This window comes from Dermochelys coriacea, chromosome 10, assembly GCF_009764565.3.
Source record: "Dermochelys coriacea isolate rDerCor1 chromosome 10, rDerCor1.pri.v4, whole genome shotgun sequence".
NCBI lineage: Eukaryota > Metazoa > Chordata > Testudines > Dermochelyidae > Dermochelys > Dermochelys coriacea.
This window is the reverse complement of record NC_050077.1, coordinates 70,966,524-71,248,950: the sequence shown is the minus strand read 5'-3', so window position 1 is coordinate 71,248,950 and position 282,427 is coordinate 70,966,524. Positions and strand designations below refer to the sequence as shown.

The window sequence follows — 282,427 nt, the reverse complement described above, 5'->3', positions numbered from 1 at the left end:
TGTTTTATTAGTAGCAAATCATCATGCTATGAAACGTCAGTTGGTCCCACCACAGAAATCATCCTGTTCAATTTCAAATGAGGCTGAATGTTTAACTCCCTTCTGAAGGTGAGAGTTTCCCTCATATTGTTGTGGCACGTATTTGAAAAGAAGAGAGATCTGGGATTCTATACGTATTGGTTTCCAGTTTTGATTAAAGGTCAGGTTTTGTAGGCATCCTCAAAGTCTGAGTTTGGCATCTGATCGGGGATTGGAATGAATTAAGATTCTGGTGAAGGACGTCATGATGTGGGGGACAGATAGGGCCTTTGTTAGGACGAGGATTTCTCATCTAAGAATCTTTACTTCAGTCCTTTTCAGAAATCTTCAAAACCCAAAGAGAGCCTAAACCCTCTTAGTTTGAGACAGACCAATCTGTTGATGTGTGACACCTTTCACCTTGTTTCCTTCTTCATAAAGTTCTCTCACCATTTAACCTGGTCCCATTCCTCTCCTCTGGGACACAGGTTTGTCCTCCCAGTGTGGTGTCCCTTTACTATTATTTGTATTGTGGCTCCACCTAAAGGCCGGAGGCAGGATTTGGGCTCCATTGTGTAAGCAGATAGATATGACCCCTATCTCAAGAGTCCAATCCAGCAGAAGAAAGGCTCTGTCTGACTTCTCAGCCATGCTGTTTGTGAGGCCTAATGGAACAGGAAGAACAAGTGCTTTCCAAATCCAGACTAGTAACACTGATCCCACTCCTGCTTTGCATTACAAAGCTTCTGTTTCAGGTCTGCTTCACCAGCTCCCTCATGCAGAGAGCTGGCACTATGCCCCATGTATAACTTTTCATTTCTTTGGTATAGGAACAACTTTTCTTCTGATGACTAGTACTTTTTTTGTACTCTTCCTTGTGCCTTTTACTAACAGCCTGCTGAATCTAGATCTCTGTGCCTTCTTGTGTGCAATGAGTGGCCTAATGTGGCAGATTATGGAGATGCTATGAGCAAGGGGCAATGGATTACCTACTGCATTGTGGATTTCAAGACACTAGACACACCCTTGAGTGCTATGCTGCTACAGAGAAACGTCAGCCTCTCTCTTTGTAAGGGCCACACTTGTAGAGAAGAAAATGCTTCCGTTTCTGAACCTTAAACTAACTTCCCCCTCCAAGGCTAGCACTAGGCTTCAGAAATAGCAAAAGCCAAAAGGTCTACAGAGTGTTGCTGAACATTAAACATAATTTACACATCGTGTCAGAGAAAATACAGCTTTCTGGGGATTTGCTCAGAAAATGGTTAGTACAGATACTGTTGAGCAGTTAAGATCACTTCAGCCTTGAATACTATTTATTACCAATCGTCAGACCTATTCCCTCTCAAGGACTGAATTCTCAGAACACACTTGGCTTGTTAATTAAATGTTAACTCAGTGTGCATACAACAGCCTCATGCATGCTTAGGCTGCTAGACCATTGGGTTATCCAGCAGCTTCAGTGAATTCTGCCATTCTCAGCTGTCAAACAATTTGTTGTCCATACAACCTACAACTTGTCTTATGAAAGCTTCCTTCAGAATGGTATTTTATGCCACTTAAATATAAAAGGCAGTATTAATTCAGTTAGGTTAAACACTCTAAAAGCTATCCTTTAAAGATTCCTATGTAGGATGTAACTAGTCAGTTCTGCAATGAGAAATCTAAGTCCTGCATTTTTTTTCTTTATAAAGGATCTATCAGCACAGTGTTTCTAATGCAAAGCATCCTGCCTTACATTCAAGTACCTTGAACTTCAGCCTAGAGAAGGAATGGAAGCTCCATTGCTTGAGTAACTGGACAAGGAATGTAAGGAACAATCCAGCCCTAAGTTTTGGGGTGGGCAGACACTAGCTGGTTTCAAAGGTCTTAACTATCTCTAAAGTCTAAGATTTTTTACCATGCTAAAAAATCCCAAAACAACCTTAATTCAGTATTTACTTACCTCCCAAGTCTGTGGGGAGATTTAATTGATGTTTTAAAGTAGTTTGAGCTCTTTGGGTGGAAGGTGCAATGTATGATCTTTAATAAAGTATTCACAAAAAGTTAGGGGCCACATTTTGCTCACATTGACACTTCTGCAACCTCATTGACTTCATCAGGGTGGTTATGGTATAATCGAAGCAGATATTGGCCCGTTGTCCGTTAGCTTTAAATTTTTCACTTTTTTTTTATGTAGTCCTTTATGTGTCTGAGTCAGATTACATCCTTTTGGGGCCAGGACCTTGTTTTGATTTGTGATTTGTAAAACACTATGTACCTTTTTAGCTCTATTTAATGTGGCAATACGCTTTCCTTTTCATCATAGTGAAACATCACAAAATCCCATTTTAACTGGTGCCCAAAGCTCTTTTCACAGCTGAAAATGGCAAAATTGTATTGTTACGTGTATTGCACTTGTGGCTAAGGACCCCACAAAGGGATCAGGGCCCTATTGTGCTAGATGCTGTACAAACACTTACTGAGAGCTGTAGACAGTTTAAAAAGTTGCATGAGATATAGCTACATGATCCTGACTCTTGCAGCAACCCATGTTGCAGGGCATAACATTTCACAGAGCCAAAGGAGCAAGGCAATGGGACTTGCCATCAGCGTAAGTTCCATCCATCAAGATGACATTAGTGAGCTCAACATGTGGCTGCACATTGAGACCATTTGGAAACTGAGGCTAATGCAGCATGTAGCCACCCACTTGTTAATCAGTGCGTCGCTTTGAGAGTAATTTACACCCATTCTCAGGTAACTACACTGGCTACTTAATAGCAGAGCTATTGACCTGTAAAACATGGAATGGAATGGGAGCTGCCTAACTGAGAGGCCATCACATTCTCTCACACCATGCTCCCACAACTGGAACCCTTTCTGTATATGAGAGAATAATATATTCTGTATATACAGGGCTCTCGGTAAGGCATTTTCTGGGCGGTGTCCGTGACTTTGGAATTGGTTCCCCTGCCTGGTCTGCCAGAGCACAGATGGTTAATCATCCAGACATCCCACCTCCGCTTTCATTTGGGAAAGTGGGTTGATGGACATTGTTGTTAAAGCGGTTAGTTTGTTAAGATGATTTCCAGGCCACCTATTAACGATGCCGAGAGGGTGACAATGTTTTAACTTTTGCATGGAATTGTTTTAAAGGGCCTAGAGCTTGAGATGGGCACTTAAATCGTCACAATCAATATCTAGTTATGTATTTATACCAGACCCAGGTAGTGTCTGAACATCTAGTATGCTGAATCCTGTGGGGTCGCATCTCTGCCCTGCGTTGCCAGGGGGGAATCTGCAAGTGTTTCAGAGATAGAGCCTTCACCCCCTCCTCCTATCACACCCCTCTACCTACCCAATTTGTTCTAACTTCTTCAAGTAAACAATAAACCTTTCCACATACTATGCCCATTTGATGACTTTGAAAGAGTAGAGCAGGGAAGGAGGGCAGCAAGCGGATTTGAATATGTCTATAGCTGAGGCAAGTTATTCTCCGGCAACAAGGAAAAAATAGGAGCAGGTGTGTGTAAAGAGGTTATAAAAAGGATAAGCAGCTGCATTTTAATCCCCGTTTTCGGAACTAAGGCTAATTGGTGTATTCCTTAGTCTCTAAGGTGCCACAAGTACTCCTTTTCTTTTTGCGAATACAGACTAACACGGCTGCTACTGTGAAACCTTAACTTTGAATGGAACCCAACCTCTTCTCTCCTTCAAAGATCTTCTTCCTATTGATAGTCAGATGCAAAACATCGCTTGTTTGGGATTTGCTCTAAGCCAGGGAGCAGCTAAGCTTTCTCCATCCTAGGAGCTGCTGCTAGTTCTCAGCAGAGAGAGCGAGAATAAATGAAGATGCTATGATGAAAGAGATTTGCTGAGGCACAGAGGATTTTGCAAATCCGGTAGCACCTTTGGGCAGCCCTGCAATGCTCCTTCCTTAGCAAGGCTGGCACCAGTGCTAACTGCTGTAGATTTACACTGATTCCACCCCCCCGCCCCCACCCCACCCTCATGTGGGAGGCACTAGGAAGGCAGTTCAGCAGCACCAGGATGGATGCTGTGTGCACTGACATCGGCAATCTGTTGTCATGGTGGCCCAGGGGACTCTTGTTTTGAAGTCGGATTTTTCTCCCTACCTCCTTTCAGGTGACGTCATGGGTGTCCACGGCGGTGACAGGCCACCTGTGGGTTGAGCAAGGCTTTAAAGAGACAGTCCCTGTAACGGGAGCCCCGGCTATTGTCTCTGCCCCCGATAAAAAGATGGGGCCCAGCAGCCCCGGCCCCACCCTGCGTCCAAGCCTACCGCTGTCAGGGCGGAGGCGGCCGGGGCTCCAGGTGGCAGGACACGGCGAGCACAGCGGCGAGAAGAAGCAGCGCTGGGTGAAAGCCTCCCTCATTCCGGTGGAGACCGCGGGGCGGAAAGAAGCCTCCAGTCCCGGGGAGCTGGCAAGAGGTAAGGCTTCATTTCAGACTGTCCCCCCCCGCCCCCAGAGCGGCGGAAAGTTTGCCTGGGAGGCCCTGCGCCCCCCCCCCCACCCCCCCGGGAGCGATCTTGTGGCGCTGGCGTGAGCGCGTGTGTCTAGACTTGCAAGCGGCGAAGGGGGGCCGGCTGCCCTCCCAGCTGCACGGCGGCGGGTCTTTTCTCGGCCGGCCCGGGTCCCATCCCGCGGGGCCTCGGCCCCCGGCTCTAGGGGAGCGGCCAACGCGCGGGTGCGGCTGGCTGCCGCCCGAGCGAAGGCGCTGGGGGAGGTAGGGGGAGAAGGGAGAGAGACTCTGGCGTTAGTGCTGCCCAGAGCAGAGCCCGACCCCGGACCCTGCCGACCCGGCTCGGGAGCGACAGGGGCGAGGGAGCTCTGGCGGGTTCCTTGCAGCCCTCCCCCGAACCAGGACTCCCCCGTCCCAGAGCAAATCTTGGCAGCGGGGGACGCTGCCAGCTGCATCCGCTTCCTCGCCTGCTCTCCTTCTCCCTCCACGCCTGCCTCTCCTTCCCTTCCAGCTACTGTGTTCCTCCCTCTCTCGCACTTCCCCGTCCCCCACTCCCTCCATCGGGCTGAGCGTCCACGCGTACAACCAGCCTGGTCTTGTAAGGACCCCACCCCGTGAAACTGCCCCGGGACTCTGCCGCTGCCAGCTCCCCCCCCCCCCCGTTAACCGAGAGCCTAAATAGCTCCCCTTTCCCTGCGACAAGCGGTTCCGCCCGCCTTTCATTTCGCTTTCCAGTCCCGGCTTCCTTTCTCGTCCCGGGGATCGGTGCAATTAATGACATCCTAGCATTCTCTCCTGGAAAATGGCAATTACCCTTTTGCGGGACTTGTTGAATGCTAATAATTTAATTCAGCAAACTCTTGATTGTGTTATTGGGCTTTAATCTAATATCTCCGAGGATTTCTCTCTCTCCCTTAGCTTCCCCCTCCCCCTTGCAAGAGGAGAAAACGCTTTGCTTTGACTTCTCTTTAGTGCCAATCGAATTGGAGAACAATTGCGGGCTGTGATTTAACAAAGGGGTTTCATTGTATGTCACTGCCACCCCCAATTACTCCGCTGCTGTTTATTAAATGGTAGCAGCCAGCGGAACTCATGCCCAATGGCTTGATGTTTGCAATTCTCCATTATCAATGCGTCCAATCCTTCTTCTTTACTTCTCTGTTAAGCATCACCCAGCAAAAAGCCTGTCTTTTTCCCAAGGGTCCCTCATCACAAGGGAGCTATTTCCCAGCAAAGAGGTAGATTGGGGAAGGTGGGGAACAGGCGAGAGACAGTTCAGGATGGAGGGTTGGCTGCAGTTTGGATGGTGGGTAAGAGGTTAGAGGCACTTCCCTGGCTGAGGTTCTGGCTCTTCCCAATTCTTCTGTCTTCAGTGACCCCAGTCTAGCCACCGTTTTCCTCCAATCTCCCCCAGCCTCTCTTGACGGGGGGAGGGCGGGATGTCCTAGCTGATGAACTTTTCCTGTGCCGGGTCATGTGTCCTGTAATATCCTGGGGTTTAATAATTGAAAGGCTGGATTTGGCTGCCTTTGTGCGGCGTGGTGAATGGTAACCAGAGATTTGTCAGGTGGGCGATGTCATCAGAACCCTGAGAAGTAAATGCCCCCGGTTTCAATAACTCCGGCGGGCAGGTGTGCGAGGGGTCCGGTAACACCTGAAACGTGGCCCCAGAGGGAGGCTGCAGTACGATTTCAGCACCAGCAAAGTGGACAGCATTTCCCCAGCCCATACCTATTCAGCGTCCTAGCAACACCACAACCGCGGACAGCTCCCTGCTGATCTCTCTGGTTGACGCCTTCACAGACAGTGTCCTTGTCCTTGCAGTCTGCAGGACTCTGGAGGGGGGCTCCAGCCACTTCTGCCTCGCTCTCTCTTGCGTTCGTGTTTAGATCTTTGAAAACACCCTTCATTCTGCTGCCTCTCCAGCAGGTCGAGGCTCATGTGGGTGTCAAGAGGCAGCAGACGCTCCAGTGGTGGGTATAAACAGGGGTGTGTAGCAGGGACTATTTTTAAATTGAGTCAAATTAGGGTTCCCAAATTCAGAGGGGCCCAAAATGCAGCCGTGTGCCTGGCCAAAGCCAGAGAGCTTGGTGTCTTCTCACCCGTGCTTGGCACTTGGCAGCGAGCCGGGCTTGGGGCATGGACGCAGCATGTTGCCAGATGCCCTGGAAAGTCTCCGGCAGCTTCAGTGCAAATGGGGAAGACGCTGCTGCTGCCTGCTGGAAGCAAAGCTACCAGGTGCTGAGTGCGGAGCAGAAATGGTGTGTGTGTGTGTGTGTGTGTGTGTGTGTGTGTAGGTTGCCCTGTCCAGGTATCCTCTACTCATGAGACGCCTGGGGTATATGTGGCAGGGAACATGACGATCACCTCAGAAAGGGCAGAAAGCTGCAGAAAGCCAAGGGGCTTGAGGGGGTGAGGTGGCAGATGCAGCTTTCTCCAGGTTTGCAGTGCTCCTGCCCTACCATCCATGATTCTTCCATCTCTGGGGGGAAGGAAGCAGCCAGGCTCCAGTGCAGGTAAGTGCCTTGCTTTATTTCTTGCCAATGATTGAAATGTCATTGTATGGGCTGGGTGGGGGGGATAGGGTCTGAGGCTTGGGAGAGGCTAAGAGAAGACAAGGAAGGAGGAGTGGGTTGTGTGTTTCCCCGCCATATGGAACTGCCTTCCTGACTATATAAATGTGACTGTTTTAAAAACTCTTCAATTCACTTCCCCCAGGCTACCTTGTGTTCAGGTTTGAACATCAGCGAACCAGATCTTCCACGGGTGTAAATGAGTGTAGGTCCCTCCAACTCAAAGAAGCTGCACTGGTATACATGAGCTGAGGATCTGGCCCTCAGTGTCTGTCTGGATTGGTGGAGGGCACTGGGTCAGCCCCCTGGGACTAGCTCAGTCTGCCTGTGGATGGAATTCCTTTCCTACCCAGATCACAAAGGCTGGATGCTATTCATAGATGAGCTACTAGATACTCTGTCAAACTTCCCATCCCCAATATACAGATTTTTCCCCCTAAAGCAACAGAGCAAATATCTCAGCTTCCTTTACTTACACTAATGTTGGGGTGTTGTCACCTAGGTGACAAGTAATGATGTCTGAAATTGTCCAGGGTGCTGAGAGCTTGGGCTGGTCCCTCCTTTTTTTGATGTAGCAGAAAAGCAAATAAAGTCATAAAATGGAAATCTCCCACTGGGTGGGAATCTGAGGCTGCTGCTTTCCTGGGTTTTCACATCTACTTCTCCCACTTGCAGCAGCAGCACGGGGAACTGAAGTGATTTGGCACACATTGGGTTAAAATCTCCCAACTATCAACCCCAGGGGGCTTGTCCCTGGCTGGATTTTTTGTTTGTTTGTTTGGGGGTTAGGGTAAGGGGAGACATGATGGGGTGACTCCAGCCAGTGATGCAGCAGCACCTAACTGATTAGAAGGTTCAAATGGGCTCTGTGGCTGCATTACTCCAGCTTGAATTTAGAGCTGAGAAGGGCAATGAGGTCAATCCAAGAAGCACCAACAACTGCACACTCTTCTATATAAAGATTAGATATTTGAGCATCCACATTGCTCATGAAGGAGCTAAAAAAAAATCCCCACTGAAAGCAGTAATAAGGAAGCCCCAGAAAGCCTGCTAGCTCTTCCTCAATGATATCAAGGGAGCTTGCTATTGGAAGCCTATACAGTGATGGATGAAGCCTTTGAATCCAATGGTGAAATCAACTGAGCCATCCTTACCAACTGACACTTTGGAAGACACTTATCACCTGTGCAATAGCCTAACCATCATGCCACTCAGAGAGAGTTGAGATAGTAGTGACTGATGAGCACAAAGAAAATCCAAGAGGCCACCTGAGCATTACCTGCTGGTGCTGCAGAAAGGTGTGCAGGAGTGTTGGGCAGTAGACAGTAGGGTGTGAGTGTTTAGGAACACATTGAAAGACCAAGAACACCCTCCCTGGGGAAATTTGAGCGTTAAACCCTTTGGAGGAGGTAAAAATTCTAGGAGAGTGACTGTATGTTGCTGTTAGCTACAATGGTAACAAAATGCCTGCATGCCAAGAACCAGGAATACTAGATAATGTGCTGGTGCTATGTCATCCAGCTTGAACCAGTTGCTTGTCAAATGGTAAGCACTCTGTGGAGTCCTGATGGGGACTGGACTAATCACCTATGAGATCTTCCTTCCTGGGCTAGTTCAGAGCAGGCAGTTCTTGCTGACTTTCCTCTTCAAGGAATGATGAGAGTGAGACTAGCCATAATTTACTAGCTAACATGTTGATTCATCTTATTCATGTACATGTTGTTATTGCACTCTAAGGCCATTATATGATCTAAGACTGAACTAGTAAAACATGAATGTATCCACAGTTGCCAGAGGGTTTGTTGGTCCAGTTTGTTGAGGAAGCAGTTGTTGTTCTTGAGATGGCTCCTTTTTGGGTAACTCGCCTGATGGAAGATTAGCAAGGTGACCTGCGGAATGTCTTAACTGTGTTTGCAATCTCTGCTGCACAAAACAGCAAAGAATAGAGCTCTGATACCATGACAAGATAATGCCCCATCAGATTCTCGTTGACAATTATAGCAGGTGCTAGATTGGATTGGGGAGATCCATGAATGTAATAACCACTTGGCTGGAGAATTGCTAGAACCTGACCTAACTCTTTTTTTGGCACTAACCGCGTAGTAGAAGCGGTTTGGGAAGTGTAATTAACTGCCTGTAGTTAGTACTAGTTATCTACAGTTGTGGGCCTACAAAAAGAGTAATCAGGACTTAATTTTGCACCTAGTGAATGAGGTAGGGATCTTGTAGAAACAATAGTATGCAGTCATGGAATTATAATAATGTATTGAAAAGCTAATGCAGAAGGGGACAGAGTTAAGGTTATGTGAGTAACTCTAGACTTCTGATTGCTTCACTATTTGATCATAACACTTGATATAATTCTTGCATACAGTATATGATATCTGCCCCTACATGGTCTGCATGATTCATGTGTAAGAATGAAAACCCTCATTCTGTCTGAATGTGGATCGAATGGAGAGGGAGAAGAGATCTCAACTTTTGTGCCCTTGTGTAATTTGGTCTGGATTTCATAGCGTTTGCAAGGGGATTTTTGAAACTGATGCCACCGGGAGCTAATGATCCATTTTTGTGTCTTCACTATGCAGATCGGCTTGTGTGTGTGCACCATGCACAGTCTCTTCTGGAATAATATGCAGTCTCTTTAAAACCCACCCTATTAACTCTGTTAATTCTATTGTTTTCTCTCATCAGCCCCCCTTCACCCACAAGAGAGAGCAGCACAGAGCCCATTAATTACACTAACAATAGGCGTTCTGCAATGTGTCTTTCTGTTTGTCAGTTTCATTATTTTCTGACAAAGCCAACAGTTTCAGGGGGGCTATTCTCCCTTCTCAGGCATCATGGGATACAGTGGTAAACACCAGGAATCCTCTGTCTCTAGGAAGCAGCTGGAGAGGAAAGCTTTCTGCTTACTCCCTCTCACTAATATTGGCACAGGGATATTTAGCTCAGACGTGAACTGAAGATTTCCTGGTTTGACCCTAAAAATCTACATGTCCCCAGTCATCTGGTTAGGAGGCTTTTCCTAAGCCTACAACAGATCACCAGTTTGGTCCTTCTGCAAACTAATGCTCCTCAAACCCCTCGGGCATTGTGTACACACTAGAAAGCCTGTCCATCAGCCTACCACCCCCATTCACAGGACAGGAAGGAGAGGGGAGTGGTATCACTCGATTTCAGACAAAGAGTGCCCCAAACCCAGTCCACACCTATCCATGTTGCTGGTGTCTTTGTGCAATAGCCCGATTCCATGATCATACATGTGTGATGTCTTAGCCCCCGATCTATTTGGGTTCTTTCCTTGTCCTGTAAGCTTAGTTTACTGAAATCAGGGTTGTCCCACATATTTTAGGAGATGTAGCAGCCTCACTCTGATTTGCAAGGACCTCTTGCATTAACTGATGGAGATGGCCATAGGTGCTAGAGCTTCCTCTGACTGTACTCACTACCCAGAAAGAAGCACGGCCGAACTGCTAACCTGGCAATCTAAAGATGTCTCCAAATACCAACTACAAAGACCGCAAATACGGTGTAAAACATGAAATGGCATGGAATTTTTTTAAGGGTCCATATGGAAATTGGAGCTAAAGGGGGGATGTCCTCTAGCTCACTTCATTCCTCTCCTTTCCCCTTCTCTACTGCTCCTTTCCATCTCCCCCACTCCAAATGTACCATCTGGCCACACTCATACATGTTAAACAAATGTTTGCCTCTGTTATCAGTGTGTGCTTTGCCTTTCCCCCTCCGGACAGATGGAGGCTGGATGTGCACGGAGCCCAAGCCTGCAGCATTCATGTGTGTGAATGATAAAATTGAATTATTTATGACCATGTGAATAAGGGTGACTGCTGCTAAGGCCAAACGGAAAGGGCTCCATTACGTGGCAAACACCTGTTGCTATGGCGAACTTGGCTCTCTGTCCCCCTTTCCCTCACTGGCTCCAGGCATAATTACCTCTTCACACCAGGCTGGATTTCTGATCATTGCTGGGGGGGCTCACCCTCTGCTCTCTGGCAGTCTTAGTCTCACTTTTTTCATTCCGAGTGTGGCTGATCCTTACAGTAGCTGTGTTTTGGCTAGCCAGTAGGGGAGCAGGGTGAAGAACTGGGAAGGCTAGAGCGGTTCTCTCTGTCTAGGTATTTCTATGGCCCCCAACACTGCAGCATCTGAGCACCTCACACACACATCAATGGATTTACTCTTCAAACACCTCTGGGAGGCAGGGAACTATTGTGATCTCCATTGTCCAGAGGGGGACCTGGGATGCAGAGAGACTGTGAATTTCCCAAGGTCACATAGGGATTTTGTGGCTGAGCCAGAACTTAATCCAGCTCTCCCGAGTCTCAGTCTGTTGCCTAAACCACACAGTCACCCTCCTTCTCTGGCTAGACTGCCCAAGCACCCCTCTGAGAGGAGCTGCAAGAAAGGGTCCAGGCAGTTCTGCAAAGAATGAAACAGAGTGCAGGATTCAAACCATACAGTCACCTACTCTAATGCAGCATCACCTTCCTCCTAGGTCACATGATGAACCCCTCCTGAGTGACTGGGGCTATGTCTCAGAGAGTGGGCAGTGCTCTGCATAAATCCCGCTTCCCCCAGGGTGGAAGGGAGCTCAGACTCGGTTCCTGCACTCACAATAAGGACTTGGGACTTTTTGCCTGCTGAGGGTGCTGTTAAGATCTAGCTGTGTTGAGCATACACCCCGTTTCTTCCCTCCCGCTTCCCTCCCCTCCTTCTGCCAAGACTGTATTCCTTGCCTTAGGGCTTGTCTACGCTTAAAATGCTACAGTTGCAGAGCTGCACCATTGCGTGCTTCTGTGTAGAGACTACCTATATGGACAGGAGGTGTTTTCCCATCCGCTTAGGTAATCCAACTCCCTGAGAGGTGGTAGGTAGGTCAACAGATGAATTCTTCTGTCGACCTAATGCTATCTGCGTGGGGATTTAGGTCAGTTTAACTATGCTGCACAGGGGTGTGGACTTTTCACACCCCTGACCAATGTAGTTTTGCTGACCTAACTTTCTAGGGTAGACCAGGCCTTAGCTAAACAATGAAAGTAGTCCAGCTTGGGTTGTGTGCAGCTGCTAGGCTACCCATAAATATAAACAATTACCCATTCTAACTCCATTCAGAACTTCAGTAGGATTGTGCTTGATGGGGAAATAATCCGCATGCTCCTCATCCATCCCACCAGCCAATGCGGCCTGTGAATGAGATTGGACTTGTTCCTCATCCCCTCAATGTGGAACATTTGAGAGGTTGTCAGAGCTGGACCCTCCAGCTGCTCAGAATGCCTTTGGTGTCCTGGTTTCTCCTCCCCTTCACAAGGGTGTGTGAAGGCTCCTTCCCTCAGACTTGAGAACACAAGGCTAGCTCCAGCCTTTGCCTTCCTTGGGCCTTTCTGCTCCTTGGCTCTGTAGCTGACTCATGTTGTCAGTTGTAGCATGTTCTGTCGCTTGTGCACACACACCACTGCACACGCCCCTGCCTGCCCTCTCAGACTCTGTCACTCTTCTCCACCCACCTGCTGTGAGGCTTGCTTGCTGCAGTGCCTTGACAGCTACTATTGGGAAGATCCACTCTTCCATAGGAGGGAGGAGAGGAAATTAGAGCAGGGACTGAACCTTTGACTGGGGAGTGGGTGGCCTGCCCTCCCATATTAAGTCTTCATGGGCCAGTCCATGTTGTGATACACATGTGAGTCCCACTGAAGTCAAGGAAGCTGTGGGCAGGGATCAGAGGCCAGAATCTGCCTCCTGAAGCCTTAACTGTGACAGTGTTTAGTGCACACCTTGCATTAACCCTATACACATTGTACATCCACACTTGAATATCTCCTGTGTTCCCCTCCAAAAATCTACATGCCCCATTCTTCTGGGGAGGAGGTTTTCCCTCAGCCCTACAACTGATCGCTAGTTTGGTTCTTTAAGTAAACTGATGCTGTCCCGTCATCTCAACGATTCCACTGTTCCAGAGCCAGATCTCCCGCTGGGACTCTCACATTGGTGTAAACTGACATATGAAAAGTAGATTCACCAAACTGAAAGGATGAGAAACTTCATACATAGGATTAGGCCTCTTTCTCCTTCCCATCCCCCATCCAAAGGGATACAATGGTTGGGTGTCCTGGTCATTGTGACAGGACCCCCACCTCCACAAAGCAGGGCTTTCTGAGGTTTAACCAGGCAGGGTGCTCCCCACATTCTCTTGGCAGGAGTTAGTGCTACCCTCCCCTAGGGATCTGATCCATTTCAAAGTGGCCTGCATTGCGGCCTGCTCCTAGTTATGCAGTGATATGTTGCATTCTAGAGTTTGATGTTTGATGATCCTTTACAACATTAATGCTCAGAGGAGGGAAATCTGGAGATGGTCCTTGACAGTTGCGAATGGAGTCTCGAAAGAACATGGCTGACTTGCTAATGCAATAAAAAAGAAAGATCCCCACTGAATATTACAGCAACTCTGTAAGAATGGCATTGTGGGCTTCTCTCATGTCTGGTTTCTCATTGATCCCACATCACATTGGCTCTCCTGAAAAGTAAAAGAAAGATTTTTCTAACTGCTGGTGCACATACCCAGCCTGGATGCTGATAGATAAGCTGGGCTCCGTCTGGCTCTCACATCCTCCCCAGTAATAAAGAGTCTAGTGGATTGCACAGAGTGTAACTGAGAGCAGAACTGGAACTAAGTGAACAGTTGTATTAATGATGCATGAGGTCGGACCAAATCCAGCTCCCTCTCCCAGAAATGAGTGGGCTTTGCAAGGCTAAGAGGAATAAAAAACCATTCAATTCTTATTTTAGTCACTTCAGTGAGCAGCTATGACTCCGTTACACCCAAGCAGCAGATTTGTTGAGTAAGAAGGTGCCATTTTTACAGTCTCTTTTCAGACTAGAGCCACATTTTAAGCCAGCTGCTCTTCTCCTTCACTGCTGGACTATTAATGGGTACGAGAAACATTCCTTGAATTACTGGGTTTTACCCTCAGGTCCCTCCTCTGGCCCATTGTCCCGTTTTTGAGGCTTCAGTAGATTGAGGGGAGAATGGCCATTTGCTGGCCTAGACTGTGCCATAACTCCCAGCAAAACCATGTCAGGACAGCAGGGCTTAATTCCTGCAGCCCAGAGGACCCAAGAAATCTGACCATCCTTGGGACAACTGCCAGGGCTGGGGAATTGGCTCAGGAGCCGTTTGGGTGTGGGTGGACCCCTTGCCTACCATTTTCCCAGTCCCCTTTTGGTCTTGCTTCTCCTTGCAACTTAATGTGAAGGGAGGCATGACAGACATGGGGGGGGGACAATTATTGTTTTGGGGGAAGCCCTGTGGGTTGGCTTTGCTCCCCCTCCTCCAACCTCTGTCCTGTAAGTAAATTTTCTTACTGGACTGGAGAGGAGTCCCCTCCCCTCTCCCAAGCAAGGCCCTTGAAGGTGCTGGAGGTGACCTTCTCCCTGTGGGGCAGCAGCAGAGCTCTGGACACATGGCCAAGAAGGGAAGCACCTGGCCCCTGGGAGAACAAATCGGTGTCTGTCTAGTTAACGCAACCCCTGAGGTAAAATAGAGAGCTAATTGTTACCATAGTTACATGAAGTGGCCTTTCCAAAGAAGCCACGTCATCGCTGCTGTCACAAGGTTAAGGCGGTGGGGTAGGGGGGATGTGTTTTCTTTGGAAAAACCATGGCAACAGCTATTTCTAAGGGAACAGCTGTGCGTGTCAAGGCCGTGGGGAAGGGGCTGGGTTTTTCGATGCTCTAGATGCTTTCAAAGCAAAAGCAACAGGTACAATGGTCCTTCGCTGTACCCCTCCCCTCCAGCGCACACTGCCCCATGCCAGCCTCTTCTTCCTGACGTAAGAACTTGCATGAGGAACAGTTGTGGCACTTAGTGCAGTGCGGCTGTTATGGGATAGACTGGCACTGTGGGCTGCAGCACAGCATGAGCCTAGTGAAGCTGTGGGAGGCAGACGCCAGCCCTGACTCTGCAGCAACAACTAACCTCCAGTAACAGAAAACCAGCCCAGTGCAAGACAGTGCAAGGGGCTGGCGCAGCAAATCTAGTCATGGGGGCAGGGAAGAGAGATGATTTTAAGCCCCTAATTCCTAGTGCTGAGATTGGCTGGAAGCAGTATGGAAGCTCGGCATTCAGCCCCTTAAAAAGGGAGTCCACACTGCCAACTCTAGCTCCCACAGGAACAGTGCTAATGGAGGCAGTGGCATGTAGCAGATGGAAGGGCATTGGCCTTTCATCCACAGTGGTCAATGTCAGTGTGGGAAAGGCCAGGCCTGCAACTGCAGGGGACAGAGCCGGGTGAAGGCTATAGCAAGTGACAGTCAAACAATCAGTCATAGAAACTACTGAGTTGGCTTTGGGATTCCCAAGCCCATATGTTCACTCTCCAGGAAAGTTCTTATGAGCAAATGCTTGTCAACAAGGCTGTGTGCAGAAAGGGAAGTGAACACTATTTCAACTGTGTATTTGCACCAGAAGCCTTTGTGAAGCCTTTGTGAAGATTGTGGGTGGGCCGGCCCCCACTCAGGGAGCAGGGAAGTGACACACTGCAAATACCCCAGGCACCAATCATGGAAGATACAGTTAAGAGCAAACAACAGGCTGACCTAAGTTATCTCAAACCATTATGCAAATACATGCAGCAAACACAGTCATCCAAATCAAAGCCTGAACAAACAGAGAAAGGGGCAATATGTGCTGAATAAATTATTTGCTGTGACTAATGCACTTAGTCCTTGCAGGGGGTACCACATGTCAGGACTGAAGTGCAGGGAGCAAGAGCAGGACTGGAACAGTAGGGTGCATTGTGGGTCAAGATTGAGGACCATCAGCAGAGCTGAATGGGAGCCCGGGACTGGAATGATGGGAGGCTGCAGGTCAGGACTACAGAGTTCTTTAGGGACCCAGGTGCACTAGCAGAATTTGTGTGGGGGTAAGAGGGGTGGAATCTTATCCAGTCTCTCTCTGTCCTTCGTTTCCGCAACTGGCCAAATTGATCCAGAGAGGAGAAGATGGCATGGGGAAAACTTCTCCCTTGCTGCTATTTCAAGAAGAAATGTTTAATCTCTAAGATTAAAATGATCTCTCCTTGCAAGACAGACTCTTAATTAAGACATTTCCCTGAAGGAAGCCAAGATGGAGAGCCTGACTTCTCGGTGTTCCAGAGCATTCTGCTGTTCATTTCCCCTTCAGTTACTGCCTGAATTAGTCATCTGGAGATGGGCTTAGGCTGCCTGCTCTCAAGAGAGACTCCTCTGCACAAGTATCATCTTCTCACAGAAACTAGGGCTGTATTTGGAATCCATTCAAATTAGGCCACTCGAACCCCACCCAGGATAACCTTTGATAAATCTAATAGTCAGTGCTCCTCACTCTGTACCTTGAAGCCCAAGGCTAGAGTACAGAGCCACAGGCTGGTGAGAGGAGCTCTCTATTTAGTGCATATGGTTTCCTCTGTGCTCAGCCCCCTCCCCCGCCCCCCGGACTTAAGGCAGATCACCAGTTGTTGCAGGGACTTGGGAGAAGGGCCTATTGGTGGTGAGCAACTCTTCCACACAGGAGCTGGGGTCAGGATCAGAGGGGTGAAGTCACAATGACAACCGAATACAAATACCACTCCCGGAGTGGCTGGAGCTGGGTAGAGCCATGCTTGGGGTTCTGTTTCTAGAAGGGATGTCAGGAAATCAACCTCTGACTTCTCGCAGAACATCAGCTCTGCCTGAGATGGGTTGGTAACGTCCTTGCTGTTAGTAGCAAGATTCTGAGCAAACACAAACTTCTTGAGTTGTTCTTTACTTCTCTTTTCTACTGGTTTATTTTTGCCACAGGGATCCACTTATGGGACCAAAGTAACATGAGGTATGGTGTTTTCCCCAGCTCATGTATGTTATTTCAGTTCCATTAATGGCTCCCTCATACGTTAAAGGTTGTGAGAAACAATACTAGAAGCTGTGAATATGCCTAGTAGTAACCAGTTGTTGATAGCTAATGTTGATGCTATTTTAAAATCCAAGGGTTGCGGGTTCTAATCCCAAGAGAGGCACATCCTCCCAGTTCCATATAGCTGTCAGTTAAATCTTCAGGTACTGCTGATCCCTGTTCTTGTACCATGCTCCACCTGTGTTATTTCTCTCCATGGGAAATCTTCAGCTCAGGTGCTGCTGCATCTTATGTGGAGTTTCTGGTTATTACTCAGTTTCTCCACTGATCTGGTGACCAAGGTTAAACTACTTGCCTGAGGATCTCACACACGGAGTTAGACTATAATGCAGAAACCTCCTGCCTCCCAGTCCAGGGCTCTAAGACTTCATCCATGTGATAGGCCTCCCATGTTGGAGGAAGCCACACCCATTTGTTATTTTAATTCACAGGACTACAGTCTCTCTTTGGTAATTGTATTTTTGTTATATAGCACTTAGCATCACCCCACCCCACCAATGCTGAGCTGTAATTCCACGCCTGCTCCTTAGTGACTTTCAGGAGAGGGAAGTGAGAAATATGACTTAGGACTTTTTGCTGCCAAGAGTAACCCACTCCATCCTGCAGCACATTTCATTTTTTAACATCAGCCCTCTGTTTTTGTCATTGAGGCTAACTTGGTTCTCAAGAAGCCTGCGTTTGTCATTCAGGAGCATAGCAATGTCTGAGAACACACAAGTAGCTTCCAAAGCTGATGCACTGGAACTGATTTAGATTGCACTCACATTAGTGTTAGCAGCTGAGACCAATGGGGTACAAATTCCTTCAATTCACCCCACCTTAAAACATACATAAAGCAGCGTGGCTCAGGGAAAAGGACAAGGCCAAGTCTCAAAAGTATCATTAGCCCTAATGCTCAGCCTGAAACCCCAACTGAAACCCTCTGCCTCTTAATGGGGGCAAGCCTGAAATGCCTCCTATCCTCAACTATGGTAGGCAAAGGTTTGATTTTCCTCCCTTTCATAAGCCAAGGGCAGGTGTGATGGAAGGGCCCACTCTGCCCTAGCAGCTGCAGCCTCCTTTTTCTGCTTCCCTTTCTCTTTTTTGTTTCAAACGTGCCCACTTCAGACTGTGCTCTGAACCAGGCTGGCTTGGCCAGAAGAGAATCCAACTTCAGAAACCCTGCCCAGGGGGCAGTTCTGCTAGATGCAGATGTGCTAGTTAGTGGGGGGCCATGAACCTATATAGAGAGTTTTGGAGCTGATAAGTGTGAACTGGAGCTGTGTCTGTGCTAAGACTGTATCGTATCTGATACTGGGAATTGTCCCCTCCAGGGCAAAAAGCATGAGTCTCTAAAGCTAAAGTATGTTAAAGAGCTGGGCTTTGTAGTTGGGGGCTGGAATAGACTTGTCCTGTGTGGATCTGTTGCAGAGGGAAGAGGATGTATAACCCACTGAACAGCCACTTTTGCTCCACATTTTCCTGTTGCTACCAGCAATACGGTTCCACTGCCAGTAACTGTAGAGGGAGTGCTTGGCCAGCCATCCATGAATGTTTTAATCACTGAGTCACCTAAGCCTGCTCAGAGCAGCTCCAGCTGACATAGCGGTTAAAATGGCAGTGGTTGGTGGCACCTTGTCTATATTTATAAGACTCCCACCACTGCTACTACTAGTGAAGTTATACTGGGGGTAAGAAGGGAAGGAAATTTTAGGGAGAAAAGCCTTGCACAGAAAAGGCCCTAGAGCTGCTTTTCTTTAGGCAGGTCAAAAACCCACTCTTGCTTTGTGTGTAGATTTCCCGTGTATAGTCACTTACAGCCAAATTTCCCATGTGGCCACTGACTTTGGGTGCCCAATTTGAGGTGCTGGGGCCTGACTCTCAGAGCTACTGATATCGAGGTGCAGTGGGTGCTAAGCACCTCTGAAAATTAGGCCCAAATTGTCTCAAATTGAGCACTCAAAAAGTGAGATCCTTAAAGTCAAAGGACCCTTTTGAAAATGGTGTTGTCATGTCTGCCACTTTCTGCTCACTCTCCCTTGCATGATGTAGTCACAGTTTACAATACAATTAGCAGAAGCCCTGTGTGTTTCTCCTGAAGCCCAGGATACAGGACTGTTCCAGCCCTCAACTCCCTATAAGTGTGCATGAAGCTGTAGGGAGAGAACAAAGACATGGCATCTGCCCTGGGGAGCTGACAGCCTAGGTTTGAGATGACATGGTGCAGGGAAAGATGATAACAGGAAAAGGAGGAGAATCAGAAAAGCCAGCCTCTGCAGAAGAGCCGGGCACATTTTTGGGGGTTGTTTTTTGGGGGGCAAAAATGCAAATTTGGTGACACCAAATGTTTTGTAAATTTCCTGTCAATTTTGCTAAATTGTTTTGGCTGAACCCTCTCTTCCCCTCAAAAAAACCCTCTTTTCAAAAATGTCAAAACTGAACCTGTTTGACTTTTTTCAGAAATTTAACGTTCGAGGTGTTTGGTTTGAAATGCCTTTTTATTTTTAAAAAATCAAAAATGTTTTAGAATGACCAAACTCAAAACAAAATGTTTCTTTCAACCCCAAATGTGTGGGTTTTAATTTTTTTGTTTTTTTACTTTTGGATTCACTGAAAATTTCAAAACAATTTGTTTTCAGTTTGACGCAAAATAGTTCTGCCTCCCATCACAATTGTCTGAACTGCCAGCAAACCAGAAAATCCCAGCGCTGTTATGAAGTTTCCTGTTTTTATACAGTAGATGCTTTGCTGGTTCCAACTCTCTTATGTTGTTCTTAGCTTAGAATGCAGATGTTTAGCAGGGCAATCATTGCTGGGGAGAATGCAGGAAGAAGTGGGCTTGAGGAGGGCATGTGAAATCTCTCCAGTTACTAACTGAGAATGCTAGCTGCTCTCAAGACAGAGAGAGAGAGAGAGGGATCTTGCAAGCAGGTTGTACGAATTCACTGAACATGACTTATGACACCTGCAGAGAGCACTGGAAACAGACTCCCATTGCTAAAGGAAGAGGCTGGATGGCTGACTGATTTGAGAGCTGATGCATGGCTGAACAGCCGACTGGAGACCAGATGGAGAGATGGAAAGACGGCTGGGAGAAGATATCATAAGGCAATTTTAACTGCTGGTGTCTGTCTCTGCCTGGATGACCTGGAAAACAAGCTCTCCCTGCAGCACAATGCATCTATTTTGGCTGTGGCCAGCACCTGTTTGTTCAGATTGCACTGAACCACTCTGTCTTTGGGTACATCTTCATTGCAGCTGGAGGTGAAATTTCCAGCTTGGGTAGATGTACATGTGTTAGTAGTATAGGCAGGCCAGCACAAGCAGTGGGAGGGGTTAGCTGCTCAAGTACAATCCCATCTAAGCTATTGGATGGCTAGCCCATCCTGTTGCCTACACTGCCACAGCTACACTGCTATTTTTAGTGCACTAGCTCCATCAAAGCTAGAGTAGGTATGGCTACCCAATCTGGAAATTACACCTCAAATTGCAGAGTAGACATACCCTTTGACTAGAGAGCTTAGATTACACACTGGTACAATGTTAATGAAGGCTAACCTTCCAGCAACTAACCAGCTAGTGGGGTTGGGTTGGTAAGGATGGAAGGGGATAGGGTTATATTGTGATAGGTTAGGGTGTGGGGTTGTGAGGTAGGTTACAAAGAGAGTAAGGTATGAAATACAGAAGCAGATGTAGATTAGGGTTCTTACTAATTGTACATCCTCTTTATTTGATTACACTTGTCAGGTTAGGAACTTCCCTTTTCACAGCTATTCCATAGGAATGGACCACCCTGAGTTTAATCTCTTACATATAAAGTAGTGTAGAATGAGACAAGATCTTAGTTTATCATTCTCATTGAGTAGCTGATTCAGATTTCACCACCTCTCCTTTTGTTTGCAAATGGTCTGTGAGCAACCTAGTTTTCTCAAATGTATTCGTTATTTTAGATGATCTGCTGAACAACTGAAATGTGTAGTTCTAACTCTGTAGATTCTGTGCCAGCTGTTCATAGTGAGTGTTCAGAATCTGAGCTGTGTTGCATGGTTCCGACAGGACATGCTTGGTCATATGGTTTGTTTCTATTCCTTGATTGGATTAATGAGATTCATGGAGCCAGGTTTCCTATGAGAATATTTGTGATCACAAATTCAAAACTCACTTCCCATAATCATTCTCCAATATATGCTTAAAACTGCCTCTTCTTGCCGGTAACCTCATTCATTTACCATGAGCACAGGAATTGCCATACCAAGGGTCCATCTAGCCTAGCAGCTGGTCTAACAGTTGCCAGCCCAGCTGCTTCAGAGGAAGATGCAAGAAACCCCACAGTGGACAAATATGGAATAACATGGCTTCCTAACCCCATTAGATAGTGCCTGGCTTATGCATCGAAGCATGAGGGTCTGTATCTCTACTTTTCTAATCCTGTCTAATGTAACTGAGAATGTTCTCATTAGCCACATAATTGTCTAGCAAACACAAAACAGGCCCTGACACAGTCAAAGTAAATTGGTTTAAAAATATGAACGGACATTTTCAGATTTTGTTTTTCCTTCTGTGTTCACCCAGTCCACGCAGGTCAATTAAATGTTACATTTCCCTTTAAAAAACATCATTAAGAGATGATCACATGAAATATACACAGTGTGAATCCAGGCTGACACTCTGGGCTGTAAGAGAGAAGTTTGCATTGCCCTCCTTCCTCCGAGCAATGGAGTGCGGGCACTTCAGAGGGTGTGCACATGGCTTTTTCCCTCACATGCAAACACACTGCAGCATTTTCCCAGTCAGATGTTTAACTATCCAAATCTATAAGTGATAGAGCCTGTTAGCTTCAAGGGGCCCCCATCCACTTCTCACAGCAGATCACAGAGCTGGGCTAATCAAGTCAGCAGTAACAAATCTAATTAACCTGCAGTATAATGTCTAATTTGTGCAAAGTTGTTGTGGTTATTCAACTATAAACTCCATCCTGGATTCTAATTACAGTGAGTGGCGCTGTGACATTCATTGTTAGCATCCTGGTTGTGTCTAGCCACCTTTTCCTCACTCCCCAGGTGCCCTCAATTTCACACAGATGGCTTCAGTGACTATCTCCAGCTGGTGCTATCATGGCTGTTGAAATGCTATGCTTGCTCCAACCTTTGGAACACACAGTAGTCACATCCTCTGATTCCATGGCTACTCTGACATTAAAGCCAGTTCTCGTGTGCTCCAGGACCCGCAATGTCAATTTGTTGTTTCAGCCCATTCATGCAATACCTGGTGGGAGGAGCCTCTGAGGTTTTTGAATTTCCATCAGAGGTGTTGGAACTATTTTATGTTTAAAGCTTTTTGTTTAATTTCTTTGCTCTTGCTAACACTTGGAATCTTTTCATTCAGGCTGTTCCCAGGAGTGGCCTCCCTGTGACATCCCATAGCTCAGCCCAGTTGAGAGCAAGGCTCATTATTTAAATAATTTCAAAAACTATCCTCATGAAACACATTGTTCCCCCAAGAGCCTTTAAAAATTGCAAGTCAAATCTAATTGAGCAAACTGGAAAGGAGCACAACTCTGATGAGTCAAGTGTAAAAGTATAATTAGGCAGGCCACAAAAGAATTTGAAGAACAACTAGCAAAAGACAAAAACCAACAGCAATTTTTTAAAAATGCATCAGAAGTAGAAAGCCTGCCAAACAATCAGTAGGGCCACTGGATGATCAAGGTGCTGAAGCAGCAGTCAGTCAAGACAAGGCAGTTGCGGAGAAGCTAAATACATTTTCTGCGTGGATCTTCACTGCCGAGGATATGAGGGAGATTCCCACACCTGACCCATTCTTTTTAGGTGGCAAATTTGAGGAACTGTCCAAGAGAGAAGAGTCAGTAGAGGAGGTTTTGGAACAAATTGACAATTTAAACAGCAATAAGTCACCCCAGAGTTCTGAAAGAACTCAAATATGAAATAGAATTACTAACTGGGGCATGTAACCTATTTTTAAATCAGCTTCTCTACCAGATGACTGGAGGATAACTAATGTAAAATCATTTTTTTTAAAAATGGCTACGGAACTGATTTTTGCAATTGCAGGTTGATAAGCCTAACTTCAGTACCAAGCAAATTGACTGAAACTATAGTAAAGAACAGAATTTTTTGATACATAGATGAACGTGATATGTTGAGGGAGTCAACACGGCTTTTGTAAAAGGAAATCATGCCTCACCAATCTATTAGAATTCTTTGAGAGGGTCAACAAACAAGTAGACAAGGGTGATCCAGTGGATATAGTGTACTTTGATTCTCAGAAATCCTTTGACAATGTCCTCACCAAAGACTCTTCAGCGAAATAAGCAGTCATAGGTTAAAAGAGAGGATTATCTTGTGGCTCAGTAAGTGTTTAAAAGATAGGAAGCAAAGGATGGGAATAAATGGTCCATTTTCACAGTGGAGAGAGCTAAATAGCAGGGTCTCCCAAGGATCTGTACTGGGACCAGTGCTGTTCAACATATTCACAAATATTTACAGTGGCAAAGTTTGCAGAAGATACAAAATTACTCAAGATAGTTAAGTACAAAGCTGAAGGTGAAGAGTTACAAAGAGATCTCACAAAACTGGGTGACTGGGCAACAAAATGGCAGATGAAATCCAATAAATGCAAAATAATACACATTGGAAAACATAATCCCAACTATACATAAAAAGGATGGTGTCTAAATTAGCTGTAAATTAGCAGTCAAAAAAGCTAACAGAATGCTAGGAACCATTAGGAAAGGGCTAGATAATAAAACAGAAAATATCATAATGTCAATCTATAAATCCAGAGTACTCCCACACCTTGAATACTGCATGCTGTTCTGGTCATCTCATCTCAAAAAAGATATATTAGAACTGGAAAAAGTACAGAGAAGGGAAACAAAAATGATTAGGGCTATGGAACAGCTTCCATATGAGGACAGATTAAAAAGACTGGAACTGTTTATCTTGGAAAAGAGAAGATTAAGGGGGGATATGATATTTGTCTATAAAATCATGAATTGTGGAGAAAGTGAATAAGAAAGTGTTATTTACCCCTTCACGTAACACAAGAACCAGGGGTCGCTCAATTAAATTAATAAATGACAGGTTTAAAACCAACAAAAGGAAGTACTTGTTCACACAATGCACAGACAATCTGTAGAACTCATTGCTAGGGGATGTTGAGAGGGCCAAAAGTATAACTGGGTTCAAAAAGAATTGTCTAAGTTCCTGGGGAATAGATCCATCAATGGTTATTAGCCAAGATGGTCAGGGACACAACCCCATGCTCTGGGTGTCCCTGAACCATTGACTGCCAGAAGCTGGGACTGGATGACAGGATGGATTTCTCAAAATTGCACTCTTCTGTTCATTTCCTCTGAAGCATTTGGCACCAGCCACTGTTGGAAGACAGGATACTGGGCTAGATGGAACATTCGCCTGACTGTCACACTTATGGCCATTCTTATGTTAACCAGGTGTCGTATATAGTGGCTTCTGAACTTCAGGAGTAAGCAGTGTTGATGGATGGGAAGATAGTTGTATGGTCTTATTGGAGTGATGCAGAATGAGCTACTATTGAATGTGAAAGAGAGAACTGTACAGTGTTTCCAGCTAAAACCTTCTTTCCAGGTCCTGGACCAATTGGCAACACTGCAATAGTGTAACACAAGGCCCTTCCCCTGTCAGTTGTGTTCTGGAGCGCTGAGTTCCTCTCTCTGGAGAGGGAATGATGTCTTTGGGATAATCAGTTGGTCTTGAACCCCAACCTCAACAGCCTCCTTTTCCCATTCCAGCCAATCTTGGTTGATATTCTGGAGAAGAGCTGGTTGGAAAATGCTATAAAGAAACTAACAACGATTGAAACATTTTGTTTTTAATTGAAATGTTTTCAACAAAATTTTCCAACCAATTTCTACTTCAGAGTGACAGCTGCAAAGCTGGACTTCTTCTCTGGCTGCAGTAGTCCTACCATTGCTGTGTTGTACATCATCCAGACTCTTCTTTACAAGTAATGCCACAGGGGAGGAGTTGCCAAGATGAACTGCACTGCACAGAGTCTAAAGGGAAATCCAGAGTTAATACAGGCTCCTGTTTCAATAGGAAGTTTCCATCCTTCTGCAAACTAGGGTAGGTATAGGACATAACAAGCCTCCTGACATGTCATGGGCATGACATTCTCAGACTGTGATTTTGGATGATGCATTGTGCCATAGGTGTGGCAGCTTTGCTCTGCACGACAATCATTTCAAGATAGTGAATGTGGGTTCATCCCTCCTTGTTCTTGATGGAGCAATAGCCTTGACTCACATGGTGTTGGCTGCTGCATTTATAACCCACTGTTTTGTGCATGTTGTCCTGATCCGCTGAGGATGAGAGTCTTCTACAGCTTCCAGGTAGAGAAAATGGTCCTTGAGCTCAGACTCATGATTATAGCTTTGGAACTCCTTAGTTCAGTCCCAGGTGGATGCTAAGATGGCAGCCATCACACTTACACCTGCCATAATCCTGCTTTGCATTTCCATGGCCTTTTGCATCCAAGGATCTCAAAGCACTTTGTTAAGATTAAGAAGTCTCACAAAACCACTATCGCCCCCTCCCTGCAACAGGTAGATTTGCAGAAAGGGAAACCTGAAATGAAGTGACTTGCCTCAAAGGTGCATAGCAAGCCAGTGGCAGAACTGAGACAGAAACCAGGAGTCCTGCTTCCTACATTTCTGTAAGCCTGGGCATAAGTAATTTGCCACAGGTGACTTGCCTCATTTCTTGGGCATGACTGGGAAGGTAAATGGAGCAGTAGGCTAGAGACAGAGAGTCTGTACTAGCTGAGATAAGTGGGAACACCTTGGTGCCATTTACAATAGACAAAACAATCCTGGAATGTAAGATGAGGTAAAGAGTATGACATGTATGGACAGAGCGTGCTACACAGGAATTGGTTCCTGCAAAGTAACCAAGCCAATCCCGAAGCATGTCATGCAACATATAGGTAGGATGCATGTGTTATAAATGTTGGTAAAAATGTATATAAGGAAAAGTTTTTTGCTGAATAACTTTGGATGTGTTATATATCCCCGCCCCCCATGCTTGAGTCTGATCAACTCCATATAGTTTTGCTGTATGCCAAGTAAAAAAAATCTGAGTGACAAGATTGGAGTCAAACTAAGTTCTTGGAGAACTGACTGGAAGAGATCTTGGAGCAACCCCAACAGTTTCTTGCTATTGTAGTCAGCTCTTTGGGGCACGGACTGTCTTTTTGTGCTGTATTTGTACAGTGCCTAGCTCAATGGGTTCTTGTCCATGGCTGGAGCTACAGTGATACAAATAATAAATAATAATAGTGTATTTATCAAATGTCTTTGGGATTTTTGGAAATTGAACTTGTGTCATCAAAGACACAAGAACTGTAAAAGAACTTGTATCTCCAGACAGATACTTTCAGCTAGAATGACCTTTCTTTCAGATCAAGAGAACAACAAAACAAGAAAGAAGTAAAGTCTTCATGAGAGCGAGTGTGAGAGCACAGTGAGTGTGTAAGACTTTGCTATAACAGTCTGTATTGAGTTTTGGGAAAAAAATGGCTGCAGAGCACTGCACACAAGGAATGTACATATTAGAAATTTAAAGGAGCAGTATACAAACAGCCATAGTCATATACAAAGCTAGATACAGGGGGACATTTATTTTCAAAAGGATATCTTCTCTTTTGTAGATACAACTTGTATCTCTTACTTCAGCTGCATTTCAACAGCAAACTGGGGCACTTGTAATGCCGACAGACCCCGGTCGTTGGTGGGCGGGATTGAATCTAGGACCTCTGGAGCTCAGTGCATGAGCCTCTACCACATGAACTAAAAGCCAACTGGCTGTTAGCTAAGGCTGTAGAGCAAACTCATTAATCTCTCTCTCACTCGCTCATATAAAGTGAAATCAAGACACCCTTTAGTTCACAGAGGAAACTGTGCTGTCTCCTTTGGCAAATCCTGGGTCTCTACCTGTAAAGTCGTGGTTTCATTAGACTCCTCCAAGTTCCCCACCACTATGTATTCTGTGGCTTCTGAGCCTGGTTTTTTGTTTGTTTTTGGTAGGTTTTTTTTTTTAAATTCAGGAAAGTTGGCTTGTTGCATTGCTGGTGGGAAAGGAAGAGAAAGAGCTGATTTCTTTTCTTTTTTAAAAAGGAATTAAAAATGGCAGTGCTAGTGAAGGGTAATTATGCCTCTGTTCCAGCTAAAATACAATTAAGGCAGCTCTCCGTGAGCCCCCGGGATATTGTGATCTACTAATTAACAAGCGGATATGCTGTGGCCCCTGTCAGGGCAATTACAACACGAGACAGGATTCAGGAGTTCTAATTACACATCAGTCTGCGACACACGTTGCAATACAAATTAACAAGGGGCCCTGGCTGGCATTAAAGGGAGTTTACCTAGCAAGTGATTACTGCCAGCCAACAAGCAATGGGAGTCTGGGAAGGGGCATGAAGTTCACGCAGACTCTGACCCCGAGCCGAGGCAGGGAGAATACCTTGACTCTGTTGGAGGCTGAGCTCAGAGCAGGATTTTGTTGGAGCATTTTCATCCTCATTGTTGTGATTTCCCACCCACCATATTTGTGGGTTTGGTGCTCTTGCCTGGGTGCTGCTACCAGCGGAAGAAATGCTAATAGGCTTTCACCCTCAGTGACCTTTTTATTTTTATTTTATTGTGGCCACCTGCGGGAGGCAGTACTTCCAGGAAAGGAGTCAGATCTCCTTGGGTCAGGGAGTCTGGGAGGTTAGGTAGAGATTTTGATTCTGGTGAAAATCTGGTGAGGGTTGATGTGAACATGAAGCTCTTCAGCTGAGAGAGGAAGGACAATATTTAATGGCCCTTACCAGCAGAAGACCAGCCCCCAAGTTTTCCTGTGACAGCATTTCAGGCTGGGACATGTGTGTGGGGCTTTGATTCCTCTCTCCCTTAAGTGTGGCTGTGGAGTAATTCCACTGAAGGCATTGTGGTTATACCAGCATAAGGGAGAGGAGAATCCAGCCTGGGAGTTTTGCCATGTGGATGCTCGGACAGTGCAGACAGTCCAATACAGCTCAGCGCTATGTACCTCGTTACCTGGTCTCAGTACCTGGGACATAACACTGGAATGAGCATCACACACAGCCGCTGTCCATGCTGCTTTTACCCATATCGGAAAAATGATTTCACACCATTAAAGTATGGCAGGTTTTGGGTCCATGCTCAATATGACTACAATATTCGGAAACCATGTGACTAGTTACTTGGAGGAAGCCAACAGCCTAATTCTTGGCAACATTGTTATTTAGCATTTATCTGTGTACAGTGCCAATCTGTCTGTCTGCAATGGGCAGAAAACTCACGACGCAGCTCTGCCGGCAATAGCCATGCTGGAAAGCTGGCTTGAGTCATGGTTTTGGTACCATAGTGCCGGAGACCCATTTGGGAGACGGGATTGCAGGCCCTGTCCTCAACCAGAATAGCACCCAGAGTGACCTAAACTTGGAGGGTTTCAAAGGCAGATTAAGCAGACAGGCTCTTTCTGCTGTTGCTTCTCTGAGCCTCTAGCTAAGAGGCTAAGGACATATTTCATTTAATTCAACAATAAAACAAATATATGTAACCCTCCGCTCCAGCTGAGCTCCAGCAAATGAGATTTGCAAACAGCTAGCAGAGCATCCATCAGGCCTGCAAGCATCTGGCATCCGACAAAGAAAAAGAATTCTCTGCTCTGTCCACTGAATAAAAGAAGTTGCTACCTCCGAGGACATGTTATTCAGCTGCTGTTCAGCTCTGCACAGAAACCCCATCAATGCAGCAGGAAAACGGTGGAGGAGAGGAGAGGAAGGGCCTCGGAAGGTATTTGTCCCACAGCAATCACTGCTCCGTTCTGTTGTGGCTCAGGATGTTCTGCTTGGGCCACGTGCAGCGGCCTGGAAGAGAGTGGGGCAGGACTATGCATTCTGTTGGGACGGGGTGGAATGGAAGGTCCGGTGAGTGCCACGCGGTAAAAGGATTTAACCAAGAGTGCACACTTTCCCGATTGCTGAGCTTCTTCCACTCTGACAAGCATGTGTCCCACAATTTCTCAGAGTGCCCCAAACCTGCCCTCTGTCTGCAGCTGCTGGTTACTGCCCCTCCGCTCTCTCATCCTTGCAAAACAAAGAGCCCCACCGGATTCTCTTACCCAGCTGTCGGTTCCCTTGTTTTCTCTCTCCATCCCTGCTTAGACTTTTGGCCTGAGCTTGCCCCCATTTCCAACATGAGACCAGACCCCAGCAACCTCCCCACCTATTGCTAACTCCACCTGACACCCTCCCTAGCCATTAGAGTGATCTGGTTCTATGGTCTGTCCATCTGGGAGCTACAGGGGTGGGGATAGATGGGGTGTGTGGTCAAATGACTTCCTTTGGTGCCTGTTGTGAAGCATGTGTCTAGAACAATTTGGCACAAACATCCACTGGGGGATGGGGAAAAAAACCCATTGCAAGCAGAGCCTGGCATTTTCATCCCTGCTAGGATCCATGAATCGTTCCTTGAAAGAATGCGCAGCTGACCCGGGGCCTTTGCTCCAATAGGCCAATTATCCCAATGCACTTCCCTCCCTCTGCATGCTGAACCCTCTCTCCTGCATTGCCCCTTCCAGCATTCCAGAGGAGACCGGGCTCAGTCATGCCCTGCTGAGCTCCGTTGCTGCGCTCCCTTCCACAAGGGATGTAGCGCAGGAAGAGAGTGAGTTGCTGGCCTCTTGGGACCTGGGCAGTGGCATGACTGGCAGGCAAAGGCTGCATAGGGTGAGGTTGAAGAGGGGACTTTTGTGCCCTTCCCCTTGTGTGGAGTAAGGGACTCAATTGGTCTTTCATGGGACCTCAAGCTATCAGAGTTCTCTCCTTGAGCTTCCACTGTGGGGGATAGCAGGGGTGTGTCTGGGGAAGGCAGCCCTAGAATAATCACTGAGGGAAATTGCACATGATGGAATAATGGAGGAATCCACCCAGTCAACAAGATGTAACTGGCTTGCATACATGGATTTTCTGGACCCAGTGAGTTTTGTGAGCTGGAAGAGGAGACACTGTTTGAATGGGTATCAGATTTTGGGGGCAGGGGTGAGCAGGAGAGACTACGAAACAAATAATTTACACTTTGCAAAATATACATGGGAAATTGCTGCAAGTTTTGGATAGTGTGATGCTTCAGGCTGGCTCCCAGAATTCCCTTAGACTCCCTAGCAATCCTGTGAAATCAACATGGGTTTGGAATAGGGGGTTAGTTTGTTTTTTGTTTTTAATTTAACCAAAGCAGAGCTTGGCTGTGGCTGCTGCAAGTGCACACACTCACACACGCCTACTTGCTTCCTCTCGTCAACAGCTCAGCAACACAGTTATCCATTGGCCACCTCTGGTGCAAAGCAATAACAGTGGGGGAGGAGGGACAGTGCACATGGCTTCATTCAGAAGTCCCAGAATAAATCTCATTAACAAATGCAATTAATGGGAGCTGGGCCCCATCCCCCTACCCACCCCAGACAGAGCCATACATAAAAATAACTGTTTTTACACAGCAGGTGCAGCCTGGCTTATCGCTGCAGACAGGAAATTACAGCGCAGAGCTGCACGTTTCACTTTTAATAACTTTGGCAATAAAGCGTCTTGTCAAACGAGGCTGAGACAGTGTGATAATGAAGCTTCCGCAAGGCCCATAATTGCACACTGTTCTCCCAGGGCTGAGCCAGCAAAGTGGGGCAGTTGGGAGGGTCCCCCGCTTTCCACCCCACGTGGGCTGCCCCAGCAGCAATAGGGCACTTCCACCCCTAATTCCTAAAACTATGTTAATCCAGCCACCCTGTCCCTTGAGGGCAAAGGCAGGATTGTTCCTCCTCCTCTGTGGTGCTCGTGGTATTGTCTCCCTCTCCCCCATGTATCCAGTACCAGCACTTTGCTCCGTCTGAAATCGAATGTCTCTTGGCAACCTCTCCCCCAGCATTGCAATGCCGTGACACTCTGCAAGGTGTCATCTCCTCCCTCAGACCTGATCAGAGGAGATGGCCTGTGCTTGCTCCTGGCTTTGTGGCCTCTTCCACCATATTCAGCACACCAGGAAGGCTGCACTCGGTGTCTGTATATCTAAGGGCAGGGAGGGATGGTGCCACAGAGAGAGAGAAGCAGTTATTGCTGTGCGTGAGTGAAAGGATGCAATAGGATCTCTCTCTGCCCTGTGCAGAGAGTCCGCAGCTGACCAGCATTAGCCATCTTCATGGTTGCTCTGTGTGCTGCCCAATAGAGTTTCCTCTGCCTCCATCAGGAGGAACACAACCTCTCTTGCACTTGGCTCTTCCTCTGCACATGGCAACTCAATAAAAAGCTTCAGGCTGCAGTCGCAGTGGGATTATCAAGGATGTGAGGCAGTTGGACGGAGATGGGAAAAAGAGGTGGGAAGAGTGCTAGGCCCTGGCAACTACTGACCCATCAGCATACCCCTGCTCCTTGCTGAGGTCATCATCAGCTAGAGATGCTTACCTAGACGTAAACTGTTGGCTTCCACGGTTGATGTCTCTGTTCAGTTAGTATTTATGGCCTCTTCCCACACCTGCCATTAGCTGTCTGTATACAGCAGCGACCTCTCAGCTGGACTTCTTGCCTTCCTGCTCCTGAGCTTGTTGTGGTTGACTGATACCATGAGACAAGCTGCCAGCCTGAGTCCAGTTCCCCATGGGCCTGTGTCCACCTCAGCATATACCACTGGCACCTTTGCTGGCCATCTCAGCAGAGGGGCCATGGAGGCTGAACTCTCCTGCCATCTGCAGAAGTGGCCCCTCCAGGTCAGGGATGGAGGCAGACGGCCGAGGGACAATGTGGGGAGAAGGAGAGTTCCCAATATCACCTCCTGTGCTGTACCTCCCTATGGCGTAACAGGAGAATTCAGTCTCCAGCACGCATCATAGATTCATAGGTTTTAAGACCAGAAGGGACTCTTAGCTCATCTAGTCTGGCCTCCTGCATAACACAGGCAATGGAGCCTCCCCCAGTAACAGTTGCATCAAGCCCATAACGAATGGTTGAGCTAGAGCAGATCTTCTAGAAAGACGTCCCATCTTTGTTCATCTGTGATTGACATTGCTGTCAATCCAGCGCTGACACTGATGGTAATAATAACAATGGGGAAACCCTCCTGTTCACCCATAAGCAACTGACTGATGACCCAGCTTCCAAGGCAGCGCCCTGAGCGGCAACCAGTCCATTTATCACAGCGGGAGTTTGAAAGGGGAATGCTTCTCTCTTTTAATTGCCCAGCCCTGTTCTTTGAATCGCTGCTTGCTCAATAATCTTGCCTCCCTCCCACAGATGCGTGTCCCGGCTGTTTAGCTCTACATCTCAGGGCAATCAGCGTGTGCTCAGTGCACCCAGCAGGTACGGCAGGGGCACGGGGAGAGCTTGTGATGGCTGCGTTGAAGGAAAGCGAGCACAGGGAAAGATGGAGGCTCAGGGAACGAGACTGGAGCATTTAATTAGGGAGAGAGCTAGTGTTGTAGGCCTGGGCTAGAGAGGACAGGAGAGGTGGCGTCTGAAGAGTCATGTAGTCAGCGAGTGGCAGAGACACTGGGGGTAGCAGGAGGGCAAAACTTACCACCCATTGTAATTGCCACTTCATGCTTAACAGTCCGTTACCTCCAAACTAGGAATCCTTGTGTCACTTCTTGTATGACTTGTATCACTTCTTTTATTTGTCTGGACTGGCCTTTCTGAAGAAAACTCGCTCTGATGGAGTCCTCCTGCTGCTCACACCTGCCTCCAGGCTCGTTACTCAGCTTCATCTCAACTTTCCCCTCTGTTCCTCTGTTGCTGCCCCCCTGCTCCATACTGCCCCCTTCAAATCACTGAAACCCCTCCACATCCTCTCTCTCCCCATTTTCATTTGTAGCCCCTGTGGGACACAGAATGGCCTCCTTAACTATACCTGCCTGCCGATGTGATGGGTGACTGCGGGGGCTGCTGGAAGAAAGCCCCACTCCTGGGTTCTGTAACTCTGCTGAGCCACAGGTGACTGGAAGATGCCGTGGTGCCCTACAGACCCCAGGGACATTCAGGGTCCCTACAGAAGCCCTAGTCCAGTAAGTCCAAGAAATTTGGTTAGGTCTGGAGCACAGGGTCTTCCCCAAGCCCCAGGACTTCCCCCTCCTCTGTGCCGCCTTCCCTTCCAAGATGTGAACTGGGCCCCTCTTCATTCTCAGACACTAAGCTAACAGGAAGCAGGGGCCAGGGCATCTTTGCTGAGCTGGCTCACCCTCGTCCTAACCACCTTCTCTCCCTGCTGGCTAGTCCCATTTGCCAGGCATTGCCTTTGCAGGCTGGGAAACAGGCAGAGGTACACCATGCTCCTGATCAACCTGCTAATGTGTTAAAACTACACACTGGGAAGTTACCACCCGTTAGCTAACATTTGGTTAAAAATCACCTCTTTTCCCAGTAAAGGCACTCCCCTACGGGGGGTTGCATGAAGCTTGATTAGTTAATGTTTGTAAAATAGCTGAGATCCTTCCATGAATGTTGGTCCAAAAGGACAAAACATTGTTATTGGCATTTCACTTTAAGAATGCCTGTCTGTCCCCATGAAGTGCACTTCTCCCTGCACTCCTGGCACTGCAGACCCCTCCAGAATGACCCCTGGGATGGTGGGCTCTGGAAATGGCAAAGCCAGGTCATGCATGTACACAAGTCTGTGGCTGCCTAACACAGCGAAGACCAGTGGGAGATGATATGTAATGGGATGATCTGCAGCAGCTCTGCTTGGACTCCATAGGCAGTGCTCCAGCTTCTCAATAATAACTTCTTTAGGAGTCAAAATGAGACTCGGCCAGTCTGGGACTGAGAAATGAAGCATTTTGGAGTCATAGCAGGAACGTGCTGCTGTTGTTGGAGCCCTCTGCCCGTTGCCTGGCTCCCTGGGCAGAGAGGAGGCATTGTTATCTGGCATTAGCACTCTCAGGGACTTTACCTGGAATTACTGATCCACATTCATAAACATGATCATGCTAATTGTCTGCCACAGCAGCTGCTCTCGCCCGTCACTGCCTCCTCCCTGTGCTGGGACATCGCATGTATTCATTTCCATTCCCAATCCAAATGTCAAGATGTCTTTATTCCACAGCCTACTTTGATTAAGGGGGACAGGAGGAGGCTAGAGACAGAAAGAGAGAATGCAGGGACAGCAGAAACAGACAAGGACAATGGACTAAACTGTGACCTGGTATAAGCCTGTGCATCTCCATTGACTTCAGCTGAGTTGCACCAGCTTACACGAGGCCTGAATTTGGCCCAATGACAGAGCATGTCAGGAATATTGGTCTAATAACCACTGACAAACTTTCCTTTGCCCTCAAGCCCAAGAGCTTTACAGACCAATATTCTGCAGAATCCAGGTGTGATGAGTCATGTACACAGTGTGAATAGCTTCTGTCTAAATAGCAAGGATTATGGTGTAACAATTAAAATATTGCAGGACAGGAAATGGCTAACGATCAACAACCAAGCCATCCAACCTCATCTAGCCTTCTAAGATCACACTTGCTTCTTTCTCACTCTGAGCCAGGCCAATTATTTGTAGTGAATTATTCATTCTACAAATTTAGCTCTTTAGTCTATCCACGATATACTCAGTTTTACAGTTTTGTTCATTATTCAAGATTGTTCAAATGCTTTATGGAAATATATCTCAGCCTCTGGGTTCTATGTAAATGATTCACCTTTGCTTCTTTGTGCTGATTGATCACTTAATTCACATGGCTTAGTCTTTTATTTCTGATTGGATCACTGAAACTTTCCCGGACCAGAGGAAGGGAAATGACAGATTTCAAGAGGGTGTGGTGAACATATCTATCCTGCACCAACTTTCACACGGACATGAGGAATCATGAACTTTCACTTTCCACAAACATGTCTGGGAACAAAGGAAGCTCACTTCTCTGAACGCGTGCTGAAAACAAAATGGGGACACAAATGTCCTCAAAGTTAATGTGCAGTCAGATAAGTGTAGGTAGACTGCTGTACTCACACAGAGGAAAATGAAGTCTGTAGGCATTGGGGGTCATGTGCATTGGTCGAATTGCAGGATCAGGGCCATAATCTGAACTAATGGTTTTTGCATAGTTCACCCAGCTCTAGTCTGGCTGGTGGATGCAAAGTGATGGCTGTGCGACTACTTTCCTGTATCCTTTCTGAAACATAAAACCAGGTAAGATGTGCTCAGGGGGCAATTGCAGCTTAAAATTAGCTCTGAGCTCTTGTTAATAATGACATAATACAAGAAATGCAGAAAAAAAATTGTGGTTAGTCAAATAAGCTGAATCCACTATATTCAAATGTAAAGCAATTTTGACTTTTCTGTTTCCATGCCTGTGAGCAAGTGGACAGCTGGGATGCAGATTGTTTAGGGGCATATGACCTCAGTGTCCCCTCGCAATCTAAGCAATAAATAACAGGCTTGTAAAACTGAAAAAGGCTGTTTTCAAAACTGCTTGTGCAAGAGTTTCTTTGCAATTAAAAGGAAGTGTTATAACTTTGCATGAACTTATGCAAATTGCATGCTCTTTTAATATATACGGTTTGCAAAACAAGACCTCTGAGCAAAGATCAAGAGAAATGGATGTGTTTGGTCTCACAAACGCTGACTGATAAGGTCTTATAAATTCAGAAAGAGATGTGTTAGAGGAAAAGAATCCATTAGTCTTGTTAGTCCATCAGAACAGAACAACAGTGATGGGCTTAAACTGCAGTAGGGAAATTTTGGGTTACATTTTAGAAAAACCTCTACGACTGGGTGCAGTTGAGGAAGTCGGTTATGGCTGCCTGATCCTGGGGCTAGTTCTACACTGTCCCCAACCCAGTCAAAGATTATAGCAGCCTCTAAGATCTTCTAATTTATGCTAGCTAGCTGTGGTCTCCAGGGTATGTCTACACTGCACATGAAGCCCAGGCTCTGACTCAGTTTGAGTTCAACGCCCCCTTCTGTTCACATGCAAATCAGTTTGATCTGGGTCAGCAAGTGTTCAGGACCCAGGTGTTAGGACTCTGCTGGGGGTGGGTCTCCGCCAAAGTCCTGCTGTGACTCGGGTCCAAGCCCTGTCTTTTTGCAGTGTGGATGCAGGTGAAGTCGCAGACCTGAGTCCGAAGGTCTGCATAGTGCAGTATGGACAGGTTAGCAAGGCTGTGAGACCTGGATCAAGCCATTTTAAACCCAGGTTTACAGTGCAGTGTGGCTGCTCAAGCACAGGCTTAGAAACACCATGTCCACAAGCCCGAGTCCCACCAACCCGAGCTTAGTGTGTACTGTAGACATGCCCCAAGAGGCTGTCAGTGATAGCAGGGAAACAGTATGCTGTAGCCATGCCACTTCCCCGTCCCAGGGACAGCAGACTCCAGCGATGCCGGATCTAAGCCTGCTGGCAATTCCCTCCCTCTGAGGAGAGCCAACCTTTTTCAGGCTGGCAATGCAAAGGGGCTGCAGGATCTGGTCCTCCAACTCTAAGACCAGTTTGGTTCTAGGAAGAAGCTGATGAGAGATGCAGTGAAGTCACCAGCACTGGAAATGCTCAAGGCTAGATGCCCACCTCTGGCGGACTGAATCACGTGAGAATTAACTTAGTCCTGGCTTGGAGACCCCACTACCTGTCTCTGCCAACCCAAAGGATTCTGAGCCTTTCTATTTGAAATAATGTCTGTGGCTATTCCACTTTCCCAACGAGTTCCTTTGAGTGAAGAGACAACCTCTTACAGAAGAGAGAGGCACTCACTAGAGCCATAGAAAGAGGGAGTCTCAGAGTCTACGGGTTTGCCATTGACTTCAATAGGGCCAGGATTTCACCCTGTGTGAACTACTGATTTACCAAGGGATTGTGCCTAATTTCTTAGTCAGGCAACACTGCATATGTGTGCATGAACCCAAAGCGTAGCATACAAGGCAGAGGATGTCAATGCACTCGTTAACATCAACATGATCTTAACAAGAGTTTGCACCAAGTTACCAGCAGTTACCGATCATGGACGGATTCAGGGGATCATTAAATTAGAGTATGTCTACACCAGAAATTAAGATGCGATTACAGTGCAGGTAAGCTGGCTGTCTAGCCTTGAACATTTTCAAGAGTTTGCACAGCTTTGCTGGCTGGAGAAGCCAGGATATGTATATCGTTCTGTACCTCCCAGCTCTGTGCGGGAACCAAGGAACAATAGCCCGTTTCTGCTAGCTGCAGTGTACATGTAATTTCTTCCTGATGTACTTTCTACCAATCTCATTTCCAATGGCAGCTGCTAGTAACTCCGTGAAATTTTTCTCAACTGTCTTGGTGCACCTGGTATTTCTGCAGACAGAGTGTTGAAGGACGAGATTGCTGTCTCCTGCGGAAAGAATCCTCTCAGGTACATTAACTGCACTTTCCAGGCCACTGAGGAAGACATGGCAGCATTATGTAAAGGTCACAAAATGCTACCAACCTGCTGACTGCTTTTGAGCTGGAACAAAAGGAGGTGGTGGAGAGAGAAAGAGACACAGAGCAATAGTTCTCACATGATCTCAGCCCCGTAAATAGCTCTGCCATGGAAAAACTAGAGCTGAGCCTATATTTCCCAAAATATTATTTATGGAATAAATGTGGTCTGTTCTTCTGCTCACATAATATCTGTGCCCTGATGATGGTTCCCAAATGTAGTCGTTATTCTAAATAAATCCACTTTTTCAAATTTATTTCCCCATACAGATTGGTCTGCAACAGTCCCCTGTGAGTGTCCAGTATGCACTATTCAGGCGGCGAGGGCTAGCTGTGATTGGCCAGGTAAGTCACATGATCTCGAGCTTATTTCTCTCCTCTGATAGGGTGAGCCTGAAAGCACTTCCTTTGCAATTCTGCAAGTGGTAAATTAAGAAATCGGTTTCTGTAGAGGTCTGTGCATGCTTTCCACGAACACCTGTGCCAGGAAAAGTCAGCTGCGTTAATGGTCATGGTCATGGAAAGTGACCACAAAGGGGGCTTGAATGGAAACTCAAACACTAGATTCTGCTCTGATCTACAGCGACGCAAACCATGAGTAACTCCACCAAAAAACAATTAGAGATTCTCACTTATCCCAGATTATCTATTTACCACCATATTGGGGTCCCTGTGCAGCCAGCTCCCCGGCGTGTTTTAGGATCTGAGGACTTCTGCAGTAGGAAAGGAAAAAACAAGAGGGGATTTTAAATGCATAATTGACTATGGAAAAAGCTAGTGAAGCTAAGCAAAATAGTAACTGCAGTTCAGGTAATAAAAAAAAAACTGTAACAGAACTAATCCTCTGTGACTCATGGAGAAGGCTGTCTCCATAAGCCTGTGCTAACAACTCCTACTCACGCTCTTGGCGTGTGTATACCTGCACTGATTATGGTTTTTGTTTCTCTGTGTGCAAGTTCACTTTTGTTTCAACGGACATGGGCATCGTATTATGGTCCGATCACTCCCCGCTAACAATTACTAGGCAGGATAAAGCAAGGCCAGCGATTCCAAAAGAATAAAAGATTAAGAATTACCTACAGCAATATCCCATGGGCTCACAGAATATAATAAACAAGATTAGAAATGGCTACAAAACCAAATGACCTTCCAGGGCCCTCCTAGGAAGTTATTGTGGGACTGTCATTAGGGGGAATTAATTAGCTTAGCAGCAGGGATGGGGGGGGGAAATGTTTGTAATAGACGGCTGCAGATTTAGGGAAGAGGTTTAATAACTAGGAGAAATACATAAAAGGAGAGGAACATAAAAATTAAATTACAGTTTGAAGCCAATTTAAACCTTTTAATTTCTGAAAAGACAGAACAAGCCCTCAGGTGGTGAAGAGGGGAAAGCAGTAAGACTTAGAATTGCTCAGCCAACAAGCTTAGGGCAAAGAAGGAGGAATGAATGGCTGCAGCAATGAGACTGCAAAGGGAGGCGTGCGTCATCTCCCAAAAGATATTGGTTCTTATTCCCCCCCATCCCGGGATACTCCCATCACTGACGTCAATGGAGTGCCCCTGGCATCACGCTGGGGTAAGAGAGAGGAGAATCAGGCCCAGACAATGCAAGCCACCTACTTTAAACAAAGAAATAAGAAGGGTCTGGATTTCTGCTCCCAGCTTCCACACCGCGGGTGAGCAGGACACTGAATTATGAAGGAGCAAGGGGAGTGGAATTCCAGCTTGTATGCTTTGCTGATTTCCGCTCCCTCTCTGCCAGGAGGGGGGGATGGGCTAGCAAAAAGGCTTTTGAGTTTCCCATGGTACTTGAGTGCATGCAGGGTCATGATGGCCAGTCAGAGGAGGCAAATTGTCTCACAACAGAGCTGGTTCTCCTTGGGCCTGGGTCAGCTTTCCAGGTTCACTCTCTACAGAGAACTAAAGCTGAAATGAGTGGGATGTCTGACCATGCCCAGCCAGCACTAGAGACGATCAGGTGATATGCACTTGTAAGCACCGTGATCTATGGATAATTTTACTGCTACGACAAAGGTCTCAGCTGGGATCTCCATGGACACTAACTGCTCTGAGCACTGCCACGGGCAATAACTTTCCCAGTATATGTCTGGGCTGTTATCAATACAAGCCCATTGGAATGTCACATTCAATAACAACATTAGACACTCACATCCGCTCCCATCTTCAGAGAGCTTCACTGCATTCCTGGCTGGGCAGAGAAAGGGTACCAGTCCCAGAGGACAGATGGGGAAACTCAGGCACAGAGGGGGGAGTGACTTACCCAAGATCATGTGGTCAATCGATGGTGCAGCTGGCCAGAGAACCCAGGAGTGTGAGTCCACGTTCCCTGCTCTGACCAGCATGCTCCTGCCTGGAGACAGAAATGGATCAAAGGAGTCCCAACTCCAGTGATCGCTCTGGCCTTCTTGACAACCTGGGCATGAGAGCCTGCCTGCTGATTGCCAGGCTTCCAGCATGTGCAGTAGGCATATCAGATACGCACTTCATCCATTGGAGATGGGCATGAGGGACAGACTCACTGTACATGACCTGTCACAGGTCAGGGCAACTGTACCTGTATTTCCTTCTCATGGTCCAGCAAGGGCACCCACTCTAGGCTCCAGACTCCTCAGCCATCACCTCTCTTGGGTGGAGACATGCTGCTCTCTCCCTCCTCACGGGGGTATTTCCAAGCTGCACCGTTCCCCAACTATACTGTGATATCCCCACAACACCTCAAAGATAGCACCTAGTGCAATTGCCACGGTTAAACTGCTGCACAGCTCTTTCTAAGCAAGCACGTTTATTCTTAAGGTGAAAGCAGTGCAGAGAAAACAGATTAAAACAATGAAAGAACCCCCCACAAGTGCTAAAAAGCTTACCATAGATCACCCCAACTCCAGCCAGGCTCTGACTGGTGAACAGTTCTGCAAGTCCCACACAGGGGTTCTTCTGTGGTCACACGTTCCTAACAGCTCTCACTCAGAACAGGCATCCAGTCTTATGGGGCTTCAATAGGCCAAAATCCTTTCAGCCCCTTCCTAAGGTTTACCACCACCCTCAGATCACAGGTCCTGTCCATTTGCTGGGTCAGAAAGAAGGCCCTAAATCAGTTTAAACTCAGATTATTTATCCAAAAGTCCTTTCTTTGTTTGCTAGTCTCTAGAGAAGCCAGTCTGACCCAGTATATGCAAGTCTCTCAAGCCGGGGTTGGGGGGAGGGTTCCTCTTGGGAAGTGTTACATCCCTGAGTGAATTTGCCTAATAACGACCCCCTGGTTTTAGTACCTGGAGGAGCCATGGTTACCCTCCTCCATGGAACAACATACAATCCCTGGCTCACAATGCTACATACATTTAATTCAATAAGGTTTGTCCAGGACATTGTAGGAAATTGCCAGTTCTGTCGCAGTATGTAAAGGGGGCACTCCTGTAGCCCCTCAGGGACTGACATGGGTGGGCAAGACGTGGAATGGGTGCTCTGGGCCTGGCTGGGCTCACTCGCCCAGCCCCTGGGGGGTGGACATTGAGTGGGTGAGGTGTGGATTGGCTGCTGTGCTCACTGGCCCTGTCCCTTATGGAAGACTAGTGATTTTGTTGTTCTATAGCTCATCTCATGACAACAAGTCACAGTCTGCCTTATGGTGCATGGCCTCCACGTCGACACCGTGCCCCACACTTGCTGAACTGTTGAACACTGCCTGTGTTTCCTCTAGCTCCCCACCGTTGTGCTCTCTCTGGGGTACGGCAAGGTGAATGGAGTGCATTAGGGGTGTGATTCATGGATACCCTGGGGCAGCCAGATGCCTCCTCTCTGCTTCTGATCACCTCATTTGTTGCTTTTGTGAGCATCTCAAGGGAAAGCAATGAGAGGGTGGGTCTGAAACCCATATTTACATCTGCCAGAGCAAGCAGCATCCAGCAACCTAGCACTGTCACCCCAGGGAACCTGCACTCCTTCCAGGAGTCCGATCAAGGCTAGTTAGTACCTGGGCATCAGCACAGGCCAGAGGGAGAGAACCAGGAGCTCTGGGTATCAGTGATTTTGAGCAGACTTTCATACAGTGTCTCACAGTGGGGTCTGTGTATGTTCGTCCTTGAGGGTTTGTGTGTGTACGTGTGAGAGAGATCAGGCAGCTTCCCGGGATTGTGCACATCTCCAGCTCTATATATCTGCACACTCTGCATCTCCCCAGGCTTGCGTGTAGATCTTTGTGCGCTTGCTCACTCATCTTCTCTCCTGTCTGCTGCTCCCCATCCTGCTGTCACTCCACTCCTGCCTTTCACTGACGCTCTGCTTTTCATTCACCTCCTGCTCTATTTCCCCATGCACTTTGATTGGTTAAGTGCAGGGGGCTGAAGGAAATGCCATTCACACTTTTGCCCTACAGCAAGCTTTAAAGAAGCTGTTCTTCTCCAGAACTCAAACCACAAAAAAGTTCAGTTGAGTTCTACTATCAACACTCAGACTCACAATGTTCGAGTGGCTTCAGAATCCCCTGTGATGCACTTCAAATGTCTCCAATGAGAAGCAAATGAACATAACCATATCCACTTCTCCAACCCCACACAGAGCCTCTAATGAGCCACACATGCTGTTCACTTAGCTCCTACTTTTATCAAAGGCAGAACCTGCAGTTTTGCAGTTACTATAGTTTTTGGAACCACAGCAACAAAATACTCCTTGGCAGTAATTTTAAGGGCAGCTCTCTCTCTCTCACACACACACACACACACACACACACACACACACACACACGCTTCAGGACTTCCATGTGTGTCAGAGATACAAGGTACTGTAAGGTGACATAAATGGATCATGTACATTTGCTATAGCTAGGCAGGGTAGTTGAAATCACAAACATTGCAATAACGGCATGAATAACAACAGCTGCAATGATATGCAGAGGGAGGCAGAAAAGCAACCCGAGTTCGTCAGTGCTCTGTCACCGGTCAGCACAGCCAGTATGCTGGTAAGTTGGTGCCCTCTGCTCACTATTGCAGGACTCAGCATCTCTTGGCTTTCCAGGTGCCTGGTTCCACACCCTTGTACATTGTTTTCATCTTAAACATCCATTTTTTGTCTTTTTTTCCATTTTCAAAAGCACATGTCAGGGCCACAGGGCCAGGCATTGCCTGGACAGCCAATCTGTGGAGCAGGACATAGGCATGCCACTGCCTCCTGAATAGGCACCACCACCTTGGAATTGGCTACAGTGATCCACGTGCCTGCAGAGAGGATTGTATTAGTAGATTTTAAAGCCACAATGGACCTTTAGATCATCTAGTCTGACCTCCTGCACCAATTAGGCCATAAATCCTCACCAGTGACCCCTGCATCAAGCCCATCACTTCTGGTTGAGTTTTTTGAAAGACATCCAGTCTTTAAAGGCTTTAAGCAATAGAGAATCTACCATCCTCTAAGTGAGACAAAGTCTTTATGACTAAGAAATAGGGGAAAGAAAGGCCACGCACTCCTTCCACCACACTGCTCCCAGGACAAGAGAGGCAGACAGGTTCATCTGTCAACATGCTAAGCAATAGCAAATTGGCCTTGCTGAAAGATCTGGGGCCAGGTGGCTTCTGACCTAGCTCACTGAATTGCAGCACTTCTGTGTATGAACAGACTCATAGACTCTAAGACCAGAAGGGACCATCATGAGCATCTATTCTGACCTCCTGCACATTGCAGGCCACAGAACCTCACCCACCCACTCCTGTAATAGGCCCATAACCTCTGGCTGTGTTACTGAAGTCCTCAAATCTTGATCAAGTTACAAGATTCCACCATTTACTCTAGTTCAAACCAGCAACAGACCTGTACTCCATGCTGCACAGGAAGGAAAAATCACAAGAAAAATCACCCAGGGTCTCTACCAATCTGACTGGGGTAAAAATTCCTTCCTGACCGCAAATCTGGTGATCAGTTAGACCCTGAGCATGTGAGCAAGACTCACCAGACACCTGGGAAAGAATTCTCTGTAGTAACTCAGAGCCCTCCCCATCTAATGTCCTGGCTCCAGCAGTTGGAGAGATTTGCTAATAGCAGTCATGGATGGGCCATCTGCCATTGTCGGCAATCTCACTGTACCACCCCTCCCATAAATTTATCAAGATCAGTCTTAAAACAGGTACAGGGATGCTGGATTACTTTTTATAGCAGGGGTGCTGAGAGTCACTGAATCAAACTGTAAACTCTGGATATAAGGAAACCACATGAAGGCTCTAGCACCTATGAACAGGTTAGGGTTTTTGCTCCCACTACTGCCCCGGGAAGGCTGTTCCAGAACTGCACTCCTCTAATTGTTGACCTAATTTCAAGTCTAAATTTATTATCACCAGTTTATAGCCATTTGTTCTTGTGCCAACATTGGCCTTAATTCTGCTCACTCCCTGGTGTTTATCACTCTGGTATATTTATAGAGAACAAGCCGTATCTCCCTGCAGCTTTTGTTTTGTTAGGCTAAACATGGAACAGATGCTTCCCCAGCCACAGCTCAATGCTGATCACAGTGTGTGTGTGTGTGGGGGGGGGGGGAATTACTATGTGTTTATTACTGGTAGCACCCCCAATGTACCCTAAACTTTCCCTACAATGCATGATCCTTGCCCCAAGGAGCTCACAGTTTGAGTCACAGGCAAAATGCTGCCTTTTACTGTAATAGGATGGGTCTGCCCCTTTGTTTCTTTGGGAGGAATGGAGGGAAAGATCAAGGTGAGAGGGAGAATATGGGAGGAATGGGGGAAGAGTTAACAGCAGTGAAAACAAAGGGGAGCAAGGAAACCGGAGCTAGCCCGGGGGGAGAGGGGGCAGACAAGAGGGCATGGAGGAAGGAGAGGAAAAGAGATGTTGCTTTCCAGAAAAGCATGGAGAGGAGACAGAAAAGGAGTGTTAACTGGGAAGGAGAGACCAAGTAGGGGATGGAAGGAGTAGAGAAGGGAATAAATAAGTGGGAGGATTCCAGGTGGGATCAAGGAAACATACAAACACTCTGGGGTCCGTGGCGGAACTGATTGGCATCTTTTGTCTAAACCTTTTTCCCAACCAAAAAATGGTTCTGGTGTTTGTTTGCCTGCAATGGACATTTTCACTGAAAGCTTTTTTGTGGTCAAATTTTTTTGGTTTTTCAATGAAAACCCCCAATTATTTTTGGTACCCTTCCCCCACACCTTTTCCAGCTGGGAAAAAAGGAAAGAAACAGGCGTGTGGGTGGATGGGGAGGGGGCCCGGTTGATTTTTGTTTTCATTTAGTCAGAAAAACTCCACAAAGTATTTCGGCACACAACACCCTTTTTTCTTGTTTCGTTCAGAACGTTTCACGGAAAGAACGGAGCAATTTCCAGCCAGCTGCACTGAATTCAGGTCGCTTTCCTGGGACTGTCCTGGCCGTCACCCTTGTTCTTTACACTTGTGGGAAGAGGTGGCTATTTGGAGTCCTTGTTCCACCAGCCCTGCCAGCTCCTCTGGATTCTATAGTCAAATAACTGGCAACCCCAGCCCTCACCAAAAATAGCCCCAAATTCACCAGTGTGTGTACACAGCCCTGCCCACCCCCCTCCAGCCCCTGGGCCTGTCTGCCTCACACCAAGACCTGGCATCCCACAGCAAACAATTCCATTTCAATAGCTGTTCCTTTCTGAGAGCCCCCAGCAGGCATCTGTCCCTATTAGAAATCTTATTTGCACCGGAGGAGAGTGCAAATTACAGTCTCTCTCTGACGTGGATTGTAATGCAGGGAGAGGCTGAGAGCAGAAGCTGCCACTGTTAATAAGGGGTGAGTGGGCGGGCAGGTAGGGAGCCCTGGGTGGCAAATAAAGGAATCCAGTAACTGTCTGATGTAGCTAAGGCAGGAGTTGTGGCCTTTAGAGCACTCCGAAGCACCGTCTGAGAGCCCCAACAGCGCAGGAACAACATAAGCAATGCAACAGGCTGTCGCATGATGCTGGGCTCTCTCCCTTTTGTCTTGATTCATAAGGCAGCGATCGAGTGGGAGATGCTGCTGTTTGACAGATACTGTAGATGGACACATACTGCAGTGCGGCTAGAAGAAACAGATACTGCAGTAGAGGAAGACACAGCCTCAGCGGGTTCAGGGTGGTTAGCTGAAAGTGTGTGGAGGAGCTGTTCCGGGTTCTTCAGTTGAAGGGTTACCAGCAATTCCCCATTCAGGATTCCCTATCTGACCTTTGCAAGCACCTGTGCTGTCTCTCTTCGTCTCCCTCCCACCTGCGACACAAGAATGGCATCAATACTAATGCGAACTCACCATACATGGCCAGGGCCCTTTGCCTTGTGAATGGAAGACAGGGAGTGAGGAGGGGGAACAACACACAGTGCGAGCAAATTTCCAATTAATCAGAAACAGGCAGAGCTGTTAATGAAAGTCCTCCTCGTGGCCTGACAGCATGTTGAGAGCTGGCCAGACACTGGTCTTTGGAGTGTGAGTGAAGTACCGAGTCCTTTTCTAAATCCACACACTTCCTGTTAAAGGGTCACTCCTGCCCTTTTGGGCATGGCTAAGATTTTGGGGTTTTGCAAAGCGTACAAAGAGGGCTTGTGGTTGTGACAGCTCCCACCCAGGGTTCCTTTCCAGCTGGCAGACTGGCTATCTTCAGAACAGAAGTACCCCTGGGCTGGCCTCAGATGCACATGAAGTGAGCCTGCCCTCAGCACTGGGGAGTCTGTTAACTCACCAAGCTGGCTCTGCTTTCAGGCCATCAGTTAGCAAAGAACAAGCAGATGGCAAAGCTTTGGGTATGTCCAAAGGTGTGTTGGCTATAGGCCTTTGGGGCTGTGGGGCATTTTATTATTTCTTACCTGAACCACTGCCTGGCCACGGGGAAGATGCAACACAGCTCTGCTGATGCAGTCCAGTCCTGACCTGCAGCACCCACTGCTACTCCCATCTCCATCACACATACACGCTCCCTTTCCTCCACCACCGCCCCTCAACCCCAGCCCACAGTTTCCCTACTATTTCAACCCTGACAAACCAATTCAGCAATATTGTGGGCCCAATTCAACAGCCTGTCAAATCCCGTTATGTGAGCTCATTAATCTGCATTTAGTGGCATAAGACAGTCAGTTAGGTGAGTGCAGGAGAAAACATCTTTGCCTAGTTGAAGGAGTTCTAAATTACCAGTGTACCGGGTCTAATGCAACAGTGAGATCTGGGTGGCCTGCTGAAATGCAAATTGATAAGCATCTGGCACCCCCACCCTGGTGGCTAGCAGCCAAAGGCTAATATGATTAGTGTGACCCATTCTCTGTGCTTGGTGGGCGGTTTCATTATAGTCCTTTGATGCCTAAAATCCTTCCCTGTGGTGTAAGTTCAGTTCTTTGTTACCACTGGGGTAAATCCATCTCAGCCACCATAAAGTGGGAGTAAAAAGTAGAGACAAGACAAAGACTTGCAAAGACAAGAACCGGCTTGTGACTCTGAGCCGACTTTCCTGGGGACAGAAACAAGACAGCAGAGGAAGGAACAGGTGAAGGAGAGGAGTTCTATGAAGCGCCCTCTTCTGGGCATGAGAGATCACTGCATAAGTACATAAAAGGAAATCAGAAAAGCTGGATGTGAAATGGAACCACTGCTGCTCTAATGACCCTGGGGTATCCGTGAAATCCACCCACATGGTGACAAGGAGACAAGAAAGCACTCACAGTCTCAGTGACCCATAGATGTTTCTGTCCCTGTAACACTTGGTGACACTCGTTATAGCTTGTCAGACTAGTAAAAGACCATTGTCTTGGATTGTATTACAAAATAAATGATGCAAGCTACTGGCTTGGACCTGCCTGTGACTCCCATGGGCCTACGTGTTAGAAGAGATACCAGCCCTTATTGACAAATATCAGAGAGCAACGTTCACTGTCCACACGGTACACTGGAACCTGTTCCTTTGGAGCAAGCAGATTTCGTGTTTCAGGAGAATGCTGGCCTGCTCAGAAAGCTCTGCGCTCCAAACAACCTGGGCATCAGACTACGAGTCGGGCTCAACTTTGCCCAGGTCTGCTTTGGACTAATCTGACAGTCCTGAGCAGCGCTAAGGCCCCACATACTCTTGGAACATGACTATCTTGGGGCAGCTGCTAGAACAAGGTTTGGCCCAGTTCACACAGGGGAGACTAAACTGCATTCATTTTAGGTGATCTCTAGGTCTCTTTCTGAAGGAGATGCCACCAGGAACCTAAATCCCATGGCGATGGGCACGGTATAAATACAAAATAGAGGAGAATGGAGCAGAATGTCTACACAAGGAAGTTTGACCAGTTATACTGGTGTAGTTAAAATGATATAGTTATACCTGTATAACCTCCATTATTCTTGTGATTATATCCTCAGATGTTATACTCTTCTTCCAGTATGAGTGGCTTTTTTAGTTCAACTTAAACCTCTGTCCAAGTGACATAAACCAGATTGGAAAATGTGCTGGACTATTGGACTAAGAGTTCACATGTGTGCGTGTCACACCAGTAGAACGACATCAGTTTAAATCCACATTAAGCTTATGTAGACAAAAGTGCAAGCTCATTGGGCCAGGGTCCCTCATTTTATTCTGTGTTTATGCAGCACAAGGATTGCCGTGGTGGCTGTCCTGGGAATTCTGTGAGGGGGCTCGGTATATGCTGCCAGCTGTCCAGTTTTATGGGCCCACGATTAACCCCGGGGGGGCCCAGTTTTTTGTACCTCAGAGGTGGTGCAGCCCTACCTAGAATATAGCAGCCGTGGTTGTAGGTGTTACTGCAACACTCGGGAATAGTACTGTAATACAGGTTTCAGAGTAGCAGCCATGTTAGTCTGTATCCACAAAAAGAAAAGGAGGACTTGTGGCACCTTAGAGACTAACAAATTTATCTGAGCATAAGCTTTCATGAGCTACAGCTCACTTCATCGGATGCACCTGATGAAGTGAGCTGTAGCTCACGAAAGCTTATGCTCAGATAAATTTGTTAGTCTCTGAGGTGCCACAAGTCCTCGTTTTCTTTTTACTGTAATACAATTCACCCTGAGCATCATGCCTCTGCTGGGATAAGATATCTGCTGCTTTCTGCTCTCCCCACAGCTTCACTATGCCGCAAGGATAAATGAGAGCCCTACCATCAGTGCTCCCCAAGGGGCAACGGGCCCAGGCTGCTGTGTGCAAGGGAATTTGCAGCAGAGCCCCGGGGAATATTCCCTGCAGAGGTGCAGCAGACTGTGGGGGGCCATATAACCCGGCCACCCAGCCCTCTCGCGGCCAGGGCCTTGCCCGCAGGTGGGCAGGGACCCCAACCCCAAGGGGCTGCCGCGCCTACCTGGTCCCCAGCGCTCCGATCCAACTGGAGCCCGTGCCCGAGACAGACGCCCGGACGCCCCGGGGAAGGGCGCTCAGGGAAGCGGCCCAGCGCGCTAGGAAACAACTCAGGCAGGAGCAAATGGGCCGGCTCCGCCCCTTCATGCAAATCGCATCCTGCCCCGTGCCCGCTGAGCCAATAGGCGGCGGGGGGGGCGGAGCGTGGCGGCAGGACTTGCCCGGGCATGTGGGAGCCATTGCCGCAGCCGCTTCCGGGAAAGCCACGTGTGGGCAGCCGGCTCGCTGGGTAAGAGACGCGGGGGCCGGCCGGGGACAGGGAGCGACCCAGGCTGGAGGAGGGGAACCCAGGTAGGGGGCACAGGGGCTCGTAAGCACATGATCTCTCTCCTGCTATTCCTGTTCGAGTCCTTCCGTCCCAGGCCCCTGCCCAGGGTAGAGCTGGCACCGCAGAGCCAAGCTGTGGGATTGGGATAAGCGCCAGCCGTGGTCGTGCTAGCTCATAACCTCCCCCCTTACCCTCTCGTGGCCGTATCACTCCACTATGCCTGGGGTGATGCTGCCCCCCCGCCCCCCAGGCCCGCGTTATGACTGCCGCAGGCTCTGCCTGCGCTCTGGACCATGGGCCCCGCCCTGCCCTAACGAGGCCTGACGGAGTGACCAGCTATGGTGAACCCTGTGACCTGAAGCAGAGCTCTGCCTAGTTCGTCACCCACCGAGATTGGTCCAGTAAAAGATATGACCTTACCCACCTTGTCTCTCTAATATCCTGGGACTGACGTGGCTATAACAAGACTGCATGTGATAAACCCCAAGTGGGCACATCATGTGCTATCTCAACTCAGCTGTGGGAATGGGATAATCCCTTTCAAATCCAGGTAAGGAGCATCTCTACTTACCAGGCACTGACTAACCCTGTATTGTGGGTATCTTTGGCAGGATGCCTTCTGGCCAGGGTCTAACACCAGGTGTTGTGAGCACAGTGAAGATCTGTGAGGTGGGGCAGAAGGGTGCCGATGGCCGGTTTCTCGGGTACTCCAACTCCAGATGGGATCTGTGCGGCCCTCGAACCAAAGCCTACCTCGCTCGCAGAGCAGATGTGGAAGACCGTGGCTTGCTGCAGAGCCAGAATAAAAAGAAGAGTCGGAAGCACCAGCGGTTTATGGAGCACAGGGCTCTGCTGGAGCAGAGGGGATTGTTGAGACCCAAACTGGGACATGGGACTGAGCCAATGGCATTCATGCTGTCCAAAGAGGGCCTGTTAAACAGGGAAGCCAGCAGATGTGGCCAGCCAGCCAGTGAGGATGTATCTCTCATGAAAAATCAGTCTGTGGGGAAAGTCCATGTAAAGTTCACAAAACTCAAGCGGGCTCTGATGCAGTCTCTTCCAGTCCCTTTGGAGGGCATAGGTGGACAATGCTCCCTTTCACTTTCTCAAGACTCGGAGAGCAGGTTACCTTTGCCTGGCAGCTCCAACTCGGGCAGAGCTTCCTTGTCCCACTCGCTGCAGAGACCTGGGAAATGTGTGGCCATTGATTGTGAGATGGTGGGCACAGGCCCTGGCGGGAAGCTGAGTGAGCTGGCGCGATGCACGGTGGTGAACTACAACGGAGATGTCGTCTACGACAAATACATCCGGCCAGAGCTTCCCATCGTGGACTACAGGACTCGCTGGAGTGGGATCACCAAGCAACACATGCAGAACGCTACCCCATTCAGTGCTGCACAGAGAGAGGTAAACAGGAGGCATGGTGTGCATATCTGTTCAGTCTGAACAAGGGCTAGATTTTATCCCATCTTTGGGCAGCTGTCAGTGGGCTGCTCTGTCAAGATCCAAGGCTGTCGCTGTTCTAAGACCAGGTGGCATGCAAACAACCAGAGTCTGTCACCTGCCCCCATCTCCTTCCAGGCTTTCCCAGGAGATATTAGAAACGTAGCATGGTCTAGAGACATGAACGTAGGACTAGGAGCCAGGAACTCCTGGTTTCTGATCTTTGCTCTGAAGCTGGCTTGCTGTGTGTCAGCTTTGAGGTGAGAGATTCTGTATCTCTGTGCATCCCCCCCCCCCACACTTTTCTCCCCCTTCCCCAAATTTCCAGTCTCCCTGAAACCAGAGGATGCTTTGGAACTGGCCTTCTCTGGGACATGTAGCCCTGCTGCTTCGTTGATTGTGATTGAATAGCTATCACTGGGCAGTTGGGATCTGTGAATTCAGAGAGGTGTGACTAGTTGTGGGGTTAGACAGAGCAGGAGAAACCAAAATCAGTGCAAGGAAGGACTTCTAAATCCCTCTTTTACTCACACTGTGATGCCCAACTAAGCACCTCTGACACTTCCAGATCTTGAAGATCTTGAAAGACAAGATTGTAGTGGGACATGCCATCCACAATGACTTCCGAGCCCTGAAATATTTTCACCCCAGAAGCCGGACTCGAGACACCAGTCGAATCCCTTTGCTGAACCGGAAGGCAGGACTCCCTGTGAAATTCAGTGCTTCTCTCAAGAGCCTGGCAAGGCAGCTGCTTCACAAAAGGATTCAGGTAAGGGGCCTTCTGGGAAGGGAAAGCAGGATTTGGGGGGTTCTTAACCCCTTCACTGCTGAGATGGCTAAGGCTGCAATTGGATCCGTGTGGGCAGACCCAACGGGAAACCATATGGGCATAAGAAGTCTGCATGTGAGAGGCAGGATGGCCTATTGGTTAGGGTACAAGTTGGAATGTGAGAGACCTGGGTTCAATTCCCTGTTTCATCACAGACTTCCTATATGACCTTGGGCAAGTCATTTAGTCTCTGTGACCCTCTGTTGCCCATCTGTAAAAAGGGGATGATAGCACTGCCCTGCACCACCAAGGTGGGAGAGTAAATCCATTAAAGATTTTTGAGGTGTTCAGGCCCAAATGCTCAAAGGTATTTAGGTTGCTCCCATTGATTTCAATACCTCTGGGCCATACTGTGGTGGGGAGGCAGGGCAGAAAGTACTTCAAACAGACTGATGTGCAGATCTGATTGCAAGATGGAGGCCTTAGTGTGTTCGAAGCCCAACAGAATCTGATCCAAACACCGCTTATCCACCGGAGCAACAGCAAGTTTTGCTGGGAGCTTGGCTCTGGGGCCTTTACCAGCCCTCTGCTCTAGCATGGCCTTTTCTCTTTTCCCTCAGGTTGGCCAGAAGGGACACTCGTCAGTGGAGGATGCTTGGACTTCCATGGAGCTTTACAGACTGGTGGAGGTCCAGTGGGAGCAGGAGCTTGCCAGCAGCCACCCCTCCAGTCCCCCTCACACTCCTATGGACAGCTGCACCGACCACTACATGGAGGACCAGTACTGGCCCAAGGACCTGAATATAGTCTGCAAATGAAATGCTCAATCTCCATCTTCTCCTTGACAGTTTTTCCTCCCAATAGAGACGTTGTCACACCTTCAGCTTTTAAACCGAAAACAGTTGTCAGCTCCTATTTAATCTTTGCTCCCCCAACAGTGCAGCTTGGTGGTGGTTTATGAGAGTCTGAAAATGACACTGATCAATCCAACTGCATGGCCCAAGCTGGACAAAAAGCAAATGTAGGATGAGAAAATAAGACTTTAAATACTTTCAGCTTCATTAACTTGAAGTGTTAGTAAAAGAGGGAAATTAACCCCCATCCCCTTCTCACCTGCCAGTGCCCTATAATGCCCCTCCCATGTTTGAACACTTGGGAAACTAAGATGAAATGTGAAACACATCTCTGCCCTTCTTTGGCTGCTGTGGAGCCTGCATTGGTCCCCTGCTGGCCATCAGTTACACTTCAAAGCATGATGTGGGGAGTCTTGATTGTGTAGTAGATGCAGAAAGAGGGAGGGGTAGGAGGGCAGCAGGTGCAGACCCTCAATGGCATGGAGTACTGTTGACTAAAGAAACATTTTGGGACCTTGCTCCCTAATTCCCACTACAGATTAGCTTGCCTGGAAGGTTACAGGCAGCTGTTTATCTTGTAAGAGCCCTGCCAAAAGGCCCTTTGACCTATGGCAAAGGAAATGTGATTATGCTTGTTTTTCAATGTCAGGGTCAGAATGCAGCTGACATTGCTGGGCTGTGGGAGTTCCCAGTTCTGTGAGCAGAGATGACACGAGGTGTTTCTACACTGCAATAAAACCCACATGGCTAGCCCATGTCAACCTACTCAGGCCTGGGAGGCCTAGAAAACAGCAGGGTAGATGTATGGGCTCAGGCTGGAGCCTAGGCTCTGGGACTCCATGAGGCCCTTAGGCCCTAATTCTCAGTTGTTCCATTTCAGTCCCAAATGCAATACTGAAGGGAGACCAAGGTGGCTCTAAACCATTTTTGTGCTCCCCAGGCTCCTGGAACAGCAGTGGCATGGGCCTCCTGACTCTCGAGTAGAGCACAGGGCCGCTGTAACTTGCACTGGGCTTTGTGTGGCTGTAAAGCAACAAATAATGAGGCCTTGAGATCCAAGTCTGGATCAAATGCAATGTCCTGCTTTTTAGGCAGCTTCGCAGTGGGTTTGACTTGACAGAAAGCAGACTTGGCCCCTCTTTGCACAGCTTGTGCCTCCTGGATTAAAATGTATGACATGCCTGGCTCCTTTCAGTACTCACCACCCATGCTCCTGTGCTGATTCTATCAGATGTAAACCACCTGGGCAGATATAAAGATTATTTCTCTAGGCTGCCCTTTATGTCCCATCACACTTTAACAGGATGGATGTGTGATGGCAACGTCGTCTTGTCCCGCCTGGTGTGCTCAGACCATCCTTCCGCTCCGTTTGGGACTTTAAATTCAGAGCGATCATGGGGCTCCACCACAGTCTGTGTGTTGCTCCTGGGGTCTGTATTTGGGATCTCTCCTTGTGTCCTCCCAGAGATGGGGAAAGCTGCCCACTCCCCTTTCCAGGGGGAAATGTTCCACTCCTTGCAGTGGATGTACATCACACAGAGCTGGGACCATGTGGGGCAGGGCTGACCCTGCCTCCTAACCAATCTTGGTTCTGAGTTAATGGGCAACTGCACTTTGAAATGATGCAGTGGGATATCCACTCGGCAGGTTCTAACAAAGGTTAACGGCCATGCTGCCATATAGAAACGTGACATGCACTCTCCTCTGCCCCAACCTTCCTTCATCTGCCTATGTTTCTAAGTTTTATATGACCTTTGTATGCATACCGCTGAGTTTTGAGCCTGCATCACTGACTCTTCATGGGTTAAGTGAAAGGATCAAAGGAGTGGGAAATGCTTCAAATCTGATTTCTGTGATAGCAATCAGCTGTATGGTTTAAAAGGCTAAATGTTTCTCTGGCAGAGCTAGAACTAGAAACTCCGTGGTGGGGACTGTGAATTAACCACCAGGAAATCCCAGACAGTGCATTTACCTCCGTTCTGACCTGCCTCAGGTAGTTGTGTTATGTGTAAAGCTGAGTAACTTTAACTATCTCCAAGTGCACTGATTGTGGAACTGCTCTGCCTGGTGCCCTATCACTGTTACAGATGAAACTCACCCATAGAAATAAGCCAGAGTTGTGCAGTTAACTGGGTTTTATTCAGCCATTGCCAGTCAGAAAGCTCTGTCTATATGCAATATCCTAAGGCCAGTTCATACCACAGCCTGTATGGGCCAGTGACAGCCATGGTGTTGAGGCTGTTCAATGCTAAGAGAACTTGACTTTTGTTTTCCTCCCCCAAAATATTTAATTGTTTTGTGGGAGGAGGAAGGGGTACCCGGATGACCATAGGTCTTGCGTCCTTTAACCATTCAGCTGTGGTATAGTGCTCTGTGGCTGATGGCTTCCTTTATTCTTCTGTCACTGGTTTTCTCTCTTTCTGGGGCAGTTTGAATATAGAGGGTGGGAACCAGCCACCTTGCCTTGGATCACACTCCTTTCTGCTTAGCAATGCTGTGTTTGAAGAGAAGCATGCCTGTACAACAGGCCAAGGAGAAGGCAGATGGTCCAGCTGTGGGGTCTTCCTGTCAGTTTCATACTTGTCCCCACAGTCTACGCAGACCAGTAGGAAAAAAGATTCTAGTCTTGGCTTTGAGGATGCTCCCAATGAAAGTGCTGCACTACAGTTTTCCTGAATGTGCAGTGTCTCAGGCTGAGAGACAGCGTGAGGTTTCCCTCATTCAGTTCACACCTTGGTGGTTTAATGTGGCCCCACTGAAACAATAAAGCTGGAGGAAATTCAGAACTTCAGAAATTCAGAACAACTTCACAGCTGCTTGAGTGAGGAGCTTCCTGTCCCAGGTACCAGGATTGTGGTGAACAAACAAAACCCAGAGTCTCAATTCTGTATCTCTCTCTAGAAAGAGTGTAAAGTGTGTAGTTTGATGCTAGAGGTTTACAATGAAATATTTATATAATATATTTGTCAATCTGTGAAACTCACTGGTGAAGACTTGTGTGTGTCTTGATTGGGTCGGGCTGGGGTAAGGAGTGAGATTTCAGAGCATTTGACAGTCACCAATCCAGGCACTGCCTGATGTGCACAGAATGTAAAAACTGACTGCAAACAGGTCTCTTAAAACAAGTCACTTTCTATGTAGGGATCAAATCAATAACAACCTTAATTTAAAATGCTATTCAAAGGTGGGCATCTGGGGAGGGAATTCCCTGCCTCTGACCTCAGCTTTCTGAGTGCTCCTTGGTGTATGTCCTGTCCTAAACACCTAGGACCTGATCCTATCCTCAAGACAACTTTACAATGGATTTCCCACCTTTAGAAGGTAAGAATGCACCAAATAAATGTATTTTTCTAAAGCTTTCTTGGGAGAGGATCCCATTGCCCATAAGTTTCTAGGCCACAGCCATAAAAGATGCAACACAATTGTTCCTGGTATGTTCCTCTGACTCAGACATTATAATGGGGAGAGAGAGATACTGAGCAGTAATATCAGCTGTTGAAGGATCTTCTGATTGGGCAGCACTAGGGAAGGTTGCCCTATATCTAGTACTTCTCAATTACTGACAAGCAGCAGTGGTGACTCCTGTTAGTTAAAGATGGCAACATCTAAAGCCTGGTGCTTCTGTGCATTAAAGGAACACAGGTGCCTTGAAATCGAGTCAGGTCAGAATAAATGAATCAATGTAAGTTCAAATCCTACACCTGCCAGTACCTGGTTTTACAGTCGCTCTTTCCTCTATTTACTATGGCTTTCCACTCCCTAGATTGGTGTGACACTCCTTCCCCCAAGCTCAGGAGTGTGAGTATATAGTAGAAATATCCCAGCCTTTGCAATGTTTGGTGGCCTCCTTTTTCAGGGCTACTGCATGTTCTGAAGATGAGACGGGCCCAAGAAGTGCTAAGTATTTTCAGCTGTTCTACCTCAAGGACAGAACAAACCAATAAAAGGTGTTTAAAGAGACTCCACACCTATTCTGGGAGAAAGTGCTTCCCACACCCTAGTCTTCACCTTGCAGAATGAAGCTGGGTCTCACAAATCATGCCTGCGCTCGAAAGAGAAGGAGCGTCTTGCCAGAATCACAGCCACTGATGCTCATAAAACAAAACAAACTGCCTTGATCAAATGTCATAAGAATGAAGTGAGTTTTGCAAAGGGTAGGAGGCTTGCTCAGCTTTATTTCCCCAAAGCTAATCATTATGTGAGTCATACATATTTGGTAGGATAATTTTATTTAAAATACACTATGGTTGGTGTTCTGAAGCTGCATCTTTGCTTGCCCTTCCCATCTACCAGAAAAATGCTTTGCTTAAAGGAAAACTGCAGTTATTTTGATGACAGAATTAGATGAGTGCAGAAAAATGAGCTTAAATCAGAATATGGAAGGTGAACCAGGCAGGCTCAGTACTGCAGCTATAAATTCCTGCAAATATTTCAAGATCTCCATTTATATGAATTGGGAACCTTTATGAGTCCTGGGGGATGCTATCAAAATAATTCTATTATGAAAAACACAGTAATGAGAAGAGGGGAGTAATGTTGCAAAACAGGATTTGTGACTATCTGAACAGTGGCGTGGAATGACAGGGTATAGGGGTTTTGTTCACTTTGCCACAAATACTTGTGCAAATAGATTTTTGTTCACATAGTCAGGAGGGAAATGGCTCCTTTTTGTGCAAATACCTGTGTTTGCACATCAACAAGGGGATTTGTGTGTCAATACAAGAATTCACTGTTCAAACCAGAAGTGTTTGGTCCAATCAGAATGTGCAAACACAGCCCTATGATTGAGGTGACCAGTTACCCATCACTAATTATGAATAATCAGAGATAGTTGAAAGTAGCCTACAGCAGGTTGTTCACAAACTGAAATCTTCTGTAACATGACAGATTAGAATGAATAATTTTACCAAACTGTTTGCAGACAATTCAGCATCAGGAAAAAGAGGACTACGTTCAGACTTTTTTTAGAGTAGTTTGCCTGGTACATGGTTTTAGATGCCTTAAAAATCCGTACAACACAGATCTCTCAAGACAGAAAGATCTGAGCTGCAGTACCATGCACCCTGCACTGAGTTCCACCTTTACTTCTCTGGCTACAGAAGATTCAGAGGAAGCCTGAAGAGTCAGAAAACCCTTGAAAATGTTACAGAATTTGTCTAAAAAGAGCTGTGAAGATCTGCAGTCCTTTTTAGCTCTGGCTGCGGTTCTTGTGTTCCTTTCTCAGTTCAGGTCACCAGCCTTGAGCTGGTGCTGCTTCCTCCATTATTTTGATTTTTAGAAAACAGCTAGGATGTCTTAAAGACATCCTAGTGATTTAACCATGTTTTACATTGCAACATGAGGATGGAGAATAGTTAATGCTCCATGCAGTTTTCCTTTAAAATCTGTTAACTCAAACTTCAGTTTCAATGTTTTTGGCATACTAAGATAACCACTGTTGCCAAAGTTAATATACTGAGTAGGTGTCTGGCTTTGATTTGACATGGAAGGTTAGTGTGTCAGTTAAATCAATGGTTTCAGAGTAGCAGCCATGTTAGTCTGTATTCGCAAAAAGAAAAGGAGGACTTGTGGCACCTTAGAGACGAACAAATTTATTTGAGCATAAGCTTTCGTGAGCTACAGCTCACTTCATCAGATGCAACAATGACCATTAACCACAGGACTCCAAGGGTGTTAAGAGCCTCAACCAACAGGCTGTCCTGGTGATGCACTAAAAGGTGCCATGTTATCACCCAGGTGCATGCAGGAGAGATGCAGCTAGTTTGAAACTCAGTGATTTGTTCATCACTTATATTTGCATTCTTTTCAAAAAGGGACAGTGGAGAGGATTTATCTTGAAACCTGTTCTGATGTCACCTCCCCAATGTTAATTGGAACTTGTTTGCTGCAAGAAGGGAAAGTGCAAACACACAATGAATGAGGTTGGGGTGGGGGGTACAACTGATGTGGAGGGCAGAGTAGGCTGATTGGAAATTGCATTACCTTGTGAGTAAAACAGAAAAGAGTCCAATCTTCTGAAGAAGTGACTAGCCGTGAAATGGGAGTCTTGCTATGAACTTCACTAGGGCCAGGATGTCACCCAAAGTGTTTGTTTATGCAGATCACAGGGTCGCTGTGTGCGTGAGAAAGAGAGAGAGATTGCAGGCAGAGAGAAGCTGCTGCAGGAGAGAGTGCAGGCAGGTAGCCAGGTAACAACTTGGAGAGCACATGGTCTCCCTAGCAACTTGCTCTTGGCTTCACCTGGGCATAATTGGACCAGAGCTGGAAGAGAGAGATTCTCTGGGAAACTACAGGGTCTCTAATTCACCTGGCAACAGATAGCAGAATTTCAATTGGGGGAGATTTAAGAGTCATCTCCAGCACCCCATGGAGCTTTACAGCGAGGCTTGAGCTGTGCTTCCCTCTTTCGATAAAGAGGCACAGCACACAGATAAAAGGTGCCAGCATGACCCGCTTCACCTTGAGATAACTAGCCTCTGTGTTGGCCCGAGCTAGAGTATATTAACTCATCAGTAGTACTGCCAACCCCCCCAAATCAAAAACCGGGGGTCAGGCTCCACAGATCGTGGAATTGGCTTAAAAATGGTTACATTTTTTTTTAATTTGGGTTATTTTTGTTTGCCTTGTGATTGTTGAGCCTTCAGGGAGTGCTTAGGCTCAAAAATGAGACCCTTCTCCACAACCATGAAGGCTAGTAACTTTTTCTAGTGAAAGCTGAGATTTTCATATACTCACTTGCTTCCAGGAGCTGGAGCTTTAAGTACCAATAATTGAGAGAGCTGGCAACAATGTTTAAAGCAGCATAGATAAGGCTGGCCCTATGCTAGGTTATAAACTCCTTAAGGCAGGCAGTGTGTCTCCCTCTGTTTGTACAAGGTTCAATAAACAATCTGCTGGTCTCTTGAATGCTCAGCTCTCAAGGTTGTCGTCTGAACTGACCACCACCCTGGGGAACCACCTGTGGCAAATAATTCTGCCCTGGCCCCTGCTTGGGTCTAGATAAGATCAGCTAACAAGCTGTTCCCATTTCTAACCTGTACGATCTTCGCTCTTGTAAAAATGCCCAAGCAACCAGTGTCTGCAGTGCAGCAGAGTAGTGGAGGGGAAAGGACTCAACTAGAAACAAGTGTCTACTTTAGCTGATTGAAACCTTTGTTTCCTGGGAGACTGTCTGCACTGACTCTCACAGGTGGGGCCTTTTTGCATTTGTTTCTATCCGGATTGCATATATTTAACTCTTTAAGGAGAAACTTTGCTTACCCTAAAAATGCTAAACATGCATTGGTTAGAACTAAGCTGTGCCCCAGACCCCCAGCTCCTTTGAGAGGCCATGGGATGCTTTGCTCGTCCCCACTACAGCTGGGCCATTTTTCATGTGGACAGGATTTCAAGGTCAGCCAGCATTAGGGACTGTCTTTTTATTCTGTGTACAGAGCCTAGCTTAATGGGGCCCTCCTGACTAGGGCTCCACAGTGCTACTATAATACAACTAATTTAGGAGGGAAGGAGGCAGTTAAAGGTCTGTCCATAAGAGAAACCGGTGGAGGGATGCGTCACAGTGTGTTATAGTGGGGGAGTGGGCAGTGTGAGCAACCCGTTGCGGGGAGTGAGGCCTGCCAGTTAGACAATGGCACTATGCAGCCTCTCGCTGAAACCCCGCAGCATTCCCACCGTGCCAAAGGTCCTCGTTCCTGATGGCAGCGGGCTGCCTTTGGCATGCTATTCTTTTCCTCACTCGACCTCCATCCTCCCCTGCCAAGGGCCCTCCAGCAAAGGAGTCTCTGCTCTCCTGCAAAGGTCAGGCATCCTCCACAGGCTGGGATGGGCCGATGCAGGGTTGCAAACTGGGACTAGTGCGCTGGCCAGGGCGGCGTAGCTGTGTCGGTCCCAGGATGTTAGAGACAAGGTGGGTGAGGCAATGTCTGTTATTGGACCAACCTCTGGTGGTGAGAGAGGGGGCTGAACTGGGGATGGGGGAGGAGCTGGGACTAGAGGCAGAGCTGGTCTGGGCACGGAGAGGGAATGAAGGCAGAGCTGGGCTGGGAGCAGAGCCGGGGTTGGAGGTGGGATGGGCTTTGGGCAGAGGGGGGCTGGGTGGTGCTCCCTCCCTGCTCCTTGTGGGTGCTGGCCTGGGTCCTGGCATGTGTCCCCCGCCCCAAACATTCCTCTGCACCCCTTAGGGGGCATCCCTCAGGGTTTGGGGACCCCTGGTATAAATGATTGGTAGAGGATCTCCTGCATGGGGGTCAGAGAATGTGCTTCAACTGTGTGGGTGGTGGGGATAGTGTTCATTGGGGTGACCCCATAGAAAAAGAGTCTCCCTCAGACAGTTACCTTGCTGCTGAAAAAGGGTTATATAGTAGGGAGCGTCTTGTCTGAAAAGTGCTGGTGTTTCTGATGTGGGGGAGAAAGGGAGGTCTTTCTGGCAGAGTGAAATGATGATTTTTGCTGCACGTGATTCTAGAGGGATGTGGAACAATCACTGTGTTTTTACAAAATGCTCCTTCAATGCCTTGTGTGTTTTCTAAGGGATTGAAGCACATTCACGCTTGCTGTCTCACGCACACCCAGCCTGCTTAGATTTATTGTACATGCTGTTTTGTGTAATCTTTAAACCAGGCTGAAGATGGTGGAGCCTTCTGACATCTTGGCCCTGGACTGTGAGATGGTGGGCATGGGAGCATTCGGAGCTGAAAATGGATTGGCTCGTTGCAGCATCGTAGATTACTATGGCAACGTGGTCTATGACCGGTTCATCCGACCAGAAGGTGTTGTAACAGCTTTCAGGACCCCTGTGAGTGGAGTTCGCCCAGTGGACATGGGAGGGGCCACACCATTCAGGGTTGCCCGGGAACAGGTAAGAAGAATCACAATCCAGCCTTGTCCAAATGAAACACTTGGCCTTTTGTTGGGCAGAGAGTGGCATTCCTCTCTGAGTTCTGTCCTGGAACTGGCACCATGGCACGGCTCTAGATTCATCGTCCAGCGCATGTGTCAATGTGTCACTGAACACCCCACCCCCCTACCCCAGATATAGTTTTCTAGCTGAAATCTATAAAAGGTCGGGCCCAGCTGGTGGGGTGGTGAGTTTGACCGACCAGTTTGGGGACATGTCTATCTAGTTTGTACAGTAACTACATCAACAGGATTTGATGCTGGCTGCCACACACACTCTTGTCGCTGCTGTAGAAAAGCTAATGAGAATAATCCTGGTTGTAGTGACTTGTGGGTTATTTAGCTGCTTAGGGTCACTGCTGAAGCTGCCAGCAAGGTGGCTTGTGTTTCCATTAGTTCAGTTAAAATGGGATCCTGATCCAAAAGAGATTAAAAAATAGATAAATGGAGCAAAAGAACAGGGAGCACGTGAAAGAAAGTGCTCACAGTAAACAAAGGTAGGTGGATGTGCTGTCTTTGCGGATGAGGGACTGATGACGCTCTGTAGAACCCCAGGCTAGGCAAGCAGCCTTCCTCAATTGCCAATCCTCTCCCTACATTCCAGCTTAGCTCAGCCTGGAACAGACACTGCAAGTAATACACCACCAGACTCATTGCATGTGGGTTACCAAACTGCCATCAGACGGTAATGACTTTCTGTCACTAAGGCATTGATATTTTGCTTGGAAAGATTTTGGTTTTCAATGTTTAATGCATACAAAGTATTTTTATCAAAATTAGAGCTCCTCCCTCACAAAACAAACCTGTGATCCAATTGGTGATCCTTATCCTATGTGTTGATGATGATTATAAATTGGTATTCTAGTAGCACCTAGGAGCCCTAGTCATAGATGAAGACCCCAGTGTGCGAGGCTCTGTACAAACATATAACAAAAAGTTCCTAATGCTGGTTGACCTTGAAGTAAGACTCTAGACCAATGATTTTCAACCTTTTTTCACTGTGGATCTCTAAAAAAAAATTTGAATGGAGTTGCAAACCCCTTTGGAAATCTTAGACATAGTCTGTGGACCCCACGTTGAAAACCACTACTCTAGACCCACGCTGGTCATGGAAATTGTTTTCACCATGTAGTGTGGTGGCCAAAGTTGAAAGGAAGCTACAAACTAAGTGTTATGGATATGAGCACTTACAGGCCCTCTGACTGATGCTGCATTTAAATAAGATACCAACAAGAAAGGGGAAACATTAAGCAAAATAAATAATGCAGAAATAACGATAAAATACCACACGCTAAAGAAATGGAATTGAAAAAACATTTCTAAAGTGCACATTAAAATGCCTCAGCGTAGGTCATGTTCAGATTTACTATTGTGATTTGTCTTGAGTATCAGATATACGAGAAGGGGCAGGTTTTCAAAAGGGCACAGCACCCACAATTGGGCCGAAGTTTTCACTCATTCAGTGCTGTTGAGTGCTGAACCCTTTTTGGTAATCTGGGCCCAATTGTGGGTGGTGAGTGCTTCTGAAAATATCACTTAAATGCATGTGTTTCTGTGTGAGGCAAACAGAAAATGTCAGAATCCTTCGGCAAGCAAAAGTCTTTCAGAGATGGGTGCATGCTGCACCTATTCTCGTCTCTAACAAGCCCAAAGCCCCGGTTCCGAACAGTCCCCCAGCCTTTGGGAAAGTTTGACTATACCGACACAGGTAAGGCCCAACCGTCAGATGCTTCTTTGGCCATTGGGGCTTTTTTGTGGTGTGAGCATTGCTTCACTGCTGCCTTTTCCAGATTTTACAGATCCTGAGACACAAGCTGGTGATTGGCCACGATTTACGCCATGACTTTGAAGCACTGAAAGAAAACATGTGGCACTACCGAGTCTATGACACGTGCAATGACTGGCTGCTGAGAAAGGAAAGCGGGCTGGGAAACTCCAGGCGCATCTCCCTCAAGGTCCTTTGTGAAAAGCTGCTCAAGAAAAGCATCCAGGTAAGGAGGAAAATCACGCCAGGGCTAGTGGGTCGAAAGGGGTGTAGCTGGTGAAAGGGGTGTGGTTTCTGATGACCCAGTCTGGCTGGTGGAGGAGAATGGCAGGCTGGAGTATTTGCTATGAACAGCTTTACAAATGTAGTCCCTTTTGCTGCTTAGCAAATCATTCAAGAGCTAGTGTGGAGTTTCTCAGAATGTTCGTGAATATTCACCTACATTTCAATGAATCGCTGTTTGCGTCAAATAGCTATTAGCTGCATTGTTCTATTGCCTGAGTCACATGGTGGTGTTTCTGCTCCCTGACTGAATGACTGAACACTTTTAAGGAAGAGAATGACAGGTAGTGAATGTGTGGACAAATATCCGTTATGCTAAATTTCATGTCACTTTTAAGATTTGCAAATAAGTGGCTTTCATCCGAATACTCCCAAATAATGACTAATAGAAGTCCAGGAATCCTAGCAATGAGAACTCAAGGCTCTTATAAATTTTTTTTTTTTGGTCAAATTAGCTTTTCAATCAGCTGCAATAGCAGGTAACTGACGAGCTTGTCACTGGAGTGAATTTTAACCAATGAGAGAAGGTGAGGTGACACACAGACGTTTACTTCTGTCTAGCAACAGCCATTCCTGGAGCAACATGTGATGATTCCAGCTGAGCTCTGCTTTCACATCTTTCTCATTAAGCTTTTTTCCCTTTAATTCTGTTTAAAAGACATTTTTCGTAGAGGGGCACCTTGCAATTTGAAGCCTATAATGGATCGTCCCCCTGACCTTATGTACATTCCTGGCAGCTTTTCCTCTCCCACAGGTGCTTGGATATGGGGGAAGTTAATGGACCATCAAGATATGCATGTGCCTCCATCCCCAGTCCTGCAATGAGCTCCGCTCCTCTCCGGTGCCCCATTATTACAGCTGTACACTCATGTGTCTATGGTCTTGCCAATTATTAGAGTCAGTGAGGCTGCATGTTGGTGCAAGGGTCTGTCTGTGCAGAGCTCACTGCAGGATCAGAGTCTTGCTGAGTAACTGCATGATTTTATTGTTCCACTTGTGCTTCCTTTCCCTTTTACCTCCTCTGTCTGTTTGCATCCTTCGCTCACTGTGTATGTCTAACTGTACCCTGGGACGGGGCAAGGTCTCTGCTTGCTTGTTTCTTGGGGGCGGGGGCTTGAAACAGCAGCAGAGGGAGACAAGTGCTGACTCTGAGCTGGGAAACTCATCTCCCGGGATTTGTCACTAGTGATCTATTGTCTCCGATTCCCTGGCTCTCCTGGTCCTCTGATGGAAGTGCTGGGCTATGGATTTTCTGATGCACCCAAGTAAACTCTAGCTCTTGTGGAGCTGTTAAAGTTTTATTTGTATGGGGCCTCCAGTAGGGGATGGTGAGGAGAGGATCTGGAGTATTTTACAATGCTCAATATGATTTTCTTTTATCACAGTTCTAGCTTTAAAAGGCTGGACAAAGAAAACCTCGCAGTGCAGCAACCCTAGATTCCTGAGACTAGAAATGGGAGCTGTCTATTTCTATTACAATAGCCCCTAGAGCAGGGGTGGGCAAACTTTTTGGGCCACATCTGGGAATAGAAATTGTATGTAGGGCCATGAATGCTCACAAAATTGGGGTTGGGGTGAGGGCTCTGGTTGGGTGTGCAAGCTCCAGGGTGGGGCCAGAAATGAGGAGTTCAGGGTGCGGGAAGGGGCTCCGGGGTGGGGTGGGGGGAGTAGTGTGGGGCTTGGAATGAGGGGTTTGGGGTGCAGGAGGGTGCTCTGGGCTGGGATCAAGGGGTTTGGAGGCTGGGAGGGGGATCAGGGCTGGGGCAGGGCACTGGGTTGTGGGAAGAGGCTCAAGGGTGCAGGTTCCGGGTGGCGCTTACCTCAAGCGACTCCTGGAAGCAGCGGCCATGTCCCCACTCCAGCTTCTACGTGGAGCCGCAGCCAGGTGGCTCTGTGTGCTGCCCCGTCCGCAGGCACCGCCCCTACAGCTCCCATTGGCCACAGTTCCTGGACAATGGGAGCTGCAGGGGCAGCGCTTGGGGCGGGGGCAGCTTGCAGAGCAGAGCCCTACACGTAGGAGCCAGAACGGGGCCATGCCACTGCTTTTGGGAACCGTGTGGAGCGACCCCCGAACCTTTTCCCCGGCCAGAGCGGGACAAGCCCCAGACCCTGCTCCCCAGTGGGAGTCTGAGGGCCAGCTTAAAATGGCCGGTGGGCTGGATCCAGCCCGTTGACCGTAGTTTGCCCACCCCTGCCCTAGAGATTCCATTGTGCTAAATACATTCACTCCTTGTCACATAGTGAAGAACAGTTCCTTCCCTGAAGAGTTTACTGTCTAAATAGACAAGACAGAGGAAGAAAGGTTTGTAATCCCACTTTCTAGATGGGGAACAGAAGCACAGATTAAGTGGCTTGGCCAAGACCACACAGGGAGTCTGTGGCAGAGTCAGAGGTAGGACCCAGGCATCCTCCGTCTTGGCCCTGTGCCTTTGCCACATGAACAGCCGCCTTCTTGTTTCTGTTGGAATTGCAAATTTGAAGGCAGAAAACCTACAGTCAGTTAAAAATTAAAATCACAGGAGCCTTAACTTGCTTGGCCAGCAAGACCAATAGGTGTAAGCTAAAAATGAATAGGCACATCTGCCAGTCACTTAGCGCTTCAGCTGCTGGTGTGTGTGAACTCCAGCAAAGACCCACTGATTGTTTGCAAGGAACCTTTTTCACCAATGAGAGGGATTGGTGTGGCCTAGCAACAGCCTTTCCCTAATGAAAACAAGCCATTAAACAACGTGAATGTTGGCAGATGAGAGAAAATGGCAAGATCCTCTCAGAAAGTGCCCAATCCTGGGATGCAGTGAGTGCCCTCAGCTCCCGTGGACGTCAGGAACTGAAGTCGATGGGAGCTGGGAGGACTTGGGACTTCACAGGTGCGGGATAATGGAGGCATCCTGCATGGTCACTCCAGGTCCTCCTATCAACCTCTGTGCACCCACAGCTGAACTTTAGTAGCCCGGGAAGAATTCTCCAGGCCGTGTAGAAAACAAGCGAAAGCTGGTTGGGAGCTGTCTTGCTACAACACTGAAGCTTGTGTGGCACTGTGGGAGAAACGCACCTCTCTGAGCCAAAAGCGCACTCTCCTCTTGATCGGAACACGTGCAGCCCGATGGATGAGACCCAGGCCCAGATGCCACCATGATGGCAGAAGAATGCTCAGAGAAAAAGAGAGTTCACAGGTCTGTAGGAGCTCAGGGCATGTCCAAGACCCAGCCCTTGATGGTTTTGGAATCAAGCTGGGGTAAGTGGGAATTGGACCAAATATGAGAACACCCAGCAACAGTCTGGGGGTTGCACTGCAGGTCATGGCCACCTTTTGTATAAGCAAATCATTGCTTGGCATTCCTGTCCCCAGGCCGTGGAAGTGATCATCTGGAACTCTCTTCATGAGAAGTAATAGCACTGATGAGCTAAAGCCGGGAACCCGCTAACAGAGCTGCCTTTGGGCCCTGTTGGGGAGAATCTCAGTTTTAACTTAAAACAGACAATTTCTAATCCTTTTCCTTGTGCAGAGGTTTGAAAATGCAACTGATGTTAAACTGATGCAAACCAATGACTACAAATGAAAGGAATAGACAGGCAGGTTCTACGCTGCAGCATTAAACCGGAGAAGAAGGATCTAACAATCCTTTGCCTGCAAAACACGTCCCCATCCTCAGCCCGGCTCTGGGCACTGGCCAGTGACTGTCACAGGCAGAAACTGGTTCTGTTTGGAGGTAGCCAACCACAAATTGTTTCTGACCAGCCCCAGAATGCCTTGGCCAGCTCTGCTCATTACAATGTTCAGCCCCCTGAGTGCTTGCTGCAAGGGGAACTCCGTTCCTGTGTCCTGAGGGACCCATGTAGTCCCTGCACCATGGATGCAACTCAGGAGCAGGAGAGGAGAGGGGCCAAGCTGCTGCTGTACAGAGTGGGGGAGACTCAGTCCCCTGACTCCCCACCAGCCGCCCACTGCCAGAGACTGCAGGACAACGCACCTGCCCCTGCTGTCACTGTGAAAATGGATGTTGGGTATGGAAGCCACCTAGATATAGCAGGGAGGGGAAGAGGTGCAGGGCTGGAGAGCGTAGTGCAGGGACTGTTGGTGCTGGGAAGGAGAAGAATGTTTTGCCCCACATCTCACTGAGGGTGGAGAAACCTTGTGGAAACAACCCCTCGTTCATGTTTTGGCGCCACCGCTCTGAAGACCATTAAATATTGGGGATGAGCTCTATGGAATTCGTGAACATCTGGGAGAACTATCAGGCTGGGCCCTGAAATTAGGCCTAGGAGTCACAACCTTTGGGCAAGTGTCTACTGTGCCGTGGGTGGCATCAAGCTAGTGTGGGGACAGCTGGAGGGAATCCTACCCTGCCTCATGAGGATTTCTGCTCTTGGCAGAAACAAGAGCCAGCTCTGCACCCACTGGCACCTTTATAAACACAGTAATAAAATAATCACAGTGTCACTCGGCCTGGCTGTCGAAGGAGTGATGCATTCTTGGGAATGCAGAGGAGTTGATATGGGGTTGACACGCTAATCACAGAGCTCATTTCTATGCTTGCTACAGATTGTGACGGAGACTCTGGAGCGCTGAGCTCTGGTGTGAGCTTGCTGAGAGCCAGTCCCATTTTGCAATCCCAGCCTGGCACCTTCTCTTCAGGCATCTCTGCCTGGAAACGGTTCTGCCTGGAATTGTATCATTATAGAAATGATACAGTGCAGTCAGCATTAACCTCCCTGGAAACCAGCATGGAAAATAGAAGTGTGGAGCTGATGGCTCCAAGGCGAGCAGATGGGAGGGCCTGGGACCAGCGGGCGAGAAGGCCACACACTGCATACTAAAGGGCACACCAACTCCTATTGAGAGACTGTCTGGCTATTCCCTCCACCCTCCCTGTATTTTCCTTTAGTAAAATCACTCTGGTCTGTTGCTGTTTCAGTGGGGTGCGGGGTTCCTTCAGGGAATGTTGCAGCATCTAAGGCTCCTCTCCTTTATCCCACCTCATGATCAAAACAAGCACCCTCCCAGACCTGAGTATCAGGATTATTCCACTCTTTGGGGAACGGCTGGAACCATGAGTTCTACTCTCCCTTTGATACATGTGTGTAATTCCCATTCAGGGGGCAAGTACCTGGTGCAAAGGGAAGAGAGGCTAGGACCACTCCCAATCCAGTATAATACTGCTTGGGTTGTGTATGTGCCTGGATGCCACAGTGATCCCTCAGCCAGAGACATCATACACAGCTGAGGGGTGCCTTATTGTCAGCAGGCTTGTCTCAGTAAAGCCTGGAATATCCATCTGGAGACCTTGATCTTTCCAGGCTGGTTTTGCTTGCACTACCTCACTCTTGGGGCCCTTCTTTTGTTTTACAGACTGACAGAGAGGGCCACTCCTCTGTGGAAGATGCCAGGGCGGCCATGGAGCTCTTCAAGTTTGCCAGATCAAAAGGGGATGGCTCCATTTAAGGGACTTCTTGCTTCTCTGTGTCTCATCAGTTCACATGTGCAGGTGCGCTGAAAGTTACATGTCCAGTGATGATCTTGTTATGGGCCGAGTGAATGTCCCATGTGGGTAGGGTGACCATATTTCCCAAAGGAAAAACAGGACACCACACGGGGCTGGCCCAAGCACCCCCCCCTCCACCTCCCCATGGGGCTGGCCCTAGCTGCTCGCCTGAGCCCCTGTCCCCATTCAAGGCTGGGGTTGCTGCTCATTTGAGCTCTGTCTGTCTGCCTGCCACTCATTTGAGCCCTGCCTGCCGCTCGAGGCTGCTGCTGCTCGCTTGAACCCTGCCTGCCCCCTCTACCCCCAGCATGGGCTAGTGGTGGTGCATGTCCCCATCCCCCCCGCACATTCCTCTGTGCCACACTCCACTTTGACAAAAGTGGGCATTTGCCCTGTTTGCACTTGCCAACTCATCAAGTTGGCAAGAGCAAATGGGAGAAATGCCCACTTTTGCCAAAAAGTCAGAATGGTTTTAAAAAAAAAGAGACGGTCCTGGCCAATACAGGATATATGGTCACCCTACACATGGGGTCACTTTAAAATAGGCTGGGTGGCACTAATAAAAGGGATCTGCATTTTTTTGTTTTACTAAATTATTTTTAAAAATTAGAAGCCATTGAACAATTGTCAACACTGCAGCCAGGCCTGTAGCAGAGGACATGAAAGCCTGGCTTGGGTCAGCTGTTTCAACAGCTGGGGCTAGGGTTAACATTGGGAGGGCTGCCCTTTTGCAGAGATATGACCCTTTTTCTGCAATATAAAACCACCATAATAATGCTCAAGAATCAGAGGGGTTTTGATCACCCCCTGGTGACGTGCTGTGGTCACTCATCTTGGATCTATGTGTAGAAATACAAGCTCACTATGGATAATGAACCCATCACATTAGTCTTGAGATAACCATCCCATGGGTGCCCAGAGCTTCTGGTATGATTACATGCATAACTTAGGCTCCCTATGGAATAAAAGCTAGAGATCCTTAATGGCTGGTATAGGGACTAATATGTAGTGCTAAAGAGTCTGTGAGTGTTTTGAAAGAAATATAAACCTGTCTCGTGAGAACCGGGCAGCTGTGGACTGAGGCTGGGAGTCAGGTGACTGAGTTCTAGTCCCCAGCTCTGCCCTGAAACATTGTCTCACGTTGGCCCGAATAATTCCTGCGTCAGCTTCTCAGTCTGTAAAAGGGGAGGTAGGGAGCAATAATGCTGCTTGTCCAGCTTTGTGAAGTGCTTTCAGGTCTCTGGACATGAAGTGCTATAGAAGTCTGATTATTGTTATAAATGAAGCTCATGGTCCTTGCATTGCAACACAATGTCTTGAATAAAAATAAAAGATGCAGTGAAAATCAAAATATTAACCTCTCTGCTCCTTTGACTGATGCCCTCTTGACCTTAGTGATGCAGGAGCATGCAGACACAATGCCAATAGGCCCAGTATAAGAACCCAGACTGATAGTATTTATCTGGTCTATTGTCCATATGGATAGGGACAGATCCTCCAAAGGTGTAAATGATCATAATTCCATTGTAGTCAATAGAACTATGACAGTTTGCACCAGGGGAGGATCTGACCCATAAACTACTACTTTCTTTCTCCCACCTTTTGTCTGTCTTTTATATATTTAGATTGTAAACTCATGGGAACAGGGACTGTCTCTTAGCATCTGTTTGTACAGTGCCTTGCACTAGGCACCTTTGATTTCTGGTGGGGCCTCTAAACAACACTGCAATACAAATAAATAATAAGGATAGATAAGGGCAGGAGGTGACTATTCCACCACCTGCATTGCTGAATACCCAGCCCTTAGTTACACAGTCTTCTGTTTTATTTCTACCAGCTTAGGGATTTAGGGTCATGTTTGTAGAGTTGTTCACTAGGTGGTGCCCTTAGGCTGCTTATTTTTGTCTATATCATACCTACCAGCTAACAGATGGGTATATTGTACACACCTCTGGCAGGCAGCCATTTAAAGGAGAGACTGAGTTTGCCGGGGAATATTTTAGGATGGTACAAATGTATCTGAGCAGAGAGAACCTAAGCAAACTGCACCGGATCACCTGTAGGTCGGATGGGGAACTAGGTTAAGGTACCAGCCTTTCACTTTTCTGAAGACCCGGATTTGCACGTGACATGGGTCACAAACAAAATGAAACTTGGTCATTCTTAGCCTAGTCCAAGGATGGCACCATTCAGCTGGGCCCAGTGCAATTTGGGTCCATGACCCATGCACCAAGCACAGCTAAAAACCATGCTTATTGTACCTACAACTGGGCTAATCAAACTACTCCATACGTGTTGGCCACAAGCATTTTGTTTAAAAACAATAACACTAAAACTGAAATAACAGAGCTGTGATCATAGTTGGAAGATGCTGAAACAGCAATATTGTGCCTAGCTTAGCTTGAGATGCAACCAGGAGGGGGACAAATACTCATCTGGCATGGGACTGTTCATTCCCAGGGGATAATTTGCAAAGGGAGGCACAAAGCACAAACACAAGGCCAATGGGGGGTGGGTGTTGGCTTTGCGGTACACACTTGTCCACCCCTTCTTTGCAAACTAGCAGGGTGTTCTGGCTTATTCCTAAGGGACATAGATTAGTTTTTACATGGGCTTTCCTAGAAGCCAGAGCAAAAGGGGTATCTCAACACAGAGGGCAAAACCTGATTGCTACCCAATTAAAACCACAAACCTGTTCTCTTCCAGTTCTTTGCATTTATTCAAGGTTAAAGTAAATCAGAGTTTACTGGGGAACTGAAGGAGCCTAAGGCAGCAAGGAAAGCCCAGAAGGGAATCGCACTGTGAAGGTGCAAGTTAGAAGCATTTCCCCATCTTTCTGACCTGGGATCTCCTGTGCCAGTTCCTAGTGTTGATGGGCTTCACATGGGGGCCGATTCTCCCCCTTCCTGCTGCATTGGTTCTTCTCTAGTGTCTTTCCATGCTGACCTCCCAGCTGCCTTCCTCTCTCTCTCTCTCCCCTCTACAGCTCCTGCATGGATTTCTGATATTATCCCAGACCTATTCCTCATGCTGCAGAGCATCCATGGCTCTTTCCTCTGCACGTGACTTTGGTTTTGGAGTCCCAGAGTCATCATTCCCCTGCTTGCTTCCTGGCTCAGTAGCGCCTGACCCCTCCCTCAGACAGTTTCCCAAGGGAAAAGCTTGTGGATGCATCACTTGGGACTTGTAAAGCTAGGTTGGATAAATGGATAAGAGAACAATCTTGCATTGGCTGGTGAAAGACTGGACTGGCAAGGACTTGATAGAGCAAATAGGGCCCAGTAGAGGTTTCCATCTTGTAACATCTATGACTCTTCCTGCATTTCCCCGGCTTTCTATATGTGGTGTCCAATCTTCTTGCATTCAGTAGTCAGGCAGGGCAGCAGGTGCTCTCAGCACCATTACCTGATGTTGCCCAAATTTCTCAGCACTTGAATTTTGCACCTTTGCCTCCATTTGCCTCATGTAGACAGATATTGAGTTGCTCAGAGCAGATGAAGCAGGATTGCATCACGGTTGGGGATGCAGACACGATTTCCTGGACTCTCAACCTTAAAAAGCAAACGCCATCCACCATCACCACTTTTACAACCCAGGCACCACATTGTTGACATTTAGGAGGACTACTCAGGAGGTTAAAAATCCCTAGCTAAGTGGCAATTTTAGCCTTGGCCCCAGAGGATAATTGTTCGCTTCAAAAATCTAACGAACAATAGGGCAAGATTGCCAGTCTCTGTGAGGGAGGGGCAGTGGATAGGAATAGCAAGGGATGATGCAAGTCAGAGTTGTGGGACATCAGCTGAGCGATCCAGGGCTAGAATAGCAAGGAGTGTTGCAGGTCAGAGGTAGGGTATGTTTGCAATCCCTGTATGGAGAAGTTTGGATGGTTACTGTTTCCACTCACTCTCCAGCTAACCAGTACTGAGAGAGTCTTTCATTTTCACTACAGCCAACTTCTCCACATTTTTAAAGGGAAAGCCACAATAAACTGAGTGGCAAATTCCCTGAGAGAGTCATACAAGGTCACTCTGTTGTGACATAATCAGGGCATGTTAGTATGCCACTTGATCCTTGTGTCTCAAAATAACAGAAAGGTGGAAAAGATCAAAGCAAGTACCACACAGAGCAACATTTGTTACCTTTTTAGGATGACATTAATATGTGGTTATGGTCAGAAAAGTCATTCTAAAAACGGTACCATGATGCTGAATATATCTGTCCCTCAAAGCAATTTCTGAGTCATAACTGCGGACAGAAACAAGGTTTAGCTAGTTTGGGCCCTGTAGACCCAATATAGATGTGGAAGTGTAAGCCACAAAAGCCATACGGTGTCCTGACTTATACCCCATCCTGAAAGCTCAATTCCTCTTGACGAGTGATGTATGAATTAGAAAGAACTCGGCATGAGTTTCATTTACTAGATCATGCTGGCTGCTAGAGTTCTTGTTTTGACTTGTACAGTGGACAAATTCAAGCTGGAAATCACAGAGGTTGACTTACTAATCATTTGTGTCAGGTGGCAACCAGACCATACTGGGCACTTTCTGAAGTCCTCACAGCCTGAAGGAAATAAAATGTTACTAACCCCATGACCTTTGGCATGTCAAACCACTGTCCCTAATAAAGAGATGCAAAAAAGGTCAGGTGTCAATTATAGCCCCCAAATGGGAACAACGTTTATGTAGGGTCATGGACAAGACAGATTTTCCTCACACTGAAAGTACCAGCCAGCCCAGGCTCCTGCTGCTCAATTTAGTGATTCTGGGACTCCTGTCTATACCCTTCCCCACTGACCATGTATTTTGTCATTTTGAGGACAAGGTAGTAGATTACATGTGAAAAAACAGAAAACGACAATTGCCACTGGGGCTCTTTGTTAACCTTTAAATCAACCACTATTAGAGAAATTAACCAAACTACAAAATAAAATTTCAGACACTATTAAAATTATTCTCCAGCTTTGGAAAGATACACACCAATCCTGTGTCTCCTCATGCTCCCACTTGAAAGCATATTCATCTCATAGTATAAGGCAGAACCGTTCCATAGTGCAAGGAGGCCTACAAATAACTGTATACATTAAATTGGCTCAGAGAACCTCATTTTTATCCCACAAGTGCAGGTTAATAGATAATCTTGCAGCCAGGTCATATGCTATTGTACCTTAAATACCCAATTATATATTTTTGTGTAGATTGGCTATTTGGAAGCATCCCACTTAATTTATAGATTCATAGATACTAAGGTCAGAAGGGACCATTCTGATCATCTAGTCCGACCTCCTGCACAGGGCAGGCCACAGAATCTCACCCATCCACTCCTATGAAAAACCTCACCCATGTCTGAGCTATTGAAGTCCTTAAATCATGATTCAAAGACTTCAAGGAGCAGAGAAGCATCCCTCAAGTCAACCATGCCCCATGCTACAGAGGAAGGCGAAAAACCTCCAGGGCCTCTCCAATCTGCCCTGGAGGAAAATTCCTTCCCGACCCCAAATATGGCAATCAGCTAAACCCTGAGCATATGGGCAAGATTCACCAGCCAGATACCCAGGAAAGAATTTTCTATAGTAACTCAGATCCCATCCATCTAATATCCCATCTCAGGGGATTAGTCCTATTTACCCTGAATATTTAAAAATCAATTACTTACCAAAATCCCATTATCCCATCATACCATCTCCTCCATAAACTTATCGAGTAGAATCTTAAAACCAGATAGATCTTTTGCCCCCACTGCTTCCCTTGGAAGGCTATTCCAAAACTTCACTCCTCCGATGGTTAAAAACCTTCGTCTGATTTCAAGTCTAAACTTCCTGGTGGCCAGTTTATACCCATTTGTTCTTGTGTCCACATTGGTGCTGAGCTGAAATAATTCCTCTCCCTCTCCTGTATTTATCCCTCTGATATATTTATAGAGAGCAATCATATCTCCCCTCAACCTTCTTTTAGTTAGGCTAAACAAGCCAAGCTCCTTGAGTCTCCTTTCGTAAGACAAGTTTTCCATTCCTCGGATCATCCTAGTAGCCCTTCTCTGTACCTGCTCCAGTTTGAATTCATACTTTTTAAACATGGGAGACCAGAACTGCACACAGTATTCTAGGTGAGGTCTCACCAGTGCCTTGTATAATGGTACTAAAACCTCCTTATCCCTACTGGAAATGCCTCTCCTGATGCATCCCAAAACCGCATTAGCTTTTTTCACAGCCATATCACATTGGCAGCTCATAGTCATCCTATGATTAACCAATACTCCAAGGTCCTTCTCCTCTTCCGTTACTTCTAATTGATGCATCCCCAGCTTATAACTAAAATTCTTGTTGTTAATCCCTAAATGCATAACCTTACACTTCTCACTATTAAATTTCATCCTATTACTATTACTCCAGTTTACAAGGTCATCCAGATCCTCCTGTATAATATCCTGATCCTTCTACGAATTGGCAATACCTCCTAGCTTTGTATCATCTGCAAACTTTATTAGCACACTCCCACTTTTTGTGCCAAGGTCAGTAATAAAAAGATTAAATAAGATTGGTCCCAAAACCGATCCCTGAGGAACTCCACTGGTAACCTCCCTCCAACCTGACAGTTCACCTTTCAGTAGGACCCGTTGCAGTCTCCCCTTTAACCAATTCCTTATCCACCTTTTGATATTCATATTGATCCCCATCTTCTCCATTTTAACTAATAATTCCCCATGTGGCACCGTATCAAATGCCTTACTGAAATCTAGGTAAATTAGATCCACTGCATTTCCTTTATCTAAAAAATCTGTTACCTTTTCAAAAAAAGGAGATTAGGTTGGTTTGGCACGATCTACCTTCTGTAAAACCATGTTGTATTTTGTCCCATTTACCGTTGACTTCAATATCCTTAACTAATTTCTCCTTCAAAATTTTTTCCAGGACCTTGCATACTGTAGATGTCAAACTAACTGGCCTGTAGTTACCCGGATCACTTTTTTTTTCTTTTCTTAAAAATAGGAACTATATTAGCAATTCTCCAATCATTCGGTACTACTCCTGAGTTTACAGATTCATTAAAAATTCTTGCTAATGGGCTTGCAATTTCAGGTGCCAATTCCTTTAATATTCTTGGATGAAGATTATCTGGGCCCCCCGATTTAGTCCCATTAAGCTGTTTCAGTTTCGCTTCTACCTCAGATATGGTAATATCTGCCTCCATATCCTCATTCCCATTTGTCATGCTACCATTATCCCCAAGATCCTCTTTAGCCTTATTAAAGACTGAGGCAAAGTTTTTGTTTAGATATTGGGCCATGCCTAGATTATCTTTAGCCTCCTCTCCATCCTCAGTGTTAAGTGGCCCCACTTCTTCTTTCTTAGTTTTCTTCTTATTTATGTGGCTATAGAACCTTTTACTATTGGTTTTAATTCCCTTTGCAAGGTCCAACTCTACTCGACTTTTAGCCTGTCTCACTTTATCCCTACATGTTCTGACCTCAATTAGGTAGCTTTCCTTGCTGATCCCTCCCATCTTCCACTCCCTGTATGCTTTCTGCTTCTTCTTAATCACCTCTCTAAGATGCTTGCTCATCCAGCTTGGTCTACAACTCCTTCCTATGAATTTTTTCCCCTTTCTTGTGATACAGGCTTCTGATAGCTTCTGCAGCTTTGATTTAAAGTAATCCCAGGCCTCCTCTACCTTTAGATCCATAAGTTCTTCAGTCCAATCCACTTCCCTAACTAATTTCCTTAATTTTTGAAAGTCAGCCCTTTTGAAATCAAAAACCCTAGTTGCAGATTTATTTTTGTTAATCCTTCCATTTAGTTTGAACTGAATTAGCTCATGATCACTTGAGCCAAGATTGTCCCCTACAACCATTTCTTCTATGAAGTCCTCGCTACTCACCAAAACCAAATCTAAAATGGCATCCCTTCTAGTCAGTTCAGCAACTACTTGATGAAGGAATCCATCAGCTATTGCATCTAGGAAAATCTGAGCCCTATTATTATTACTAGCACTGGTCCTCCAGTCTATATCTGGGAAGTTAAAGTCTCCCATGATCACGCAGTTTCCATTAGTATTTACTTTATTAAAGATATTAAAAAGGGCTCTATCCATATCCAAATTAGATCCCGGAGGTCTATAGCACACCCCAAGCACTATCGTAGGAGAGGCTTTACTAGTTTTCTTCCCCAAAGTAATTTTTGCCCAGACGGACTCTGTCTTATCCATTGCATCGCTTCTTATTTCTTTACATTCTACCTCATCATTGATATACAATGCTACTCCACCACCTTTACCTTTGTTTCTGTCTTTCCTAAACAGCACATACCCTTCAATACCTGTAGTCCAGTCATGACTACTATTCCACCATGTTTCTGTTATCCCTATAATATCTGGTTTCACTTCCTGCACCAGTAGCTCTAGTTCCTCCATTTTGTTACCTAGGCTCCTCGCATTGGTGTATAAACATCTTAATTTTTGCTGTTTGGCCTCGCTCACATTTTGTACCCTATTAGGCACAGTCATTCTACAGCCAGTATAACCTATTAGACTAGTATCCACACCGCCCTCGGTCCTTATATACATTCTCCTACCCACGGCTGTATCCTTTCTTACTTAGTCTTCTTCCCTCTCAATGCTAAAATCTGGCGTGGAGATTTCCTGGACATCTCACATCCATCTCCCCCCAATTCCTAGTTTAAAGCTCTCTTAATCAGTTGTGCCAGCCTCGATCCTAGAAGTCTATTTCCTTCCCTACTCAGATGAAGTCCATCCCGAGAGAACTGTCCTCTGTCCGTGAATGCCTCCCAGTGGCCATACCTCCCAAAGCCCTCCTTATAGCACCACTGCCTAAGCCATCTGTTGACAGTCATAATCTTGTCACACCTTTGTTGCTTTTCCTCTAGGAACAGGAAGGATCCCGCTAAAGATCACCTGAGCCTCAATTTCCTTAAGCGTCTTCCCCAACCCTTTTCCAGGATGTACTGCATTTAGTATCAGGGTGTTTTCTGTATGCTGGGGATGCATTTTATAAAAGGATATTGGCCATGTGTTTAGTAATATACATGGAACATTGTTTAAATTATTCCAAAGCTGGCTGCTTCCTAATATTTTAAATACCTGTGGTAAGAAAATACATTTTAAATATATATCAGGGTATAAAACCTATGGGGCATTTTATTCAAACAGGGGAATTCTGCATCATTATATGGTGAAGCCATTTTAAAGATGGCCTCATATTTTGAATGTCCGGAAAACTGACCAGTGCTGGGTATTTGGATGGGTTTTGTAAATGTGAAAAACATTCCACAAAGCACCATATACTCCTTGGAAAATATATATTCCCTCATGGAAATGTTTAAAATTTGAAAAGATTTGTAAGCTCAAAGAAAGCTTCCCGCTTATCCCAAATTATTCCATCCTCCCCGCCATTCAACACACATTGAGTGGAAGGGCTGGATTCCCCCACAACATGAAAGACTGGAGAATTGTTCCTGAGAAGATAGATTAGCAAACACAATTGGTGTGTCCCCAGTTACTGGGAATTAAATGTGCCTTAAATCAAGGCACAAAGACTCCCTCCTAGGCAGTATGTGTCTGAACTGCACAGGCATCTGCCCAGCACTCACCGAACTCCCAAAGTCCTGATTCAGCATAGGCTGGTCTCTGTGTGTAAACTGGGATGGATTCTTCGGGGGCTAGTCTCTCCTTTGGTTATTCCAAACTCCTGGTCAGGAACCGGAGGGGAAGACCCCTCACCCGAGACAATGCAGTCAGATTCACCTTTATAAACAGGGCTGGCTAGTGTCACTTTGGCCTGCATCCCAGCTGAGAGCTCACGCAGTCAGGTAGGCCACAGCAGGCCACTGCGGTTGCTTGTCCAACCCTCTCTCCAGCCGCCTCCCGGGAACTGCTGCACATACGTGGTCTCTGTCTCCCCTCTAAAAGCTCCCTCTGTTGATGCTGGGCAAGCATAGAGCCCTGGGGCCCAGGGAGGAGGAGGTGGTCAGTGATGGCAGCAGCTGCTGAGAGGGGCCAGGGCTGGAAGGGGACCGAAGTGGGCAGGCTAATGGAGAGAGGGTTAAAAAGGTGGAATCTTCCTCAGGTTGCTACTATCCACCCGTCCCTGCTGCCACAATCCCCTCAGGCTGCTTTAGGCTTCCACTGCTCCCCCAAGCTCCACTGCTCCCCAACCAACCCTGCCCACCCCCAGCAGCCTAAAGCTCCCTCTGCCCCCCCACAAACCCCTTCCTTCCCAAATGGGGTTCCACTCCCATTGATTTGGGCAAGTCATTTCACCTCCATGTGCTTCCATTTCACAACCTCCGAAATGAAGGTAATTAGGGTGTAACAAGTCAGCAGTTCTCTCGGAGGTCCTGGCTTTCACAGTGCTGCACACAGGGGTTACCTGGAACATGAAAGTGACAACAGGACTAGAACGCAGAGCCTCCTGCTTCCATATCAAAGGCTGCTAGCACCTGAACTAGAAGGGAATCTTCGTTAGCTGATAGCAGTGCAGGGAATGTGACACATGGTTGAACAGTTCCAACTCTATCCAGCAAAGGACACATGCATGCTAGCCAGCTCATCAGAATACCTACCAGGCAGAGGAATCAGATGAAAGATGCTACACAAAGGCAGAGTTTTGTTATTTATACAAATTCAGAGCACCACTTCTGTATTCACCTTTTGCAAGTACATGTGCAAAGATTTAATCCTGATCTGTGAATTTCCATCCTTATGGCATGCGTGTCTTCACCTTGTGTGGGAAGAACATAGGAACAAACCTTTCGCTCTTAGGCACTGCTGGCAACAATATAGAAAAGACTGTTCGTTTATATGCGACAGCCGTGTTGAGCATGGGCCATGCCTGTCTGTGCAAATGGCCACCAAGGGTATGTGTGTGTTTAGAGTTTCATTTCGTTCCTGGGAGCAGGGCATGCATCGACCTGCTGCTTCTGGGTGCCTGATAACAGAACATTTTGAGCAAGGGCCTTATGAAAACGCTTTTCATGGGCCTCACAGAAGGATGGTTGTTTCTGGGCCCAACCATCTCCCCCCCCCCACCCGCCACCTCCCCATGTAGGACACTTGTCTGTTTGAAATATATGAAGCCCGGAGAGAACAAGACAAAGTGAAAAGAGGAATTTACAGCTGCTGAGATCCAGCCCTGGGCTGTGATTCAAGCCCAGCAGCAGGCATAGCTGCACTCAAACAGATTTTTCTGAGCGGCCCCGGCCCTGTGGGAAGCAGGCAGAGGACCTCATCAAGGCCATCACTGTAACCAGCTGACGCCAGCATTGCTCTGTGGCCTGAGGCCCTTCCAAGGAGTGAGCCACGGCACAGATGTTCCCATTGTGCATCTGGGGAGCCTTCTCGGAAAAATCGAGCCGCTTCACAGTCTGCTTTTTTAGCTTTTAGTTATTAAATTTTATTTCATTTCTTTTTTGGAAAAGAGCCTTTCTCTCCTGCTTTTCGTTACAAGTTGCCAACTCCCTCTGGCCAACTCCCTTTTTTAAGACCCCTCTCTACCCTGAATGATGCCTCTGTCTGGTAGGTTGGCACCACTCTGCCTGAATGTGATATCAGTTGTGCCAGGGACAGCTCTTCTGCATTGGGAGATCTGTTGGACAGCGCCAAAAATGAAGCAGATGGGAAGAAGGCGGGTCTTGTGGTCAGAACAGGGACTCTGGAATCTTGGATTCTATTTCCCACTCCGCCATTGGCTTTTTGTGTCACCTTACAAGATCCCTTCACCTCTGGGTCTCAGTTTCCCCATCTTTAAAATAGAGAGATTAATAGTTACTTCATAGGAGCGGTTTGTAATGCTCTGAAATCCAAAGGCTCTTCCATAAGGAAAAAGGCAGCTAATGGAGGAAAAGACAAATAAAGAGGCAGCTATCAGAAAGCAGTGATGTTAGGAGAGATAGAAAGGTGATAATTTAATCATTACATGGTGTCCATCACCATAGTATCTAAACATCTGGTAGGGCAGACATAGCTGAGGAGAAAAGGCTGGGGTGATGGATCAGAGTTTCCAATGAAGAAGAAATTTACAACCAAATACATGGCTAGGAATGGAATCAAGGAGGCAGGGACCTTATAGGGAAGTTGGTAGTAATGAATATAAATCAGAAGCTAGGAACTGTAGAAAAGTGATAAGCGAAGGAGAGGGACACAAGGAAAAAAATCTATGGCCAGCAGAGTTTAAAAAAAAAAAAAAAAAAACCAAACCCTCCTTATTGTCCTTATGTATATTAGGAACAAAAAGAATCCTAACAAAAGGTATTGGTCCATTACTAGAGGGATATGGTAGAATTATCAATAACAATGCAGAAAAAACAATTTTTCAATAGATATTTCTGTTCCATATTTGGGGACGGGGAGAGAAAGATGATATAGTCCTATCATATGATGATGTGAACACTCTTTCCATTGATGGGGGACTATCCTGGGAAGCAGTGACTTCAAAAGATTTGGGGATCATAGTGAATGATAACTGAACATGAGCTCCCAGTGTGACGTTGTGGCTAACAGGGCTAATGTGATCCTTGAATGCATAGACAGGGAACCTCAAGTAAGAGCAGAGAAGTTATTTGTATTTGGCCCTGGTGCAACCTCCACTGGAATACTGTGTCCAGTTCTGGTGTCTACAATTCAAGAAGAACGTTGATAAACTGGAGAGGGTTCAAGGAAGAGCTGCAAGAATGATTAAAGGAGTAGAGAATATGCCTTATAATGACAGAGTCAAGGAGCTTGTCATGGGATCACTCACCATACTAGCACCTCCTGCTGGGCATTTTGGGAATTAGCTCAGTCCTTGCTAGCACCTGCCCTTTCCCAGATGCTAGGCTTGCTATAGTCCCCTAGGAAGCCAGTCTTCTCCCTAGGACTCCCTGTAGCAGACTTCTTTGCTCTGGTCTGCAGGTTCCTTTCATATGGGCCATCTGGGCCCCGATTGGCTGGTCCAGCCACCACCCTAATTGTTTGCAGGCACCGCCCTAATTGGCTGTTTCCCCAACAGCCACTCCTTTGGCTGCCTGCCACTCAGCCTCCCTATGCTGGTTTTAACCCTCTCAGGGCCAGTGCAGGGCAGGCCCCCCATCACAGAGCTCAATCTACTTAGTTTAACAAAGAGAAGGCTAAGGGGAGGAACTGGATCACAGGTTATAAGTACTTACAGGGGAACAAATATGTGATAATAGGCTCTTCAATCTAGAAGACAAAGGTATAACACGATCCAATAGCTGGATCCAAATTCAGACTAGAAATTAGACCTACATTTTTAACAGTGAGGATAATTAACCACTGGAACAATTTACCACTGCACTGATAAAGGGATGGATTAGATGGGCATTTCCCACCTCTAACTACCACACCATTAGGAAAAGAACACTGAAATAAATACATTGAGCAATGGCTCAACACGTTAATAAACCTTTTACTAATGTAAGAAGAAAAACAACGTGTTTGCTCTGTTTGGGCCACTGATTCATAAAGGCTGAGGATCTAGCCCTTTGAGTCCACTTAGACTGTAAATCTTCTGGGCCAGGGACTTTCTCATCTAGTAACTATACTGGATCCAAATCAGTTTCTGGGATTGGCTCATGAAAGGGGGAATTATCCCAGGTGTGTCTCTGAGGTCATTACGGGTTTCTGCCCTAATGCATATATGCCTAAAATATTAGCATATGAAAATCAACCTCTTACAGAAACAAAAATGCCAAGAAGAAAGCACATATTGTTTTTATAGCTGGTAAGTGACTGGAAGAGCAAATTTTTAATAGCAAACAGAGGCAGGAAAAACTGTCTTTCCAAAGGGACCAGTGGGTGTCTTTATTTAAAAATGATCTGCACAATTGGGAAGGGGAATTTAAAAAGGAAACGCAATTCTAGGATACATTGAAAAAGCCACATAGCAGGTGGATGAAATTATACTTGTATCATATGGGGCATCCTAAGGAAGAATAAGTGTAAATACAGTTTAGGTCCAGGATGCCCAGTGAGAGGAAGTGACCAGGTTGCCTCTGTGGGATCATCTATGTCCTGGTTATTCTCACCTTCTCACTTTGACAGCGTGCACAGCTGATTGTGCCCTCAGACTCTGCTCCTGCATGTTGGGAGGGTTGGAAGGTGGGATTAATGAATATGTTGACAAGAGGAAAGAAGACAGAACTCTGTCTCAGCCCTCAGTCTCCTCCAAACTCCTGAGACGATTCCAGCGCTGTACTTTTATCTGTACACTTTAGATATATTTTTCATGTCCGTTTCCTCCATTAATTCCGTGGCCCTTGAGAATTAAATGCATTTCCCTCTCATTATAGCCTTTGTTGCCTCCAGTCTGTTTATAGCAGAACTGGAAGGTAGCATAGTCCTTTTCTTCTTCATGTGCTAGCTGTGTTAAGAAGTGTCAGTGTTGCACTTTCAGGGAATAGTGTTTAACAGTGGCTCTTGCAGAGCCAGTAGACGGAGCACTGCATTGTGTTTGTGTAGGATCATGCCTGGGCCCCTCCATTGCATGTTTTGGTAGATACAGGAGAGTTCTAACTCCACCATTAACATTTATAAACCAGAGATCACAGAAAGGGAGCATGATCAACAAACACAGCAAAGTTAAGCGATGGCAGTTCTAGTCACAGCTTTCACCAATTCACTCTAACTGTAAACAATTCACTTCACTTGTCTGTAAGTAGAGATAATAGTTACCTACCCCCAAGCAAGGGTTAGTGTAAGCCCTGCTATTACTTATTTGTATAGCATCAGTGTACTAAAGAAAAGGAGTACTTGTGCCACAAGTACTCCTTTTCTTTTTTGCGAATACAGACTAACACGGCTGCTAGTCTGAAACCTGTTATCAGTGTACTAGGCACTTTACAGACAGATACAAAGACATGGTCCCTACCTCCCGAGGGCTATTAAGCTTTGAGAGACATCATACATAAAGAGAGGGAGAAGGGAAAGAGCAAAGGGATTAATAGCGTCAGTAAGCATCCATCCTATTATTGTGCATTTAAAAATATGTTTGATGCCCTGATTTTTTCAATGGGACAGGAGTGCTGGAGATAGGGGTGACCACAGGAGGCTCAATTAATGTCTATAAAGCACTTGAATAGCCTCAAAAGGGAAGCATTGATGAACCCTGGTTACCAACACAAGAGGTATTTCTCCCACCCCACCCCACCGTTCCTCTGATATTCTTGTTAACTGCTGGAATTAGCCTACCTTGCTTGTCACCATGAAAGGTTTTCCTCCTCCCCGCTGCTGGTGATGGCTTATCTTAAGTGATCACTCTCCTTACAGTTTTCAGAGTAGCAGCCGTGTTAGTCTGCATTCGCAAAAAGAAAAGGAGTACTTGTGGCACCTTAGAGACTAACAAATTTATTAGAGCATAAGCTTTCGTGAGCTACAGCTCACTTCATCGGATGCACGAAGCTTATGCTCTAATAAATTTGTTAGTCTCTAAGGTGCCACAAGTACTCCTTTTCTTTTTGCGAATACAGACTAACACGGCTGCTACTCTGAAACAAGACAGTTAAGGTACATCTACACAAAGATAAAAGACCCACAGCACAGCTAGAGCTGGCCAGGGTCAGCTGACATAGGCTCACCGGACTCAGGCTGTGGGACTAGTGAAGTGAAGCTAGCTAGGGTGGAGCCTATATATCTCCACAGTAATTTTGAAGCCCCAGAGCCAAACTCAGCAGACTTGAGTTTTTTACCCTTGTGTAGACATATCCTTAAGGGCTGGCCTTCCTTTAAGCCATTATGGTGGCTTAGGTTTCTCTCAAGTGTTTCTAATATACTCATCTCCATAGTACCTAAGCATCATTTGTTCTAGGCTTCATAAATATCACTAACTCATTTCCCTACAGCAGCCATCCCCCTATACTCCATACTCCAGCCCACATAGCAAAAGGAAAAGCCTAGTTTTATTGAACTGGCTTTTATACCTCTGCCCCAGGAACAGACAGACTCAGCTTTGTTCTGGGTGGGTGATTCTCTAGAACCGTCCTATTTGTTCCTATATAAATTAATAGCTGCACTAAATACCAATCAATACCTGCCCCTAAAGGGAGATGTATCCACTCTTCTCAGATTAGCAGCGTTGTTTGAGGTTTTGGGGGTTCCTCTCTTGTCTGAGCTAAATTTAGGGGCCATTGTCTGTGAATCAGCAGCCAAACTCCTTATCTACACAGGATTTGACCTCAGCATGGTACCACATTAAAAGTAGTTGGAAGGGCTTTTTCTTTCCCTGCAGAGAGTGGTGTGTCTGTATGCACTAAACTCATCTAATTAGAACTGGGGTTGGCCTAGGAAAGCCAGAGTCAGACCCTACTGCCCTAGAGCCCACAATACCCAAATCTTACCCCAGGCTCTCCGGTCCTTTTGCTTTCCTGCTGTGAACAGCTTTTCAGTAGTAGTCAGGCAAGGTCACACTTCAGGTCTTTTAATTTTCTTGGTGCTGTCTCTTTAACCCCTTCCCTGCTGCAGCAATAATGTTTGCTGGATCCTCTGCCTGAAGCAGGGCTCCTTTTGTCTTTCTTTTCTCTGCTGCCAATCATGTGAGCTGGGGGGAAGGACAGCTAGCTGTAGGCATCAAAAATGAAATTTTAGGCAGGGTGGTAGGTTGGCTGGAGATCAAAGGCAGAGAGACATTCTTGAGCTGAGCCCTCCCTCTGTGATTGGCATTAGGAGAGGCAAGTGCTGGTGCTGCAGCAGGAGCAGAAGATGAGCTAAAGTGGGTGCAGTACTGGCAGTGCCAAGAGGGAGAGAGGATTATAAGCTACTCTGAAACCAGTGCTAGATATGGGACCCATCTGTTTAAAAAGATGCGGGGGTATGCACATCAGGACTGTGGTGTCGTAGTAGAGCTGTGTTGGGTTTAAGGCTGGCAGTGCAGAGAGTGTTGCCAGTCAGGATGGAGACGTTCTGGCAGACGGTGTGAGTGTCCTGTACTAACTTAGACCTAGCTGGTGCTATTCTTTCTTCACTTTCATGGGTGCCAAAGCTTCATAAATATTTATAATGAAAGGAAGAGCTCCTAAGTGGCTATTTGGCAGATGTGCTCGGACTATACCATGCAGGTGTACCTGCCCTGAAGTTCCCATGAACTTCCCCCCGCCTCCCAGAGCCTCCTGCATGCCATGAAACAGCTGATTGGGAAGTGTGGGGAATGCGGAGGAGGTGCTGATCAGCGGAACTGCCAGTGGGTGGGAGGCGCTGGGAACGGGAAGGGGGGCAGTTAATGGGGGGCTGCTGATGTATTACTGTGGCTCTTTGGCAATGTACATTGGTAAATTTTGGATCCTTCTCAGGCTCAGGTTGGCCACCCCTGGTTTAGGTGATGTGGCAGGTTAATGCTACACCTTGAGATCTCAGAGGCCTGAGTTCAAATCCAGTATAGATCACAAGCAGAAAGATCAAGGACTAGAATAACAGGAGTAATACTCATTAGGATGTCTGGGAACCCAGGACTGGAATAGCAAGGGAGGCTCTGGTTCTGCAGACCAGGAGTGAGTGACCATCATTGACAGAGCTGGGGAGCAGGAAAACTTGCATCGACCCCAGACTCTTGTTTCAACATTTACCCAATCCTTTCAAAAGACAAATCAAGGAATGCCTCATTGGTTGTTCCAAATTAGAAAGGAGTTGATTAACCATAAGTTTTCCCGTTTGGGAGGATAACACATACTGAGCTTGAACGTACTCCCATTGAATTCAGTGGCAAAACTCCATCCATTTCTTCATAGAAGCGCGTCCCTGTGTAGAAATCCTCTGTTAATTTACACTCCGAGTCCTGACCATTCCTTGCGGATCTGGACCTTGCCACAGTTCTGCTATATCTTCATGAACATGAGGCCTCTTGGATTCTGATTTGCGGAGCTATTTGTGTGCAAATCACCCCCCCCCACACACACACACACACACTCTTCCTATGTGAGAAATGCTTAGGGTGACCAGACGTCTCGATAAAATCAGGACTGTCCTGATATTTAGTTGTTTGTCCTGTGTCCCGACTGATGTACGGTCGGGACGTCATTTGTCCCTTTATTTTGCTTCGGCAGCACTCCGGCTTTTTTTTTTTTTTTTTGCTTGGGGCGGCAAAAAACCTAGAGGCTGTGGCTGCCCCCCCCATGTGTCCCGATATTTTGTGCTTGTCATCTGGTCACCCTAGAAGTGCTGCAGCTGCCTTACAGCTGATTTTATTAGGCAGCAGAGTGAACATGTCCCAGGAGCTTCCAAGCTCTTTGATTTTTTTCTCCTTTGAGATCAAACCTAAAAAAAAAAGCCGTTTGTCAGCATATGTATCCCAGAAACCAGGTGCATGCAGCTCCTGAGTGCTGTCCACTCTCACCTGACTCTGATAGTGCTGGCAGAATGTGAGAGGGGAGGAGAGACACAAACCCTTATTCATTTCACACAAATACGCTAATCACCTCTGCTCAATTTCTAAAACAAATAGCCATTTTCCTTCTCTGTTTCAACTTTTCTGCCAACAATGTGCACCAGCCCCACTTCTGGGACTCCACGGTGTTTGCAAAGGACAATGCATACAGGGCTGAGCAGGACACCAGGATGGGTAGAAGTCTAGCAACATTTGCCTTAAATGGCTTGAAGAGGAGTAAGTGCTTCTCTGTGCTTGTAAAAGGCCCATTTAATTCACCTTCCCCCGCCCCCCCCAAGCCTTACTGGCATCCAGGACACAGGGACTTTTATTACACCATGAAATACCTGGAATGTGAAGTGATTGAACAGTTTTAGAGGAAAATGCATCACTTCTGACTGGCCATCAACCCTACGTGCCTGCTGCCACACACCTACTCTCCGGATAGCCAACAGGAAGGCTTGTCTGGCCAAGGTCTGCTTCGAGCTGAAAGCCACACACAAGTGGGGTTTCTATTTTAATGGGAAGGGCTTGTTCAGCAGTGTTTCTGGTCAGCCCTTGGAACAGTTAACAGCACCCAAAGAGACTCCCACAACAGCAGCACAGACATTCGGTAATTCACCCCTTCGTTGGTGGGCATGGGATGTGACAGAAAGCTTGAGGGTGCAGCACTGAGTAAGGGCCCAGGACTGGAAGAGCAGGGGGTGCTGCAAATCAGGGCTGAGGGGCACTATCAGAGCTGTGTGGGAGCCCAGGACTGCGACTGCTGGGGCAGGGCTGGGCTGCAGATTAGGATGGAGATGCTTTAGCAGAGCTTTGTGGGAGTCCCAGATCACAAGGGCTGTTGCTAGTAACACCTTGGCTAAGTTTGTCTGGACCCTGATCATCTTCTGTCTGTTACTGCAGTGGCTTCCTCTCCAGTCCTCTTGAGCCCCCATTGCCCCTCCCATTTGTCCAAAATGTAGCTGCTAATATTATCGTCCTCACCCAACGCTCTGACTGTGCCTCTCCCCATCCCCCACATCCTTCTGTGGGCTCCCCTTCCCTACCCAATCCAAGTTACATCTCTTGTCCTCCCCTGCAAGGCTCTGCCCACCTCCATCTCAGCCTACATCTTGGCCCTGCGCTTTGAGTGTATCTTCCCAGCCCGCTCCACCCAGCCAGCACCTGCTTGAAAGGCCAGGGGGGCAGGCTGCTGGCTTCAAGAATCCTGTTTCCAGCTTTGTTTTGCCAATGTGAGGAGCCTGGAGATCAAAAGCACACTGCTGCTGCTCCAGGGAAAAGGGGGTGCATGGGGGGCTAACTTGTCAGAGGCTGTCTAGGGAGACTGGCTGACACAGAGAGACTCTGCAGAGGGAGTCTAAAGCAGTTGGGCCTTCCCAGAGCCAGGGAATCATATGCCTTAGGGCAAGGGTTCTCAAACTGTGGGTCAGGACCCCAAAGTGGATCATGACCCAGAGCCGATGTTAAACTTGTTGGCTGACGCCAAAGCCTGAGCCTCTCTGCTCCGGGCTGAAGCCCAAGCCCGAGGGCTTCAGCCCGGGGTGCAGGGCTCTGGCTCTACCTCATTTCCCCGCCCTCCTGCCCGGGGTTATGGAGTAATTTTTGTTGTCAGAAGGTGGTCACAGTGCAATGAAGTTGGAGAACCGCTACCTTCGGGAAAACCTAGACATGCGTACAGTCTGTTTTGTTGTTTTAAGAGCTGTTTTCTCTGAAATACTGTGGTTCTAACTAAATGATATTTTGCTTCAAGGAGGCTGCCTCGTCACTATATTAACCATTGGTCCGTGCTTCAGAGGGAACAGAACGGATGAGTCTGAGCCTCTGTCAGACCTGCTGAGGTAGTCTCAGTTAATATCAGGGCACTGCAACCCAGAGACCAGTTTGAGAGTGGCGCATCCTGTGATTCTATCAGAGCCAGACAACATCCCAAGGCCTGAGCCTTGGGAGGGGGGCGCTTGACAGGACTGCGAGGGGCCAGAGGTGCAGTTCGCCTGGGAACTGTGACAGCTGCCCACAAACCACCTCAATAAGCAGCCTCCCAGCATGTCCCATCTGTCCTGTTTGTATCTGGTATCGTGTGAGCTATTTCAGAGCTGGGTGCATTGCTGGCACTTAATCCCTGATAGCACAGGCCAGGGGTGAGTTGCAATCCGAACCGCCCAGCTAGGCTATTGTATGCCCCACTCTTGAGGAGCACGTGGAATGTTCAGCTGGTGCGGAATGAGGCTGCTCGCCTCCGGAGCAGGGTGGGTCATTGTGAGCCCATAGAAAACATACTCATCCCGTTCTTTGTTGACTATCTGTGCTCTTCCAAGGACAATTCCAGTTGCTAATTATAATCTTCCAAGCCCTACAAGATCTGGGCCTCATTTAGAGTCTGTGGGCTGGATCCTATGCTGGCGTTAATTGACGTAGTTACCTTGGAGACAGTGGAGCTATGCCAGTTTACACCAGCTAAGGATCTGGTTCTGTTTCTCTTCCTGCTGCTCAATCATGGCATTGTGCTTCCCTGGAGCACACTTTTTATTATGACCTGAGTTTACTTCATCCCTTGCCTTCCAGGACACTCCATCCTCCAGATTCCCAAGTGTTTGGAACTTGGCTCTTGATTAATTGACTCCGTTTGACATACTATTAAGGCCAGAGATTTCACTGGGCAGGCGATGGATGCTGAGTAGTTACATTGAGACGACTCGCATGTTTTTGTTTGTTTTTAATAAGCTGTACGGCGCCCGGCTGCTGCACTCTACCGGCCCCACACAAAGCCCTATAAATAAACCCAGCAAATAAATAACATTAGCTGTGTGGGAGGCCAGGTCTGCAGGAGCAGGTGCTGCAGATCAGAGGTGCGTTGGCAGAACTGTGCGTGGGAATCTTGCACAGTGCCTGCCCATACAATGCCTGATGCTATCTGAAATGTTTGCAAATGCTTTTAATTCCCTCTGTGGACCAAGCTGTGAGTGAGGCACACAGTAAAGCCATGAAGTGTGTGTGTGGGAGGAGGGGAGGTCATACTGTGCATCAGGAGGGATTGGAGATGAGGCACAAAAAGAATGAGACTCATGAGCAGAAATAAGCCTGAACCCCAGTATTCAGATCTGGGTCAGAACATTACCCAAGTTCAGGGTGCTGGACTTTGGATTTTGATTTGATTCGTAGATTTTAAGGCCAGAAAGGACCATTAGATCATCTAATCCAGGGATCGGCAACCTTTGGTATGCAGCCCTTCAGGGAAAGCCGCTGGCGGGCCGGGCCGGTTTGTTTACCTGCAGCATCTGCAGGTTCAGCCAATCGCAGCTCCCACTGGCTGTGGTTTGCTATCCCAGGCCAATGAGGGCTGTGGGAAGTGGCGGCCAGCACGTCCCTCGGCCCGCACCACTTCCAGCAGCCCCCAGTGACCTGGAACGGTGAACCGTGGCCAGTGGGAGCTGCGATCGGCCAAACCTGTGGACGCTGCAGGTAAACAAACTGGCCCGGCCCACCAGCAGCTTTCCCTGATGGGCCACGTGCCAAAGGTTGCCGATCCCCGATCTAATCTGACATCCCTGTATATCACAGGCCATGGACGTTCACCCAGTTACCGCTGTGTTGAGCCCAATGACATACGCTTGACAAAAGCAAATCTTCCAGAAAGGTAGCCGGTCTTGATCTGAAGACATCAAAAGATGAAAAATCCACCATTTCCTTAGTAGGTTGCTCCAATGATTAATCACCCTCACTGTTAAAAGTTTTTGTGCCTTATTTCTAATTTGAATTTGGATGGTTTTAATTTCCAGCCTTTGGTTCTTGTTATGTCTTTCTCAGGTACCACATGTGTTGGAGGGATCCATCCAGTCCAGCTCTGTGCAGGCTTCATGCCTTGCTTTTTCTTCCCCTTCAACTGGATGTGCACTGTCTCCTGTTTCAGACCTTGCACTAAAGCCCTCCCCTGTCCTCCTATGAGCACATTTCCTTCAGTTCTCTCTGGGCTGATTACCCTCATTATCTTTGTCCTTTTACAGTATGTTCATTTCTCAGGGCTTGGCTGTTTCATAAAATATATCTGAGGCCCAGGGAATGTCTCCAATTAATGGATCAATTCTTTTGCTAAACCAGTTTTTCTTTGCGATTTCCCCGTGTCCTGCTAGAAGCTGATTGCATGTCCCTAAGATCTGTCGGGCTTTGGTGCATGGAAAGCGTATGCTCTTTAACAGGAGATCCTTTATGTAGGCACTCTACTGTCCTTTGATAAGGGAAACAAGCAGCCTCTTGATACTTTTAAGCACTGTGGGCCCGACGTTAACAATTCCAGCCCTCAAATATAGTAAATGGACAGCTCAGTTTAGGGGAAAACAGTAGTGAAAACAGCTTACTTTCCCTCATTTGCTGTCCCTGCTGCTGAACATTCAGGGCCAAGATCATCCCTTGTATAACAGGAGCACAGTCAGTAGAATTAGGCAGGGGATTACTCTGGCTCTGAATGTAGCACTCCCTGCTCACCACCAGGTGACCTGCCAGCTGCAGAAGTCTAAGCCTGAATGAAAGAAAGCTAAATCCCATGCTGGAACAGATGGATACAAAATTTGCCAGCAGCTCAATACTTAATTAAAACCTCTCTTGGGCTTTCACCCTGTTAAAAAGCTGAACAGAAATTGGAGCCATTCTCCAAAGAGACACTTTAAGAGTAAAAAGACACGTGTGTGCCAATCTATTTGTCTAGTGTATTCTCCCACCACCCCCTTGGTCAGCTCTGCATTATTTATTGTCCCCTGCCTAAAGGGTCTCAGGTTATTCATGTGTCACATAGTCTCCAGGGGAGAGTTCCCCATCACCCAGCCAGCATCCCATTTCTCTCTGTTCCTGCTCCTTTTACCCTGACTGTAGATTGCCTAAGGAAGGGTGGCAGGGCTGTGGTGGAAGGAGCTCACTTAAGCTGGATACACAATGGGAAAGTTGGGACCTGGAATTCTCCACTGGTGGTAGAAACGAAACGGCAGAGGCTGTAGCATAAACATGGGTCAAGTGTCAATACCCCTGTGCCATCTAACCTTGCTCTAAAATCGTTAAATATAAATCATGTACTATGGACATGTCCTCATGGAAATCAATGGCACAACTTCCATGGTGCCCCCCAAATTTTTTTGGGGGGGAGTATTTCATGGGGTATAGTAATAATACTTATATTTAATTATATAATTAATATTGCATTTTGGAAAGAAAACCAAATGATTAACAACAAAGTTGTTTTTCCTCTTAATCTATGTAAATAAATAACAAGCAGAACTCATCCGCAAGGACTCATTACCAAGCCTGCAGTCCTGATTTTTCTATTCAACTTGTCTTTTCCAATAGACTCTCCAGGTGCCATAAAAGCCCAACATTCCATTCTTCTCCAAGGCAGACACACCTTTTTCAAGTATTAATCACTTTAGCAACTGTGATTTCTGTACAGTAAAGGAGGGTGAGGTTCATGCTAAAAAGAGTTTTATTTCCCAGCCACGTAGAATCTCAGGGTGGGACAGTTGTGCTTACCATGAGGAAGTCCTGCAAAGCGAAATTAGTTATACAATAGGAATAAGTTGTCTAGAATATTTAAAGTGATATCCAAACCTTGGAGAGGACATAAGCATGTGTCGTTTCAAACTCCCCTGATTCCAGGACATGCTTACTGTGACAGTTCTTCCAACTGGCAAGAGCAGATTTACGTGGAGAACAGATGGGCACATGTCTCTAACCACAGTAGTGTCACAGAACTGAAGCATCATCTTAAAATAAGCCTCACAATGACCTAATAATAGTGACATAGGACCAGATTCTGATTTCAATTACACTATGATAAAAACAGAGAAACACTGTTGAAATCAGTGGAGCTACTTTGGATTTGCCTAGGTGCAGAAGAAAGCACATTTCTGGAATGTTTCCAAACAGGTTTTGTTTTCTCTTTACTCCACTCAGTTTCATACTCAGAAATTGTTTGCAAAGCACTATGGGCAAGATCAGCCAGAGCATCCTTGGGTGAATCTAAATCCTGCCACAGGCAGATGGTTATTCTTCCTTCCATAAATATCTTGAAAGGTGGAAAGGTCTCAGTAGCATGGCCCATCCTTAATGGGGAGAGGTGATGAAATAATGCTGAGGTAGCTAAGAAAAGAAAAATAGGAGTTTAAAAAAAGAAATGCAGGAATATGAGTGAGGCAGAACAAAACAAGATTGCAGTTCTCCATAGAGCCAAGAGTTCCCCTTGTATACTTCACATCTTTGTCCCACCTGGGGCTGCAGATAGTTGGTTACACCTGGCTCAGACATGATGATCTGCTAATTAGGATGCAAAGGAGACAAGGCAGGCACTTCTCATCCAATATTCTCCAGGGCACATTCAGGATCTCAAGAGCAGATTAAAACTATCTGCTTTGGAAATTCATGAGTGAAACAAATGGAAGTCAAATTATGGTGTCTGGTTAGCTCTCCACTTGGCTAGGCATGTTAATGAATATCCTCTTGCCTCAGTAAGGATGGGTGAATAACTGGCAGTGAATAATTTATTGGATGAGTTTTGTCTCTTCTCACAAACTGCAAAAATAGTACAATTTTCTCAAATTTATTCAAAATGATGCACCCAATAATTTTGCTCTCTAGATTTCACACAAGCAGATCACAATGAATATTTGGTATTCAACCTGCGTTGCTTGCTCTGATGGGACTCACAGCTCATATGGTATGTTTCTGAGCCCTTACTGAATCCATGTAATTCCTAATACTCTCTAATAATTGCTTAAATTTCACTGTTTCTACATACGCTTTGCCAGTAAACTCACTCACTAGAATACTTGCAGGTGCAAACAGAGTCAAAAAGAAAAAAAAGCCAAGTAATCCTATTCCCCAGAGTTATGTTATCACATATGTTATCTTGCATGAGGGTGCAAACTTAAGGTTGCCATTAATAACTATTATTATATTGCTAATAATAACCTTCAAAGGCAAAGTGGTTACAGAAAGGAAAACTTGCAGTTAGTAACCAGGTCCAGTTTATGCAAACACAGTCTGACTCACAAAGCCCTACTCAGATGGAGAATGAGAGCTCCTTCTGTTGTCTCAGGCCTGGCTCTTTCCAGCCCTAACTGGGCTGTGTGAGTTTTAGGATGAGCTTTAGCCCAGGCTGTTTTCTATACCAAAGCCTACTGTGTGAGTAAAAATAATGTGTCTCTCAGTTTCCTTCAGGGTGATGCAAGACCTGATTTAAACCTTGGCTCTATGCACACACCACATTGCTCCTTTGGGTACACTTCTATTTGCAGTTCATCAGTTACAGAAAAGAAGATGGGATAAAACCTGAGAGAGGCTGAATGCATTGACTCCTATTGACTTCATTAGATGTTTAGGGGCAAAACCCTTTGTAGGAGGATCATGCTCTAATCTAAGTGTGCCAGTTGCCAAAGGGTCCGTTCAAATGAAGAATCCAATGATTCTTTCCAAGCCTATCCTGCGACAGCGATGGCATCATTTGCCTTAAATGGGAGGTGGTGTATCCTGTCCTCTGACATGCATTTTCAAGTCTATACCACAACTGCCCGTTGATCATGATGGTTTTTTGTAACAACCACCCCTCCTCTCCATTTGGAAACAGGTTCTTGAAAATCGCCTTGGATTTATTAAGAGGTAAAATAATCCTGAATAAAACGAATATACGTTACAACATACAATGTGCTGCGACTCCCTTGCATAAGTGGCATTGTTTCACAGAGGCATTGGGCACCATGGGTATCGTAAACAGAGTTGGAGCTAATGCTGAAATATGTGTATCCACTGGCCAAACCATTGCCTCTATCTACATTCTGTAGCTCTCATCTCCCTCAGGTCCTGTTTTTCTGAGGGGAAAAAGAAGTGTTTTTCAGTGGTGCTCACTCAACTGTGTGTGTTTAACATGATCAAAAAGCCCTGTCAGAGGTAAGCTAACACCTCTGAAGCTGTCTTACCTGGTGATGTGTAGCCTATGGGGAAGAGAGCAGAACTTTGCCATCACATTTCCATATCATGTAATGTTGGAAAACAAGCAGTACCTCGCTATTCCCCTCTGTGTCAGATCTGGTAGATGAGCGGTAGCTGAAAGAGAGAGATCACATAAGGAACTGCGCATTGGGTACAGCAAAGTGCTGTCAGTGCTGGCACAGACTGGGCCTTCGGTGCACTGAGCCAATGATGTATTTTTGTCATGGAGCTTTCTTAATCTGTGTAATGTGCAATCTACTAAACCTCATGGCTTCCAGGGCATATCCTGCTTGACACCCTGGGTTCGAGGTATTCCAGAAAGGGCTTGATATCAGAAAACAGAAGCTGCTTTGCAAAAAAGAGGCCCTTAGACCATATGTAATAGATGCGGAGATAAAAAAGTTTCTGTACAGTAAGCAACAACATATCTCCAATGTGCTGCGTCAGGTCAGAGGCTTCCATTTCATGTGGTCCAAGGGCAATTACAATGCATTTACAATGTACTGCTGTCATCTTTCTCCCTAGACATCCCGGCTCCAGTCTCATTGGGTTTCCATGGGAACCACAACAGCTCTGCCAAAACTCACACCTTCTAAGACCTTTTGAGTGGAAACTCCATCTGTGTAATTTCCATATTTAAGAAGCTGCCCCCTTCCCCAGATACCCTCTTCCCCAGCCCCAGCCCCCCTTGTTACCCGACAGCTCGACAAATTAGACAGCCCCACTCATTTCAACACTCCGATTTTTTTGAAGCTCTGGGTTGTGTTTGCCATTGGCATTTTCAATGGAGCCATTGATAGTATTGCTAGTTAGTTTGGGCATCTGGCTCAGTGGCTCTTATGCCTTGAATCAGAGACACTGGCACTTACCCGAGCCACATCTAGGAATAAAGCGTTTCATGAGGAATCTAAACTCCTAGTCTTGGTGAATGCAATTGAACCCGTACAAGGACTGATTTGAGTAATTCCCTTATATCCAGATGGTCACTACAGCAGATACATAAGGCAATGAACTTTCCAAGGCAGACACCTGCACAGTAAAACAGTTTCTGGGCTTTTGGGGTTAGGACCTCAGGGAGCTTGTAATTCTCCCTGTTTTTGTGCCGGCCCAGCCCCAGCATGAATTGGAGCAGCCTAGGTGCTGCTGTAATTTATTCCACTGGTGCAAGGTCCCTAAAATGCCACCATGTCCCCTCCCTTCCCCCAAGCTAACTCCTGTATTGTGGAGTACGGTGAGGACAGATCCAGCTGGTGCAGGGGCTGCCTTGGCTGGCTTTATGCCAGTGAAAAGCTTCTCTCCACACATTAATTCTGCTCATGTCATTTGCAGTCAGAATCTGGTCCTCAGTTTAGCAAGGACAGAGCCAAGGTCCCAGTGTCATGACTTGTCGATTCTGGTTGATGAGTTCTAATGTTCTGTGGGATTGTGGACTTTTGTAGCTTACAAATGTACAAGTCACGCATTTTATAGACCAGCTGGTGGGAGATCTTTTTTTAAGCTCTTATTTGAAAGTGGCAGTGAAACTGTGAACGTTTCTTATTCCTGAGCTTCTCACATATTTTAACCATGTCTGTTCCAAGTAATTGTTAATGGATTAGTTACGTCTCTCTCTCTTTCACTTTAAAGTTAGAAATAAAGACAAAGGGATATTAAATATAGCAAAGGCTATTGCCAGAGAAGAAAGATGGGGAACAGACCTTTCACAGGGCCTATCCCAGGTGATGTGGGGAATCTTGGCAAGACCATTGTGTGTTTTTTTACCCTGAAGTGAACAGCTTAAATTTTTGATACAGTAATACTATATACTGTGATGGGTTCAGTCACAAAGACCCCCTTGGGACTGTCACCTGACGTGCTGAAACTACCTCTGAGCCCGTTTTCCCTGTCAGCTTGGGACTCCAGAACCCTGCCTTGTTGAGCCAGACTCGCAAGCCTGCTGCAACACAGACCCACGACTGTCAACACTGAACCACGTCCCCCAAAAGCTGCAGGCTTTAACTGAAAACCGCTCAGCAGGTACTCCTGTCTCCAGCACCCAGACACTCAGCTCCCAATGGGATCCAAACCCCAAATAAATCCGTTTTACTCTGTATAAAGCTTATACAGGGTAAACTCATAAATTGTCTGCCCTCTATAACAGAGAGAGAGAGATGCATAGCTGTTTGCTCCCCCAGGTATTAATCACTTACTCTGGGTTAATTAATAAACAAAAGTGATTTTATTAAGTAAAAAAGTAGGATTTAAGTGTTTTAAGTAATAATAGAACAAAGTAAGTTATCAAGCAAAATAAAACAAAACACGCAAGTCTAAGCCTAATGCATTAAGAAACTGAATACAGGTAAATCTCACCCTTAGAGATGTGCCAATAAGTTTCTTTCACAAACTAAAAGAAAAGGAGTACTTGTGGCACCTTAGAGACTAACAAATTTATTAGAGCATAAGCTTTCGTGAGCTACAGCTCTCATGAAAGCTTATGCGCTAATAAATTGGTTAGTCTCTAAGGTGCCACAAGTACTCCTTTTCTTTTTGCGGATACAGACTAACACAGCTGCTACTCTGAAACCTTTCACAGATTAGACTCCTTCCTAGTCTGGGTCTAATCCTTTCCCCAGTACAGGCCTTGTTAGTTCCAGCAGGCATCTTAGATGAAAAGCAGGGGATTCCACATGACTGGGACCCCTTTGTTCTGTTCCACCCCCTTTTATAGCTTTGGCACAAGGCGGGAATCATTTGTCTCTCTTTGTCTCTCCCTCCTTCTAAGTGGGAAAGCACCAGGTTCAAGATGGATTCCAGTATCATGTGACATGTTCACATGTCCTGTGAGACTTCATTACCCACTTGCTGGCACACACTTATAGAGGAAGGCTTAGAAATAAACAGAGCCATCTACAACCAATTGTCCTAGTTAATAGGGGCCATCAAGATTCCCAACCACCATTAATGGCCCACACTTTGCATAACTACAATAGGACCTCAGAATTATATTTCATATTCCTAATTTCAGATCCAAGAATGATACCTTCATACAAAAAGGATGACAACACTCAGTAGATTATACGCTTTGTAATGATACCTTACAAGAGACCTTTTGCATAAAGCATATTCCACTTACATCATATTTACACTTATAAATATATTTCCATAAACATATGGACTGCAATGTCACATGTACACATTAGGAGAGCGAGATCTTTGCTAGTGGTAGTGACTGGCATTTATAATGATGCCTTTTATACAAAAAGAAAAGGAGTACTTGTGGCACCTTAGCGACTAACAAATTTATTAGAGCATAAGCTTTTGTGAGCTACAGCTCACTATGCTCTAATAAATTTGTTAGTCTCTAAGGTGCCACAAGTACTCCTTTTCTTTTTGCGAATACAGACTAACACGGCTGCTACTCTGAAACCTTTTATACAAGGATCTCTAAGTGTGTTGCAAACTATCTGCCTGAGATCACTTCACCCACCACTGAAATTCAGCCCCCACTGGAGCGGAAAAGGACAGATGATTAACAGTGCACAGCAACGCTACACAACAGTTTGGAAGACAGAGTGAAGATCACAGTACCAACTGAAACTGCAGGGTAATTTAGGGAGGCAGAATGAATACCTGAATTAGAACTTGGCCAGCACAACCAGGTTAACATCCCAAGTCTTGTAAGAAGTGCCATGGAATCTTTCATGACCACAGCAGTCACGGCCTTTGTTTTATCTCTCATCCCAAAGGCAGCCTTTCACGAGGAGTGTAACTGTGCCCATTGTTTCCATTCGAAAAACTGACATGTGCTGACAAACTTCTTCATCAGATCTCATGAAAGCTCAGCAGTAGGTGTCTATCACCAAGGCATAGTAATTAGGAACAGCCAGCCTGTTGGTGTCATTGACAGAGATTACTATACTGACAGGCAGAGACTAGTATTTGGATGCAAGCTTGTATCTTGTGCTATCCAGAGCATTGGAGATAATGCTCTCCACTTCACCTACCAAGCAAAGAGGTTCATGTGTATTTTTTTTATATCCTCCTTACCTTGTGCACTTATCTCTTCCCCCAAAATCTGTATAAATGAGATTAGGTTTGATTAGGGCTCTATCCTGAAACTTCTTCTGGATCTGTCTGTTAACTTGTTTCAGAGTAACAGCCGTGTTAGTCTGTATTCGCAAAAAGAAAAGGAGTACTTGTGGCACCTTAGAGACTAACAAATTTATTTGAGCATAAGCTTTCGTGAGCTACAGCTCACTTCATCGGATGCATTTGGTGGAAAAAAAAACTTGGTAACTGTGTATATTAATTATTATTAGTAGTAGTATTTTATTAATGTACATTGCTGGAGCACCTAGAAGCCCCAGTCACAGACCAGACCCCCCATTGTGCTAGATACTGTACAAACAGAACAAAAAGATGTTGCCTGTCCCAAAGAGTTTACAATCTAAGAAGTAATTACAATCTAAGCATATTGATTTATGGCACCTGTCTGGGAAGGGGAAGGAATACTCTGTTATTGCTATTTATTATTTAGATTCCAGTAGCTCCTTCTAGGTATGAGGCCTTTTCTTAACACTGAGGGTAACATAAACCTGCCGTGCGAGAGCTGACACTCTAAAAAGACAATACAGACAAAAGGGAGAATACGGAGCAGGTTGATGACAGGTCAAAACTTATTAATTACATATATTTTGTCATTGTTGCTTTTTTAAACTAAAGACTCTAAATTGCTGGAGAATTCAGCCTTCTGATCTGGCTCCCATACCCATTTCTGGCTCCAGTTCCAATCTCCATCTTTCCCTGTCTCCAACATTCAAACATCCTCCCTCCACGCAGGTGAGCAATTCACTCTCAAGATAAATAGATGAGCTAGACTCTGATCCAGTGAAGTGCTTACACATGTTTAACGTTAAGCATGAGAGTAGTCCCATTCCACAGCTTGAGCTCCAGTCTACACTACAAACTTATGTTGGTATAATTATGTTGCTCAGGGGGCTGGAAAATCCACACCCCTGAGTGACGCAGTGATACCAGCCTAATCTCTGGGGAGGATGTAGCATCTTCACGAAGTGCTACAGTGGCACAGCATGGTACTTGTAGACAAGCCCTAAGCTAGTTTCTTGTAGGGGTTGTAGGAGAAGTGGCTTTCTGGGAGGGATTTAAATGAGGAGGGGGTTTGCAGATCAGCTGAGGAAGGACTTAGGGGGTGGCATGGAAGGAGACACACAGATGTTTGTGGGAGAAACAGATAATATATCTTGTTATTGCAAAGACTACCCTTGATAACATCAACAAGACCGGTTATGTCAGGTCAAGTAATCCAGAGCCATCAGTGGCTTCCAAGAAGCTATCATGAGACTTTCAGCAAGGCAGGAAAGGAAAAATAGACAAATTCAGTGTCTGATCTTCATTGCTGTTCATTCCCATCCAGTGGTGAGAGCTGGGATTGTTGTTTTCCCCCAAGTGGATTTCATGACTCCCATGACATCTTTTAGAAGCTACAGACACTTCTGCAGATTCTAAGTCCCTCCTTTGTTCAAGCTCAACGAAAACTGCAGACAGATAGACATGGCTGGTTGAAAGTATGCTCCTTCTGAAGACCTGTTCCTGCAGACAAAGATTATTTCAAAAAGAATCTTTCAATTCCCTTATCTACTAGAGACCGATTGATATTTGAAATGTTACTTTCAACCAAAACTTGCCATATCTGGCCCACTTGGGCCATGAACTTTGGTGTAAAGGTTGTTTGTGTAGCATCCTAGATACAGCATTGGAAGATGGAAATTTTACAAACAAATGGAATAAAATATTGGTTCATGTAGGTCATACCCAGTGTTTCCCCTCACTCTGGCCCCTCTTCACCCTGTTCAAGTAGAATAGTATGGCTGAAGGACCTCTGAGTTAAGACCAAACTATGCGTATCAGCACAAGACGTATTTCTTTGATGACAGAATGGGCTATACTTCTGCACTGATTGGAAGTTTGGCGTTAACTGTTTGTCTCATTTATCTATATGGCATTTCCCAAGAGAAGTATGCATCTGCATGTGGGACAGCTCTTATCCAGTGAATACTCATTTCCCCCAAACACAAACTGAATGAAAACATTTTTCAGTTGGTTCAGTTTATGCCAAGACCTCCCAGCTGCTTTCGAACTTTTCCAGCTTAAAAAGTCAGTGAGACTCCAGTGGGCCTATGCTAGGCAGCCCCTTTGATCCCAGCAATTGACTTGAGCTCAGCAGCAGGGCCCATAAATGAACAAACAAATGAGGCCCATAGCTGAGGTATGAATGGGGCTGAACAGAAGGGTGCCATTGCTAATATCAGTACAGCAATAAAGGCCCTGTCTTAAGGACATAATGAGTGGCCTAAGTTTCTATTAGAAAATGAACTGGAAAAGTCTACCTCAGTATAGACAATCCATGAGTAGAGTTCCAGTAGAAACTCAACAATCTGTGAGTTAAGTGGCCCTAGCAAAAGAAGAAGGTAACATTGCTTTGGGCTACCCTTCCCTGTATTCCTTCTTATTTTACTCTGTGGCCCTTTTTCTTGTTTCTCATCTTTTCCTCTCTCCCTGTCTCTTCTTCTTGTTCTCACTCCAACTGTCTTGTATTAATTCCCTGCATTTTTTCACTGAAAGGGCTAGACAGAACCCTCCCAGTGCCAGGTTAAATTCCTAAAAACAACCTTGTCCTTCCTCGAGGAGGCCCAAATACATTCATTCATTGACTGGGCCGTGAGTTGATACTTGATTTCCCCCCTCCTGGTGTTTCAGATACATTTTTTTATTATTATTATTAAACTGCTCTAAAAGGACCAACAGATTGCCTGTGAATGACCACACAGAGGAATACTACAAAGCTGCTATTCACGGCCAAGAAAATTGTACAATCCCAGTGGCACGGCAGAAAGACAGCTCTTTATAAACCAAGTTGCATTAGAGGTCAATGGTCATAAACCGCCCACCCTGCCTTCCACAGGATTTGAGTTTTTAATAGTAATCAGATCTTTTGACTATTGTACAGAAAGATTTTTGTTCGTTTTCTGAGGATTGCTGGGGAGGCAGTGTATCATGGTGGGTGATGAATGTCACCAGCAGCCCCATAGTCCCCATAGTTGTTACCCAGTCAGGAGTTGGGCTGGACGGAATTGGTGCTGGGTTTCTGTTTTTTGGATCACTGAGCTTGAAAAAGGAGATCGAGTCATTTGGAGTGAATCTGATGTGAAGCTGGGAAAACAAAAGCAAACCTGCCAGAGAAACAGCATTAGTCCAGTCATTTACATGCCTCCAAAAGGTAGAAAACCAGTGAAAAGAGAGGGAGACACTCAGTACTTGAACTCCCTGTAAGGAACAAAGTTCTTCCACCATGATTGCCAGGTGTGGCAAAGTGCAGACCTCTGCTTGAGTGTTGAGTAGCCAGATTCAGATCACTTCCTTTGTTCTGAGGAGGCCTGTAAGATGTCCTCTTTCCTGGCCCTGTTAGTCTGTCTGTCTGGGTTCTGCATCTGTCCCCTGATGCAATAACTCCATGAGTCTCATCTAGGATTAATCTGTGAGGTCCTTAACTTAGTTTTAACCCTATCTTTTTTCAAATAAAAGTCCAGTGGATGTCAAAGAGGGATTTGACTAAGCATGAAATAAAGGCTTTATTATGGGGCCTCAGCGATGTGCTGGCGATGAGAATGATTCTCATGCAGGTAAAACCCCTGTTAATACCAACAAGAATTAGGACTGTGGAATCAGGTAAATGGTTTGTAATAGGATCTCCCCTCTGCTGCTACCTGGGAATCTCTAGGCATCAAGAAACGCGTTAAGAGTGGCATGCCCCCCCTGTAACTTTGAATTCCCTTAGTTTCCCATTGATACCAAGTTTAATTTTCCCCCCATTTTCATAACTGCACTTGAAACATATAGCATGCCAAATCTATTTTGCAATGGGCAACCTATTACACAAAGTGCAATTGTCCATTTTAACATAAAGCATAGCACAAATGGAACTGACCATCAATTTCAAGGCATTCATATAGTATGTTGTAAATGTGCAACAGTCCTGCGCTACCTTGTCTCCTGGTGGGTATGGGTGTGTGCAGGGGTGGTACTTAATGGTGGAAAAGAAGAGAAAGTTGGTGTGTGCTTAGTGGGTGAATAGACAGATAACATCTCCTAGCACTTCCCAGCTAAGGTGGCAGGAATGTCCCTTGTCTGAAGGATGTGATGTCAGTGCACCAACAGGATGGTGGCCAGCAGCTCTCATGACTCTTTTTGGTGACAGGGAAAGCATTTTCTTCTTTCTGGTGTCTGACATTGATTCCTTTGGTTAATACAAGGGTATTTAGGGCACTTGTCCAGAGGTAGCTCTATCTCTGTCTCCCTGCCTAGCTCCAGTTAGCAGAGTTGTGGGGAGGATATGGTGCTGTAGATGGTGGTTTTGCTAGACTTGCCACAGACTGAGGCCCACTGGTGGGTAAGGCACAGAATGCCATCATGCTGAAAGGCACGGGCGTGGCTGGTGGAGCGATGAGTGTCACTGACTGTCTATCGAGGTCCTGATTCTCCCTTGCCTGGCACCTTGTGGCATCTTTTCTACCTGTGCCAAGTGGCTGCAAAGTGCTCCATTCAGATCTGGGAGTATTTTATACCCACCTTATCCTTGCTTAGCCCAGGTGCTGATGACAACACAAGGTGCAAGGCTGTGGGGAACTGGGCCCTGTGTCTCAGTGACCAGCCCTTCCCGGGGTGAATGGATCTAATACAGCAGCTACTATAGGTGGCCTGTATGCTTGCTCAGGGACTGCACTAGAAACCGCACTTATTCTTTCTGGATTACAAGACTATAAAAGTTATTTTTAAGGCTCAGCCTCATGGGTCTTTATTGGTACTTAGTGATGACATCATTTCCTGACTCTCAGTCACTTGCATCTCTCCAGTAAGTCTGTCTAATGGGCTGCAGCTAATTGAGACAGCTCATGTGCTTTTATGTTCAAGGGAGCATGAAACATCAGCTGTTTCTGGAAAATGTTAACATTTTCCTGTTTCATACACTCAACTGGAATTCATTTTAAAGAAATGATTCTTTTCCATTAGACTTCTGGGAGGGGGCTCTATAGAGGTACTTCCTGTCAGCTGCAGTTCATGATTAATATAATATAAAAAGTATCAGGGTGGCAGAATTTTAGCCCAGCTACTGCTTCAGCAAAGATGGCATTATTATTATTTTAGGTGCAATATTATATATGCATAGTTGATAGGCTGCAGTGAGTTACAGGAAATAATTCCACTGAAGAGATCTGGTGAAATCATAAAACATGAGAATGCAAAGCCTGCGTCACCAGAAACCCACAGGAGACTGGAACTTATTCCACCATAATTTTAGGCAGTCTATCCATTTGTTGGTGTTTGAGGGAGTCTCTTATCATTAAGAGTTTGTTTCAACATCTTAATACATTTGCTAAGACAGTTGCTACAGTATGTTAGAATGATTTAAGCTGTTAAATGGATTCTAGACCCTTTTCAGAGTCAAGGTTTGAAGTGGGATCATTTGAACTACAATTCCCAGAATGCTCCTGGAACCGACACATCTGAAAGTTTTCAAGAAATTCACACTTGGGAACAAGGGCTTTTATAAAGTATGACTTCCCAGATAATGATTCATGCCATCCAAATTTTATTATTTCCATGTGATGTCTACTTTGGTGCTAAGTGCCATTGCATAAGACAGAAAGGACAGTATTGATGCTCCTGAGCTGAGATCCCAAATAAGCTAGACCATAACCCCAAAGGGACACACTCAGGTGTTTGCATTAAAGCATGCCAACATGCTGCAGAACTTTTTTCTCTTTCCAGAAAGTTATATTGCATACATCTCCAAAACCAGGGGAGATGGGTGTTAAGCAGGCTGGGGTATTCAAGATCAGCAGGAACGGGAAGGAGTTTGAGCCTCAAAGTCTACGTGACATCAGATGTACAACTAGGATGTCCAAGAGTGCGGCTGTTCAGCTGATAAAACAGGGTAGCAGAGTGATTTTCTGCTCCTGTATTCTTCTGCGCACACACAGACTGCTCAGACACTCTGTAAACACCACACCAGTTTTATTTACAGTGTTCCCCTGCACCTTTACAGCATTGTGCAGTTCCTTATTTACAACAGCATATCATCCTCAGACCCCTACGGAGAAAGAGGAGATTGCTCTTGGACTGACTTTAGAGTTTGGTTCTCTTGCCCCATCTCCCCTGGTACTTCCTTCCTGTGCCTTTTCAACTTTCTGGGCTAATGGGTTAATTAGCCTTGTAGCTCTCTCCAGCCCAACCCCAGTCTATTAATTAGGCACAGCTATTATCGTCAGGTTTATTCCCAAATAATTTGCAAAAAGAAAAGCAGTACTTGTGGCACCTTAGAGACTAACAAATTTATTAGAACATAAGCTTTCGTGAGCTACAGCTCACTTCATCGGATGCACGAAAGCTCACGAAAGCTTATGCTCTAATAAATTTGTTAGTCTCTAAGGTGCCACAAGTACTGCTTTTCTTTTTGCAAATACAGACTAACCCGGCTGCTACTCTGAAACCTCCAAAATAATTGGAGTTCTGCCCAGCAATCTGTCACAGGAAGTATTCAACTTTTTGGTGTTCTTTTTCTCCTCCTTCCATCCTCTTCAGATTTCGCCACTGCACTTCTGTCCCCACTCTCTCAGTCCAAGTTCTGCGACACTGGCTGGGAGAGGACACCATATAATTTCCTCTCGCACCCTCATGATGGAAATATGTTCAGTCAATCTGTAGTTAGGATTGTGACTATCTTTCCATTGCAATCCAAATTTTGGCCTTTGTCTATAAACCCTTCAAAAAAAAGTTGTGCTTCACACATCACTTGTGTGGTATGTGGCTAACTGTTGGATGTGTGCAAAATTTGAGATGTCTCCGATGAGCTGTTTCTAAAATATAGATCTTAAGGAAAATCTAGGTGAAATTGCTTCTTGAAAATTCTTCTAACTTTTTCAGTCTTGTCAAAGCTCAGAAAGGGCTTGCACTAGAGATTTCACATGTATATCCTTTAAGACCCCTCGACAAATTATAGTTGGCCAGGACAATTTCTGGTAGAGTAAGATGCTTATATTTGGAGGGATTAGATATTTATATGGATGACAAGAATATCCAGAGTTATAACAGTAAATGTTTAAAAAATAAACAAGACTTGTGGCAAGATTTTAAACCCTCATGCTTCGGGGCTTAAACTAACATCTAGCTATTAGGAGGAAACACTCCCTGAGGGCAGGTTATCTGATAACTGTCTCCAATAGAGTTTCATGTATCTTCTCTGAACCATCCAGTACTGGCGACTGTTGGTGATAAAATACTGGCCTAGATAGACCAATAATCTGACCCAATATAGCAACTCCTATGGGCCTGTGGTTTAATTAGTTAAATATTTGATTGCGTACTTGCACTGTCAGGGGTGATGAAAGGAGTTGTCTGTCCTTGGCCTAGCTTTCACTTCTAAAAAAGGTGCATTTTTTACCTCAGGGTTACTAGTGTGATCTACTCTGAGGTAAAAACACAATGAAGACAAGGCACTTTAGTTTGACTGTGGGGTAAACTAACTAGGCAAAGTCAACCCCAAGCGGGGATAGGATGCTTGTCTTGGCAAATTTACCTCACAGTAGAACTAAAGGGCATGATCTTCACTGTGTTTCTACCTCAGGATAGCTCTCTGTGTTAATTATCTCCAGATAAAAAACACGCCTTTTCTGAGCAGGGAAGACATGGCCCTGATCCTCCACAGCGCAGTGTTCTAGGAAACACTCAAACACTAGTACTGCACTTTGGCCTCTCCATGGAGCACAATGCCCATGTTTTATTCTCGCCAAGTAATTGCTTTCTCTGAAAATATAGACCGTGTTGTGGTGCTCTTTCTGAGCGAGAGAGAGATGGGGGGAAAGAGAGCGGCAGGGAAGGAGGTGAGAGAGATGCAGAAATTTATTTCAAGACATGCATGCTGAAAAGTTCCTACTTTCTGAGGAGTCATTCATGCATTTTCAAAGTTGGGACTCAGCCAAGGCTTAGTCCAGTGTAGACTGAAATCAGGGCTTATGAAGAGATGGATGGTTGTAATTGAAATAACATACACACACACACACACACACACACACACACTATGAAACCTCTGTGAAAACAACAATAACCTTTTTTCTCTGCCAACCAAATGAGCTATTCATGTAACGACCTCTGATCTGTGGATTCTTTAAGGAAATGAGGAGTTCATCAAGTAGAGGGAAGAAGTATTCTGAGTGGGATTTTCACCTTGGGAGACCAGGGTTTTGAATTTTGGATTCGGTCTCAAGTATAACAAGTTTAGCAGGGTCAGCTCAGTCGCTTGTGGCCATTTTACACACTCTCCATTGTCAAATCGCTGCCCATCACAACTGACAATAAATGATTGAAAAGAAATCATTGAAAAAATACTTTGTGATGTTGTAGCAGAACCTTAGATTTTGATAACCACCCCAGAATTGCCACCAGTGAAACTAGTACCACTTTGTCATAACCTGTTATTCATAGTAAGTGTGTAGAAACCTCAGAGAAAGTCCTCTGGATATGCATTAGAGTCAACTTTCAGGTGACAACTTCTTGGCTACTAAACATACTTAAAACACAAAATACAAATTTTCCCCCTTGCACGTGACCAGATGCCTGCCAAGCACCAGCAGTTAGGATTCTATTTGGAGAGTGAGGGGAATTAACTAGTGTCAGAGGGGCCTTTGGATCTAGTGTGATTTCAATGGATGTGTCTCAGTTAATTTTCCACAGCTCTCACATCTGGATGGAACAGCTATTCTGATGTCACTCATAGGCAAAACTCTGAACTGGGGCCAGATTCACTCAGAAAGGTGCATGAACATTAGGGAATGTCTACGCTGCAATTAGATGCCTGCAGCTTGCCCGTGCCAGCTGACTTGGGCTTGCGGGGCTGTTTAATTGCAGTATAGACGCTCACGCTGCAGCCCAGGCTCTAGGGCCCTTTGAGGTGGAAGGATCCCAGAGCTTGGGTTGCCTGAACAGCTACACTGCAATGAAACAGCCCCTGAGCCTGAGTCAGCTGTGGGTGTCTAATTTCAGTGTAGACATACTCTTAGAGAACATTTTCTTGTTGTTATTTATATTACAGCAGCTCCAGAGGCCCCATTGAACACTCTGGCCCTGTTTTCTTAGGGGCTGTATGAACCCATAGTAAGGCACAGCCCCTGCCCTGAAGAGCTTACATTCTACTTAGACAAGACAGAGAAAGAAATATAGCATAGAAGTGGATGGGGAACCAAGGCACAGAGAGATCCAGTGACTTGTCTGAGGTTACGCAGGATGTCTGTGAAGAGTGGGAAATGGAAGCCCGGTCTCCTTGACCTTAGAGCTGTGCACTAACCACCAGGCCATCCTTTCTTTCCATCTGTCCATCATCTTGCTCTGAATTTTAAGATTATAGTAAAACCAGAATTGAAGTGAGAGTTTTGTGTGGTTTACTGTGCAATTGTGGGTGCTTTGTATAGCTCATTGCATGCCCCAATGACACAGGCCCTTTCTTGATGGTGGCTGGGGGAGGGAAAGGTGTTTTTCTTTTTTAATAATACTTATTCAGTCTTCTTGTTTTCTTAGAGACTGAGCTTTGCCTGCAGATTCTACAAATCCAGATTTCAGAGTAGCAGCCGTGTTAGTCTGTATTCGCAAAAAGAAAAGGAGTACCCGTGGCACCATAGAGACTAACAAATTTATTAGAGCATAAGCTTTCGTGAGCTACAGCTCACTTCATCGATACAATCCAGACTAGCTGCTTTGTGTCAACAGAGCAATCTGTGAGGCTGGATGCAAAATAAAATAAAAAAACAGTGTATAAATCTATATCTCCAACTGCTTCAGTCTAATATAGGCTTCCCTAAGATGAATTCTCTGCTGTTCTCCCTTTGGGACATCAGTCTGCATAACAGCTTCCCATGGGAGAGAGTATTTGTGACAAGGATATTTTTCATAACCAGTGAAGGCATGTCTGTGGCTACCATTAACTAACAGCATGCCTATGGCATAAAGCAGCAAGAGATCATTTGATGGTATTGGTTCCCTATAATTCGTTAGGGAAGATATTGGGTTGGAGCTTTTTAAAACACTGCAATATGCTTGGTTGTCAGTATTGACCCAGACAGTTCCAAAAATTAACATCACTGGTCATGTTCCTAGGCACATGGAGACTACACAAGCAGCACCTATGGCTCCCTAACTAGCAGATATTACTGAGCAAAGAGTAACTTTCATGCCTGGTTCCCACTGCAGCCTTCCCTACCTAAGTGCCCAACTAACCTGATCTATCTTCCAGCCCAACCTCACTGAAGGAATCTGATGGGCTTCTCTGATGCTGTGTAATTCAGAAAGGCAGAAGGGGTTCACAAGACAAGCATTTAATCATCTTCTCTTCAAACCAAACAATTTCAGATTTCCATAGTCTCTGCTTCTCTGTCAGCCCTTGCATTCTGTTTACCATTCTGCATTGTATTCTGCCCACCTGTACCTTACTCCAAACGCGGTGACCAATCCTGGGCATTGTATTCCAAATGTGGTCACATCAGTGCTTTATAAGACTTGGACTTCTACAGCACACCCTCTTGACATAAACAAACCTTCTATTAGCCTTCTTTACTGTTGCTGACCCTGGCCTGAGAATGCAAGCATGGGAGTTTATCATTGTGTCCAGTTCCTTTTCCTCTAATTCACTGCAATTTAAATTATACTCAGTTTAGTCTCTATTTCTATCCGTATCTGATCCTTTCTCCTTGTTGGCATATAGTTAAAGAAACAAAAATGTGGTAATATTTTAGAACCAGATTTTCTGGCAGTTTAGCCACAGAATTTGCATGCACAAATATATCTGATAGGCTATTTATTTGTGCAGTTACCTGATTTGCATGTATGAAGGCTGCCATTTTGGCTGACACATGGGCTCTCCAGAGCTGAAAGACTGAGTATCTACTACTTGAGCTGAAGAACCAGGCTTTGTAGCTGGGGGCTGGGACAGACTCACATCCTCTGTGGATCCAGCATAGAGCGGAATACATAACACTCCCTGAACAGTGGGTCACACATGCAAAGTGCAGGAATTGCACATGCAAATTAGATGTGTAAAAGTGCACCCATCCCCTCTGATAATCTGGGCTGTTAGGGGAAGGTCCTGTTTATACAACAAATGCTTTATTCCCTGTAGTTAAATGAGCTGGAGTGATGCCTCCATATTCTTAAATCATTTTATGAAGTATGTTTTCTTCAGTTTGAGGAGGCCTCTGGGACATCCATACTTTCCCCATTTTTCTCTCCTCGCTATCTGCAGTGCCAGACTCTCACTCCATCCCAGTGGTCTCAAAATGTCTCCCACTGGAGCTGTCATGTCCAATTTTACACTGGCCAGAGACTGAGTCACTGGAGAACAAACTGATGTGCATCCACCTCCGCAAACTCCCTGGGCTATATGGAGCATAAGGTAATGGGTTCTGAGCCTCAATGCTGCTCCTGTCTGAGAGGCAGCATAACGCCCTGCATCTGGACCAACAAGCCAGTTCTTATTGTAAAGTACCTTCCAAATTGCCAAGGAGACACAGCGTGTTCTCAATTCTGTGGATCTGAATGCAAAATAACTCTATTGGTTTCAGTGGGAATCACTGTGGATTTGTACCATCATAAGTGAGAGCAGAATTTGTTTCCACATAGGGGAATGGAATGGGTCAATTGCTATGTACATAATATAAGCGGCTGGTATTGCCTCTGCTCCTGTTTAAGAACAGTCGATTTTGAGCTACTTTAAATACAATATGGCATGGGATTGAATGGCAAAGCTGTGTAGCCCCTTAGCAGAAAGTGCTGCCCGTTTATTTATTTTAAGAGAGAGCAATCTGAGAAGAATATTCAAAAGAATTCCCAAGAGGCATCAGGGGCTCCGTTGAAGCGTCCAGTTCCTTCTCTGAACCAGCTCTCAGATTCTATGAATCCTGCTGCCTCCATACGTCTGTCTCCAGCCCAGCGAACAGGGCTCTGCAGTCTGGCGTTGTGACAGACTGTAACTTCTTGAGACTCAAAGACTGGAAGTGCTGTTCTAGGCATAAGGAAACAGTGTTTCAGAGAAGCCAGTTTCCAGGGCCTTCTCCCCACAAACTCTGTGATTATGTCATGTCTCCAGTGAGGTCAGTGTACATTTATCTAAAGGGAGTTTAAATCATGCTAGGGCTTCTTTCTCTTTCTCTCAGTACATTGCAAGGTCACCACCAGAAGCATACACTGAGGTTGCTTCACACCAGTGTTCCTTTCTTTGAGGGCCAGATCTCTCCCCTACCCTCCACACACACACCCCCACCCCCATCTCTAGAAAGAAAGGAGCTTTTGTTCCATGCCTATAGCAAGTAGAGAGCTTTAGGAGTGTAAATAGAACTGGCAAATTGACTGAAATCTGAATCCTCTCACTCTTCTGAGGAGGCCAAAAGTAAACTACTGACTTCCAGTCAGACTTGAGAAACCCCCTTTCTCTCTTATTTTTTAAGAAGTCAATGGTTTGGCAACATTGTGTTAAAAATTTATATTTTCCCTCTAGAAACAATAAACTCTGTTAGTAATAGGCAAAGCTGAGGTCCGGGTTGGCCACACACTGAGAAGTTCGGCTGATTCTCCACACTGCACCCACACTATCTGAGTTGAGCTTCTTGAATTTGCAAAACTGGGCTGGAAATCTCACTTCCTGGTGAGATTTCTGGGACTTCCTGCTTCTGTTGGGACCAGAAGTACAGATGGAACAAGTGTTCTTTGGGTATTTTGGCTCTTCCTTTCCAGTTCCATCCAGAACTTGGAGAGTGCAGAAGGTGTAAGAAGAGCAGAGCAATGCCCTTTGTCACATTTTGTCAGTGCCTCTGCTCTCCCACTGCTGACCTGCAGAAGTAAGGGACTAATCTGGAGTTCCAAACTCGATTCCCCGTTTGGAAAAGCATGGCTGACCTGACCCAGCTTTGACCAATCTCGTCAGAATTGAAAATCAACATCCTGAAGAACGATCTGGCTGGAGATCCGGACAGAGATGGCAATGCCCTTTCCTCTGCTGGAGAAATGAGCATGGGCCATGGGTTGTGTTTGAATCCTGCCTGGTCATGGTTTAGGTTACCTCAGCTCCATCCTAATCTCCTGTCACATTGGAAGAGGGAAGTTTCTCAAGCAGGTTATAATGAGAGGTGATCAAGGAGGGGGGCAATGATCAGGACGAGGTTTAAATTAGGGATCAGAGACTGGCCTGGAGATACTAAATTCTCACCAGCAGTCCTTGCAATATTTGGCCAGCTTTGGCCATAGCCAGTAAACGCTAATAACAGGATATGGACTCAGAGACTTTAAGGTCACAAGGGACCATCATGATCATCTAATAGCCTGAGTAGATGTCAGAAAAGAAAAACAAAGAGCAAATAAATAGCATCCAGCTTCACCTCACAAAACCAAGGTACAAAAAGACCCTGAGGGTAAGCTGATTTCGAAGAAAGCAGATGGAAAGAAAGCAGAAATTGGTCCAGCCCATTGACCTCCCCCATGCATCTGATACCAAACGACTCCACTGATTTATATTTCCTCCCATCTCCTTTCCAGCTCACAGACAGCAATTCCCAGGCACACATTCCCCTCTGTGTACCCCTGGCCGTCTGCATACCCCCACCCCAGACCTGCTGCAGGTGATGTCCTAGCAGCAGTTATGCAGACATTGCTGATTCACGTCATCACCCCCCCAAACACGTCTCTCCCAGAATGTTCAGTCCTTTAGATCTGCCTTGTTGTATATTGCTGGCTATCTGCAGGAGCAAGTGCTTGTGCTGGCATGAAGTAGGGTACTGGGGCGAATCCTGTGGGAATGAGAACCAGAATGGAAGAAATCCCCCAACCTGACACACAGCACCCACCTCCTCTTCTCTTGTATTGGCTGTCAGTGAATGTGAGGAGGAGCAGGAAGGATAGCAAGTCTGTAGGAGAGGAAGAGAGGTGAGATGAAAGTAGAAGCTCTTTAGCACTTTAGGATGAACACTGAGCAGATATCACCAGGCTTGAGGGCCAGGACGAATGGAATCCTTTCACATCTGCCTGACTTCAGAGGGATTGAATAGGCCCCCTAGCAGCACACAGTGACAGCCCTCTCAACCCAGGAGATACAATGCACTGCTCACATGGCTGAGGAACCAAAATAAATATGTTCTTTCAAAGACATGACAAAGAGGCTTTTAGTGATTAAACAAAACTACCCAGGCTAAGGTGGGGGAGTGGAGGTCTGGGAGGAGGACGCTGCTTTCTCTTTGCTTTCCACATCACACTGTTCTTTCACTGAACCCAACCTTGGGAGGGGAACATTTCCAGACACACATTTCCCCAAGGGTAAATAGAGCTGATGCGTCTCTAGGTTGTTCTGAAGCAAAAGGCAATTGAGGGATCTGGGAAAAAAACAACCAGGCAGATGGGATTAAAAGAAACAAAAAGGGGTCAAGAGGGGTGCGGTGAGCCTGTTTGGGCGGACCCGAGATGATGGCCTTTTCCTGTGGCTATGGTTGCTTAGGTTCAGTAAAGAGGAAGAAGGCCCTCTTGCCAAACTGGTTTGGTAGCAATTGCAACAGCAGGAAACACATTGTAACTGCTGTGGCCAGTTAGTTATAAGGACTTGTCATTTCATATTCATTGACACAGTTTGAAGTCACTGTCCTTGCACAGTTCCACAGATCTTCCCCTAAAGCACCCACCATTCCTTAGAGGTAGGGTTTCCTACTAAGCTGCTGATTGGTCTGCCCCAGTCTAGCAACTCTTCTCTTCTTAAATTCTTTCAGGGCTTTCCCATTGTACTGTAGCAGAATACTCTGCATGTACTATATAAGAGAGCAGAGTTGTCCTATGTACTCTATATGGCAGTGTTTTACTGTACTTATTGGACTGTTACTCTGGTTTATGAAAATGGGATTGCACTGTGTGGAAATGGTTCTGCATAAATAGAAGTAACTCTGTTAATTCGTTTATTACCATTAAGGTTTGTGTTCCCAAATGAAGATTATCATTGCTCTAGGGAGCAAGGAGATACTAAAATTTCTGCCAGGAGGTTGTGCAGGGAATATTGCAAAACTTGGCCTTTCTGCTGAAATCTCCCTTAGGAATGGGTTCCAGGGAGAGGAACTACAGAACTATGGTTCCTATCTAGCTTTACAGTAGGGGTTGAAAGCACGATCATCAGTTCAGGTATATGGTTGATAATGTAAGCATTGTTGAAACCCCAAGAGACAGTTCAGCAATGAAAAGTGAACACAACTGAAAGAGGAAGAGTGGTAGATTTGGGGGCAAATATGCAGAAGGCCACATCCATGTTTAACGGAGTCACTGAAGAAAAAAAGGTGTAATTGAATGAGTAAGAATTATTAAACTATTAAAGATTATGTCTACCTGGCAAGCGATTCCTGATATTCCAAACCAGTAAGAAGAGTTGAAGAGAGAACTCCAGACTGGATGGAGCGAGTCTGTCTTTGGAAAGTAGAATAACATGAAAACAGTAATGAGGCTTTTTGTGTCCTGCAATTAAAAATGCAGACCCCCTTTCAAGATGGAGGAGGACAGGCAAACAAGCCCATGACCAAAGGAGCAAAGCAAGGAGAATAAAGCCTTCATCTGAAGACTATAAAGAGGCTAATGACAGCAAGACAGGTTGTGCTACAATAAAAGGATGTGGGGGTAGGACATTCCCTAGAATGGAGAATAGTATGCCTAGTAAGGGAAATCAGTCATGCAGACTACTTCTCCTCTTTCTTGGAGACTGTATATTATTTTGCTCCATATGTAATGGATAGCAAAAGGCAATAGAAAGATGCCACCTCCCCCCACCCTTTTTTTTTTTTTGCATCCAGCTGATCCAAAATATTAAGACAGGAGAGGAGAGCTTCAAAGAGTCATAGATTTTAAGACCAGAAGGAACAACTATGACCATCTAGTCTGACCTCCTGTATAACACAGATTATAGAATGTCACCCAGTGATTCCTACAGTGGAAGGAATTGTTCTTCCCAACTAGGTAAGTAAAGATAATCAAGCTCACAATTTATGATTGAACTAGAGCATATCTTCTAGAGCTAGGACCAGATTTTTAAAAGACCTCAGTACCCAACATGAGACTTACAACCACATTTTCAAGAGCTCAGCTCCCACTGTGCTAAGCTATTCTGAAATTATGGCTACATATTTTGGTGCCTAAAATGGGAGCTGAACTCTTTTGAAGACCTAGCCCTGATTATGGGTGCTGAAAATCAGGCCCCTCTTATTTTCCTCCCTTATAAAACCAGGCGGCATATTCCAAAGCCTGTTGGAAATCTGGGGGAAACCTCCATTCCTCTCCTGTCTCCTTCTGCACTCTATTTGCATGAGAATTTTCCATTTTTGGAGCCATGCCTGGAGGAATAAGGCAACTGGTTAGTTTAGATAATAAGGGCTCACTGATGCATTGGTTTGACAATGTACCCAAAGTGCTCCAATTTGCTGAACAAAGTATGAGTCACTGCTCACATTTTCTACTAGTTAATGAAACACAAATCCTGCAACTCTGGCAAAATTTTGGCCTGGCTGTTTTTTCTTCTTTCTCAGCAGCCTTGCCTAGCTGATATTTTTAGCAGCTCCAACCAACCTGGCATTTCATTCACAGTGGCCGACATCCCAAGCCTCTGGTTCTAATTTCCTAGCAGTGGAGCTGCTGAGACAGTGGAGGAAGTGGCAAGGCTACTTCATCCCACCGTCTGGCTGCCGAACAGTAAGGGGGTACATTTCAAACAACATCATGTGCTTCCTGAGCTGCATTCAGGAATGGTTGCATCTCTTTCTGTTTTGGCATAAAATGAGCTCAATTATCTAAATGAAAAAAAAAATCCCTCCCAACCTACCAAGAAATGAGGAAAGACATAAGGAGAAAAGTTCAATTGTTGTAAAATCAGAGGAGACAAATGGATTCAATTGATCTGATTTTTTTCCCATCCAGACTGTAGTATAAATGACAAGAATAAGCTAGCAAAGATGGAAGCAGTTAGTGCAAATCGGCTCTCCCTCAATAGGTCTGTCTCCAGCCTAGACAGACCAACGGGTTTGTGGTTTATTTGGCAAAGATCTATGTCCCGTTTGTCACAGGCTGTCCATCTCCCATACAGCCCTTCCTAAAAGGGATTAATTAGGCTAAATGTCAAAGAACTGGCTAATAACAGACTGTGCTCTCAAAGTAGGTGACTATATTAATCTATGTGGCTAAAACCCCCAATGATAATTTGCATGCACAGTATATATAGCTGCCTGTTAAATACAGTAGTATTGTTGAGAGGTATTTCTATTTAGCTTGTTTACTCCCAGACCATTTGGTCTCAGACGTCTCAATGTTCTCAGCCTAAATGTGGTATAAAGTGAGAGGCAAGGCTCCAAAGAGCGGGGAAGAAGAGAAATAATCGTGCTGGGCAGCTTTCATGAAAATAAAATCTTGGGCCACCTCAATTTAACAGCTCCACATTTCTGATTTTAAACCTGGGCAATAAGAAAAGGAGGATGACCTCAGATTTCTATGGGAAATCTGGCTTGGGAGCACATTTAAGACTAAAATGACTCTGGGGGTGTTTTTCCTGGGGACAGATGAGAGATTTGATTGTAGGAATTCCTCTTTATTGGAAAAGACCCAGAGTCTGATGTACATGGAGTTATCTAGTCCCCCAAGCATGGAAAATTTGGTTGAGTAATATTAGTAGGGGGTTTAGCTTCTTTCTCAGTTTGTCCATGAGCAGATCCCAATTTCGTAGAAGGTTTTGTTATTCGTAAACATTCCCCTAAGAACTTGGCTGAACAATTCCCAGACTATGGATTTGTTTGCAAACTCTTTGTATTAACTAATTGTTATTCGCAGTTTGTTAATTGCATTGTGTCATTGGTCAGCCGAGTCACATGATATTTTTTACTGATCCCTGATTGGATTACTGGAGAGAATAACAAATAATAATGGATAGCAAATAAAACCTTCCGTGTAAAAGATTGCTAGGGCTAAAACTAGTGAGAATTTGGGGATTATCACTCATGAACCATAGAACCCCAGGCCCTCAATGGAATTCAGATTCATGAATAAATTCATTAATAATTTTTTTCATTCTTCAATCAGCTCAGCTATTTGGTACCTTGGAAAAAGTGGATTTCCAGTGATCCATCTTGTAGCTGGGACTGGGAAAGCTAAAGTCCCTGAAAGTCTAAATTCTCCTTCAGTGCAGAGAAAAGCATACATCTGCTGCTAGAACAATGAATTTTTCCTCCTGCCTTGTTTGTATTAGAGCTGTACAGAGAAAAATAATTCCATTTTATGGATCATTTCAATATCTTGACATTTGGTTTTCTTCCAATTAGGCAGGCTGCTGAGGAGCTGGGGAGATGACTTGCTGGGAAACCAAAAGGTTTTGAAAGCTGCCTGGCAAGCAGGGTTCTGGAGGAACTTCATCAAAATTGAACCTTCTCCATGGAACATTGTGAATTCAGCACACTGGTAAATTCCAACAACAAACTGTTTTGTTGGAATTTTTCTGACCCGCTGTAATTCAGATTCATGAAATAAAAAAATGGATACTGTGATGGTTTGAACCCCAGCCGAAGGTATCATATGTGTTTGATGTATGCATAAGATAATGTTTGTAGTGTAATTTCTGTAAAAGGAAGAAGGGCCTAGTGGTCTGAAGCTCAAGAGAGCTGGATTCTGTTCCCAGTTCTGCTGCAGACTTCATTGTGTGACTTAGGCCAAGACTGTCAAAAATAGGAGCCTAAAGTTAGGCTTCTATATCCACATTTAGTTTAGTAAACAAGTGGCCTGATTTTAATCCAATAGCTCCCAATGAAATCAGCAGCTTTGATGACAGTGGAAACGCATGGAAAGTGGGGGCACAAGATATCACTCAAGATCAGGAGAAGTGCATTGTGTATTGGAAATAATAAGACAACAATGTAACGTGTGAATGTTTCAGACAGCCATCCAGAAAGAGAGCTGCTGTTGGGCTGTTCCACTATTGCTACTGAAGAAGTGTTAAAAAAAACTTTTTAAAATTAGAGGAGCTTTTAATTATGATTTAATTTTTTTTTTTAATAAGAGAAGTCCTGAAGCACTTGAGGATATATTGAACCTGTCTTTCCCATCTCAGACAGTGGCTCTCTAACCTCTCCATTCTGCAGAACCTGGATAATCACTTTCCACAGATATGTATCATTAATGCTGTGTGTGTGTGTGTGTGTGTGTGTGTGCGCATGCATGTGTGTGTGTTAACATTTTCTTCTTCCATGAACCAGGCCCTTGTTCCATACGGTATGTGGGACACACAGAGACATTAAATGCTTTATATAAAGACTGCTAGGAGGATAAAAACGTGACAGAACTGAATAATCATCCTGAGAGTTCTTCAATTCAGTCCCAGCAGACTCCCAAAGTGAATCTTTACCTGGTTTCAGTGTGGTGCCATCAGGGTTGCCATCACTCAATTACCTTAGTAACAGCCCATAAATTTTTTTGCAGCTGGCAGTGTGTGTGTGTGTCCTGAAACACAGTGTTGGTTGATACCTGGCCTGGGATATTGTTCAAAACTAGTTGGCTGAACTTTTGTGGCTTCTTCCTTGACATTGGGGGCTTTATAATATATAGCATCTTTGTTGGCAGTAAAGAGCAGATTTCCTCCACATTTTTGCAAATACATCCCAGCCAATCACATAGGGTTAATTGGTTTCACCTAAATTAAAAGGCTATTGACTTATTTTACAGGGAGGTGGGAGAGAAATGAAAATATTCAGCTCTGACGGTTTTATTTGAAAAATTTATCAAATCCACAGACTAAATTTCTTCAGATTATTTGACTAGCTCTACATGGAATAAATATGCAGGTAACAACATTGCAATTGCTTGTGTAACCCATGACAGGAATGGGGCCCTTTGTCTCACTGTAAAGTAGACCATGGGTACTGGTTTATATGAGTCTGCTGCTGCCTCTGGGCTACTCTAACTTGCACCATTTTGGCAGAAGGGGTTATTGGATTGCTGTTGCACTGGGAGAAGTTATGGATAACCAGCTAAGCTGGTTTTGCAGTTGCTTTCCAACTGTTAACCAGCCCAAAACAGATGTAGTCAGGATCCAGCCTTATATTTTCAAGCAATGATCATGCAAAGGTTCAGACACTGTGATACAAACATGGGATTCTGCATCATGAATGAAGTGCTGGACTGTCTCTAAGAAATAACCCCAATTCCATACATTTTCCTTTAGTTCCTTGAGGTATAGATGGTTGCAGCTCAGAGAGACTACAAATCCCAGGATGCAAAGCTCCACCTTGATCTGAATGGCTTTGACACAAATTTGGATGCTCCTGGATTAGGGGTCGGTGGTTTACTAATAAAATTCCAGACCAGTACAGATGTTTCTTTGGTTTTATCCCATCCCCATCTACTTGGCTTTTGGAGCCAGCACTTCTCATCGTGACACACTAATGCTTTTTGCATAGGCACTAATGGCCAGAGTGCCAGACCCTGCCTGCTCCAGGAGGTTAGACAGATTGTCTGTCTCAGTTAACATTACTGCAACGTGAGAGCATGAAAGAGAGAACAACCGTGAATGGCTCCCATTCTGCTTCTGTTAGCAGCCTGTCCTGAGTCTGTTAAATTCAGGTTCCTCAATGGGAAACCAGCTTGTTAATTAGTTGAGTCAAATGATCGCATGTTTGTAGATCTCACTAAAGAGCAATCATGTTGTCTTGCTACATGGCCTCAGAATACAGTTTGAGAAGACATGCTATTGTCAGATCTCATAAGCTGAGCTAGGTTGACGCTTGACTGGGAGACCTTTAAGGTCTACCTAGGAGCTGCCGGAAGTGGTACTTAAGACTGGGTAATGGATATTCTTTCATCTTGATTGAGTCACAATGACATGGTGCTGGAAGGTGCTACACTCTGGAAAGTTTTGTCCTTCAGAGGAGATGGAAAAGCTAAAATCCTGCCCATTTCCAAGTGAGCAATTAATTACAGTGCACCTACCTAAAATCCTCCTGAAGTTTCATGTGGAGTAAGGGATTTATACCTGCCAGGGCCAGCTGTCTTGTGGGACAGTCACACTCAGAATTTTAACTTGTGTCTGAGAGCATGAGACAGTGAGGGACAATGTGAGCTACTGCGGCACCTGGAGGAGTCCTGTGGTGAAGAGGACTCAATTAGGCAGCAAAATAAGCACCTTTCCTCTATCCTGCAGCTACTGCCTTGAGCCTCTTCATTGCTGTTTCCATACTCCCTTCAATGCTTGCTATCTGTCTAATCTATCTGTCTAATCTATCTATCCCTCTTGTCCCCTCTTCCCAACTGCTGATGAATAATTTGTTTGCTCTGTCCGCACATTGGTTTCTTCCCAGCTCTCCTCCCAGCCAGTGTTTCCTTCCCTTTCTCCCCACACTCTCACCCTGGTGATTACTTCTGTCTCATTTTCCTCCCATCCACTAGGGCCAAAGTGCACAGAGCTGGGAATTGGGAGCTGGAGCCAAACTGGAGTTGCCAACCCTCCAGGATTGTCCTAGAGTCTCCAGAAATTAAAAATTAATATTTAATTAAAATTATGCTGTGATGAAACCTCCAGAAATACATCCAACCAAAATTGGCATCCCTAAGCGAAACACACAATGTTTATTCACATCATTTGTAAGACATGTCACTCGGGGATGCTGTACAAAAAGCTCTGACATTTAGAGCTGGGTGGGAAATGCCTTTTCCGCCTGCAAAAAAATGTTGACAGAAACAAAAAAGTTTAATTTTCTTTGAAATTTTTCTTCAAAATGTTTCAATTTTTTGTTAAAAATAACCCCCAAAACCAAAACATTTTCAGTTTCAGCTGAAATCTTTCAGTTTTCGGTTTCTGTTTTTAGCTTTCCAGTTTTTTGATGGCCTTCCCATACAAACACAATGAAAATGGACATTTCTTGTGGAAATCTCCATTTTGATTTTTTTAAAAAAGCTATTGTTTGTTGAAAAATTGTTTTGAAGGAAAGTTTTTGACCAGCTCTACTGGCTTTTCCAATTCACTTCCTGTCCTAAACTGCTGTGTGTGTTACAGTGCATTCTCCAACAGCTCTTCTCATTCCCCCCAGAGATGGCTGCATGAAGAGATTCCACTATATATAGTATGAACAACAGGAAACTGTGGTATCCTTTGCAATGAAAGACGCTAGAGAAATAGCACAGCCTGGGTTCGCAGCTCAGCTACACACAAAACTCTCACTAAGCTATTCACATCCAGAGTCGTGAGGCAACAGTTGCAGAGTGCATGATGGCTACTGTGTTTCCTAGCCCCTGTACTGCTGTCTGTATTGTGGAGTACTAAGCTTGAGTATGAAAATCCTTGTGCGAAAATGCATTGAATTATTTTCTAACTGAAGTCTCTAGTCAAAACAGTTTTCTACCCAGAAATGGCTGGAGGGTAACCAGAGATGTATAGGAAGAGGCCTACCTGTCTGTCCTCATTTATATTACTTCTCTGTCTATTTACCAGTCTGTGCCTGTTTAGCTATCTGTGTCTCCCTGTCCACACATCCATTATGTATCTCTAAATGACTACTGCTGTGGATTTCAGATGTTCCTTAGGGCACTGTGGGATGCCACCACAAGCCATGGCAATACAATCACGCTCAGCCACACAGTATTTGTGGCCATGGGTATCAGCTATGTTTGCAGCTTCCCCTTCTAACAAATGCATCAGTTCCTAATTGTTGGTTTCACTAATAACTCCTTGGCAACCTTACAAATGGAAAGTATGGAGTGTGTGTGACATGTTTGCCAAACCTAGGGAAGGAAAAAAAAGCAACCCAGCCCAAACTTTGAAGCACCCAGACCTATTTACAGAATTTCCAAACTTTTTCAAACTTCTGGCTCTGCAGTCTGAGGGTGGCTTTCCAAGTTTGCAAGATAACCAAATTACATAGCACACATCAGTTTTTGGTGGACTGGGTCATCCCAATCTGGATTCGAGTTATCCAAGGTGAATCTCAAATAAATGGGCTGGATCCCAAAGAGAAAACATCATCACTTACAGGTAGTATTTATATATTCCTAGGCCCTGTGGGGTTTTTTTTCTCTTCACAGACTGCTCTTTCAAAGGGCCATTCAAGGGAACATTTACCAATGTGAATAGCAGGTCCAGCTGGAGAGTCCTGTGCCAGCACCACACTTAAGGGCAAACAGAAGAGAGATTTTCAGTAGAAGAAAGTCATTCTTGGCTCCTGTTAACATCTTCACTTCTTACACTTAGGAAAAATAAGTTCCACTGAGCTTTCTTTCTTTCTTTCTTTCTTTCTTTCTTTCTTTCTTTCTTTCTTTCTTTCTTTCTTTCTTTCTTTCTTTTCATTTACACTAACTGTTGTAATAAAATAGTCACAGTAGTAACTACTGACTAGATCCTCAGCTGGTGTAAACTGGCATAGCTCCTGTGAAATCCGTATATACATGATAGTTGCGGCGGAGAGCCTGTGCTTCCTACGATCCCACTTACAGGCAAATGTGAAACTAACATACAGAGCCCTGGATTTCTCTTCCTGAACTATGGGCATGCCAGCTCTCATTATCTAGATGGGCACACAGGAGAACGTGTGTTTATGCGGCTAGCCCTACGCTGAAATAAACCCGCCTTCACTTCCTTCAGTGATTAGATAGGAAAACAAACACGTACTTGTGCATTTATTTGAACATGAGCGGATGCCATTAGTCATGTAAACTGTTACTTGGAAACTCTCACTGCCTATCTCTAGCTGACCATGTGATCATTTGATTCTCATACCACATGGCAACCCAGGTGCAGGCCGTGTGTTTCTTTGAATGTGCCATCAATTACAATGTCCTTTGTTTTTTCTATTATTTTTTAAGGCATGGAAATTAATTGCAAATAATTGTTAGCTGGCTTGTAATCTTCGAAAGCCACAATCGGGTTCCTTGCTCCGGCGGAAGTAGTCCTTTAGCTATTTCCCTCTATTTCTGTCTCTGAGCCAGCTCCTTTGCACTGGCCAGTGCATTGCAGGGGGATTGTAGAGGCAAAGCCTTGGCTCCGCCCACTCCCCGGGAGAAGAGTAGCAGCTCAGTGGTGGTTGATCTGTTCACCACACAGGCTCCAGTGATGCGAATAGCCTGTGCAAGGGGGTCAGGGAGCTCCTACATGGGCACACACCAGGGGTCTCAATTGAAAATGTGCCGTTGTTGAGATTTTAATGATAAATAATGATGGTTATTGTAATCTTGGATTTTCTTACCTTTATGCATATCAAATTTCAGACAAAGCTCCATACATCATTTGCATTGAATCTCTCTCCCTCGCTTTTCATTAGATATGTTTATACCAACAGACTATGACAGGTTGATTTAGGAACAGAGGAGAAGAGGAGGGAGCAGCTTCAGGGAACAAAACATTAGCTTCAAGCTTCTACAAGAGTAACACACATTCTGGAAAGTGAAATGAAAATTAAAACTTTTTAACGAAGTGATGACAGCATCTGTTGACTCAACGAAGTCAGTGATTTATCACAGGATAATGGTCTCCTGCTGCTACAGAAATGCAACGGGAAAGCCAAGTTATTTAATTTCAGGGCAAGAGAGCTGAACCTTGTGCTGATGTTTTATCCCAATTACCTTATTTCCTTCTGAGTGAATGGCTGGTGGAGATTGCAGCTTTTCACCTGATGGATGTTGGAGCAGGAGAATGAGCATTGCCTATGGCCTCATGATGGAAAAATTGCCTTCTGATTGGCTTGATGGAAGAGACTTGCTGTGGATTTCGGCTAATCACAGTTCATCTAGCCATCTGTATTTCTGCAGCATACAGTAACTATCCTATTATATGTGCCTTACGGGTTGGATCCTGCACTGGTATAAATTGGCATAGCTCCTTTGGAGTCCACAGCGATTCAACAATTTACAGCCACTGAGGATCTGACCATTAATATGTAATTAAACACATTTAGGAATTGGAAGCATCTTCCCAGCTTCCTCACGATGCTAAAGTTTGCATTTCTCCTTAAAACAAAGAGGAGCCAGAAGTTCTTGCCTCATTACCTGAATTGTAAATGAATAAGTCTGTATTTCTTTAAGTGAATTTCATGTTGGTGGAAGGTACTGGATTGACAGGCCTGGAGATAGGCCTCCATTGATCCACAGGCTGGTACAGCTTGGGCAGCAGCAGGGATGGCTTCCCACACATTGACATCTAACTCAAACCTGACCTGAAGAGACTACGACTAGTGCAAAGAAGAGTGGTCAGTGTCCTTGACTCATTCAGCCCTGGGACTTTCTTCTGAGTGAGCCAACAAGGGGGACAATCAGTGCCGGTTGGTTTGGTGGTTCCAGCTCTATAAAAACTTCTTCACTAGGAACGGAACTGAGAACCCCCCAACTTATTTTAAATGAACGCCATTATATGACCACCACCATATGACCATCAAAATGGTAAGGACTTGTGGATGCTTCCAACCTGGTCCCATATCCTCCTCAGAAGGGAAAGTCCCCCTATCCTATTACTAGGGTTGGTCAAATAAGTAAAAACTGGTTTTAAAAGTGCTGAGTCCTGTTTGCTGAGAGTCAGGGCCATATTATTTTGTATTCACAACACTGCAACTGGGACCTTATGGAAATATCTGTGAATTCCGACAGTTTTGTACATTCTATCCCAAAGATTTATTTGGAAAGAAATCTGTAACTAAAAGCATGTTACTCACGGGATCCTTACCAACAAGTTGGAAAATCAAAATCAAATCATGGGCAGTGCACCAACCAAAAAAAAACAAAAAAACAGGAAAAAAACCACAGAAGCTCAGTTCATAACAATTATTACTTGTAATGAATAGCTGACCTAGTCCTACCATTCAGCAATGTCCCTGCGTACTTGTATTCTCCACTCTTTTTAAGGGGGCCCTTTCCATGAGTTCTCAGTGATTCATAAGAAACACAAGATTCCTTCCATCCCTGCCTGATACAATGCCAATTTGTTTATTGAAATAAGAAAAAGTGACCAACAGGGACAAATGACATGGAGGTGGGAAGGCTGAATAGAGAAGAGGAGTGAGTGTTATTTCCTAGCTTGACATTGCAAGTGAATGATGATCTTTGCACCAAAGGTCCATTTCAGAGCTAAACTGAGCCCAGTGGTGGGGCCTGCTTTCCTGGCAACCTCCACTCTGATCCCTGTTTAGTTCTCAAATACTTCTGTCGAGCAAAGAGCCACCAAGTATTTGCAAACCGTTCTGCCATGTCCCCCCAAAAACTTGTCCTGCGTGTGCTTGGCAGATTGCAGCTGTCAGCACTCCATTCCCTTGCACACACTCCCCCAGGAACAGAGACGGATAACTCTCCTCTCCCTGATGCCCAACACAACAGCTTCGAGAGCTGTCCAATTTGGGGATCTTACAGCTTTCTTCTCCCCTGCATTTGCTATGTGTATTTGCTTTGGCTGCCTGGCTCTGACCCACTTTTCATTTCTAATTTTTGTATTCAATTGCTTTACACACACTAGAGACTAACAAATTTATTAGAGCATAAGCTTTCGTGAGCTACAGCTCACTTCATCGGATCAAATGCATCCGATGAAGTGAGCTGTAGTTCACGAAAGCTTATGCTCTAATAAATTTGTTAGTCTCTAAGGTGCCACAAGTACTCCTTTTCTTTTTGCGAATACAGACTAACACGGCTGCTACTCTGAAACCTGTGTTTACACACACTATCAGCCCTGGCTAGGAGTGCACGTAGCTCCTCACTTGTTTCTCCAGCTGTAGTTACAGAACATATAGTATTTGGAACCTGCAAAGAGGAGGAAAAAATAGAAGAAGGAGAAGAAGAAGAAAAGGTGGCTTATAGACCTAGGAAGAGAAGAGGATATGGCTAGTGAAGGGTCTGAGCGATGAGAACACAGACCTTAGAGGCACTTGTTGCTGGGTTGGATTTCTTTTAAACAGACAACAGAAAGTTTTCCTGTTAAAAGAACATCACGTTAACAAAATGACCCTCTAATCTCAGCAGCTGGCCGGGATGCACAACCACATGCCTTGGGGAGGGCGGGGGATGAGGTGTTTTTTTTTTAATCTGTGACCGCTTTTTCCTTATTCTTGCCTTCGGCAAAATATCACATTGCCTGGGCTTTGTCCACCCCAGTTTATTCCTACCAGTGATGTGCAAGTGAATTGGTGTCAGCATACTCTGGCAAAATCAATCCGGGGCATGTTGGCTCTTGGATGCTTGAAAGAGAATATGGATTCCTTGTCGCAGCAGACAGTCACAGTCTGGTTCTAACTCTCCAAGGCTGGTTTGGAGCTTTGGCTGTTTCTCTTTCCCCAGGATCTCACGCTGGATAATCTTTCATTTAGTTTTTGTAACTCTTATTCAGTGTGTTGCTAAGCATGTGCACGACACTTTGAACAAAGGGCTAGACTACGGTTCTCGCAGGGCAATAAGGGATCTGTTGCGCCCCTTATTATTGTTTACTTGTACAGCGATACAAGAACTGCAATCAGGGCTCTGCTGTGCTAGGCTGCCTGGAAGGGTTTACAGTCTAAATGGACATGATAGATAAAGGTGGGAGGATCACAAAGGAGAAACCAAGGCTGAGAGAGACTAAGGGACTTGCCCACGGCCCCACACTCACATTGGGAATCTGGGGCAGTGCAAGGAATTGAACACAGAACTCCTAAGCTCTTGGTCAGCATCTCAGCCACAAAGTCATCCTTCCTCTCACCTCCTCCTGGGGTACCTGCAGTAACCTTAGCCAGCTTGCAGCTCTGGGCTTGGGGGGAGTGCCAAGGCAATCTGCCTGATTCTCCCCTCTCTGAGCAAGTGGGCTGGGAGGGGATGTAGCGAGGTTGGGTAAATGCAGAGACCAGGTTCTGCCCCAGAGCCTGGCACAGTGAGGGGAATAAGCTTCATCCCAAAAAGGGTGAAATAACTTATTCCTCCCCAGAGAAGAGGGGAGCCCAGGAGGATCTGTGACGCTCATGCATCGGGTCTAATGGCTCAGGCCTTCTCAACTAACCAGTTGGGTCAGTGCTAGTTAAAGGACTAAATAGGAACCCCCCCTCTCCTTCCACAAAAAGCCCTGGGACCTGTCTCCATCACCTCTTTGGCCCAAGCCTGTCAGACCAAGTGAGTTCCAGCTTCTCCGGAAACATCTCTAGTCCCTCAGACACTGAAATGTCAGGACAATGAGCCCCACAATCTGGGAGCATGCCCAGTTCCCATTATGAACACTCATCCTGGATTTTACATTTTCCGGATAGTGACACTTCGATGCTGCCTCAGAAATGCCCCATGCACATAGTAAGTCCCTAAGAGCTATAGAAGAGCTAGGTATTTTTATGATGATGATTTACTATTATTTATTAATGAAATGCCTCTTGGAAATGGAACCAAAGCCATTAGAGATGAGGAAACGCTATGATGTCCCATCTACTCCATGCTGCTGGGGAACTGCGTGAGATTATTCTCCGTACCCCACTTGCTGGTGCTTTGCTCACTTTCGTTTAAAATATGGCTGTATGTTATGTTGCTGACATGGGACAGTATTGGAGTTGCCTTTGATAATTAAAAGAACTCTGCCATGTTTTGCGACTGCAGAGAGGCTGTGGCAGGGTCCAGCATTTAAGAGGTTAAGCTGCAGCAAGAGGTTTGAAAGGCCTTAGTGGAATCCACAAACTTCTTTAGTTCCCTCTGAAGCACTGGGTTTGCCTTGGAGCTGCTAAATTCCTTCCCTTGTCCATGGAGCTGTCAGCCATTGACATCTTTTTTTCTGTGAGCATGTTGGGTGCATTCCAGACCCTGCCCAGCCAGAGGAGAAAAACAAACATGAAATAAGCATGGGAGATCCTGGCAGCTGGAGGTCCGCTAGGTTACAGGACATGTGGGTATGTCTACACTGCAATTAAAAGCCTGCGGCTGGCCTGTGCCAGCTGACTCGGGCTCACAGGGAATGGGCTAAGGGGCTGTTTAATTGTGGTGTAGACTTGGGCTTGGGCTGGACCCTGTGAGGTGGGAGGGTCCCGGAGCTCGGGCTGCAGCCTGAGCCCGAACGTCTACACCATAATTAAACTGCCCCTTAGCAGGAGCCCAAGTCAGCTGGCACGGGCCAGCTGTGGGGGTCTAATTGCAGTGTGGACATATCCCGGGACATTCTTGGCTTTAGGTTCACTAACAGCGCCCCCCTCATCAGGACAACAGCCTGTAGACTCGCCAAGGGGAACGGAAAAGAACTAGGGTTAATTGTCCATTCCAGGCACCTCAGAGAAGGCTAGTGCTGTACACATGCTCTCCACGGTGCCCATCTGCTGCCAGCCAGGGATTTTTGCACAGGCCCCCACCCCGAACTTGCACTTCATTATTTAGGTGAGGCCATGGGAAGCGAATGGTGTTTACAGACATTTAGGAAAGCCAGGTGCCTGCCACAAAGGGGATTACAATAGGCACAGTATAAACCGTTAAGGCTTACGTGTGAGCCCCGGAGCACTTGGCATGTGGCTGTAGCTGTTTCTGTTCATGCTGTGGGTATAGCAGGACTCTGGAATTGCCCAAGAGCTGCTCAGAGGAGCCAAGTGTCTCAGAACAGGCCTGTGACGTTCTGAATGAGCAGAAATAACAGCCTCGTTGTAACCCTCCCTGTGCCAAACACAGGAGCTAGAGTGGAAATGAAACTGATCTAGGCCTGTCAACTATTGCAACTGAAATGGACCACTGACTGGCCCTGCCTCCCAGAGCTGCTCAAACTGGGAATCACAGGGCATCTAAAAGATGTCAGCCTAGACAGTACTCTCAGCTGTCCCAAACTGTGACCCTAAGCAGTCCCAGCCCCCCGGCAGTCCTCCCAGGCAACTTCAGACCTTATCAAACTCTAAAGCCCAACTGGCCCACAGACTTCCCCAGCCTTTTTGTCCAGCCTACCCCTGTAGTGATATATGCCTTGCCGCACTTCCACCTAATGGCTGTATTAAAGGGACAGTGGGATACAGATGGCTGAGTGAGCTGAAAGCTGCCAGTACATATTCCTGCTGTGATTTATCAATTGGAAGGGATGGGTCCTTGCCTCATAGGGACCCTGGGTGAATAATTTATGGCTGTCTCCAGCTGACTTACCTGAAGCACTTCATCTCTGTCAATAGGCAAAGGAGTGAATCCAGGGAATGATATAAAACACAAATGTTGTTTTTGTTGATTTATTAAAATGTGTCCCTGGATCAGCAGTTCAGAGCAGCTCAGGGATGAGGGAAGGAGAGGTCTTGGCCTTTCAGTGTATTTTCCTTTGTGAAAAAATGTGTGTATCAAAAGGCTGAGTTTTAACATTTCAGTAGAATTTGTCACAGAATCATAGGACTGGAAGGGATCTTGAGAGGTCTCCTAGTACAGTCCCCTGCACTCAAGGCAGGACCAAGCATTATCTAGACCATGGATTCTCAAACTGGGGGTTGTGACCCCTTAGGGGGTTGCGAAGTTATTATGTGGGGGTCGTGAGCTGTCAGCCTCCACCCCCAAACCTCACTTCGCCTCCAGCATTTATAATAGTGTTAAATATTTAAAAATGTGTTTTTAATTTATAAGGGAAGTCATACTCAGAGGCTTGCTGGGTGAAAGGGGTCACCAGTAAAAAAGTTTGAGAACCAGTGATCTAGACCATCCCTGACAGGTGCAACCTACTCTTAAAAATCTCCAATGCCAGAGATTCAACAACCTCCCTAGGCAATTGATTCCAGTGCTTAACCACCCTGACAGTTAAGAAGTTTTTCCTAATGTCCAACCTAAACAACCTTGCTTCAATTTAAGCCTATTGCCTCTTGTCCTATCCTCACAAGCTAAGAACAATTTTTCTCCCTCTTCCTTTTATGTACTTGAAAACTGTTATCATGTCCCCTCTCAGTCTTCTCTTCTCCAGACTAAACAAACCCAGTTTTTTCAATCTTTTCTCATAGGTCATGTTTTCTAGACCTTTAATCATTTTTGTTGCTCTTCTCTGGACTTTCTTGTCTGCTTAATGTTTGCTTTTTTTGCAACAGTATTACACTGTTGACTCATAGTTACCTTGTGACCCACTGTGACCCCCAGATCCCATTCCACAGTACTCCTTCCTACACAGGAAGGATTTTTACCATGGAGAGTTAGCAGTGGTCTCCAGAACTAATGCAAACTCCTGACCCTGGGCCTTTCAAACAGGCTGGAAAATAACGTTCCATGGAACAGACATCTCCCAGAGCCTGTAGGATTCTATCAATCCCTCAACATAGGCCTTGCAAGAGAACTCAACTTTTTCACTAGACTGTGGAGGGGAGGGCCTCGAGGACTTCTTATCTGAAAACTACTGCTACTATCACCACTTGTACAAGCCTAGTTCCCACTGGAATTAGTTATAATACACTCTAGGTCTGATCCTGCAAGCCCTCCACATGCAACACACCCACTGAATTCAACTGCAGGCCCGTACACGGATGGTTTGTAGAAACATTGCACTGTTCCAAGAGTTAGTTGATTCTGATTGGCTGAAGCAGCGGCATGAGACTTCTAACAGTTCTGTGCAATTGCCTGGAACAGTCGGGCAGTGGGTCATTGCACTTGCTGAGACACCTCCTGGTGTCAGACAAACAAGATGACCAACACAGCACACATGCCCCAGAGCTATACAGATGCATGTATTTTCTCAAGGCATTGCTGTGTAAAGACAGGACAGTCCAGGTCATTTGGCTGTAAGCTCAATACAAATACACAGACGCAGAGAAGTTGCCTTGCTCAGACTTCATAACCTTCCTATCCTTTGAACAATCTCTTCCAGCTCCTGCCGTCCAGCCCAGCGACTAACGGCAAACACAGGTCTCTTTAGAATTCTCCTCCATAAACACAGGAGTCAGAGCTGCAACTCCCGTTTTCAGATAATCGGAATAGCCAGTGGGTCTGCATTAGCTCTTTGCCTTTTAACTCCATTTTTAAAAATGCTCTGGATCTAGATCAACTTTCTCTGCTCAGTATTTATGGCCAGTTCACCTGCCTTGAAATGGGGTCTGCAGGCTCTTTGATAAAGACTTTGGGAGGTTATCCAGTTCCACTGGAGTTTCTATAAGTGCCCCTTTACTATAGTGAAACAATACTGCTTTGGAACATTTAGCTTTGTGATTCTCTTGTGAATCAACATCACAGATATCCCTACAGCTTCCTTTAGATGGGATATGCCATATCCCTTCTAACTGCCCTGTTTCTGTGATGACAGGAAGGTATTGGGGACTACTGCTCCTTTCTTTATCAGTGGAAGGACACTCTTTTCTAAATCAACTTCACTGTCCCTTTCTACAGAGATAGCAATAGAACCTGCACTTCAATAGCAAGCCTAATAATGAGAGGTTACATAAAAGATGTAATAGCTAACACAAGGAGAAGTTGGAGGGTGGGAGGGGGTTGACTGTTTATAAACTTGTCTCTGGCTTTTTCTATTTTTATTGTTGTTGTCTGCTGCAGTACTGTAATCGAGGCTTCATTTCAAGCCAGGTCACTTTCCAATAGAAATGGTCCCAGCTCAGAGGGGTGGGGATCAAGAGCAAAATGTTCCTGTTATTTACCATGATTTGCACATCATGGGTGCTGCTAACGTCTTCCTGCATCAAGTCCCTCACATACTTAACATCCACTAGGAGCCACAGGGCCAAACTTCATCTCCAGGGGTGTTACAACAACACCTCCACACTTTTTTTTAAAATATAAGTGCTAGGAGAAGATAATATTGTGATGGGTGTTCTGAGCCTGGTGAGTCATTCCTGAGCCTGGGTGTTCTGAGTGCTCTGATGAGTCATTTGAGGCAATTCCCTGTGAGTCCTAAGGGTCTGGTGGCATCCAACCCACAAGCAGGGTCTAACCGGGTGACCCCAAAGCAGCTATATAAGCTTGTAACGAAAGCAGCCACTCCAGTCTGCTGAATGTTGTGACCTTGTTTGGGATGCTCCCTGGCCATTCTGACAGGCTATTCCTATGCCAGCTACAGCTCAAGCCATGGCCAGTGCTCAGCTGTCCTGACAAACATGCAGTGGGCTCTGGGGGGTTACATCCTTTATATGTGAGGCCACAACTTTAGGAGAGGAGCATTATGTTCACGTAGGGTTAGACTGTGACTTAATGTATAAGGAGTGGTGGGTAGGTGGCATCAGGGACAGAGCAGGAGGAAGAGTAGTTAATTGCTTGTCTATATTACCTGTAAATTACTATAGCCATGCTAGCCAGTGAGTAGAGTCATGTCTTCCTCTATCTTAGGTACTTGTATGGGCCCCAACCCCATGGTACCTAAGTGTCTCACAAACTTTCATGGGTTTATCTCCACAACACCTATTATCCCCATGGAATAGATGGGAACCTGGGGCACAGAGAGATTAAATGACTTGGCCAAGGTCACACAGGGAGTCTGTGGCAGCACCAGGAATTGAAGATGGGTCTCTCATGTCAGCCCCTTAAAGACTGGGCCACCCTCCTTCTCAACTGCTTTTGAGATTCAGTAATCTTCCTTCACATTCAGAGCCAAGGTCCAGGTAGCCCATGTAGGTGGGACTCATCCTACCTGCGCCAGAAGCATAGTGCAAGTTGCTATCTAGGTAAGTTTCACACAGGACTTTCCATTTGAAAGCCTGGATGGACAATAAACAACTCTTGACACCAGCTGAAAGGCAGTAGGTGAATCAGTGTTGTTATCCCCATTTTACAGCTTGGGACACACCAGGGTGAGGTCACTTGGCCAGAGCTGGTGGCTAAACTGGGATTAGAACTCAGGACTGTCTAGCTCTCAGTGCTGTGTTCAGAGACACCATCCACTCACCAAATCTCTTCAGTCAGCTCCCAGAAGGCTACCTTGTCTCTGCAGATCCTTCATCTTAGTAATGGTTTGATAACATATTCAGGAGATGGAATAGGAAGGGAACCAACAGGCAGTGGCTCTTCACCCCCAGCCATATCCCAGAGCCATTGGCTTTGCCCACTTGGGTTGTTCTGCCGGTGCCTTTTTCTGACTCTGTGGGTGGTTATCCCTATAGACTTCAGTTGGACAAGCTGACAGCGCAACCCTATGCATTGGCCAAACATGGGGGCTGTGCTCGGGCCAGGTAATTTTTCCAGCTTAATAATCATACGCTACAGCTCAGGATCATTTGCTACAGAGATCTGCAAAGCTTTTTAAAAAGCAGCAGGCAAAAGAGCCTAGCTAGTTTGGGGAAGGTACTCAGCAGAAAATGGCTGCCCTGCCAGGTTGGTGAGTGTGCAGCAAAGTGCAGGGGACGTGTCTGAGGGTTTCTAAACAAGAACCGATTGTGCGCTGAGAGTTGCAGGACTTCCAGTTCTTCCCCTAAAGTCAGTGTCCTGGAGTCGCTGCTCCCTGCCAGATTCCTGTGGTTATCAGCTTCTTGGCACAGGCAGCCAAGACAAGATGTCCAGAGCTGTCTTTCCTCTCCCAAATCACAGAGTTATGCAGATTACTCACAAACTGCTTTAATTTAAACACAAGCATGTTTTTCATTTGGAGCCTGCAGCATAATCAGCATCACCACTGAACACAGGGCATACATTAACTCCCCTCCTCCTTATTCGTGGCCTGAAAGAAGTCAGAGGCTAAATGCACCTCAGTGCTTGTGCACAGCACCCCTGCTAATCCAATACTATGCCTTTTCACCCAACCTCACCAATACACCTCAGTTCTGACCTACAGTGCAGTCCTGGGTTCCCCCACGCAACTCTGTAACGCATCTGGGACCACCCCCTGCTGTTGCAGCCCTGTGCACTGGGCCGCTTTTGGTTTTGTGATGTGTTTAAATGCCTATTGGTAACTTCAGCAGGGTTCCCCCTGATGTCTTTACCACCTCTGGCTTGCAGGAGATGAGAATGAAAGTTGGCTGGAAAACCTTTCCAGGGAAGGGATGGAGGGCTCCATGACTGGAGTGTCAGAATCAGTTTGCAACAAGCCCTTCCTTGCCCCATTGCTCAAAAGTCACTGGGCTGGTTGTATGTTCATGCAATGTCTGACTGTCAGCCAAGATTAGCTCAGCACGGCTCCACTATGGGAGGGTGACTCCTTGACTGCAATTAGTGTGGCTGACGGAGATGATAACTGTTTGAGACTGGCCCACATAGTCCCTGGGGAGGCAGATCCCAGCTGTGACCAGCTCAGTGAGATTCCCAAGGAGACATCCCTGGAGCTCACCACCAATAAAGCTGCAGCATATGGATCCTGAGGATCCAGATGGAAGTGTTGGCTGCAATGATGTGCATGGTGTCTACGGCAAATCCAGCTACTGGGGGGGTTATGCTATTTGGTTAGTAAAGTTCTAGTGTCTCTAGTGCCATAACCAATTCTCTCGCATGCTTCCTGCATCTGATGTACTTGAAAGAATTTAATTTGATACCTTTAGCTATTTGCTCTTCAAATTCCCTCTTAGCCCTACTAATTCCCATCTCCCATGTTGCTGGCTATAGTTTCTGTTCATTCACTTGTGCTGGATTTCTTTCAGAAGGATACCTCGAATAACTCTTGAATCTTGCCATTTAGCCACACTTATGGCATTTTTCCTTGCTTCCTTTTTTATTTAGGACTATGCATGGGAGATCCAGTTACAATGGGAGACTCAGATGACATGTTCTGAGATCATGTTTAAGGTGGGGTTTTTGCACTTGCAGGTGTCAATGGCGGGGGGTGATGCACCCAGTCTCTAGTTGTGTAAGATGGCTTGCTCCCAAGGCATCCTGACCTTGGTCCCATTGTGGCTAGGGATCGCAGCACATACAGCCCTCTGCTGGGTAAGGTGACCCAGTACTTGCTCCAGGTTCTCACAAACACATGGATGGTAATTGAGATCAGTGTTCCAGCTGCGTGGTGTATTTGGTAAGGATCCCCATGGAGTTGAGTGTTCAGGGTAGGAGAAGGGTATGTTTTGGGTCATCTTCTTTTAAAATCTCCCTTTCCCCCCTTGCCTGTGCCTCCTATTTCCTCTTGTGCACTCTCTTCCATTGCTGTGAGCTGCATACTTAATAGATGCAGGCAAAAGCTTGCTGGATCTTTGGTTCTTTAAACCAGAGATATCCCAGTAGCTTATTCACTCACCTCAGCAGGGAAAGGATTAATGTCACAGACCAGCCACAATGCTTAAGAGATGTGGAAAATTGGCTGGGAAGAGAGCAGTGTAATTCCAGTGGCTGTGGAAGCAGCAGAACGGAACTGCCCAGAGACAGACACGGGAAAGGAAAATCTCTGCAGTTCTGGCTGGCTGTGCCATTGGTCTCTTCTTCCCTTCCCCATCTTTTGTTTCATACCTTTGAGCAGCAGAAAGCCAGAGCACTGCTGCTGCCAACTCCGCACCTTCTCCTCCAGACTTGAAATCAAACAATGTGGCTTTAAGTGAGGAGACATGGGAATGGAGAGACGGCAGCTTCCTAAGTATGTGATGGTCTCGCAGGGACACATGCGGTCCCTCCCTGCACTTCACCCCCATTGCTGCAGGCAGGGTGAGATAGACACCCCGTTGTTTGGATATAATAATAGCAGTGGCATTTCCCAGACCTTGTGCTTGGCAGGGGACAAAGAACAGACCCACAGACAGGACAAATGGAAAAAATCACTTGCTCATCCCTGGCTGGTGAAGGTTTGGTCCCAGTGTGACTCTGGTGTACCATAGAGGAGAGCATAGACATTACCCTTATCCCTCTTATGCCTGCTAGGATAACCTCCCAATTGCTTTACCACCCGCTGGCGCTATCCCAGTGACTCTCTTATCTGCAGGTGCTTGATCGCTACCCAAAATACCCACTTACTTATCCAGGTCCAGAAATTTTATTACCCCTTTGCCCCAGCGACCCAGGCACTACCCCAGTTACTGGCTGGGCCTAGGCAGTACCCTCAATCTCTCTCCTACACATCAGTGCTTGGGCATAGCACCAACAATTCCTCCACTTGGGCATAGCCCTGATCATTCCTCTGCCTGTTCAAGCCTGGGCATTACCCCAATCTCACCTCGCTGCTCACCAGGTGCTACCCATCCAAGCCACGGCATCGTGCCCACTGCCTGCCAGTGCCTGGGCTTTATCTTAGTTATTGCCCAGCTCTTGCCCATTCCCCTTCATCCACCCACCTCCAGAGTTACAGAGAGAGAAGGGGGCAGAAACTGGGCGACCTCTGACACAGAGAGAGAGAGAGGCCCAGAGTTGGAGTTACCCAGGAGATACAGAGAGATGGGACTCCAGAGGCAGGGCTACCTCAGAGACGAACACACAGGTGGGACCCAGAAATGGGGTGACCTCTGATACACATACACACACACAGGAACCAGAATTGGGGTGAGCTCTGAGATCCAGAGGGAGATGGGCTTCCTTATTATTAATTATAATTATATTATATTATATTATTATAAAAAACCTTACACCTTTAAAGCATCTTTCCCACCAGAGGACCACAAAGCTTTTAGCAAATTCACAGTGAAACGCAGTCTCTGCAGTGGTGGTTGTTTAACAGCCAGCAGCATCCCTACACACAGCTCATGATGAGGCCTCTTATAGATATCAAAATTAGTCTGCAAGAGAAACTAAGTGAGGCAGAAATGAGCTGAAATACAATCTGTCTAGGACAGTGGGGCCAACACCCTGACACTTATGGAAAGTACTATGGAATCTTTACGGAGCACAGGTGCTCAGATCTTCTGTTTACATCTCATCTGATGGCTGGCCTCTCGAGCACCAAAATACTGTCACACACCTTACCACCAGGGTGGGGCATTTGGCTCAGTAGAGATGCAGAAGGGAAAAGTGCTTCCTATGAAGGGCTTGTCTGCACTTGAAATGCTACAGCGGCACAGCTGCTTCCTATGCTGACGGGAGGGCGTAGTTAATCTACCTCCCCAAGAGATGGTAGCTAGGTTGATGGAAGAAGTCTTCTGTCAGCCTAGTGCTGTATACACTGGGGGTTAGGTCAGCTTACTTATGTCGCTCAGGGGTGTGGATTTTTTGCCCCTGAGTGATGTAGCTGGGTTGACTTAACTTTTTAGAGTAGACCTGGCCTCAGTCACTGCATTATCTGGCTGGTCTTGGGAAGTCTCTTTTCCATCTACTCGACTTATCCTTTGCTTGTTCAGTCCTGGGACAAATTAACATAGCACTCTGCCAGCACACCTATGGGGGAGTTAAATATAATTATACCCATATATATTAGCAGATGGGGAAGTGAGGCAGTCATGTGGCCTACCCCCACGATCACAGAGTTAGTCAGTGGCATTATTATCAGTAGAATCCAGGAGTTCTGATTCCCAGCTCCCTGCGCTAACCATCATTCCCTAATGTCTAAAAGCAGACAGCAAGCATGAGCATGCTCTGCTCATTTTCTGAGTGCTGCATGGAGTAAATGGCTCTGGAGCTGCTGTTTAGTTCCCACTTTCCTACAAGGTAACTCAGGGAAGAGAGGCTGTTGTATGACAGAAAAGGCACTGCTGATGATGGAAGGATGTAAGGGCTTTAAAAAATGGAACAAGCAGTAATAATAAGGAATACAAATATGAGGGTTTGCTTTCAAAATGCTCACAGTGAGCTCTGCAGTCTGTTATTAGAGGAGAGCAGAATCTGAAGGCAGACAAGTCCAGATGCTGCTTGGTCTAAGTTTGGGGAAGGAAATAGAGGAGATTTAGAGTCATTTCTAGATACTTGAAAACATGTAAAGAAAAGACAACCTGTGTGACCTTGTGCAAGACACTTAGTCTCTCTCTGCCTCAGCTCCCTACCTGTACAATGGGGATAATGATATTTCCCTCCCAAATAGGGGTGTTATGAGAATAAATCCATTAATGGGTGTTGGGTTCTCAGATACTACAGGATGAAAGCCATATAAGTATCTAGCAACATGGGTACCACAAACACATCACACCTGTCCTCTGCTCTCTACTCTGGCTTCCTATAGACTAGTGAGTCAAGTTCCTGGTTGTGGTCCTTATCTTCAAGGCACTCAGTGGTGTGGGCCCAAGGTATCTAAAAGATTGACTAAAGCTCCGGGATAAGCACCATGATGTGACACTTCTTGAAATAACCTGAGATGTCCGGGGTGAAGCACTGTCACCAGCTTACAGCAGGAGGGGACCCTGTCTGTGACCACTAGGGGAACGGGTTCCGGCCACTGGTTACTGTCGGCACAGAGGCTCTGCTCCAGAATTCTCTAGTCTATTTCCCTCTGCAGGCTATCAGTTTACACACCCCACTTCGTTACACCCCAGTGCCTATCCCCTTATTTTCTGGACACCTGCAATGTACACCGATCCACTCCTCCATGGAAGCAGTGCACCTCTGTTCACTGGTTTCACATTTGCTCAACACACACCTTATCACAAAGCACTGAGACGTGTCTATAGTAAAACCAAACTGAAGTGTATTTAATGGAGCTTGAGATAGAGATTCAAATAAAAGCAGGTATAAGGGTTTGGAAACATACATTTACAGGTAAAAGAAAAACATAAAGTGCAATCAAAGGCCTGTATTTATTAACAGGTTACTTTCCTGTCTAATAAGGTATTCCTCACCCAATGGTCAGTACTTGTAGTGCTTGTCCAGGTCAAAGAGCTTTCATGAAACACCCCACTGGCAAAGTCTCCTCTGTAATAGATAACAACTTGGGCCGTTTCTTCTGCTTTTATACAGTTACAGGCTATTAGCCTATTAGACTATTATAGTCTCTTAGCTTAGGGGACCCCCTGTTCAGAGAACTTTTCTGGGGTTGGTTTGTCTTTGTAAATGCAAAGTCTCCACTTGGTCCAGAGAGTAAACAAAGTATGTCTCCACAGATGTCCATTGTTCCCAACCTCAAGGTTGATTGTGTTAGCCCTGAGACCCCGCCTTGCCTCAGGTGACACTTCAACTGTTTTGCCTAATTGTCTACATTTTACACATCACTTAAACTGGTTCCCACACAAACATCTCTCAATAGCCATAACAATCAGCTAGTGCTTGGCTTTCGGCAGAAACCCCCTTTGGCCAGCTTCAGCCACTTGCCAGTGAGTGGAAACTGGGAGAGCTTGGCAAGAGGGAGGACGAAGGCTCTTGTCACTGGGAGGGATGAGTAAGACCCCTTGTCTTGCCATCTCTTCCCACTCTGGGAATAGTCTGTTCACCGTGCTCCACATGTGACTGCCCTGGATGGAATTCCACAGCACTCCCAGGATTCTGGGTGCAAGAAGCCAAATGATCTTCCTCTGCAGCATGGGGCAGGGGTCACTTGCTGGAGGATTCTCTGCACCTTGAAGTCTTTAAACCACGATTTGAGAATTTCAGTAGCTCAGACATAAGTTAGGGGTTTGTTACAGGAGTTGGTGGGTGAGATTCTGTAGCCTGCGTTGTGCAGGGAGTCAGACTAGATGATCATAATGGTCCCTTCTGACCTTAAAGACTATGATTCTATGATCCTCTCCAGCTCAGCTTAATGTGGCTGCTGCTCTCCTGAACAGTTTCTTTCTTGCAGTTTGAACACTCTGCATTGTCTTCACCCATCATTTTGCAAGCAGGGTCCTTCTCCCGCTGGCTAGTGTTAACACAGGGTTTCCCCTGTTCCGTCCCTTGAAATTTCCAGTAAAGGGCCTTTAATACAATCTCTCTGTGGCTGCTCTAATTACGTGTGAAATATCTCCCCCCTTCCTCCCCCCATAAACCAAAGAAAACAAATCAACACAGTAAGATCTTTTCTCTTGGGCTATTTGGCAGGCTTCATAGTCTTAAAAAAGAGTTACCCAAGGTCCACACTGCCTGGGCTGTCTCTTTATAATTGTACTTTCAGGCTCCTGTAGAAGAACCCAACAAAGGAAGGAATAAAACAAAGCACAAAATCCTGAAAGGATATTTTATTTCTATCTTTCCACCTGGATATTGGCCAGCTACAGAACATGCTGTTCGCAGGGCAACAGAATATACACACTGCTAGTCAGAGCTGTGCTGAGAGGGTGGGAAATTTATTTCTGGGTGGCAGGGGGTGGGAGTGCACCATTAATCAGATGTGATTTAAAACATGGCTGACTGAATGCAGAGAATTTGCTCTGTTCTCAGGAGGGCTAGGATACATTTGATTTGCATATCTTTTTGGGGTGAGAGGAGTTGTGATTATTTTGCTCATGCAAGTAAAGGGCTGTTCCTCTCTGTTAGTGCACCTCAGCACCCTCCCATTCCAACCCTGTGAAACACACAGTCTTCAAGATGCTGCCCCATGCTCCCCACTATTCCAGTCCTGCTGCCACCACTTCCCTCCAGGCAAACACAGCTCTGCCAATACACCTCAGTTCCTCCCAGCACACAGTCCCAATCCTTTTCCAGTGTTGTCCCCTCCCTCTGACACAAAGCTCCACTGATGCGTCTCAGTCCTGACTTGCGGCAGCCCCTGTTATCTCATCCAGCTCTCCCAATCCTGTCCCTCCTACATTCCTCTGCCAGTGCCCCTCTGCCCTGCAACAGCCTTTGCTAATTAAGTTCTGGGATTCTGCTGACATTGGTAGTCATGCTTAAGTTTACAACTCCCCATCTTTAAAACTGTCAGTTGAACTTCAGTCTGGTCTCTCTTGCAGCTGCTGCTGCTCCTACTCAGTGCCATGTTCCTGTCCCTTTCCAGTGGTAACTTGAGAGAAGATACGCTGGTCAGAGAAGGAGCTTTAGAACTAAGCTGTCACTCTCTCCATGCAGAGAGGGCATTTTCCTTCTTTTGTGGGCACCGAGCTCCAGTACTAAACATCACTGGTTCATTTGCTAACATCACCTACCTAGCAGGCCTCTAATTATATTTTACATATATGGCAAATGATTCAGCAAATTCACATAAAACATAAAACAAGCCAGTTGTATGCTATTCACGGTTCACTAGGGTATGATGCAATGTACTGCAGTCCAAATCTGTTCTAGCCTAGGCCTGCTTTAGGCAGGAGGTGGAAACTGCTAACAAACAGGTGTTCTATGTGCTCCAGGGAGATCTGGCCTCTGCTAAAGCCCTGGTTAGGACCAAGGCTGTGACGTCACCAGAACAAACCAGGCCTCTTATCCACCCCTCTGAGGCTGTAATGTCACTGTACCAAAGGCCTAGCCTCTTACCCTCACCTTCACCGTCTGCCTGAAGCTGTAACATCACTGTCCCAAGGTCAGGTCGCTTACTCACCCCTCTGAGGCATGCATGAGATTTTTTTACTCCTGTCTAAGGAAGATCAAGGAGTGGTGATTTCCCGCCTTGGTACAGCGGGAGGCTGCACCAGCAGCCACACAGGGTGGGTCTGGGATGGGCTGTGCCGGTTGTAAGTGCAGCTCCCAGTGCCACGCCCTGTCCTGAAGCAGCCACCCCGGGCCCTGCATAGAGGAGCTTGTTTCTGGAAATGCTGCAGCTGCCCGGGGCCCTTCCTACTTCACAAATATTGACACTGCGATCTCCAAGTCTCAGTCTAGAAACAACGTTTTCAGGAAGCCTTGGATCTGCAGAGATTTTTTTTAATTTAGTGGAGAGAATTTGGATTTCAGCCCCTCCCCTCTCCACTACGGAAGTTGCTCACATAGACCTGTTGAATCTCTGTGAAACCCCACCCCTGCCTTGGGGAATCCATAGAGGGCCCACAGAAATGTTTTCCCAGAGGCACACCGCCCGAAGGGCATTCTGTACAGGCAGTATGAGGGCGTTTCACAAGAAGTACCAACGCTGGGAGGGTTGGCCTGCTCAGGGGAGTTTTAAATGCAGCTGCCATCATCTTTTTTTATGGATGCGCAATAGTCAATGCAGCATCTTTGCTCAAGCAGAGGGGGCATTGCATGCTGGGAGCATGCAAATTAGTCACCGTGTTCCTCAAAAGCTTTTCCAATGATATTTGTGTGTGTGACGAGCACTAGTAAGAGGTGCAAGACCAAGGGCTCTTGGCAAAACAGGTGCAGCCCAGGCAGGGACAGGGTAGCTTCCCTCACCCAGCCTAACTGATATGCTTCAGCCTAGCCCTAGATGCACGTCTCTCCCCATACCCACCCTGAATGAGACTGCCAGTTTTGTGGCAGTTTATCTTTCCTGGGCCCAGCAGAGGATGCAGGGTGGAGCTGGGGAGATGCACATTGTCCCAATGCCAATTACAATCCCCACAGCAATGGTGGAGGGAGAAACCCTTGCGAAGCATGCCATGAAGTTATGCTGTAAGGAGTCAGAAGAAGAGGCCCTGGAGCTGCTGTGGTGGCATAGGCTGTCTACACAGACAGCCCTGTGACCCTGGCAGATCCCCAGAGAACTGCTCTTTCTCAGGGCAGAATCTCCTGCTGATTCCATGTAGGAGGGAGACAGGGAGATTTCTCCTTCTCTGTTCTGCTGTAAATTTCTTATGGGGGCGTTTAATCTGGCTCTCAGAATGTCCAGAGCTATGAGGCAAGGCTGGTTGGTTACACCTTCCATCAGTTGGAGGAGGGTGAAGGGATGTTATTCTTAGTACCTTGAAGGACATTTCTTGACTTTTTGCATTAACACCCGAGCCCCACCCAGCCCCACAATCCAAACAGAAAAATCCTTTCCCTCTGCAAACAAAAACAATACATTCCATATGTTGTTCAAAAGCCCCTGGAAAACAAGGGGAAATCACTGAAACCAGAGGATGAGGTTTCCTGGGCAAATAAACTAAGAAGCAAGGGAAACACTAATAATAAATCCAACTGAGGGGGAAGCAACAAACTTTGCTAACTCATCCTGGGGCTGGATGGTCCATCAGCCACACCCATCAAAGGCCTTTGTGTAGCTTGTCTGGAAGTACTCAGCACCTCCCTCCCTTTCAATCCATGATCGGTGCAACAGAGGAAAGGTTAATGGCTGAGTGTAGGGAGCCCACCAGTAGGTGCAGTTTTCATGGCCTCCAAGGCTATAAGGACAGCGACTGTGACCTTGACAGTAGGAGATCAACTGGAAGGGTGTTCCTTCAAGCTCTGATGAGGGCATGGAAAAACCCTTTCCTTCCCTATTTCAGAACAGATCATCGCTGGGCAGGAGTCACTCGTACACAGATCTTTAACGATTTAATTTAATTTTGTGAGTTAAAATGATGCTCATGTGAGAACTGGCTAAAAAGTAACACAGCACAGGCAAGCAGTGTGCAAACTCCCCTCTTTCCCCTCCACCCCTCCCACGCAGACGTGAGTGAGGCCTAGTCTATAGCCTTCAATTTTCTTTAGGTTCTGTAAACGTTAATTTTTCTTTAGCTTTAGCTCCTTTTTATGAATAGTATTATGAATGAAGAGAATTTAAGACAGCTCAGTTGTTAAGAGGTGACCATTTCCTAGTTGAGCCAAAATTGTTCGTTCCCCCAAAAAAACAGAATATTTTCAGAAATGCTGAGAGAATGAAATATGGACGAGTGTGTGTATGCTTGAAGTAAGAAACAATAATTGCCATTAGGACACTGATCTTGTCCAGAACATTTAGAGCCCTAAAGGAACTTGACCATCTGCACCCTTCCCAAAGAAGAGGGGCCAAAACCTCATCCATGGAGTCATCTCCTGTTGATCCCATGGTTTTAATATTTTTGGAGCACGTCTGTTGTGGTCTGGTGACATGTGTTGTTACAGAACCGCCAGTAAGAGATGGGGCTTTCCAGACTGACCAAAGGTCAAACTCACCCACCCTAAACCCAGATTGGATCGTGTTGTTGCAGTACAAGACCTCTAACTCCTTGTTCACTTGGAAGATCTCTGGGAAGGTGCCATGAAGTGGAGCAAACTAAAACTTCAATGTCCAGGTAAACTCAGAAGTAGGTGTGATCCTCCCAGGCCACCAGAACATCGAGAGCTTCTTCTAGGAAAGTGGAGACCAAGTCTAGGAATGCTAGACAACTGCCTGGAAAAGCCTGCCAGCCAGCATTCGTTACTGCCTGGAGATGACATCATCTGATCCCTGAACTGCAGTCCTGGCTCAGCTGCTCTGCAAGATCATGCAAGGTAAAGAGTTAACCTTTTTCTTTTCAGATAACTTTTTCTCTTCTTCCCATTTTGTGTTGTGGCAGGGAGGCCTACCACTTGTACTCATGATTTTTTCTCTACCGATTTTTAAAATGTGTGTGTATATGCAAGAAATAGCATGTGCAACTCCAGATTCTAAATCTATCCTATCTTACATCACTTCATGTTACCTCAGGCTGTAAAAAATGTGCCTGCACAAACAACTCTGCCCCAAAGGGGAAATTATGGGTTGTTGTTAATCACGCTACAGCACGGTAGAGATAAATCAGTCAGGAAAAGAGTCAATCTAGAAGTCACCTAGTAAACGGCAACCTTGAAGGAGTCTGGGAACTGCTTCACAAGGCTGAGAAATAGACTACGCCTCCTTAGGGGACGATAGTATCCCTTAGTCAGGGATAGTATGTGTAAGACTTGATCATGTATTATGTTAACTTCAGAACTGAAGTCTTGATTGTGTTCATCCAACAACTAAGTTAATTGCTGATTTCATTCCATATTTTGGTCAATTAAGTGACTCAATTCTAATTGTGATTTTGATCACTGTGCTGTTCCAGTCTTACTTAGTTTAGTAAAAGGTATCATTAGTTTTAGCAAGAAGTTTATTTAGCTTTGTTTGCCTTTTTGTAAAAAAAAAAAAAAATTAATCCATAAAAATCCCATACAGCTGGTATTTCTTTCAAAATTGCAACCAGGATCACAGCACTCTCCCCAAGAGCAAAGGTCATTTAATAAAGTATCTAAGAGCTACTTAACTCTGTCCCTAAATTAATAGCTATGTCCCTCTCACAGACTTACAAATGCACCCTAATCCTGATCTACAGCACCTACTGCTATCCCAGATCTGGTCTGCCCCCACAACTATATCAATACTCCTTGATCCTGACTTATAGCATCCTCTGCTATCCCAATCCTGGGCTCACACACACAGCTCTGCCAATGCACTCCAATCCTGAGCTGCTGCTGCCCCACCCCTGGTGTTCCAAACCTTTGTCTCCCACAAATTTCTGCTGATGAAGCTTCTTTCTGACCGGCAGTGCCTCCTGCTATCCCAGTTCTGAGCCCTACCAGCATCCCCTAGTGCTGACCTGTAGCCCCCAGTGCTAGACAAGTGTGGGGGCTACCTGCGCAGACTGGTAATCGGCACTTGTTACAAGGACTCCTCATAATGGACAAAGGAACCTGAGAAAGACCATCAGACATATTTGGTTTTGTGACTATACAGGTTTTGAACCCAGTCTTTCCGAGGAGAAATGCTAAGGTGCTCTGTCATCTAGTCCTCCCCTCACTCCCCCGGTCACAAAGGGCACATGCAATCCATGACTACACAGGAGTTGTAGAAAGCCCTGGACTTGACTGAACATGGTTCCCATCTTAGGAGGTTCTGTGCAGTGATCCCCATGTGAAAGGAGTTGTTAGGTCTCTGTGCAGCTGCTAGCCAACAAGTGTCCATGACCCAGAAATCTCGTCACCGTGGTATTAACTGGCCCCCTCATTGACAATATTAGTAGAAAGGCCAAAGATTGGCTGAGCTACCAAGCAGCAGCCCCCCCATATCTCCGGAGAGGTTCACTCCAGGATAGTCAGTTTCGAGCTGGGAAGCTGACTCCTTCCCCAGGGTGAGGCCATTGTTTCTATGGTGAGACCTCCTGGGGGCCTTGCCCCCATGTCACAGGCTCAGATAAGCTGACCCTTTTCCTCAGGACAGAGTTCACTAGTGAGAGAAACCCCTGGAGTAAAACCAACATGAATCAGAAGGTAAATCACTCTGAAAAAATCCCCTTGACAAACAGATTTCCCTGGAGTCAGCAAGTTCCCTTCACCTCTCTCTGCTGTACCTCTCCAGCAGAAGGGGTGTGGCGTGGTGACTGACCCCATTTCAGAGCCCAGCGCTGCACTTAGCACTGAGTGTGTGTGTTGTAGGTAACCTCTGCAGCCAGGGGAAAAGGGGGTGAGGCCATAAATATCAAACCTGCCTCCCCTGACGTAATCTCTCGTCAGCTTCCAAGGTCAATAGCAAGCTGTTTGTACTGTGTTGAACAAGGAAGGGAATTCTGGGAGAAAAGCAAACAGGGAGATGTCCTGTGTCCATACAAAAGGTGCTGTATTCCCGACGCACTCCATCTTGGGCTGGGAGGAACATAAAATTAGCACTGTGTTCATTTGTTCCTTGTATCAATACGGTGCTTTGTGCCGGCCCCTTTGCTTTCTTGCTGAGCTTTCAGGTTTCCATAGGAGAGACTGAAAGGAAGACTGAGGTGGGTTCTCAGAAGCAGCCTGCTGATAGGTTGAGACCAGGGCAAGTGTACAAAAAAGGAGGTCGAGCCAAACTGAAATGGGGCGTGAGAGAGAAATACATTCAAACAGAGGGATGTAGCGCTGACACCAGCCTAGTGAGAGACTTTTCCTGGCTATAGGGAATGAGTCAGCCAGCCTCTCCAGAGGAAATATCACTTCACCCTACACTCTCCAGAGAACAATTATCAGACTGTTTGAATGATATTTGTGGCATGAGTGAGCCATGAGAGTGGCATAGTAATGCCAAGGGAGGCGTACCATGGCGGCATGCTAATATTATGGGTGGATACTCTCTGCTTGTTGCTGTGTAACCTGGCTTCAGCTTTTATTAGGGATGAATTAAGACTGTACTGGGCCTGGATCCATCAGAACAACACCCACCTCCCACCTTACCCAGATGCCCAAAGACCCAGTCACTGCCACCCTGACTCCTTCCCAGGAACGCTTGAAATTGAGACACTCACTGGGGGCGTATATGACAATGAGCTGTCTTCACTATGCCTGGACCAGACAGGCATCTGTACTGCACTTGCTAAACCCTCAAAGTCCTGATCCAGCATGCATTGGCGTCAGTATGTAACCTGGGTCAGAGTCCCTGGGGAATCGTTCTCCAGGGGATTCTCTAGTTGTCCCAAAGACTGGTCAGGAAGATGGAGGGAGAATATCATCAGGCTATTATAGGCCTGGTGCACCTCCTATCTAGCCCCTTCCACAGAAACAGATGTCCAGCCAGCAGGCACCATCTGTGTATCTGATTCACTGCTCTTTCAAGGATCCCCTGACCACAGGGCCCAGATCTCAGAGACTCATGGCTCCTGCATTAATCTGCTGCATTGGAAAATGACTCATAGTCCAGGCTGGTGAGAAGCAAAACGAGCCTCTTTCAGTTTGCCTCTTTGAGGCTTTCTGGAAAATGAAATGATGGGGGAGATAGCAGGCACTAGCACCCCAGAGGCACTGAGTTTCCAATGCCTGGAGATGTAAACTGCCATTCCTTTTCCCAGGACAGTATATTAACCCTATAAAGGAGGCCAATGGGGCCCCAGGAGAGCCCAAAGTCAGAGCCATTGGGTTGTTCTCAAATAACAAAAGAAAGAAGAAGACAAGAGAGTCCCCTGAATGCAAATAATGGCACTAGTCGAGCAGCCCGTGCTGCCCAGCACTGGATCCAGGACTGGAGGTGTCCTGTTCCAGATCCCTCTGGACAGACCTATTGAGCAATTGGAAGGACACTGACAGGATATGGAAAATGAAAAAATAGCTGCTAAACAAACCCCACTTTGTGAGCGTTGGCCCGCCCGGAGGCCTTGGCTTCTATTTTTATCAGCTGATGAATAAACCACCATATTGGGGCTGGGGGAACGGAGGGGGCAGGGAAGCAAGCACTGCTGTTTATGTCTGAAAGTGTAAGAGATGCCAGTGTGAGCAGGGAGAAGGCGACTCATTCAGAGGGATCCAGGGGAGAGTTCCAGATGCTGCAGGTTGAATAGGTACATTATCCTGGAGCCGGAGGCTCTGGAAAGGCACCGTTTCCAACCAGGGGACCCAATGGGGCTGTGGGGGCAGATCACTTCTCAAAGGTGGGGGGGTTTATTTCCCATTCATACAACCAGGGGAGCAAAGGCAGTTTGGGAGCATGGGAACTGGGGCTCCACCATCTCCTTGTTTAAGCCCTGAGGACACCCCCATTTCCTTTGTTTGCCTCCCATGCCTTCAAAGTGCCCTGTCACAGTGATGTCCTATCTGCTGAGGGCTAGATTTGACTCTCTCAGGACCTGTTAGGGCCCCTCCTAAATGTTAACTCAAGGCGTTTCTGCAGCTTCTCCCTCTAGCTCCCCATGGCCTGCATGGCAATCCTCTACTATCCAGAGCAGAGCCATGAGACATATCCTCACTCCCTGTCTCCAGGGACATAGCCTGCTACTCTGCCCAGCCCCCGCCGATCCCCAAGCCCTCCTCCTGAATGAGCAAGGCACTCCGAGGTGAGGGTCAAACCTGGCAATGAGCAGCGAGAGCCTTGGCAGCACTGGGTCGGCCCCCAAATAAACCCTTTCTATCTTGCTCAGCTGCCCCTATGTGGAACAGGGTGAGGGACGTGTGATCTGCGGTTTGTGAAATAGCTGAGGCAAAGGTTGAACAATGCCCCAGGCTCACCACTGTTTGCCCCCAAGTGATTCTGTCTGGCAAGGCCTGTACCATGGCTGCCCTTATCGCTAGGTGCCAGTGCTGTCCATGTGGTAAATGAGAAGACCCTCTGCCCAGGCTGCCCATGTAGTGAGGGATGTGTTCACTGTGCAGTGAGAGGCGAGTGCCACAACTGCCCACTTGAGAATGTACCAATGGGGCACTGGCCAAGAGTGAGGTTTAGTCCATTATTTTACTAAATGAGTGAAATGCCATTTACCAGTTTGACTTGGCACCCAGCAGACACTGGTCTCTGAATTACAAGGGCCTCAGCAGTTAGAAGGACACCAAAACTCACTGTGTCCTGAGGCCCCCAAACTGCAAACAAGGAACATGAGACTTCCTGTAAAGAGAGGCACTTGAAGGTGCCTTGTGTATTTGCTATGCAGCCCCTGTCATACACACATCTTAAAGCACTTCACAAACATTCATGGGCGGTGGGGGTGGAATGATTATTTCCATTTTACAGAGGGGGTAAACTGAGGCATGGTGAGGGGCTATGGGCTTTCAGTGAGACAGTCATACGAACAGAACTCAAGAGGCCTGATTCCCAGTCCTGTGCTCTGTCAACTGGGCAGCACATGATTCATAATGTTAATTGCACTCAGGATGTTGCCATGAGTGGTTTGCAGATGTGACTTCACACAACATTTAGCATCCTTACCCATGTGCCCTTATCCATGCCACCTTGTGCAGCCACACAGATGTTAAGCCATGTACCTGCTAATAAATAACCCAATGCCACTAGTGAAATATTCCCAGCTATGGAACTTATTCAAAAACGCACCTTAGCCCAGCACTGGGAGTACATCCCATTTCCCCTCACCCCACCCCCCAGATAACACTGGAGAAGTGTGAATTACTCAATGGCCACCTTTGTCAGGAACACCCATACACCTGTCTGGGGCTTGTACAGAGATCTAGTGTTTCCATGCCAGGCCTACAATGAAATAGTGTTGTCACATTTGGGTTTTTTCAGGGTACTTAGCTTGGTGTAATTTGAACCCATTTTTTAACGACAAGCAAAAACCAAGAAGTTTGCAAAATGTTGAGAAACTGAGCAGGAACTACACAAAATGCCCAACACGCCCCAAATTAGTGGCTCATTTCCATATTCAGTCAACGAGGTGACAGCCTTTAGCATGCCAAAGGAGCATGGAATGTTTCTGTTTTGGCAGCACTTGTCGTCTTCATGCCGCCATAGGCGCTATGGAGCTTTTGGCCTTTCATTTCTAAATGCTCTGCAGTATCATCTCCCCATGAACTGCGGCTAGGTGTTCAGATTCTCAGCTTGCAAGTTCTCACGTTGCTGTGAACTGAGTTCAGAACTGGCAGTCAGACTAGACTTTTATTTCCTATCTATATAAAAAGATAGCAGAGCTTTTCGAGAGACTACCACATTCTCCCTAAGCTCTGGTGCCTGTCTCTGATTCGGAAAAATATACCACTTCTCCATTGCTAATGTGCCATTCTCTTAAAGTGGCAGTGGTTCCTGGGCCATTTTAGCAGGTCCAGGGTTTTGTCTGCTTCTTTATGAGAAAGTTCTGGACGCACTGCTGGTCATCCCAGGCCTGCATGATGATGTGATCCCAGCTTGTGGCCCTGCTCCAGAAGCACCAGTCTATGCAGGCGGAATCTAAGCTAAGACAACAACAGGCATGAGCAGCATCAGCTGGGTGGCAGATGGCACGTCAGTGTCCTCCTCCGAGAGGGGCCTTCAGCAGTACAAAAGCTACCAATGAAATGTCCACTAGCATCTCCCAGATGCTCCGCCTCTGTCCTGAAACAGGACTGACAACATGAGGTAGAGATGCACCGGGTCAGGATCCATGTTGATGGCTGTGGCTGCTGGGAGCATTCAAACGCAAAATGGCTTGGCTGGATGGGTTTGAGAGCTAAAACCACCCAAAATACTTCTGGTCAGCTCCCACATCATGAACAGACAACTTCTCCCATAACTTGCTATGAGCCAAGAACTAGAGCAGCTTCAGCTGGCAAGGGCGCTAGGAACTGGTGTATACAATAGTACTGACCCAAAGAAGCTGAAGTTTTGACTCAGATCTGCATACTGCAGTATGGATGCACCAGCACAGTTGTGAAGCCCAGGTTCCCCTTGCAGTGTGGATGGTCAAGCATGGACTTGGAAATGTGAGTCCATAAGCCCAGGTCCCACAGATGGGGGCTTAGTGTGCTGTTTAGACATACCGAAATTGCTTTGAGAAGAGGGTGGGACTGGGAATCAGGATTCCTAGATTTTTTTCCTGGCTCTTCCACAGACTTCCTGTGTAACTTTGGACAAGTCACTTCACGTCTGTGTGCCTCCGTTGGCTATCTGCACAATGGATATTATTTATATAGCATTCTCAGCTCTTTGCAAATAACTGTGTAGTAGTTGTTGGTTATTACGATATTCTATAAGATGTAATTAATGACTGTTTGCAAAGTACTTTAGGATAATGGGCTCCTCAGATGACAGACACTATAAAAGTACTTAGTAGGGGTTAAGTGAATAGCTAAAGCCTCAAACTCCTGGGTTTCCCAGGGCCTTTCAATGGTTTCTTACTATGACCTGCTGCAGAATCTTAAATACGGGAGTCCTCCATTCAGTCCCCTTCATACTGAGCAAGCAATACAATCCACCCTCTGGTTGCCTTCCTTATATAGCCACAGTAAGTCTTTAAAAATTACTAATTAGTGTTTAACATGCAATAACTGTCTTACAAATGGTAAACGAAGTGCACACGGAGGACTTTAAACAAAGGGGTAACTGATTCTTCCAATAATTCGTCTGTCTGACAAAAGGTGATGTTCTTAATGAGAGAGAGGTCAAAGCTGTCCCATGGCACAGGGACAGAATCCATCTCTGCCAACTGGCACAAGCCCAGAAGGGCTGGACTCTCTGGGATCCTCCTGTGTATTGGAGCAATAAGGGATGCAAGCAACAGGAGATACTAAGGATGCTTTCAAAAGGGCTGCCCCTTACTAGCCCCAGGAGGACTGCGGGTGACAGTATAGGCCAGCTGGGATGTCTGTGTGAGTGACTTCCAGCCGAGATATAAGACAACAGCAGCACAAGGGGGAGTGGATGTAAGAAGGAGGATAGGGATTCCCTATAACACAGCATGCAGAGTAGCCATTTCGGGACAGGAAGGTTTGAGTCTTGGCTGCACTGGGGTATACATTACAGCTGTTGGCCCTAGAGCTGGACAAATGTCACCATTTTTGTTGCATTGAATTCCAGGCAGAAACTTGCTGTTTCACACTGTGTGTTCTATCCTCCCACCCCACCCGATGTAGTCCAGCAGGGAGCAGTTCCCTCATTAAAAGGGAGGAGAGGAGGACTGGGGATAGGGCATTTGGGGGAGGAGCCATTTACTCTGAAACTCCACCCCTCCAACTTGGTCTGCCGCTGTTCAGAGTAATTAATCATCTGGCTCCAAGGATGCTGCAAAGGCCTGCTTCCCCACCCCCCCCATCCTCCAGATGAAGACAAAGGGTGGGGGGCAGAGGTTTATATGGGGTGATTGTGGGAGCTATAATTACTATGAATGAGGTGTTCAATGTAGCTCATTTTGGTTGGACGGTTTGTTATGTATCTTGAGGATTTTATTCCTTGTGTCTTGCATGTTTTATGTTTTATAAAATCACCCAGAGTTCTGCCTCTACGTGGTTCTGAGAATGTGAAATTAATTCACAAATGCAGTGTTATTATAAGGAAGTGTTATTTACCCCTTCACATAACACAAGCACCAAGGGTCACCCAATGAAATTAACAGGCAGCAGGTTTAAAACAACAAAAGGAAGTATTTCTTCACACAATGCACAGTCAATCTATGGAATTCATTGCCAGGGTGGGTTGTGAAGGCCAAAACTATAACTGGGTTCAAGAAAGAACGAGATAAGTTCATGGAGTATAATAGGTCCATCAATGGCTATTAGCTAGGATGGTCAGGGATGCTCTGACTGCCAGATGCCAGGGCTGGATGACAGGGGATGCGGACCACTTGATAATTGCTTTGTTCTGTTAATTCCCTCTGAAGCATTTGGCATTGGCCGCTGTCAGAAGACAGGATCTTGGGCTAGATGGACTATTGCTCTGACCCACTATGGCTGTTTTTACTCTATATGCATTTTTATTATGTCTATTATTATTGTCACAATCTTTTTTTCAGTATGTAAATTTTTCCAGGGCAGTGGCTGTTTTGAGAAAGGTGACTGATCACCCGTTTTTAGTTCAAAGCCATCTTCACTCCAAAATGGACTCATTTTTTGTTCTGGAACTACAGTCCATTTGCAATGAAAATATTTACACTCCCACTTCCAAGCAGAATTTTTCATGCAAATGGATCCTTTTAAAATTAATGATGGGATGTAAAAAAAAAAAATACTACCTACTTGAAATGGAAATACTTTGGCAATTTGCTACAAATATTTCACAAGCCTCTAAATTGCCACTTCCCCTGTTAAAAAAACCAGTCAAATGACCTTTCTTCAAGCCCCTCTTGAAGGAACATGGGGATAGATTTAGTCATTTTTTTAAAAATGCCCCCAAAGTAGCTATTTTTCAATCACAATTTCTGTGAAAATATGTTGCTGTTTTCCCACGAGCTCTCCCCACAGACAAGAAATTGGGGCAATTAGCAGATATTGAACAGTTTCTGTCCTTTTTCTGAAATTGCTAATGAAGAGACGAGAAAAAGAAGCAATGTCCACTTTTCTAGATGCTCAGGTCTAAAGTGGAATTTTTTTAACTCCTTTGGCTTCAGACCACAAAACGATTAAATGGGCTTCTTGTCTCCAAACCACAGGTGGCGCTAGAGGACAATCCAGGGTTCACAGCATGTTCATGGTGAAACCAAAAAATGTCTGTTAATTTCCCTATGGATTATTTCTGTTATGGTGAGAAAGGGTTGAACTTTGTGCTGGGGTATGTGTGGAGTAACGAGGAGGCCAAGGCTGAGATGTGTTTGAAGTACATGAAGTCCTGGAGATCCAAAGCAGACTCTATGATCATTACTAGAGGGATCTAGTTTTATGGGATTCTGATTCCTGCTTTTTCACTCCATTTTTGATATATTGAACGCTACCCATAACTGCTCACATGAGTGTCACTCATAGGGCAAAGCATACACATTCAGTCTGAACTGACTGTTATCTTAGGTCAAGAAAGCTGAATAGTAGCTTGTCCATGAGAGACCAGCACACATGTGCTTTGCACTCATGTGCATGTATGTCTCTCCCTTGTTACAGGCTGTAGTAACTTGATGAGTAATATGGTTGCCATCTCTGGGCCTGGGCTCTCATCCTCTGGTCCATGGATGGTGGATCAGACCCCGCACAGACAGGATCATACCCCTCGCAGACAGGCTGAGTTCTTAGGCATGTAAAGGCATAAGACACAGAAAACAAAGATGTAAGAAGTTGCAAGGTATGTCTCTAGAGTCATGCCATTTCTACTGACTGCAGAGAGATCTCCCCCATTGCCCTTTTACCTCTAACATATTGGAACCTGGGAAAGGGTTTCTCTTTAAATTAAAATCTCATGCTGAGCTGATGAAGGAGATGGGGGAATGATTTAGCTCTATGCCCAGATCTGCCTCTGAGATATGATAAGTTTCTTGTGAGTAGGCAGATTGCCTATCCAAGTATGTCTCCATGCTGTGTGGTCGGCGAACATTAGCTGTCAGGATGATAGATGCAAAGCCACCAAGAAAAGGTGCGGATTCTGTGAGGTGATCTATAAGGTCACCTCCACATCTATTAATGTGATATATGCCATCATGTGCCAGCAGTGCCCCTCTGCCCTGTACATTGGCCAAACTGGACAGTCTCTACGTAAAAGAATAAATGGACACAAATTAGACATCATGGTAATATACAAAAGCCAGTAGGAGAACACTTCAATCTCCCTGAACATTCAATAACAGATTTAAAAGTAGCCATCCTTCAACAAAAAAACTTCAAAAACAGACTTCAAAGAGAAACTGCAGAGCTACAATTCATTTACAAACTTAACACCATTAATTTGGACTTGAATAGGGACTGGGAGTGGCTGGCTCACTACAAAAGCAATTTTCCCTCTCTTAGTATTGACACCTCCTCATCAATTATTGGAAGTGGACCACATCTATCCTGACTGAATTGGCCCTGTCAACACTAGTTCTCCATTTGTAAGGTAACTCACTTCTCTTTATGTGTCAGTATATTTATGTCTGCATCTGTAATTTTCACTTCATGCGTCTGAAGAAGTGGGTTTTTTACCCATGAAAACTTATGCCCAAATAAATCTGTTAGTTTTTAAGGTACCACCGGACTCCTCGTTGTTTTTGTGAGGTGACTGTGGACATCAGGTTTAACAGTGGGACAGACAAGGAGGCATATTTGAAATGAGGAATGGGATTAAAAAAAATTCAGGGAGAGAGGAAAAACGATTATAATCATAAAACAGGAAGGCAAGGGAGGGAGTTGGGAACAGAGAGGGAAATAGATATTTAATACCATGTCAAAAGAGATAGAGGGAGAAAGGCTGAATGGGGAGGTATGTGGCTTAGATACAAGGGAGTAAGTTGTCCATGGAACCTGCCTAGGATATAAAACTTCACCAGCTGTCACAGGCAGGGCCAAGCTACTAAAAGCCACTGAGGAGCTTTGGGGCTTCAGTGCCAGTAGGGAAAGAAGTTCCAAACAGATACAGTGGTAGAAGGTCAACATTCTTTCTGGACACCTCTTCATTGAGGGTCTGGGCCATTCAAAGAAAACTGGTAATGACAAGTTTCGGAGTAGCAGCTGTGTTAGTCTGTATTTACAAAAAGAAAAGGAGTACTTGTGGCACCCCAGAGACTAATAAATTTATTTGAGCATAAGGTTTCATGAGCTACAGCTCACTAATGAAGTGCTGAGGAGGTGCAATCCACTGGACTGCCATGTAGGGGAACACTTTGAGAGCAACTTCGAGGATCTCATCCAGGGCCAGGGAAAGGTAGCATCTTTGGCTAACAGAGGGTGCACAAGCCCGAGTGATGCAGCATTGTTGGTAGTAAGCTTGGAGAAGGATGTATGCCCTGTCCTTACATCCAGGAAGGGAAGTGTGTGCCAACAGCTATCACAAATAGAGTAAGGTGATTTTTTTTTCAGGGAATAGTAAATTCACCAAAAATTGTGGGTTTTTTTGAGGGGGGGGGCACTAAAACTCTTCATAAATATGGGTCGAATTTCCCAAATAGTTTCAGCTGAAAAACAAACTGAAAACAAAAATTTTGGAAAGGTCCAAATGATTCGTTTTGAAAATGTTGTTTTGAGTCGATATTTAACATGTTTCACTTAACCCAGGTGAGATTTTTTCAGCTGTTCATTTCATCAAGAAAAATAAAAAAATTTAAAAATTTGGTTTGACAGATTTGGTTTGAAACAAACAGAATTTTTTTTTCTGGTTTTCTGAGTCAGCTTCTGAACCGAAAAATCAATTATTTGCTCAGCTCTAATCATGAGACAGGAGGAGGATCGGTGGTTAAGGAAGTAGCTGACTTTGGAATGAGGGGACTCAGAAGCTCCTTGACAGACAAGATGCTTCCCATTGGCCTTGCACATGTGCCTGTTCTTATCACCCTGGCAATTTCTAGTCACACAGCCAGTCCTAAGGAGCTTTCTCTCGGGCTTGGCTGACTGACTTTCTCTCCTCTGAGGTATGGCAGTGGGGAGATGGCTTCCTTTTAAGAAAGCCAGAAATTCTTTCCTCTGAAGTCCAGTGTTTTTCCACAGAGCAGGTGCTGCACAAGCAGTGGCATTAAACTGCAGTTCTGTGCTGTACAGATGACATTGTGGGGCTCCTTGTTTATCATCACAGAGTTTCCAGATCAAATGTGGACAGCGAGAGGTGAAAAGATGTGTTTTTAACTGTGCTATTCCAAATGGACACTATGGTGGTAGGACAATGGGCACCTTAAAAACGATGGATAGACACTCAGCCCAACCTGGAGGGCCCTCTGTAGGTATGAGAGAGGAAGTCAGGCTTCATTGCCCAGTCATTCCTTGGTTTTTCTGTTGAGGCTGCCACTAAGGTGTATCAGTTGGGAGGTTTTCAGGTGGACACCTATCAACTAGATTGAACCAGCTACTCTTTGCATATAGGCCACCCCACAGCCATCATAGAGTAACAGCTTTTGATCACTATAGGCATAGGCTGGATTGGATATGGCAACCTGGAGATGAAATCCTCTGCAATGTCCCACCAGCCAGCCATCCCCTCTGCCATCCAGTCTTTCTACCAGCCAAGGTTTAAATCTGCTAAAGCAAATGTATTCTGTCTGTTCAGAGAACAACTTCGCTGCCACTGGAACTTGCCCACGGCCAGTAGAGTGAACACCCGGTGAAATGTTTCAAATCGCTGTGCCCTCAGCACTTCCCCATGTCATCAGACTACCTCAGGACTAAGGCTGCATTTATTTATTGGAACCTAGCTGAGGTTTTTTGGTCATTGCTTCATTCCCCACCATTTCCAAGCTCTTCCTGGTTCGGTGTTTTCTTCCACCTCATCTTTTATTCCACACAGCTTTTAAACAGGCTTTTTTCGTTGACAGTATCTCGTTACTTCATCACTTTTAAGTGCTCATTGGTTACTGAGGTTTTAGGGCCCTTTCCATTCCTTAGCATTGGAAATCCTCCCCAGCTTTCCATCTCCAAATTCCTCCTTCCACTGCCTGTGCCCCTCTTCTTCCTACTCTCTCACTCCCTTCCCTCACTAAGTCACACAGTCAAAACCACACCATGAGTTCTCTAAACAGTGGTTCTCAACCTATAGTCCCCGGACCCCCGGGGTCTGTAGACTATGTCTAAGGGGTCTGTGAAAGGTTGTTGTTACTGTAGAACTGTCATTTTCAACCAGGGGTCTGCAGACTATGTCTAAGATTTCCAAAGGAGTCCACGCCTCCATCTGAAATATTTTAGGGGTCCGCAAATGAGAAAAGGTTGAGAACCACTTCTCTAAACTTTTTTTTAAATTTTCTGCTCGTTCCGGGCTCTCTTCATTCAACATAACTCCAAATAAGTCTGTTAATTCCCAATCAGACTGCTGTGATATCGACTGCATTGCAGGCATATTCTAACACTCTTTAATTAGCTTTCTCTTATTTTATTCAGCATAAACTCTGCATCTCTCTCTTCTCATTATCTAACCCATTCCTTTCTATCAACTTGTGGTCCCCAGTCTAGCTGGTTCAAAACTGGAGAGCTATGTTTAATCCCCATCCCCTCCTCCCCATTCAATTTTCTCCCTTTGCAGTTTTTTTAAGTCATCTTTTCTTTTCTTTTTCTGCTTTTTTTCCACTTTCCAAGAGGCTGGGCTTTCTTTCAGTCCTAGAGCCCTCCTATTTCCCCCTGCCCATGTGTTATTTCCCCTGGATGCCTGCCTACCTTTACTCTGAGAGTTTGAGGAGGATCCAATACACTTAGTAATCTGCCAGCTATTCCAGGAGGTATCTAAGGAGGCTGACAGGAGGAGTCTGAAGGTCTCTCTTACAGCCAGTGGCAGCTATGGTCTGATGTTGCAAACCGTCTCTCTTTTTTCACACTCACATATAGTACTCTTCAACTGTGCTGCTGCTCCTGCTGCCACTGTCTGAAAGGAACCTGACATACCACACAGGGAATTTTGATTTCTTCTGGGGGGGACCAAAAAAAAAAAGGCTGGAAAACCCATCTGGAGGCTGTGAAGAAGACATACAGTAATAGCAAGAAGTGGCAAGCCCTTTCCTTCTTAAACACAAAAAAGGAGAAAACATAACTTCACTGCCAGGTGTATGGGACTTAGATTCTTGAAACACTGCACTGAACTGTTGAAGGTAATGTATAGCACTTTCATCCATCATCTCTGCTTTGGTATTTTTTAACCTTTCTTTTTCTTTCCTCAGTGCCCTAAGGAAGCAGGGTACCGATATTTGGATTGGTTGTTTCCCTGGTGGGCAGAGGTTGGAGGATATGAGGGAATTTGCTAACAGAGCGATCCCAAACTTCTCTAATAAGTTCCACTCACGCACATGCACAGCTCCAGCAAGAGAAAAGTTTTCCTAGAACGTAAATATTGTTCAAGGTTGCCAGGAGCACTTTCTGGATATTAAACCTACAGCCAGAAGTGGCAACTATGTATTGAGTTTGTTGGTTCCCTTAGCAAAAAAAAAAAAAAGCTTAGTGTCTGGTTTTAAAGAAAGCCCTGCCAAGATCAACAGGTGGGAGTGGAGGAGGGGGGGTTAGTTTTTTTCCCCCCTCCTCCCAAGCGACCCCCTAAACCCTGAATGTCTCTTTAAGACTGATTTCAGCTGACAGCTGAGCACCGAGGACAGTTCTCACACTGATGATGAGCACTGTGGGAAGGAGTTGCTACTTTTTCTTTTCTTTATAAATGTCCTAACCTGGGTTTATTATTATTATTTATTATTATTATTTATTATGATGTTCCACAGAGGGTAAAGGGAATAACTTAGTTAAAGGACTGTTGAACCCTGCATAGGGGATCCCTGGTACATGAGTTCATCCCAGCAATGGGAATAAAAAGGGATTGGATCCTGAAGGTGTGCACACTGCTCGAGTAAGAGTCATGGCAGCTGGAACTGAGCAACCTGTAGTGAAAGAGGCAGCAGAGATGCTAAGAGCCTCTCTAAGGACCTGCCTCTTTCTGAATGAATGCACAGACAGAGTTTATTCTGAGCAATAGTCTGCAGGGAATGCAGGCTTCGTGTATTCATTTCTCCCAAACATTATCAGCATTTTCTCCTTAAATCAGTTAATTGCTTTTAAAAGTTTTCATTTAAATCTGATGCCAAATAAAAATCTTCCCACCGAATGCTGCGGAAAGCCTGCTCCGGTTTAACTCTTTCCTTCTGAGCTTTCTGGCCAAGCACTAAAACCTTTAGTTTGTAAACTTTAATGTTCACCAAATGCCATTGGTTTTAGTCTGCAAAAAGGAAAAAGAATTCCCAAAGGGCAATAGCAAGGGGGGTTGCCGAGCCTCCCTCGCTGCTTTTGTTTTTTTATTTGTTCGGGGTTTTTTCAAACTACTGATCAAGAAAACCCAGGTAAGGGTCTTTGGCTCTGAGGGAGGAAACAATCATTTGGGGACTGACCTTAGTAGATTTTTCAGACTCTTCACCCACCCAATGGCATCACATGAATCTGGAAGTTGAGCTACTGGCCTAATTCCAGTAAGAGTTGCTGATTTACAACTTTAACATCTGGGGAAGCAAACGTTGATCTGTAGAAAGCTTGGGTATCTCTGAACTAATCCTCTCTCGTTGGCATTGCTGGTTGCTCTGGATGAGTTATGCCACACATAATCTGATCTTTTTTATATTAAATTCCCATGCTTGCTATAAGTAGATATCTTGACTGATTCTGTCTATAGAGTGACAGATCAAAGTGGTTATTTCCCCCCTCACTGAGACATTTCAAGTTGGTGTCAGAGTGCTGGCGGGGGAGGGAGACATACTATAGAAGCAAAGGTGTTGCTTGCTCACATACTTCTCAGGTTAGGTTTGGAGGCTGGATTCAGGCAGCTGGAGAAGTCTGAAGATTTGCATACACCGACTGTCTGTTCTCAGTAACATGCACAGCCTTTGCAGGGGGGAGGGGGGTCCATCTGTTCCACTGGAACTACTATTTAATGTTCCCTGTAATCAACTCCACCTACAGCAGCAGTTACTTGACAGCGGCACAAAGTCTTGGACAATCAGTGGGGAAAGAAAGCCGAGAAGACAGGAAAGTGAGGGAGTGGGGAAAGGGAACATGAAAGAGAGAGACTAACTCAAAAGAGCATTAAATAACATTTAACAGGCACCTGTGCTTTACATCTTCAGAACAAATAGGAATTCACCACTACTACACTCTTATGTAATTAGAATGGGAAAGTAAAGTGTCGGGGCAGGTGTGTGTGGGGGGGAGAGAATGGCTAATACCCAATAAAACAATGTAAGAAAAGATTAATACATATATAAGTGATGGGGGGAACCCAAGTTATTCATGGCTTGTTCAGTGCTCTGATATCTAACCAGGGATTCATACAGTAGCCTGAAGTCTGGGGGAAACAAATGTGTTATAGTTTTTCCCTTCTGTGGTGCAGATCTTCAGCCAGTGTAAATTGGCTTCAATTGACTTCTTTGGAGCTACTCCGATTTACACCGGCAGAGGATCTAAGCATGTCTGCATTCAGCTGGGTGCTACAGGGGCACCGTCCCATTTTAAAAATCAACAGGATCCTTCTAAACATAACAAGGCCTCTTTTCCCCTTACCCCCTCCTGCCTCGTCTGCCCCCTTCCCTTTGCAGGGTTAGAGCAGCGTGTTCTGCTCCCACAAGATGATGCCAGTCTTGCCTGGTCTCCCTCCACCCACTCCAATTTCCATGCGCTGAACAAACTGGTCTGTGTGTGCAGTTCACAGCCAGCTTCCTAGCAGCAGCAACAACAAAAGCCGTGTTCATGGCAGGGTCTGGACCACATACAGTGCCAGAGCTCAGCTGCTGCAGAGCCGCGCAGAACATTCAGGGCCATTTACAGAGTGAAAGGGAGAGAGAGAAGGAAAAGAGAGGGAGCCGTTATATAAAAAAATACTTGAGCCCAGTGAAACAACGGAAACCTTACAGTTTACTTTTAAAAACTCAGAGCCTCCTTGTGAAAGAGCAGAACAGCTCAGCCTGTGTGTGGAGCTGATCTGCGGGCTCCGGCTGCATGTACAAGGGGAGAGTGTGTGTGTGAGTGGCTCTCTCTCCCTCGCTTTCAATGGACTTACAGTATACACCTAAAGAAGCTTTTTGTTGGGCTCATGAATGGATGTGCTGGGGGGAGGCATTTGTAACGGTCACCATCCAGCTTTTTAGATTCTCTTCACATTGAGGCTTTGCCTGGGTTTCTTATTTGTTTGTTTGTTTTTGAATAAAAATTTCCACTTCTTCCCTGTAAGATGCTGCATCTCCTTCGGGATCAGTTTGCCCTTTGCACACATTGCTCAAAGCTGGTCCAGACTAGAGAGGGCACAGGGTGTGTATATGTGTGTGGGAGAATAGTAGGACATTTGGCTTCAATCCCAAATGATGCCCAAAAGCCTCCATGGGCCTTAGCTTGGAAACCCCCAGGCTGTTGACTGGCAGGCAGGCAGGCGGCTTCTCTCCAGCTATTAGAGTTTCCTCCTCCACTTTACAAACCCATCCCTGCTTGAACTTTGTTGGCTTTAATGGACTTACATTAGAGATGGAGCTAGCCCATTACCTGATTAATCTTCATGAGTCTCCATGAGGCAGGTAGATATGTTATTGCCCTCCATTGGGGGAGGGATAGCTCAGTGAGCATTGGCCTGCTAAACCCAGAGTTGTGAGTTCAAACCTTGAGGGGGCCATTTAGGGATCTGGGGCAAAAATTGGGGATTGTTCCTGCTTTGAGCAGGGGGTTGGACTAGATGACCTCCTGAGGTCCCTTCCAACCCTGATATTCTATGATTCTATAATTTAGCAGATGGGTAAATCTGAGGTAGAATAAGGTGAAGTAACTTGCCTAAGACAGGTTTCAGAGTAGCAGCCGTGTTAGTCTGTATTCGCAAAAAGAAAAGGAGTACCCGTGGCACCTTAGAGACTAACAAATTTATTAGAGCATAAGCTTTCGTGAGCTACAGCTCACTTCATCGGATGCATGATCCGATGAAGTGAGCTGTAGCTCACGAAAGCTTATGCTCTAATAAATTTGTTAGTCTCTAAGGTGCCACGGGTACTCCTTTTCTTTTTGCCTAAGACAGGAGAAGAGGGTCAGAGTCAGGGCATAGAACAGAACTTTGGTGTTGCTGGTTCTCAGACCCATGCCTGCTGTCCTCAGCTGAAGCCACTTGTTAGTGGAGTTTGCATGTTTTCCATGGTGCTGCATTTCACTGTGTCTCACTAGAGAGACCCTTGGGAGGGGAGAATCTAGTGTGTGTTTGGGAATCGATTGGTGATGACTAAGCGAAGGGGACCGAGCAATGTCACTTTGAGAGGAAGAGGTGACAGTGGAGAGGAATGGGAGGCTATGGCATGTGCTTTAGGTTTGGACTTTCTGCTTTGCAGTCATTAAGTTTCACCAGCCAAGGCATCACTGCAAGTTCACTAAGGCCGGCATTCCGGACTCTGATGTAAGCTAGAGAAAAGCTAGGTGTCTTGCAGTAAGAGGAACCTTAGGGGAGGAGCAAAATTCTGAGATAAACTATATGTGGGCTCCTCCCTTTCTCCCCTCCCTGCCCCCAGACTAGCAAAGCAGTGTGAAAAAATATAATCAACACTGATAACCCTGAAGCTGGTTAGCAGGAAGGCTTACACCATGTGGAGGTGTGGTTATTATTATAAGGGATTTTGGTGAGGAGGTGTCTTGAGAAAGGGATGTCTGTGCTATAGGGCTTGGGAGGTGTGTTTGTTATTATTATAGATAAGGGCCCCATTGCGCTAGGTGCTGTACAAATAGAACAAAAAGATGGTCCCAGTTATCATAGTGTTACCAGGCAATGATACTGGAGTGAAGGTTGTTCGAAAGGACTTTGGTGTAATATGCGTCTAGAAGAAATGAGGCGATACAGACCTTTCTCCTATAGCCCCATGTGCTTATACAGAAAGCCCAGTGGCACAGGCAGTATCGGGGGACAAATGAAGGAGCATTTATGAAGTGAAGGCCGATGTAGAAAACCTCCTTGTCTTTTAGATAGAAAATATGTGTGACAGGAAACTATTTGGTGGGGCAGGGAGTGGCTATAGTTAGGCTGGAGAGGGTTGAAACTGTCTGTTGAATCATGGCCAATAAACTAGCTTACATTAGGAAAAAATATGGAACGTAAAACCGTCATGCTCCAAGGCATAAGGCAACCACTAACTGCCTAGTGTTGGAAGAAACTTCCTCCTCAGCAGTTTATTCCATATTTTTCCATGATGGGAGCTTTATACTCCAAAGCTTTTCATGCTGACCACTGTCAGAGACAGGATATTGGCTTAGACGGACCATTTGTTTGATCTGAGATGGCAATTCCTATGTGCCTATGGCTTCTGGAATGACATGGGTTAGCATCAGTCAGAGGTCTCGGAGACTTTGTGTTCAATAATGTAGGCAAGAACAGAAGGAAGGGAGGATTTATCTGACACAGCCCAATGAGTAACAGCCTTAAATTAATGAAGAGGGACTTTAGATTAGATAAGAAGTTTAATTTGATAACGGAACAGCTTCCAAGGGAAGGCACTTGAGGACAACCAAGGGAATCATCCAATGTGAGATTAGACAGCAAACTGAAAAGGGCAAGAGTCAGAAGATACCTGGTGCGAACAAGCACTTCATGAAACAGGTGGAACTGAACAGTGAGTCCCCTCCATCTGGAGTCCTTATTCTTCATCAGCATCTGCTCCTGGAGCCTCTGTTTAGAAGGTGGAGTAATCTGTAACTCTTTCCTACATGGAACTTGCATTTATTTACTCAATAAATACCCTGTAACAGCATAAGAAATACTGACCACTGCAGGTCATTACACATGGTGGTCTGTTGATTTCAATGGATTGCTCTAGATTTACAGCACTGTAACAAAGCGGCAGTAGGTCCAAAATTAATAACCATTGCATGATCGGCAACATACTTTCAAGATCAGCAATAATCGAGTAGTTCTGTTATTAGAAATTATAGGATAGTTTCCATGTAAATGATAACCTGCCATTGTTATTTAGCTTGTAAATAATACCTAGGTCTGTATAGTATTTGGTGTGTCAATAATACCCTGCTGCTCTATAGGATTTAGCCTGTAGCTAATACTTGATACTCTACAATAGTGATTACCTTTCCATTCTATCCTAACTGGCTTGGAAATAATATCCTTTCCCTCTATTGGAAATTACACCCTGCTGCTGCTGCATAGAATCTGGCCTGTAAATAATACCCTTCCCTAGTATAGTATTTGGTTTTTAAATATTATCCTGTCCCTGTATAGAACTTGGCATGTAAATGTCACCCTGTCCCATATAAATACTTGGTGAGTAAATAATATAGTACCATTGCTGTATAGTAAATGATACCATTCCAATCTATACTGCTTGCCCTATACATAATACCCTGCTGCTTTATGTAGCATTTATTGTATAAATAATACCCTGCTGCTTTATAGTAATTGATATGTACATAGTACCCCGTGGCTGTGTAGTGCTTGGTCTGCAATTAAGAATAGTACCTGTCATCAGATAGTTTGTGGGCTACAAATAATCATAGAATCGTAAGACTGGAAGGGACTTTGAGAGGTGATCTAATCCAGTCCCCTGCGCTCATGGAAGGACTAAGTATTATCTTGACCATTCTTACCTCGAGGCAGTATAGTATTTGAAGTGCAGATACTTAGTCTACACTGGTGGGGGAGGGGGGATCAATCTAAGATACGCAAGTTCAGCTATGTGAATAACGTAGCTGAAGTCGACATACTTAGATCTCTCACTGTGGTGTCTTCACTGCGATGAGTCAACTTCTGATGCTCCCCCATTGACTCCGCCTGCACCTCTCGCCGAGGTGGAGTACCAGAGTCAACGGGAGAGCACTCGGGGGTCAATTTATCTCGTCTAGACTAGATGCGATAAATTGACCCCCACTGGATCGATTGCTGCCCGCCAATCTGGCGGGTAGCATAGACATACTCTTAGTAAAGGGCTCCCACCCAAACACTGAGAACGTAGGCCACTGAGTATTATTTGCACCCTGTATGTATTCTAAATGCATCCTGGAGGGTCAAGAAATGCACTCAGAACCTATGGTCACAGCACCATAGAAATGCCTACAATATATATAAATGACCAATTGAGGAGGATATCATCTGGGCTTGAGCTCAACAGCCAAGTCAGTGCAGCAGCCTGGCTCTGCCTTCAGCTGTCCTTGCTGTCCCTGTGACATGGCTGAGCCAGAGTAGTAGGGAGGCAGACATGTTATAACAACGCTGCTGGGTCCCCAAAGCTTTTCTATCAGGCTTTTCATTTCCCTTGCTGTATGTTTGCAGATATGATGTGATTGTGTGGGATATTGCAGGGACAAGATGAGGTCACGGGATATTTCTCCACCTTGGACCTTTTCTAGCTGGTCCTTTTCCATCCTATGTTGTGTCTTTCTGCTTTTGGAATCAGATTGCCACTGGAAAAGAGCATTGGGCCTAATCAGTACTTGGATGGGAGACACCTCTGCTCTCCCTCCCACGGGAACCCCAGAGTGCTACAGTGAGTGGTTCAGTAAGGGACACTCTTCCCTCTGAACCAGCACGAAATGCAATGCCTCAGCGCAGTATTCATGGGACTGAACTGCTGGACCTTCCATCTCTCAGGTGAGACATAAAACAGGGGTCTTGACCATTCAAGGTCCTTAAAGACCCCTTGCTACTTTACCAAAGAGTCGGGACATTAGCAGTTCTCTCATCAAATTCCAGCTTGGGTAATTACATTTTGTCTTTCTAAAGTGATTCTTTACATTTCAACTGAACATAGTCTTCATCCTATCATGAATGGATGGGTTGTGTGGCTATTCAACAACAGCAGTGTTCCACCCCAGAGATAGCTATATTTCACTGGGAAGGCAAAGTGATTCCTGTAATGTTTAGAAAGCTCTTGGGCTTCTGGTTTGCTACAGGAGAGAAGGCATTCCACTTTAAGTAGCACTCAGCTCAGTGTCAATCTCCTCAGGCTTCTGGAAATATCTAGTTCACACTGGGTATGCTCAGAAGCTCATCAAAGATATGCTCCCCATCTCATTTGCAGTTATTCCCATACTAGTAATTTGACACCCACCTTTCCTTCCACTACGCCCTTTAAAATTATTTTAATTCATCAGTCTGAGACTCTAAGGCAATACCTACAACTTTGAAATAACATAGGGGAGAAAGACTTGGTGGATTTGAAATACTTATTGAATCAGTGATTGTTTATTTCTGTCCCATATGTGTCTGGATGATTTTTTCAGGACACTGCCACTAAGATGACTCACTCCAAGTGGATTATGTTGTGACATCAACCCAGCGCTATTTGCATTTGTGATGGCAATGCCTGCAGTGATTCTGCACTGCGTGACCTTAGGGATGCAGCTGCCTGTTATGGTTCTGCTGGCTTTTGTACAGTTTTTTATTCCCTTACCTATTCCTAGCACAATCACATATGCACCTGTAATTTTTTTTAATTTGTTGTTAACATCATCAGATATCTGGGATAGCCTGATGGTTCCCTCTGTCTGCTTCCGCAGCATATGATTGTGGCTCTGGTCTGGTTTAATGCTTCCAGCTCTTATCTATCTGTTCTCCGTAGAATGGCTGCTCAGTTGTCAGGCTGAACAGTGGTTGTGTATACTTGTAACGACGCTGGTTCTGTCGGGACCCAACTGAGAGTGACAATTCAGGACAAATTGCTTAAAGAAGGGCAGTTACAGCCCACGGCTGGGGTTTTTCCACCTCTAAGGCAAACCAAACCCCAGACAGAGAGGACTTTGGTTTTACCCCACTGGCTAACCACAAGTCACACAAGCAATTCCCTTTGATACCCCAGTTTCCCAGTATCACCACCAGTGCCATGGGGACAAATGGTTATGAAAACCAATGCCCTAGTAAAAGAAAAAAGGTTCTTTCGATCCCGAAGGACCAAGCCCCAGACCCAGGTCAATATACAAGTTAGATCTTACTTACAAATCACACTGTTGCCAATCTTTTAGAATCTAAAATCTAAAGGTTTATTCATAAAAGGAAAAAGATATAGATGAGAGCTAGAACTGGTTAAATTGAATCAATTACATACAGTAATGGCAAAGTTCTTAGTTCAGAATTGTAGCAGTGATGGAATAAACTGCAGGTTCAAATCAAGTCTCTGGAGTACATCCACAGCTGGGATGGGTCATCAGTCCTTTGTGTAGAGTTTCTGTTTGTAGCAAAGTCCCTCCAGAGGTAAGAAGCAGGATTGAAGACAAGATGTAGGAGCTGCAGCAGCTTTTTATAGTCTCTTGCCATGGGTCTCTGCTTTCTTTGTCCCAAGGACAAGCTGTCCATCACATGGCCTGGAAAAAGCTCAGAGTTCTGTCCATAGGAATGACCCTGCATACCTTGCTGAGTCACAAGGTGTATCTGCAAAAAGAAAAGGAGTACTTGTGGCACCTTAGAGACTAACAAATTTATTTGAGCATAAGCTTTCGTGAGCTACAGCTCACTTCATCGGATGCATTTGGTGGAAAATACAGTGAAATGCATCCGATGAAGTGAGCTGTAGCTCACGAAAGCTTATGCTCAAATAAATTTGTTAGTCTCTAAGGTGCCACAAGTACTCCTTTTCTTTTTGCGAATACAGACTAACAGGGCTGCTACTCTGAAAGGTGTATCTGCCTTCTCTCAATGGGTCAGTTGTATAGCTGATGGTCCTTAATGGGCCATCAAGCAGCCTAGGCAGTGCTGACACCAACTTGTCTGGGGTGTCACCCAGAAGCATAGCATAAGTTTGAAATACATACAGTATAGAGCCAATATTCATAACTTCAACTACAAAAATGATACACATATACAGATAGCATAATCATAACCAGCAAACCATAACCTTGTTTTAGACACCTTATTTGACCCTCTTTATACAAGATTTGGTGCCACTATAGGACCTTGGTTGCAACAATTATCTATACGGTCCCAGTTCATATCAATAACGTTACAATACTATTATAGTAGCAGTTTTGTTTCTATTGCCTTTCTTTCAGCTGTATCTGTAAGACTGGTATTTGCTTTGGTTGAAGTAATCATATCAGCTATCTGAGCTCTCATCCCAGCACAGAACTCTTTCTCATGTACACCTCTTCTGCCAATGTAAATCAACAGAGGGGTGTAAAGGGGCCTTAATGTAACTGAGAATCCGGCCCAATGCCTTTTGCCTTTTATTTACAGTCTCCAGTACCTTGATGAGAGAGATGTATTTAAATGAGCAGTTATTAAAATGAATCTCATTGGGGCTTGGGTGCTTAACTCCCTTAGTCTCCTTTAAAATCTCAACCATAATAATTTCTTACTTAAATATAGCCTGTTGGTATAGTGGTAGCTCCCATTTGCCTCAATCAGGATGTCATTGGACCAGGTGTCATTGTTTTGACCACTGTAAAAACATATGGGGAGATATAGTCCCTGCCTCAAAGAGTTTCTAATCTTCTTTCCCCAGTTCTTCCCCTTTTGTTAAGACATGGTCCACCTCAATTTTGCTTTTTTTAGGCCATCTAGGTAAAATTGTTAATTTCAGTTTGTTTAAACTGGAGTTGAGTGAATAATTGATTTTTTGTTTCAGTGGCCAACATGAAAAACTGAAAAAATTGTTTCAAGCCAAACAAAATAAGCTTCTGGATGTTTTTTACCCTTTTTTTTTTTTTTGCTTGTTTTTTTTAAATAAAGCTAGCTGAATTTTGAAATGAAATGTCATTTCAAAATGAAAAGTTGAAATGTTTCATTTCGAAAATGTCAAAATGACACATTTTGATTTTTTTTAACTTTTTGCTTTTTTGTTTTTTCAGCCAAAATTATTTGCTGAATTTAACCCACAACTGCATTTCTCAGTTGACAAACTGTTTGTCCTAAAAATTTCATCTTGTTCGGTTTAAAACTGGCCTCTTTGAGTTTCAATTTGAAATCTAATTTTGAAGTAGTTATGGGCATGTGCTTCACTGTATTTCATATTCATCAGTTTCTTTTATGGGTGGCCTTGATCTGGTTACTTCCCTGCTAACGGAATTTGCAATGTGTAGTTCCTCATCTTATCTATATTCATTCTGAGAAATCAGATCTTTGCAGCCTCAATGCCATATTTTGAATTCTAACTCGTGTGAAAGATGAAGAATTTTTTAAACAAAATTTAAAGTACTTTGTGATTGGTTTCTTTTCTTTCTCATATGCAAAACTTAGCAAAATCTTTAGGGTCTACTGATGCTTCTGTAATATATATTGCCAGAATTGAAGATAACCAAATACAATTGTCATAATTTCCTCTTCAATTTAGGCACAGTTTATTGCTGTCATGTTCTATTCTGGAACCTCCAGGCAAATGCAATTGGTTACTCCTCCGGCATAAACTATGCACTTCTTCTTTCGGCAGATACCTCTACTGACAGTGCAACAGGCTTAGTTAAATGCTACTATTTTAAACCTGGTGAATTGGTGAGTTGTGATTTTAGTTGCTCAAATATCTCTTATATCTGACTTCTTAATGCAAGGTTATGCCATTTTCCAGCAGCTACTTTAAAGGATTGGGGCCAGATTTACAAATGTGTTTAGGCATCTATAGATGCAGATAGGTGCCTAGTGGGATTTTCAAAAGTGTCTGGCTGCCCAACTTCCCTATCTGCCTCTTCAGGTGCCTAAATAGCTTTGAAAACCTGGCCACTATTGACCAGATTGGAAATTAATTTTACTAAATGCTTTAACATCCCCATAAATCTCCATGGATCTATTTTATCCTGTAGTGTGTGCATTTTAGCTATTGCTATTGTTATATCTGAATCAGTAATCAATCTCTAATTATGTCATGCAGGGGTGACTTCTGTTAGACCAATTGTTGTGGTTGTTTAATGTTCAGTGTTAAATATCTTTCACTTGCTCTCAGCAATACTCACCTAAGCCTTCCGTTGTCTCCTTTAACATCACTAACCCACATTCAAACCTAGTACATTAGTGGTGAGATTCTGTGCTGTTCCTCTCAGAGTGGGGGAGGGAGAAGGGCTGTGGTGTCTTTAGGCCACCATGCTCCCTCCTGATCCTGGACTGCTCCAGGAGTGGGAGAGGCCTTGGGCATAATTTAAACAGCCCTCAGGGCCTGTCTCAGTGATGGCAGCCTTGCCAAGTTGCAGCTCTGCAATGTTGTAGCCTTACTTCCAACATGGCCCTCCAATCCTCTCACCTATAGTTGCCACCTCTGAGGTACAAAACTGTGTGCCGTCCAGGATGTCCCTGAGCCCATAAAACTGGAGAGCTGCCAGCATGTACTGAGCACCCTTACAGATTTCCCAGGACAGCTACCTCAAAAAAGAGGTGATCTTGGGAAAACCTGGACAGGTGGCAATCCTGTCACACCTCCAATATCCCACCTACAATAGGGCTTGCAAGGGTATCCTTGGGAGGCAGTAGTACAGCTGTCTCTGCAGTGCCTATACCAGGGAACTCCTTTCCCAGCCAGATATGAGGCTTTTAATGCCTCTGTACAGCACTCTGGCCCCAGAGGTACTGGAGCAGGGCTGACTATCTTACCCTATATCTTTAACACCTCATAATCCCTCAGAGAGCTGCAGCGAGTCTTTGAAATATCTCAGGGACAGAACTAATACCAAATGGCGTTCACTTCAATTTATAATACGTTTGTGTTAAAAGTCACTAGTTTAGAGCATGACACATCTAATTTTATTTGCCAGAATGCATGTTCTGTATCTAATACTAAAAATATTTGTGCTTCTGAGAGTTTAGTTGCCACTTTCTTGGTAGTTTTTATTGGATAATGTCCATATTTCATGGCTTCATTTAAATTACATAGAGCAATGCACATCCATGACTTACGTGTCTTTTCTATCATAGCCATAGAACTGATCCAGTTTATAGGTTGTACTATCTTTTCAGTAACTCCTAACTTTTCTATATTATCAATTACAGTTTCTAACTTTATCTGCTAAGACAAATGGGATTTGCCTTTGTGAATGGACCTTTAGAGTTAATGACTTTTCTGTCTTAATATAGGAATCTCCATCCCAACTTTCTAGGTCTCAGAATTCTCTAAGTGGACTCCTTTGAGGGCTCTGTAGCAATTACAGGAAACAACTTCTAATAAAATCATGTCTAGATCAATTTGTAGTCCTAAAACAGAGACCAAATACTTCTACCATTGAAGTAAATCACAACATTCCTATTTTCAATGGAGATAGGATCAGGCTACCAGGTAATTTACCTGCCTTTATCCTTTGGAAATTTAAGTGAGTCTGTTTTTTAAAATAAATTGTAATTATTACTTGTCCTCATCCTAGCATTTTAAGTTCTGATCTGAAACAAGCTTTACTTCAGATTTCTATACTGCTTCTGTAGCTACAGTATTGTATATTTTCTTTGGAATAACACTGTAGCTTACGAAAGCTTATGGTCAAATAAATTTGTTTGTCTCTAAGGTGCCACAAGTACTCCTTTTCTTTTTTGCAAATACAGACTAACATGGCTGCTACTCTGAAAACTGCAGGGTGCCTCAGTATTCCATTTAAAGGATCATCTCTGCCATTAATGTTTAGGTGTATTTGCCAATTTGAAACAAGAAAAGGAGTACTTGTGGCACCTTAGAGACTAACAAATTTATTAGAGCATAAGCTTTCGTGAGCTACAGCTCACTTCATCGGATGCATTTGGTGGAAAAAACAGAGGAGAGATTTTATACACACACACAGAGAACATGAAACAATGGGTTTATCATACACACTGTAAGGAGAGTGATCACTTAAGATAAGCCATCACCAACAGCAGGGGGGGGAAGGAGGAAAACCTTTCATTGTGACAAGCAGGTAGGCTAATTCCAGCAGTTAACAAGAATATGCTCTAATAAATTTGTTAGTCTCTAAGGTGCCACAAGTACTCCTTTTCTTTTTAAGAATATCAGAGGAACAGTGGGGGGTGGGGTGGGAGGGAGAAATACCATGGGGAAATAGTTTTACTTTGTGTAATGACTCATCCATTCCCAGTCTCTATTCAAGCCTAAGTTAATTGTATCCAGTTTGCAAATTAATTCCAATTCAGCAGTCTCTCGTTGGAGTCTGTTTTTGAAGCTTTTTTGTTGAAGTATAGCCACTCTTAGGTCTGTGATCGAGTGACCAGAGAGATTGAAGTGTTCTCCAACTGGTTTTTGAATGTTATAATTCTTGACATCTGATTTGTGTCCATTCATTCTTTTACATAGAGACTGTCCAGTTTGGCCAATGTACATGGCAGAGGGGCATTGCTGGCACATGATGGCATATATCACATTGGTAGATGCGCAGGTGAACGAGCCTCTGATAGTGTGGCTGATGTGATTAGGCCCTATGATGGTATCCCCTGAATAGATATGTGGACAGAGTTGGCAACGGGCTTTGTTGCAAGGATAGGTTCCTGGGTTACTGGTTCTGTTGTGTGGTGTGTGGTTGCTGGTGAGTATTTGCTTCAGATTGGGGGGCTGTCTGTAAGCAAGGACTGGTCTGTCTCCCAAGATCTGAGAGAGCGATGGCTCGTTCTTCAGGATAGGTTGTAGATCCTTGATGATGCATTGGAGAGGTTTTAGTTGGGGGCTGAAGGTGATGGCTAGTGGCGTTCTGTTGTTTTCTTTGTTGGGCCTGTCCTGTAGTAGGTGACTTCTGGGTACTCTTCTGGCTCTGTCAATCTGTTTCTTCACTTCAGCAGGTGGGTATTGTAGTTGTAGGAATGCATGATAGAGATCTTGTAGGTGTTTGTCTCTGTCTGAGGGGTTGGAGCAAATGCGGTTATATCGTAGCGCTTGGCTGTAGACAATGGATCGAGTGGTATGATCTGGATGAAAGCTAGAGGCATGTAGGTAGGAATAGCGGTCAGTAGGTTTCCGATATAGGGTGGTGTTTATGTGACCATCGCTTATTAGCACTGTAGTGTCCAGGAAGTGGATCTCTTGTGTGGACTGGTCCAGGCTGAGGTTGATGGTGGGATGGAAATTGTTGAAATCATGGTGGAATTCCTCAAGAGCTTCTTTTCCATGGGTCCAGATGATGAAGATGTCATCAATGTAGCGCAAGTAGAGTAGGGGCATTAGGGGACGAGAGCTGAGGAAGCGTTGTTCTAAGTCAGCCATAAAAATGTTGGCATACTGTGGGGCCATGCGGGTACCCATCGCAGTGCCGCTGATTTGAAGGTATACATTGTCACCAAATGTGAAATAGTTATGGGTCAGGACAAAGTCACAAAGTTCTGCCACCAGGTTAGCCGTGACACTATCGGGGATACTGTTCCTGACGGCTTGTAGTCCATCTTTGTGTGGAATGTTGGTGTAGAGGGCTTCTACATCCATAGTGGCTAGGATGGTGTTTTTAGGAAGATCACCAATGGACTGTAGTTTCCTCAGGAAGTCAGTGGTGTCTCGAAGATAGCTGAGAGTGCTGGTAACGAAGGGCCTGAGGAGGGAGTCTACATAGCCAGACAATCCTGCTGTCAGTGTATTTGCCAATTTGAAACAGTTTGCTTTACAGTCACTGTACTTACAAGGGGTTCTGTGTTGCTGCCTTGATGTTCTCTTAGAATCTGGATACCTTTGGCTTTAACTGCTCCCCGTACCTTTGGGAAAACAATATTTTCTGTTGCACTTTATGGCATATTTCACCAAATGCAGAGCTACTTCTTGGTTCATGTTCTCAACCACATCTCATGCATAGGATTTTTTTCCTTCCCTCTCAGAAAACCCTCTATTACTATATAATTGCTCATCTGGTTTCCTTCATTCCTAGCTTTCTCTTTTTGAAATGATGCTATATGGATTTTGCTCATTCCATATCAAGTTCACTCCATGTCTATACTACAGGTATTATACTAGCATACCTATAGCACTGTAGCTATGCCAGCATAACCCCGTAGTGTAGACACAATCTGCAGTGACGAAAGGGGTTTTTCCTTCACTCTAGGAACACCACCTCCCCCACCACCTCCCCCAGTAGCTTGGTTGATGGAAGCTACGCAAGCAAGTAGGTTGCCATAGCTATGATGCTCAGGAGTATGAATTTTTCACACCCCTGAGTGCTGTAGCTATAGTGACCTAAATTTTAACTTTAAGCCAGGCCTCAGAACCCAAATCTTCACTTCACTAATTTCATGGGTTCTACAAATGTTCATGGCTTGGTACAACAATCTGTTGGGGTTCCCAGAGCTCTGAGCCACTAGCCTCAGCAAATGAGAGCTTTGTCACCTCCTTGACACACCAGCTGTCTGTCTTGCCAGCAAATTCTCCAGGATTCTGCCAGACCAGACCTTGCCTCATCAGGTAACAGTCAGTGAACACCAATTCCCAAGTTCCTCACATCTTACTCTTCAGTGCTCACCACCTCTTATTGTAGCACCCCCAAACCCTTATCAAGTTTGCTGCTCCTTTAAAGAGACAGAACACACCAGCTGATTAACTTAATTGGGGTTGACAAACCCTCCATTTCAATCAAAGGACTGAATTGGTTTATGGAAAAAGTTAAACAAGTTTATTAATAAAAGGACATAGGTTAAATGATACCAACTATAAGGAATAAGGCTAGAAATGGTTACAAACAAACAAAAGTAAATACACTTCCAAGACTAAAATTCAACTTAACAAACTAGAGTCTTTTGTTCAAAGACATTTTTCTTACTGCAGTCATTCTTCCTGCATGTTTGGCCAGTTCTTCGGTCAGGACCCAACACTCAGAACTCAAAGCACTTGGTTTCTTTTGACTCTTCGTGTCCCCTTCCTTTATAGTCCAGTAAACCTTTGAAATGTATCCTTCAAAAAGTAAGCCCGGACCAAGTTTCTCTCTCATTCTGGGGCATAGCTGCTATGCTATCTTCTTCCCCGCTTGATAGCTTTGTTTACTTTATATGTAAATGTATCTTCATTATCTGTGCTTGACAACCAGGCTGGTCAGACAAGCAAATACACGTTCCTTTGTTTAGGGCAAACTGGGCTTATGCATTGCTTGCCAACCACATTTTAGGAACATAATTCTAGCGCATATGTATAACTCTTTGTATACACCTGTACATATACCACACAATGATTTCCAGGACCAGCATATTACCAGGTTGTATATGATACAGATTATGACAACAGTGTGTTAGGTGTAGTATGTCAGGCCTGACAAGAGTTGCTGATACAGAGTAGTGAACCACCAATGGGCCTGTGTGTCAGACTTGGGTTAGGGTTAAATTGGTTTCCCATACCAGTCTGCACCTCACACAGTGATTTTCTATTTCACAAAGGGGTCTAGCTTTTATTAAGGAATCACATGGTCTTCTCAAATTCACATTTGACCTTTCAACTTTGTTGGTCACATACTTTTTAAATTGTAAGTTCTTTGCAGCAGGGACCATGTCTTTATATGTGTTTGTGCAGCACGATGGGCCCCAAGCTACTGCAATAAACATGAAATAACAATAACTTGCATCTACTCATTCATATGGCCCTGAAATGAAAATAAAAACAAATGTCTCTCATAAATAATTGTGAGTCTCTCAAATCTATCCACATCCTTTATTGTGTTTAAAATGAAAACTTGAGTTTGAGCTAAAAGGGAATGAAACTAGTTAGGGGTGACTATTAGTTAGTGCATGACTACTAGTATTAGTGGTGCTAGTTAGTGCATGACTATAAGTACTGGTTTGGGTGGTGTTATTTTACTGTGCCCAATAGTTTGCTAGGCACCCCACTGTACAGAGAAGAAGACATGGTCCCTGCCCCAAAGAGCTTACAGTCTGATTTCAGACAGTGATTAACTGCTATGGGAGGAAGCCCGGGGGTTGCAGTAATAAGCTTACGTGGTTCCTTAGTGAAGACCTGGGCATGGCATGGCAGATCAGGAGTTTTTTAACGATAGATAAAAAATAAACCTGTCTTTGCTGCGACTAACTTCTCCAGGGGGTCTGAGGTAAAAGAGGGTCTTCAGGAAGAATTTGAATGAAGAGAGGGTAACAGCCTTATCATCTCTCTCCCTCTCCTGTCTTCCTTCCACTGTCAGCTCACTGCAATATCTGTCACCTGCTCCATTCACTAGATTAGTGTGTCATCTCCAGCCCAGCTGCCCCTCTCACTGATGGGTCAGCAGCTGTAGAGGAATTGTGAAGAGAGCAGTTCCTGAGACATCTTTCCCTTTTCCTACCCCTGCCTCCTGCCTCCTTTTTCCAACTCCCAGCCAGCCTGATCAAATAGGGCTTTCTCTGGAGTCTTTAAGTCATCTGATGGATGCTCCCTCTGTACCTGACCCAAACCAAGCTTGTTCAGCTGTAAACTATCTTCTCATTGTCATCTGCCTTGTTTCAATTGGACAATATGGCATGGTTTGAAAGGATAGTGGAAAAAATTAAGAGGCGATTTATTTTCTGGCCCTAATTCCAGTGGATTTCTGCCAAAAAAAGAAAGGAACAGACTGAACCAAAGACAGAGAATTAGTGTTGGGATGAAGTGATTGAAAAAGTTGGAATGGGTGCATTTGAGCAATGTCTCCATCTGACCGGATTGCTCAAATGCCCCAGAATAAGAACAGTCTCAGGGAGATAGAGAATCTTATCCCCTTAAAGTCTGTTTCTATGTATGGTAGCCCTGAAGGCTAAAATATCCTTGAAGTGACTGGTGACATGGCAACATGATAAGGCAGATAGATTCACTTTGGGGCACTTCATTCCCAGGAAGATGTGGGCCAACATCTTCAGTAGGGAATGAAGTGAAGGGAATTAAAGGGAAGGGAATTAAAACAAATGGAAGGATGAGTTATGAGGAATGCTAAATTAACTGAATATGAGCCATACATCTTAGCTGAGTGAAGAGGGTACGGTATGTGAGAACTATCTACTAGTATGTGAAGGGTGTAAATATAGCAGAGGGAGAAGAATTGTATAAGGTAGCATGCAGAGGTGTAATTAGGAATCATAAGACAACATTGACCACAGAAATAAATCAGCATGAATATAAAGAAAAATGTCCCAAGAGTGAGGTCTGCTGGACTCACAAGTGCCTCTCAAGAGAAGTGCTGGAAGCCCCGTTGATTGAGCTGGTCAAAAATGGACAACATACTGGATGGTACACTGAAAGGAACAGTCCTATGGTGGGTGACTTAATAGGTCTTTTGCACAGATCTTTGATTCTGTGATGTGACAAGAGGATGAGGCCTCTCGGACTGCTGCTGCCTTTGTACTGGAGACAGATTGTGTGAAATGTATATGCTAGAAATTTGGTGATGCTAAATTCTGCAAACAAATGTGAATTTCCATATGCTGGGATCAGCTGAGGCAGGAAACTCTTCCCGACTCTCAACATGCTTCTCTTTAAAGATCATGTGAAGTGCTGGGAAAATGTGTTCTGGAGACTGAAGTCCTGTGCTTACCTACAGAGAAGGCAGTGGTACAGTACCATTCACGCTGTCCCGGCCTTGGAGGGAAAAGGGAAATGCACTCTTCATGGCCTATTTAATCCTTGGCATCTCTGCTAAAACTGCCACCAGTGAGGCTAAGCCTGGTGCTTTCTGACTGGACTGAAATGGCCAACTACCTTCGCACACTGTGGACCAGAGAATAGTTTAAGTGTGGCAGCAACACCCAGTCACTGCTGAACTGGACCTGACTGGGCCCAGCAGCATAAAAGTGAAAGACTTTGTTTCCCAGGCCTAATCATCTGCACAGCATACAATTCTCCAGACTAGAGCCAGTTTGGCAGGTCTGATTTAGCGCTGAAAGGCTGTCTCCCATCTCTGATCCGTGAGTCATTCAGTCCCACCTTTCCTGGAGCAGCAGGACATTTCTGAGCCACATGAGTTCCCATCTGAGAAAGCTCCACCCTTATGCGTAAAGGGGAATAAACTTCCTATGTCAGAGTCTCCTTCTCAGATTATATTTGGAATGTCACATCAGTGGTCTCAGTTGGCACTGTGCGCTGACCCATGGAACTAGACTGCAAATGTAACACAAAGACACCTGCTCCGTGTGAGATGCTTAGATACCAAGGTGTACCTTTACAGATACCATAGACACACACAGACAGCCCTAAAGAGAAACTTGCTCAAATGCTTTGGCACAAGTCCTTTTACAGACACAGGGAGGGGCAGGTTCTTCTGTCATCCGTAGCAAAGCCGAAACATGTTTTAATGCCAGGAGCCTGTGCTGCTCCAGCAAGGTATCTGAGCTGCTTGGTGAATGCTGGTGCCTAGCGGAACATGAATGAAAGAACGAACGGCTCCCTTTTGCAGTACGGGTCTTCCTGCCTTGTCAAATGATCCGCTTGCCAGTTTGAAGTGACCATGCTGGTGTCAGTGCTTATTGCACATTTGTGCAGCTGGGTTTCCACAGGCAACTGATTGCTTTGTTTGAGCATTGGGAAAACAAAGAGCGAGTAATGGATGATTGCCACCAGTATCAATGCCACCACTATCTGCCACCAGTATCAATGATCTCGGTAAAATAAAGATAATTCATCCTGTATAAGGAAATATCAGGGCTGTGAAGAAAGTAGTCGGGAAGAGACTGAGTCTCACACCCTAACCTCATATCTTCTACAATATTTACAGTAAGCCAGTGGCATGTGCCTGGCCCATTGGCGCTGCCTAGTGAATATCACAAAAGAGAACATCCTTCCCTTTCCCAACTGCTTACCAGAAATGCATAAGTCTTCTCCCATGCAAAAATGCTTTAATTTGCCCTATTGTCTTCCAGCTGCCAAAAAGGTTATAAGGGGTGGAGGTTTCACCTTATAGATGAAGCTAAATTGTTCATCCCTGGAATTTATAAGACCAGAAACATTTTGGTAGGAAAGTTTGGACTGAAACAGCCTTGTTTAAGAGAATCCAAGCCTAGTGTTTACACAATATCTGGAATTAATGCAGAGAAAACTTTCAGGTGCCAGCACTGGAAAGGAGAAACGGGGAGCAAAAAGGGGCAGATACTGAACCTGTAACAAAGCTGAAGGCTTGTTGCCCAAATGGAGGGGAGGGCTGGAAAGTTGCTTTTCCCACTCTATGCAGCAGAGAGACCTGTTGTTTCATCTCATACACCATGAGCACCAGCCAGGTGGGCAGTCCCATGCTATGTCCTTAGAGTCAGCTTGGGGTGTGGTCACATAAGAAAGCATGTGATTAATAACTGCTGTATATGCAATTACAGTATGTCGTTAACAACATTTGGGTATGCAGTCACATGCTATGTTCAAAATGCCAGTAGTCACATGTTGTGTACAGTTATATGTTGTGTCTTTAATAGAAGCCAAGTTTGCAGGCTGTATGTCTAAGAGCACATGTGCATGAACATGACACTGTGAGTCACTAATGCTAGATGTGAACCCACATGAGATGCAGACCTTAGTAGTAAGTGGCAAAGTCAATGAATGGCCCCAGGCACAGGCCTCTGAAATCTCTATTTGCCTTTGGATACTGTCTGCTGTGACTGTGACTTGCTTTGGCAAGTGACTTGACCATTGGCAACAAACTGCTCCACAGTAATGGCGCTACATTGACAGATTCACCAGTCACCCTCGTTCTCTTTGCTGCTGTCATCCAGGTGCTGCTCCCCACCCCCATGCTCTTCCACAATGCTCTTGGGTAACATAAGGACCTGGGTCTGCCCAACCAGTGGTCAGAAACTAGAGCAAATGTAGCCAGTTATTGGTGTCTCTCAGCCAGTGGTTGATTGTGCACGTCTAGTCTGTATATCACCACAGCAGAGCCTCAACCAAGCATTCTCTGTGTGCATGTGATGAAGAGTGATGTGCCCACTGGTTATTAGGCTGGTGGGAGGCAGCGGGCTCCCCTGGGTTAATCTTTTTAATATGGCCCTTTGCTGAAATGTGGGTAAATTAAAGGCTTCACGTTGGTGCCTTTGCTGTTCTGACAGGCAGCTCAGCCGGGGGACTGGATAGGCTCCTAGATGAGTAGCTGTCATGGCTGGAAGGTGCTGGCTTATCAAGCTCAGTAACTAGATCCTCTGCTGCAGCCCTAGTGTTTGGGGATTTGGGGCCAGTTTGAAGAGTATTTAGGCACCCAAACATGCAGAGAGGCGCCGTGTAGGAGTTAGGTGTCCAAGTGCTTTTGAAAATCCAACTATCTGAATCTTTAGGTGCCTAAATACCTTTCACAATCTGGCTCTTAGAACCTAATTTGTGCACATCTTAAACCAAGAGATCTGCCACCTCTCAAGGGAGTGCCCAAACCACTGGGCCATACCATCATTCTAAACGCTGTTTCTGGTTCAAGTAGTATTTAAATATTCCATTGTTTAATTAAACCATCTTAGACAGCTGAGTGAAATAGAGACTAGTCAGTGCTCAAAGAGACAGAGAAAAACCCCACTGTGCTGCTAGGCAGGACTGAGCCATGGAGCAAAGCACAGGAGGAGGTGAGGAAGTAGGGTAGCTCTGCTAATGCTGCAGGGCAGGGCTGAACCAAGGAACAGGGTGAGAGAGAGGGAAAGAGGGGAGCCTGCTTTAATGCTAAAGGGTAGGGCAGGGCTGGGCTGGGCTGGGCTAGGGGAAAAGCAGAGCAACCCAGGTAAATACGTAGAAGATATTTTCTGTCCAGTTTCTGCCCATGTACATATATTTTGGGGATTGGCCCCTTTTGTCAGTTTCACGGGCTCTTTCTGTAACATGACATGCATTTGCTGAGCTGCACATTCATTAACTTGTCCATGCTGTTTTTGGCATTGCAAGGGTTTGGTGGGAATGTCCTGGCACACCAGGAAAAGAAATTGCTTTGGCCTTTTTGTGAAAGAGGTTGAGAGTCAAAATTCCCTGAGGGAGAAATTGCCCTAGGTGCAGAGGAGCCAGCACAGCACCTGGGCACTTCTCATGTCCCACTCAGGGTCATTGGGCCATATCCTCAGCTGATGTTAATAAGCTTCGCTTTGCATACTCCACTGGAACTGTGATGAGTGCCATCCACAGAGGATCTGGCCCCTTGTTTGGCTCATACTCATTGCATGCACACTACTAATTAGTGCTCCAGAAAGAGTAAAAACTGTGCAAAGAGAGCAGTCTGACATCCCAAGCAAATGCTAACATGAGAGTATTTTCCCAGCTCCCCTGCCTCCTTTCTGTCCTCTCCCTCTTATCCTGTATTAGATTTTGATGGATTTCAGTGGCAACTGGTTCTTGCCCTCTGGCTGATCTAAGCTTAGACAGCAGGGGTCTGTGATGTACCTAAGCAAACAACTTTAATATTTCCCTAGGGCACTTTCTAAAAAGCCAATGTGTTTAATTAGGAATGGTTTGATTAGAGTTCTTTAAAAGCCCATTTTGAACTTCCCTGGCTCACAGCCCAAACTGCTGTCTCCACACTTGGCACCCACAGACAGATCACTTTCTAAGCTGACTTTTTTTGGCTCTGTTTAACATTTTGTCTCCAGTCCAGGGTCGGAAGGCTGCAGAGGGCCAGCAGTGGAGCTGGTAACCAATTGTTACTAAACTCTCGTTTGGTGTATGAAGTGCTCTTTGATGGCAAGAAGCAGCTAAGGGATAATATTATATTTTGATGTCCATTCCGCTCCCACTGACAAAAATTCTGGCTCTGATAATGACCAAGTGGACTTGGGTCAGAAACTTAGGGTGGGATCCATGAAGGTACCCAGTCCCTTAAGTCCTGCCTTTAGGCTCCATAGCAACCACAAAACACCTGCTCAGCTGCCACCTAACACTGTAGGTGCCTAAACTCACTTGGCTCCTAAGTTTTTACTTAAGTATGCACACCGCAGCCTCACTCTAGGCCCCCAGGTGCCTGTGTCCTGCCTAAGCCCCAGACCTATTCACAAATGGGAAGACGAGCAGTCAGCTGCCGAGGTTATGTGCAGGGGTACCATCTGGTAGGTGCCCTCTGAGCATGCCTACTAGATCAGACGCTTTAGGCGAGTTCACACAAAACAGCCGGGGCAAGAGGAGCCACTCCCATATAACCTTTAGCCTAGTGTACTCAAAGACCCCCAGTTCGAGGTCCCCCCTCCTCTTGAGGGGGAGAAGGATTGTGATTAGAGATCTGCCACCTCTCAAGGTCAAACCACTGGGCCATACCATCATTCTAAACGCTGTTTCTGGTTCAAGTAGTATTTAAATATTCCATTGTTTAATTAAAGTGGAACAGCTTCAACAGGAGAGAGTGAGGGAGCCCACGTCAGAATATTCCAGAGCACGATGGTTTGGGCATGCACCTGGGAGGTGATCCATCCCTGGTCAAATCCCTTCTCCCACTCAGGAGGTGGAGGGTGCTGACCCAAGGGTCTCTCGCATCCTGGGTGAGTATACTAGGCTAAAGGTAATAAGGGAGCTTCCCTTTCTCCCCTGCCAGCTGTCCTGCTTCAGGTCCCACATTCCACTTAGGCAGCCATGCACCTATCTTTCCCATTTGCAGATCACTAGCAGAGTTAGGTGCTTCCCTGCAGCCTGGACTTAGGTGCTTATCTCTGAGGAGAGTGGGGCTAAGGACGCCACCACTCCCACCGGAGGAGGGGAAGGCCTAAGCATGCACAACTCCCACTGGCGGCTATTAATGGTAGTTAATTAATGTTAGTGAATTACTTAATAAAAGTAAAACTTTTTTTTAACACGAAGGGATTTTTGGGCAAAAGGCCTCTTTTTTAAACAAAAATTATCACAAAAAAACTGTCATTATTGTCCAAAATGTTTTCCACAAAAAAGTTGTGCTTTTATATATTTTTGCTAAATTTTTATTGAAAAAATATTGAAAACACTATAAAATAGTTATACATTTTTCAATTACAGAAAACCCAGGTTTTGGTAAATGAAACATTGCTTTAGCCACTAGCTAATTGTTTTACTATTTTAAATGAAAATTTTAATTGTTTTGATAGTTTTGATCCAGTTTTTAAATTTTTTAAAACATACCAGGAATAAAATGTGCTTAAAAAGGTTTTTAAAAGGAAAATTGGGTCTGTTTCCAACTCTTTTAAATTTCAAACATTTTCATTAACCTAATAGTTCATCTCTAATGAAAAGTACTAATGATTATTACTAGAATATAAAATAATTAATCTATATCATTCAGGTGTATGAGGTAGCTGATTCACTGCTTGCTGAAGACTCTCACCCTTTCGTGGTTCATTTTCCAAGCACAGAGACCTTTTTATGCGTCTGGGTTTGTGGTTGTAGCTTCTGCATGTGCAGTGGTTTGGGAAATCTGTGCTGGGGACAATGGAGTTAGAGAGAGAAGGCTGGGTTGGCTTTCTTACACTGCATATGTCACTGAGTGAGCTGACTGCATTCGTTTGTGGCATAAGGAGAACCTGTCTGGGTCTGAGCTTGTGAAGGAAACTCAGGTCTGGTCTTTACTACAGAGTTAGGTCGATGCAAGGCAGCTTATGTCAACCTAACTATGGAAATGTCTCCACTTCAATTTCACTCCTGCTGACATTAATTGCCCTGCTACGCCGACTTAATAGCTGTAGAGTGAAGGTCGATGAAGTTAGTCAATGCAGCATCAGTGTAGACGTGTTGCTTATGTCAACTGTTACAGGCTTTCAGGAGCTGTCCCATAATGCCCCACACTGACAGTACAATTGATACAATCGCTCCTGGTGAGGACGCGCACTGCTGATACAAAGAGCAAAGTGTAGACATGCACAAGCAATGCATTTATTGTGGTGGCTGTATGCCAACGTAAGTTAGGTTGACTTAATTTTGTATTGTAGACGTGGCCTCAGTGATACAGAGATGGGTGAAAGATCTCTACATAGCTCCCATCCTACAGACAGGGATGCTCCCACATGGGAAAAAAGGGAGAGATTCTATTCCCTAGAGTTGTTAGACTTTGTGTCATAAAGTGCTGGGCAAACGGCAGCAATATGGACGAAAATGGCCGTTTTTCTAACAGCTTTTTTGTATTTAGGCCCATACACTTCGGTGTCCACCAGACTTGCACATGTGCATGCAAACTGGGCGGGGACAAACGAAGGTCTGGGTCTTCGTTTTTTCAGGTTTTCTTCCAAGAGCGTAGGGAGGGAAAGGAGGGAATCTTGGTGGATAAATATATAGACATATATAGGGCCAGATTCCCTCCTGTGCCTAAGCTCTGTCAGGAGGCCAGTTACAGTTCCCTGATGCTAAGTACCAGTCCCGACTCTGAGATACTTAGAGTGGCTGTTAGGCTGCTCTACGATACAGGACTGGGCCTTAAGATGGATTCTACGCCAGTGGAGGATAGGTGCCACAGTGCTTCACTCTGCTGCCTCCCCTCCCGGCCCCTGACATGTCCTGCATCTATCCCGACATGTCCCCTACACTGGGGATGAGGGTAGCTGTCACAGGACACTTTGTGCCAGGGGAATGCCCTCCTGGTCATTTGCGACCAGGAACCAGATCCTTTTGCTGCACGACAAGTGCAGTGGGGACAGAGTTGATTAGCAAATCTGGCCAGTTTTGTTTCCCAGGGAAAATTTCACTTTCTATTTATCAGTAAATTGGAAAGTAGAAACTGCTCTTGTTTAGTAACAGGAAGAGTGATTTAAAAAATAAATCGCCCACGTTTAGTGTATGGGCTGCAATCTCTAACAGAAAAGCACAGTTTAGGTGGAGTTGGATTGTTGTTCTGGGAGGTGACCTATTCTGTGGAACAGAGATTTCAGAATACCATTTATTTTTTATGGGTTAAACTCCCCCAAGGCCTGTGCCCCATTTAAATCCCCCATAAGCCCTCAAAACAGGATTTACGTAGGGCTTAAGTGGTGGATAGGCCTTTGGCCAATCCTCCACATTGGGATGAATTTCACTCTCTATGAATAGATCTTTAAGGCAGCTGTCAGGTGAGCAAATGTAACAGGCTGAATTTGTTGTAGCTGATGTACCCACAGAAATGGCACTGCTGGAATTAATGCATTCAGGGGTGGAACAGTTAAAATCCAAGATGATTCTGCCCACAACTCTGACCTGACCTGATCGTAGCAAGAACCAGTTTGATGCACCTCTTATTAGGCAATTCTCTTTGTGAGAGGCTTTGCACACAGCGTTTTAAAGCATTGTCATCTATATCTAGATCTATATTGATGTCGATGTTGATGTAGGTATAAATATATAACAAGCGGTGGGAGAGGAAGCTTGTTATCCAGAGAGCAGTGATGTGAACTGGGATTAGGCCGAGGGGACAGAGAGGAATGGGTGGATTTTACAAATATAGAAAGAGAAGAGACAAGAGTGGATGACAGCCTGGATGTGAGGAGATGAGGAAAGGAAGGAGTCAAACATCTATGAGGAAAGGTTAAAAATAGTGGGTATATTTAGTCTTGAGAACAGACGACTGTGGAGGGATATGATAACAGTTTTCAAATGAGCTGCTTCAATGAGGAGGTGATCAATTGTTGTCCATGTGCATTGAAGGTAAGACAAAAAGAAATGGGCTTAATCTGCAGCAAGGGAGATTGAGGTTAGATATTAGGAAAAGCTTTCTAACTATAAGGATAGTTAAGCCCTGGAACAGACTTCCAAGGGAGGTGTGGACTCCCCATCATTGGAGAACAGGTTAGACAAACACCTGTCCGGGTTGGTGTATATTTAGTTCTGTGTCAGTGCTGGGGCCTGAACTAAATGACCTCTCGAGGTCCTTGCCAGCCCTACATTTCTATGATTCTGTAACTCCAAGGCTGCAAGCTTGAGTGACAGGAAGAATAGCAGAATTGTCAAGATTGATGGTGAAAGCAGGGTGCGGGGAGGGATCCAGAGAACAGATGTGTTCAGGTTTGTCTCTATTCAGTTAAGCAGGAGAGACTGGGAGAAATGCAAGCTTGGATGTGGGTGGCAAAGAGCAGGTAAACTGTGCAGGCCAAATAGATACAGTTCAAGGAATTTAAAAGCTTAATGGGCAAAACCTACAGAGTTTGTACAATGAACAAGCAATGAACAAGTGATGGATTTTTCCCATTTCCCCCATATTTTCATTTTAAAAAAATCCAAGGAAATGAAAACAAACAAATAAACAAATTAAACAAACAAACAAACAAGGGATTAACACAATTTGCAGAATGAGAAATCAACTGCTCAAAAATCAGCCAGACCCCAGAGTTCAGTTTCTCCCTGCCATGCTAATTCAGCCATGTTGCACATATGCAGCATTGTCTTCCTGGGCACAAAGCCCAGTCTTCATCCTCCCTCGTGCACATGGTCCTCCTTTCTCCTCAATGCTCCCTTCTCTCGGTGAGCTCCCATCTCTGATCTCCACTTGGATGCTATCTACAGTAGTCTGATTACCAATCAGTGTGTTAGACCCATTTGATTTAGTCTGTAAGCAATTTGGGGCAGATTACAAACCTCGTTCTCCTACAAGTTTGTAAAACACTATGCCCACCTAGGGTGCTAAATAATGATGATAGGTGAGGTTTGTTGTCTGTCACAACCGCCTCACTAGTGGTCTGAGCAATGAGTTGGAATCATTGTGCATGTGATCACAGTTAAGACTTGAACCAGGACCTTTGAGGTCTGTAGACAGCTAGTCTGCTGGACAAGGTGGGTGAGGTAATATCTTTTATTGGACCAACTTCTGTTGGTGAGAGAGACAAGCTTTCGAGTCATATAGAGCTCTTCTTCAGGTCTGGGAAAAAGAAAAGGAGTACTTGTGGCACCTTAGAGACTAACAAATTTATTTGAGCATAAACTTTCGTGAGCTACAGCTCACTTCATCGGATGCACTTCATCGGATGCATCCGATGAAGTGAGCTGTAGCTCACGAAAGCTTATGCTCAAATAAATTTGTTAGTCTCTAAGGTGCCACAAGTACTCCTTTTCTTTTTGCGAATACAGACTAACAGGTCTGGGAAAGGTACCCTGAGTGTCACACCTACGTACAAGGTGGAAGAGAGAGTTTAGCATAAATAGTTAGCACATATTGTAAAGAACCTTTAAAGGTAGAGTCACCCGTTAACACCTCTGAAGTCATAGGATAAAAAGAGGGAGTTAGTGGATTACAGATTGTTGTAATAAACCACAAATTCAATGTCTCTGTTCAGTCCATGATTTTTAGTGTCTAGCAAATTATGAATTTAAGCTCTCAGGTTTGTCTTTTCAAAGTGTTGTGCAGGTTTCCTTTGCGGATGGGGACTGATAGGTCAGATATAGAGTGATCACTTTGTGAAAAGTGTTCACCCACAGCTGATGTGGTGGTTTTGTCTTTTATCATTTACCTGTGTGAGTTCATTGGAGAGTGTAGTGATTGTCAGGTTTCACTCACGTAGTTAGTGCACTGGATGAGGTACGGCACATGTTGTGATAGGCATGTGTAGGATCCATGGATCTTATAAGGTGTGTTTTGGGGGGTGCTGATCATTGTAGCAGTGGAGATATGGCTGCATCTGTTGTTCTGGCAGAGTCTGGTGCTGCTTTGAGTTGGTGTGACATGGTCTGCGGGGAGCTTGCTTCTGATGATGAGCTTGGAGAGGTTGGGGGGTTGTTTGAAGGCTAGAAGAGGGGATTCAGGAAACATTTCTTTCAGGATGGGGTCCCCATTGAGTTTGGATTGTAGTTTGATGATACCCCATATGGATTCCAGTGTCGGGTGGCAGGTGACAACTAGGGTATGCAGTCAGAGGGGGGTTTATTTCTGTACTGAAGCAGGTTCTTTCAGGGTATTTGGGTGGCCCATTCTATGGTGCAATGTACTTCTCTGGTGGAGTGTCCTTGTTTGGTGAAGGCAGTTCTGAGTGTGTTGAGGTGTATATCCCAGACTTTCTTACGCGTGCTGCAGGCAAGCAGAGAGTAAGCACTCACTGGGGGAGGGCAGGAGGAGTGCTGAGCTGTTCTCGGAGAGGAATCATTCCCCCTAAGCAAACCATAGAAGTCATGCTGAGCTGGTAGATTTCATGCTGCTGTATGATGTTTTAATGGAGGATACACGAAGAACAAAATTCAAGAGCAAATGAGCAGGTGCCAAGTTCCTGGCCATGCCAGCTAATGACACTAGATGCCAGTAATGATTTAGGGCCAACTTCACACAGAATGAAGGGAAAATGGTCTGCCCCTTGTCTCTGTAGTTCCTTGGGGAGTGCACTGCACATGTAAGCACTGTGGTGGAAGCAGGTTTTATGTACCAGGCAGGAGACTAGGATATTTGGAGACTGTTTGCAAGATTCTCGCTTAACATTAGTGCACTTACGTTAGGTATACAGTGAAACCAGTACAAGACATCAGTCCTATTAAGCAACCTCCTGTTTTCAGAGTCTGCCCACAAAGTATCCCCATGTGCACCGAATGCAGTCCTATAACACCTCTATTTGTGGACCCAGCAATGTTAAACAACCACTCTTTCTTGGTTTCTTTAGTGGTAGTTTATCACACTGTATCCAGCCATTCCTTTATCTCTCTCTCTATCCACACTACAACTAATGCATCACACTTAGAGCTAGAGTTCAGCAGATACATGGGTCAGTTAATTAGTGTTTAAAGCACTATTTCCCACTGTTCATTTATTTATCGATCCATGCTTCTCCGGGGAATTCGTTTCCCTGGTGTAGACTCTGTCATTGCCTGATTGTTTGGAACAGTATATTGTTCCTGGGAGATTCGCCCTTTGGCAGGGAATAAATTGATTTCTCTATATGAAGATTTTTCTGAAACGTTAGATGTGATGAGATTCTTTAGCAGACTGTGTCTAGTAATAAGCAAAGGAGTTTACATAAGAAAGAAACCACCAAAACCTTCGTTGAGAGCTCTAACAAAACCAGAACTTTTTTTAGGATTTCAAAAAAGCCAATTATATCAGAAACAATTTCCCTTGCCAAAATACCACAGCAAAGCTTGTTCTCCTGATACTTCTTGAAAGTATTGGAAATCTCATGGCAGAACTATTGTAGTGGCATTTCTAGCTTGGTTTACAGACCAGAAAGGTTCAAAAAGCATCCAAACTTCTAGGTGAGAAATCAAATTTCTCAGCAGTTTTTGGAACACACTGTTTATCCTCAGTCCGTATCACGGTGCCTCATCAGAGCTGTAGTCTGGACATCTTATGCCCCTGTTCTGGACTGTATCTCGCATGAACACAACTTCCATTCAGCTGCAATTGTCTTTCTACTTCATAGGGCTGAGCTAAATTCCCAAAGGAGTTCAAAGGTTGTGTAGGTGGTTTTTCAACTGCTTATCCCACTGTACAGATCATCTAAAGCCATTGAAAATAAGAATTTTCAGCCTGTGGGAAATTTCAGTACTTCAAAATTTGTTTTTGTCCTTGTACAGGATCAGGACCTATCATACAGCCCCCTCCTCCTGTTTGGATCTGAGTTTGCGCTTGCTGAGTCAGTTTCCTCTCTGGGGAAGTCTGTTTGGAGCCGTCTCACAGAATCCAGGGAAGCAGTTTCCAGCAGAGTTAGTTGTTTTGTTTTTTATTTCAAGCCTTCGTAACAAAACAAGATCAAAGCTTCACAGACTCTTCCCTCCAAAATCTGTGCAGGCCAAGTGGTCCCTTCCCCACCGCTGTCCCTCACACCCATAAGTTTATCAGTCCAAGTTTCCTGGCTTTCACCTCAGAACTCAGTGACAACAGGACTTCATAGTCACCCATCTTTGTATTTGGCTCTTGGAGCAGTTCCTTTCTGCAGTTGCTCCAGCCACAGTCCATCTGCAGTTGCGCACAGACACTAGCCCCTCAGCTTTCTGGCAGGTATTGCAGTCCCTCCCCTCCATGTCCTGCTGCCTTCTTTTATGAGGATCAGCCAATTAAGTTGCAGCTCTTTTTCCCAGGTGCAGTGCGAGGAGTTAATCAACCAGCCAGCTGCAGGCCTCTGACCCAAGAGCAATGGTGTCCCTTAATACTTTCAGAAGTCCTGAATTAAGATGGAAAGCTGAAACATGAAAACTTTTCATGGAATAGAAAATTTCAATCCAGAAATATCAAAATCTTTCATTTTGGGTCAGTTCAGCATTAATCTGTGTCCCTCTGCATTATCACGATGCCTCATCGGAATTATAGTTCGGACATCTTATGTCCCTGTTCTGGAGTGTATCTCCTATGATGCGCCGTGGTAGTTCAACAAAAGAAGAGACTGCCATGCATCATGGGAGGTACAGTCCATCAGGAAACCTGTCCCATAGAGGATAATGGAGGCATGAGGAACTCCAGCAGCTCAGATGGAGTTGACCAGATCCAAAACAAAAAAAATCATTTTGATTTTTCCAACAGAAAATCAAAAATTTTAGGCAACATCAAGAAATGACATTTTCTATTGAAAAAACTTTTCAACCAAAAATCCCCAACCAGTTCTAATCTGCAGTCATGGATCTGAGAGCTAGAGTATGTTGGTTTTATTTCAGAGAAAGGAGAATTTTGTGGTATAAGTGACTGCTATCCATCCTGGCTCTAGAGAGAGAAAGTGTGGCTCGTGGTTAGTTGAATGGACTGGACTCCTCAGTGCCATTCCCATTTCTGTCACTGCCTTGCTGTACAAGTCAGTTCTCTGCTCCGTGTCTTTCCCCAGGAATACAATGGAGATGGTGATCCTTGCCATTATGCACTTCATGGTGGTGTTGTGAGGCTTAAGGCTGGTCTACACTATGGAGCAGAAATCAATCTAAGTTACGCAACTTCAGCTACGTGAATAATGTAGCTGAAGTCGACGTACTTAGATCTACTAACCGCAGTGTCTTCACTGCGGTGTGTTGACGGGAGAGCTTCTCGTTGAGGTGGAGTCCTGGAGTCGATGCTAGAGCTATCGGCGGTCGATTTATCATGTCTATACTAGAAATGATAAATTGACCACCGCTGGATCGATCACTGCCTGTCGATCCGGCCGGTAGTGTAGACAAGCCCTCAGTTAACTAACTTTTGTGAAGAGTTTTGTAATCCTCAGATGGCACATGCTAGAGAAGAGCAAAGGACTATTATGGTTGCTCGTATTTGGCACCCACAGATGTCCTAAGCTTTGATGGATAAACTAACACATAGAGAGGGCCAGGAGCCTGATAACTGGAGGCATTTTCCCCAGCCCAACCATTTGCCAATAGAATTAGATATATGAAGAACACGCTCTCTCTTCAGTTTACAGGGAGAATGATATCCTAATCCTGTGTAATAGCTGGTGGAACAGATAACAGACACTCCCATCATAGGCACACAGGCAGCACAAGGAAATTGAGGCCTGGAACCCATGCCAAGAATTGAACACCTCCTGATGAAAATGAATAGTGAATGAGAGTTTTCCTTTATTTACCCCCCTAAATGTTGTAGATGTGTTGTGGGACTCGGCAGGGAAGCCAGGGAGATAGATTTCCTAAGCATTCATTTGGCTGACTGTCTAAGAAATGTGCATATACAACACAAGTAGAAACAGACATGGGTGATCCTTCTTTCCTGAATCACTGAGCAAGATTTTGAGACAATGACTTGGTCTCCATACATGACCTGCACTGGGAACCATGGCGCCTCAAGAGTAATTCAGTGCTGATGTTGTATCAAGTGTGAAGAATGCAACTTGTTTCCCACTCATTCCCAGATGTATTATGCCTTGTTCTTGAATGCTTGAATGGTGGAAAAGTTGATGGTGTCCATTGCAGGGCGTTCTGTTCTCTGCTACTAGTTTCACTAGTGATTTGTTGGGAAATTAATGTTAGTGGTTGAGTGGGAGATGTGACTGTGCTGTTGGGGGCCAGAAAGACAGTATGTCTAGCCTAATTCTGCTCTCACTCACACCACTGTGACTCTGGAGTAACTCTGTTAATGTCAATGGAGTTACATTGGTGTGAGACTGGCATAAATGAGAGAAGAAGGTGGCCCATTGTGTGGTAGGTACAGCCCATAGGAGTTTATATGGTATTATGCATTTGAAAGGAAATCTGCTCCATGCAAATCATAGAATCATAGAATATCAGCGTTGGAAGGGACCTCAGGAGGACATCTAGTTCAAACCCCTGCTTAAGGCAGAACCAATCCCCAACTGAATCATCCCAGCCACGGCTTTGTCAAGCCTGACCTTAAAAACCTCAAAGAAAGGAGATTCCACCACCTCCCTAGGTAACACATTCCAGTGCTTCACTACCCTCCTAGTGAAAAAGTTTTTCCTAATATCCAACCTAAACCTCCCCCACTGCAACTTGAGACCATTACTCCTTGTTCTATTATTGTCGGGGTTTGAATTCCACTACCTGAAACTTAGGAGTATTAGTTGTTCAGGTTGTTACTGGACTCTCATCCTGGCATCTCACTCCTCAGAAAGTGGGAGCTTGTCCGCCTGGTAAATGGAATGTGAAATAACTGTATCAGTTGTCCTTGACACCCTTAGTTAGTTTGGTGCAAGTCTGTGTGTGGATACTCTTATTTTGGTATAAGATTGCCTTTGTATTGATTTAATTAAGCTGGTAGTTACAGTTATGTTACATGGAAACAGAGCTCTTATACTGAAATAAAAGTGTGCATACAGGGACTTAAACTGAAATAACCCAAGGTGTAAATTAGAGCTGATTGATTATTTCGGTTCCATTTACTGCATAGACAAATCAAAAGAGAAGGGCTAAGCCATGTGTTCTTGAGGTGCACAACATTCCTGCCAGTCAGGAGGGAGGGGCCAAGTCCTGCCAGTCCACCGAGCTGTGTATAAGAGAGCACATGACCACAGCAGCCTGGAGTACTCCAGGACAGGAGTGAGATAAGTTGGTTGAGGTATGTGATGAAATCTGTTGCTTTCCTGAGTCCTAAGCAACTCCTCCTTTTCTTGCTACCCTCACTCTAATAAAGTCTCTTTCTGTACCTCCAGCTCACTGTCTGACACAGGAAACTGATGTGGGGAATATCAGCCCCCATCAAGCTGTGGGCAACACACCGCAGTGACACAGTATCACAGTAACCACTGCCACGTTTCATTCTTGGTTCAAAAAGGACTTTTTTGTCCCAGGAATCACGTCAAAAACAGCCTTGGCGGGAACAACATCCGAGCAGGCCACTGCATAAAGGGCTTAGTCTCAGAATGATTTGGAAGCCAGACAGAATGGAATAGTTTTCCTATTTTCTTTACAGCTGAGAAAACACAAAACGTCACAGGAGCATATTTATTACGATACTTCTATTCCAAAACTTGCCTTATTTTAAAAGAAAAAAGAAATAAAATTGTTTCTCCCCTCCCCCCCTTTTTTTTCTTCCTCCCCTCCCATTTCCTGGAGCAGGCTGGGATTTGAACAGAAAAGCTCTCAGTACTGGAAAAGAGCTTGTAGTATGTGGAGACAATGGGGGATTTGTCTGTGGAGGTGATGAGGGAATACTCCGTATTCTCACTGAAACAAAAAGCCACTGACAGTTCTGAAGACTGAAGGCACCTGGGACGCCCCATAGATATGTACATGAGGGATCAAAGACCTGACATCCTCCTCTGTCAAGAGGAGGTACCTTTTTTTAATTCTCCTTAAGCCTTCATCCAAATTTTTGCCATCATTATTAAGTCTTGAAAGTAGCTGAGCTGTGAGAGTTAGTTCAAATAAACAAGATTGGATGGAGGTGGTTGGTGTTCCCTGGAGAAACTGAGGTGCATTCCCTGGAGGGGAAGAAAGAGAGAGAGACTAAATCTTTGAGGGAAGAGAATCCAAGGCTAAAATATTGCTGGTTTGGTCTCTTATTAGATGCCTCTTTATATCCAAATTTTAAGAACTATGTTCTCCTGGAAAATGTTGCTATGCTAAACGCAAAAGCTCCTGCCTATGAATGCTGTTTTATTACCAGTCTGAAACCCTACTAAGGTTTATCAAAAGTTTTCCAAATCTTTTAATGTGCCTGGGTCAAATCAAAGCATGGAAGCTGTGGGGAGCATGGTAGCGTCAGATGAGTTTTGCAATGAGATGACATTTGAATTGTCATGAAGATGGTCTGTTGCAATGATGTAACATCAAGATGTGTAATTGTGTCCCCTTTGTCCCAAATTTCAAAAGCTGACAATCTCTGAGTGGGTCACAGGCTCAGAAACAAGAACGTATGAAATGAATCCAAGAAAAAGAGGGCATTAAGGGTGATTAAAGTAAACTTACTTCCTGCAAGAGTGATTAATGTGGAATGGACAACCAAAAGCATAAGGAGAAATTGTGGATGGGTATAGATTCAAAACAAAGTGCTTAGTATAGATTCAAAAGCAAGCTAGAAAAAGAATGGAAAATGCATTCCAAAAAACAAATACATTGGCTAGACAGATTGAGCTCTAAATGGGCCACATCTGTCTGCCTTCCTGGGATGTTATTTTATAAGCACTTTGTTGGATCTAGAACTTTCCTTGCCTCTAAAATGCAATTTTTACTCTCACAAGGTTTTCTAGTTCTGTGAAAATCTGGGGAAGGGGTCCAAGGAGAGAGGGGTTTAAAAAATCCGAAATGCTCAGATTTTTCAAATATGCACTTTTACTTGCAGTCCCCTCATGACTGTTTGCATACAATCCCTGAGGCGTGAGCAGAAACTAGAGGTTACACACATGCATAAATCCATCTTTGAAAAAATTGGGCTTAATATCAAATGGCAATAAACCCAAGTTAAAATGACAGTTGTTCTCCAGGGCAGAAATCTCCTGTGCTTCTCAGTTCTGGATGGTTTGGAAACTCAGGTTCTTTTTCTCAATTACATCCAGAGCTGGCTGAATTAGGAAGTGCAGATACATAAATAAATCCAATGTAAAATGCTAACCAAGCCTCTTTCCAATCTCAGTTAATGCTTAGAAGAGGAAGAATGGCTGGAATTTTGGGTGACTGTTAAGTCAGAATGTTGTTAATCCAGACTGATTGATCTAGCATGTGCTCTGAGACTCCATGTGGGTAGCAGTGACCCTGTATAACACCTTCTACCTCCTCCTCTCCTTCTTTTCCACAAAAGCCAGAAGAAATTGTCTTGCAGACTCCATCTGCCCAGTTCCAATGGATCTGCAGTCTCGCTAAACACAAACACAGCCTTTAAAGCACTTTAAACACACCTTGGGGGGTGGAAGTTGTTGTTTTCCCATAACACAAACTCTTCTAAGATGCTCAGTACAATCCTGACTCTCCATTTGTGGCACTGGCTGCCATCAGAAACAATTCTCACCCTATGCTGGTGCTTGGTAGATCCTGTCTTCTCGGTATAACCTATTCAGATACCAACTCCCCAAAGTACCCATTCTCAGAATCTCTCTGCCTAGGGGTGAGGTTTTCTACTGGAGGATAATGACACCCACAGGTAATTTGGGTTTGTCAAAAGGGACCTCTAGTGACTGGTGTGAGTTAACAAACTAATTTTCTAGCAGTACAGATACTCAGGAGCATTCAAAATGAGGCATTTATAGAACTTCTTGGTTGCATATTTTACTTCTTATGTATTCTGTGGTAGGCAGTTTATATCCCTAACCCTATGCTAAAATTCATCTTTGTAACACTAACCTTAACCATAATCCTAACTACTAACACTAATCCTGTCTATGACCATAAGAGTAACTGACCCTAACCACAACTTTAATTGTAACCCCCACATTAGCCCTAACCCTCAAATGATGTTTTATGTACTCAGAGAGGTTGAGAGCCCTGACACACTGGGCAGAGGTGAGCTTTATAACAGTCTTTGGGCCCTGTAAAGAAGCTTCCAGTTTTCATTTAAAGCATTTCATTTTCATTTTCAGTCTCTAGCCCTTTTCTTTGTGAAAAGCCTTGAAAATGCAACTGATGCAGGGGAGAACTGCCTCCCCCACCCATATCCCAGCCAATGGGAATCCATTTCCTAACTGTCCACCCAACCTATCTCTAGACCAGGGGTGGGCAAACTTTTTGGCCTGAGGGCCACATCAGGGTGCAAAACTGAACGGAGGGCTGGGTAGGGAAGGCTGGGCCTCTCCAAACAGCCTAGTCCCCTCCCCGACTGCCCCCCTCAGAACCCCTGACCTATCCAACCCCCCCCCCCGGGATCCCACTCCCCCCTGCTCCCTGTCCCCTGACTGCCCCCCAACCCCTATCCACACCCCCGCCCCCTGACAGGCCCTCCAGGATCCCACCCCCTATCCAACCCCCCTGTTCCCTGACTGTCCCCCCAGAACCTCTGCCCCATCCACCACCCCCTCCTCCCTGTCCCCTGACTGCCCCTCAGGAACCCCCAACCACTGCTGCAGTCATGTGCATGCACCACCACCCCCTTACCATGCCGCTCAGAGCGGCAGGAGCTCACAGCCCCATGCGCGCGGAGGTGGGGGGACAGCGGGGGAGGGGCCAGGGGTAGCCTCCCCGGCCAGGAGCACAAGGGCTAGGCAGGACGGGCCTGTACTTGGAACAGTCACACGATTAACGGCCACCAAGTTCCTTCATAGAATCATAGAATATCAGAGTTGGAAGAGACCTCAGGAGATCATCTAGTCCAACCCCCTGCGCAAAGCAGGAACAATCCCCAATTAAATCATCCAACAGATTTTTGCCCCATATCCCTAAATGGCCCACTCAAGGATTGAACTCACAACCCTGGGTTTAGCAGGCCACTTCTCAAACCACTGAGCTATCCCTCCTTCTTTTCCTTGAAAGCCCATGACGTATCCCAGCCATAGCGCCCACACATCACTCCGGGTTTGCTCAGCATCGTACTGGACCATACCTTCACACGCTGAGGTCTTTAGGCAAGGGCCTGTCGGTTCCAGGAGCGCTCTTTAAAACAGAGATGTTCACCCGCTGTTGAGTCCCAGGCGAGCTGACATCCCTACAGAAACAAAACGGAATCATAGCATAGTAGAATATAAAATCATCACTGCTACTGATGGCAAATTATCCAGGACACTCTAAGCATTACAGAGCAGGGCTCTAAGATTTCCCTGCGGTAGTTAGAAGAGTGAGAAATGGAGAACATGTTGCAAACATGACCGTGAGGAATGGGCACCTGATTGAATTTCGCACTGGCAGGGAGTCAGGGCTAGGAAGCTGGCACAATGCACTCCACACACTATTATTCTAATTTGTTTGAACTGCCACTGAGAGAAAGAATTCACTGTCTGTGGGATACTGCAGGGGAGGGGAGCTGGACGAGGGCCTTTTTTTTTCAGGAATGAACCAAACCTGGAAATGTTCCTGCTCTTACGGTATGATGAAATAACCCCCTGTGTGAAGGACCAGCGCAAAGCAAAGTGTAGGGTGACCAGAGGTCCCGTTTTGGCTGGGACAGTCCAACTTTTAAGCTCTGTCTTGGCCATCCTGATTTTTTTGACAGAAATGGACGTTTGTCCTGTTTGCTCTTCCCAGCTGATCAGTTGGAAAGAGCAAACGGACAAATGCCCAGTTTACCAAAAAAAGGGGAGGAACATGGCGGGGGGGAGGTAGCAACATGAGGTGCTGGGCTGCGGGGCTCAGGAGTCAGCCCCAGCTGGCATTGGGATTAGCCCCAGCTGCAGCTGCAGGCAGCACAGGGAGGTCAGCCCCAGCACCAGGCGGTGTGGAGGTGGGAGGGGGGCATCAACCCCAGCCACGGGCAGCACAGGGCTCGGGTGCTCAGCCCCAGCTGTGGGTGGCACAGGGCCCAGAGCTCGAGGAAGCGGGGGTCAGCCCCAGTCCCAGACAATGCTGAGCCTGGGGTGGGGGGGGCAGCCATGGGTGGCACACAGCTCATGCGCTTAGCCCCTTGGAGCTCCGGGGGGGGTTAGCCACAGCTGCGGGTAGCGCTGAGCTCAGGGGTGGGGGCCAACCACAGGCAGCACAGAGCTCGGGGCGGGTCAGCCATGGGCGGAACAGTGCTCGAGTGCTCATCCTCAGCTGCGGGCCGCAGGGGGCTCAGAGCTGGAGGGGGTCAGCCCCAGCCACGGGCTGTTCAGAGCTCGGGGAGGGGGTCAGCCCCAGCCTCAGCCCTGGATGGTCAGCCCCAGCCCCAGCCCCAGCCCCAGATAGTGGGGTTGGCTGTGGCAAATCCTACAGGTGGGATGGGGGGCAGCTTGGGCTCAGGCAAGCCCCAGCCATCCCGTTTTTACTTTAGGAAGTATGGTCACCCTAGCAAAGTGGGACTCCAGGGATGGATGGGGCTTGTGCTGGCTTTCCATACATGAGTGAATTTCACCCATTCAGAATAATCATACTCTTCAAAGTCTAACCAGCGTGAGCATGAACCTGCTCTCCTGTTTCATGTGTCTCCCTGGCAATGAATACCGACACAGAAATAACTTTTTTGTTACAACTTTAGAGTGCTCAGTGACAATACTAGCCTATAATCGGTAAAAGCCCTGGAGGTGTTTTCAGACAGCCAGGGCCCATCATATTTGATTTCTCTGTTTCAGTGCTCTTTAAGATGCTTCAATTCCCCAGGTTTCTTCACCAGAAAAACCTAGACAAAAGGATGCCTGTCTCTTTGCTAATCCAAGGCTGTTTATTTTAAATCGTTTTCAGCATAATGCTGGCGCTGCTGAAAGGTTCCAGATTTTTTACTCTGGAGAAGTGACAGCTTGTCTTTAAAGCTAGAACAGGTACAACGCAAGCTGTGACAGTATGAGTTTCTCACATGCTGATCCCACCAATGTGCCTTCTGCCTTGGAGGCCTCCACCACCACACACCTGGGGATGATAGAGGAATTCCATCTCCATGGCCCATTCAATCCTTGGCCTCTCTATTGATTCTGTCATCAAGAGATCCAATTAGTCCCCAAGGCTGCTTATTGTAATTACATATTTTGCATGATGTGCTCACCTACCACATTAGAAACTAGACTGATCCCCCCTTTCCCCGCTCCCAATTCATTTAAAGTACAGTGGGTCATCAGAGGGTAACAGCTGTATAGGGCCACACTTCAAGTTGGTAGGTGTAATTTTCAGCCTGAGGAAACATAACCTATGCTAGCTCTGATCAAGTTAGCACACTAAAAATAAAAGTACAGCCGTAGGGAGGGGCTAGACACCTGAGTACAAGCCTGAGACACTCGGATGGCTATCCCCTCCCACCATTCGCTCTGCCTCAGCTATACTCTATACTATATCTAGTGCACTAACTTGATCGGAGCTAGTGCAGGTATGTCTCCTGGAGCTAGAATTTACACCTCCAGCGCTCATAGTAGACATACCCTAAGTCACCAATGGCCTGGGCCTTATTAAAGCTGGGGACCTATTGGTGAAAGGCTCCCTTTTACATAAACAATCTCCTGAGTCATGCTAAAAGAAAAGGAGTACCCGTGGCATCTTAGAGACTAACAAATTTATTAGAGCATAAGCTTTCGTGAGCTACAGCTCACTTCATCGGATGCATTTGGTGGAAAAAGCAGAGGAGAGTCTCTAAGGTGCCACGGGTACTCCTTTTCTTTTTGCGAATATAGACTAACACGGCTGCTACTCTGAAACCTGAGTCATGCTGTCTCTTTCTAACAAACCAGGAATACATTGCCAACACTTGGCTTGAGTTTTTTCCCAGTGCTTCAGTCCTTACCTAGAGACTAGAACTGAGTCTGTCTGCTTTTATGGCTTTGTGTCTAAAGTGGGACTCCAAGCTCCTTGGCATACAAATAAACAAATAATAGCCAGCACTGATCTTAAAATTTAACAGTGATGGGTACGTAACTTTAGCAGCCAGAGAGAAACTGGAGTGTTTCCCCATGATACAAATTAATATCTTACTCCCTGTCTCTTGCTGGCTAATTTTCTGCTCAACCTCTGCATTGCTGTTTGACAAAATGCCATGGGGGTACTGTGAAGACTGAGTAATGGCAGTCTTATTCTGGTGGGGTTTTTTGGTTTTTTTTTTAATGTATTTATTTTATAGGGAGCTTTTGGTCATGGATGCTACAAGATAGTTTAAAAATGTGTATGAAGTAAATATTTGTAAAAATAACTTTTTTTACTGCCTAGAGCTAGACATAATAAATAATACAATAGGAAAGATTGAGACTTCTCATACATATTTTAGTCTTACCCTGCAGCATCTGTTTCTGTTCCAGTCCTAGACACCCACATGACTCCTGGCTGGAATGATTTAGTTGGGGATTGGTCCTGCTTTGAGCAGGGGGTTGGACTAGATACCTCCTGAAGTCCCTTCCAACCCTGATATTCTATGATTCTATGACTCTCCTCAGTGTTATCTAGCAGCTCCTTCCCGACCCTCTATGCACATAAGTCCTGACCGTCAACAACCCAAGTATTCCAAATCTGGGCCCACACACATCTCTGCCAATGCACCTCAGTCCTGACCTGCAGCAGCCCCTTCTAGTTCAATGTTTAGCCTCTCTTGAGTAGAGATTTCCAAAGGGTTTAATATTTGTTCATGTAGATAAAGTACCAGGTTGTGATTTATAAACACATTTTCTCTTTTGGCTTAAGTAGGATTTGAACCCAGTTCTTCAGAAATGAAAGCCTAATGGCCTGACTTTATAAGATGTAATTTATATTTTCCCTTGTCCTGTGCCATGCTTTCAAGTATGCTAGTTAATGAACTTTACTACTGAGCCAAAAGACATATACGCTGTCTCTCATAATGTTCTGTGACTGCAGCCACATCAACACTAGCTGGGATCCCTCTAGCTCTCAGAAGACAAACAGCCAGTATTTGGATAGGTGACCACCAAGGAAAACCTAAATGACCATAGGATGACTATGAGCTGCCAATGTGATATGGCCATGAAAAAAGCTAATGTGGGCTTGGGATGCATCAGGAGAGGTATTTCCAGTAGGGATAAGGAGGTTTTAGTACCATTATACAAGGCACTGGTGAGACCTCACCTGGAATACTGTGTGCAGTTCTGGTCTCCCATGTTTAAAAAGGATGAATTCAAACTGGTACAGGTACAGAGAAGGGCTACTAGGATGATCCGAGGAATGGAAAACTTGTCTTATGAAAGGAGACTCAAGGAGCTTGGCTTGTTTAGTCTAATTAAAAGAAGGTTGAGGGGAGATATGATTGCTCTCTATAAATATATCAGAGGGATAAATACCGGACAGTGAGAGGAATTATTTAAGCTCAGTACCAATGTGGACACAAGAACAAATGGGTATAAACTGGTCTTTGGGAAGTTTAGACGTGAAATTAGATGAAGGTTTCTAACCATCAGAGGAGTGAAGTTTTGGAATAGCCTTCCAAGGGAAGCAGTGGGGGCAAAAGATCTATCTGGCTTTAAGATTAAACTCAATAAGTTTATGGAGGAGATGGTATGATGGGATAATGGGATTTTGGTAATTAATTGATATTTAAATATGCATGGGAAATAGGCCTAATGGCCTGTGATGGCATATTAGATGGGTGGGATCTGAGTTACCCAAGAAAGAATTTTCTGTAGTATCTGGCTGGTGAATCTTGCCCATATGCTCAGGATTTAGCTGATCGCCATATTTGGGGTCGGGAAGGAATTTTCTTCCAGGGCAGATTGGAAGAGGCCCTGGAGGTTTTTCGCCTCCCTCAGTAGCATGGGGCACGGGTCACTTGATGGAGGATTCTCTGCTCCTTGAAGTCTTTAAACCACGATTTGAGGACTTCAATAGCTTAGACATAGGTGAGTTTTTTTGCAGGAGTGGGTGGGTGAGATTCTGTGGCCTGTGTTGTGCAGGAGGTCAGACTAGATGATCAGAATGGTCCCTTCTGACCTTAGTATCTATGTATCTATGTACCTAGTAGGTGGGGCTCTTCCTTTTGACTCAGTGTTGAATCAATGCTGCAGTGCAGAGTTAATGGGTGCTGTGCCATCTTGTGAATGAAACATAAAACTGAGGTCCTGCCCACTAGTGGTTATTTAAAATCCCATGGCATTATACACAAGACTAAAGGCATTAACCTGGCTATCCTGGCCAAATTCTAGTTTGGGTGATTCCATTCTGCCACCCTTCAGTCCTTCTGCCATTTCACCTGGATATAGAACAGTCCTCCACTGTCTGTCTGAAATTGTTCTGAAGTGGTGAGTTCCCCTGATGAAGGGGATCCCTATACAATGTATATGTCATGTAGTCCTTACAGTGAAGTTGCTAAAGAGCTGTGGAATCCATTTGTATTTAAAGTGGTATAGACTGTAAAGGCAGGATTATTGGTTGTGTTGTGACCTTTAGCCTTTTCACCCTGAAGCGGCCAGACTTCCGCTAGAATAGTTGTACAAATTACATCCAAGCAGCTGGCCAAGGATTCCATGTTGGCTTAGTAGAGGAAGGAGAGTGGTAATGTGAAGAAGCTTCTATTCAAGGTGGTCCAAGCAATGGTGTAGGGTTAGCTAGAGAGGGCATCTGACCCAGTGGTCGTTGCTAGAATAGATGTAAAACAAATGAGAAACTCCATGGCAAAATTGTCTTTCTGAACAGAGGTGAAGATCACAAGAAAGAGTATGAGAACAGAATAGTAATGCTACTGCATATAATGGACACCCTTGTCTGGAGCAAGATGCCTTGTTCCTCCCTCTATTAGACAAGGTGTTGCCCGGAAAACTCTCTTTTGTTGATGGTCATATGTAAAAAAACCCTGCCAGGGTGTGTTTAGGTACTGTAGTGGGCTTGTTCCCTCTTAAGAGTCCTTGAAGGGTCCATTCCCTTATAATCATCCAGCAGTAATTAACCCCTGCCTCTAATTTGTTGTTTGTTGCAGGTAAACTATGACCACTTTACTATTAGTGTTTGTGTGTTTGCGAGTCATCACTGCAGCCATCTCTGTGGAAGTTTCAGGTATGTACAGTCGGCGGGACCACTGTTCAGTGCCGAGGACCATACATGTAACAGGCCAACATGCCCCTCACACAGCAGACCCATGCAACTTTACAGATCAACCTATGAGCTCACTAATTTCACCCATCATTGCCAAGGGCCTCCTCTCTGGGCTGCTGCAACGCCATGACATCCTGCTGTTGCTGTGCTTGGTAGGGTGGAAGATAGTCCCAACTTGTAACCTAGTGCCAAGGCACCCAACCTACTTTCAGTGTAATAGCATAATATTCCACCAGGGCTGTTACCAAGGCTCAGGGGCTTCTTTAGGAACATCAATTACTTCAAATTATATTACTAGAATATATACAAATAGATATATTTCCTAATATTGTGGGTGCAGATTTACAAGCTAGATCGAGGCTACTTTGAAAATGTTGGTAGTTATGACTGATGTGTGTTATTGATTAATCCTCACTTTGTCTCTCTCCATATTGGGACTGGGCAGATCATGGTAACACACTGAGTGTGAGCATACCTGAACGGTCTCCCCTGCGTGTCATCCTGGGAAACTCTCTGACCATCCCCTGCTACTTCATCGACTCATTGGATCATGTCACCACAGCCCCCTATACTCCTCCTCTGACCCCAAGAATCAAATGGAGCAGACTCTCCAATGGGAAGGAAGTCGTCTTACTAGTGGCCACAGAGGGGCAAGTTCGAATCAACACTGAGTACACAGAGATGATCTCTCTGCCCAACTATCCTGCCATCCCCACCGATGCCACCTTGGAAATCAAAGCGCTGAGGTCCAACGACACTGGGATCTATCGTTGCGAGGTGATGCATGGTATTGAGGACAGCCAGGATACGATAGAGATCATAGTGAAAGGTGAGGCCATTACTTCAATATTTCCTCTTGGTGATAGTGTTGATGCTTACATTGATTTGCCTGGGGAGAAAGAAGGAGGAAGAAATCTGACCAGGTGCATTATGAATAGGAGTGGAGGCATTTTACCCTTTCCACAAGCATCTGGCATCACTCGCTGTCATAGATAGAATGCCAGACTTGATGGATCATTGGTCTGATCTTGTATGCGAGCAGGAGCCAAACAAGACAGGCCATTGATTTATTCTAATGTGGGCAGGATCTGGAATGCCATATTAAACAGACCATCAGTGTCACCCAGTGTGCTAGAAGATGGCACTAGTCTGTTTTGATATGGGCAGGAGATGGAACGCTGGATGAGATAGATGGTGGTCTGATGTGGTGTAGCAGGAAACAGGATATTGGACCTATGAGGATGTTTGGTCTCACCTAGTATGTTAGGAGATGGGATATTTTCCAGATGGCCCATTGGCCTGTTTTGTTAGAGCCGTTCTTATGTTCTTTCAAGAAATGTAAAAGTGGTTTAGTTAGCTAATATGTAGACAATATAACACACAATTAACTTTCCCCCAGTTAACATTGTTACTCTCATCAATAAAATTGTGAGTGAGAAGAAGAGGGGCCAAGAAAGAAAGTATCTGAGAGGTTTAACCCTTCTTATGCCAGACCTGAGTATGCATACAGCCACACACTCCTTTTAAAGGCCACTCTATATGAAATAGTATGGCTTAACTACATTTGCAGTACATAAAACTATTCAAAGCATGTTTGTTATAGTATAAAATGTATGTATCATCAGGGCAAGGACCATGGCTTCCTGTGTGTTTGGACAATGCCCGGTGCACTGGAGCCTCAATACTGATTTGGGCCATTGGACATTATCACATTCAAGACTATAATAAAATAGTACCACATTGTACTTATGACACACAATTAGCCAATTTCCATTGAGTATTTTTACAATACTGTGCAATGCCATGCCAGCCACTTTAAATGTCTTGAAAGTTTTGGATCCTTCTGACAGGGATGTATTTGTTGCATTCTGGGATGTTGGTTTATGCTGAAGCCGTCAGCATTAAAACACTGGATTTAGATGTAGCATTAGGGTGCTCCAGCGTCACAGGAGAAAAGAGCCTGGACTGGACAGCAGGTCTGTTCCTGTAGATTTTTCTGTTCACCAAAGGGAGTACATCTAATTCCCATTAAATTGAAGCCTGGTGGCCTTGGGATGGTGGAATATACCATGGGGAAGAACAGAGTCTCTTCAGGGCACAGTAGACTACCCAGGCAATACAAATAATCTGTGGCAAATGCATGATTTTCTACATGAGATAGAATGCCTTTTCTCTGACTTGCTAACCCCTTTGAAAGGGAAACTAATGAGGGGCTGGTTCTTCACTGACTGATGTGTGTGTGTGTGTGTGTGTGTGTGTGTGTGTGTGTGTGTGTGTGTGCGCGCTGGTGGATGTGTTTTCCAGGAATCGTGTTCCATTACAGAGCCATCTCCACCAGGTACACTTTGGACTTTGAGAAGGCAAAGCAGACATGTATCCAGAACAGTGCTGTCATCGCTACCCCTGAACAGCTGCAGGCTGCCTATGACGATGGGTTTGATCAGTGTGATGCCGGCTGGCTGGCTGATCAGACTGTCAGGTAATTAGCTGAAAGAGGGGAAGGAAGGCGGCCAAGAGGGAAGAAAAGAGGGCTATCCAGGCAGCAAGGGGTTGGAAATGGGATACAGAGCCTTTCACATCTAGGTAATTAGTTTAAATCCTGTCCCAGGTAAATAATGATTAGCAGTTACCATCTGATAATCATTTGGTGTGGAATGAGCTGGTGGATCTCAGTCCATTTCCCAGTAGATAGGTGTCCACATCACAAAACCACTCCCACAACTGGCCCCTTTTTTGGCAGTCACAGCTGAGAAGCTAAGGACTGAATGGCCCAGAGACTTGAGAGTGGTGGTTTAATCCCAGTCCCCATGCCCTCTACTTTTGCCCATGCGAACTGCATAGTTGCTATGCCAAGCACAGCAGATGTGGCTCTATTTTGCACACTTCAGGTAGTTATCTAGCAGGGCTCAGAGGAGTCTGAAAACCAGCAACTCCCCCTGCATCAGTATCTTTGGGGGACATCTGGAGGATCCTCTCCCCTCACCTCCAATGTCAGGAATGGAAGGGAGTAAGTCCACTTCTCCTTCTTCTCCTGTCTTGGAAAAGTTCTGGGGGTTTGGCCTGCCTCCACTTCCTTCCTCCCCCCAGAATTCTGATTCTCCACCACCTGTTCAGTTTGTCCTGATGCCTCCTGCACCACAGAACCATTTGGCAGTCATCTTTCCAATGAAGCTTCTATCAGCTCACTAGACATTTCCTGTGCATGCTCTCTTTCTCGCTCTCACTCTCAGGTACCCAATGCACCATCCCCGAGAGGGTTGCTATGGTGACAAGGATGAATTTCCTGGAGTGAGGACCTATGGCATTCGGGAGACAGATGAAACATATGATGTTTATTGTTATGCAGAGGAAATGAAAGGTGATCTTGGGTTTCTCTTATGTAATTCTCAAGGGACTGAGCTGGCAGTATCATGAGCATCCTCACTGCAGACAAGGATAAAACAAGAGGCAAAGAAGCTAGAAGTCAGAGACTTAGAGATTCAAAAGCCATGTGAGATCCCATCTAGTCCCATCCCCTGCCAAGGCTGGATTATCCCCTAAAGCCTATTTTTCTGGGCTTTGTCCTCTCTGGTTTTAATTGATTAAAGCAATGGAGCTCCCATTATTTATGGGAGGGGACAATTCCACATTCTGGTATCTCTCATTAGGAAATTAATTTCACAGGTGCTGACCACCCAGGCCTACAACTGAAGTCAGTGGGAGCAGTGGGGCTCAGTACCTCTGAAAACCAGGCCCCAAAATATTCCTTATCTTAATGTCATTGCATGACTTCAAGTAGAACGTACACCCCCTTGTTCCTCCCGAGAAAATTTCTCTTCCTCTTTGAGGTTTGCACCTTCCTAATATTTGTAGACGGTGATCATGTGTGTGTCCCCGCCCTTAGTTGTCACTCATCTAAGATGTACTTATCTAGTCTCTTTAACCTTTCCTTCATCCCACCAGCCCATAGGGAAGGAAAACAAAGGGAAGAGAGAGGTAGATGGAAGAGGGATTAAACACTACAGTCAGTCCTTGAGTCAATGGCTGTGTGATTGCAGGTGAAGTCTTCTATGCCACCTCCCCAGAGAAGTTCACCTTCCAGGAAGCTGCAGAGAAATGCCTCAGTCTTGGGACCCGTTTGGCCACCACAGGAGAGCTGTACCTGGCATGGAAGGCTGGAATGGATGTGTGCAGTGCAGGCTGGCTGGCAGACCATAGCGTTCGGTATCCCATCTCCAAGGCACGTCCCAACTGTGGCGGGAACCTGGTGGGGGTGCGGACAGTGTACCTCCATGTCAATCAGACGGGGTACCCTCACCCTCATTCACGCTACGATGCCATTTGCTACACAGGTGAGTTGCACTGGTTTTGTTGAATTAAGTACCATGCCTCCATCAATACTCATAAGCAGCAAATTCCAGGAGCTGGGTATGGTGCTTCCCAGCCAGAGCTGAATTATCACACAACCACAGAAATTAAAGATGAAAAACTCCCATTAAGTTCCATCTTGTCCAATGTCTGATTATTTGTCATGCTCTGTTTCCCAGTGCTGTGTTTACTTCTGGTTTTAGTGAGTCAAGAGACAGGACTTGGGAGACCATTCCACAGTCTATTCGAAACAAAAACATTTAAATTAATAATAATAAAAATAGTAATAAATAATAAAAATAGTTATTCCCTTAAACTCCCCTCTACTTTTGGTACTTCTTTCAAATACTTGCGGATGGCTATGAGATCCTCTCTTAGTCATGACAGTGCAGGATTAACTCAAATATTATGGCGATGGCCACCAACATAAGAATCAGATACATCACTTGTCATCTTTCCCCATTGATCATTTCTGTTATCCTTCTCTGAATGCATTTGACTCTGTTGCTAGCCCCACCTAACAATTAACACAGAAAAACTGTTTCACTTAAACAAGAAAAGCAGATGTAAATTTACAGGCGCTCTCCGCCTGCCCCTCCATTCTTGTCCAAGCAGAGAGAGAAGAGTTCAGAGCATATATTAGCACTGCAGTACAACTGAGTGTTCTCAATGGGAGGTGAGTGTAATATGCCTCTATCCACTCCAGATTGTCAAACACCTTCCAAGTTTGATGGCTCTCCAGGAACCATGCAGCAGAGATCAAGATCTTACATATTAAGTAATTTAATATTATAGATAAGAGAGCAGAAAGAAAACAATAGGTCAGCTCCTGAGCAGCAGTACTTTGCATAGTGCCTATGGTAGGGGGTCCGTGTGCAAGGACTCCATTTTGCATTTCCTTGGTCCTGGTGGAGCCGTTGTGCAAGGCTGGCTGCTCCATGCTACATTAGAGGGCTGCCTACGCTGCAAGTTTCCATAAGGGACCCAAGTTGCAGCTAAGGATAGGCCTGGCTCATGGGCATCTCAGCTACACCCTCTATTTGCTAGCCATGCCCCTTCCTGCTATGCCAATTGCCAGCAGCAGGGAGGAGGAGTTGTGTGTGTCTACACCAGGTGTTGGAGGTTCAAATTCAAAATGAGTGGGGTTATCTTCCCAGGGCCAGTGAAGCCCACTTTGGGATCATATTGTGCCAGCCATGCGGCACAAAGTGGCCTCACCACACCAGCAAATGAGGCCCAACATGTCAGTGCCCTGCAGTCTCTCTCAGGTGCTACTTATTAAACCACTTACTATGACAGGTAAGCATTTGAGCTTTGATGCCTGGTTCTTGGAAACCTCTTGCATCTGTGAGGTACTGATGACAATGAACTAGCCGGGTAAAGGAAACGGAATTTGAAATAAACCATCTGAGGGAGCAAAGCAGCATTAGGGTGGGGTCTGGTCGTATTTGTTCTGCAGTGTTTACTCCTGTTTTCCCAGCTCCCTCCGTGCACTGCTCCCCAACTCAGTCCTGCCTCAAAATAGGATAGGCACTTCCTTGGCTCCCCACATCTCTCTGTGCTTCACTCCCAGGCACGGGCCTGCCTGCACTGCAGCATTACAGGAGCACTCCCTTTCCTCTCCCCATTTTGAGCTTTATTTTTTAAATTACCTGCTGCTGGCACTAGAGGTCACAAAAGACTAGATTAGTATGAGATGCACTAGCGGATTAGAATCAGGAGTATGGAGAGGGGGAGAGAAGGGAGCTCTGAATCCCTGACTCATATGACACTTCCCTTTTAATTCAATTAAATTCCACTGTAGAGCGCTTTAGAGAGAGGAGGAGCAGGGGGAGGGCAAATGGTCAATATTTTCCTTTTTTAAAGGAAGAGTTTCACCCTCCAAACAGGGGCACCCAGTACCCAGCAGGCCAGTGCCCCACAGGCTCACTGAGTCCATTTGCAGGATGGACTAGCTCCCGGAGTATCCACATGCTCTCACCCATCGTGGCATCTGCTCACATGGTCTATATCTCCCATCACACATATGCCTTGTGCAATAGCATCTCCCCTCAGAACACCTGTACAGCTACCCCATTATCTACCCTAGTTCTGATCACATCACCAGCCCCATCTCCCATCACACCCATCCTACCGCCTACCCAGGTTCCCATCAGAGCCCCCATAACCATCTGATCGCCCTCCCTGTCTCCCATCAGAGCATCCACACACCCAGCCCCTTTCTTGAGTGTCCGCACATAGATTTGTTTCCAAAGTCTGGGCCTGTGTCCCTTGGAGACGCCAGTAAAGGAAACATTTGCCTCTTGTTGTAGACGAGGACTTTTTAGTCCCTGAGAACTTCACCATCTGGACCGTCACTCAAACTGAAGTGGAGATACCTCTCCCACACAATGTCACAGAGGAGGAAGCCCGAGGGAGCATTGCAACTCTAGAGCCAATCGACTTCACACCCACTGCCTCAGAGCTGGATGAAGGCTTCACAGTGACTCCAGACCTCTTTGCCACTGGTATCACTGCCGAGACAGCTTTCACAGAGGCAGAGAATGTGACTGAAGAGGGAGTCACAGCTGTATGGGTGACTCCTGAAGAGGTCACCATCTCGGTCCTGGACACTCTTTTCACCAGTTTGGCACCGGAGATGAGCTCAGCGAAGGAGGACTTGGGGGTGACTGCCACACCAGAACTAGAGTCTGCCTCAGTGGAAGAGATGATTGTGCAGGTGACAGCTGCTCCTGAGAGTGGTCTCATTCCTGAGCAGCCCATTTCTCCCACTGGTAAGTCACAGGGACAACAAGAAACCTCACAATCCATTTCCTCCAGGGCCAGCCACACCGCTGCTTCAGCTGACAAAATTGGAACACTGTCTATCTAGCAACGGATTTGGCTCTACTGGGGAAAGTGTGTCTGGTTTGGGCACTCCCAGCCTTTCCCCTGCCCCTAGAAGTTCATGGCAGGAACAGCTATCTGCCCACGGCCAGTAGCTCTCCTTCTGTGCATGGCACAGGAATGGGCAGGGGAGCCTGGAGGGCACCTCGTGAGGTTGTAGAATGACCCCCCCTGTTTGAGGATGAGAGCTGCATTGGCTGACACCAGATTCCAATGGTCTGTGTGCATCCCCCTGCAGCTGAAGGGGAGGTCACTGCATTGCAATCATTGTGGGGAGGAATGGGAGACCCCCAAGATAACCCCTCCTTTTATAGCCTCTTTAATAACAGCAGAGACCAGTAAACAAGAGACTTGGATCAATATGGCTCCAGGAGGTACTGCTCCTACCAGGTTGGTTTTGAAGGCCCTTCCTGAATATCCATCCAGGGTGCCTGGGGGTCTCCGTGTCCCTACGTCATTGCTCTCGCCCTTTCCCCCCAGGTGTCGTGTTTCATTACCGACCGGCCACCAGCAGGTATTCCCTCACCTTCACCAAAGCCCAGCAGGCCTGCCTGGATAACGATGCTATCATCGCCACACCCGAACAACTGCACGCTGCCTACCAGACTGGCTTTCATCAGTGTGATGCCGGCTGGCTGCGGGATCAGACTGTCAGGTAAGGGGAGGCCAGGTCAGGTAAAGATTACCTGAAAGAAACATTCAGCCATGAAACGGAGTCACTGGGGTTACAGCCAATGTGCCGCACAGCCCCACAGGGATGCAGGACCCACTGACAGCACAGTAGCACCTGACGCGGATAAAACACAGGTCGCTCTGTAGCGTAATGTGCTGCTGAATTGTGAACGTGTTCTCCACGTGTGCCACATTTTCCCATGTTGTGCGTCCATGGCATGTTTCCAAATCATACTGATGAAAAGCCGAATACAAGAGCTAGGTATTACTATTATTATTCTTGCTAAGGACTTTGGGCACCTCTAAATGCTCAGTATTATCATTATTCAGTGGAGAGCTTGCGTCTCTTCCACAGGAACACCCACTGAGATTCTTCAATTACAGTGTATGCAGGACCCTCACTGGGGAGGCCCCTTTCTTTCTGATTTGGCAGATACCCCATTGTGACCCCACGGAATCAATGTGTAGGAGACAAGGACAGGTCCCCAGGCGTGCGGACGTATGGCATGCGCCCAGCTTCTGAGATGTACGACGTGTACTGCTACATTGACCGATTGAAGGGTATGTTCTCCATATGCCTGAGAGCTTGGCTGTTAGGGGGTGTGTGTAATGTACAGCAGAGGGGCAGAAATATCCATAGTTGTATGTGTCAGTGACTCACACTTGATTTTTTTCCTCCAGGTGAGGTGTTCTTTGCAACTCAAGCAGATCAGTTCACCCTCCTAGAAGCCCAGGAATACTGTGAGAGCCAGAATGCCACGCTGGCCTCTGTTGGGCAACTCCATGCCGCCTGGAAGCTGGGCCTGGATAGATGCCGCGCTGGCTGGCTTGCTGATGGCAGCATCCGATATCCCATTGTGACCCCACGTCCTGCTTGTGGGGGAGACAAACCTGGTGTGAGAACCATCTACTTGCACCCCAACCAGACGGGCTTTCCTGACCCACTGTCAAGGCACCATGCCTTCTGTTTCAGAGGTACTGACCCATTCTTCAGAGCCATCTGCCATAGTACACAATGCTGATAGCACAGGGAAAACTCTGCATTCTGTGGGGGAATGATTTCAAGAGGGAGATGATTACACAAGGGTTCCACTGTATGTTTACCAAAAGGAGCTGTTCCTCCCAAGGACACACAGAGACACCACATGGCTCATTCTTTTGCGTTCATTTTACTCTCACAGAATCAGAAAATTTGAGATGGAAACAAGCTATGAAGTCTCCTCTGCCCCTACTTTCTCCAGTCTAATTTAGTCTATCTCCTATTAAGAGAAATGCCATGTATTTAATTATAGACCATTCTATGTTGCTTGTCACCCTGGTATTGGGATAGTTTATGAAGCAGCATCAGGATTCTGAGAGAGCCAATGCCATCATAGAAATTCTCTTCAATATCTTTCTGTTCCAGCCCTGCCATCTTTGGACAAGGATGAATTTGTTGAGGAGCAGATTGTAACCCAGGTGATCCCTGGTTTGGAGGAAGTACCCTCTGGGGAGGAGACAACTGTGGAAATGGAGTTTGCCACTGAACCTGAAAATCAGACAGAGTGGGGAACAGAAGTCTTTCCAACTGACATTTCCTTGCTATCAGGTGGGTTAGGCTGTTCCCTGCACCCAGCGGCTCACTAGGCTGGCAGAGGAAACATAGAGGGCAAGGGCAATCCAGAAACAAAAATACTGTGTCCTTACCAAGGAGAATCCCTGTCTGAATCCAGCTGGGAAAGAGCCTGATGAGGGAGGAAGCTTTGAACTGCAGCTCTCTCTTCAGAGGGAGTTGGTTCTCTGGCTCAGTAATCCAGATTTACCTCACATGCACCTTTTAGCCAAGCTCTGAGGCCTAGAGCTCAAGCCATCACACCTCCTGGATCACACAGTGAAACATGGTATTCCTCATGGGCACTACATTACTCACAGGCAACCCAGGGCAAACGGGGATTAATATGAATGGAGAAAGGCTATTCTATGACAAGAAAGTGTGGGCTTTTAGTTACTTAGAGCAAATAAAACCAGGGACTCCCAGCTGTTCCAACTCTGCTTGTGATCAGCTTTTTGGTAAGGGGGCCCGGAGTGGTCAGCTGACCCAAAGTTTGAGGCATCTTTGGGTATTTTTAAGCTGTTAGCAAAATTCAGGTAGTTCATTATGGCCCCGATTTTCAAAACTGTACATATAGAATATGTGCAAACAGTTACCACAAATGCAAGTGTCAATTTTGTACATGCCTTTTTATACACACAGTTCTGGAAAACTGAGCTCAGACTTTTTTTATTTTTTAAAACAGATGATTATGTGCACTTCTTTTTAAAATAAATATAGTCAAAGCCAGCATATTGGACTCATCAGCCAACCCTACACTAACAAACCAGTGCCAAAAGCCCAGCATTCCTGAACTATCCTACAATAACACATCGATGTGCACGTAAAGGGGGAAAATCAGTCAGGAAACAGATTTCAATTTCTGGCTTTCAAGGGGGGCTGCAGCTTTACTGGAAGCAACACTGAGACAAAAACAGCAGGATAGGTTTGGATTTTTTCTTCTTCTAGGTATTCTCAGCAGAAACAGCAGCAGTTTCTATCCACTAATGGTTGCTAGAATGCTGGCTTTGTTCTGGTGATTATCCTTTGGGAATTTGTGTTGCATTTGTACTGTCACAGGAGGTGATAAATTGAACCACTTTTCCAGAGTTATTTGAGATAATCCTCATTAACAGAGTTTAGGGGAGGGAGGGCGATCTGGAAAGTGTATAGGATTTTCTGCCCTCATCCTCAGAGTCTGTCACTATTTTATTAGATGTCAGTTTTTATGCATAGTCAAACAGGAAATTTTCAATAGCTCCTTGAAACTAATTTGTTAAATCCTTCTTCCTCGCTCTCTCTCTCCCCCCCACTTCCCCCCCTTCTTTTCCAGTGAGTCCATCAGCTTTCCCCCCTGTTAGTGCAATACCAGATGAATCCAGTGCAGAGATTTCTCTCAGTGGAGTGCCTTCAGGGGAGATATCTGCATCTGGAGTACTTGAAATCAGTGGTGAACCATCAGCTTCTGGAACATTTGAACCTAGTGGAGAGCCCTCAGGGATCGAAGAAAGCGGAGTGCCATCTGTAGACCTGGATTTCAGTGGACTTCCTTCTGGACTGCCGTCAGGAGATGAAAGTGGGCTGCCCTCGGGCATTATTGAAGTCAGTGGGTTACCTTCTGGCGAGGAAGACCTATTAGTGTCTGCTTCTGGAATCCCAGACCTTAGTGGGGTAACATCTGGACTGCAAGACATCAGTGGAATTCCAGAAATCAGTGGGCTACCTTCTGGAGAAGTCTCTGGTGTGGAGCTTACTAGTGGCCTGCCTTCTGGAGAATATGATGAAAGTGGACTCCCATCTGGTTTTCCATCTATCTCTCTTGTGGATACTACTTTGGTGGAAGTTATGACAACAGTAGCAGAAAGTCAACTGGAAGGAAAAGGAACAATTGGGGTCAGTGGAGAAGAAGACCTATCAGGGTTACCATCTGCTGAATGGGACATTAGTGGAAAAGTCAGTGGGTTACCCTCAGGAGTTGATATCAGTGGAGCACCATCTGGGATACCAGATATCAGTGGAGCACCGTCTGGGATACCTGATATCAGTGGGTTACCCTCAGGAATCGATTTCAGTGGAGCACCATCCGGGATACCTGATATCAGCGGAGCACCGTCTGGGATACCTGATATCAGCAGCTTTCCCTCAGGAATTGATTTCAGTGGAGAACCATCTGGGATACCTGACATAAGCGGCCTTGTAGACCTAAGTGGCCTTGTTTCTGGTGTTGATAGAAGTGGAGAGTCCTCAGGCGTTACCTTTTTAAATACCAGTTTGATTGAAGTGACGACCCCATCAGTTACGGAAGCAGAAGCAAAAAAGTTTTTGGAAATCAGTGGATTGCCTTCTGGGGACGAAGATATATCAGGCACAGTGTCTGGAATTTTAGATATTAGTGGTCAGCCTTCTGGGCAAAGAGACTTCAGTGGAGGGGTTTCTGGAGCTCCTGAAATGAGTGGACTTCCAAGTGGAGTAATTGACATCAGCGGAGAAACCTCTGGAGTTGAGGTTGTAAGCGGCCTGCCATCTGGAATTTATGATTATAGTGGACTCCCATCTGGCTTTCCCACTATCTCTCTTGTGGATACAACTTTAGTGGAAGTTATAACACAGACATCTGTTGCACAAGAGGTAGGAGAAGGGCCATCTGGGATATTAGAAATCAGTGGACTTCCTTCAGGGGAAAGAGAAACATCTGGAGAAGTGTCTGGAGTTATGGATATTAGTGGGTTACCATCAGGGACAGTAGACATCAGTGGAGAGCCATCAGGCATTCCATATTTTAGTGGAGACATTTCTGGAGTCACAGACTTAAGTGGAGAGTCCTCAGCAGTGACTGGATTTAGTGGAGAGGCCTCCGGACTTCCAGGAGTCACCTTGGTCACTTCTGATTTGGTCGAAGTTGTGACAAAACCAACAGTTTCACAGGAGCTAGGTGGAGAAACAGCTGTGACACTCCCCCATATTTTTGAGTCAAGTGGAGATGGCTCTTCTTCTGGGGAAATTGGTAGAGAAGCCTCTGCATTTCCTGAAATTACTGTAGAAACATCTGGATTTCATCAAATTAGCATAGAAACATCTGCAGTTCCTGAAACTAATGGTGAAACATCTGCATTGCCTGAAATTACCATAGAAATTTCTACAGTTCATGAAACCAGTGGTGAAACATCTGCAATATCTGAAATTAGCATAGAGACTTCTACCATACATGAAACCAGTGACAAAATATCTGCATTGCCTGAAATTAGCATAGAAACTTCTACAGTTTACAAAACCAGAGGTGAAACATCTGTATTGCCTGAAGTTAACATAGAAACATCTGGCATAGCTATGGTCAGTGGTGAAACTTCTGGAGGACCAGAAGAGAGGAGGGAAGATTCTTCAGGAACACCCACACACCCACTCCCAGATGTTTCAGGGGAAACCTCTGCACCAGACATTGTAATTAGTACCAGTATGCCAGACACTGAATTAACACAAGAGCCCATGGGTCCTGAAGAGGCCCGGCTTGAAATACAGTACTCTACTCCCATGGTTTCAGAACAAGAGACGGAAATAGCTGTTGTTCTAGAAACTTTAGAGATATCACCCACTACCACTGCTATCTTGCTTCAAGTTTCACCAGATGCCACCAATGTGCCAGAACCCACTGCAGAAGGTATTGTTAAAAATACGTATTGCTTTTCCAGCCCACCTTCTTTTATAGAAAGGGGTGGGACTTCCCTTCTTTATACAGCAAAGGGAACATAATGAAAAAGGGTATTTAAGAAATATTTTATCTGAATGAAAAGCTATAGAGATGTAGGATTTGCCACACCAGATCAGACCATTAATCCCTCAAGTCTAGTATCCTGCCTCTCACAGTGGCTGATAAATGATGGAACAATCATAATGCACCTGGCCAGTTGTGCAGCTCTGCACGTGAAGGGAATGTGAGGGGTTGTTCTTTTCTCACACCTGCAGCAATCAGGTTATGCCCTGAAACACAAAATATCCAACTGTTTTTATCTTAACAAGCACAACTATCAGTGCTATTATTGGCCACACAATTACCTAGCCCTCCTCCATCCCCATTATTTGACTCTGACCTTCTGTGGCAGTGGAGCCAAACTAAAGTAGCCTTAAACCAAAGAGAACTGCAGAGTAACGAGAGAGAAGTAGCAAGTAGAGAGTGAAGCAGCACTGAGACATGGATGGTAGGTATCTCCCCCTTGTGCAGCAGCTGTAGTCACGCTGCATAACAGCAAAAGGCATCAGTATAATTTGGCTGATATCCCTCTCTCTTGGGAGTTACAGTTATACCCAAGACATGTGATGAGAAGCCCTGTGGAGTGGGAACCTGCCAGGAAAGAGATGGAAACATCACCTGCTTGTGCCCGCCTGGGTACATGGGGGACCGCTGTGATATAGGTAAGCTCTGGCCTCTGCTTTGGTGGGGATGTGCAGCAAGGTGAGAATATTTTTTAACCTAAAATGAGTGCTGCTGTGGACATGACCATGAGCACAGCATATCTGGGGGAAACCAGGAGGAGTTCACTTTCCTTTCACCATCATTGCTAAATGTTGCTGCAGCCTAGAGAAAACAGGGAAGCTCTGTTCTTCTCCTGAAGCCCTAGAGAAGGCAGCTGCTCCTTCCACTCTGGATCCATAGGAGAATTTCATCCTGGCAATTGAGGGGGTGAGAGGAAGAGGCAGAGAAGCACTGTAGAGATATTCTCCACTGTCCTATTTCCTTATCCCCTATCCTGACTTATATATATATATACCCCTATATCTAGAGCATTAGGATCTATATGTACTAATGGATGGATGCCTTGTGTTTCATGATGTTTGTTATGGTGCAGTAGGTCTGCTGTTGTGGACCTCCTGGCTTCTTCTGTGGCATTCCAAAGGTCAAAAACAAGCCAGCAAGAAAATCAGAATTTTCTGCTCTCTGAACTGCACCTGCTGGAGGCAGTATGTGCACATGCCAAACCACATTCCTAGTCCTTCATATTGTCCCTTGGCAACTGTTGGCAGACAACACCTCACCTCCCTTAACTTAGCCTGGGTGCCCTTCTGCCACCAGAATCCATCTGTCACTTCACTATCTATGGCAGCTAGGAATTGTCATACCCAAAAGAGACCTTTTGGTGGACTTTCATCCCCACCAAAGGTGCAAGGCACTTTGCATCAGTTTGTCAGGCCCAACTATGCACTGGGAATGAAAGAAAATATATTTCTTCAAAGCTTTAAAGGAGGAGCAGTGAACTGAGGTTCTGCTTGATAGTATTGGGTCTTGTGCCTCTGTTTGCTGGCTGTATAGGATGATGCACATGAGATGAAGTCTAAATTAACTCGTATTTTTTATTGGCTCTTTTGGCACATGTTTGTTTCCCTCCACTTTCAATCTGTGGATTGGTGGGCTCATTCACTGGCGTACTATAAATTGTGATGGTACTTAAGATTGTGAAAAGATCATGTGTCTTTCATGGTAGACAACCAGCTCAATATTATTCATACAGTAATGATGTAAACTGCCTAACCTGATGTTACTGTGAAAAAGTCTTCCCTTAGCAATTAACCAGGAATTTTCTTCCACTGCAATCGCTTATCTGGCTATTGCTGCCTGTCAGGGTGAGGAGAACTAAGTCAAGGAAAACATGGAATTCCTTGGCACTTTCCATTCCTGGCTCAGTTTCACTTTGATACCAAAACAGAATGTAGCCTGTGTTAGCCCAAGTCAAGGTTGCAATATGCAAGGATGGACATGCACACTATATAAAATATGGGCCTCTTTTTAAGAAACTTTAGGTCTGCACTTGTGTGTATATTTTATGTGCATAATTGTGCCTCTAACGTTTTTGAAATTTTACCTTCATATATATTTGCTTATATATGGTACAATCCATGAATGCAACCAGACTTGCTCAGTCATTTCTAGTAAAAAAAAACCCACCATCATCATAGCCCCCAGAACTACTTTCTCCATTTACTTTAACTCAATTAAACCACTAATGCATACTGCTTTGGGTTAGGCAGGGGCTTTTTTTGGAAGCAGCACTTCTACTGGTTGGAGCAGAAAGCTGGGTTCTAATTCCATACCTGCCACTGAATCACAGAGCAGTCTTGGGTAAATCACTTTACATTTCTGTGCTTCACTTTTCACATCTAAAAATAGAGATATTAATAATTACCTACCACTGAAGTAGGTTGCGAGGTTTAATTCATTTCTGTTCATAATGTATTTGATATCCTCAGGTGGATGATGCTATAGTGATACAAAGTATCATTATGTCTATGAGGTCTCAATTGGCCATCAAGCTTGTTATATTTCTGATACATCAGTGCTCTCTTGCTCTCTCCCCACTTCCTTCTCTTTTGTCTTACTAATAAAATTTTTATTTTGTCTGGTACATTCTTTGATGGTGTATCCCGTGCATGTGATCATCACTTCAAACCCCGCCCATACCTTCGGTAGCCAATCAAACAGCAGTCTTTCCATGTTTGCAAGGTTACCAGCATGACTTGAGATATAGTTCAGATATGAAGGACCAAGCCCTGAAATCAGATCTTTGTCACTTCTTAATACACAAAGATGGAGAAGAGGTGACAGGAGTCAGTCTCTATCTTCATGAAGCTTCAGTATTGTGGTGGCTTACATGACTCATTGGAGTCTCCATCTCATTTGAGTTGTAGTCTCTCCCCTTTGCTCATGAATCAGTGAAATCAAAGGATTTCAATATCCCACTTGCATTTGTTCTCTACACTGTCACTGAGGGGACTATTCAGGACTCACCTGAGCTCCCCAGCATGGTAGCAGGGGTCCCATGCTGCAGGAAGTGGTGTGGGTGACTCTGTAGGGGGCACTCCTCCTTGTGAGTAAGTATTGACCATGGTACCCCACCACAGTTCTAGGTGCACTGTGCTGCAGGGAGTGATGTGGTTTAGAATCTGTGTTCAGTGACTATTCCAGCATTCAAGCAGAAAATGTGCCTTTTAGGCTAGTAAAGCTCATTTGCGAACATATTCATGGAGAGTGAAATTCACCTGTGGGCAAAGAGCCCACACAAGTCCTATTTCAGAGCAGAACTTAAGGGATGCCTGGTCCTTGTACTGGCCTTCCATAAAAGGGTGAATTTAATCTAGAAATAAGACCTAAATGTGCAAATAAAGTGATTTTTTTTAGATGGAACAAATATTCACAAAGATTATTTTGCAATGTTAGCCCAATTCCACTATAAAGATAGTCTTCAAAGTGCTTTGGGATCCTTTGAGATCTGTGCTGTGCTGAACATTGGTTGGTGCTAGAAGAATAATCAAAAAAGATAATTAATAATAAAGCAGAATGGACTCTAGTTCATCTTGCAAGAAGGAGCCCAAAGCAAAGACCCAGCTGAAGTGGGCCTTTAGTGCTAGTTTTTCATATAAATTCCTACTACACCTACTTTGGTGAGGTTTTCAAGTGGATCCAGTGATCAGTTTTTTTAAAAATGAAAATTTCTCTCCTCTACCATACCATATGATTCCCCCAAGATATCAACGCCAGAAGCCAAAGTGGGAGTTGTGTCAGCCAGTGGATTGAAGGTTAACCCTTGGATGCTGGCATTTTCCAGACTTCTAGCCAAGGAATGCTCAGGTCCATGTGGGCATGTCAGTTGTCAGCAATCTGTTATTGCCCTCAGAATTAGGGTCCCACAAGAGCCTCAAATTTGCAGAACCACCCTGGGGGGGGCAAGTGGGGCAATTCGCCCCAGGCCCCGAGCCCCGCAGGGGCCCCCACGAGAGTTTTCAGTGGCAATTCGGCGGCAGGGGGTCCTTCTGCTCCATGTCTTCGGCAAAGTGCCCCGAAGACCCAAAGCGGAAGGACACCACCCCCACCCTTGCTGAAGACCCCAGGCCCCCTGAATCCTCTGGGCGGCCCTGCAAATTTGAAGTCTTGTTCACATAACTGGTCTCTTCATCCAGACTCTTGCCAACTGTGTGCAGAAGCCTGTTACAATTGGCAAAATTGGAGGGCACACAAGTATTAGCAAAAATACTGTACCAGCATTTCAGTGAAAAAGCTGTGGTTTACATCTTTTGAACTAGCTGATGGTTTTAAAGACTTCAGTCAGGTCAAGGAAAAAACTGACATTTGCTGAAACGTCAGCAATTTACCAAAAGGTTTGCATCTCTCTGGATCTGCTGCCCATCTAGCCAAAACAGCTGAAGTGTATTAGGTGATTTTGAAGGAGTCTTCATGGGTGAAATGCTTCTTTATGGCCTGAAGGATATTTTTTATTGATTAAAAGAAAACAGTAGAAGAAAAACCTTTTTAAAAAAAATCACACAAGTGATTCATACAATTCTATTTAATGTGAGAGTCAGGCTATGAAGGAGAGTAAGGTAGCTCTAACAAGTTCCAGCTGAGATCTGGCAGATGTCTTTACTGGCCAATCCAGTTATTTGGTGTCTGTTGGCTGTTTTATGACATAAAGTCAAAGGCTTATGGAAAACCAGCTCTGAGGATACAACCTAAAATAATGGCCTGTTGTACAGATAAAGTGAGTTTTCTTTTACATATAATATTGTGGAGCCAAGGATTCCCAAGATTCCTGAGCTCTCAGTGCTTGCAATCAAGTCATCACTTGTAAACATAGCACTGAGAGGGAGTACCACAAAATAAACAGGTTTCCTGATAAGTGTCTGAGTTTTGTAGTTTAATAGAATATTTTCTATGTTGTGGCAGGTTATTTTCTCCTTCTCTGTATCCTGAGGCTTAAATTTCATTTTTTTATATATTTTTCTATGGCTTAAGTCAGAGAAACTAGACTCTTTCCATCTGCTGCCAAGTCACTACTCAGTTGTACTGTTGCCAAGAGCCATTACTTATCTCTCACATCTAAGAGAATTGTTTTCTCCAGCTGCTTCTTTTCCACTTTGATCAGGATCTGACAACAGAGGTAACGTGTGAATGGAGTTATCTTTTAGGTGCCACCTTACTGGCTTTGGGATCTTCTTCCCTGCTTAATCCACCAGATCAATGTTCATAATATTCCCAGGAATTCCTGGAAAGCAGAAGCTATGATTTCTGGCAAGATTTTCTTGGCTCTCTAAAGAAATATTGTTTAGTTGGTCTTTTGAGTCTTTATTTAGTGGTTCATACACACCAGGAAGCCCCATAAAACAGGTCAGTGTGGGGGTTGTTGTACACTTTGAAAATGTGTTGCTTTTCAAGCTGCAGAATGGAGTCAGGATTTTGGATGCCAGATTGTATTTCCAAACATATTACTCTCATTCCCAAGAAAACTGTAGGAATTTTTCTGTGTTAGAGTGGTGTTTCATATCCTTCCTGCTTGCATGCTGTTCCTCCTTAGTGAATGTTTTAAACACAAAACTAAACTTGTTTAATCAGTATTCAAATCTATCAGTGATCTAAGTTGCCTTTTTAATAAAACACATGTATTGTATCTTTAAAAAGTCTGTACCACTGTTATTGCCAATAACATTTTAGATAATTAAAAGGAAAACAGTTCTGAAACTCTAATGTATTTTTCATCACTGATGCTGTTTGTTCATGTTTGCAATGATAGTAAAATGGTCAGTTTCACTTTTGTTTATAAATGGTTTCTCTTCCAATTTCTTATGTTCTACTACAGTGTTATTGTGTTTAAGTTTGCAAGACTGCATGGGAATATCTAGTTGTATACTACTTGAATAGATTAGGAGTGAGTAAATTCAATACATACCTGGGAACATTAGAGCTTAGGAAGGGAATAACAAGCTGGTGACGCTATTTTGTGTTTGCCTAAATGAAGCTTCCAGAGTAATCCTGCTACCTCTCTGCTTTCATCAATCAACAGTTGACATCTATTAAATAGGAAACCCTGTTTTCGTTTTTTTTTTTAAATCATGAAAACATTTTTTTTAAAGTGAGGCTTAAAACGCTAGTCCCTTTAAGAATACATCAGCTAGAAAAACCATGTTGTGACAAGACATTTGAATGGTCTTTTTGAACGTTCTATGATACCTCGGTAAGTATAAATCATCTTCTAAAGACCCTTTATTTCCGTGATGCCCTCCAGAAGTGAGTTAATGTTTTAAATTCACTCCCTGTTCTCGGCTCCCCATTGCATTCTGTCTTCCGTGTCTTTCTCTTAGACTGGAAGCTCTTCAAAGCAGGGGCTGTCTCATTCTGTCTTGTACTGCCCCGCATACATTGTTAGCACTTAAATAATAGTAATAATCTTTTCTTCCTGTCCTAGTAGAGAAGCTATTTGAAGGGGACCAGCAAGGGAGTCGTGAGAAGACGAACATGCATTTTTAGGAAAATTTACATAAAATAACAAATATCTAATAACAGTGGCTTTATAAATTCCTTCAGTGTTAAGATACGTGACAGCTGCCAGCTGCTGAAGGGTCCCTGCATCCTTACCTCACCTCTGAGAGTCTCTGTTGTGCAGGGTTGAATGGTGAGCAAGACTATGGATGTGTAATATATGCTTGTAGCAACTAAAGGGATAACAAAAAATGCCAAGCATTAAGTAACTGGGTGATTTAAATTTTCTTTTTTTCCCAGAGCTCGTGTGCAATATCATAGTTCCATTCTCTAGTGTATCTAGGAACTATATCATGAGTGATGCTAGCAGGTGATATTATTTATTGTTCTGAAAAATCTCTAAGACCAAGTACTACAGGGTGAATGGAGAATCGGCCAGACCAACTCCATATGTCTTGACATGTGTGAGACTCTGAATGTACCAGTAACTGCTGAGACCAGGTGCTTTCTAAATACAGAGGAAAGCACAGTCCCTGCCCCAAAGAGTTAACAGGCAAAATGGCTAGTTTGATATTTATTATCCTCATGTGTTTCAAAATATTTGCAGCATGCATTTCAAAAACTATTTCTGTATTTTCTTGCATTATTTTTACAACACTGTTAAAATGTACCCTGTATGTCTATATATGGGGTATATATATATATTGAGTATCCATATTGTATATATAATATGTACAGTTCATATTATATACAAGCACAAAAGCAAGTTCCATTCTAATGTTTTTTCCTGATTTGAGATTTGATGCAGTGCACTAGCCTGCATGTGTATCTGCTGCCTTCTTCCTCCAGGACTTGAGTAGGTGGGACCACTGCAGATCATCTGCATCTGAAAGAGACCTTAGGCACATAAAAAGTTAGTCCTTGTCATTGAAGACAAATGAAGAACCCATTATTCCCTGCTAAACATTCTGCTTTAGCTCCTGTACATGCTTTATTTCCATTTCTACAGCGTGCTTTCCACTTAATAGAAGCTAATGGACAAAGGAGAACCTTTCCTTACTTGTTCAGGTGGAGACTGTGATTGCCATCAACTTCTGCTGCTACTGTTGCTGGGGAACCTGATGTGTACTGGGATTTTAATCTTCTCTCAACACATTTCAGTTTCCCTTTTGTGTTTTAAATCTTCTAAGTTCCAAAGACATGAGCAGATAAGTAGTAATCAACCTGACTCATCCATTCTTTTCTACTAGGTCAATAATTCCCTTTTTGTTCTGGAAAGTCCCAAAATGCTTATTAGCACTGATGAAAGCTGGGCATTTCATTTCCCTCCCATTACACTAAAAATAATAGCTCAGAAAACATTAATTAGTATTTTAATGTAGAAGCAGACCCTGCACTCATGAAGAGCCAAGTGCAAAGCTGGTTTAAGTGGTTGATAAGCCATTTGGGGAATATTTGCAATACCTTTGGGGACACAAATTAGAATATAAATAACAAGGGCTCTCAATCCTCATGCTTCAAAGTGCAAGCCGACTACCAGCTGCTGCCAGGAAGACTTTCCCCCATCATTTAATACTTTACAATTTGATATGCTATAGGAGTTTACACTTTTCTCTGAAGCATCTGGCATTGGTCACTGTGGGTGACTAGACAGATAGACAAGGTAAAACACTTGTCTGTTTTCTTGTGGCTGAAGAGAGGGTACTTGATTAGGTGGATCACTGCTTTGCTCTGGTATAGCTGGAGAGAGGATACTGGACTAGACAGATCGTTAGTCTGATCCAGTGAGGCAGAAGACAGAATATTGAACTGGATGGATTGTTGTTCTGCTTCATATGGCCATGTCCACCTCCTTCTCTGATTCATCTTCTCCGAGTCTGCTTTCCCACTAACCCCTCTAGCACTGAAGTGCAGTTTGAGGTATCAGCCAGATGACTTCTGTTAAAGTCAGCATTTTTAAGACTTTCCAGTACTTCAGAGTATGAGAAGCAAGACTTTGAAAGAAAGAAGAATAGTCTCACTAAAGGAGCTAACCAGCAACTACTATTTTTTGTCTACAATCCTTTCTGTATGTATTTGGACACAGTTACATTCTCACTCTGTGGAGCTTATCTATGGTTTCTTGAGCTGACTTCATCTCTGCCGTCTTTTCATTCTAATTAACTTATTTCTTCCTTCTGGTTTCAAGACTCACTGAGGAATAGGATTAAGTTTCAGACTGGAGAGATGTTAAGAAAAAAATGTAGAAGGATGGATTTTGTGGCATATTAGATACAAACTGTCCATTTTGGTCTCAATCTGAGCATGATACCCAATTAATCCAAGCTGCTTCCCTCCCCTTCCTGAACTGGTGAGGGCTAGGCATGCCATTACAGTGATGACATGTACTGTCCATGTTGGGATAACTGACAGACTGGGAGACAGGAGACTTGGGGCCAAATCTGGACCCACTCAAAAAGCTCTTTGTATCAATGGAGCAGTACAAAGAGTCCATAAAACTGTTGTAAATGGGCAGCCAGCAGTTCCCACAGTGTGGGGAAATCCTTGACTGGTGTCAAGCTGGCACAGCTGGCTTTATGCTAGCCCCATCACTAGCAGCTGTGCTCTGGAACAGGTGAGGATTTTGCCCTGGGAGTTCAGGCTGAAAGATGACATCTGGACTATGGTTAGAAAGAGTCAAAAATGAGAAACCAAGGAGGGAGAGGGAAGACATGACGCTGTGTTTGAGGATGTTCCTCTTACTTAAGAGAAGCCCCACATCTGTCTTTTAGACTTTAGCTGATGGAGGCTGACACAGCCATAAGTTTGCACATTTGGTCAAGTTAGGCAGCAAAGATGGACAAGGAAGAGACACAACAGATGTCCAAAGATACTGAGCAAGATACACTGAAAGGCATCCCTCCGACCTCTGCAGATGTTGCCCTGATATCACCATAGTCTTGTCCAGCGATCAAGTGACAGAAATTTGAGTGGAAAATGATGTCAGCCTCCTAGGGTGGGTTGGGCTTTTTGCTTTCATTTCTTCAGCAGTAGCAGCAGCAGTAATTCTTAAAAGAAACCTGTAACCCACTCTCAAGCGCTCCCAAAACTATTGACGCTTCCTCCTGAACAAGCAAAGAAACAAGGTCTCCTGTTGGTGGAGTTCCCTGCCCGGAGTCCTAATGGCAGCCCTTGATTTCTTGCAGACATTGATGAGTGCCACTCAAGCCCCTGTCTGAATGGAGCTACCTGCGCTGATGGCATCGACTCTTTCAAATGCTTATGCCTTCCCAGCTACGGAGGGGACCTGTGTGAGATCGGTACGGCCTACCTGGCTTCAGCTAATTTTACTAACAGCTGCACCCCCCAAAAAAAACTTAACCCCACCAATCCTGTCCTCATCTCAATAAGCTAACTCCTAACAGCAGATAAAATGCATCTTAATGGGAAAAAGATTAAGCTGTTTGCTTACAAGTGATGATTATTTTCTGATCACAACACCTTGTTTCTCTGGGAAATTTCTCTTAACTTCTAGGAGACAGTGGGAGCTTTAGGGCTCCTAGGGAACCTGGTGTCTCCTTGGCTTCTTAGAAAGGGAAATTATTCTCTTTGTTGTAGTTTTCTCTTCTAAAATTGCATAAAGGACATGATAGTGTGATACTGTTTGACATAAGCACAAACATGCTTTTGGATCAAAGAAAACCCTTCCAATCCACCTGTAATAATCCACCTGTAATAATCGGACAATGTCCCAGGCACATCTTCATGGCATGTGAACCTTCTCTGCTCCTCTGTGATTTCAGTGAAAGATGCATGAATTGAGCCATGTGAAATGACTGTGTTTCACTTTGTGAGGATTCACCCATGAAGGGCTTTCATTCACTCCTGTGAATCTTCTCCGTTTCCACCTGACCTCTGTGTCGTTTCCTCGAGCAAATGCGATTTTCATGGCGACAATGGCAAGCAGTGTGAATCACAGAGGGGGAAAATGAAATATCCTGTTTTTCCATCAGAATGACACTTTCTTGTGTGCACAAATGCCGTTTGTTTTGGGGGAGAAAACAAAGGAATATTTTGTTTTACTGCAAGTCCATGAAAGCCTGATTTTCTGTCAGTTTCTCAAGGAGGAAAAACATTCCTGCATTGCTCTACAAGGCCAGGGAGAAGCAGGTTGAAAAGTACTACCTGTTCACCTTCAAATGGGTAATAGGAAAGCGCATTTGATCTTCCCCTTCTCTTTCTCTGCATTTCTCTTTCTCCTTTTAATATGAGTGAGTGGAAGAGCTCATGAAAGGAGAGGAACTGATAGGAATGGCTAAGCTTGTGAGCACGCACCATGCAAGCTTCCTTCACTTACCTCTTCCAGTGTACCTCAATCCTGACCTTTAGCACCTCCTGCTATTCTGCTACAGGAGCCTCGCCTGAGATGAGGCAAGAGACCTCCTATAATATGGACTATTCCACCTAACGGCTGTATTGAAACACCACTCCAATGTTTGACCCAAACCTAATTTAATCTCTTCTCTTCATAACAGTTCATCTATTAATGGGACTTTGACATCAAGGGGTATCTTTACCCTGGATTATCCTGGGACATAGGAGAGCAGCCTACTGCCCTAAATATCAGTGAAAAAGCCCCCTTTAATACCCAACATTACTCCCAAGGTAGAATGTATAATCTACTTTCCCTTCTCTAACTTTTTTGATTCCCTAAGAACATCTATGAGCTCTAGCATTTTAGATGAGCTCTTCTGTGCCATACACACAAGTCAGTCATGCCTCTAAAGCCTGGAGAGAGTGCCACTTCATGGGATTAGATTTTACCTGCAACTGCTCTCCACATTTTTGCATAGGTAACTGCTATATAGGAAAGCCTCGCTTTTTTTGTTAGAATGTCCTACTGAGGCTGTGTATTGTGTTCCATCCCAACTCAGTGGTTGTGATAGTCTATAAAGGGGGTGTGACATAAGCCACCAGAAAAAGAGACTTAGAAAGGCACATTACGTACTCCCTCCCCTGCTCTCGGAGACGTGGTGGAGAAGATCCAGGTTTGTGAGCGCTCTCACAGCTCCTGCTCCCTAAGGTTGGTTCAGCAGAGATGGTCTGCTTGGTCTGTAGAGGAAGAAGGCAGAAAAAGAGAATTCAAAGGACCCACCAACTAGCCAGTCTTTGGAGGGTCAGACATTGAAGTCTGCATGGGGTTTGTGTGTACCGCTGGTTGAAGAGCTTCACATGAATGGAGTAAGAGGAATTGATGAGTTAAAGGGAGATGGGAACTCTGGAATGCAAAGGTGGACAATAGCCAAGGTGAGAGGTTTTTTTCATGAAAGTGGAATATAGAACATCTGCCCTGCATGGGGTTAGAGGGACATTTGCTGAGTGGCCAGAAGAAATAATGAAATCCCACCACCCTAGGCAACAAGGAGCTGAGAAAGGATGATAGATGGAAGAACTCTCTCTGCCACTGAAAGGCTGCTACTAAATAAATCTCCACTTGTCACTACTAGATCTTCCTTCCACACCAGTGCTCCTCTTCCTCATCTATGGGCTCATCACATCTCATCTGCCTCACAGTGACAGTTCCTCTCTGACTTTGTATCTTGTCTTGGCTGTTCTGATTCTAGGTGCTAGTCAGTGAAGGAGGTGATAAGAGATGATGGGACATAGTACATTCAAGGCCCAAAAGACTTAGTAATTCCATGGTTTGAGTGCAACTGCTTGCAATGCAAGTGTCTATCTGGAGGAGATGGTTTTATTATCATAATAGTATCTGCCCCAACTGTTGTCATTTCTGTATCTGTCCTTGTTTCTTTTTAGTTTATAGAATGTATTGGTATGACTTTGTTGGTGACAGAGAACAAAAGATTCCCCGAAGTGCCATCTTTTGTTTGTTCCTTTGCATCTGCTCTACCCTTTTCCATTTTTAAAAAAGACTGCTTTCTACTTCTCTGTATTTCCTGTCTTACATCCATCGCCTACATTTTCTCCTATATCCCCAAGGCCCGCACAGCTAGTCTCATAGTCCCTGTGGCCTGTGAGTCAGTTGCCAGAGTTTCTGTGGCCCCAAGTATTCATTTCCAGTGCCCACATTTCCTAATGTAGGGCTAATCTACCAGCTGATGCCCTTTCCTGAGTGTCTATTCCTTGTATGACCTGAGGAGAATCTCCCATACACATCCTCTCCACATTGGAACTAGAGCTTCAGTTCAAAAGAAACAATCCCCCTTGTTAAAATAAATTAAACTGGTTAATTTCTCTGCAGGGAAGAGGATAGGAGCTAACTTCCCTTTTAAATGCTTTCCCTTTCAAGCTCTGGCCCCAACCATAATATAAAGACCGTCAAATATTTTGTGCCTTTAATTTGCTTTGATGGCATTTCTCAATAATCACCAGCAATAACCACTTAAAGCAGGCAACAGATTTTTGCTTTTTTTCTACTCCTTTTTAAAAATATTTTCTTTAGGTTTTTTTTTCTGTCTCCCATATGTTAAGTCCTGCCCTGTCTCCCTTTTCTGTGATCTCACCAGGTTGCTTTTTCCATTTGAAAAGGCTCAGAATAGTGATGTAGCCAACTGAATCTAAACTCTTACCTCTCCTGCCCTTCGCTCCCATCTCTGATGCATGAGCACTGATTGTGGGGAGTAAAATTCAGGTTTTAAAGGTGAAAACTCTTCTCCAAGGCGAGCAAAATCAGCAGGACAGCTCGGGGGGAGGGGGGGAGTGGTGTTGTTTGGGGCTATTTCTCAAAGCCAGAGTCCCAGAACCTGACTTGGAGTCTGAAATGTTCAGGAATCTGTCTGTTAGATTTTTCAAAAGTGCCTATCACCATGTAAATTGCAGGGCCTTTAACCTACTTCCCCTCCATAAACTATTCCTTGGTTGCCTTCTGATCATTTTCCCGTGGATGTAACGTACAAAAATATCAACGTTTATTCTTTAGTGGGTGTGACCATGTGTTGTATTTTGGTTCCATGAATGCTTGGGCAGCCGAGAGGTGAGTTGGTTGGCACACTGCCCTGAGGCATGCGGTTCCCTTTCATTCCTTTCTTGTGTGTTTCAGACCTGGAGGACTGTGACGAGGGCTGGACCAAGTTCCAGGGCCATTGTTACAAGCACTTTGAACAGAGAGAGACGTGGGTGGAAGCTGAGACCCGGTGCCGGGAACATCAGTCCCACCTGAGCAGTATCATCACTCCAGAAGAACAAGAGTTTGTGAACAGTGAGTGCTGGGGGTGATGGCCAGGATCTGAGAGTGGCTGGGCACTCAGATCAGTCTGTCCATTTAGGGGTGGGGGTGGGCCGAGGTGGGGTGGAGCGTGTGGGGAGCAGCCCACACCAGAAGGAGCCAAGGGGAGCCAGTCTCCCCCTACCCTCAGCACTGGTGCCACTGTGCCCCTGACGGCTAAGAGGAGGAAAGGCAGGGAAAAGCCCTGCTGGCTGCAGGAGACTCTGCAGGGCTGGTCCTTGGGGCTGCCCAGGGCAGGATGCGTGGCAGCCCTGACTATCCTGCCACCCGCCTCTCCAGTCTGGGTAGAAATAGCAAGGCCTGCGAGTGAGTTGGGGTGGGAGCAGCATCTTCCTTACACTGGAGCCAGTGAGTCGGACACCCAGGTCAGGCAGCAGCCCCAGATAGCTCCAACCCAGAGCAGGAGTGGGTTTCGCCCCAGCAGCTAGGAGGAGGAGGCGCTGGAGGAGTCTGGTCACTTCAGGAGAGGGAGGAGTACCTCTCCGCTTTTTCCAGGGGTGGGGGAGCTGTGTTCCCTGCCCCCTGTGTTCAGAGACGAGAGCACACACCATGGATCCGGTTGGAGTGGGATCCTCAGGCAGCTGGGGTGGGGACCAGGACCCTGTTTGACCACGGTTCAGTCTAAGGGGATTAGGACCGGTGAAGCTTCTGCTGTGGTGCACAGCCTTGTCTGGGACTTCTGGGAACATGGCCTTCTGCTCACACCACCCATTTGTCCCTTTAAACGAATCTGAATGCCAGTGTGCAATTCCCTCACCCCCATTAGTGAGTCGGGGAGGCATGGGGGCCTGCAGGCGTGTGGAAAAAGTGGCCCAATTGGGGCCCAACTGGGGTCTTGCTCTGGGGCATCAGGATTAAACCATTCCCTTCGTGCTGTGGCCTCCCTCTCTGTGGCCTCGCTCTGAAGGGCTGATGGACCGCAAAGGAAGAGCGGCCCTCCGCCCACACGAGGACTAACACCTCCAACCAGAGTAGCCACATGGCAGCCCCTGGCATGGGAGCAGCAGACTGTCATGGGACGAATATGGCAAACTGGAGCCACCTTTACAGTGACACTCCACAGCATTGCCAGCTCAGACGCTTTCAGTTCCTAACTGAAGGAGATTTATCCACGTCACCTTTAACCAATCTGGCTTCATCAATCAGAACTACCCCTTGTCAAGCAACCCTTGATGTGGTCCAGATATAGACCATGTAGCTATGGAGTTCAGATCCTTGGCAGAGCCCTTTGGTGTCACCTGGACTAGCGTGGGAGAGGTGAGTGCTGGAGGGACTCCCTTTCCCATTTCTTATCCATCTCTCCCGGTTTTTCTTTTTCAGACTACGCCCAGGATTACCAGTGGATCGGACTCAGTGACAGGGCTATCGAGCACGACTTCCGCTGGTCCGATGGAAATTCACTCGTGAGTTGTGTGCAGGGGTAGGGGGGTCTTGTTTCTTCACTGAGAGTCATTTCAGGAAAGAACCGCCCGCTTCCATGAAAGCTTTGACTTTTTGTGCTGTGTCAGGACATGAAGCTGCTGCCTGGGGACAGAACCCTAGAGCCATTGGTATGAGCAGCTGGGACAAGTGCTGAATGGAGCCAGCCATAAGCTATTTTGGGGTCAGGAGGGACCGTCATTTTGTTCTCTGTTTGTACAGTGTCTAAAACAATGGGCTCATAGGCGCTACCACAATACAGATAATAAAAATACATGATTTCCATTAATGAGAGAGACAGACCCAGGAGGAAGAGAGAGAACCAGTCAAAAAAACAGAAGCAAGGGAGAGTGAATGAACAAAAGCAGAAGGAAAAGAGCCAAAAGGGAGAGAGAAGAAGCAAGAGGAAAGAGAGAGCTGAAGAGAACAAGGCAAGTGTCTTCGTAACTTAGAGGAAGGTCTTCTTATCTCTTCACAGCAATATGAGAACTGGCGGCCCAACCAGCCCGACAACTTCTTTGCCGCAGGAGAGGATTGTGTGGTGATGATCTGGCATGAGCAAGGCGAGTGGAATGATGTCCCATGCAACTATCACCTCCCTTTCACATGCAAGAAAGGAACAGGTGAGTTCTGGCACTATTCGTTTCTGGGTTGGGGTGTTTGTCCAGGCTTAGGCTACAACTATTAAACCTATAGCTCAAGAGCAGCCAAACTTTGCCCTACCAAGGGTCCCACTGGCAACTTGCTAGGGTGCTAAGGGCTATATATAATGTGGATCAAAGCAGTTTGCAGATCCCTTCCTCCTTAATATGCATGGGCAGCCTACGAGATGACTAGTCCCAGAAAGCAATGTGGCTTCTGCTTCGATAAGATGGAGCATTGCAAGCTGGGATACGTACCCTCCACGGAGTCCACCGGGCAACTGCAGGACTCAGTGGTCCACATTTTAGTCACCCCTTGACTCTAACAGGAATAAACACTGGCCGTAAACCCAGGAAACTTCACTCATTCCTCATGAACCTTAACTTTTGCACAGTGACCTGTGTAAGAGATTAGTACAGGAAATGAAGACAAATCCTATGTGGATTTGAAACTGCAAAGGGGATTTATGGAGGCAGAATTAGAATTTGGCCAGGACCCCAGTACGAACACACCTCAAGTCTTGGGAAAAAGAGCCCTGAAATCTTTAAGAAACATTCATGGTCAGGACCTTGGCTTGATGCGTCATCCCAAGGATGGTACTTCCAGCAGCACCACACCACCTAGCATTGTGCTGGGCCACTAGACTCCGTCCCTCCTACTGAGACACCCACCCACCTCTTCAACACAGCACTGTCTAGAACTGCCTGCAGCATGGTACTCCCTAGCACTGTACCGTGGGGGGTGAGTCAGTGCTGACGCAGAGCACCCACCACTGGGTCACTCTCTCTGCTCTTTGCCACACCTGAGTCCTCCTGGAAGGTCCCATATCCAAGCATTGATCCCATCCAGCCCTGGATCAAGCTGAAGAGGTGGTGTGACTGCAGAGGGAGTGGATTAACAGGAAGCTTATGGAGGGTGGGAATTGCCCTTCCATAGCTCACAATCTTCCTGTGAAACAGCCCCCAAACGTTCCCACTTCAAGGCCCCTGGGGGGCTGTACCACTCCCATTTCCCCTACCATCAGCCCCCACATCCCCCATTTGGAGCCAGTTTTTGCCCCTCTTCCGAGCCAGCCAGCAAAGTCTAGTTTCCCCCAAGCCATCCGCTCCCATCCACCAGGCCCCCCCAATGGCACAGAAACAACAAACGCCTTCCTGGCAGCAGCTTTCTCCTGCCTGACACTCATTGTGGTCCTGCCTTTCTGGAGGGGAGGGAATGAACCCTTTGGAACCTTGTTGCTAAGTTTCCCAGCCAGCCGCAGAATTTCAATATCCCCCGTGACTAAATTTCCAAGCCAGTGGTAACCGCAGCAGAATCTCAAAAGGAGGTTGGTTTGTAATTAACTGCCTTTTATTTAGTGCCTCCATCTAGAGCCCCGCAAACAAAGGAAACGATCCCTCCTTTGTTAGCTGCTTCCATAGCCCCTGAGTCTGGCTGACGGACGTGGCAATACAGCAAGTCAGGCCCGGGTGATGGCAGGCACTTAGCAACACTGGCATCAAGTGCTGGCATGTAAGAGATGCCAAACAAAGCTCCAGTGCAGAAGCCCCTTCCCTGTCTGGATCCAAGGCATCTGCAGGGAGATGGACATGCTGTTTGCACTGCAGCCAGGTGTGCTCACCAGCCTTGCAGTGCAGAGGCCTCTACCATCACTGCAGTGACTCAGACAGGCTGATGCTATATCTTTGTTTCACAAGTAATGTATATTCAGGGTCCCAGCCACTCAGGCTCAGCACAGAGCAGCTCATACTTCACCCCATGAAGTGCAGGAGCAGTGAACAGCACGCTAGCCATTCAGCCAATTCCTGGTGGGGTGGGAAATGATCCCTGTATATGCAGCTGCCCCTTTCCCCCCCAGAAGTGGCTGCATTTCAGTGGTTGGTGAAGCAGTCCTTGTATGTACAGCCTGTAAAGCACTTTGGGATCCTTTGGGACAAACTGCACAAAGGAAACAGAGTTGATTGGTTATTATTCCAGGGACTGTATGTGAATGTGGCCAGCTGCCCTGAGCAGCACGGTTAGACCCAAGCTGCTTGGTGTGCGGCTCTCACTGGCCGATTGCCTAGCAGGCACACATTGAGCTGCCAGTTGCTCACTGTCTTGCTTGTCTTTGTCAGTTGCCTGTGGGGACCCTCCTGTGGTAGAGAATGCCAGGACCTTTGGAAGGAAGAAGGACCGATATGAAATAAACTCCATGGTACGGTACCAGTGCAACCAGGGCTACATACAACGCCACATGCCTACAATTCGGTGCCAACCCAATGGCCACTGGGAGGAACCACGGATAGGCTGCATAGATCGTACGTATTGTTCCTCCTTCCTACTCTATGCACCATGGCCCCTGCAGGCCTCTGAGACTCCAGGCTGGCACTCAGCCAGGGCCAAGCTGTAGGAGTCCATGGGCTGATTCCTGGACACAATCCACAAGATACAGTGCGGGGGGCGGGGACTTGAATTCAAGAGTTCAGTCCCCAGAGGGGACTAGAGAGCTGTAGAGGCAACCTAACCAGGGAGAGCAGCAACTTTGCCTGACACACACCTCAGCCTCCCTGGCTGTTCCAGGTGTAGGACTGATGGCTTCTGAAGGGAGCTGCCTCCATTTCTTTTTAGGTGGAGCAACTTGAGGGACATGAAGGAGATGGGTGAGAGCCAAAGTGCAGGAGGAAGAGAGATACTTATGGCTCCCAGACAGGAGTGTCCTCCATCCACTACCTCGCCCACAGAAGAAGCAGGTTTCATGCCATTCAGGCTGGTAGGAAGGGACGCTTTCCCTCCCTGTGCCAGAGAGTCAAGATTGTTCTTTGTCTCAGTTAAAGCTCATGTGTTACCAGGATTATTGGATCTGACATCTCCCTGATGAGTCTGGACCACGGGGATCAGCTGGAGACTCAGCCTTGACTCTTCTGAGTCAGTGCAGCTGCCAATAGCCTGAAAGCTTCTGCCCAGTCAAAACGCCCCACTCCCTGAAGCGCTGGCTCCTCTGAGCCCAGGGTTCCTCACGGCTGTTGAGGAAAATGGGGGACAGCTCATGGGGAGGGGAGGAGAAGCAGCTAAAATGGATCTACCTGGGCTCCCAAGGAGAGAGAAATTTGCACTTTGGGGGAAGAAGTTTAAATGGTTTATTTTGGCAATATTCACAACTGAGCTAGAGGCACTGAGGGAAGGAGTGAGGAATGGGTGCATGATGGGGGCTCCCCTTAAAGGAGAGCTCTCTGAGACTCAGCTTAGCCTGTTTACCCAGCCCTTGTTCTCTGCATCCCACTCCTGCAATGAGGCGCTGAACAGAAGCAGGAAACATACAATATCAAGGAAGGGTTAACCCAAGAGCCATGCAACCGTGGGTTAAATTGGAATTATCCCCCTTTTACAGGTGGGAAGACTTAGGCACAGACGGGGGAAGGGATTTGCCCAATACCACACAGTGTAGCAGTGCTACAGCTGTGGACAGACCCCAGAGCTCCTGCCTCCTTAAACAAAATGTTTGGGTGCATTATGGGTGCTTGGGAGGGGCGGTCTCCTTCCTTGCTGGGCCATTGGTCTGAGCTGGTCTGACTGCCTCTATGCACGTCTGCCCACAAGGAGGGGGAAGAAATACAGACCATATCGGAGGGACAGCAGCAGAGTTGTCTCTGAACAGGATGCTTTTGAACAGGCCCCCAGGAGGCACCTGACTCTCTTTAAATTCAGTGTTTGCGGGGGGGACAGGGGCCGTCACAAAGTGCCCTGAAAACGCCTCACTGATTCCTCAGGTCCCAGAGCACCCGGGGCAAGAGAAGACCCGATTGTCTGGTGGCGAGCGGGCTGGCGCCGGGGCACGCGCTGCCCGGATGGCCAGAGGCAGAGCTTGCGCAGCAGCCCCTGCAGTGTTTTTCCAGGGAACGAGAGGCCTGGGGTGAGCCAGCTAAGGACAAGCAGGGGCTCTATAACTTTCTCCCAGTAACAAGGTGCCTTTTCTTCTCCTCCTCTTCCCGCAGCCTCCATCTACAAACGCAGACTACACAAGAGGAGCCAAAGGAATCGGTCGAGAACCAATGGCAGAGCCGCACAGACACCCACCCGTTAGAGAAGGAAGCGAGAGATTTTTACGGAAATTATATTAGCAGAGGCAGTTTCTTCTTCTTGATGTTGTTGCTTTTTTGTCATATAAGGAAAAAAATATATTAAAGAAAAACCCCCACCTTTGTGTATATATATAAAAAAACAAACCAACCTCAGCGCACCAAAGCAAAGGGAATTAGATTCCAGCGTTTTGACTAGCCGTCCAGTTCCAAATACCTTCGTGCCTTTGGGGAAGGGGTGGGAGGGTTGCAGAGGGCGGGTGGGGGGGTTAAGTTAAATAATAAAGAAGATTATTTTTTCCTGATTTTATCCAACAACAATGTAATTATTTCTGTTATTTAATGGCTGGAGTGGACGCCACCTTTGTTTTAGTTTAAAGAATCCTGCTGCTGCGGCAGTACGGCAGGGGGTGGTGCGGTGGGGCAGTCAATAGCTGTGAAGTGTTGCTGAATGTATGAGAGGGGCATGTAAAGCGGGGGAACGGAAGGGCTAGAGTGAGATGGAGGGACGAGGCGGGAGGGAAGCCTCTTGGTTTTGGCCCCTCCCCTCTCTCCCACCGCTGGTTCCCGGACGCCGAGTCTCCCCATCCCCAGGCTGCATGGCGAAGCAGCTCCCATCCTGTGATGGCGCGCTCTTTCTGGGGGACCGTGCAGGGCACCAGGGTTCCCTGCACCTATTTATATTTTTGAAACATGATGATGATAATGATGAGAAATGATAATAAAGAGAGAAAAATTGGAATAGTCTTTTTTTGGGGGTGGGAGGGGTAATTTAAATACCTTAGCCAAAGTCTCCAGGATGCTGGTAGGAGCCTGTGTGTGCGTATCCTGAATTGCGCTTTTGCTCATGACGAGGGGCGGGGAGACCCAGCCTGGGAGGAGAGCTTTGGGGTTTTGTTTTTGTAAAAAGCAAAAAAAAAAAAAAAAAAAAATCCTTTTTTTATTATAAGTCTTGTGCCTAAAATGAGAACCTGACACACGGCAGTGCCTGCTGCTGTCAGTGCTATTGTGAAACCTGGACAATAAAACCGGTTGTATTTTATTCTTCCTGTTACCTGGTGAACTGCGTGTAGGCAGCTGTGTGGTTGTGTGCCACTGTATGTTTGTGCGTGTGTGCTTGTGAAATGTCTGTGGTGTGAGTCAAGCAGCCCCTCTGTGCCTTACCTACACAGGCTGGGCATCGGCTCCAGCCCCCCAGCTTCAGAGCCTGGCTCTTTAGCTCACGCTGTAGAGGCTGGTGCTTTTAGCTCTAAAGTCCCCCCCGGTTCAATACCCTGACGCTGGCCATGATGGCATCAATCACACGGGCACCCAGGTGTCTGTCTGTGTGAACTCTTTGTGTGCACGTGGATGCATGTTAGCCGGGCGGAGCAGTGTGCACACCGGGGTCCCCCCCAGGCGAATGTGTATATGAGTGGAAGCAACAAATGTGCCTTAAAAACCTGAGCAAAAGGTGCCTTCCTGAACAGGCCGGGTAGTGTGCTTGTTAGGGGGAATGCAAATGGGCCTCCCATAAGCCTTTGAGCCAAAATGGACGGTGACGAATTTTCCAGTTGCTGTTGCTTCTCCAAACCTCTCGGGAAGTCTCTGGTCTCCCCTAAAGCAGGAGCGTTTCTCAGGCTTAGGGGGCAGCGAGGTCGAGGATGCAGCACTGCAGGAAGAGGGTTTCTCCCTTTCCGAAGCCCTCCCCTGAATGTCCCATCCCAGCCTTGGAGCCACATCTGCTGCTGCAGCTTGTTATAGACGTAGGGTCCCTGGCTTGGGAAGGGAGTTCAGTGCTGGGGACCGGTGCTCCATGGACAGGTGTGGAGAGTGGGGCCTGTCTTTATCCAGGCAATGAGAAATCACACTACTTCTCCACACACACGCTGCTCCCTGCAGCGGGGGAGCTCTTGGAGGTACTAACTCCTCTCTCTATCCGAGAACTGTGCAGGGAGCAGCCTTCTTTTAGGGGAAGCAGCAGAGGTCTCGGTATCCCCCATCTTCAGCCACACTCACCAATGCAGGTAGGAATCGGGGGGCAAAATCTACATCCTCAGGGTGCAGCAGATGAGTTAAAGAGGCCCCACCCCAGCGGCACGGCATAGCCAGTCACAGCTATCACTTCCCTCTCCCCAACACAACACGGCATCTCTCTAGCGGAGACCCCCCCCCCATGCCTTTGCACAGACCCCACTTTTCCTCCCATATGCAATCAGCTGGGCGTCTTTTCTTCCCTCTCCTCCCATTCATGATCCTGCAGGCTTCCCCTCCACTTACTTGGGTTACCCCCCGGGGGAACATACCAAATACGCCTGTGGGAGCCACAGCTGCTGCTCCTGTGGAAAATTAACAGTAGCAAAGTATTCAATGCACTTCTAGCTTCTTTTACTACAAGGCAGAGACACGTGCCCAACCAGCTCTCTGCCAGCCACCAGCACATCATCAGTAGGCCATTGTTTGGGAGGCCTGGTCACACGCTCCCCCGACTGCAGTGTCTGAGACCTGCCCAGCCGTACCAACCTCCTATCATGAAGACGTTCCCCCATTAACCTTTAAAGATGATTCAGCAGCCTGTCAAGCTCAGCAATGCTTAGCATTTCCTGCCTGGCCTGGGTGATTCATTAGCCCTAATTAGAGAAACAACTGAAGAGACTGCAAATGCGAGAAGCCTAGTTCCCAGGCCTGTGCTGCTGATCTCATACCCAGAGCGCCAGGACCTCTGGGAGCTCACAGCTGAGACAAACTCTGACCCATTTGACAGGCAGACAGAGGGTTGCTGAGGTAAGTCCAGGGAGCTGCAGCCCATAATAGAAATGACATTTTAAGGGCATGGGAAGGCACCTAACTTACTGATATAGGGAAGTACCAGAACTGTGTTGAGTAATTTGTTTGGAAAATCTCCTGGTTGTTTAAAAAATCCAAACTATCGGGAAAGCGGACACCGATCTGCTGCTAGGAGAGTTATGGGCTGCTGGCAGACAATGCAGTTTGGAGATGAGCAGGCTTCCAACTTCCCCCCACTTCATCCCCAGGGAACATCCCTCAGTCCTGCCCTCACAGCTACTCCAGCCCAGGGCTCCCCCTGTCTCCCATACACAACTGCTGATGTGCCTCCACCCGGATCTGCAGCTTTCCACCCTGTTCTTCTGCTCCTGCCTTTCCCCACAACCTGCTGAGGAACCTTAATTCTGCCTTCCCACACTCCAGTTCTGCTACTTCTCCCCCCAGTTCTGAGGAGGCTCCTCAGTTCTGCCCTAATCCCCACCCTACCCCCCGGGCTTGCTATGCCATACAGCTTTGTTCACTGACCGCTCCGCTGATGCCCTTCGGTTCTTATCTCCAACACCTCCTGTTCTTCCAAGTCCTGGGTGCCCCACTTTGAGCCTAGTACCTCGAGTGCATTCCCTTTCTAAAATCCTTCGCAGAGTGCTGCCCCCAGAGCTACTGCTGCTGGCTGGGGAGAATACCGCAGAATTTGTCCTACCACCCAGGACACAGTTTCAGACCTCTGGGGCTTTCTCCAAAGCTTTATTTGAAGAAGTCCAGGAGAATACATCTTTTCACAACAAAATGCCCAAAGACCAAGCTCCTGGGATTCAAGTTGTGCCTGGGAGAGGGGCTGGTGGAGAACAAGGCAGGCAAATTGGAGATTTCCTCCCAGTACACACATAGTAGCACCATAGTTGCCCTTGGAAACTGCCAACCTCAGACTGGAGTCTCAGAGAGTTGAAACACAGCCAGATCCTGCAAGGAGGGGAGGGGAGAGAAAGAAGGGACTGGAGGGGGGCGGGTGGGGGAGAGAGGGAGTCAGGCCTGAGCTGCGTTAGCTCTGGGCCTCTATGCTTAGAATTATGCCTAATATCTCTGACCTTATCTGTGCTTCATTGGGAGGGGAAGGGGAAGGACTTTGAGGGCAGGGGAAGGATGTTGGTGAGTTGTGAGTCACTTGTGTGTGGTTGATCATTTGCCCACATTAACTGGGGGATGGGGGAGAGTGACCCGCCTTACTCTACGTTCCGGCTTGCAGTTGATTTGATGCCTTCCGTGCTGGCTGGGATGGGATGGCAGAGCAGTCTGTGCATTAGAGACAGCTGTTCCCCTTTGGTGCCAGTGAAACTGGAGCATGTCCACAGGGCATCTGCCTTTGCCATCAACCAGTTGCATGCACTGTGCTTCTCCAATGCCTGGATGCGTCCCTGCTAGGAAATGATTGTCTAGCCCAAGTGGACATGCGTGAACCTGTCACTTCTTATCTAGATGACCCTGTGACCAAGGGATGGAGCCACCTGGTACCAGACACCAAACTCCCCAACCCAAGAGACCATCTCAGTCTCTCTCCACTGGCTGGGTAGAAGGAGCCCCATTCCTAGCCAAGAGAGAGATGCAGAGGTGGCACTCTGCTGATTAGCAAGACGCCAGGGCCCAGCAACCCAGAGAAGTTTCCCTTTAATGAAAAAAATGTAAAATAAAAAATAACAATTGAAATTAAAAAATACCCCGACACCCTGGAAACTTGACCCTTTAAATCCAGGCAGCACCAGGCAGGGAAGTGTCCACTGGCAAAGAAGGAGCCCCTCGCTGTTCTTTAGTTCAGCTTGTAGCAATAAACCCCAAACTTGCCCTTGTCGGGAAAGCCGAAACTCCTGACCCCCGGCTCCGGTGGGCCACAGTTGGGCCGAGGGAAGGCAATGGGGTAGCGGATGCTGCCATCTGCCAGCCAGCCAGCATCACAGCGATCCAGGCTGAAGAACTTCCACGCCGCATAGAGCTGCCCCACCTTGGCAAGTTCAGCCCCGTCATCCTGGCAGGCCTGCTTGGCCTCTTCCAACGTCAGCTTCTCCGGGTGAGCCAAGTAGTAAACTTTCCCTGGAGGGGAGAGGCAGAGGGGGTAGTCACTGGGAGGTGGAGGAACACTGAGCATGGCCGGCCCTACAGGAAAACCCCTCGCCCACAGGAGGTGCTAGGAATGGGGGTTCACATAAGTTAGGGAGTTCAGAAACAACAGGCTGTGCTCTCCCTGACACAGGAATGGGGAAGAGGTCAAAGGGATTTTATACCATCTAAACCAGGGGTGGGCAAACTACAACCCGGGTGCCGCATCCAGCCCTTCAGACGTTTTAATCCAGCCCTTGAGTTTCTGCCAGGGAGCAAAGTCCGAGGCTTGCCCTGCTCCGTGCTCCAGACAGGGAGTGGGGTTGGGGGGCTTGCTCTGCACTTGACGTGGCTCCGCACAGCTCCCGGAAGCAGCGGCATGTCCCCGCTCCGGCTCCTATGCGTAGGGGCAGCCAGGGGCTTCTGCACGCTGCCCCCGCCCCAAACACCACCCCCGCAGCTCCCATTGGCTGGGAACCACAGCCAATGGGAGCTACAGGGGTGGCATCTGCAGACAGGGTAGCGCATAAAGCTGCCTGGCCATGCCTCCGCATAGGAGACGGAGGAGAGACATGCCGCGGCTTCTGGGAGCTGCTTGAGGTAAGAGCTGCCGGAGCCTGCACCCCTGATCCCCTCCTGTGCCACGATCCCCTGCCCCAGCCTTGATTCCCCTTCCGCCCTCTGAACCCCTCAATCCCAGCCTGGAGCACCCTCCCGCACCCCCAACCCCTCATTTCCACCCCAGATCCCGCACCCCCACCTGGAGCCCTCACACACACACCTGCACCCTGGCCCCATACCAGAGCCCCCTCCTGCACCCTGAACTCCTCATTTCTGGCCCCACCCCAGAGCCCGCACCCCCGCCAGAGCCCTCACCCCTTCCCACACTCCAACCCCCAGTTTCATGAGAATTCATGGACCCCCCCCATACAATTTCCATACCCAGATGTGGCCTCGGGCCAAAAAGTTTGCCCATCCCTGATCTAAACACTTCACCACACATCAACAGCTGGTCATACCAGCTTTGCCAGGCATGCCCCAAAGCCTGGGGAGTTCTCACAGGGCTGGTTCTCCTGGGTTTGTGGCCCCTTTGTGTCTGCAGAAGGAAGAGTCAGGCCCTGTATTACAGAACCGGTGGTTCCCCTGATGCTGGCACAGACTGGTGCCATGTTATCCATTTGAATGACGCAGCTTTGCCAGTCTCTCTTGCCTTGCATCCCAAACCGATTTGTAACTGAAATGGAGCAATTGCTTGACCCAGCGACCTCTAGCGTGGGGCACGGATGCAGTTTACCAGCATGCAGCAATGCTACCTACCATTTCAGTCTGGGCAATGGAGGAGAATCCCAGATCTAACTGAAGGTGCTCTGAGAATTTAGGGAGGTGGCTGGAATTACCCAGGTTAGAATTTGGCTGGATCAAACACCCCGACTCTTAGAGAAGTTCTACTGGGTCTTTGCAGGCCCTCAGTTTTACATTTCAGTGAAGAAGTGTCCCTTCCAACAGGCAGCACCTCCTGCCACCACACTGTGCCCTGAGAAAAGACCACCCCTCGACTGGTCACCCCCCTCTCTGCAGCATCAAGTAGGTCTCCCACCTAACTATGAGCCCTGCTGATGCCACACTCACCTTTCAGAGCAGAGGAGAAGCAGAAAACGTCAAAGTAGTGCAGGTTCTTGTGGCGCTCGCCATAGCTCCGAATGCCGGGGGCCAGCTTGCCACCACAGGGCTCCCGGGGCACGGAAATGGGGTACTGCACTGTCCCATCCAGCAGCCATCCGGCATTGCACCAGTCCAGCCCCTCCTCCCAGGACTTGAAGAGCTGCTCGAAGGACGCAATCACGGCGTCCTGCTCCTCGCAGGCTTTCTTGGCTTCATGGAAGTTGAGTCGATAGCGACCGTGGTGAGGCTGGTATGGGAAAACCACCCCTGGAGGGAAAGAGAGAGGGAGTGGCTGGGTCACAGAGCCACTGTGAAGGGTAGCCCTCTCTGCTATGCCCTTAACCTGACACACACCCCTGGGGTGGACAGTACAGATCCCCGCCAACACATCCAGTATGGGGCTCCCAGCCAGCAGAGGGTGTTACAGCAGCACTCTGCCCCCTCCCAAGCTCATGGCTCCAAACTCACTGGATCAAGACTTAGGCACAGATGAACCCCAAACCGTGCTTGGGTTCAGAGACGTCCCAGAAGCGTCTCCAAAGCCCTTTGTGAGAACAGCCTCTCTCCTGGGGTTTCACTCATGGGATCGTCCAGGAAAGAAAGGCCCCTGACTGCCTCAAACTTCAGGCCCAGGATCTCATCTGAGTTCAGCGCAGCCCCTGTCTTATTGGAATCAAGCGGCCAGTCCGAAGACCAAAGGGACAGACAGCATCAGCCCAAAGAGACAAAAAGAAAAGGAGTACTTGTGGCACCTTAGAGACTAACAAATTTATTAGAGCATAAGCTTTCGTGAGCTACAGCTCACTTCATCGGATGCATGTTCTCCTTCTCCATAGGCTCAGACCCCAGCTCCGCATCGCGGTCCCAGACTCGCATCCACCCAGAACGGTGGGAAATGTCCCATTTCCTGCCACCTTGTTGTGTCCCTGACTCAGTGCCACCCACTCACTCTGCAGCAGAGGGACTTGTACCAAGCTGTAGCTCACGAAAGCTTATGCTCTAATAAATTTGTTAGTTTCTAAGGTGCCACAAGTACTCCTTTTCTTTTTGCGAATACAGACTAACACGGCTGCTACTCTGAAACCCAAAGGGACAATGACACATGTCAATGGTGACACCTGGTGGCCAGAGTGAGGCATGATCTCTGTGTGCTCAGAGTTATTTGGGAGAGCTTTGAAGGCTGGTGCCAGTAGCCAGCAAACTTGCCCCTCACTCAAAGCCTCCATCCTCCAAAGGGCTGGAAGGCAGCTTGGTACAAGTCCCTCTGCTGCAGAGTGAGTGGGTGGCACTGAGTCAGGGACACAACAAGGTGGCAGGAAATGGGACATTTCCCACCGTTCTGGGTGGGTGTGAGTCTGGGACCGTGATGCGGAGCTGGGGTCTGAGCCTATGGAGAAGGAGAACATCCTAGGGGGTGACTTTCCGTCTGGATCACAGAGCCCCAGGTGGGTTGTTTCACACCCTTCTTAATCTCTTTCTCCAGCACCAATTCCCTGTGCAGTGTGCCCTGCGCTGCACAGATCCAGCAGTGAGAAATTAGGCCGGGGGGAAGGGAGAGACATATGCGCGTTCTGTGGTCTGATGCCCCCTCCTCCCACCTGTGAGAGCTACCACCTTATAAAAAACACTAGGGTATGCCTTAGTGACAGGCCCCCAGTCCTGCAGCAGTACAACTGGATGTCACGCCGCGCCCCCGGAGTTGGAGGTCACCGTCAGCAGGACTTGACCACGGAGCCTTTGGATCTTCAAACAGCTGCCTCTTCTGCTTGGGGTAAAACACCCAGCTCTGCCCGCGCAAAGCCCGCAGCAAACTCCTACACCCAGCTTCCACTAGGGGGAGCCATACTGAGTGGCTGTAGGTTACAGGTGCACTTCGTAATACACCTGTAGTGCAAGCTTCTTGGGTGCCAGTTACTGTCCCCAGTAACCCCGGGGAAATCTCTGTGTGAGGGGGAGTTGCCCCATCTGTTCCCCTGCTCCCTCTCCCCTACCCACCATGGCACCGGACGCCAGCCCGCTCACCTCGCAGCTCCAGCTCCACAATGCCACTCTCGTCCTCCAGCCCGTCGATCACCTCACAGCGGTACTTGCCGTAGTCCTGCAGGCGCAGGTCGCTGATCACCAGGGACGCCTCCTGCTTGCCCTGCTGGCGCAGGTGCACACGGCCCCGGAACTCGCCGAAGCTACGGTGCTTCAGCCCAATGGCCACCAGCACGTCCCGCTCTTTGGTGTTGTCCTCCCGCAGCTTGGACCACTTGATGCGGATCTTGCGCGGCGTCTCCAGCGTGGGCTCGTAGTGGTAGCGGCAGGGCAGCGTGATGTTGGCCCCGCGGTAGGTGAAGATTGCGTCTTCTGGGGTCTCCACCACCAGCTTCACGCCATTGAAGTGAACTGGTGGGGGAGAGGGGCCAAAGGGGGAATGAGCACCTGCCAGGGGACCCCGTCCCTCCAGCTCAGGGCGCTTCTGCAGCCCACAGGGGAGTGGATTCCCCACGTATGCTACAAGGGAAGGGGCAGCCTACCCCACAGGCATCCCCACTAAGGGGTTCTAAGGCAGTTACTGTCCAGCAGGGCAGCCAAGCACCCTCCAGCAGCCACAGGGCACCTGGGAAGAGCTAGGCGTGTATAGGGACGGGAGGGTCTGTGACAGGGAAGGCGGGAGGGAGCAATCTGCCCTGCTCTGAGCACAGTAACTCCTGCAACTCACCACACCATTGATTGATACCAATCTGGCCCTGTGAGCCCCACCTCCTGCACTATTGTTCCCACCCGCCTTGTACTCTGCCCCTTCCCTCACACTATCTACCCCCTCCTCCTCCTCCACTCGCTCACCCTCCCCACCCCGCCATTCATCATCACTTTCTCCTGTGGCATCCCGTGCCCCCTCCCACCGCTCCTTCATGAATGTAGGAGGGGGGTGGAGAGAAAGGGAGGCAGGTGGCATCAGATGCTGCTGGGGTTGGAGGGAACCCTGTGCCCAGCAGAGGGCAACTTCCCTGTGGGGCAGCACCTATTTGAGCCCAGTACCCACCAGCTGCACAAGTGTGCGAACCTGAGGGTCCCCTGGGAAGGAGAAGGGTTGTTCAGGGTGGAACAAGGGGGTAGATCTGGAACCTCAGATGGGATATTTGGCCTGCATCTCAAGAAGCCCTTTCGTACAGCAAATGCCCGTTAGGCTGAGCCATCATCTCAGAAGGGAAGGGGGGCGAGTCGCTGGCGCCGCTTGCAACTGGAGGAGACGAATCTCCAGGGAATAAGCTGCAAGGCCCAATCCAGCCCCAGTGCGATGGGCAAGAGGGTGGACCCGACCAGATGGCAGCTCCTCAGCTGCTCCTCAGCTGCTCCACATCTTCTATCTCTAACTCTGTGACTACACAAGAGGAGGGGACTGGGGGGGGGGGGGGGGGAAATGAGTCGGAGGAACGGGGAAGAGGACCACATCAGACCAGGTTCAAATCAGTTCCATTCTACTCCCCCAGGGATCTTCCAACTGGAGTGAGAGCCAAGGGGAGGCAGTCCTGGCATCCTGGCAGGGCAGAGGAGGGCAAGGGGAGATTTGCAGGTAAGGTGACGGGGGAAAACTCCCCTACATTCTACCCGGAGGAGGGGAGCTTTATGGGAGGGGAATGTTATCAGCTGGCTGTGGGGTGAAACAGCCCCAACATGCCTGGTGTGAGCCTGGCAACTGTCATCCTCTCCCTCTGAATTACCCACCCAAAGTTAGGAGGCAAAGACCCTCGACTCATACCCACATCCTGCGTCCCTCAACTGCCCTGGCCTCCTCAACAGCTCCCACCCCAATCTACACCTACTGGCAACACTCCGATCTTTCGCAGTCCATGTGCCTACTGCCTCAGGAACGGGGAAGGGCAGTGGGTGAGCGATGCCTGCCCGGCCTGCACCAGGATTCCCCACCCATAAACATGAGCCGTAGCTTCTCTGGACCATGCACTCCTAGCGGCTGGTACTAAGGGCCAGCCCCTCCCCAGGTCGGCCCTGCCCTCCCCACCACACGCACCTTCGCCGTTGCCGTTGCCATTGCCGTTGCCCTTGTCGTTCATGACGTGGTCGTAGTAGAAGCCGTTGTAGAAGGGGAGCCCACAACAGCCTCGGCCAAGCTGCAGCAGCATCACAACCAGGGATAGCAGCAGCATCGCTCCTGGCGGGCGGAGGAACACCTGCCTGTCCAAGAGAATGAGGAGGCTGTGTCAATGCACAGGAGGTGTCTCCCCATTGGCCCAGCAGCTGCTAGCCCGCCTGCGGCTTTGCACAAGCGAGTCGCTCTGTGTGCAGTGCTCGCCTGTGCACACTCACGGGATAGAATTTACATGTGCAAAAGTGAGTTTGCACTCACCGCTGGGCTTGGGGCTCGTATGTTTTGTCATTTGCACACACTGAGCTAGTGCACACACATCGTACAGGCAACTGCCTGCAAATGCACTGTTTGAAAATACTCCTCTACCGTTTAAAGTATATCCTGCTGGGAGAGGCTAGGCCGAGTATAGCAGGGGCCTATTTCACAGCCTGAGCTCCTCCTGCCATCCCCCACAGTGCCTGCTTAGGGTTGTCAACTTTCTACTCACACAAAACCAAACACCTTAGCCCTGCCTCTTCCTGAGGCCACACCGCCACTCACTACATTCCCATTCTCTCAATAGATCACTCTTCCCCACCCTCATTCATTTTCACTGGGCTGGGGCAGGGGGTTGGAGTGAGGGTGAGGGCTCTAACTGAGGGTGTGGGCTCTGGGTGGGGCCATAAATGAGGGGTTCAGAGTGCAGGAGGGAGCTCTGGGTTCCGGCTGGGGGTGAGGGCTCTGGCTGGGGGTGCAGGTTCTGGGGGGGCTAGGGATGAGGGGTTCAGGGTGTGGGTTGGGGCGCAGGCTTACCACGGGCGCTTCCCGGTCAGCAGCACTGCAGGGTTACAGCAGACTAGTCCCTACCTGTCCTGGCTCTGTGCTACACCCCGGAAGCAGCCAGCAGGTTTGACTCCTAGGTGGGGGGGTCCAGAAGGCTCTGCATGCTGCTCTCACCCACAGGTACAGCCCCCATTGACCCCGGTTCCCAGCCAATGGGAGTGCGGAGCCAGTGCTCGGGACAGGGGCAGTGCGTGAAGCCTCCTGGCCCCTCGCCTAGGAGCTGCATCTACTGGCCACTTCCAGGGCACAGCTTGGAGCCAGGACAGGTAGGGACTAGTCTGCCTTAGCCCCTCAGCACCACCAACCAGACTTTTAACGGCTCAGTCGACGGTGCTGACCAGAGCCACCAAGGTCCCTTTTCGATTGGGCATTCTGGTCAAAAACTGGATGCCTGGCAACCTTATGCCTGCTGCAGGGGCTCCCCAACAGCACTACTCCTGGTGGCATTTCTCTGTGTGTAATGTGATAACTTCTGAGTGCTGCATATGGAGCCCAGGGCTTGTGGGGGAGAATGGGGGACCCCAGGATGGGGAGCACAAAGACCCTACGGCATGTGGCAGAGTGGGGAATGGGTGGGCACACAGAGCCTCTGCCATGGTGGTGAAATGAGGAATGAGAGGACACCCAGGGCCCATGGCATATGGGAGAGGGGGAAATGGGAGACAGTGGTCTGGGGGACTGGACATGGGGGGAGAATGGAGACCCCTGGCATGGGGGAAAGGAGGATAGGGAGCACACGGAATCCCTGGCATGTAGGAGGAAAGGGGTGGGGAGGGAAGGGGCAGGGACTGTTTTCTTTTTGGTCTGTGTTTGTACAGCACCTTGCACAATGGGTCCATGATGGGGAATCCTAAATGCTATAGTAATACAGACAATAATGAGGGGGCACACAGAGCCCTGACATAGTGGGGAGAATGGAGGATGTTGGTATGGTGAAAAGGGGCACACAGCATTCCTAGCATGAAGGAGGGGGTGAGGAGGGTCGCTGAAATAGAAGGGGATGAGAGGGTGGCAAATAGGGAACTTGTGAGGGGAATAGAGGAATCCAGAGAGCCCTAGGGTGTGAGACCCCCTAGTTGAAAATCTGAGGGAAGAACCTGAAGTTAGTGCTGGGCAAAACTTTTTGGCTGGAACTATTTTCCATCGAAAACAGCAGATTCAGCGACACTGAAACATTTTGCAAATTTGTGTTAGAAACATGGGAAAGTTCTGAAAAAGCGGAAACATTTGGATTTTTCAGATCAAAATGACTTTTTGTTTTAAAACTTCCTTCCATGTCATTTAAAACCAGTCACAGCCCCGTGAATATGGTAGGAACTGGACCTCCCATTTCGGCTGCCCCGGAACCATTGTTTTCATTCTCGTTTTTGGAATTGCCAGGGACCCCCCAAAACCCATTCCTCACCCAACTCTCCTGGGAGCTTCCTTCGCTCCCTCAGTCCTTTAACGCTGCTGGACTGAGCCCTGCAGAGCACCCTCTCAGGAGCAAACCTGCCCCGGGGCTATGCTTGGCAGGGGAATCTCCCGCTCTGACATCTAGGACTAAGCCATGTTATCACTAGGACAAGAACTGACCAGGTTTGTCGCGTTCAGCAGGTGGTTCTTTAACATATGGCAAGTGGGAGACGTTAGAGCTGAACAAGGGAAGAGAACAATTGTTTTGCAAATTCCAGATCTCTTTAGGGGAAGCTCCTCAGACCCTCCGGCATTATGAGCAGACACTTTTAAGGCTTCATAGATTCATAGATATTAAGGTCAGAAGGGACCATTCTGATCATCTAGTCCGACCTCCTGTATAACACAGGCCATAGAATCTCACCCACCCACTCCTACGAAAAACCTCACCTATGTCTGAGCTATTGAAGTCCTCAAATCATGGTTTAAAGACTTCAAGGAGCAGAGAATCCTCCCTCAAGTGACCCGTGCCCCATGCTACAGAGGAAGGCGAAAAACCTCCAGGGCCTCTTCCAATCTGTCCTGGAGGAAAATTCCTTCTCAACCCCAAATATGGCAATCAGCCAAACCCTGAGCATATGGGCAAGATTCACCAACCAGATACTACAGAAAATTCTTTCCTGGGTAACTCAGATCCCACCCATCTAATATCCCATCAGAGGCCATTAGGCCTATTTACCATGAATATGTAAAGATCAATTAATTCACGTTATCCCATCATACCATCTCCTCCATAACCTTATCGAGTAGAATCTTAAAGCCAGATAGATCTTTTGCCCCCACTGCTTCCCTTGGAAGGCTATTCCAAAACTTCACTCCTCTGATGGTTAGAAACCTTCGTCTAATTTCAAGTCTAAACTTCCTGGTGGCCAGTTTATACCCATTTGTTCTTGTGTCCACATTGGTGCTGAGCTTAAATAATTCCTCTCCCTCTCCGGTATTTATCCCTCTGCTATATTTATAGAGAGCAATCATATCTCCCCTCAACCTTCTTTTAGTTAGGCTAAACAAGCCACGCTCTCTGAGTCTCCTTTCATAAGACAAGTTTTCCATTCCTCGGATCATCCTAGTAGCCCATAGGCCATAGAGAACCAAATCAAGTGGAGCCAGCTCAAGACTGATTAGGTGCAGTTCCCAGAGATTTATAGATTCTCAGGCCAGCAGGGATCACTGTAATCATGTAGGTTTCAGAGTAGCAGCCGTGTTAGTCTGTATTCGCAAAAAGAAAAGGAGTACTTGTGGCACCTTAGAGACTAACAAATTTATTAGAGCATAAGCTTTCGTGAGCTACAGCTCGTGAGTACTCCTTTTCTTTTTGTAATCATGTAGTCTGCCTGCCTGCATACCATAGGCCATAGCAGTTCCCCCAAATAATTCCTGGTTTGAACTGGAGCATATCTTCCAGAAATATTTGGCTGGCTGCAAGCTCCCTTAGAGCCTGCAGAGGGCGCCCTGTACTCATCAGCTCTCCAGTCTGCTACTGGAGTTGGTCCCTGGAAGGAATTTGACATTGGTGCCCCCTGTTTAGACAGGGTTTACAAGCTCCTTTGAAACCGCCACCATCCATCCGTCTGGGGGATGTGAGAGCAGGGGGTGTGCAGAGACGGGGCAGCCCGAAGGCATGCGGCCCTTTCCCTTCAGAGTGATGCATGCCAGAGCCACACAGTCAGCTCCCCGCTGCATCAGCCCAGGAAACTGCCTGGACCGGTGCCCCAGGGTACGGGGGTTCTCGTCCTAGTGTAGGAGCCGCACACCCAGCTGCATTTCTGGGAGTGAGTCAGCTTGTGGCCAAAGTTCAGGACAGTGAGTGAGGACTCCTGGGTTCTATTTGCACCTCTGACACTGTCTTCCTGGGTGACACGTCCCCCACTCTGCCTCAGTTTCCCTATCTGGAGGGAGATACTGGCCTGAGATCGTCAAAGGATGGAGCGGGCCACAGGCAGAGCCCCACTGCTCTATAGTCCACTAGCTCCTATTGTCATTTACATGCCTCTGAAACCAGGTCAACCAGAGATCCACCAGGACCATCCTTCCAGCATGGAACGTCCAGGTACATGCGAACCCACGTGCCGAGCTGAGCCTCCCGGGATTCTGCATTTGAAGCTTGGGGTCCCTTTATCTGGCTCTTGTGTTTCATCTCGACCCACACCAGCCCTCACCCCCCTTCTGCCTCTGCCGCTTCCTTCCTCTTGCCCCCAGCTATTTGTCTTTCCATTTGTAGCCATTCGTTTGCTCTGTAATGCACCTGGGATCCAGTTGCCCCGAAGGACCCCGTGCCGAGTGCCAAGGGCTGGTACTATCAGAGCCTCACCGCCGGCACAGCAAAGCATTCGCTAGCCCCTCGCCCTATATCCAGGGATTCCCTTACCCCAAGAGTCACCCATTGAGACAGATCATCGGTTGGTTTTAAGCCCCAGGCGATCACGCCTGTGCTCTCTGTCCTGTCCCAGCAGAACCTCCAGCGACAGTCTCACTCCCAAGGGGTCTCCCAACTCTGGGCTTGGTTAGCAGGCAGATTCCATGCATTTAACAGTGTCCCTGCAGCCCCCCACTAACTTCCTGGGCAGCCCCCTATTCTTTCCAATGTCCCCACCAGCGGATCCACATTCAGTCCCACTGTAAAGGGGCACAGAAAGCAGGATTCCTGCTCTCCCACCCCATCCCCTGTGCAGAAAAACTCTGGGGTCTTCAGTCATCCCCTACTTACACGTGGGAGCCGGTCAGTGTCCTTGGAAAAGTTGAGGAGCTCCTGGGTTTCCCCGCCTGAGTCAAGCTGGAGGGCTGAAGTGAAATGTGTTTAGGGCTCTTGCATGGGCTAAAAGGAAACAGCAGCAGGACAATCCTCACTGCTCCGGAGCCAGCCTCTTAAAGGGAAACACACTCCATTTCCCATCCGTGCCTCAGAGAGCAGAGAGTGGGGGCAGAGGAGGGATGGAGGATGAAGGACACTGAGTTTCCAGTTCATTGTCCAGAATATGAAGGGGAGTTAGGATAGTGCTTCCGCAAGCAGTCAAAGAATTTCCATTAACATCTCAGCATCGTCCTAGGCCAGTGGATCTCAGACTCTGACCGGTGCCCCACGGAGCCCTTCTGCACACTGCTGCCCCTGCACTGGGGCATGGAGAGGGAGCTGGCCCAGGTGAGGATCTCGTCTCTCTAGAGTGGCCCCCAGAAGACATCAGATGGAAGCCATTGGCCAAAGAAAGATGGCCATATCTGTGACAACCTGCCCCGCATCAGAAGGGGGCTAAAAGGCTGAACGGGGATCCAAGCCCTGCCACGATGCCCTGTCCCAAGCAGGTATTTGGTGGGGTGCATCACCTCCCGTCAGTCTGACCTGTACTGTCTTCTAACCTTCAGCCATAGCGTATATAGCCTGTCGTGAAGTCAAGTGTGCAGCAGTCCCATTCCTGCCTATGGGTGAGGCTCCAGAAGGGAATGGCCCATGCACTAAGAGAAGGCACCATGCTGAGGAAACCATCGCAGAGCCTGGCACTGCCAGGCATGGGTTAGCCGGGCCTGTTTGCAGCCTCCCCCTTGAGGATCTCCTGAGATCACAGTCTGGATGGGGACTCTGAAGCCTGCTATTCAAGGCACGTGCCCAGCTCAGATGAAGGTTTTTGGGGTTTAGCTTCGTGGGCAGAGGACGAGCCATGGAGCCAAAGAAGAAACTAGGGGCCATGAGAGGAGAACTTGGCAGGGACCAGAGCAGCCGCAGGGCCAGGGAGCTCCCCAAGTGTGCACTCTGCTCTCCCTAGCAGAGAATGCTTTGATCAGAGCTATGGCCTTTGCTGGGGGTCAGGAGGAGAAGGCTGGGACGGCACAAATAAATATTTCTTTGCTGGATCTCAATGAGCTGCAAGGTGCCTGGGCAGTGTGATGATGGGCACCATGTGGTCATTAACATCGATAAATAAACAGCCCACACAAGCCCGTTCTTGGGTTTCACATAGGGCCCTGGCCTAGTCACTAGGTCGCTGCCCATACTTGGTGGCCTGGGAAAGGGTTGCGTGGGCTAAGGGCACCAGAGAAGGTCTGACAGAGAGGATGGGGTTGGTTGTTCTTCTCAGTGCAATGCATTGGCAGAGCGGGGATGGCACACGGCTGATGGCACTCGGCTGATGGCACCAGTTTGGCCCTTTTGGGTATTAGATTGCTGCCATTCTCCTGGTTTACAGGTCAGCATCCACATACACGTGTGCTCAAATGAATGCATACCCATGCACGCGTGCACATACACAGGCATGCACATGTGCATGCAAACGTTAGCATCAGTGGTGAAAGTCCTCGGGCTCCAGCCCTGCGGGGACAGAGAATGAATGGACTGTTTCCCCACTCAGACTCCTCGAGGCCAGGGATTCCACAGGCCTGTTTATAGCTCTGTGCTGCTGACAGATCTGCAGGGTGTGAATGAGAAGAGGAATTAGAGAGCTGTGTGCGCAGTGACCCCTCTGACCCTTGACCCTCTCTGGGCCGGGGCTCTGCAGCCACACGTCTCAGGTTTGTTATTTTATGATGAGGAAATGAATGAGCTGCCCCTGAGCAGAGGCGCTGGGGCCCGGATCCAGCTCAGCCCTCCAACCTGGATTCATTCAAACCGGAAAGAAAACAACTCTTTCAAAAATAAACCGCCAGCTCTTCCCAGCCAGGCAGACTTTCCTGTGGCAGATCAGGCCTCGGAGCTGGGGGCAGCCTTTCCTGGGGTGAACTGGAACTCAGAACTGGATGGGGTGGTTCCTTATGTGCAAAAGAATCAAGGGCCTTAGGAGCTAGAACTGAATACACAACCCTCAGTGAGCACACAGACGCTGCCTGGCTCTGGGATTGAGAAGTACAGCCTGTGCTTCACTGTGGTACCAGCCAAGGCCTGTCTATGTCCTGTTCAGTGTGATCCCATTTCCCTGAAAGTTGGACCCTCTCCTTTGATTTCTGTGATGCTGACATAATCTCTGAGAGGCACTAAGCCAGCTGCTCCCTAATGCCTGGAAGTTTTTTTATGGGCCAGCCCCCTCCCTAGCCTAGTCATGAGCCAACTGCTCCTGTCTCTGATAGGCAGCACTAAATAGGTGCTGTGGCCTCTCAGCCCAGCTACTCCTTTCCAATGGCTCAAGAGACATGGGGATCTGGGCCTGCTAGGAAAGGCATGAGAGGGACAGTCCATGATGGGACGCAGAGTGCTCCAGGTTGGTTTGTCACGAGTAAGGGATAACCTCCCCTGCTTGCGCACACGGCTGAATGAAACAGCAAGTCCCTTTGCTGCCGAAACCTGTTCTCCCACTGTCTGCTTAGACCAGCTCAAGGTGGAACAAGCTGCAGTGCACGGCAGGGGGACCTTGCTGCTCCACCACGAGCTGCTGGGGTTATTCGCACAGTGGCAGAATTTATCTGATTTATTGATGAGTTTATGTTTTCTGCTGGAACACTGTAAATGAGCGGGTGGGTGCACGGCCGGTCAGGCAGACACTCCACACATGCCCATGCGTTTCGCGTGCATACCGGTTCCTGGTCCCTCCAGCGTGGTGTGAGGAAGATGACTTGACAAGGCAGAAATAGAGAAAACATTCCCATGGCAAGCTGGATACCGGATCTCAGTGGGAAATGGAGATTGGAGCTGCTATCTAGCTGTGCTGACTTTGGTGAAATGGCATCTAACTACGGGGAAGAAGGAAAGACCACAGGGAAGGGGGAAGGACAGTGTTTGTAAGTGAGGAGGAGACGGCCTAAGAAGGTGGGGTGCATAAGGCTAGTAGCAATGTCTGTATGGGTGGCTGGGCAGTGCTTGCTCCAACTTCTAGGCTTCAGGGTTCAATTTCAACAGCCAGAGGCAGGCTTAACCTAAGTAGTCCAGAGCAGTAAAACAGGGGCTGCCTTTCTAGGGAGATGTTAGACCGGAGTCACTTCTACCCATATGCTCTGAGGCCCTGGTGGAAGTTAAGGGTCCCAGAAGGCTTTGGGAAGAACCGGGCTGTCAGACCTAATGCCTCTAACATTAGTGCTGTAATACAGGGCCCTGCCACAGCTTCAGAGCAGACTTAGCCTGAGCACCGAGCTTGGCTGGATTAGGTGCCTGGAACCCATGTTTGATACAGATGCTGAGTGCTCACAGGGAGCAGGATGGCTGCTGCTTCGTCCTGCCCTGGCTGCATCTCCCTGGCAGCCTTTTAGCATTGCTGGTGCCTGCATGGATTTGGGGAAACCCTCATTTCTATGTCACAGAATCCATTCCTTGTTAGTGTGTGAAGGGCTCTGGAGAGATGCCTGGTCGCTGCTTGTTAATCCTCCAACAATCTGCTTGGTTTTATCTGCCAAACAATTTGCTAGAAAGCCGACAATGAGGGCCTGATTAGATCTTCCCTGGCACCCAGCAGGAGGTTGCTGAGGTTCCTGAGGACCCACCCTGCAAGGGGTGCTGAAGTCTGACATCTTCTCCTGAAATGGTGTAGGTGGCCCAGTGCAGCTCAGGACTAGCCCTCCTCTTTCATGCTGCGCTGGTCCCTATAGACTGCGCTCCATCTTGATTCAAGCAGCCCAGGAAGCTGCTTCCTCCCTCCCTCAACTAGGTCTGGGGGTGAAGTTTTATGGAGCCAGTGAGAATGGGTCCACAGCCCTCCCCGCAGCGCCAGGCAGAGCAGAAGCTGCCATCTGGATGGTCCCTGCCCATCGCCTCAAGCTCTCCGCCCCGCCTGTGGCAGTTTCCTTGGCCACCTTTTGTTTCCATGAGTTGTTTTCTTGTGCCTTTGTCTCTCCCCTGTCTCAGTGTCTCTAGGAAGCACCGTCCCTGGCAACCCTTCAATCAGGGCACGATGCTCCTTGGCCAGAAGCTGAGTCCCCTGCTCCATTGTTTCAGTGGGGAGGAAAAAGCTGCACAGTGCCCTGTGCGCCGGCAGCCCTGGCTCCACCGAGGCCCTGGAATGTGCTAAGGGGAGACGAGTTCTCGCTCCTTTCCTGGATGCTTGGCCAAGGGAGGCCACGTGCGGTGCCAGCCACCGAGCTCGGCCAGCCTGTGCCGAACAGGAAACCCGCCAGGCTGAGGGGAGGAGGCAACTTTTCATGAGTCTGTTTTTGGCGGCAGCTCCTTCCCCTACTGACTTGGCTGCCCCATGCCTGTGACTCCTTCCCTGAATGGGATGAGCAGCATCAATGAAAAGAGGGGCAGGACCTGAGTGTAGGGTGCGGGGGGCAGGATATGCACCCTTCTGTGCTGCACAGAGAGAAGGATGCTGGGGCTTTCCCCTCTGGGCCATCCTCCCCTTTGTACCAGCCGGCTGGGCCACCTGGAGGAGTCCAAGACACGCAGAGCCCACGGCAGTCAGTGCCCAGCTCTGACACGCCCCTCCCAGAGGCACTCCTAGGGGGAGGCTGAGCCCAGCTGCATTGTGGAGGCTTGGGAGTTAAACCTCAGGTGAGGTCCTGCTGGGAATGGCCCTGAGCTGAGACAACAAGGTGCAGCTGAGCCGGGTTAGGTGCAGAAAAGGGGCCAGGTTGCCGTTATCGGGTTTCTCTGAGGGGGAAGCAAAGGGTGGTAGGGGAGGAGCTTAGCTGCAGGAAGGGAACGTGTCCAGACACTTGCTGCTCTAGACCTTTGGTTAAACAAAAGCCTTGTAAAGAAGGTGGGAACTTCTGTAGAGGGTCTGGCTGCTCTCTGCAGTGGCTGAGCCCCTGGCCCAGCGGCAGCTTCAGAGAAGCCTTGTGCCTGAGCGCCAGGCAAGGTCACCCCGACCAGTGCCTGTGTAGTGATGCAGGCTCCTGATCAGATAAGAGGCATTAGGCAGGATGGGGCTTTGTCTCTGCAAGGTTTGCATGGATAACATACCATGGGGCCCAGGCTGACAACGGCCCTCTAAGAATTCCTGTTTCTCTGGGCCTGTGGGGTGGGGGTTAGCTGATCAGAGGAGGGGGTCTCTTGTAGCAGATTCTGATTGATTTGTGCTTCAGCTGCAGGCTGGGGCAGGCCCTGCTGGTGAGTCCTGTTGAAACTTAGGTTTTGCAGTGAATGAGCTTGTGTGTGAGGCTCCAAGGGGTACCCTGGGGAAGGCAGAGCCCAGAGGGGGCTGTAATCTTGGCCTGGCATTTCTTTGTGTTGGTGGGGGAGAGAGGATCCCTCCCCCAGGCCCCCACGTTTTTGGAGCAGCAGCCTCCCTGGCCCTTGACAGAGCTGACAGACTGATGGGGCTGAAGCATGAGGCAGTGAGGGCCTGTCTCAGCTCTGCTGCGTGACCTGCAGCACGAGGAGCCTGCAACCAGCTTCCTGCCTCCACAGCCTGAACCCTGCGAGCTGCTCTCCGGCCTCTTCCAGGAACAACTTCCGAAGGATGCTGCCAAAACAAGGGAGGGGGGCCTGGCCCGTGAAGGGAGAGCCCGAGCCCTCTCGCGGCCCTTGGGATCAAAGAGGGGCCGCATCAAAGGGCTGCCCTGGGACACTTGCAGCAGGGGCTGAGAATGAGGAAGGTGGCCTCAGCTTCTGTCCCATAGCCCTGCCAGAGGGGGTTGAGGCGTCCAGCCCATGTATTTATTTGGGGTGTGGACAGGCATAAGGTGAGAGTAGGCTGGTGCCTACTGAACCAGGCAGAACGGACACTACCTGGGAAAGGCTCCCACCTGTGTGCAGATGGAACTAAGCCCTGCCCTGCCTTGCAGCACTCCCTGCCATCCTACTGCTGGGCTTAGTCCTGACCTCCAGGGCACGGGGTGCTCCAGGCTGACTGTACTTGGGCCTGGAAAGGAAAAAAGAAACTGCTTCCAAAATAACTGATGGGTAAGGCTTTGTTCCAATTTCAAGTTAAAAGGCAGGAGACTCTGCCTGACAGTCAGAAGCCATCACTGCCAGGGCCTCTGCAGCTGGGTCTTTCCCCTGGGCAGGAAAAGCCTTGCTCTCTAGCCTATGGGAATGCTTCAGATAAAGCCAGGTCACCAGGAACCCTGAGTGGACCCCCCCACACACTCCTTTCTGCTAGAAACTCTCCCTGTGCTTACCATACAACCCATTTCCCTGCTACCTGTTGCCCTCCCTGATCCCTCTTCCGTGCTCCCCACACAACCTCCCTGCTGCTGGAAATCCTCCCCCAGCCTTGAGCTCCCCATGCAGCTTCCTTCCCCACTGCTGCTGGTTCAGGTCTGCTTAGCTGGGAGCTGGTTTGGCTAGGAGTGCATCTCCCCACAAGTCAGAGGGGTGAGAGGCAATTGCCCCTGGAAATGGAGTGCTTTGTAGGGGGCTCATGGGAGAACTAGGGCTGCAGACCAGGGTCAGTTGGCCAGGGCTCAGCAGCTGGGCGGAGGGGCAGGGATAGTCTCTACTCCACATTATGATTCACTGAAGATGGGTTTCCGTGACTAACAGTGCCCTGACTTCCTCTTGGACACTCCGCCTGCTGCAGGAACCCGAAGAGATGAGGAACGGGTCCCTCTGAAAAAGCTTTCATGCCTCTCGCATGCTTTGTTCTTCCCAGGGATCTGCATCATGTTCCTGAAAGCAGCTGGTGCCAGATTCCTGGCCTCATCCTCCTGCTTCCCTACAGGGTTAGCCACTCATCTGCATTGCCCAGGAAGGTTTCACCTGCAGAGCACCAGGGGTGCCAAACAGCATCCGCACTGCCTGGCTGGGACAGTTTGATGAGTATCAGCTGCAACAAGTGGCCAAGCAAGGCCTTCTGGTGCCAGCTTAGCAACTCCCACCCACACCAAGAGCACACGGAGATGCTTCCCCAAATCAAAGATAAGCTGAAGCCAAATGAGGATGTTCAGGGCTAAATTACCACATGGGCTGCTTGATTACTAAACATAGCTCTCCATTGCTGGAGTCCTTTCCATCCCCAAGTGCTATGAAGGCCAGGAGGGCAGAGATAGCTTGCCTGCCTGCCTCTGAATTGCAGCCACTTCTGGGGAGACACCAGCTATATCACCCACTTTTTTTTTTTTTTTTTCAGGGAGAGGAAGTGAAGAACTGGGGTGGGGCAACCCAGGTCCTCAAAAAGAACAGGAGTACTTATAGCACCTTGGAGACTAACAAATTTATTAGAGCATAAGCTTTTGTGAGCTATAGCTTACTTCATCGGATGCTTAGAATGGAACACGCACACAAAAATAAATGTTGGAAGTTACCATAAATACTGTGAAAAAAGAAAAGGAGTACCTGTGGCACCTTAGAGACTAACAAATTTATTTGAGCATAAGCTTTTGTGAGCTACAGCTCACTTGATGAAGTGAAGCTGTAGCTCATAAAAGCTTATGCTCAAATAAATTTGTTAGTCTCTAAGGTGCCACAGGTACTCCTTTTCTTTTTGCGAATACAGACTAACATGACTGCTACTCTGAAACCATACAAACTGTGAGAGGCTAATTAGTTAAGACGAGCTATTATCATCAGGAGAAAAAAAAACTTTTGTAGTGATAATCAAGATGGCCCATTTAGACAGTTGACAAGAAGGTGTGAGGATACTTAACTTAAGGAAATAGTCAATATGTGTAATGATCCAGCCACTCCCAGTATCTATTCAAGCCCAAGTTAATGGTATCTAGTTTGCATATTAATTCAAGCTCAGCAGTTTCTCGTTGGAGTCTGTTTTTGAAGCTTTTTCTGTTGCAAAATTGCCACCCTTAAATCTTTTACTGAGTGGCCACAGAGGTTGAAGTGTTCTCCTACCGGTTTTTGAATGTTATGATTCCTGTTGTCAGATTTGTGTCAATTTATTCTTTTGCATAGAGACTGTCTGGTTTGGCCAATGTACATGGCAGAGGGGCATTGCTGGCACATGATGGCATATATCACATTGGTAGATGTGAAGGTGAATGAGCCCTGATGGCATGGCTAATGTGATTAGGTCCTATGATGGTGTCACTTGATACAGACTAATACAGCTGCTACTTTGAAACAGGTCCTCAAAGGTATTCCAAGCTCACATTGGTCTCAGTGGAAGGTAGGAGCCTAAATACCTGTGTGGATCTGGGCCAAGGTAACTACCCAACAGGGCTGTAGCAGGACACCAGGCTTAATGCTAGGTTTCAGAGTAGCAGCCGTGTTAGTCTGTATTCGCAAAAAGAAAAGGAGTACTTGTGGCACCTTAGAGACTAACAAATTTATTAGAGCATAAGCTTTCGTGAGCTACAGCTCACTTCATCGGATGCATTACTTAATACTTAAGGCTTAATGCTATAACAGTAGCTACTGGCGGGGATATCCCTCTGGGAGCCTGATCCTTGTTATGGGACCAGGGCCAGGAAAGTTCAGTCTCCAGACGGTTCCCCTGTGTGTCACACCCATGTTATAAACAGCCTGCCTCTTGGGAAGCAGCTTCCTCAAATGTGCAACGGAACCTTTAACAGCCCAAAGCAGCCAGGCTTTTAATGTCTGAGCTGGAAAATGGCACCTCTCCAGAGCACCCCTCTGCACTATGCTGAGTGTCAGCACTGATTTGGAGCAACCCCAGCTGAGACACCCCCCCCCATCTCCTGCAGATTGGCACCCCCTAGTATGCACTGGGGAGTACTGGGGTCAGCACTGACTCAGGAGAGTGCCGGTCCCTATGGAATCTCCCAGCCATCTAGCCCAGCCCCAGTGCTGTGTAGGTCCTGAGCTGAGGTGGGGCGGCTACAGCATCTTCAGGGAAGGAAAAAATGCTTTGGGGCTGGCAGGAAGCCTTCTTGGGTCAATGAGTGATCCTGTCCTGGCTGCCCAAGTTCTGCCAGCCCTGGAATTAGTTACAAATATGGAGAAACCCATATCTTGTCCCGCAGCACCCTAGAAATCCGGTCATGTGTAGGGAGGGTGGGGCGGATGGGCTTGAATAGATGAGACACTGGCCTGAACCTTTGCCCAGAATCAAATCCCCTTTCCTGGACCGTTGCTGAGGAGGCTCGGGAAGCTAAGTTTTCCCCACAGCCCCGAGTCATGGAAGCCGTGTCAGTGGCCCTAAAGCCTGAGCCAGGGAGAAGAAGTTCAGGAAAGTGAAAGGTTCCAGGTGCTTCCCTGCATTGGACTAGTCAGAATTCTCCCATCACTAGGTTTGGGGCAGGGCATGATCCCACCCCACCCCCACCAAGAATCGGCCCCTTCTTATCCCCCTCCATGGGAGGATTTGCAGCACACTGTGACTGGAAAGCTCGGAGAGGAAGGGGGGGGCCTTTTAGCCCAGTTTTCACTTAGGCTCCTGCTGCTCCATCAGCTCTTGCCAAGTTACTCCCCTCCCTGACCCCTTGCTGCCCAGTTCCAGTCCTACTGGGTCCTGTTACCCTCCTGCCAGCTCTACAAGCAGAGACAACCAGACCCTCCTGGGCCTCTGTGAGTTTATGGCTTTTCCTGGCTCCTGATGCCTCCCCAGAGCAGAGGAATTTCCCTCTTAAGCGGCTGCTTTGCCTCAGACCTTTCTTCCCAGGAGCAGCCATCACCGCTGCTCATCTCCGGGCAAGGTGGCTGCAGCTGGAGTGAGTCCGACTCTAATCCCAGGCCCCAGAACATTCATGGAGATAAAAGGGAGCTGGGAAAGCAGAAGGAGTTCCCAGGCTCCAGAGGATGCTGTAGGAGCACAAGGGCTCTGAGCTGAGTGAATTGGGTAATTATATGGTGATAGATTGAAGGGGGCACTCAGGGAACTAACAAAGTTCGTGGCCTCACTCATGTTATACGGAGCTCCAGACAGCAGCCCTGCCGGCAGGAGATCGGTGGTGCTGCTTCTGGCTGCGTAAGCAGAGCCCAGGAGATGTGCCATGGGGTGGGTGGGTACGGGGGGGGGGAGCTGAGGCCATGGCAGGCTTTGTTGCAGGGAGTGGGTTTCAAGCAGTGGGAACATGAATCCCAGACCTCACACACATGGGGCATCCCCTATCCTCCAGGACCTTTTGCCCTTTGGCTCTTTCGAAGGAGACACAGGCTTGGGAAGTGCTGAAGGGAGTGATGCAGGGTGCAGCAGGAGAGGAAGAGGAGCAGGGCAGAATCCTGTTCCATGTTCAGCACTGCACCAGGCGAGACCCGAGTCAGAGACCCAAATAAGCAGGTGGACACTCATGAGTTTCAGCTGGTTTTAATATGGTCAGACACGCTTACAGGGTGTGCTGCCTTCCCATCCAAGACTCGCTCATGCCATCACTTACACCAAAGAATCCATTTCCCTCGCAAACGTACGTGAAGGTCCAGCTCTGCATCACGCTTTAAGTCAGATCCACACCAGAGACCCACACATCCCTGCCAATGGGGACTGATCCCAAATCTGGAGCCTCTGCTCAGCCAGGCTCCAAGCCGTGCCATGCTGTGAGGTCAGTGAGGGGCACGCCCTCTGGGGCAGTCGCTGTGCCTGTCTGTCCCCACTCTCACTCTTGTAGCGGGTAGCGTGCATGCATGGACCCAGTATTACCATCCTGAAGCACTCAAGTATCATGAGACAGGCCCCCTAAAATACAAGATTGGCTTAAAAATCCTGAGATTTAAAAAAGAATCAGTGTTTAGTTCTTCTGATTGTCCTTCTGGGTTTGGAGCATTTAATGGTCATGTTTTCAAGCTTTTCTTTGCAACCAATAGGACCAGAATCTACTTTTTGTTTTTCTCTTTAAATGAGAGCTGAGATTCTCCTGTAATCACCTGACCCCAGGAGCTGGGGCTTTGAGACAAGACCAAATATCATGAGACTCGCACTAAAATCAGGAGAACTGGTAACCCTGTGAACCAGAAGGCCAGGGGCAGGCACTCAGAACTGCATGTTGACAGGCTATGATGGGCACCAACCCCACTGAGGGCAACCTCTGCCCAATGATGGGGGAAGAGCTATGGACACCGCAGAGCCTGGTCCCCTCTTTCCCAGAATTAACATCCTGAGACTGTCTCATGGGAAAGCAAGGGGAGTTACTATGCAAGCTGAGCAGCCTAAATTGGAGGTGGCCAGACGCTTTGGCCAATCAGCAGCACGCGCACGCGCACACGCACACCCACACCCACACCAGATGCTCCAAGGACCCTGGAGTGCTGCGGCAGAAGTTTGGATCAGAACTAGCACAGAACGCCCTGAGTCCTCACCCCTGGTTCATTCATGGGTCATGCAACATGCCAGTCGCCTCTGTGCCAAGAATCGTATCATGGGTCTGCTAGGGAGTTCCCTGTATGTGAGCAGGGTTGGAGGAGGGTTTCAAAGCTCCGTACCACAAGCCCAGTTTGTTCTGTGTGCCACCCCTGCCTTGACTTGTCCTGAGATGATGGAATTGAGAAAACTTCGGAAACCGTGGCTGGAGAATCTCTAGGTTCTCCTTTAGCAGGGCACCATCATGGGACTCGGTACCGTGAAACACCGTGGATAAACTGCGTTTGCTGGGGCCATCCTTTTGGCCTACAGGAGGGTTTGGGCTGTGGACTTCACTGGGATGCACTACAATGGCTGGAGCCCAGGAACAGTGGCTACCTGAACAGGGGCATGGGGCTTCACTTCTCGGTGGCAGTGGGGGGATGAGAGCCTTGTGGTGACTGGCAGGTTGGCTGTGCTGTCCTGCATGAATTCCTGGCCAGGTGGGTGCTCAGAAGCAATGCTCATGGGACCAAAAGTGGGAATGCAGATAGCACTTGCCCTGTCCTTGTGCCTGCAGTGTTTGTGAGTAGCATGTGTACCAGTGTCCGCCCTGGGGCATTATGGGCAGGTGCTGGACATTGGGTCAGTCACTGCTGGCCACATTCCCAGCCCCCGCCCCCAGATTTTACAACAGAAATTACACGTCCCCCCTTTTTGCCCAGCTCCCCACTGGCAGGACAGATCTTCCCATGTGTGCCCTGCAGGAGCAGGGCAGTTTCTGCAGTGCAAAGCCTGTCTGAAAACGAGGCCCTGTGTGTACAGATTCCCAGCTGCCAGCTTCTCCCCGCACTGGAGCCCTGTGACTTCTGACTTGATCTATGTCCCCACCCCTTCTCATCACTCCCTTGACACTATGCTGAACCGAGAGAACCCACAGCAACATCGCTGCTGGGCAGCGACCTGCAAGGAGGGGGTGATTGGTGCACTCAGTAGCAACAGATTCTGCCCGAGGGCCCTTTTGAATCACTTTAGGAGCTAAAGAACTGGAAGCTCCCTCTCCCCTCGACACATGTAAGGGGGAAGCCAGCTATCTGCCTATGCTTGAGAGATAGAGGCCATGAATGGAGGGGCCTGCCCTGTCTCCAGGGCATCTCGCTCAAACACTCCCCTGAACACTGAAGGTGATGGGAGACAGACGAGCTCTTGATTGCTAAGGGCCCTTCAGTGGAAGCAGAGCTACAAGGGGGCGTAGTTTTCTGGATCTGATGGAGATTGCTAGGGCCTCTGTTTGCAGGGAGCCCCGTAAGGGCCTGGATGAGAAACACCTAGACCAACATGAGGGGCTCAGAGAGCAAGAGCCCCTCATCTGGGACGGCCCCCTAAAGTGCAGAGCTGCGGGCCCAGAGAGCTGCAGGGGCCTTTGCGTGTTAGTGCAAGTACGGTAGCCCCACCAATGCGGAGCTGTCACATGCTTTTCTAAAGCAAAGGCGAGGGGGACCCAGAGCCCTCCCATGAGATTTCTATCAGCTTCAGCTACAGTCATGCACTCACTGCCCCTCTCCAGCCCTCCCCACTGCCAGACCAGGAATCAGACACAGATGTCGTAGGGAAGCATGGGTGAGACACAGAGAGGGGGATGTTACAGCAGCAGGCATGCAGGGGAAAGGCCAGGAGTGGGAGGCAGGGGCAGGCGGCAGGCCAGTCCTTTCCTTCCACGCCGCCTTCCCTGGCAGATTACTCATCACAGCCCAGCAGCTCCATGCGCAGTGTGATGCGGTTGTGCCATGCCACGGGCAGGATGCGCACAAAGCGGGCGTAGAAGGGCACGTCAAACACGTTCTTCTTGTGAGAGGTGTTGTCATAGTTTCCTTGGAAGATCTGCAGAGGGAGGGGAGGAGGCATTAGAACGAGGAGCAGGTCCTGCCAGGGGGCAATGTCAGGTCGCAGGCATTGTGGGAGAGGACACACTACAGGATCACAGCCCTATGGGGAGCTGTGCAAGTGCCCTGCTGAGCAGTGACCTGCTTCCTCCCCTCCCCCCAATACACAGCAAGAATGGTCAGTATAAGGGTCCCACAACACCTACCCCATTAAACCCCAGGTACAGCTTCTCTTGTCCCTTGGCCTTCCTTGCTGATGACCTAAGTACTGTGGTATCACCAGCAGCTCTCTGGTTAGTGAGACCACTCCTCTGACCCTTTGTCATCACTGCTGCCATATGCTGTCTGGGCGCCATCTCATTCCAGCCCCTTTGGAAAGCTGGGATTTGTAGTTTCCCCCTGTGTTACCGAAGCCCCTTCCCGGCACCCACCTTGCTGCTGTTCGTCCTGTTGTCCTTATAAACGGTCCAGGATGTCCCATCATCACTGTAAGCCACTTTGTAGGCCGCCACATACTGAATGTGCCCAAAATCCCGAGCCCCTTGGGTGATGACACCGGTCACCTTCTTCTGAGTCAGCAGGTCAATCTGCCAGAGACACGGAGCTTTTTCAAAGGATGTCCGCTCGCTTTGCCCCCAAAGCGAGTCGGGTCACAAGTAAGCTGAGAGAGCCAGGAGCTGTGCAAGCCTCACCCATGCAGCTCCACTGATGGCCCTCAAGCCTGACAGCAGCCCCTCTGCTATTCCAGTCCTGGGCTCTGAATGTACACACTTCAGCTCTGTGCATTTTTGCTAAGTGAAGATCCATCAGTGCCTAGGAAGTCCACTGTATGCATCACATAGCCGACCTGGCAGACTGGGAACATGGGCAGATTCTGCCCCAACTCCAGCCCAGTGCATTGAGGGGGTGGAAAAGTACCCTGAGGAATTCCCCGTGCAGGGATGGCATAGAGCCAACACAGGCAACCCTACACTGCTGCCTGGTATATGGTGTGACGGGGGATGGCCAGAGGCAGGAGCTGGCAGCTCAGGATTAGGAGAGGCGGTGGCTAGGGCTCTTAGTGCTCCAGCTATTCTGGGCTGCAGAGCAGTCACGCAAGTCATGCAATGTGCATCAGGCCCCAGAGCAGCCCCAATTCAGGCAGACAAAGTTTCCTTTGCCTTCCCCCAGCCTGGGTGCGATTGCTGGTGCTGAGCCTCCTCACAGGTGGGAAGGGAACAAGGAGGGAGAGAACAAGGCTGGTGTGGAGACAGGCAGGAGCCAAAGGAGCAGCAGCCAGGTTACACAGAGTATGAGCCAGAGACACCCCAGCAAAGGGAGGAGCCAGTAAAGGGACCTGTCTGGGATGCTACAGCATTACAAGGAAGATCAGATAAAGGCAAATGCTGGGGAAAGGTTTGTTCTGGAGGGCCCTGCCTGGCTCCCAAGGGCAGGACTGACTGCTCAGCTCTCTAGAGACACTCTGGCTTGGAGGGATGGCATCTCGCTTTCCCTGCCCGAGCTGCACCCACAGAGGATTCTGAAATCACCTGAGAAAGGATCTGGGGTCTGGGGTAATGACAGAAAACCTGACAAGATTCCTGCACTGCAGGAGTCTCTGGCCCCTCCTCTAGCCCACCCCTGGACCAGCAACCAAACTGTAGGCAGACTTTGGAGTAACCACACTGGCTTTAGAAGGGGATGAGAGAGCTTCCTCTGTGGTTCACTCTGCTGGCTGGAAAAAACAGCACAGAGCAGGAAACTGAGGCCAAGTGGCAGCCAGTTCTGAGCTAGAGGGTCACGCATGTGGCAGAGAAGCTGAGCTAAGCTCCCATGGGCTGATCCATGCAGAATGGGGATGCCACAGGAGATAAGTGGTGGGGCTGACAAGGGTTTCTGCCGCCCACTCTAAGTAGCTTGCAGTCACTTATAGAAATGATTAGATCTAGGGGTGCAACAGGGACCCCTAGAAAATAGGGAGGGTGAGAATGGGAAGAGGGAAAGTTGCGGGGAGGGGAGTCCAAAGAGTCTATGAATCCCTGGTTGAGATTCCTTTGCCATCCCAGATGCACAGAGCACAGCCACTGCCTGTATTCTGCCCAGTATCCAAGCTCCCCTCCCTGGGACCTGGTAACCCCGAAAGCATCCTGCATCCAGCCCTTCACAATAGGAATACGTGGCTGCTCAGGTAGCTATAATGGACTATTAGCCCCATTTTACAGATGGAGATACTGAGGCCGAGAACTCAGGTGCCTTGCCCAAGGCCACAGAGTGAATCAGAATGAGTTTTGCTATTGGAGCTCATGTACTCCAAGGGCCTATGCTCACATCACCAGACTTCCCTACCTCCCTGCTGGGAGAGCCACTAAGGGGTGATGGAGACACACCTGCAGCCACTCAGATTGGTCGTTGTTGAGTGCAGTCCAGGCATTGGTCTTGCCTGTCTTATCCAGGCGGGCGTAATGTGGGTACCATGTGAAGCCATCGATGCCCCATGTCTTGTAAATGCTGGAGGCTGTGATCTGCCGGTCAGAGACCAGGCGGGATTTCATGCCCAGCGGCTCCGAACAACCTGCCATGTTGAAATACACTGTAACACAATGGTTTATAGACACAGTGAAAGGGAGGAGTCCAGCAGTATAGTCATCCCAAACAAAGACAGAGCAGGACCCAGGAATCCCAAACAGACACTGAGCAGGGTCCCAGGAATCCCTGATAAATACAGAACAGGGACACTAAAGATGCAAAGAGCAGAGACCACAAATGTAGAGACATAAAAAGCACTGAGCTGCAAGCACAGATCAGGAACCCCAACTATACACAAAGTTGGGACCTCAAAACTCCCTGTCCCTCTCGAGAAGGCAGTAGAGGTCATTGGATTGGGTGGGTTTACAATTTATTCCAGTTCTGTATTTTATCCTCTGCCTAACTGCCCCAGAGAGGCCCACTCACTGCGTGGCAGCACCCCCTACTGCAGGAGTGCTATCGGGACAGCATTGTCCGTACTGCCCCTCAGAAATGTGGCTGAAACCTGAGCCCCCATGCCCAGTCCTTTCCGAGGGCCACTCATCTCTAAGCACAGGACACAGCTCCCGGGCAATATGTGCAGAGTCCACTCTGGAGGCAGGGTCCCTTTTCCTTCTGGGCCCAGTAGAAATGCCCAGCCTAGAGAAGCCTCTTGAAAACCACCGACATAGGGAAGCAAACCCCAGGCTGGAGTGTGGAGGCTGCCTGAGGCCTTGCAAGCCCCCCCCAAATGGGGAAGGTGGAGCAGCGCCTAGGTCAGGGGTGGGCAAACTTTTTGGCCCAACGGCCACATCAGGATTGCAAAACTGTATGGAGGGCCGGGTAGGGAAGGTTGTGCCTCCCCAAACAGCCTGGCCCCCGCCCCCCCTATCTGCCCCCTCCCACTTCCTGCCCCCCTCAGAACTGCTGACCCATCTAACCCCCCTGCTCCTTGTCTCCTGACCACCCACTCCCGGGACCCCCATCCTTAACCACCCTCTGGGACCCCACCCCCTATTCAAGCCCCCTGCTCCCTGTGCCCTGACTGCCCCGCGCCCTATCCACACCACCGCTCCCTGACAGGCCCCCCGGGACTCCCACACCTATCCAACACCCCCTGTTCCCCATCCCCTGACACCCCCCCCCAGAACCTCCACCCCATCCAACCTCCCCCTGCTCCCTGTCCCCAACTGCCCCGACCCCATCCACACTCCCATCCCGAACCGCCCCCCTGGGACCCAACCCCCCCGCTCCCTGTCCCCTGACTGCCCCCCGGAACCGCTTGCCCCTTATCCAACCCCTCCGCTCCCCAACCATGCTGCTCAGAGCAGCAGAAGCTCGCAGCCTGGCCAGAGCCAGCCACACCACCGCGCTGCCCGGCAGTAGCGGCAGGCCAGAGCACTAGTGGCGTGGCACGCTGAGGCCGCGGGGGAGAGGGGACAGTGGGGGAGGGGCTAGCATCCCCAGCCGGGAGCTCAGAAGCTGGGCATGACGGTCCCGCGGGCCGTAGTTTGCCCACCTCTGGCCTAGCTGGATTGTACCACAGGCCAGTTCACCCTGTAACCTTGCAGCCAAGATGATGTGACCAGCCCTGCAATTCTCATTGATACCAGTGGGTGTCACCGTGGTCACTGATGCAGACAAAGAGAAGACTGACGTGCGGGGAAAGAAGGGATTGGAAAACCAAAACACAGACACTACTGGAATTAGACCTGAGCACCCAGTGCCAAAGTAGCTGGGGCCCAGACCTGCCAGCCGGCGTCTGGCCCCAGGGCCACGTCCAGCCCCCACCACAAGCGTTGGTCACTTTCCCTGAAAGGCTTCAGATGAACTCCAGATCCTGCGTCCATGTAGGCTAATTCCAACTGCTTGCCCTGGGTGTTCCCAGGGATTGGACCCCTGTTGCAGTATTCCTGCAGGGCTCTCTCGCCCAGGCTCCTCACCCCTCCCCATGAGGGACAGGGCCCTGGCAGAGTCCAGATCAGGAACCCAAGAGCACAAAACATAAGGTGAACTTAGAAGATTCATAGCACTAGAGACGGAGGCCTCTATCCCCCCGAGCCGTGGGCAGTGGCAGGGCAAGCTTAACTCCCCCCTCAACCCTGCTCTTGGGTCCCAGCCCTGACCATTCTCCCCTAAGGGGAGGCTGGTGTCCACGCCCCATTTGATCCTTGGCCTCTGCTGAAGGCCCCAGCTGATACGACGGACGCACCAATCCCACTAGCAATACACCAGGGCCACCAAACAGCCAGGCAGCAGGGGGTCGTTCCCAGCCTCCCTGACAGCACTGATTGGACAATTACAACGTTCAACATTTCAAGAGAATGGCAATCCTGGAGCAATCCAGAGACTCGGAACTGGGCCCATTTCGCCAACCACTGCCTCACACACATGTCATGTTAGGAATGCTGAGCTAGCGAGAGAGAAATCTGATTGGCTGAGCCTACTGCTAACTTACATTTTCTAGGGGACTTTGATCCTAAAGAATTTTGCAAACTCTACAGAAGTTGTTTCAGCCAGCAGGGAAATGATCTCAGCAGCTGTTGAACAGCCGCACTACTCAGGGGTTTGGGACTGAGTGCAGAAAGATCCTAATTGAGACTGCCTGGGAAGGATTTAGGGAGTAGAATGTCATTATCTAGGATGTGATTTGGCTGAGACCCTGGAGTTAACACCCCTATTCTCACGAAAAGAGCCAACGGATCTTTCACAACTAAGGATGATCAGGTCTCATCAGAAAGGCAACACCTCCAGCAGCACAAAATCCCATAGCACTGCACTGGGATCAGTAATGACTCCGAGGTGACAGCACCCCCCCCCACCAAGTCACCCGTACCACTCCCCTGCAACACACTGCCTTCTAGTGCCACAGTGAGACACTAAGGTTAGCACTGACAGAGGGAAGAACACCCCCCTACTGAATCTCAACAAGGTTCCTACATCCGAGGTATCTTTAGAGGTCACCCATCCAAGCACTGACCCGGCCCAACATGTGTGATCTGATGAAATCACAGCTCGTGCCTTGGACATGCACATCCACCTCAGAGATCCAGCAGACAGGGGTGTGAGTGCTCTGGAGCAGTACACCATATTCTTGGCCCAGAGCAGACATTTACCATTCAATTCGCAGCCCACCAGCTCAAAGCGCAGCGTGCAGGCCCTGTGACACATCATGGGGTAGATGCGGATGTACTGGGCTGTGATCGGAGGATTGAACATGTTGGACTGCATACCATCATTATTCGTGTTCCCCAGGAAAACCTGCAAGGGCACAGACCAAGATGAGAGAGTGTTTAGTGGCCAGGAATGGGGTCCAATATCAAGTCCTCATCCCTTCTCTACCCCGTACCCTTGTCCATAGTAATCCCTGACCCAGTGATCTGATTTTTATCTTGTAGACTCAATAACAAAAGCCACGTGACAGAACAACTCACCACCAACACTGAAGAATGCCTTGGACTCAGTGTTGCCAAACCACAATGTTACAAGATCATGAGTCAAGCTCCCAAAAATCATGAGATTGGCTTAAAAATCATGAGATTGTTTTAAAACAGAATGTTTGATTTTTTTTCCCCCACTTGTCTTGTGTGTGTGTGTGTGTGTGTGTGTTTGTTTTTACTCTTTAGAATACACTGGGGTCACATTTACATGCTTTTCTCTGCAACCATGAGGGTTAAAATTATTATTATTATTATTATTATTTTTATGATGAAGGCTGAGATTCTCATATAGTTACAGGATCACAGCAGCTGGGGTTTTAAGAAATACACCAATTATCACAAGATGTGTAATAAAATCCTGAGAGTTGGTAACACAGCTGTCAATTAGTAGGTCAGCTTATACATCAGGTAACTTCCAGGGAAGTAGACAGTGCTATTGGTTCTGTAAATATATACATATACAGTATTGTACACTGTAGCATATAGTAGAAACACTTGATTTATTTGTTACCCGTTCACCCCCTCTAGCAAATTGTTCGAAGATCAGTCTTGCTTCCCACAAACGTATCTGCTGTCAAGACTAGGTCTGATGGGGCTGAACAAATCATTGACATCTGTAGGGAGTTTATGTACTCTTCACTTTGGCTGTTTACTCATCTCTATCGACTCTTCTTGTTGTGTGGCTGGTCACCCAAGAAACATGGCATTGGGCCTGCTCCCTGATAGGCTGACAAACATTTTAAACAGGAGATGTACTACCCAGAAGCTTGTGAATCAGGGCAAAGCAAACTTGGGGCGTTAGTCACAAATCAGGGATTTTCTGAATGTTGACTAGTTGCTGTGCTCTGTCTAGGCAGCTGTTGTGTGTGTGTATATAATCATTTATATTATTATGAAACCGCTGGTATTTATTGTTCTCAATACCTTTCTGAGAACCCCCCGATCCTGTTTGCAACCCCTGCAATGACACAGCATCTCCTCTGAGCAGACACGACCCCCACAAAGTGACACAAGGCCCCCGCCAGTGCCATAATTTCACAGTAGTAACCCGCCCATGTGCCAACACCCCCAGTGCATCGATCTCCTCGCCCCACGCTGACACAGCCCCATCCCCCATCCCCGTTTCCCCCCCATGCGTGGAGGCAGCAGGCCCATTACTGCAGTACCCACCTTGTCTCGATCCTGGTTCTCGTCCCTGCAGAACACAAACACACGCCCGTCCAGGCTGTGCGCTACTTTGAAGGAGTGGACATACTCCGCCCAGCCCGCACGGCGGGCACCCTGCGTGATGATCCCTGTCAGCCGCATCTTCCTCAGCAGGTTTGCCTGTGGCATGAAGAGGGTTACTGGGATGGGGTGGGGAACATACTACAGAGCCTAACACAGAGTATGGTCCATGCTATGCCCCTGCCATCCCAGGTCTCCCATAGAGTATTAGTCTATGTGACCTGCAGCCCAGCTGGACTCCTGGGAACCAACTCAGCCTCAGCACCCTTGAAAGGGGCTGTCCTGCGGTGGGTGCTCTGTCCATCTGCAGGCTGCCCCATTATTCCCATGCTAGAACTCCCCATCCCCACAGCCTCACACCGTGATCCCAGTCCCCTGATCAAGGAGAGAAGGATGCCCATCTGTACCACCAGAGAGCATTGCTGCAGAGCAACGCAAGGTGTTTCCTGAGTGCCTCCTCCCAGGACATTGAGCATCCTGCAACAAGAAGTACCAGCTGCCCCCAAAGGGATGCTGCCCTGGGACACCCCCTTTTTATAGTCATGTTAACATTAGGAGGCTTCCCATCTGAAACCGCTCCTTCTCCAAGGTGGAGATTTCACCAGGGAATAGGACCAGTGTGTTCACATTCCCATTGGCCGACAGAATTCAGAGCAGTCCCCAAGTCCCAGCCCTGGAGCATGGGGAAGCGCTGGTAGGAACTGCCACATGAGAACAAACCAGTGTTCCAACAAGCCCAGCATCCCACCTCCAGCACTGGCCAGTGCTTGGTGCTTCAGAGGAACCTGTTCTGCAATGAGCTCATGACCCACCCAAGGGAAAGTTTGTGTGTTCCAGCTGGCTGGTACCTGAATCCAGGGGCTCTTGTCATAATTGCTGGAGGTCCAGGCATTGACAATTCCGTTGTTGTTGAGCCGGGCCAGCTCGGGACCCCAGCGCTGCAGGCCTAGGAACCCATAGTACACAGATGAGGCCGAGAGCTGGGCATCTGCAATGGCCCTTCCCTCCATGCCCAGCAAAACAGCACAGCCTGGAGCAGGGGAAGGGGAAACAGGGAAAGAAAAGGGAGGGAGATTGGGAATGAAAAGGAAGAGGGGCAGGTCATCGGTAAAAGAAGAGCAAGAACAGAGAGGAAGAGGAGAAGAAGAGAGAAAGAAAACGTGACACTGACCATCACATTCCTGGTTCTCTGGAGACACCTCTTGTCTCATGGGTATGAAATGGAAACTAGACCAGAGCAAGGACCTTCATTGCCCACTTGGGGCACTGGTTTGGGGGTCTCATTAAAATGAGAAGGTGGCTGGTTCTTCCTGTTCCCCAGCCGCATCTGGTTTCACCCTCACCCCTCCCCAGAGCTATGCCCTCTGCACTTCCGGAACCAAGATTGTTCAGGACCAGTTGGTCAGCAACTGTCTTGAACGCTCTCAGAAAAGAAGATGTCCAGGTGTGTGCAGAGCTCTCCAGGCAGCTTTTCACTACCATCACAGGCCTGGACAGCCTGAAGAGGGAACGCTCCTTGTATGAACCTCCCTTCTCCATTATCCAGCCACCATGGCTGTCCCACTACAGCAACAAGATGTAAGCAGATCCGAAAAGGGGAATTCTGTGATGTGTTACGATCCAGTCTCTGGGACTATCCCAGAGTCATGAGATGTGAGAAGAGCAGGAGAGCCTCCACAGGGGACTCAGTGCTCTCTCTGGGTTGCCTCCTCCAGCAATAATTTCATTAGCACTGGGCTTTCCAGTGTCATGGGGCTAATGGACAAGAATGGAGCTGGCTTCAAAAGCCACCGACCTCCGTTTTTCCTAACGCCAACCAACAAGGCCTCCTTTGTGCTTGCTGGTACTGCTGAAAGCAGAGAGGGGCAACAGGAAGTTGGGGGGGCAGGGTCTGTAGCTGCCTGTCACAGTCAGGGACTTACGGACATGGCAGGTCTTCCCCAAGAATGGAGAGGGACATTTGCAGGCATAGTCACCGTTCTGTTCTAGGCAGGTGCCTCCATTTTTGCATGGCTGTGAGGAGCACTCGTTCACGTCTAGGGGAGACAGGAGCAAAGAAGATGAGAAAGAGCCTCTGGCCCCCAGCCTCAAACCCAGCACCACATGGTGGGATGGGGAGTCCCATTACTTACGCAGAGAGTTATCAGCAGGCAGCTGCTCTGACAAGCTAAGTGAGGGCTTTAATCCAAACTGCATTCATACCAGCCCTCGGATGACTGCCAAGCTGCTTGTAGTGGTGGAGGGTCTAGCTGAGATGCCCAGCTATGCCACTGTGGGAGGGAGCCTCTCCTACTGGAGTGGACTGGGCTTAGAGGCACTGGTTCTTCTATGCATCTGTGTGAAACTGTGGGGAGGGTCCCACTCTACACTGCAGATGATGCACAAATTCCCCTCTGGAGCAGGCAGAGCCCCAGGTGTCCTAAAAGCAGAACTGCCATTGACCAGGCTATGGTTAAGATGCAGAGGCCAGACATACCCATTGCACTGCCTTCTCCCTCAGTATCTTTATCATTTCTATAGTTCTCTCAGTGCACTCAATGCTGAACCCTGCAACCCACCTGGTGCCAGCCCCTGCATCCACCTGGCTCTGGTCCGACATTGTACCAACCACCAGGCCCTGCATCCGACTAAGAGTTGGCAATCGCATCCTACCGTACCTCCGCCTCTCCACATCCCACCCAACACCAGTCCCTGCATCTCACTTGGAGCTGGACTCCTTATCCTAAGTGGCACCAGCTCCCACACCCCACCTCATGCTGGTCCCTAGGGCTCCCATCCCACTCCAGCTCCTAGATTTCCAGGGGTGGCTCCAGGACCAGCGATCCAGAGTAGATCTGACAGCTGGGCTGTTGCAGAATGGATGGAATCACATAACCCCTGCCAGTGGGCACCAGAGCCAGCAAGTCAGTTCAGAGGTATGTGAGCGGGAAGTCATCATGCAAGGCTGCCCAGTGCATTGCCAGCAGCTCAGGGTTAGAAACATCTGATGCCTTGGTGAAAACAAACTCAGTGGGGTATTTTGCCGGATTAGTCACTTACACATACTCCAACAATATCTGAACGGTAACGGGGGTACATACACAAACACAATCTACCACATGGACACCTGGTCTCCATGCTCCTCTCCCACCTTGGCAGCTCCTCCTGCAGGGAGGTCTTTTGTCATGTCCCCATCTCCCCCAGAGCCAGTGCGTGGTGCCACCCTTGCAGAAGCAACCCATACTCACTCTTTTGGCAGTGGGTGCCTGCATACCCCGCAGGGCACTTGCAGACATATTCCATAAAGACATCACCCCGGTTGGGCACCAGCTGGCACTTGCCATTGTTGTGACAGGGATTAGGGTGGCAGGGGCCTGGGGAAGGAAACAGAGGAAGCAAACAGTTGTCAGTGGGAACAGGGAAAGGAAGAATCCACACGGTTCCAGGGGTGCAGGGCTTTGGTACAAGCATGCCCGTTACTGTGACTTGGTGACCTTGTAGGCCAAAAGTCTAATGGGAAGAAATTGTCTCAAGTAGAATTGTACTCCATTTTGCTAGCTTTGAATTAGTAAGAAGAAATCATAGCCTTGAATTAGTAAATTGTTCTGAGTTTATTCTTTGCTGATTGTGTTAACATTCGCTCTTAGAAGGATAGAAGTTTTATGGCCATAATAGCTTTATTTAGGGTTTGGTGTGAGTGAAGAATGTATGGTGATTAACTGAGACAGGACAGCTGGGCCAGACGGTGGAGAGGAGAGTGGAGGAGTCAAGAGGCACCAACTTTATTATCAATCACCCGGATGGCAGATTGATGACCCTAAAGCAAAGGCATACACACCAAGGACAAGATAAGGAGTTGAGCCAAAGGGACAGATAAGAAACAGCTGCGGATCCTCCCCGGGAACAATTCAAAATAATGCTAAACAGAGCAACCTTGAATACCTCGTGATTGACAGCTCCAGTATGGCACAGCAAGGTCCATAGACTTGAATGGGAACTTATCACTATAAAAGAAGGGTGTGTTCCCCCTCTCTCATGTGCGATTTCAGCTGGCCATTGGAACGGACCGAACAACACTAAGGACTAGTAACTATAAGATCCAGCTGCAGAACCTTGTGTGTGTGTGTAAGCATATGCCGATTTCAATGCTTAAATTGTACACTCAATAACACAGAATATTGCCTTAGCTCCTTTTAAAAGATTCTATGTGCTTCTTACAAGCATAACAACCCCAAGTCATGCATGGATCTGACATAACAGCATTTGGCTCTGGGTTAGTGCTCCTGAAATGTGTGTGAATCTGGTACAAGCCTGGTTGTCTCAGTGTTTGAAACTGGGACCTTCAGCTCCATAACAGAGACCTCTACCACTCCATTGCCAGGTAGAAGTAGTATGATGTTATCCTGCAGCAGACCAATCACTAGAGAAAGGTATGACACATACTTTGACAGTCTGTTAGTTATTTCCCCATGAGAAGAAGCTCATCCTAAGAGTCTAAGATCTACTCATGTTCATGTCCTTGTTATAGGCACCAGTTTTAGAACACCACCCTGTACAAATCATCGGCAGGGTTGGAACTTGGAAGCAGCCAATGGACAGGGTCATGACATGGGAACTTCGCTACATGCTAGTGCCCCCAGGGCACACATGGATCCAGCAGATCCACACACTTTGCTGTGTTATTGTTGATGCATCACAATCACATACACATGAGATTCTAGTCTCAGAGCGTCTGGACCCGCCTCTCACATGGGCTGTACCTTTCTCCGTGTCATTGCAGTCAATCCCAGTGAAACCTTCAGGGCAGATACAGAAGAATGGAGTCTCATTGCTACCAGTCAGGCAAGTACCCCCGTTCTCACAGTGGTTCACATCACAGAAATCACCTGTAACCAAGGCCACAAGTCATTACAAACACTAACTGCCACGGAAACCACACATGAGCCAGCTACAGATCCAGGTCTTTGACTGAAATCTGATCTTGCAGGAAAATTCAAATGCAGATATCCTGCCTTTACAGAGCTCATCCATGTTACTTTGGGTGCAGCAGAGTCTGAAGTGCAGTGGCACAGCTGTGTATGGGGGGTCCCAGGCTGAGTTCATACACAGTGCTGCAGGGCAGGATTGAGACGCACTGGCAGAGCTATGTATGGGGTTCCAGGACTGGAAGAGCAGTCAGTACAGAGGGGCACCGGCAGAGCTGGGAGGAGGAAACTTGCCCAGCTCCCACCCTCACAGTGTCCATGGTACCAACCTACATTCTCGGTGCAATTCCACAGCGTCTGCCCCGGAGACCAAAGTCCCTCATAAGTCCCCCAAGGAGTTTCCAACTCTCCTCTTGTGCCTGAATGTCTCACCCTCCTCCAGCACTGCAGGGTAATGCCCAAGGTGAGGCATGCTAGGAGCAGGAAGTCGTGGGAGGCGCAGGGAGAGGGGAACTATCAGTGCCCACTGTTCTGCAACTGGGCCTTTGCTTTGTCTCCAGTTGCCCTAGTGAGCCACCAACACCAATCTTTCTAGCACATCACCCTACAGTGAGCCACCAAGGAGCTGCTGACACCAATCTTCCCTGCACATCACCCCACATCTTGCCGTTTGACAGTGATAGTCCCCCATCTCCCATGTCCTTCCCCCTCCCCACCTTGACCATCCTGCACTGCGGGCCAGAGCAGCTGATTCCTCCGTCTGTGCCCCACGGCTTTGTCCCTAGGCAATCTGTTTTCCATCACACCGATCTCACTCTTCAGGGAACTTCCCTATTATTCAGCCTAAATGTGCTTTGCTCCAACCCATTCCTCCTAGTTAACTGGGCCAGGGGAGGCTGTGAAATGACCACAGACTTCCTGGGAAGAAGGGGTAGACTATGGATACACAGAGCCAACATTGCCCTCCTTGGGGAGTAAGTGGAGGAGCGAATGTTCCTCCTTCCACCCCCTAGACCTGTATCCCAGCAGTGCAGGGAGCAGAGCAGAGTGGGGCGACTGAATAGGGCACCAGATGCCCTCACCCCAGGAATCAGATGGGCCAAGTGTCTGATATTTCAGTTAAGATGGTTTATATTTGTGAAAGACTGAAAAACCAGCATCTCCTAAGGAACAAACACTCTGGAAGCCCAGGAGCCAGGCTGAGTGGAGCAGAGGGGGATACAGGCCAGCAGCCTATCATTGCCTGGAGACAGGGCCAGCTGCTGCTCCAAACAGCAAGTGAGCACAAGCCGGGTCAGCTCCCAAGGCGGCTCAGACCTATCCCAAGAAAATGCATCTTACCCAGAGGGCACTTCCTGTCTGTGTCCATTTCCTGGGTGCAGGGGGAGGCCCCCAGGGTCCATCAGGGCATCTGCCCCAAGGAGTGCCCAGGAGAAGTCTTCCCACCTGCTTCCACATGTTCCCCACCTGTTGATGGCTCTGTGCAGCAGACCAGCCTTTGCCTAGGACCGCACTCTGTGAGATACTCCCCTGGAGATGGAAAATCTCCATTCCTAGGACAGGCATAACAATTGTATTCCCACACAATACAGGGAAAACTCCTCCTGCCCCATCCCTGTCAGCCAGTGAGGCTTCAGCACCCTCAGTAGGGACAAGAGGGGGAACTCCTCTATAGCCATTCGTGCCGGTCAAGAAGCCAATCATGAAAGTGGTTTTGGCTGTGCCCGGAAGCTGGGCTGCAACCCACCAGTTCATTTCACATAGCGGGGTCTGGGGGGACTGCCAAACAGCTGGCTGGCAACTGGGTATAACTTCTAGAGCCCTCCATGCCGACCTGGGCGGATTCAAATGGGTGACCCGCGGGTGAAAGGTTGCGTCTCTCATTAGCAAGCACTGGGGCAGCTTGTCTCCTGACACCAAGCTTCTCTCTGCCACATCGGCTCATGCTGCAGGCGTTAGATCAAGGGTTTAGCTCAGGTGGAGACCCCCGGGACAGCCTCCCCTCACACACACACTACCTGTGTGGGTACTTAATGAGCTGGGAGCTCACTGCCCAGAGCTGCACTGAACAGCACGGCTCTCATTAGCCTAAGCCACTGCTCAGGGAGTTATTACTAATTAGTCTTTTAATAGCAAGGCTCCTCAGAACTAATCCCACATCCCAACCCTCCACATTCACAGGGTGTGCTCATGGCAGATGGAGCAGGCCGGCCAGTGTTTACTGGAGGCTTCAGAAAAGCTGCTGCTGCTCCTTTAGCCCAGCCTGAGAAAGTGGAAGAGCTTGGGCACCAGGTCAAATTTATGCCTGTGATGCCCAGCCTGGCTCTGCATGACCTCATCTTCCATCAATGCACTGCCATGAGCTACAGCAGAAGATGAGGAGGAGGGAGATGCTGAAGGGCCACTGGGGAGTGGAGATGTCTTTGCCCATTTCATTCTTCAAGGAGTGAGGCTATTTACCTGCCCCATGCTCCTCAAGTCTCCTGGGCAATCAGAAACTCAGTATCAAGGATCCTTATAGGCAGTTGGCCAAGGCTTTACACACAGCGCTGGGTCTGCAGAGAGGTACTGGCTGCTTACAGAGACACAAGGGTGACAAGTGTGTGTCCCCCAAGCATCTGCTGTGCCAGCTGCCTCCACTACAGGAGCATCTGGTTCACACTGGGGCCAGGACACAGCCAGGCAGAGGAGACTAGGTAGAGGAGAAGGGGCTGGAAAAGCCACTCTACCGCATTCCTCTCCAGGGCAGAATGGGCCCCAATAGGCTATGCACATTTTAAATATCGCAAGTAACTGAGCTTCCCCCTCCCTTTGGGGATGACTCCTTGTCCTCTCTCCAGCAGGTCTCATTGGCCACACTCCACTGTCAGCAGGCGTGGGAAGGGCTACATTTTCAAAAGCCACCAGTGATTTGGGGTGCCTCAGTGTCTGGGACAGCTGGAGCCCGATTTTCAGAGCCATGCAGCATCTCCCACTCCCCACTGCCTTTGACTGGAGCTGTGAGTGCCCTGAGAATCGGGCCCCAACTGTCCCACATTGGGCTCCCAACTGAGACACCCAAAATCACCAGCCACCTTTGGAAATGTTTGCTTATGTGGCTCCAAGAACTGGCAGGGAGGCAAAAATAATGTCCTGTGAGGCTCTGGGCTCCATATCCAAGCCCCTCTGGGCTGAAGGAGGGGTCAGGGGAAAATGGGTGCCCCTCCCAACCAAAACTGCATGCCCTCCACTGCCCCTGTGCCAGCCTCGGTCCCTCACTGCCCCAGGGCCCAAGCTCCAGCAAGTGCCCCCTGTCTTTTCCCTCTACTCCCAGTGTTTCATCCAATATCCTCAGGTTTCAGAGTAGCAGCCGTGTTAGTCTGTATTCGCAAAAAGAAAAGGAGTACTTGTGGCATCTTAGAGACTAACAAATTTATTAGAGCATAAGCTTTCGTGAGTTACAGCTCACTTCATCAATGCATCCAAATGCATCCGATGAAGTGAGCTGTAACTCACGAAAACTTATGCTCTAATAAATGTGTTAGTCTCTAAGGTGCCACAAGTACTCCTTTTCCTTTTATCCCATATCCTTGTCCCTTACCTCCGCCTGTTATCCACACAGTCCACCCTCTCAGCTCTTTACCCCATCCCTACCTCCAACCCCACCAGTACAGCTTCTTCACCACCTCCCTGCCTCCCTTGGCCAGCCCTGCGCTCACCGCATGCCCATTCCTCCTTTCCCAGCTAAGGGCTGTACAAAGAAGGAAGGGTGTTTTGTTATATAGGAGGGAAGTGTTATCTAATAGTTAGAGCGGGGGGGGGGGGGAGTCTGTCAGCCAGAACTCCTGGGATCTCTTCCCAGCTCTGGGGGAGAAGACTGGGGCCTGGGATGTCAGTCAGGACTATTGGCTTGTGTAGCCAGTGGCTAGGAGCCGGGAGCCCACCCTCCTAGGTTCTATTTACAGCCGCCGGGTGAGAGTCCTGAGCTGTACCCACAGCCTCCCCCTCCTTCTGTGCCTCGCCTCCCCCCTCTGTAAAACGGGGGCAGCGATCCTGACTCCCGGGGGTGGGCTGCGAGGATTTGTGCACTCAGGCCAGCGAAGCACTACTGAGCAAAGAGCGAGGTGGTAGTGAGGTCTGATTGCGGAAATGCTGAGCGTTCGCCGTACAGCGCCGTACCCCTCCTGCGGTCACCCCAGGGGCCCATTCTCCCACCTCTCAACATCAGCCAGAACCGGAAGGGGATTAAGCTTGGCCCGCTCCACCCCCACACCTGAGGATCCCCGACTTTGATCTGCAGCGGCACGCGGAGAGTGACAAGCGGGCCAGGCTGGCCACGCCCCCGCCCTTGCACCCCAGATTTTCAGCCCGGGGAGGGCGAGACCCCCGGGAGACCCTGAAGCAGGACAGACAGTGGGAGGCGGGCGAGGCCAATGACCCAGACCATGGGAGCCCCCAGTACAGAAGTCAAACTCCGCCTCTGATCCAAACTCACCCGCCACAGCTAAAACCAGCGAGACAGCGAGGATGGCACCGAACAGCGTCGGCCAAGGGCTCGATGCCTTCATCTCCCCCGCTTCGGCCTCCGGCTCGCCACCCCGGCTCTACGCGGCTCCCTGGCCCGTCCGGCTGGACTCGCTCCTCAAGTCTGTGTGTGTCCCGGCTTCTCCTCCGGCGGGATTAGAGTCAGCGAGTGAGTCAGACGGGCGCCCTCCCCGCCCAGGCTGAGCCTGCGGCGCACACCCAGCCCCACGTGCTCCCGCGGCCTGGCCAATGACGCGCGGCACCCACCCCAACCAGCAGCGGCGAGCCGGCCCCGGAGCCGGGCGGATGGGTGTGCAGGGGACGGGCCCGCGCCCCACGGCCCACGCCTGGGGCCATGCACTCGGAGGCAACGCGGATCGCATGGAAACGCCCTTCAGAGGGAAGCGGAGTGAGAGGGCCTCGCTCTTTGGATGCGGGGCAAGGAGCAAAACGCAAGCCTGGTGCCAAGGCGTTGTGCAAGAGACATCACGGCATGTGCCCTCACCAGGGCTTAATGCGTGCCAGGGCTGAGCCCTGGCTCCTGTCGGCTTGGCAGTCCATAGCCCCAGCACCTCTGAGCTTGCCGCATCAGTTATGAATGTAAAAAAAAAAAAAAAAAGATTTGAGCCCCAACACTTCTTTCATGACAAATTAAGCATTGGCCCTCACTCCGGGCATCTCACTCCTGCTCGGCAATATTGCCTGCTATTCCAATCCTGGGCTTTACACACAGCCCTGCCGGTGCCCCTCCGGCCTGACCCGCAGCACCCTACTGTTCAAATCTGGGCTCTGTCCATGCAGTTCATTCCTGACATGCAGCCCCAAGCATTTGTGGAAACTGCACCAAGCTTGAAGCGTTGTCAGCTGAATCCTGTGGGGTGGGTGCATCTCTTTGTTCTGTGTTTGTCCCGTGCCTACCACAGAAGGCTGGACCCTCTAGGCACTGCTGCAACGCAATAATAAGCAAACAGGCCTTGGGTTAAGCTGGGCACTTGCCAATGTTTTTTTAGTTCCTAACTGCTGCTCGTTATAGTGCAAGGGGAAAAGTACATTGGCTTGCACAGTCCTAGATTTAATTAGCCAACATGCATCATCATCATCCTCCATAAACAGACTGCTAAGGACCCTTGTGCCAGTCAGAGTGACCAAGGTTGAAGGCGTTGTACCAGGCATCGTGTAGTGAAGTTCCCTGATCTGGCTCGGTTCTGTGGACCCACACATCTCTGGGGCAGCCCCAGGTAGGGCAGGGCATGTACCCCTTCGCATGTCTATGGGGAGTTTGAAAGCACAGTGCACTGAGGTGTTTTTGTCCATCGTCATGATGTGGCCAAAGAGCATGCAACACTGCTTTCATATATAATGAGGGAGTAAAGGAAGGCCAGATCTTTGGGAGACTGTGACATTCACACAAAGCCAA

The 282,427-nt window shown here is 47.1% G+C and overlaps 5 protein-coding genes and 3 long non-coding RNA genes across 20 annotated transcripts; 5 read left to right on the top strand and 3 right to left on the bottom strand.

The window, feature by feature from the left end:
- Nucleotides 1-48,912: 48,912 nt before the first annotated feature.
- On the top strand, nt 48,913-55,134 carry AEN (apoptosis enhancing nuclease). 2 transcript variants are annotated; one of them, XM_038419957.2, is made up of 4 exons: nt 48,913-49,046; nt 49,697-50,492; nt 51,097-51,297; nt 51,918-55,134. In XM_038419957.2, the coding sequence occupies exons 1-4, from the start codon at nt 48,985-48,987 to the stop codon at nt 52,113-52,115; spliced, it is 1,257 nt and encodes a 418-aa protein (XP_038275885.1). In that variant the 5' UTR covers nt 48,913-48,984; the 3' UTR covers nt 52,116-55,134. The 2 variants fall into 2 exon arrangements, with proteins under 2 accessions (XP_038275885.1, XP_038275887.1); XM_038419959.2 differs by having other exon boundaries at nt 49,005-49,108.
- On the top strand, nt 48,995-69,914 carry ISG20 (interferon stimulated exonuclease gene 20). Of its 7 annotated transcripts, none has more exons than XM_043493668.1 (4): nt 48,995-49,046; nt 60,771-61,008; nt 62,837-63,037; nt 68,444-69,914. In XM_043493668.1, the coding sequence occupies exons 2-4, from the start codon at nt 60,778-60,780 to the stop codon at nt 68,534-68,536; spliced, it is 525 nt and encodes a 174-aa protein (XP_043349603.1). In that variant the 5' UTR covers nt 48,995-49,046; nt 60,771-60,777; the 3' UTR covers nt 68,537-69,914. The 7 variants fall into 7 exon arrangements, with proteins under 7 accessions (XP_043349603.1, XP_038275892.1, XP_038275893.1 ...); XM_038419964.2 differs by lacking the exon at nt 48,995-49,046 and adding an exon at nt 55,283-55,472; XM_038419965.2 differs by lacking the exon at nt 48,995-49,046 and adding an exon at nt 57,822-59,340.
- Nucleotides 69,915-71,150: 1,236 nt separating this feature from the next.
- LOC119862736 lies at nt 71,151-81,448 on the bottom strand. Its single transcript, XR_006274686.1, has 3 exons — nt 81,324-81,448; nt 78,848-78,956; nt 71,151-72,441 (listed from the first exon to the last, which is right to left on the bottom strand). It is a non-coding gene; the product is annotated as an uncharacterized LOC119862736 (long non-coding RNA).
- An 11,901-nt stretch (nt 81,449-93,349) lies between these two features.
- On the top strand, nt 93,350-94,601 carry LOC122455990. Its single transcript, XR_006274572.1, has 3 exons — nt 93,350-93,431; nt 93,552-93,630; nt 94,124-94,601. It is a non-coding gene; the product is annotated as an uncharacterized LOC122455990 (long non-coding RNA).
- A 62,824-nt stretch (nt 94,602-157,425) lies between these two features.
- Nucleotides 157,426-236,737, top strand: ACAN (aggrecan). Of its 2 annotated transcripts, XM_038419156.2 has the most exons (19): nt 157,426-158,221; nt 202,530-202,606; nt 203,091-203,474; nt 204,950-205,124; nt 205,876-206,003; nt 206,683-206,976; nt 209,305-209,766; nt 210,359-210,533; nt 210,984-211,111; nt 211,232-211,525; nt 211,956-212,138; nt 213,454-215,775; nt 216,414-216,527; nt 225,543-225,656; nt 229,397-229,555; nt 230,903-230,985; nt 231,480-231,624; nt 233,761-233,943; nt 235,618-235,927. In XM_038419156.2, the coding sequence occupies exons 2-19, from the start codon at nt 202,537-202,539 to the stop codon at nt 235,704-235,706; spliced, it is 5,502 nt and encodes a 1,833-aa protein (XP_038275084.1). In that variant the 5' UTR covers nt 157,426-158,221; nt 202,530-202,536; the 3' UTR covers nt 235,707-235,927. The 2 variants fall into 2 exon arrangements, with proteins under 2 accessions (XP_038275084.1, XP_043349915.1); XM_043493980.1 differs by lacking the exon at nt 225,543-225,656 and having other exon boundaries at nt 157,427-158,221; nt 235,618-236,737.
- A 1,386-nt stretch (nt 236,738-238,123) lies between these two features.
- On the top strand, nt 238,124-252,805 carry LOC119862530. Its single transcript, XR_005295289.2, has 3 exons — nt 238,124-238,464; nt 245,697-245,779; nt 251,638-252,805. It is a non-coding gene; the product is annotated as an uncharacterized LOC119862530 (long non-coding RNA).
- HAPLN3 (hyaluronan and proteoglycan link protein 3) lies at nt 239,179-251,429 on the bottom strand. Of its 2 annotated transcripts, none has more exons than XM_038419378.2 (5): nt 251,298-251,429; nt 246,236-246,399; nt 244,240-244,608; nt 242,185-242,484; nt 239,179-240,549 (listed from the first exon to the last, which is right to left on the bottom strand). In XM_038419378.2, the coding sequence occupies exons 2-5, from the start codon at nt 246,369-246,371 to the stop codon at nt 240,269-240,271; spliced, it is 1,086 nt and encodes a 361-aa protein (XP_038275306.1). In that variant the 5' UTR covers nt 246,372-246,399; nt 251,298-251,429; the 3' UTR covers nt 239,179-240,268. The 2 variants fall into 2 exon arrangements, with proteins under 2 accessions (XP_038275306.1, XP_038275307.1); XM_038419379.2 differs by having other exon boundaries at nt 246,236-246,395; nt 251,298-251,423.
- Nucleotides 252,806-261,587: 8,782 nt separating the features above from the next.
- Nucleotides 261,588-281,556, bottom strand: MFGE8 (milk fat globule EGF and factor V/VIII domain containing). 4 transcript variants are annotated; one of them, XM_038420267.2, is made up of 10 exons: nt 280,982-281,379; nt 276,343-276,468; nt 274,831-274,956; nt 273,526-273,639; nt 272,452-272,633; nt 271,547-271,702; nt 270,053-270,197; nt 266,819-267,003; nt 264,884-265,039; nt 261,588-264,450 (listed from the first exon to the last, which is right to left on the bottom strand). In XM_038420267.2, exons 1-10 carry the CDS (start codon nt 281,052-281,054, stop codon nt 264,307-264,309), a joined length of 1,407 nt encoding a protein of 468 aa, XP_038276195.1. In that variant the 5' UTR covers nt 281,055-281,379; the 3' UTR covers nt 261,588-264,306. The 4 variants fall into 4 exon arrangements, with proteins under 4 accessions (XP_038276195.1, XP_038276194.1, XP_038276197.1 ...); XM_038420266.2 differs by having other exon boundaries at nt 266,819-267,021; nt 280,982-281,249; XM_038420269.2 differs by lacking the exon at nt 273,526-273,639 and having other exon boundaries at nt 280,982-281,556.
- Nucleotides 281,557-282,427: the final 871 nt, after the last annotated feature.

Excerpts from the sequence above, each read along its gene's own strand:
- AEN (XM_038419957.2), top strand. The coding sequence starts at position 48,985 with ATGTGGGAGCCATTGCCGCAGCCGCTTCCGGGAAAGCCACGTGTGGGC. Across the intron at positions 49,047-49,696 it reads GTGGGCAGCCGGCTCGCTGG|GATGCCTTCTGGCCAGGGTC; the intron begins GTAAGAGACGCG and ends TATCTTTGGCAG. Across the intron at positions 50,493-51,096 it reads TCAGTGCTGCACAGAGAGAG|ATCTTGAAGATCTTGAAAGA; the intron begins GTAAACAGGAGG and ends TGACACTTCCAG.
- ISG20 (XM_038419963.2), top strand. The coding sequence starts at position 59,846 with ATGGCAGCGGGCTGCCTTTGGCATGCTATTCTTTTCCTCACTCGACCT. Across the intron at positions 60,058-60,770 it reads CCCAGGATGTTAGAGACAAG|GCTGAAGATGGTGGAGCCTT; the intron begins GTGGGTGAGGCA and ends TCTTTAAACCAG. Across the intron at positions 63,038-68,443 it reads TGCTCAAGAAAAGCATCCAG|ACTGACAGAGAGGGCCACTC; the intron begins GTAAGGAGGAAA and ends TTTGTTTTACAG.
- ACAN (XM_038419156.2), top strand. The coding sequence starts at position 202,537 with ATGACCACTTTACTATTAGTGTTTGTGTGTTTGCGAGTCATCACTGCA. Across the intron at positions 215,776-216,413 it reads GCCAGAACCCACTGCAGAAG|TTATACCCAAGACATGTGAT; the intron begins GTATTGTTAAAA and ends TGGGAGTTACAG. Across the intron at positions 216,528-225,542 it reads GGGGGACCGCTGTGATATAG|ACATTGATGAGTGCCACTCA; the intron begins GTAAGCTCTGGC and ends GATTTCTTGCAG.
- HAPLN3 (XM_038419378.2), bottom strand. The coding sequence starts at position 246,371 with ATGCTGCTGCTATCCCTGGTTGTGATGCTGCTGCAGCTTGGCCGAGGC. Across the intron at positions 244,609-246,235 it reads TGGCAACGGCAACGGCGAAG|TTCACTTCAATGGCGTGAAG; the intron begins GTGCGTGTGGTG and ends CTCCCCCACCAG. Across the intron at positions 242,485-244,239 it reads TGTGGAGCTGGAGCTGCGAG|GGGTGGTTTTCCCATACCAG; the intron begins GTGAGCGGGCTG and ends CTTTCCCTCCAG.
- MFGE8 (XM_038420266.2), bottom strand. The coding sequence starts at position 281,054 with ATGAAGGCATCGAGCCCTTGGCCGACGCTGTTCGGTGCCATCCTCGCT. Across the intron at positions 273,640-274,830 it reads AGGCACCCACTGCCAAAAGA|ACGTGAACGAGTGCTCCTCA; the intron begins GTGAGTATGGGT and ends TGTCTCCCCTAG. Across the intron at positions 264,451-264,883 it reads ACAGGACGAACAGCAGCAAG|ATCTTCCAAGGAAACTATGA; the intron begins GTGGGTGCCGGG and ends CTCCCTCTGCAG.